At 34.9% G+C, this 242,462-nt stretch overlaps 27 protein-coding genes across 36 annotated transcripts; 14 read left to right on the top strand and 13 right to left on the bottom strand.

The window, feature by feature from the left end:
* The first annotated feature begins 13,316 nt into the window (after positions 1 to 13,316).
* On the top strand, positions 13,317 to 14,995 carry LOC127805861 (tetraspanin-2-like). The gene is made up of 2 exons (XM_052342673.1): positions 13,317 to 13,936; positions 14,336 to 14,995. The coding sequence occupies exons 1-2, from the start codon at positions 13,433 to 13,435 to the stop codon at positions 14,627 to 14,629; spliced, it is 798 nt and encodes a 265-aa protein (XP_052198633.1). The 5' UTR covers positions 13,317 to 13,432; the 3' UTR covers positions 14,630 to 14,995.
* A 15,959-nt stretch (positions 14,996 to 30,954) lies between these two features.
* On the top strand, positions 30,955 to 38,182 carry LOC127806027 (suppressor protein SRP40). Of its 2 annotated transcripts, XR_008024320.1 has the most exons (8): positions 30,955 to 31,306; positions 34,677 to 34,741; positions 35,433 to 35,470; positions 35,575 to 36,644; positions 37,006 to 37,095; positions 37,209 to 37,270; positions 37,490 to 37,707; positions 37,993 to 38,182. XR_008024320.1 is itself a non-coding variant. In XM_052342975.1 (7 exons), exons 1-7 carry the CDS (start codon positions 31,034 to 31,036, stop codon positions 37,593 to 37,595), a joined length of 1,704 nt encoding a protein of 567 aa, XP_052198935.1. In that variant the 5' UTR covers positions 30,955 to 31,033; the 3' UTR covers positions 37,596 to 37,842. The 2 variants fall into 2 exon arrangements, 1 of the variants encoding a protein (XP_052198935.1); XM_052342975.1 differs by lacking the exon at positions 37,993 to 38,182 and having other exon boundaries at positions 37,490 to 37,842.
* Positions 38,183 to 39,158: 976 nt separating this feature from the next.
* On the top strand, positions 39,159 to 40,787 carry LOC127806026 (F-box protein CPR1-like). The gene has a single exon (XM_052342974.1). The coding sequence runs from the start codon at positions 39,335 to 39,337 to the stop codon at positions 40,550 to 40,552; it is 1,218 nt and encodes a 405-aa protein (XP_052198934.1). The 5' UTR covers positions 39,159 to 39,334; the 3' UTR covers positions 40,553 to 40,787.
* A 7,154-nt stretch (positions 40,788 to 47,941) lies between these two features.
* LOC127806024 (isoamylase 1, chloroplastic) lies at positions 47,942 to 64,434 on the bottom strand. The gene is made up of 18 exons (XM_052342973.1): positions 63,836 to 64,434; positions 61,956 to 62,138; positions 61,355 to 61,447; positions 57,496 to 57,648; positions 56,538 to 56,629; positions 55,197 to 55,338; positions 55,014 to 55,121; positions 54,264 to 54,349; positions 53,977 to 54,048; positions 53,756 to 53,882; positions 51,678 to 51,764; positions 50,955 to 51,047; positions 50,596 to 50,754; positions 49,985 to 50,068; positions 49,063 to 49,143; positions 48,899 to 48,981; positions 48,682 to 48,799; positions 47,942 to 48,452 (listed from the first exon to the last, which is right to left on the bottom strand). The coding sequence occupies exons 1-18, from the start codon at positions 64,214 to 64,216 to the stop codon at positions 48,198 to 48,200; spliced, it is 2,397 nt and encodes a 798-aa protein (XP_052198933.1). The 5' UTR covers positions 64,217 to 64,434; the 3' UTR covers positions 47,942 to 48,197.
* A 543-nt stretch (positions 64,435 to 64,977) lies between these two features.
* Positions 64,978 to 69,204, bottom strand: LOC127805765 (uncharacterized). The gene is given in 8 exon segments (XM_052342531.1): positions 64,978 to 65,398; positions 65,485 to 65,514; positions 65,516 to 65,605; positions 65,695 to 65,772; positions 67,229 to 67,360; positions 67,548 to 67,616; positions 67,724 to 67,834; positions 68,951 to 69,204. Coding segments are annotated over 8 exon segments (912 nt in total). The 5' UTR covers positions 69,158 to 69,204; the 3' UTR covers positions 64,978 to 65,203.
* A 1,967-nt stretch (positions 69,205 to 71,171) lies between these two features.
* Positions 71,172 to 71,693, bottom strand: LOC127805724 (protein SMALL AUXIN UP-REGULATED RNA 12-like). Its single transcript, XM_052342475.1, has one exon. It carries the CDS (start codon positions 71,691 to 71,693, stop codon positions 71,172 to 71,174), a length of 522 nt encoding a protein of 173 aa, XP_052198435.1.
* Positions 71,694 to 77,231: 5,538 nt separating this feature from the next.
* Positions 77,232 to 79,001, bottom strand: LOC127805723 (1-aminocyclopropane-1-carboxylate synthase 7-like). Its single transcript, XM_052342474.1, has 4 exons — positions 78,831 to 79,001; positions 78,577 to 78,705; positions 78,329 to 78,489; positions 77,232 to 78,108 (listed from the first exon to the last, which is right to left on the bottom strand). The coding sequence occupies exons 1-4, from the start codon at positions 78,999 to 79,001 to the stop codon at positions 77,232 to 77,234; spliced, it is 1,338 nt and encodes a 445-aa protein (XP_052198434.1).
* An 8,981-nt stretch (positions 79,002 to 87,982) lies between these two features.
* On the top strand, positions 87,983 to 91,499 carry LOC127805952 (probable phospholipase A2 homolog 1). 2 transcript variants are annotated; one of them, XR_008024245.1, is made up of 5 exons: positions 87,983 to 88,152; positions 88,330 to 88,369; positions 88,493 to 88,612; positions 90,953 to 91,267; positions 91,353 to 91,497. XR_008024245.1 is itself a non-coding variant. In XM_052342806.1 (4 exons), the coding sequence occupies exons 1-4, from the start codon at positions 88,036 to 88,038 to the stop codon at positions 91,129 to 91,131; spliced, it is 456 nt and encodes a 151-aa protein (XP_052198766.1). In that variant the 5' UTR covers positions 87,983 to 88,035; the 3' UTR covers positions 91,132 to 91,499. The 2 variants fall into 2 exon arrangements, 1 of the variants encoding a protein (XP_052198766.1); XM_052342806.1 differs by having other exon boundaries at positions 90,953 to 91,499.
* Positions 91,500 to 93,843: 2,344 nt separating this feature from the next.
* Positions 93,844 to 101,100, top strand: LOC127806361 (uncharacterized). Of its 3 annotated transcripts, none has more exons than XM_052343594.1 (8): positions 93,844 to 94,023; positions 94,124 to 94,256; positions 95,401 to 95,504; positions 96,919 to 97,090; positions 97,220 to 97,360; positions 97,501 to 97,528; positions 97,592 to 97,732; positions 97,846 to 101,100. In XM_052343594.1, exons 1-8 carry the CDS (start codon positions 93,992 to 93,994, stop codon positions 100,764 to 100,766), a joined length of 3,672 nt encoding a protein of 1,223 aa, XP_052199554.1. In that variant the 5' UTR covers positions 93,844 to 93,991; the 3' UTR covers positions 100,767 to 101,100. The 3 variants fall into 3 exon arrangements, with proteins under 3 accessions (XP_052199554.1, XP_052199555.1, XP_052199553.1); XM_052343595.1 differs by having other exon boundaries at positions 97,501 to 97,591; positions 97,673 to 97,732; XM_052343593.1 differs by having other exon boundaries at positions 97,501 to 97,732.
* A 1,274-nt stretch (positions 101,101 to 102,374) lies between these two features.
* LOC127805608 (probable caffeoyl-CoA O-methyltransferase At4g26220) lies at positions 102,375 to 105,006 on the top strand. Its single transcript, XM_052342358.1, is given in 6 exon segments — positions 102,375 to 103,706; positions 103,890 to 103,969; positions 104,116 to 104,260; positions 104,381 to 104,512; positions 104,615 to 104,627; positions 104,630 to 105,006. Coding segments are annotated over 6 exon segments (714 nt in total). The 5' UTR covers positions 102,375 to 103,637; the 3' UTR covers positions 104,905 to 105,006.
* A 1,036-nt stretch (positions 105,007 to 106,042) lies between these two features.
* Positions 106,043 to 109,104, top strand: LOC127806664 (F-box/LRR-repeat protein At4g29420). Its single transcript, XM_052344084.1, has 2 exons — positions 106,043 to 106,605; positions 107,570 to 109,104. Exons 1-2 carry the CDS (start codon positions 106,152 to 106,154, stop codon positions 108,460 to 108,462), a joined length of 1,347 nt encoding a protein of 448 aa, XP_052200044.1. The 5' UTR covers positions 106,043 to 106,151; the 3' UTR covers positions 108,463 to 109,104.
* Positions 109,105 to 110,877: 1,773 nt separating this feature from the next.
* Positions 110,878 to 115,605, bottom strand: LOC127806665 (uncharacterized). Its single transcript, XM_052344085.1, has 7 exons — positions 115,170 to 115,605; positions 114,253 to 114,338; positions 113,430 to 113,508; positions 113,295 to 113,354; positions 112,951 to 113,072; positions 112,756 to 112,827; positions 110,878 to 111,199 (listed from the first exon to the last, which is right to left on the bottom strand). The coding sequence occupies exons 1-7, from the start codon at positions 115,527 to 115,529 to the stop codon at positions 111,097 to 111,099; spliced, it is 882 nt and encodes a 293-aa protein (XP_052200045.1). The 5' UTR covers positions 115,530 to 115,605; the 3' UTR covers positions 110,878 to 111,096.
* A 1,886-nt stretch (positions 115,606 to 117,491) lies between these two features.
* LOC127806376 (zinc protease PQQL-like) lies at positions 117,492 to 141,003 on the top strand. 2 transcript variants are annotated; one of them, XM_052343614.1, is made up of 21 exons: positions 117,492 to 117,777; positions 119,351 to 119,597; positions 119,675 to 119,800; positions 120,680 to 120,817; positions 120,926 to 121,060; positions 121,197 to 121,454; positions 121,524 to 121,661; positions 121,751 to 121,820; positions 132,204 to 132,417; positions 133,233 to 133,338; positions 133,796 to 134,029; positions 135,898 to 136,062; positions 136,154 to 136,303; positions 136,382 to 136,473; positions 136,946 to 137,027; positions 137,152 to 137,235; positions 137,317 to 137,433; positions 137,500 to 137,610; positions 138,659 to 138,739; positions 139,685 to 139,879; positions 140,261 to 141,003. In XM_052343614.1, the coding sequence occupies exons 1-21, from the start codon at positions 117,569 to 117,571 to the stop codon at positions 140,336 to 140,338; spliced, it is 3,030 nt and encodes a 1,009-aa protein (XP_052199574.1). In that variant the 5' UTR covers positions 117,492 to 117,568; the 3' UTR covers positions 140,339 to 141,003. The 2 variants fall into 2 exon arrangements, with proteins under 2 accessions (XP_052199574.1, XP_052199575.1); XM_052343615.1 differs by lacking the exons at positions 138,659 to 138,739; positions 139,685 to 139,879; positions 140,261 to 141,003 and having other exon boundaries at positions 137,152 to 137,225.
* Positions 141,004 to 141,739: 736 nt separating this feature from the next.
* On the top strand, positions 141,740 to 144,147 carry LOC127805811 (60S ribosomal protein L31-like). The gene is made up of 3 exons (XM_052342596.1): positions 141,740 to 141,875; positions 142,118 to 142,235; positions 143,641 to 144,147. The coding sequence occupies exons 2-3, from the start codon at positions 142,153 to 142,155 to the stop codon at positions 143,918 to 143,920; spliced, it is 363 nt and encodes a 120-aa protein (XP_052198556.1). The 5' UTR covers positions 141,740 to 141,875; positions 142,118 to 142,152; the 3' UTR covers positions 143,921 to 144,147.
* Positions 144,148 to 145,496: 1,349 nt separating this feature from the next.
* Positions 145,497 to 150,435, bottom strand: LOC127806813 (asparagine--tRNA ligase, cytoplasmic 1-like). Its single transcript, XM_052344340.1, has 6 exons — positions 149,838 to 150,435; positions 147,271 to 147,861; positions 146,644 to 146,897; positions 146,435 to 146,564; positions 146,149 to 146,207; positions 145,497 to 145,948 (listed from the first exon to the last, which is right to left on the bottom strand). The coding sequence occupies exons 1-6, from the start codon at positions 150,318 to 150,320 to the stop codon at positions 145,765 to 145,767; spliced, it is 1,701 nt and encodes a 566-aa protein (XP_052200300.1). The 5' UTR covers positions 150,321 to 150,435; the 3' UTR covers positions 145,497 to 145,764.
* Positions 150,436 to 151,315: 880 nt separating this feature from the next.
* Positions 151,316 to 152,417, top strand: LOC127806274 (40S ribosomal protein S30-like). The gene is made up of 3 exons (XM_052343464.1): positions 151,316 to 151,447; positions 151,557 to 151,694; positions 152,188 to 152,417. Exons 1-3 carry the CDS (start codon positions 151,444 to 151,446, stop codon positions 152,232 to 152,234), a joined length of 189 nt encoding a protein of 62 aa, XP_052199424.1. The 5' UTR covers positions 151,316 to 151,443; the 3' UTR covers positions 152,235 to 152,417.
* A 1,542-nt stretch (positions 152,418 to 153,959) lies between these two features.
* Positions 153,960 to 160,662, bottom strand: LOC127806271 (IAA-amino acid hydrolase ILR1-like 4). The gene is made up of 5 exons (XM_052343462.1): positions 160,120 to 160,662; positions 158,922 to 159,047; positions 157,718 to 158,032; positions 154,950 to 155,078; positions 153,960 to 154,768 (listed from the first exon to the last, which is right to left on the bottom strand). Exons 1-5 carry the CDS (start codon positions 160,456 to 160,458, stop codon positions 154,367 to 154,369), a joined length of 1,311 nt encoding a protein of 436 aa, XP_052199422.1. The 5' UTR covers positions 160,459 to 160,662; the 3' UTR covers positions 153,960 to 154,366.
* Positions 160,663 to 163,371: 2,709 nt separating this feature from the next.
* Positions 163,372 to 166,863, top strand: LOC127806272 (vacuolar protein sorting-associated protein 32 homolog 2). The gene is made up of 7 exons (XM_052343463.1): positions 163,372 to 163,510; positions 163,620 to 163,746; positions 163,914 to 164,013; positions 165,050 to 165,135; positions 165,225 to 165,316; positions 166,187 to 166,301; positions 166,452 to 166,863. Exons 2-7 carry the CDS (start codon positions 163,675 to 163,677, stop codon positions 166,632 to 166,634), a joined length of 648 nt encoding a protein of 215 aa, XP_052199423.1. The 5' UTR covers positions 163,372 to 163,510; positions 163,620 to 163,674; the 3' UTR covers positions 166,635 to 166,863.
* A 9,168-nt stretch (positions 166,864 to 176,031) lies between these two features.
* Positions 176,032 to 177,412, bottom strand: LOC127806598 (transcription factor RAX2-like). The gene is made up of 3 exons (XM_052343982.1): positions 177,123 to 177,412; positions 176,831 to 176,960; positions 176,032 to 176,693 (listed from the first exon to the last, which is right to left on the bottom strand). The coding sequence occupies exons 1-3, from the start codon at positions 177,256 to 177,258 to the stop codon at positions 176,213 to 176,215; spliced, it is 747 nt and encodes a 248-aa protein (XP_052199942.1). The 5' UTR covers positions 177,259 to 177,412; the 3' UTR covers positions 176,032 to 176,212.
* Positions 177,413 to 181,418: 4,006 nt separating this feature from the next.
* Positions 181,419 to 183,161, bottom strand: LOC127805821 (zinc finger CCCH domain-containing protein 49-like). The gene is made up of 2 exons (XM_052342606.1): positions 182,636 to 183,161; positions 181,419 to 182,444 (listed from the first exon to the last, which is right to left on the bottom strand). The coding sequence occupies exons 1-2, from the start codon at positions 183,079 to 183,081 to the stop codon at positions 181,790 to 181,792; spliced, it is 1,101 nt and encodes a 366-aa protein (XP_052198566.1). The 5' UTR covers positions 183,082 to 183,161; the 3' UTR covers positions 181,419 to 181,789.
* Positions 183,162 to 191,197: 8,036 nt separating this feature from the next.
* On the top strand, positions 191,198 to 194,124 carry LOC127805880 (inositol oxygenase 1-like). 2 transcript variants are annotated; one of them, XM_052342707.1, is made up of 11 exons: positions 191,198 to 191,359; positions 191,467 to 191,602; positions 191,928 to 192,009; positions 192,113 to 192,317; positions 192,820 to 192,879; positions 193,000 to 193,052; positions 193,146 to 193,268; positions 193,374 to 193,443; positions 193,552 to 193,630; positions 193,730 to 193,811; positions 193,889 to 194,124. In XM_052342707.1, the coding sequence occupies exons 1-11, from the start codon at positions 191,326 to 191,328 to the stop codon at positions 193,913 to 193,915; spliced, it is 951 nt and encodes a 316-aa protein (XP_052198667.1). In that variant the 5' UTR covers positions 191,198 to 191,325; the 3' UTR covers positions 193,916 to 194,124. The 2 variants fall into 2 exon arrangements, with proteins under 2 accessions (XP_052198667.1, XP_052198666.1); XM_052342706.1 differs by having other exon boundaries at positions 192,101 to 192,317.
* A 3,772-nt stretch (positions 194,125 to 197,896) lies between these two features.
* LOC127806621 (glutathione hydrolase 3) lies at positions 197,897 to 205,944 on the top strand. Its single transcript, XM_052344018.1, is given in 9 exon segments — positions 197,897 to 198,080; positions 199,652 to 199,977; positions 203,447 to 203,515; positions 203,517 to 203,918; positions 203,920 to 203,967; positions 204,370 to 204,605; positions 204,701 to 204,965; positions 205,210 to 205,347; positions 205,442 to 205,944. Coding segments are annotated over 9 exon segments (1,875 nt in total). The 5' UTR covers positions 197,897 to 197,965; the 3' UTR covers positions 205,718 to 205,944.
* Positions 205,945 to 206,027: 83 nt separating this feature from the next.
* Positions 206,028 to 208,630, bottom strand: LOC127806622 (AP-4 complex subunit sigma). Of its 2 annotated transcripts, XM_052344019.1 has the most exons (4): positions 208,263 to 208,628; positions 207,370 to 207,456; positions 206,457 to 206,525; positions 206,028 to 206,382 (listed from the first exon to the last, which is right to left on the bottom strand). In XM_052344019.1, exons 1-4 carry the CDS (start codon positions 208,401 to 208,403, stop codon positions 206,248 to 206,250), a joined length of 432 nt encoding a protein of 143 aa, XP_052199979.1. In that variant the 5' UTR covers positions 208,404 to 208,628; the 3' UTR covers positions 206,028 to 206,247. The 2 variants fall into 2 exon arrangements, with proteins under 2 accessions (XP_052199979.1, XP_052199980.1); XM_052344020.1 differs by lacking the exon at positions 206,457 to 206,525 and having other exon boundaries at positions 208,263 to 208,630.
* A 698-nt stretch (positions 208,631 to 209,328) lies between these two features.
* Positions 209,329 to 211,881, bottom strand: LOC127806585 (nudix hydrolase 8-like). The gene is made up of 8 exons (XM_052343966.1): positions 211,729 to 211,881; positions 211,416 to 211,657; positions 211,130 to 211,333; positions 210,941 to 211,015; positions 210,751 to 210,801; positions 210,612 to 210,646; positions 210,368 to 210,476; positions 209,329 to 209,642 (listed from the first exon to the last, which is right to left on the bottom strand). Exons 1-8 carry the CDS (start codon positions 211,832 to 211,834, stop codon positions 209,433 to 209,435), a joined length of 1,032 nt encoding a protein of 343 aa, XP_052199926.1. The 5' UTR covers positions 211,835 to 211,881; the 3' UTR covers positions 209,329 to 209,432.
* An 8,559-nt stretch (positions 211,882 to 220,440) lies between these two features.
* Positions 220,441 to 227,346, top strand: LOC127805839 (NAC domain-containing protein 75-like). Of its 3 annotated transcripts, XM_052342638.1 has the most exons (8): positions 220,441 to 220,456; positions 220,605 to 220,666; positions 221,721 to 221,948; positions 222,250 to 222,430; positions 222,838 to 223,427; positions 223,745 to 223,999; positions 225,667 to 225,804; positions 226,987 to 227,346. In XM_052342638.1, exons 3-8 carry the CDS (start codon positions 221,817 to 221,819, stop codon positions 227,074 to 227,076), a joined length of 1,386 nt encoding a protein of 461 aa, XP_052198598.1. In that variant the 5' UTR covers positions 220,441 to 220,456; positions 220,605 to 220,666; positions 221,721 to 221,816; the 3' UTR covers positions 227,077 to 227,346. The 3 variants fall into 3 exon arrangements, with proteins under 3 accessions (XP_052198598.1, XP_052198597.1, XP_052198599.1); XM_052342637.1 differs by lacking the exons at positions 220,441 to 220,456; positions 220,605 to 220,666 and adding an exon at positions 221,311 to 221,485; XM_052342639.1 differs by lacking the exons at positions 220,441 to 220,456; positions 220,605 to 220,666; positions 226,987 to 227,346 and adding an exon at positions 221,311 to 221,485 and having other exon boundaries at positions 225,639 to 225,798.
* Positions 227,347 to 232,200: 4,854 nt separating this feature from the next.
* On the bottom strand, positions 232,201 to 234,590 carry LOC127805852 (acid phosphatase 1-like). Its single transcript, XM_052342659.1, has 3 exons — positions 234,126 to 234,590; positions 232,671 to 232,880; positions 232,201 to 232,569 (listed from the first exon to the last, which is right to left on the bottom strand). The coding sequence occupies exons 1-3, from the start codon at positions 234,527 to 234,529 to the stop codon at positions 232,392 to 232,394; spliced, it is 792 nt and encodes a 263-aa protein (XP_052198619.1). The 5' UTR covers positions 234,530 to 234,590; the 3' UTR covers positions 232,201 to 232,391.
* A 438-nt stretch (positions 234,591 to 235,028) lies between these two features.
* Positions 235,029 to 237,460, bottom strand: LOC127805851 (uncharacterized). The gene is made up of 2 exons (XM_052342658.1): positions 236,723 to 237,460; positions 235,029 to 236,057 (listed from the first exon to the last, which is right to left on the bottom strand). Exons 1-2 carry the CDS (start codon positions 237,319 to 237,321, stop codon positions 235,394 to 235,396), a joined length of 1,263 nt encoding a protein of 420 aa, XP_052198618.1. The 5' UTR covers positions 237,322 to 237,460; the 3' UTR covers positions 235,029 to 235,393.
* Between the last annotated feature and the right edge of the window lie 5,002 nt (positions 237,461 to 242,462).

Below are 242,462 nucleotides of genomic sequence, written 5' to 3'. Positions count from 1 at the left end.
GAGTTAAACAAGGAAGACATGTTACTTTTCTATTACTTGATAATAAAGACTCGTACCAAGTCATGATTTGATATTCTTAAAAAATAATTTAATAATTTTTATCTTTTAAATATTTTGATATTAAAAAATAAAATAAAATTATATTATAGGAGAATAACTATGACCCTTATAATTGAATTTAAATTTTATCAATAATTACTAAACTATAATCTTAATGGGCAAAATGACATTTTTGCCCATGCTTAAAAATTTTAATTTTTTAAACTCACAAATTTCCAAGCGTGGACAAAAATGTCATTTTGCCCACATTGATGAAACTTTAATATTCAATAATAAGATAAACGAGTCCTTCCTGAAACGACGTCGTCTGGGAGAAACGCGAATGTCTGCAGAGGGTAAAAACTCGAAGCACTCGGAAGGTGGAAGCCCCATGCTTTAGCCGCCGGAGCCCTTCGCCGATTGCCTCTTTTCAGATGCCGATCTTCTTCGCCGCTGGCTATGCCGCTTTGTTTTCTTCGGCAGGTATGTCTCCGTTCTTGTGTCGGGTTGTCAATTGAACGATCTGCTACTGCCCCATTGGTTATAGATTAGTTGAACGCTACTGATAGCTGAAACTACGGAATTCGTTCGTAGGATCCTATACATATACTTGTGTTTATATGTGAAGATCAATTATATCCATTGAATGCTTGCTTCAGAGAGCAATTGGATTGTGATTACGTCGAATGTTCACTTCTTCGAACCCTAGAATCACTTTTATTTCGATATATCCATTGAATGCTTGCTTCAGAGAGCAATTGGATTGTGACTATTCTGAATGTTCACTTCTTCGAACCCTAGAATCACTTTGTTATTTCGATTGGGACCTCTCTGAATATTCACCTCCTCAAAACCCTACTAGCGCAATTCGTTTAGTAGTACTGAGACTCAAAGGAAAATGATTTATATGCCATTGATTTCGACAAATATCATTGATACTCGAGACAGTGTTTTTAAAATCTAAATTTGATATTTCACAGGACCAAAATCCCTTCTTAGAAATCAATACACCTTATGCTTAGTTCTACAAAAGAAGAGACTGTTTCTCTCTTTACATAGAAGGCAAAAGTGAGGAACAAATTTGTACCCATTTTACTTCCACTAGGAGATATGATATAAGTTACAAGGGGCCTTCTAGAAGATAAGGCCATATAGAGATGGTGAGCTTGAATTCATGTAATATTGACCCTGTATAGTGGGATATGTTCTTATTGTGTTCTACTTTTGTTCTAACCACTTAATTCGTAGCATCTTACCCCTTGTCTTTTTTCTCTTCTGGACCTGCTGATCCCCCAATCCTCATTATCCACTCATGATAGAATCATTTCTGGGTAAAGTTAACGGTTTTCAACATGTAATTGACCATTTGACCAAGCTTTCGGTTTTGGGTTCAATTTTCAATTTTTATTTTTATTTTGTTGTGCTTAGTTTTCATTTTCATTTTAAAGAAATGAAAACTTATATCTTTGACAGTTATGTGTTATTTTCAGTTTTGTGTATTTTTTTTTCCCCCAACAATACCATGTGAAGCTTAATACCAACTTTTTAAGAATTGATAAAATGAAATACGCCAATAAAAGCAGTCGGTTTTGACAGGTTTATACATATCTCTCATTTTTCTTCTGACTGGACCAGCTTGGTGGTTGGTTTGCGGCCTAATCAGTTGATTCAGTTTGATTTAAATAACTATGATTAGGGGTACTCACAAGTTGGTTCAGGTTTGTATAAAAAATTGGACCTGATAGGGTTTGAAATTTTAGACCCAGAAACTGACCCAATCGTAAAGAAAAATTGCGCCAAATCAACCCAATTAAATTTGGGTCTGATTAAGTTGGGTCCCAGTTCCAATATCTACTTAATTATATTAAAATTTTATAATTCAAAACTTGTGGCACACTTGAACATTAAGATATATAAAACCTGTTTAACATAAATTTTGAAAAAAAAAAAACCTCAAGTACAAGCAAAATAAATTAATACAAAAAGCATATTAATAAACAATTGGGTTTTGATATTGTTTATATAAGCTAGTTAGGATTGGGTTTGTAGACATGATGCTTTAACTCATACTTGACTTGACCAAACTAGATTGCAGAAAAACATCAAATCAACCGCATCACATTGGTTAGGATCAGTTTCCAAGTCTACCCAAAACCATCAACACCCCTAGTTAGTGTTTATTAGACCGTTACACAAAGTGATACAAACCCAATTCATACCTAATAAATCCTTAAGCTTACAGCATACTAGGGGATAGCACCTAAACACCCATCCTAAAATCATAAGCTTGTATAATAGTAGTTTAGGACAGAATAATAAGAACAAGAATATCAACATCAATTAATAATTGTACCTAATTAATTAGTTTCCTTAATTTAGCCCTAAATTTGGTAAAACAAACCAAATTCATCAGAATTAATGCAGGTGAAAGAAAAAAGATGAATGCACCTTGAAATATGGACCAAAGTCAATTATGATTGGGTTTGGAATTTTGGACCCAAAATGGATTCTATCATAAAGCAAAATCCAATCAACCCAACTGCATTAATTCCCATAGACCCTCAAAAATATCAAAATTTGAGTTGAACTTGGTGGAATTTAAATTTCAAAATTTATATCAAAATTTGACAATAAAAACCTGTAGTATCACAAAATATTAAGATTTATAAAAATTGTTTTAACATAAATTCAAAATAGCAACACCAAGACAAAGAAAACGACTTTGATCAAATAGAAGTGTGAAAACAAAAAGGCAGGTTTAGATAAATAGTTTTTATATTAGTTAGGTTCCATAGACCCGATGGTATAGCCCGGACTTGATTCTCATGTCAATCAGATTAAAACAAAAATAAAACCAGAACGTCCAACCAAACTAAATAAAACAAAATTCGAACCAAGTTAACACAATCATCTCATGCCATAGGATAGACCTGACTAGAATACACTTGCAACACAGGAGTGTATGCACATGGGGCAAGTGCTGGAGTTAGACCTAGCTCTTCAGAGCCACCACAAGAAACAGTTGTTGTGAAACACATGCGAGCAAGGTGTCGTTGTCATGGTCATTCTCTCATAAATCATCTCCAAGCATCTTGAACATCGATCTTCGGTTCTACACCCTTCATTTGCATCCTCTTTAATTTCTTAAAAACCTTTTCACCATTCATTGTCTACACAAGCTTCACTTTCTTCTTAGGTCCAATCCCTCCCCCCCCTCCCTCTTCTTGTATTAGAAATTAAGAAAGAAAATTCCGAAACAATTCATAAAGTAATAACACTCCCCACTAGTCCTTTCTAGAATTTACAGTTGTAATCTATTTTTGACCTTATTTATTCATTACGGATAGAGCATAAAAGAGATTCACATGACTTCCATAAAAATATATGAGAGAGAGAGAGAGTGTGTGTATTTCTTTAATTGAAGAAAGAATCAAGGAGGCATGACGTTGAAGCCCCAACTGAGATGGAATGAGGTTTGTTCAGTGAGTATCGAAGCCCTTGTTTTGGTAAGGGGAGGCAAGAAGCGGGAGGCAAAGTTTCAAAATTTTTGGGAGAAAGAATTGTGTACAGATAGTGTGTGTGCGCACAGGCAAGAGGGTTGAATTTGTAGAGATGGAGAGAGTTGCATAGAAGAGTTGTAGGAATAGAGTTCCATACTTTTTTAACACTGTTAGTAATGGAAGGGGGTTCTTCATAAAAAGAGTAAATCATAGAGACCTGAAATATTAAGAATAAACTACAGAAGATGTATGTAAAAATAGCCTAAATCACCAGGGGTCTAGGTTAAATGTACCCATTAAATTATCTTACTGACCTCAAAATCTGAAGAATTTTGCTCCCTTGGTGAGCGCTAGTCTTCTACTTTCTTCTACCATTGAAGTGAAATGCCCCTTCAATATAAGCTTCCCAAACAGCAGCTTCCTATTTTGTCTTTGGTTTCCACTCAAAATATATAATCTCCAAGTTAGCTTACCAATCTAAGTATTGTTTTTGATTCATCTTCCATTGAAAGTCAGCAACATCAACCTTGATTATACTAACATTCAGATCAAGGGCAAGTAATGAGTTCTCTTCCAATCCACCTCTTATTGCATGATTAACAAGTCCAATATCATGAAACGGGTTTTCCATCTCCTAAAATTCACCCTTAGGACCACCTTTCAACATGTCTAAAAGGTCATTGTTAGCTTCTGGATTCTCCATACTGGTTTCCACATGTTCTTGCTATTGCAAATCATGCACAGATTGTGACAAATATTCAATCACATGCTACGTCTCAACCAATTCTGTTTTTGCTAGGCTTGATTCCCTCTTCATGTCCTTCAGTGCGTCCAACCATATATCAGAAACTCCAACATAACTTTAGAATGAATCACTTCATTTTGATACAATTTTGATTTAGTGTGAGTTGAAGAAACTATTATAAAAGTTTTTTTTTTTTTAAAAAGGCATATTAGTAAAACAAAATGAAAAATGAAAAAAAAAAAAAAAACCAAGAACATGTTGGAAGTACATGTTTTTATTATGTTTTTACTATCTATTATTATTTGATAATATTATCAAGTAGTATTGATATTTTTATTCTTTATTCATTATTTAAAAATAATTGTATTTACAATTTTTTTCCTCAAAACAAACTCTAAAAGAATTCCATTCGGGACATAGTAATAATGATAAACATCACTAAGATCAAGAACAGCAACATCATCAGGATCAGGAGCAATAGTAACAACAATGAACAATTGTAATCCTATTTAGTTTCCTTATTTTGGCCTCAAATTTCGAAAAATGAACCAAAATTCATTAGAATTAATGCAGTACAGATGAACATGCTCAAAAGAAAGTCGAGTACACCATGAGATAGGGCTGCTCCTGGGTAGGGTTGGTATGAATTTTGTATAAATTTGGACTCTATCAGTCATGATCTTGTTTGAAATTTTGAACCTATACCCTCTCCAATTATAAAGCAAAATCAAACTATCCATCCAATTGAATTTGTGTTGGATCAGGTTAGGTCCCAATATCAAAATCTAAAGATTATATCAAAATTTTATTATAATCTGAAGATTGTACTACGTCAAAATATTAGGATTTATAAAATTTATTTTAACATGGATTCTTAAAAATAAAAAAATAAAAACAATCACCTGGACATAGTAAAGGCATCTGACCAAATATTAAGTTAGAAAAGAAGGGTAATTTAAGAAAAATATGCTTTATATTAGTTGGGTTGATAGATTCAATGGTGTACTAGGTTGTATGGAAATGAATACGATACGAAATGAAAACGAAAAAATAACATTTTTAAAAAAAAAGTAAGAAACGAAGACACAGTGAAATGTGTAAATAAAAAAATATATATAAGGGCTTTTTTGTGAATATAATTTTTAATATAAATTTTTTTAAAAAATAGTTATTCAATCTAAAAATAACATAAATTCCATAATATATTCAAATAAATACAAACATAAATTCTATCATTCATGAATCATAACTTACTAATTAAAAAACAAACAATAAATTAAAAAAAAAAATTATGTCTCTAATCTAGTTCAGCCTCTTGAACGGAAACGTATTTCTAAATCAAAAATGCATTTATGATATTTTCGTAATATTACGAAATAGTCTTAAAACGTTTCTAAAATTGCAGAAATTGTCGAAAAACGATTTTTTGGTGTTTCTCGACATTTAGGTATAGAAAAAGTTTTGAAAACGTGGAAACAACACCCCCAAAGCGTTTTCGTGCATCATAGATGATGCATCCCAAACCCGATCTAATATCACTCGATAGCACTAGAATTGAATCAACAACAATATGCCAAAGCCTTTATCCACTAAGTGGAGTCAGTTAGAACTAGAATTATTGAACTAAGTTGAGAACTAGAATTGAACCAAGTTGAAAAAAAAACAAAAAAGAACAAAACTGACCCAATCACAGTAGTCTCATTCAATTTTCAGATGTACTGACTAGCATATGGTTGCAGCACATGAACCTCTGCACGTGGGACAAGTGGAGGACCTAGCGCTTCGGAGCCATGCGAAAAGGCAGCCCCTGTGAAAGACATGCGAGCAAGGAGGCTTTGCTGCGAACGCGCTCTCAGATATCTCCTCCAAGCATATCGAGCATCGATCTTCTGGTGCTACTCCATTGATTTGCTGTATCGTCACTGCAGGCTCAACTTCCTGCAGGAGCGCTACAGGTATTGGTTGCGGGCCAAGAAGTTTCTTCTCCTTCAAAAGCGCGGTTAATGTCCTGCAAATCTCTGGCATCTCAGCAGCAGTCACCCTCCGCTGCGCTTCCCTGGTAGGGATCACGGTTAATACTATTTTATATCCAATCGCGCCAGTACTACTCTGATCAGGGGGCTTTTCGGTATCACCTTCATCCTCCTCGTTCTCAGCCTGTTCGTGCAATGGGAAGGCTACTTCCGATGAGGCACTGCTTTCTCCGGCCAAGTTCCTGCTCTCCTCCACGTAGGCATCTACTGATATAATGATCCTGGGGGGGTTTTCTCTGGGTGGCTGCGGCTGCGGCTGCGACTGCAGATCAAACTTGAAGAAACTCAGAATGTATTGGCAGACATAATCTCTCAGTCTTGCTCTTGTGCTCGCGTTGAGGGGGTCTACCCCTTTCATGACCTCGCAAACCAAACGAAGTGTAGATATTGGAGTTGACAATCCTACGGCCGGGAAGACCTGTAGACTATCGTGCTCTTCTTTTACTAAATAACCTTGCACGATGGCGCCGTCTTTCATCATCAGCTTTGGCCCAGCTGTAGTGATGATTCTGAACAAGAATATTACTTGTGATTCATCTAAGCTCTGAAGGCATTCGTTCCCCTTGAACACCCGAATGTTCACCGCAACAAGCCTCTGTTCATTATCACCCATGATCTGATCTGATCTGTTCTCTCAAAATAACACTTCAGTTGAATGGCAGCTGCATCAGAGATATGTGTATATATATATATAGGTAAAGGCAGAAGAGAAAGAGAAACCTTCTTCGAAAGGGTTTCGGGGAATAATCTTATTTGGTTTGGTTTTTGGAAATCCCGGTTCGATCGGTTTAGATTTGGATTCAAAGCCATATATGTTGTGTTTTAGGAAGGACTTTTTGTTCAATATAAGCTTGTTCTAGAACACTGTTTCCAAAAAAGGATAGAATCAAGAGGAAACCTTCTAAAGAAGGATTTCTGTGAATCCTATATTTAGCTTGATTTGTTTTACAATTAATTTTGTGTTCAACCTCTCGTTTCCCCCTTGTACGGAATTGTTATTAATAAAAGAAATATTGTGTTATAATGGTTTAATAATAATAATAATATTATAACGGATAATGTTAATCATTCTCCTAATGGGGTGTAGCACCAATAAATATATTTTCTTTAAATAAGATACATTTATTATATATTTTGTTTAATGTTCAAGTAATTATATTAATTGATTAAATAGTTTAAAATATAATGTAATAAATACATCAATTCATTATTTAAAATCAATTCGTAAAATTATTTAAATATTAAAAATAAAATATAATAAAAACATTTTTATTTAAAAATAAAGTGTATTTATTAATACTTAAACTATTATTCTTAAAATAATAAGTTCCAAATTAATACATCTTATTTATTAATACATCTCTCCTTTTAAGAAAGGATTTTAGTAGAGACATTTATGGATTAATATGCCTATAAACCTGATTAAGAGTTGTTTATATTCATTTGGATATCATTTGTTAAAATGAGTGAAATAAGATTATATGAAAATAATATTTGAATATTTTTCAAACCAATATATGGAATACTTAAGATAAGATTGAAAAATATTTTAAAATTTTTATTAAATTATTTGATAAATTTTTTGAAATGTACTTAATGACATGTGTTATTTTTTTTATTTATAAGATCCAAAATATGCTTATGTGAAAAGAGATAGATAAACATATCCAGCCCCTAGGCATAGGATGCTTAACCAGCCGCTTAGGGTCTATGTCCATTTTAAGCCACCGGGGAGCTTGTACCTATTTTAATTTTTAGATTTTAAATTAATTAACAAAATAAAATTAATTAAAATAATAATTTTTAAAATTAAAGAGATTAGAGGGGCCATGCCTATTTCAAACCATTATAAATTTTTAATTAATCTCAATCTCCCACATTTCTTTTATCAATAATTAATTTCATAAATATCACTATAATTTTTAATTAATCTCAATCTTCCACATTTCTCTATTAATAATTAATCTCATTCCCATGCGTCTGGCAGTAGCACCCATCCCCTCACAACTATTCCATGTATTTTTAATTAATCTCAATCTCCCCCTTATATGATTGTATCACAACTATTTTCATGCACCTAGTAGTGGTCACGACTCCATTGTCTTCCTCAATTCCACTCCTTCTCAATTTTTTATCCATTCATTGTCACTACATTTGCCATCAATCTTTTTAGGCGTAGGTTATCAATCCAACCGATTTCATAATTATGCATTTTCTTCAGTGATTCCATTTTCGTCCTCATCATCCCGTTGTGTGATTTATCAGATATATCTTTTGATTTTTTTTATTAGCTCTTAAATTATCAATTAATTTTGTGTATATATTTCAATATTTATGATCCTTCTGTTATTAGTGAATCTACATTAATGGATTGTCAATTATGTCTATTGAAAAACATATATTGGAACAAATTAATTATAATAGTTTAATTGTTGATTTTTCATCTAAAAATGCTAAAAAGGTAAATTTAAAATGAAATATTATGAATTTTATATAATAACAAAATTATTCGTATTAATTTTATTTTTAAATATAGTCGTAGAGGGTCCCATAAAAAATTTAGCTTAGGGCCCCTAAAATCTCAGAACCAACCTTGACATATCTAAAAAATACCAAATAAAAAGTTACATAACTTTGTTTTAAGAGTCTTCAGATAAGTTTAACAAATATATTAGAAAGGATAAAAATCTATAATATTTTTCATATCTTATCTTTTTCGATCTATATTTTAATTAATAAATACTATCTTTAAAAAAAAAACTATGTTAAACAAAAGTATATCAACTCATTTACGTTTGTAAACAAACTCATTGAGGCTTAGTTTGGCTAGGCCTTTTTCAACAGTGTTTAAGCTGGGTAGTGTTTAAGTTGTGTAATAGTGTTTAAGTTAGATAGCGTTTAAGTTAATAATATGTTTGACAAAATATACTTTTAAGCTATTAGTTAATAGTTATGTATTTAGTTTGAAATAGCTGATTAGCTATCAGAATATGATAAAAAGATAAAAATAGACATATTGTTAAATGATGTAAAATTTTTTCATTAAATATTAATAAATTATACATAATTATTAAAAATATATTAATACAATATATATATTTTTTTCTCCTTTCAATATATTATCATTAAATTAATATATATACACAACAATCGTTGTCATAGCCATAATATATATACAATATATATATACTAGCGTATACCCGTGTCTAAAGACACGGTATAAATAATTTATACGCATTATGTTATAATAATTTTGTTTGTATTAAACACTCTACAAAATTTAAATAAATATATATATATATAAGATTTATAATATTCACTAATATTGCAAATCAAAATATAAGAGCAAGTAAAAAAAATTGTAAACACTAAACAAAAAACAGAAATTAAAATTATTATATACTTATTAACGTTTTACTAAATTTATATAATAAAATACATTAATAAGTGTTCTACTATTTGAATAAATTAAATATCAAACAATACATATCAGTCGTCGTCATGACCACGACCATCAACTAGGGGGAACCCCAATTCAAGGTCGAAGAACCTTGGGTTCCCTACCGCTCACAGTCGGGAACTCTTGTGTTCCCGAATATTAGATTCCTCGACCATGCATAATATAAGAGTAGAAGCTTTTGGAACTCACCACCACCCGGCAGCCAAGCCAAACCTTCAGGCTACAACTTTTGAGATATCAATTTTAAATAATGTGCTCATTATTAATCATTTGAGTGGGCCTTAATATGTATATAGTAAATTTGAAGGCTTCAAACTTGTGTAGTTATATTGCTTTGGCTTTCAAGATCAAAAAGGAAACTCCTTTCAAAACACAAACATAATTAATTTAACCTTTATTACGAAATTAAAAAGTAATTAATTATTTTTTACGTAAACAGAGGATCTTGACATAACATTTCAAATAATTGATGGACAATTTTTACTTATAATTCAGAATGGGATCTATTTGAAGGTCCATTTTACTTAATTTCTTGCATCTTAATTTTCTTAATCTACTATGCATAAACAATTTAAAATATATATTATTCATTAGGTTTCTTTTACTTGAACCCCATTGATAACGATGAATTTAAATCTTCTACGAGATAAGTTTACATATTATTCATTAGGTTTCTTTTTACATATTATTTTTTATATAGGTTTCTTCACTTCCAGACTTCATTCATGTGAAGAAAGAGCAGAAAATTCCAAGGGGAGTCGTTTTCTTATGATTTTGAGAAGTACTCTTCACTTCAGTCCTCCTCTAATCCTATTACCTTTCTCTTTATTCTTAGTTTTCTTTCTTAATCTATTAGACATTAGCATGTATTGTATAGTTAAAAAGAGAGAATTGTAGGAGTTTTTTTTTAAGTGCATCACCCTTGTTTTAACTCTCTCTTTTAATAAATTATATTTCTTCTTATTTTACACCATATATTATGTCTCCCTTTTAACACTTTCTTCTTTTCTTTTTTGTTTTTAAATATAGATATTCACTCAAAATCAGCTGATGAATGCGCATCCCATCACTTATCTATATATGTAATGTACCCATAAAGGCAGAGATTGTAATTTGCATCAAAGAAGTTTGCTTTTGGCTTCCAGCTTTTTTTGATTACTCCAATAGAAGCATTAGCGAACCCTAGATCTTGATTAAAATTGGGTTTGCAACTTTCAATTTCGCAATAAACTACATAATAGACAATTTCGACAAAGAACCCACAAATAATCAAGCAGAGAATCGACAGAAAACTCGCATAAAAGCAAAATCAAGAGTAAAATCAAGCAACCTCACTTCAAATCTCAGTCAAAGAGATGCAAATATCACAATGTTATATATTCTTGGTTGTATTCTAGAAAACTAGTGAAGCTTTGATTTGTAGGAGAAACCAATCTTCACAACAACTTCAACAAATGAGAATTTTTTAGATGATTTGTAAGAGACGGCAGTGAATGATATGCCGGTTGGATTCACTGACAACCGAAATGAGAATTTTTTAGATGATGGTGATGGCGATGAAGTCTCAAGTAGCCAACACATTCTTCCACCTGATAGTTGCGAAGAAATGGAAAAGACCCAAAACCCTACAAAAATCGGAAGGCATATCAGCCAACAAAAAAGCTAAAAAATCGACACCAAAGGGGTCCAAGCAACGAAAGAGGGGAAAACATCCATCAGATCTACAGAGAGAGGGGGTTAAGGAGAACACTTGTGCCTATGTGTGTATGTATATATCTATATATATAACAGAGAGGAAGAGAGAGAGGCAGTGAGTGGGCCGAGAGGGGGTGTAGTGAATGGCAGAAGGAGAGGCGACGACAGCCGCACAAAGGAGGGAGGGGCAACGAGGATGTGTCGGCCGCCTCACACACACCCATATACATATAGATATATACACACACATGTACATAATATATAGACAGATACACATAGAGTTAGTATATAAACACACACACATCTATGAGAGAGAGAGAGAGGGGCGTGGGTGGGTGCGTCTGTGAGAGACAAAAAGAGAAAGGGAGAGAGAGAGAGAGGCAGGGAGTAAGTGAGTGGGTGGGAGGGAGAGAGAGAAAGACAGAGGGAGCTGTGTGTTGTGGGGGGGAAAAATTTTAATCTCAGCCATCAAATGCATCACAAATCATCCCAGCCATTAAAATGTCTCTTCTTTGAGATATTTTCAAAAACTCTTGTGTTTTATTATATAGATATATACACATAGCGATCGGGGCAGACAACGATTGGGCAACCGCCAAAGAGGAGGCGCGGGTGCTAATTGGGGGTGCTGCCGATGGCGATTTAGGCTAGAAGTAGGGTCGATGGGGATGGGTTTGAGGCCGCAGCTACCAGAGACGATGGAGCTGGAGAAGACAAGCGATGGCGACGACAGAGAAGCTGGAGGCGACAATAGAGGCGATGGCTGGGGTGACAGTGAGGTGGATGGCGACGAACGACGGACGATAGTGGTGACTGAAAATTGGTTGCAGATGGTTGAAGAAGAAGGATATTGTTTGAAAATTGGTGTTTTGGTTGAGGATAAACAGATAATTTCATCAATCAACGGAGCTTTTTTCTTAGGAGTGGTTTGCAAAATTAAGCTGAGGGAAAGGAGCTTCTCAAAACACTATTGAAATAGCGTTTGAGCTATATAGCTTTATCAAATAATTAATTAGAAAAGCTTGAAAACTTTTAAGCTACACTAATAGTTTATAAGTGATCAAACTACTTACTACTTAGCCAAAAAGACCCTGAGTAGTTATTCTAAAACTTTGGTCTTAATTCTTGTAGAACTCCTTTAAAGTATATAACAAATGCCTCTTGCCAAATTTATATTTTTTATCTATATTTTTATTTTTTTATGATTATTTAAATTTTTTATTATTTCGATTACATCTTTAAACTTATATTTTTGAGTCAATTTAATTCATATATTTTGATATTTTTTTCATGTGACAAGTTAAATTTTTCGTTGTTTTGATTATACCCTTATATTTGTATTTTTCAATCAATTTAAGCTCTATATTTTAATGTGTTAAAAAAAAATTAAATTCACTAATCTCACTTTATCTTTTTTTTATACATCAAAATATATAAATTAAATTAACTCAAGAATACAAGAATATGTATATATAATTAAAATAACGAAAAGTTCAAGTTGTCACAAGAAAAAAAAAAAGGGTCAAAATATAGAAGTAAAATTAATTTAAAATATAGATTAATGAGTGTAATTAAAATAATAAAAATTTTAAATAATTATATAAAAAAATGTAAAAGTATAAAACAAAAAATGGGTTTGGCCAATGACAGTACCTACCAAAAGTTAGTATTCGTTATGTTATTTTAATGTTAAAAATTTGGTTTTTTTTAGTGCTACCAAATGGATTCCTTTTACAATAAAAAAAAAGATGCTTTTTTAAATTTTAAAATCAAAAAATGGGTTGCAAGTGAGGCTTTTATAATACATATAGATATATATAATTTATATCACATACATGGAGAGAGAGAGAGAGTTGAGAAAAGCCAAACAAAGCCTACATCCTCTCCTCCCTAGTCACCACCTTTAACTCCATAGCTGAGTTGCTCTCTGTCTCTCTCTCGCTCGCTCGCTCTCGTGTTAATGGCGGTGAGCAACAACGTGACGTCGGCGGTGAACCTGATAGCGCTTCTGTGCTCGATCCCCATCATCTCCTCCGGCATCTGGCTGGCTTCCAAGCCCGACAACGAGTGCATCCGGTGGCTCCGGTGGCCGGTCCTCTTCTTCGGCATCGCCGTCGTGCTAGTCTCCCTCGCTGGATTCGTCGGTGCCCACTGGAACCGCCACGGCCTCCTCTCCCTCTACCTCTTCTTCATGGCCGCCCTCATCCTCCTCTCCCTCATCCTAATCGTCCTCGCCTTCGTCGTCACCCGCCCCGACGGCTACGTCCCCGCCTCCCCGCCGGTCCGCCCCTTCCCGGAGTACCGCCTCGCCGGCTTCTCCCCCTGGCTACTTGACCACGTCACCAACTCCGACAACTGGCCCAAGATCAGCGCCTGCCTCGCCCGCTCCGACTCCTGCCCCCGGCTCAACCGCCGGTATCTCTCCGCCGACCAGTTCTTTACTGCTCGCATCTCTCCCCTTCAGGCTAGTATTCATATATCCTCTCTCTCTCTCTCTCTCTGTTTCTGTTATGTTTTATTTATTTATTTATGGAAAAGTGGATGGACCCGCCATGCACAAAAGGCCGTGTCTAATTTTGATTATCCGATTGCTGGGCCAAACCCTTGTTTAGGGTCAAATCTTTTTTCATCATTGCATAATATTAGAGTTAATCAGAACAATCCATTTAGGGCCACCCCATTGGCTGCACCCTGATCTCGTTACAGGGTTAGGGTCCCATGACACAACAATTGCAACCCCTTAATTGTGTTTGCCATCTTAAAAGCAAACATTCCCTCCCAACATATATACATAAACTAAATGATATACAATCACGAAACGTGAGTACGTAATTGAACGATTCTATTTCTGTGAATATTGCAGTCTGGATGCTGCAAGCCACCGGCTGCCTGCGGCTTCCAATACGTGAACCCGACGATGTGGGTCAACCCGGCGAACACGCTGGCCGAGCCGGACTGCGCCATGTGGAGCAACGACCAGAGCCAGCTGTGCTACAGTTGTGACTCCTGCAAAGCTGGACTGTTGGGCAATCTGAGGAGGGAATGGAGGAAGGCTAACATAATACTGATAGTCACAGTTGTGGCCCTCTGCTGCATGTACCTCGTCGCTTGTAATGCTTTCAAGAACGCACAGATAGGAAGGGGGGCCCACAAGTGAGGAAATATTGTTGGTGGAGTGGGAAGGAATCTCCTTTAATTTAGTTACTGATTTAATTTCCATGGCTTTGTTTGTGCTCGATGCTTGAGGGGAGATATGGTACGTAGGGGTTGATTTTGTTTTGCCAAACAGACCCCACTTCTCAAACGTGATGCTTTTGACTTATTGGACTGCTTTTGTTCCATTTATGGTGGGAACTATATCTATCTTTCTTTTTTTAAATTATGCTTTATTCTATTCCCTTTGCATCTTTTTGTCTTTTTGTTTTCAAGGTTTTGAACCCTGAAAATTTATGTGTAAACTCATTAGAGATGTCATAACAATTATTAGCAACTTATCAATAAGAGGCTTTTTGGCTTAGCAGTTTGATCGTTTTTAAGCTGTTTATACAACGTATAGCATTTTATTATGATGTGTTTGGCAATAATAATCAGTTGAAAAGCTATGTAGTTTAAAAGCTATTGCAATAGCATTTTACAAAAGCTGGCACCCCCAACTTTGACAAAAAATGCTATACAGTTGACCGACGAAAATATTGTTCTACCCTCAAGTTCATCTTCTTCTCCTCATTTGCTCTCCTTCTGTCATCTTCCCTTTGCTTCTGGCCATTACTGTAGCTGTCGCTGGGCTGCTGTCGTCGCCCCTCACTTCAATCTACCGTCGCCGTCATCCAGCTGGGCTGCCACCGTCGCCCCTTCCCCAGATCCGCCATCAGTCGCTGTTCTTGCTATTCTTCAGCCGCTGTTCTTCTCACGCATGTGTGACATATATATATATATATTATATGTTATATATCTGTTGTTTTTCGGCTGCAGCATATATATATATATTATATGTTATATATATGTTATATGTATATATATAACACAAAATAATATATATTATTATTATATATAATATATAGTAATATTGTATTAATATATTTTTAATAATTATATATAATTTATTAACATTTAATAATAAAATTTTATATCATTTAACATCATGTCTATTTTAGTCTTTTTGTCAAGTTTTAATAACTTATCAATTCTTTCAAACCAAACACATAAATATTAACTAACAGCTTAAAAATATATTTTTCCAAACACATTATCAACTTAAACACTACACAACTTTTATACTAACAACTACCTCACTTAAAAGTCTACCAAAAAACGATAAGCCAAACAGCCTCTAAGTAGCTCTTAGTCGTAGAGGTGTTCCATCGAATTGTGGTCTAAAATGGAGGGATATATAATTAAAATGATATTTGTATCATCATTATTTAAAGTATTATATATTCTCCACTACCATATGCATGCAGGGAGATAAGTAAGAATTTCAAGGAGTAAGTGGCTTTCCCAGCAGTATTGGATTCTGTTAAGTAATTGGGTGTGCTTGCCCATTCTTTATGATTCATCTCAAAAAAGCCACCACAATTGAGCACCAAGCTGAGTTGGAGTTCTAAAGTTCTTAAACAGAGGCAGGCAGGCACCGCACTGCACTACCATCATGTTGGGCATTTTTCAACTACTCCTATGTACAGTGGAGAATATATAGGTTTCATTTATTTATTTATATTTTAAAATAATCATAAAAACATTTACATTTCGAGTTATAAAAACAAATTTTATTTAATTATTATTAATACCTATTCTTATACTTCTGTTAAGTATATGTAAATAATTAAAATTAAAATTAAAATTGCCATTTTTCGAGATCAACCAGCCACCAATTGGACAAAGGAACCAGTCTTCCAAACCTTCTTCTACCATGAGGCCGGGGCCCCGGACTGGACCCTTTAGTGCCCCACCCGGTCTTGTTGGGTAAGGAATATTTTTATTTTTTTTTTGTGGTCACTTAATTTTTTTTTTTATTTTGATTACACATTTATATTCTTATTTTTAATTAATTTAACCTTAAACTTAAATATTTTTCCTATAAAACAATCCAAATTTTTAATTTGTTTCAATTTACTTGTATTATAGAATCAGTTTAAGTTCTATACTTTAACATATAAAAAAGAGATTAAATAATTAATTTATCCCACTTTATCTCTTTATTTTTACACATCAAAATATAAGAAATTAAATTAAATTTAAAATACATATACATAGGTATAATTAAAATAATAAAAAAAATAAATTATCATATAAAAAAATTAAATTGACTCAAAAATATAAATCTAAAGGTATAATTAAAATAACAAACAATTTAAATGATCATAAAAAAAATCAAATAATATGAACAAAAATATAAGTTTTGCCTTTCATCCCATAAGCATGATAATATATATAGCAGGACAACTAGATTAAATTTTTTCTCCCAAGTCCTAACAAGGACTGCCCAATCTAGCTTATCTCGACGGAAAATGCTACAAGAACATAAAGTTAGATAACTTGGTGGACAACTCTCTCATAAAATTACAAATTTGTCCTTTACTTTTCTCTCCCAAATTTGTTATATTGCTTGCTCTGCTTCTTCCGTATACTCTCACAATCTTCTCTCTCTCTTTTCATTTTTCTTCCCCTCTCTATTTTTTCTCCATGTGTGACTGAAGCAGTCGGAGGTGGCGGTGAAGCAGCTGGTGATCGGAGGCGGCAGCGAAGCAGCTGTGACCCGCAGGTGAAGCAGAAGCGTTGATGGCAGCGGCAGTGAACGGGGATGGCAGTTGCGGCGATGATGACAGCGGCGGCGAACTGTTATTATTATACAGTTCGCACCCATATATACATATTTCCGCACATATGTACAAACACTATTTGTGTATCTAGGTTCCTGTCTTCGTGATTCATGCTCATTGTGTTTCGAAATTCGAACAGAAGCATCGAATGATGGTTTGGGTTTTGGGCAATGCTTAGGTAGTCTTGACATATATGTTCATTTCCTCTCCACAACAGATTTTTCTCTCAAAATAATTATTTGATTTTGGCTTTTCTCCGAAACTTGGCTTTGCTGGGGCATCCAGTTCTTGTGTTCTATACTTATATTTTATTATTTTTCGTTTCTAGTTGGGTGCATTTTTGGTTGAGTTGTTGAAACACATGTGAGAAGGCTATGGGTTTTTTCTACATTGCAAAGGAATGGCAATAATTGTGGCCTGCAATAAATTTTTGTTTATAATTTTTAAAAACTTAAACTAACACATAAATATATAATACTGAAAATATAATTGTTAAAATCAGCTACCTTTGCCTTTCAGCCCTCGTTTACTTTCATCAGCATTTAATCGTCTATACAATTAATTAAAAAAAAAGAGTATTTTAATAGTAATTAACCATACATACATCCATGGTGTTAAGTCCACAGAGATTCAATCTGATAGGAAATATAGATCTTCTTGGGTAGCCGGGCTTCATTGCAATGGAACATACAATGCCAATGCTAGATTTATAGAAACGGAGATAATCACCAAATTAAGGAGCAGAAGGTCATCACTATTTAGCAGAAATCAATATTGGGCTGGCAAACACCCACTCATTTGTATACATACTTTCAGCTAAGTACAATAATACATTTCACTAATTAATTAATGAATCAAAATTCAAACTAAACAGCTGAATTCTGCAATTTAAAATTGTCCCTTACAACTAAATATTTACAAAATTAGACCGTCAATCAATTTCTTCTTTGTTGTTCTTTTTAATATATGTATATATATTATATATATACATACATCTAAGTCATGAGATGAACAGCAGCTAAAACTTCCCCGCTCATCTCCTTCAAATGAAACAAATTAAAGCAGGCCAGTTGCAGCCAGCACGCTGAAACCAACGAGAGCCACCATTCCTAGGGCCAAACACGGCTTTGTGTCTATCAGCTTGGCCTGAAGAAACCCCATTGCCTCACACACAAACTCGTCGTATCCCGCATCGCAGTTCTTCTCCTACTCGGTGGTTGGAACGGCGACCAGAAACTTTGATGCCGGCCGTTCAACGACAGCGAACGCCAACGGCCACTACAACGGCGGTGACGGCCGCAAACAACGATGGAGGAAGAGAGAGAGAGAGAAAAAGAAAAGAGAGAGTAGAGTATGAGGAAGAAGAAGAGGAAGCGGGTTAGCAAATTTGGGGGGGGGGGAAAAGGACAAATTTGTGAAAATGAAGATAGAGAGAGAGAGAGAGAGAGAGAGAGGAGTGTGAGAGTATAAGGAAGAAGCTGAGGAAGCAGTGTAACTTTATGTTCCTATAACAAATTTGGGAGGGAAAAGTAAAGGACAAATTTGCAATTTTATGAGAGAGTTGTCCACCAAGTTGTCTACTGTTAGACTTTTTCTTTCCCGCAAGTGTACGGAATCGTAACAAGTAATATAATGATGAATCAAGTATCGTTTCCACGAGGATTGATTTTTTGTCCCTACTTTAACCACTATTAACTTTAATAAGCCACACACAACTCAAAGAATACTCAATGGAAGTTTTATATAAATTAAAACTAACTCACCAAAGGAAAACACAAAATAATTCTTTAGGTTTTAAATATGGAAATCTAATGCGCTAGGGTTTATGAATTCACCGTAGTTCTATATTTGGTTTAATCTCTCAGTGATTGAGTTTTATAATTCTTGCTTTGATCTGAAAATCGATGATTCTAAGTCAATCAAAAGTCTCTCTCGATGGTCAATTGAATCTATGCTCACATATGAGATTAATTATCTCTAATTAATCTGCAAATATAAAAACATGCATTTATCCACAATGATCATCAAAATAAGATTTCACAAGGCATAACGGTATCTCTACCTATTATCGAACCTTATGTCATTTATTATCGAGTGCTAATCTATATTGAATCTCTCGAAAGCAATATAAATCACAAACACGTTCTAATGGCGGCCAAGCATCAAAACGGAATTAGTGCATAACAAACGATCAACTCAAAAGTCAAGAATAAAATAAAACTCAAATACTTTTAATTAAACCATCATTGAACTAGGTTTCATCAATCACCCTAGCCACAAAGTACTTAGCCTAACATAGTTTCAACCAACGAAAAAGTAATAAAAACGGAGTTCATGATGTTGCAAAGAATAAAGAACAGAAAAATAAAACCAAAACTGAAGATCTTCAAGAAAATCTTCTCTTTTTGCCTCAACTTGCCGTCTTCTCCTCCTTTCAAAACTAACTCCTTAATCTCCCAAAAATAAGCCTTTATATAGCCCTCTTTAGGTTATCAAAGTCCTTCACCTTGAAGGAGTCTATTTTCCTTTTATTTGGATTAAAACGGGCTTAAAACAGCCTTGTCACGAAGCTTTGAACCCTACCGCGGTATGCTTGTTGCTGCAGACCTGTGAGCTCCAGAAAATAATTCCTAAAGCGGTCCTATAGCGATATGCATACCGCTGTAAGACCGTGAGCTCCAGAAACTAAGTCTTATAGCGATGCTACAGCGGTATGCATACCGCTATAAGCCCGCTAGCCTTCTTTTTTGGCCTCTTGCTTTATCATCTTCAACTTCTTGTTTTCGATACTCTTTTGCTTCTTTTTAATTTGAAACCCGACCATGCCTCCAAACTTCATTTCACTCCTATCATGCACCAAAAATCACTCTTTTTGCTCTATGTCCGCTTTAACACATGCTCGACATCTACATAACCATATATAGAACCAAATCAAGTAGAAATCATGCTCATTAAATGTATAAATGCTAAGTTTATAGACCAAAATAAGTATATAAAAGACACTTATCATCTACCTTTACGTTCGTATAGCATTTTTCTAGGTGGACATAGACCATAAACATCATCACATCAAATCTACAACCCAATCTTGCTTAGTAGTGTGATCATCAACAACGATAACATATTAAAACCAAGATTTAGCCAAAGACACAGTAGATGTGAGAACATATTTCATTTTCCCAGAAGTAAAATATTTCAATATAAACTTGTTGAGAGTAATTTCCGTTAACAGTGTATTAGATAATTTAGATGAGCTTTCACATGTAAATAGTGTGAATTTTATTTATCTACAATTTTACACAAATTTGTTCCTAAACATGCGTCGTTCACTTCCATCCACGAATCCTATTTCGCAAGATCACGAATATAATTTGCCATCAAACGATGCAGACGACGGAGAAACTAGAACAGAGATGCCAATAGAAAATGAAAAGTTCAAAAGTGACGAACCGCCAGTTTTTGAAGAAATTAACAATCATCTAACAGTTCTGCAGTTGCTGGAACACTCGAGCGAAAAATCGACTTTGTGAACGGATCTGGACAAGGCAAGAAACTCATCTGGCTATTTTGTGCTCCATCCTCGTTGTTCTCGATCTCTCCGGTGCTTTTCGGTGAGAACAGCTTCAAGAATCACCTCCTTAGCCTTCGCCGCCGCCGGATCTCCAGTTTGCGAAGAAACTAACAGACATCAGATGAACGGATCTGGAGAACGTCATCTGGCTGTTGTGCTCCGCCCTCTTTGTACTCTCTGCCTCTCGGGTGCTCTTGGTGAGGACAGCTTACGAATCACCTCCTTCGCGGCCGCCGCCGCCACCGGCCGGATTTCGAAGAAACTAACAGATTACATGCATCTACCAGCTTTCCAGGCGCTAAATCACTCGAGCGAAGAATCGACTTTGTGTACGGATCTGGAGAAGGCAAGAATGTCATCTGGTTGTTGCGCTCTGTTCTCGGTCTCTCCGGTGCTTTTGGCAACGATAGCTTCTCGAATCACCTCCTTAGCCTTTGCCGCCTCCGCCATCGGATCATCGCCTGCTTTCATATGGCTCCCACCGCCTCCGTTCTTCTTCTCCACCGCTTCCCTTTCAGCTCTCTCTGCCGCCTCTTTTCTCCCTTTCGTTGCTTCCATTCACCTTTCCTCCCAGGCTCCCACCTCCCACGCTGTACTCCTCTCTCTCTCTCTCTCTATATATATATATATGTAGTTCATAAAGTTTGTTGGTGCAAAGAAATTTATTATTTTATACGATTTTTTTGTCTTAAAATAAATACTTTTACGTGAACGCATGTCTCCTATGGTACACGTGGAGATACCTTGTGAGCTGTATGATTTTAAAAGTTACACGTGGCTATTTGTACGAGAGTGCTGTTATTTGAACATCATTTTTGTACATTTTAAATTACATAAAGAGATATTATGATCAAAATACCTCTCACATCCATATGCCGCGCCTCTATGCATTTTATGAAAGACTTTTTTATCATTGGTACACTTTTGTGTAGCCCAAGATATATACAAAGGTATACTAATAATATTTTTCCTTGTACAAACTAAATTATCAAATAAATAATAAAAAAAATTAAATGGCTATTTTACGAAAATAAAATACTAGTATTCATCCATGCTATACACTAGAGGTGTAATCACAATAAATTTAAAATTTAGATTTTAATTAGTATTAAAAAATTTATATATTAGCCTTGAAAATGGAATATCTTAAATTTTAATTAGTATTAAAAAAATTCATGTATTAGTCTTGCATTAAATTAAATATAGTGATTGATTAATTATAAAAGTAAAATCATTTATTATATTATGTATTTATTTATAAATTATAAATATAAATATAAATTAAAACTCCAAAATGTGAGGAATCATTAATTTTTTAATGTTAATTAAAAATTCACTTGAAATTTTTAATTTTTGATCTTTAAATTTAATTTCTATAGTGATAATAAAACTTTAAAAATATGAATTTTAACTTATTTTTCTTTAAGTATGTATTAATTTTCTTCCATAATCTTGCAAATGTGATATGTTAAATTTTAATTAATATTAAAAAACCCATACATTAATATTTATTTTTTAATAATCGAGGAATTAATAAAAAATAATATTATAAATATTTTTTATTAATAATATTTATTTTTAATTCATTGAGAAATTATATATCTATACATGACTTAATTAATAATTTAAATTGCTTATTTAAATTTTTTTATTAATAATATGTATTTAATTGATAGTGAAAAGTTTCGAGATACTTTATAGAAAATCTCCCATTACTTTGGAAAAATAAGTAATAAATGAAAATTATTTTTATTTTATACAAATGAATAATTTTTTATGATTTAATTAATAATTTAAGTTGTCTATTCATATTCTTTAGAAATAATATTTATTTTTGATTGAATGAAGGATTAATTGAGGAATTAATAAAAAGTAATATTATAAATATTTTTAATTAATAACATTTATAAAAAATAATACTTATTTTTAATTAATTGAGGAATTAATTGATGAGAAGATTAATTGAGTTTAAAATTAAGTTATAAATAAATATTATAAATAGTATTGGAAACTCATGCTTAATATTTTACTCTAATTATTAATTATTACTATCTTTAATTTAATGCCAGTTTTGGAGATAAAAAATATTTTGGCAGACTATTGGAGAAAAAAAATGATTGGCAAATAATTTAATAACTAAATATTTATATACACATAATAATACATTGAAAAATTTATACTTAGAAGTTAACTAACTAAATATTTAAACGGGTGAGTAAATAATATACACATTATAAATAGATTTTAATAATTTTTCAGCAAGAATCAATATAAAAATAATCTTCTCGCTATATAATATACACATTATAAATGGATTTTAATTATTATTAATACAAGTTTTGGGGGAAAAAATTCTTTTGTAGCTATCCTAATTTAATATATACATAATAATACATTGAAAAATTCATGATTAGCATTGAAAAATTGATGCATTGGAAAATTTATTATTAATTTTACATTAATTATTAATTATTACTATTTTTAGTAATTAACACAAGTTTTGAGGGAAATTTTTTTTTTTTGTAGACTATCATACTTTTATATATATAAAGATTCAAAGACTAAATGGATTTCTTCCCAACTTCCTTTCCTGATCAACTCATATCGGACTTCATCCATGGTCGTGAGAAATAAGTTGAAATTTTGAGCGAGAATGATCAATAAGGAGTATTTTTGTCATTACATAGTTTATATAAGTAAATTTTTCTTATAAAAATACATTTAGAGATAGGTATACTCAATTGAAGGGCCTGGGAATTAAAATTAGTAAAATATTCGAATTGAAAATCAGATGGAATTAAGGATGGATGAGATGGGTTAAATGATGTGTCATCCACCAAGGTCTATCAACAAAGGTCTAAGCTCATTGGGTCGCAAATGAGTTTAAATTTGTTTTCAAAAATAAAAGAGTAAATTTTAAATTTAATTTTAAATTTTAATTTATAAATAAATTGAGATTAATCTTAGTAAAGTTTGACTCATTAAAATTTATAAAAATATTTAATTAGAGAGTCTTAAATATACTCGATTATAAATTTATAAATAATTCGTGAATAGATTAGTTTATAAATATATCATTTAACATAAAATTATCAAACTATAAATTATGGTGAATAATATTATATTTATTGTAATTCAAAATTATTATTAATTGATTATCATGTTGATGTTTTATTTGTTAATTATCAAGTTTGATTTAAGATTATTATTTGTTGATTATTTATATATTAGATTTTTAAAAATATTTTTAGCAAATCCAAGCCTGAGCCCAAGCTCGAGCTTGACAAACGCTCAAACTCTCTAGAAACTTGTCAAGCCTGAGTTTAATGAAGTTTGGCTCAACGTTCGACTTGATTCAATTACAATCCTAAAACCCATGAGAGTAAATATTTAAACAAGTTAAAAAAGATTGTTATAAAGAGATTCAAAAAAATTTAAGGTATCTCGAAAACTCTTGTAGAATAGTCTTGGAAGAAAAGAAAATGAGGTTTGGGAGAATTGGAAGTCTCCTAAATACTCTCTCACAGGCGTTCCTAAGAGAGACTCATAAATAGATAACTTCAATTGTCAAAAATTCCTCTAAGGGTTTATAGAGAATAACACTTATTTGTTAACTTAAAATACAAGATAATAGGATTTATCTGCTAAAAATCTTAATTATAATTGATCTTAAAATACCAAACATACTTATTATCAACTCCCAATCTTCACTATAAACCAAATGGTCCTAATTCTTTAAAGATAATTTACTTATACCCAATAAAGAATTTTGCTATTTCTTTTAAAAATTAAAATCTAATTTAAGTATCAAAATGTTTGCATGAAAAATATCTCACACCCTCTAATCATTTTTTCTTTCTTATAGAGTTTTGATGGCTTGAAGATAATTTTTTCATAAATAAATTTATGATTGTATTCACAGATAACATATAGTAACATGTGTATATTAATATATGAACAAACTTAGTTTTTATTTTTTATTTTTTATTTTTATGTGAATCAAAATTTGAGAGAAATAAGTTGATGGGAAAGCAAGAGAATAAAATGACTAACCAAGGGGTCTGAGGGTGAAATGAGTGTTTCACCCTTTGGCCTCTTACTTAGTTTATATTTTTGTATAATAAATTATTATTTATATTATAATTATCTTTATAATTTATAAATTGAATTAGATAAATGAATGATTGACTTTGTGTAATACCTCAGGAGTTCAGAGGAGAATAGTATATATCGAGGATAAGTAAGGAATGAAACAATACCAGTTAGATATTTTTTGGGCTGAATGTTAGTAAAGAACTCCCAAGTTAAGTGTGCTTGATCTGGGGTAATTTAAGGATGGGTGACCCCCCTGGGAAGTTAGCGTAGACCCATTAGGGTAAGTTATCCCGAATGGTATCAGAGCCGACCATTAGCAAAGGCAGTCTGATGAGGGTGGGAAGTGGCGTCGGGGCTTGAGAGCTTATACAAGGAACGACTTCTAGCAGGCTTCTAAGATGACAGCCCCCAATGGGAGAAGATCTGAGACTAGTTGTAAGGTCGCATGACGATGACGTCATGTGCTCAAGGAGGGAGAATGTAATACCCCAGAAGCTTAGAGGATAATAGTATATATCGAGGATATGTAAGGAAGAAAACAACACCAGCTTGATACCTTTTGAACTGAATGTTGGCAAAGAACTCCCAAGTTAAGCGTGTTTGACCTGGGGTAATCCAATGATAGGTGACCTCTTGGAAAGTTTGCGTAGGCCCATCAAGATAAGTTGTTCCAGACCTTCCTATCACTCGATGCGGGATGTTACACTTTGTGATAATGATAAATTAAGTGATATTATGTAACATCACGTATTTTTGTAAATCTCATAATTTTGAAGATAAATAATAATTATTGATTTTGGTATTTGGGATCATTATGGAATATTTGACAAAATGGGCAATTAATTATTTTATTTGAGAATATTTTAGAAATTTAAGAGAATATCTCTTTTTTATTTTTGATGTAATTGACTTTGAAAATTGAAGGAATATGAATGATGACCCTTGAAAATTGAAGAAATAAGCATGGTGATATTCCTCCAAGCTTTGCAAAGAATAAATTTGATGAAGTGTAATAAATTGAGTGCAAAATTGAGTATAAATAGAGAAGAGGGAATGAGAGTGGTGAGCGTCTCGAGGTGAGACTAATGTCAAATCGAAAATAAATTTTGGAATAATTTGTGTATAAGACCGAATGGATGTTGGTATCGAATGGTTGTAGGGGACATTCGGGAAGCTGAAGGGACCTAGGGGTGGTTTAGTTTTGCCAATAAGGCAATCCTGAAGTATTTTCGAGTAGAATAAAGATCTCGTGTAGGCGCACGGACGAAATCGACCTTTATCGAGTAAACCTTGAATTATTAATCTTGGAATTTTGATATTTTAATCTAAATAAAATTGATATTGATGATGTAATTGTAATGTGAAAGGTTGAAGTGAGAGTATGAATATAATTTATAAATTTATATGTAATTTTTATTATATAATAAATTATATGTGCGTGTGTGCAGTGACAGTGAAGTATATGGTATATGGGTGTGTAAGTAGGCTTTATAATATGTATATGTGTGCATGGCCAAATCTGTGGGTGAATTCAGTGCGTTCACTTGAGGAGTATTATATAATATGCTATATTGCAAATACTCTTGGAACTTGAGGAGAATATGAATAATGTTGTACTCAAGAGTGGACTACCAAATGATGCCCTAAGAAATTGAAGGAATAAAATGATGATGTTTTGCAGAGACATAATTAGCCTTGTGTCTTGTGAAAATAAAATAGTGGATATAAGACCATGAATTTGGATGTGGAAACAATGGGTAGCTGAGACTATAAATAAGTGAATATGAGAGTTAAATGGAAGGCATGAAGTAAGGGAAGCAGGAGAGGTGGCTGAGAGCTTAGAAATGAATTTTCGGCATTGAGATATATTAATTTCAACACTAATTTATAGTTAAACTAGTTAATTTGATGTAACATCCCTGATTTTGAAAATAATTAGTTTATAGATTTTTAAGATGATTTATTGAGTTATGTGCGATTTTGAGGAAATTAATAAATTGTTGAATCGACGGCAAGAAATGCCTTGGGACTTGGATGCTCAGGAAAAAGGGCATGAGATTGGTAAGCATCTCGAGATAAGGCTAATGATACTGGAAACAGTCACACTGGAAATAAATAATTTTGTGTATAAGCCCGAATGAATGTTGGTATCGAATGGTCGTAGGGGGGGTCTCCGGGAAGCTGAGGGGACCCTAGGGGTGGTTCGATTTTGTCAGTGAGGCAACCCTGAAGTATTTTTGGGTGGAATAAAGATCCCGTGTAGGCGCACGGACGAAATCGACTTTTATCAAGTGAACCTTGAATTATTAATCTTGGAATTTTGATATTTTAATCTAAATAAAATTGATATTGATGATGTAATTGTAATGTGAAAGGTTGAAGTGAGTATGAATATAATTTATAAATTTATATGTAACTTTTATTATATAATAAATTAGATGTGCACATGTGCAGTGAGATATATGATATATGGGTGTGCAAGTAAACTGTATAATATGTATATGTATGCATGGCCAAATCTGTGGGAGAATCCAGCGGGTTCACTTGAGGAGTATTATATAATGTAATATATATTGCAAATGCCCTAGGAACTTAAGAAGAATATCAATGATATTGTCCAAATAGTGGACTACCCAATTATGTCATGAAATAATGTAAATTAAGAAAGTGCTCAGTGAAGAATGGTATTTATCTGGAGGGCAATTGAAGGCATGAGAAGTGAACGTCAATTTGAGGAGAAGTAGAGCAGTAAGGTATGCTCAATTTTAAACCTATTCTATTATTAGTCAATTGATGAATTGATTAGTAAGGTGGTGTATTTGATTAAGTTAAAGTCTATTCTAATTAGTTAATTTAATTATTAGTTAGTTAGTTAAATTAATTAGTAAGGAATAATGTTTAAGTTAGTTAATTAGTTAATAACTTTGTGGATTCAATAGTTAATAAATTTAATTATGGGTTGACCTTGCTTTGAAAATATTTTTGTTAAGGGAATTAAGTGCGTCAATGGTACAAATTACCAGGCGGCACGTATCTCGAGATAAGGGTTTAATATGCGCTGCGTGTAAATTTTTTTTGTCATGACTTGCATAAGATATTGAGGAAGTGACTAGGCATGGGGCAGTGGATTGTTGACCGTGAGGGTCCTAGGACGGGGTCATAGCTGAAACCACTAGGGGCCACCTAGAGCCTGAGATATGTGCGGTGGACAGGCTTGCATGCATGTTACACTTCATATTTATCTATGATGTCATACTGAATAATTTACTGCATTGTATATTACCTTTATTGAGTCTTAGGACTTACCCTTCCCACTAACCACACAGATAGTTCGGGGTTCGGTAAAGGAAAAGCGGTGTATATCGAAGACCAGCTGAATGATGGGAATGGCAACCCATGACGGGAATGCGACCTAGTAACTTGTGTCTGTCATGTAATTATTTTGTGGATGTGTTAAACGCTACTTGTATTTTCTAGTTGGACTTATTACTTTTAATGAGTACTTCGCGTGAGCAAATTACACTATACCATAATTGCAATTTATTTACTCATAAGGCACATGTCAGATTCGACACTCGAGTGTCCTTCCACTGTAAATGAGTTCTAGACCTCGAGTTCTCAATGGCCGGAGGCGGCGAAGCCTGGACTCCATCCAAGGCGCCCGTGTTATTTTTATCCCCCTGTTGTTAGGGCATAGCCGGCCTCCGGAGTGGGACCTACTGACGTAACCTTAGGTTATGGTGATACCCGGTAGTGGGGACAGGGCGTCACACTTGATAAGCTAGTTAGTTAGTAAATTAACCTAGTAAAATAATTTAGTGGTATTTATGGGAGGATTGCAGTAGAATGGTTATCATAGATTTATTTAATTGATTTTGTTATGCATATAGGGATTTTGAGTGCGTCAATGGTACAAACTATTAGGCGGCACGTATCTCGAGATAAGGGTTTAATATACTCTGTGTGTAAATTTCTTTTGTCGTGATTTGCATAAGATGTTAAGGGAGTGCCTAGGCATGAGGATATGGATTTCTAATCATGGGAGTCTCGAGATAAGGTTTTGAAGGAAACCATTAGAAGCCACCTAAAGCCTGAGACAGGTCCGGTGGACGAGCTTACATGCATGTTGCACTTCATATATTATCTATGATGTCATGCTAGATAATTTACTGCATTGCATATTATCTTTACTGAGTCTTAAGACTCACCCCTTCATTCCCTCTAACCACACAGATAGCTCGGGGCCCAGTAAAGGAAATGCGGTGTGTGCCGAATATCAGCTGAATGATGAGAATGGAAACCCATGATGAGAATGCGGTCTAGTAACTTGTGTCTGTCATGTAATTGTTTTGTAGTTGTGTTGAACGCTGTTGAATTTGATACTTTTAATGAGTACTTTGTGTGAGTAAATTATATTATACCCTAATTGTAGTTTATTAATCTGCTTTTAAGGCTCGGGTTAGATTCGAGATTCGAGTGTCCTTTCACTGCAAATGAGTTTTAGACTTCGAGTTCTCGATGACTGGAGGCGGTGAAGCCTGGACCCCACTCAGGGCTTCCACCTTATTTTCATTTTTTCATGTTGTTAAGGCATAGCCAACCTCTGGAATGAGACCTATTGATATAACTTTGGGTTATGATGACACTCGATAGTGGAGATGAGGCGTCACATATTATCATTACTCAAAGCATTGTTAATTATTTTATAAACGAGGGTAATATCACATTGCTATTGGAAAGAAAGAATAGTGCCTTAACATGAAATTTATCTCATGACTTGATCAACTTGTAATAAATAATAATATATGCCCCCCGGGCACAGCCAAGTTGGCAAAGGCTGAGGTGGGGATAAATCATGCCAGGTTGATGGCTACCAGCGTGGGTTCGAACCCTGGGAGCAACAAAGCTGCCTTCTAAGGTTGAGCCTTGGCAAGCATCAATGCGTGCAACACTTCAGACCCTGGTTGGTTCGGGCATATTCTGTGATTTACCTTCGCAGTGTTGTCTTAGGGGCGGGATAGCTGCGGACGCTCGTGATGGTGCGAAAAAAAAAATATATAATAAATAATGTACTTATTTTTTTTAAAAAAATTATACTTTTATATAAACGCATTATAGAATTGATAAAGAATCATTATTATGTCGCGTGGACTACTAGATCTTAACCAATGGGCTTATTTTGATCACAAATAATAAAAATATAAGTCTATAATGATATTTAGATTTAATCATTTAGGCTGAGTTACTTGAATCTAGTACGCTTAGGTTAGATCCAAACTTAGATCAAGAGTATCCAATGTCCATTTAGTTTGTTACAGATTTAAGTGTCAGTGATATATAATTTTAATATAAGTTGTATAGAAATAAAAACGATATGAAATAAAAATAGAAAAAGATATTTAAAAAAAATAGAAAATAAAAACGCACAAAAGTGTATAAATAAAAAAATATAGAGATCTTTTTTTTTGTAAATATAATTGTTAATATAAAAATTTATAAATAATAATTATTTAATTTAAAAATAGATATAAATTTCATAATATATTCAAACAAATTTTTAAAAAAATTAAAAATTTTGATTTAGAGATAAAAAAAAATTTCCGTCACTAAACTTTGGTGGACGAGAATTTTTTTTTGATATTTCCTTAATATTACAAAAAGATTCGGAAACATTTTTGAAATTGTAGAAATATCTCAAAAATATTTTTTAATATTTTATATTATTTCAAAAATATTAAAATGATATCCCAAGACGTTTTTGTGCATCATAAATTTTAATAAATGTCAGAAAACTCTTTCCTCAATTATACTAATTAATTTAAATAAAATTATAAATTTAAATTTCTCGTATTGCTTAATATAAATATTTATAATTATTTTCACGCGACAAACCAAAAAACCTCGTGTAAAATTAATTCAACTTAACGGGGCAATAGCGGTAACTGAAACGACACACTCGAGCCAACACGTATATATATATATACAACTCCCCGCATAACAAACCCTAGTTTCTGAATCCCGCCTTCAAAGCCTCTGACCTTAGGTTTGAGGCCGAGGTGGACGCGAAGTTCACTCTATGCTTGAAGCTGAAGGGAATCGCAGCGTGAGAGCTCAAGCAAACCCTAGCCTAGCCCTACTTGCTTTGAAGCCTCGCCAAATACTGCTGGCCCGTGCGGAGCAAAGCTCGAAGTCGACGACGATGAAGAAGCAAGCCGGAGGCAGCGTCGGCAAAGCCGGCTCATTGAATTCGGAGCAGAAGGCCATTCTTCTACACTCCGTCCTTGGATACCTTCAGCTCAATGGCTTCTCCAGAACTCTCAAACGTTTACTCTCAGAAGCACAAATCGAGGTCTCTCTCTCTCTGTAGATATATATATATATATACATATATACGCGCGCGCGCGGGCGCGCACCCAGATACATATATCAAGAGATTTCATCTGAACTTATTGCTTATGCATACATAATTTACCGAATGATCCAGTTCATTTGCATAGAATAAAAATGTTGCTTATTCGGATGCGAACAGTCAGTGTAGGTTTAGATTTACATTGCATATGTTCTGTTAGCTTCTGCGTTAGCTTGGAGATTATTTAATTGTGCATTAGCTTTTGATCAGAAGAACAGTGTGGTTCACGAACCAATATCAGAAATTCAGTTTCACTAAAATGGAAATTGCTTCCAATTCAAGGTAGTAAGAAGCGTTAGGCGCCTTGAATGGTGCCATGACATACATTTACTAAAATAAGCCTTAGTTACCCATTTAAAATTGAAATAAGTTTGAAAAATTAATATTTGAAGGATATAGACATAAGACATATTTTGAACATTTACTAAATAGGTATGCAAATGGGTTAATGGGCCACCCATTTCCATCCCTACCGATATGCTTATTATCAAACCTAAGTGTTTCTCACCAAATTTCTTCTTGGGTCTTGCTCTACCTCTTTTGCTACCTAATTGTTATATTCCATCAACTCTCCTTATAGGACCCTTTATTGGTCTTTTTCTTATATGTTCAAACCATCTTCATTGTCTCTCCCACATCTTATCTTCAATAGGAGCCACTCCGACCTTATTGTATATAAACTCATTTCTGATTTTATCTTTTCTGCATGGCCACACATCCATATTTGCATCCTTATATTGGTTATGCTAAACTAATTGTGTAATATACTAACATCAAACAATACAATTATAAGCCCAAAGAGAGCAACACACTAGAATTTGAGAGAGGAGAAACATAGAGATTGGATTTCAGTTGTGTCACTAAGCCACAAATACTAGATCATGGGGAGATGTGAGAGAGGGCATTAGAGTAGCAACCTAGAATGTCAACCACATGTCGCCATGCAATATGGGTTCATTAGTGAGTGGCTTCACTCATTGGAATCCCTTGGCTTGTGAGAGTTTTGACCAACCTCTGTTAACTCTTCCTTGACTGGCCTTCTTGTGGTCTACGTCATGATAACCTTTAGAGAAGAAGTTGAGAAAGCACTTATGGTGATTGCGTGAACAATACGGTATCAACGAATCAACAGTGATCTCCATTCTTTCCCATTTTGTTTCAATTTTCCTCTTTATTTTTTGCTTGTAAGTGCCTCTTTTGGTTTTTAGGGCCCATTATCCTATGCCCTTTTCTTAATACACGGGTCAATGCTTTCGATACATGTTGCATCGTGAGGCATTTCCTAGGCATCGCCTGATTGAAGCCGCTTCGTCCAGAGGTAGACGAGGGGCTTCCATGGAGCCTTGAGGAGCCCAAACACCTAGTCGAGCAAGGTGCTCGCCTTTAACTACACTGTTCCAATTAAATTTGGGATAATGGTGCGTGCTTTAATCTCACATATAAACTTGAATGCCTTCCTTAACAAACTGAAGTTTTAAGTATCAAGGACTTTGCCCGACTTTTCTTATGCTGTAGTGCTGACGTGCTGAAATGGAAAAACTGGCAACCCTCCCTATCTTAGCATGGTTCTCTTCATCACCATGGCAATGGAGCTACCAGAGTACATTATTGAGGGACCCCCTTACCAAAACTGGAAAAGAGGTGCTGCATGAAACTCTTGTTCATGCGGGCTTATTTGGGTTGCATTTGGCAAAAAACAATTATGGTTTTGACTTGGATTAAAAAGACACTGGCGCATGGATAAATAAATGGCTTGAAGTTGAAGTGGAGAGATGTTAGAATTTTATTTTTCAATAGTTTGTTTCTTGTGATTATGAGTAACAATATGATATGCATAATTGTCTTGATAAAAGGACTGAAACAATGCATGCATGAACTGCATATTTGTGCTGTTAATCAATTGAGGGTTCATTGGAAGTTTGACTGTAGCAATCCATTATGGATGGGTTAGTGGATGCTTTACCCGTGTTTAGTTTGGTGCATTGTCACATCCTTTCACTGCCCTTAACACAATGATAGGACACTCTCTCCCTTGCCCTGGACATTCTTCTTACTCTCCATACCCATTCTAGCATATCCTAAGCATTCTTTAATCCCTCGCTACATTGGAATTTCCCTAACTCCCAAATTTTGAAAAAAGGTTCTGACAATTAAGGTACTGTTGATGGAAACGGACAGACATCCATCACATCCAGGAGGCTAGAGAGCAGTCGTTCTTGGTCAGTTATCAACTCATGTCTTGCTTGTTGTAGACCCTCATCCCTGAAGATTTGAATCAAGATCCGGTCTTCTACTGTGTCCTGTTTCGTTTACTTTTCCTGCCCAAGCAAACCACCCAAAGCACCTACCTTCAACACCCCCATGACACCACCCTATTGTGGATTTGACATGTCTTCAATCTACAAATTTCCAACACATTGGTGGGTTAATAAATTCGGTAAATCTGCACCCCTTTTTGTCCAGATGGGGAGATCGAACATTACATTATCTTAGCCAATCTTTACCCTTGCTTGAGTTTCCTATTCTCTGCAATGGATATGGAGCCTAGCCCAATGGAGGTGATCCCTCTTTTTCATAACCTGTTAAAACTTCCATAATGTTTTGTAATAAGCAACTTCTTTATTCTGGAGTTGCGTGGCATTCCAACACCCTGTTTAAACTGATTTGTCCATCATGATAGATGAAAATTTACTCCTGATCCTTGATTCTAGCTACTTCTTATTTTAAGTAGAGGTAAAAGGTAACAGGGGCCATATGAATATTTCATATCAAGATCTGCTGGAACTCTGCATTTCAAGTTGGCCCTGGTCTTTCACCTTTTGGAAATTCATCTTCCCTACCTAGAAGGATGTCTACTAAGCAGGAAAGGAATAATGTGACATGCATCAAGCTATCCACGTATCTGTCAATAAATCAGAACACTCCTTTGTAGAAGTTTTTAAAACCTTCAAGCGTTTACATGTTGAAAATTTCATCACATATGGTTCTTAAATGAATGTCTTCCATTTTGGACATGCAAATTTGAGCTTGAGTTCTGGAAAAGAGAGGCCTAACATACTTTCAATCTCATAGAAGCTCTCTTTCTAGTTGCATATTGAATCTCTTATACTTTCTTGAGAGAAAATTCCAAAGTGCTTTCATAAAATAGATACGTATATGAGAAGGTTTTGTAATATTGAGACATTAAGGAATACTGGAAGGTTGGATGATTTGCATATTTATGGTTTATAGTTTTATTAACTTGCATGTACTATTTCTTTGCAGTTAACCTTTCTCTGTCATGTAAAATGATCTTGATATGTTGCTGCAGAATGACAGCTGGAGGACGTGCTCGGTAAATTTGGAAGATATATGCATCAACTATTTGGAGACAGGGTAGGTTGGGAAGCATTTTATTGTTAATTCAGATTAATGGTGAACATAATGTGTCATAAGAACTCCATTATTCATGTAATCTCCTTATATATTGATTGATAGGGTTGTGTTATACTCGGGCTATAGTTATGCATTACTAGTCAGCCTCTTATGACTTTTCTTCTCATTTCTGAATGAGACAAGGGATGTAAAGTTACCAATTGGCTTGATATCCATGTTCTAGGAATTTTGAACAAGATATGCATTCTGCAGTCCTGGGGAAGATTGGTAGCTTGGGTTGTTTATGCGTGCAGTATAGTATAAATGGATCAAGAAATCTTACTGCTTTATGGATTACTTTGGTTACTGTTGTTTTGAGGTCAATGTTCATCACTTCTTCTGCTCATTGTATCATTTAAGATTTGGGAAAAAAATCGTCAGGGGTGCATGTTACTATCACAAGAAAATTGGAGCATTTTTGTATCTTTATTCATTGAGAGATGTAATTTAATGAATGTGTTGGAGGATCCTCCAACATTACAGTTGCAATCAATCTAGGGTCATATGGATGGATATCTTTTGGGTTGAAACTGTGAGATGGATTTATCTGATGCTTAGCTTGCAGCTTTTCCTTTTTATTACTTTAATTTCTATTTGAAACTTTAAACCTCAGTTTCTATTCTCATTCTATTTGAACTTCTGTCTCATGCAGTACTCAAGCTGACACAAATTCTGATGCCAAACAGCAAGGTAGATTATGCTAATTAAAAATTATTCAATATTCAGAGTCTACTCTCTTTTAAAGTGCTTTGAATATGCAGCCTAGATCTCATACTGGCTCCATGAAATTGCAGGCTTACTGACTGACAGTATTACCATGAAAGATGGAGACAGCCACTGTTCTGTGGTTGAGCAAACTGTTGGAAAGAAAAAGAAAAAGAAAAGTTCTGAGAGTGAGAGCAATACGTGTGTAACTGCCAATAAATTTGCTGAATCTGCTAAGAACTCCAGGGAGAGACTGGTCAATGATTTGCCTATAGATTCAAAAGTAGATCTGAAAGAGAGAGAGAGATCCAAAAAGCATCAATCTGAGCAAGTCAATGCACAAACACTGAAGGAGCCCATAACTGATGCACTCTGTGAACTTCAGGCTGATGAATCTGCTAAAAAACAGAAGGACAAGAAGAAAAAGAAAAGCAATTCAGTTTCTGAACAACTTGATGGCAATGTGGAACAAGTCCAGTTAGATTCGCAGCTGGCAGGGAATGAAGAGAGATGCCAAAATTTAAAACCTTCATTAGGTGATGATAAAATTGCTTTCAAGGCAGAAGTTATAAATAAAAAGAAGAAAAAGAAGTCGAGCACTAACGCTCTAGGTTGTGATGCTGAGCATAGTGGCTTGGAGAATGTGGATGATGTATTATTGGATGAGAAAAAAGTTGAATCTAAACATAGAAAGAGAAGGAAAGAGGATTCAGTTTCTGAAGCACTTTGTCGTGAGGTTGCTCAAATGTCTCAAAAGGAAGATTCAGTAGAAGTTGTAGCAAAGAGGGAACTTCAGAGTTCAGAGGATGCAATTGACAAGGACAGAAATAAGTCAAAGAAAAGAAAACGATTGGCTAAGGCTGAAAATGAGGGGCAGGCTGTTGAGAAAGTGGGAAGTGAGGACTCAAAACGCAGAAAAACTGAAGGCTTGGAACCAACCAAGAATAGTGAACAACTTTCAGAAGCAAATGCAGTTATAGGAGATAACGAGCAGGGTGGGCAAGAAAGTAAGGGGGAAGATGGTCTTGTTGGTCAAAATGATTTCCAAAATACATCTATGAATCAAATTAAGGTGAATGGAAATGGGAGCGTTGAAGAGGATGGAGGTAAACCTGGTGCTCAGAAAAACAGAAGAAAGGAGCATACTAGTTCAGCTGAGGTATGCTCGGGCCATTTTCTATTTTAATTTATATTTGGGAAAGTATTATTGTATCACTTGATGTTGTTTTTGTTGAATTGTTAGCCACCATCTCATCTAAAAGCTTATGCTTGTTAGATAGAATTGAAGGAATGGACATGTAGATCATCTTGTTCCCTTTCTATCTTCCCTGTTTTTTCAAGCTTGCATTCAGTTTGATGATGCAGTCTTTTTGAGTATCATCAGTGATACAGCTCCCCGCCCTTTATATGGTGCTTTAATATTTCAGGAGTAGAATATGATACCGATAATAATAAATCCGACTACTTCCTACAGTGTCAATATTTTTATGAAGGTCTTGACTGATGCTGTTTCTTCACAGCCAAAGACAATAAATGCATTTCAAAGGATAAAAACTGATCAGGTGCAATTTGCTGATGAGAGGCTCCAAGATAATTCTTACTGGGCAAAGGTGATTTGTCTTCCCTCGGTATTTATCCCTTTTTAATTCTTTAAAATGTCACTATAGATGCCGCTTTATTTACTTTAGCTCTTTGTCTTTTTGTGTGTTCTTGAAATCTGTAGGATGGTGCAGATGTTGGATATGGTGCTAAAGCACAGGAAATTCTGGGTCAGGTCAGAGGAAGGTAATTTCAGATAATCTCTCACATGCAAATGTTTATTTTGCTTCTTTGTTATAATTTGGTCTCATTTATGAGTGGTAAATTTGCAAGGGTTCTTCCATTGTCATGAATAGATGCAAGTAAAGAAGTTAGACTAGAATCATATGTCACTGATAATTAATCTCATTTCAATAATAGTTATTTTAGATTACGGCATCCTGACTAATCTGTCCGTCACTCCAGGGATTTTCGTCATGAAAAGACAAAGAAGAAGCGGGGTTCTTACAGAGGGGGGCAGATTGATCTGCAATCCCATTCAGTGAAGTTCAACTACGACGATGACGATTGAGAGGCTTCTTCCCATTTTGGCTGCGTGCGGGACTGATCATTTTTTGTGGTTCATTAATGCGGCTAAATTCTGGCATTGATGTCCCATGACTTCAATTTCGAGAATTTGCAATGTAACGAGACACTTCCATCTTCCTTTCATTATTCATAATTTCATATAGCTAGAAACTTTTAATTTTTGGCCAATCCCTGATCGTTTGGGAGATGCATGAATTAAACCTTCAAGTTTTTCAATTCCATTCCATTCCATTCCTGCATGATTACTGCAATGGTTGAAAGATTTTCTGCTCTAGCCTGCCCCCTGCAATGGCTGCTGCTGGTGCCCCCCTAAGTAGTTTCTCTGAGTTATCCTCAGGATGGTCCTTATGCTAAGGTACTGACTTTGGTTTATTTGGTAGGTCAAATCCTTCCAAAATCCTCATGTTTTTCTGAATGGGTTAGATGGACCTTTTAACGAGAGGATGTGCCAAGAAACTATAACAGGTTTCTTTCATCTCGGGATTGAACGTTTTTTAGGTGATTTTTTGGATGCGCGGTTTGTAGGTTATTATGTATGTTCGGGTAGTAGTTTATGTTTATTATTTAGCATACTCTCAGAAAAAAAAAAAACATTTTCTGCATATAAAAATCCTTGGAAGATTAATTATCTTATGTATGTAATGTATCCCATAACTTTTTGGAAGTTTTGTTTAAAGAATTTTAGCTTATTGTATAGGTAATGGTTATCCCAGTCGATTTTGGCTAAATTTATATTTATATTTTATATTTTAAGATTTTTTTTTATGTATGTTTATTTAAATTTTTTGTTGTTTTGATTTTGTTATTTTCTATGTGAAAATTTTAATACTAAGGTATAAAATTATAATTGAAATAATAAAAAAATTAAATTATAATATGAATTAATCTATTTTGTTCGACAAATATGTCTAGAGACTTATTAAAAGGTGTCAAAAAGACTTAAATATTTTTGTTAAAATTGTAAATTTGTAACATTTTCCATTGTCTTGCCTGTTGTTTTTTTTTTTTTCTCTTTACCTTTCTCATGACTGTTGATGCAATCGCTGTTACCTTCTTCAACTGTTGTAGCAAGATGATGGCAATGAGGAGACAATGGTGAAACAGCAAGGCTGAGACATTAACGAGTGATGATTGCATCGACGATCACGAAAAGGGAAGAGAGGAGAGAGCAACAAGTAAGGCAATAGTAAATTTTATAAATTTGTAATTTAGGCGATACATTTAGGTCTTTTTGACATCATTTGATAACTCTTTCAATATATTAGTCAGGCAAAATAACACTGCTCTTATATAAAAAATACAGAGATAAAACTATACATTTGATCAGTATTTTTAGTTTTAACTTCATGTGCAACTATCATTACTAATTTTCTTTTAACAAAATGGGAATACATGGGGAAAACAAGGTATTTGATAAAAATTAAGGGACTTAAATGCAGTATTTCGCAAATATAGGGACTGAGTGAGACAAGGGATAAAATTAGAATTTTACCTTGCAAGGACACTTATCCTGCACACCCCCACTCTCGGGACACGCGTTCCACACACCGCACTCTCGGGACACGCGTAATGCTGCACTCTTGCTTATAACAAAAATCAATGTCCTCTGCACACACAGACACAGAGTCACAGACACACACAAAATTAGGGAAACCCCATGAAGATGCAGAAGAAGAGATCGGTTAAATTGTTCCGTGAGCTTTGAAGGCAACGACCAAGCAAATGGATTGCTCTCCATCCAGAAAGGCTGCTTCTTCCTCTTCGCATGCGGTGACCCCAACCGGTGGCGGTGGCGGTGGCGGCGGCGGCGGCGTCTCCGAGAATCCGACTCCGAATCCCAATCCCAATCTCCCCTCAGATATCATCTCCAACATCCTCCTAAGGCTTCCCGTGAAGTCTCTTGGTAAGTTCAAGGCTGTATCCAAACAATGGCTCGCCGCTATCACCGATCCCCATTTCATTCGCACACGCCGAGAGCGTTCGCTTCAAAACCCCAATTTACTGTTGCTACGCACATCCTACGAGGATCGCGATGTTGAACCTGGAAAACCCTTCCACCACACCAAGAAAACTATGGTTGACATTTGTGCTCAGAGTTTCGATGGGAAGCACAATGCTGAGTTCAAAATTGAAGTGGACGATATTATCGAGTTACTGCCTTCTAAATGGGATTTGATATGTTTCATCGGTGAGACTGGGTTCTACGCCTGCAACCCAAGTACGCAACAGTTGGTGAAATTGCCGGAGGCCAGTTGTTGTACTTCCGGGGATATTAATGCTGGTATGGGATACATTTCTTCTAGAAATGAGTTTGTTTTGATACATCTGTTCGACAGATGTTTGGATTTCAGCGTTGAGTATGATATTGGGTGTGAAATTATGAGGTTCACTGATGGTTGCGTCACTAATGCTTCTTGGAAGGTGGTGGAAGCTAGTTGCCCTTATGTGGTCAGAGGGTGGGGGGTGTTGGTTGAGAATGTGTTTTATTGGATGATTTGGGACCCATATGATCATCCTGGGCTAGATGCAATTGTGTCCTTCGATTTGGAGTCTGAAGAGTTTGGGACAGTTGAGCCGCCAAAAGGGTGTCTTGACCCTAATGGAGACTGGTCACTGGTGGAGCTGACAGGGTTATTATGTTTAATTGACTGTACATCCAAGCCTTCCACTATGGACATATGGGTGTTGAAGGATTATGAGAATCATGTGTGGGTTAAAAAGCATAGCATCGATCTGAGTAGGTTTGAGGATGAGTTGTGTAAATTCATCATTCCTCTGGATCAGCAAGATGAAGAAATTCTGATAGACTCCAAGCAAGACAGTATCGAGTATTACAATTTGGAGAACAAAAGCTTCAACAGAATGCACAAGCTGAGTGATGGAGAGTGGACATGGATACGGCTTTATACTGAGAGCTTTTTCTCATTGCAAGCTCCATAGGTATAATGTTCTTTTGGTTTACATTTCTTGTTTTCTGTTTATTTGTTTGTTTAAGGCAGTAGATAGTGCCAAAGTTCGTGGCTGAACAGTTATGGGGGGCAATTGGCTTGGGTGTATTTTGTTCGGTCTTTTGCTTTTGGTTGAACAAAGTCTGAGGCAACTTTATTTTGAATTAAGTAGGCTGGTTGTACCTTTTTAGTTCTTCTATGAATTGTTCAGTACCTATTATGCTAAAGTGTTATAACATCCATAAGGTGCTTCCCAATATCAGTCTACTTTATCTGATGTCTGATAATTGCATCACGTACCTGTGCTTTGAGGGATGGTTCATGTGTTCACAAGGGTCTAACACTGATACTTGCTGTAGTTTTCATTATTTTTCTTGCGCAGTTGCTTCAATGCATACAAATTGAGAGATAACTTGCCAATGGGATATTATGTTGCTATTCTAAATTATTTCCTAGGATTTTTGGTCAGCATTTATAAGATTGTGTTATATTCTCATTGTTATAAATATATAGAGTTTATAAAATACCCCTCATTTTAATTGGGTATATAAATGCACTGTTTAAGATGGTAGATTTGGTGCAAATCAGTGTGTTAAATTTCTCTGATGACTATCAAAAAGAAAAAGATAAGAGGGGTAAAATAAGGAATCAACTACTTTGTTGGAGTTAAAAATAAATCATGGGTGTTCAATTTGAAAAATGAAATTTTAGGGGCCATTTGACAGAGCTTTCAGTTTCTTGTGTTCAAATTTCATTTTCATTTAGGAAAATGATAACTTAGAATATTGTTTGATAACCATGGCTTGTCTTTAATTTTATCTTTGATTTTTTTTTTTTTGTATTTTTCTTTTTCCTCCACTCCTCTCCCAACTGCTGGCAATTGGATCAACCAAGACCACCATGCCCAAGGCCCTGTAGTTACTGACGTCTTGCCAACTCACCAGAGGGGCTGTTGGCCACTCTTCCGGTTACTCGGAAACGAAAACAACCAGCCATTTTTTGCTTTTATTTCCAAAATATTTTATTCTTCAATTTCATCTTTTAATTCTATATCTTCTGCATTTACTGAACAAGTTAGTGTGCAGCCTAAATAATGCTCGATTCCATGCCTCTTTTTCTAGTGGCTTGACTAAAGTCCGAGGAGAACATCAGCAACTAGAGTATTGGTTCCTTAAGTGAACCGAATTATTATCTACCTAGCCTTAGACGCAATGTTTGGGTTGATTGGCATCATTCGGCATGAGGACTGTGTAGGTTTGCCTCAGTACCAACCACCACTCGAGTGTGTGTTTGCTACCCTCGACCAACTTCACTACGCGATGGAGGATTTCATTATTATTGAACGAGTTCTTGCGCTTTAAGGAGTGGCTCTAGTGGGTAACTTTTATCTCCATTGTAGTTCAACCTAGCTGGGATCCATTTTAATTCTCTAGGCAAGGCTTTACAGTTGCTTTTGAGTTTGTCCCTTATATCCTTAATGCACCAAATGTGAGGAGAGTTATTACTTTTGTCCTCTCCAGTTTGGACCATTGCATTCATCAACTGTTATGGGCCTCTCACCGCCCTTTCTGCAGTTAGATAGTTTTATCTTTCATCGAATCTCGACCTAATTTCAGAGATTGCAGAATTCCTGCCTGAAAACATATGCCAGAGCCCTAGGAGTGCCTTTATGTTAATTCTTTTGATCACTTTATTCCTGCTTTGAGTTGTGGTGGTAAGTGGGCTAGGTGAGTTTTTCTACCAATTCTTTCTGGTCATTTCACATCTTGCACTGGATCTTTGATCCAACAACATGGTCCATTACACCTAGACTCATGCCCTATTTGACAGTTCTAAGGCAGTTCCAAGTTTACAAACAACAATTTTTGGCTAAAATTATGTATTTGGACTCTGAGGAGACAGCAACAGCATCAATCTCTTTGCCTCTAATCAATATGCTGGCTCTTCTGTACATTTCATTTACCTGCTTATATGTTTTAAGGGCTGAGGACGAATATGAAGGGCCCATTCTCTTTGGATAATGTGTACTCATCAAATCCCCATATCGATAAATTTTATTAAAAAAATAATTTAAAAATGTTTTTTTTAGTTTGAACAAAACAAAAATATATATATTTTTTTGTTACTTTTCAATTGAAGAATACTGATTTGCAGTTAATACTAAATAAAGTACACTGATTAACCAGAACTAATTACTTTCTCAAGGTTTGCTTAGATTATTGAGAATAATAATGATATGGGTCCATTCACCAACCCATGATATTTCAAGTTTGAGCCTTTCCATTAGCCCAAAAAAAAAAAAAAAAAAGCTTATGAAGGTGATTAAGGTAACACTAAAATCCTGCTCGAGCCAAGAAAAGAAAGTAATGATTTTGCATATGGCTATTGGCCACATGTTCTTATTGAAATTGTGATTTGGGCTTGTGTCTATTCCATTTTGCCTCTACTTAGGCTCAAATCACATCTATAAAGAGAATTGCCTTGATTGATTGTCCTTTCTTTAGCTTGCTTGGCAACGAACAAAAAAAGAAATATAACACAAAAGCAACAATACAACCAAACCAACACAATCTTAAGCTCTAATCCCAATCCTATTAGGCGGTGTTAACTTATTTCTAACTAAAAAACAACAATATGCTGCACAACACTGAAGCATGCAATTATATTATATTTGACAAATTAGATAAATTGACAAAGATATCATCCCCTAAATATATATTAGGATAATGCTACTAAATAAACAACTTGGGTGACAACTAAATTTCTCGTGAATGTTCGTCCAAAATCATGTCTTTCTTCTCATATTCTTTTTCTCCTCCCCCTTCATTCTCTCTCTCTCTCTTTGTTCTTATTGACGTATCCATTGAAGCCGCCATCGACACCTCCATCTCTCTCTCTCTTCCCCTTCCCTTATTCTCTCTGTGTTCTTATTCCTGCCATCATTGCCACCGATGCAGCCGCCTCTATCGCGGTTGAAGCCATTGTCATCAATGCTTCTGGTCGTCGTTCGCCTCTGTTGCAACCTCCATTGCTTCATCTCCGTCATTCCAACTGTTGTCGATGCCTCCATCTCCTTCTTTCTTTCTCTCTTTGGGTCTTCTATTCTTGGTCGTCGCTTCTCTCCTGTCGCCGTTCACCATCCGTATAAGAACCCATATTTTCATGAGGTTACCACGTAATTTAAGTAAGTTTAGAATATCAAAAAATTGGCTTGATAACAATTATAAGTATCGAATCGTCTGCAAGGAGTGCCCCAGAGCTGAGATATCTAAGGAAAATCATACGACTTTTACGAGTATTTCGAGACATGATTTATGGTATCGGAAGAAATTGGATCATGAATGATTTTCGATACAGCTAAAATGCAACTGCGATTCAGGTTGAAAAATCGAAATGTTATAGGGGACTTCCGGGAAGTCAATAGAAGGTTGAGGGGGTTTCGATTTTTCACAAGGAACAATCATTCAGTGGTTTCAGGAAGAAACGAAAAGGTTTGAGACCAAAACGAAGATTCAGGACTAAGTAAAGTTTTCTGAAATTACTGGAGGGAGGTCGAAATGACATTTTTTTAGAATGTTCGAGGGTCAAATGGATGTTTTGGTACTTGAGGGTCTTAAGTGCAACTATGAAAAGTTGAGGGGCTTCGTGAAAATGGGTCAAAGTGAGAAAATCAAAATTTGAGGGGCCAAAGTGCAATTTCAAGAAACTTCCAAAACAACCATGGCCCAGCCCATTCCATCGCCCAAATTGGCCATTGGGAACCCACGAGGGTTGGTCGGAGATGCCTTTGGGTTAAGTCATGGCCGAATTTCGCGAAAAAATCGATCGGATAATTAGCCGACTACAAGTTGCATTTTTGGTCGGCTATGGTTTCTTCCAGGACGATCTAGGGAAGGTATAGACTCCTAAGGCATGGTATTAAGCGGCCAAAGGGGTTTCAAGCATCGGATTTGCCTATAAATAGACGTTTATGGTGGCTGAAAATTGGAGAAAATGGAGCTTCAAATTGAGGCTGTTTTCGAACAAATTGAGAGTTGAAATTAAGGGGTTTTTGTTGCCCATGGCCTGAGGATGATTTTTGTGCATTTTCATGCATTTTGATGAAGGTTAGAGGGCTCTTCGAGGCTTCACCGGAGTTGGGAGGTGGACGGCCAAGCCGAAGCTTTGGCCGGTTCATTGAGGGGTCTTCGGTGCTTCTTTCAGCCCGAAAATGGTATCTTGACGATTGACTGGAAGAGAGGAAGAAGCTGATAGAGTCAACCAATTTTTTCGGTGTGCCGTGGCCGGGGAAGATGACCGGCACGTGGGCTACACGCGCGGCCACTCGCCCAAGTGCGTGGGGGCACATGGGAGGTTGGAAAAAATTGAAAAAAAAAAAATCTCAAAAATTCTAGAAAAATATTTTATGGGAGTTTGTGCAAAAAGATTTGGTATTTGCCTTCCTGATGTCTCGATTTTCGTACAAAACAACCTCGTTTAGTGTGAAAACGTAGCATCCGGATAAGTTTAATAATTTTCTCTTGAAGTTCATAGGTTATTATGAATTGTTGTGGAAAGAGATTTGAGAAAATAGCTTAAGAAGTATTTATTTGAATTTTTAGAAGGAAAAATGGAAGAAAATTAAGGAAAATATGAAGAAATTAGACTATTGATATTTTTCGTGATAAATATGTTTTATAGGATTGTTGTACTCGAGGATTAGTGATTTGTGCAACTTTTGAGGTTTGGCATGAAAATCGAGGTCATGCACGCAAATCGAGGTGATGCGCATTTTTCGAGGTATCCCGAACTTCGAGCTAAAAGTAAATTATGCTTCTCAACTGGATTTAGTTTTATGAAAATGCTTGATTTGTAAGTGGTTCTACCCAAAACCTGATTTTAAGTAAATGATTTTATCATGTTATTATGTCTTGATGTGAATATATTTATGTAAATTGTATTTACATGTATTGATGATAAAATATGCATATGTACATGATGATATTATTGATCATGCATTCACATAAGGGTTTGAGAGTACGGGCTAGGACCGCTGCTCTGCCAAGAGTGCACCCATACATCTCGGCCGGGTAAGGAGGTTGTAAAAATGAGGAGTGGTAATAAGGTACGGTCAACTCAAACTAAGAAAATGAATAAAATATTTTGTATAATTGCATCCATGCATGAGATATGTTTATTGTTCCCTTACTTAGATGATTCATCATCTAACTTGGGTTTTGTCCCTGAAATTTTCAAATGTTCTAAATGGAAATTGTAGCAGAAATGAGGATTAATGAGGCATGAAATGACACTTAGCAAAGTGCACGATGAATTGAATGATGAATTAAATATATGTTATGTAGTCCATGTATTTAAGTTCTGCTATTTCGAATTCTAAACGTTTTGAGAAATGATGATGTATAATCTTATTTATGGTTAATGAGGATGTAAGTATTGATTTATGATTAATGTTAAGATGTTAGGTTTAATTCTAGCTTGAGAAAGTGGGGTGTTACAATCCATCTCCACTAACACCTCCATCTCTTTCTCTCTAGGTCTTCCATTCTTGCTCACTGCTTCTCTCCTATCACTGTTCATCGTCCTCCTCAACCGTTCCAATCACCGCCAATGCTTCCATCTCTTTCCCTCTCTCTCCACCGATGACTCCGCCATTCATCTCCATTGTTCGCCACAGTTTACTAAAAATATATATTCTATCTAAATATAAATATACACAAATTAAGTATATATATTACACAAAAAATTTACATATGTATGAATATACACAAATTAATTATATATATTACACAAAAAAATTACATATGTATGAATATACACAAAGTAAGTATATATGTTACACAAAAAAATTATATATGTATAAATAAAAAAATATGTTTTTTAAATATAACTATAAACTAAAAACATATTATACAAAATTATCTAGACCAAATTAAACCTATTTATTACTTTTAAAAAATTTAGGTTGTAACATATTGTAACTTTTAAGAATATAGTTTGGCTTTCTATTTTTAAAAATATATTTTGTAGTTTTGTTCCATTTTTTAAATTATAAAATAAAAATTAAACTATAAACTAAAATATTATAATATTTATTTTTAATAAAAAGACATTCATATATCTATCACAATACAATTATATTTCTTCTCTTTATCATTCATACAAAATATAAAATTTTATGTATTTTGTAATTATATTATGTATATTTTTATGTTATTATTTATTTATATTGCTTGAATTGAAAGATCAAAAACTATATGTAAAGTTGTGCAAAATCTTAATATTATATTTTACTAAAATAAAAAATTGTACGTAAAATTAAACAAAATCATAATATCATATTTTAGATTTATGCGAGTAATATAAATAGATAAGGAAATAAATAATAACATAAAAACATATTTTAACCCAAAGTATATTATTTATTTATATAGCTATTTAGTCCACATTTTTATTTAGAAAATATGTATATTTAACTTAAAGTTATATAAAAAATACATTTTCAATAAATATATAATATATTTATATATGTGTTAGTTTAATTGAAGATCCAGAGAAAGAGAGAGAAGGAGATGGAGGCATCAATGATGGCTGGAACGGTGGAGGCAGACGACAAGCGACGATAGGAGAGAAGTGGCGAACAAGAACAGAAGATCCAAAAAGAAAGAGGAGTTAGCGGCCGTTGGAACGATGGAGGTAGACGATGATGGAGACTGCAATAGAGGCGAATGTCAACCAAAAGCATTGATGGCGACAGCTTCAACAGTGGCAAAGGCAGTTGCGTCGATGGCAACGCCGACGAGAACAAGAAGAGAGTGAGAGAGAGACGAGGGAAGGAGAAAGAGAGAGAAGAAGATGGAGGCGTCGGTGGCAACTTCAATGGTTGCGGATGACGAGAACGAGCAAAGAGAAAGAGAGGTGAAAGGGGGGAAAGAGAGGGAGAGTAGGAGAAAGAAACACAAGGAAGTAGGTAGCAAGTTTGAGGTATTTAATTTGAGAGTAGAATTGTACTTGAAACTGAGGGTAAATTTATAATTTTGGGAGGGTAAATTTATAATTTTGGCGTGCGTTGTGAACAAAGTAATCATCCAAGTTGTTCCTCTAGCATTATCCTATATATTATATAAAGAAAAACAAAAGTGTATCTACTATAGTCACATCACCTGTTACAACTTTTGAACTCTGCCAGAGGTTGGGTTTAGCTGTAAGGCATGATCAAATTGCCATCATACTATATCAAATTGCCATCATACTATGTCAGATCTTGAGAGATTTGGCAATTGATCAACAATTGATCTCTACCAATAGGTTGGAGATCAGATTACAGTATCATAGGGTTCGAAAGAAATATCCAGAGAGAGAGAGAGAGAATTGAAGGGAGGAATTCAGAAATGAAATTTGATTGATGCTTCCAGATGCCTCCATTAGATGGATTGGTGTCTTTTTATACCATCCCCCAATTACACGAATTTTCCCGCCCAAAAACGTAACAGCCTCAGTACAACATGTTATTGCTTCCCCTAGGTATAACATATCACAACACTAAATAACTTTATTCATCTAGACCACTGCCATGGTAATTACATGACATACTATTACTAGGAAACTTAATTGTGGGGCATAGGGGCTTGAACTAAGCATCATAATTTGGAGAGTAATAGAATGATGGAAGAATAACTGAGCATGGGGTACATATTGTTATCAAGAAAATGTGCATACTGTTTAATTGCTGTATCTCTTTCAGGCAGGTCTTTGGACAGGAAGTCGAACGGTGCAAGCTTGCCAGTGTCCACCAGCGGCTCCCATGTGTAACCCGGCCGTTCCGGCAAAGTCACGGTGACTGGCAAATGACTTGTGTTGAAGGCAATGTACAGTTCTCCCTTCACAGAGTCAATCTGCAAATAGGATTCATTTGAAGATAAATGAAGCAAACACATAAACCCACAATTACAGTTTTACTGATCAGGGCAACTCTAAGCATAGTCAAATGGAAACATGATTCTAAAACTAGTTTTCTTAGGAAGTGGTTTTTATGACAGTAGAAATTTGCCAGCAATGCCAAGAATGCACTAAAATATTGATGGTTACAGGTATGCAATACAAATTTGCAGTAAGGTTGCTTACCAGTGTGAATGCCACAAACTTGCTTGTTTCAGACCAATCTGGCATCCCAGGAGAATGGCCATGCCACTGCAACCTCTCTGCGGTGGGGAAGTCATTTAAGCCAAGTGATTCACATTCGCTGTAAATGTTCATATCAAATGAGGGATCTTGCAAAGGTTCATCAGAAAGCAATAGCACGAGGAGGAGCAGCAGGCAGCTATTGGGAAAGAGAGTTTACTGGCGGAATTTGGTTATGAGGCAGCAAAATCTAAAGAAGTCTGATGAGGCCTCTTCTTTCTTATCCCACTGGAAGTAGTTAATCTGCAGCAAAGCTGTAGTTAGTAGACAGAAAACATGAAGGATTCACATGGCGGAATCACAGAAGAATGAGGAGCAGATTACATAGTTATCATGGCAATAGGTATTATTGTTCCCTCCTTTTGTGTGACCATATTCATCACCCATATAGATCATAGGGACACCCTGGTGAAAGTGAGAGAGAATGATGTCAGAAAAGAGAAGATACAATGTAACAAAAGAATAAATCCTTGAATAGCCAGAGCAACAAGTATAAATATAAATTGTCCATCTCCCAACCTTACTAACACATACACAGACACATCAGAAGATTAACAAAATATAATGTTTTAGTAAGATAAATAGTAAAAATGACAACACAGTGATGCATGAGTGATGAAGAAAAAGTGAATGGAGGAATTAGCGGAAACTCATTTAACCACCAAAAAAACAAATCATTCCTGTTAAATAATAGCTGATCTGTTTGCAAAAAGTATGCAGGAGCCACTAAGGAGGGGAACTGCAAATAATTTGACTTAAAGTATGCAGGAGCCATCATGGGGTGGTGGGAATAACTCCACACTGAACAGCCCCATCAACGTCCTGTAAAGAAGTTCAATGTGAAATATTGTTCCTTTTGTTGCGGCAGTAGTAGGCAAATATGTCATATAATTGAGGGTAGACAGCACAACAGACTCATTCAACAGAACAAAGCTAAGCATCCCTATACTACTTGACCTTGTATATTCAAATGTGACTTTTTGAGAGTAACTCCTTGTCTGTTTATTTACTGGTATGGATCAGAGTTCCAATTGCAAGAACTATAATATAGAACTTAATTCACTTTTGTTTTTAGCAAATAGCATAGCAGAATTATTAACCAACAATAATTGTCATTGCATACAGAAGCAACATAAGTGAAAATATATCAAAAGTTGCCAGTAAGCTATTCTGTTATGAAGGACAAATTTAGAGAGAGAGAAAAAAAAAAAGGAGAAAACAAAAACAAAAAGGACTTAAATCTTACCTGGGAAACCATAAGGCAGAGGAAAAAATTCTGCATTTGTCGCTTTCTAAGTTTCTCCACAGAGATGCTGACAAACTCGCCCTCCTAGGTAATCATTAGATTAATCAGAAAGACATTTAGCAGGAAACTCCAAAATCCTATTTGACAACATATAGTAGACACTTAAAAAGCTACAAAGTACTAAAATATGCAGAATGTCTTGTTTTAAATTCATATCCTCATACACTTAGTGACTTGCTATTGACTGCTCAGAATTCCTTGTACGCGGCGAATCCCCTATTTATTGCAAGCTTGTAACCCTAATTTCTTCCAAATAATGTGTGTACTAAGCTATCCAAAAATTTTCATCACTTGCATCCCCGCCTCACATTTGGAACTTTCCGAACAGGCTGTACGCACATAGAACAATTTATAATAACAAATAGCAATCATAATTGCACACATTATCTCCTAAATCAGAGCTCTAGTATTGTAGAATCAGCAATTTTTCCAAAAGCTTGAGCTATAAAAAGTGAACCAAACAATGTACAGCATGTAAGGTCAAAAGCAAAATGTCAACACATTGAAATCATTCAAAGTTAAGTTTAGATAACAGCATCATTAAGATTTACCTGTCCACAATTCCAGCTATTGTTATGGTTCTCCCCATCATTGTTGTCTTCACCATTTGCCAAGTTATGTTTGTTATTATACATAACTAAATCGGCCAGAGTAAAACCATCATGTGCGCATATAAAATTGATACTGTTCCATGGTTTCCTTCCACCTTCCTATCTTATTAGAGGAAAATGCAGTTCCGTTAAGAACAAATTAAGATACTATAACAGAAAATGGCTTGACATTAAGAGTGAGAAGAGTGCAGAGAAAAGCTGAACTATAACCAGAAATAGAAAGTAAGCCTGTAGCATAGCAGTGTTAGTAATGTCCAATGAATATGTGGAGCAGATGGCAACATAGAAGGAATAATAACCTGGTACAAATTGGGGCTCCCACAAAGGCATTCAGCAAAAGCTCCAGCAAATCCATCTGTGCCCTTGATGAACTGCCGTACTATGTCACGATACTGAAAAAATAAAGCCATACAGTTGGTTTAGCCATAAGGACTCAGCTGACATCCTTCTCCTGGAGAGAGAGAGAGAGAGAGGAAATTTCCATACAACTATAGCTTTAGTCTAAAAAGCATGTATATGGACATGTAACATACATGAGACAACAAGAATATGCTTCAAAATCTAACAAACAACATGGCAAGGACTTGTCAAATAATATATTAATATTTTGTGCACCCATAAAAAAACTCACATTGAACGTAAAAGCAAACAAGTATGATAAAAAAAAATTTAATATGTGTTGTCAAAAACTCTATTCATAAAATTTTTTAATATGAGATTCATAAAATTAAGGAGTCCCTAAATATAAATTATGTTATTTTTATTTTATAATTGGTTGACAAGGAGTAAAGAATTAATAAATAATATGGCCAGTTTGGATGAGTGTCTAACACACATTTCAAAGGGTCCTAGTTCGGTTTCTAATATGGGCATTTGACATTTACACACCCTCATCAATCTATGCTTCTCGGCCTCTTTGATTTCTTTCTATTGTGGTATAATGTCACTATGTTCCCATATATCTTGCAATCAAGGGCAGACCAAAAGATGATGAACAGACATAGTATTGTATTTGTACTAACCTTGCCATTCCATTCAGACCAGATGCCCCAGTGGGGAAACATGCCAACTTGGTAAAGACCTCCACAATCCCATGCTTCTGCTATAAGCTGCATGAACAAGGTATTGAAAATTTAGTCTGTGAGTATAAATATAAGACGGTAGATCTGCTATAACTAATGACGGCAGAAGCCACTAAAAAATATAATTGGGGTAAGAAGACAGTTCCAAAAGCAAGTAAAAGAAATAAATTCCTCAATATCAACATGAACCCAGAAAATATGAATATGACCAATTTTTCCTCTCTATCCCCCTCTACTTTGACAGTGCAGTGACTAAAATAACATCCCCAAGTTTCATAAGAATAGCTGGTCAAAGGTACTTAATTCAAGCACCATCTGAAGAGAAAGAGATCTCGTATATTGTGGAGGCATGAAGATGATTGTGTGCCTAGGTATTGCCATCAATCATAACCAGAATGAGTATACTCGAAGCCTATCAAAATCTAATAACAATCTAGTTGTTGTGTCAAATAACTCTAGAATTTGCATAGTCAATGCAAAATTTGTGTTAGTAACTGTTGAGAGTAAAACGGATAATATAAAAGATAAAGTTAATCATCTATTTAATAACTTAAGCTTTTAGATCAAATGGTATTTAACAATTCAACAGTAACAATCCATCAATAAGTCAAATTTGGATTGAGTATCATTATTGATACAACAATACATGATTGACCTAGAATTGCTAAAAGTTGCAAAGGACAATAATGAAACATCATACATGGGGTTGGAACCTTATCAACTATTTTACGGAATATAACCATATCAATTATTTTCATTCACGCCATTTTATGAAACTTTTCTATATGAAGATAATGTTGGAACTTTATCTCATCATTCTCTCGCTAGTGGGTTGCATCAAGGGGGGCATCAGCTTAAAAGTTTGATAAATTTGCTTTTTTGCATGGATTTGTATTAGCAATGCTACTTTTAGACGTCAATTTACATTATGAATGTCATGCCATTGATCCTACCTTGGTTATGATAAAATGTAGTTGATGATCATCATCATCATACAAAGGATAGTTCTTTTGAAATACTCCAAATACATTTTCCATGCCATTTCAGTCTTTTCTATAGAAAAGAGCAGAGAGCATTCTATAAAAAGATCATAAGAATGCCATTAAGATTCTCCAGGCCATTTGGGCAGGAAAAAGTAAGTCCAATAGTTTTCTTGATATTGCTCACTAAATATTCTTCAATCAACCAAATACAATCTTAAAGAATCCACACCTACACCATATTCAGATGGGTCAAAGTTTCAGTATAAATTAAACAGTTCAACTTGAAACCACGCCCTTTTTTTTTTTTTTTTTGACAAAAACCCTCAATCTTGAAATGACTGATACTTACAAAGATAACACAATAGGACTTCTGCACTTGTTTAAGAAAAGGATTGTCAGTTTGACCTGCTTAAACAATGATCCAGTCATAAACCCATACAAGACCAACTTGGATCTACTTATTCGTTCCATTATACTCCTATTTAGGAGGGCACTTAAATGGGAAAATAAGTTTGATACTATCAGGAAACAATGGCACATCTAATCTGGAAATTGAAATCAGAAACCATCATCCGACATTATTATTTCCATCAATCATTATGATACAACCTTTTCTTGTTTTTTTTATAAGTTAGTCATATGATGACATGACCTGTAAAATCTCTATTACTACTTGCTCACTCTGTGTTCAGTTCAAGTGGTGTTTATGGGTCATGTTAGGAATTGCCACCCTTGGACATTTGGCAGCCAGTAGAATGACAGGATTTGTAGCCAAAGAAAAATGAATGTGTAGGCACTCTTGTTCTTTGTAAAGAATATTCATTAATATTACATGTGCGTGCATTTCATATTTGCTCCTTAGTTGATATTCTAGGGTACAGACCGAGATTCCTATACTATTTTTTTTTGTCCATCCATTTAGCAGAATTTTTATTTCTCTTCTATTATATTTGGAAAAGAAACTACAAAAACTTAAATCTACTTTCCCTCTGCTTGAGATATGGAAAAGGCATGTTACTAAAGGCAAATAATTACCTTAACTCCACGAAGTAATGGATCATTGCTAATCATATCAATTACTGGTGGACTGCTGAGAGGAGTACCAGTTGTCAGCATGTCACCATCTATTGGATTTCCATATACATTAGTGGCATCCCATAGACTGAGGGAAAAAAAAAAACACAAAGAGAGAATTAGATATTAGAATTCACTATAAACTAAAGGACAAAACTCAGAGCAATAACATAGCATAAAACCTGCATCCTCTTGTCAAGATAGAAGCAAGATCAAAGCGAAAGCCGTCTACATGCATCTCTGTGACCCAGTATCTGTTGCAGCAGAAAGTAATCCAAAACATTTCAACCCGATGCAGCAATGAAATGGATATTGGATAACTTAAAATTAATAAAAGGAATCAGGAGTACTTTTCTATGATTCCACACTTGCTGACTGTCTCAATCAATTACTTCTCACTTGTCAAATATGGACAAGAGACGAAGAGATAAGAACTATTAGGTATGACTGGTATCTACAGCAAATCTACCTTAAGCAGTCCACTATAAATTTACGTACAACTGGATGGTTGCAATTGAATGTGTTTCCACAACCTGAATAATTATAGTATTCTCCCTGAAAAAAGAAAAAGAGTTACTTCTTAATACATATGACTTTGAGGAATAATAGAAAGAAAAATGTTCTTATTTCTAAAATCATAAGTTCTCATATACCAGATAATATTGTTTAAAAGATGGACATTAACTGAATACAAAATAATGATATTGATCACTGAATAAGGTTGGTAACATCAAAAGATTGGAGAACTAATTCACACGCAGGAATGCGTGATAGTGGGCTATGGTTTTGCTTCATATCCACTCAGGATAGACAAAGTTTATGTACAATTAAGTCTGTTTTCCATGGTAGAAGTTACATGTTAATCAGATCTTTTTCAGAAGAATAAAATATTACAGTTCAACATCAAATTCGCCTTCTCACTGGGACAGACAACTAAACCAGGTCCAAACGAGCGAAATGCTAAAATATAATAAATCAGTTACAGTTGTCATGGCAGAATTTTAACTAGTCGAAACTTGGAGCCATTCCATAGTAATTCCAGCTAGAACAGGAAAAATGGTGGGATTAAAGAATGCCCATCAAGCTTCAATACCTATTATAGTTGATTGAACTACAGTATTCAAGTCAGTCTCATGATAAGATTGTATGGGATATCATTTTCTTTTCACAACTTTAAGAAATCCAGTTATATCTTGACAAAGAATGGATCTAGTCATACCTTAGGTGCAAGCATATAAAAGACACTGTTATCAACACCTCTAAATGATAACACGGGGCCTTTCTCGTTCCCTTCTGCAGTGTGATTGAGAACAACATCCATGATAACCTGTAAGGTAGGATTAGATAGAAGACTCGGCAAATATTAAGCAGACATTTGATAGCACATTGAATCAAGCCTCACCTCAAATCCTCGTTTATGAGCTTCTTTAACAAGAAGCTTGAATTCGTTTACTGCACCTTGGCCACAACCGAGATTACCAGCAGAAGAATATCTTATCATTGGTGAAAAATAATTCACGGTTGAATATCCCCAAAAATTCATCCTGGACAACGAATTATGTCAAAAAAATAACTGTGCTTATTCAGTGCCAATATGCTCTCCTTTAGTCTTACATACATCCTTTGAACAAGTCAATATTCTTTGGATGCTTTTTGATTATTAATTATCCAGGAGGAAACACAGGTCTTAGGGACTACTATCCATTATCATCGATAATCCAATCCAAGAGACTAAACTTTTTAAGCAGTTTTGTGTGCAGTTACCCCTAAAATAAAGGTTAGAATTCTAAGAGATTCCAAACTATTAAGAATGTACTTGAAACAGTGATCTAAAATAAATTCATGAAACAATGCTTCTAATTAATTAAAGCTCACAGAAAGTTCAAAATAACATTTTAATAACTTATTATAAAGAAATGCACTGGGGCAGGCAAATATGAAGATTCAACTTCCAGAGCTCAAAATTTGCAAGAACAGCCTGAAACAGAACATAAACAACAACAAAAACCATATGAAGCCTTAATCCCACCATGTGGGGTCAGCTAAAAACTTGTTTCACTCCGTCCACTCTCCTCACAGAAGCCTCTACTGGTCTTTTCTCACATGACCAAACATCTTATCTTCAATAAGAGCCACTAACAGAACCTAATATCATTTTTTTCTTGAAGCTGTCCTGACATATCTAATAACATCTATTGGCATCTTACAACTCCTAATAACAATATATGTCCTGATTGCAAGAACATAAGAGGACATGGAGGAAAAAGAAAGGAAGAAAGAGAAAGGTAGAAAAGGGAGATCAAGGCCCTTACTTTCATTTCATATAAGATGTGTGACCAATCAAAATGAAGATGAGAATGCAAGGGTAAAAAAAAAAAAAGTAATATATTTCTGAAGAAACAAATATAGCCATGTCAATTTCAAACAACTCTCCCAGTTCCTGTGACCACAGTGACATATAAAGAAAGGAAGGGAACCATAGGATTGGATCCAGAAACTGAAGTTCAAGAAAAGCCAGGCTCCTACAGATGGACTCCCCCTCCCACAACCGTTTTCTCCATCCTCTGCGTAGAGGGTCTAGGGATACATCAATTGCTTGTGGAAATCTCAACTTAGTTGTAGACAAAATAGCATCACAAGCCCTTTGTATGCGGTTACTCCACTAGTTTATAAAGTCTGTAGCAACATTACAAAGAGGGAACCTGAAAAGTAAAAAAAGCCAAAAATGGGAAAAACAAAGTACCTATAGTCACCCAAGATGGTGTTATAGCTGTAGTACTCCAACTCATTAAATTCATGACATGGCATTAATTCTATACAATTAACCCCAAGTTCCTGCATAAAAAGAATACAACTTAGGAGCAATATGGCAAACTGATTTTCCAATAGTTCATTAAGGATAGAACAATAGCAGAAAAGGAAAGGCAAAAAGAAAAAAAAAGCCTAGAGGACCTCAATATACTGTTATGCATGTATATGATTTGAAGAGCTGTGCAACAAGGGGAGGCGAGAGAGAGAGAGAAAGGCGGCAGCAGGCGGTGAGGTTAGGGTAATGGTTAGCCCTGATACCATATGTTTTGAGAAAGAGACAAAAAAAGTTGAATATTTTATTCCTGTGTATTAGGTACATATACACTCTACTAGGTACAACTTAGGAAGCACTATGTACAAGTCTAAGCATGTACAATACTATAAAGCTAACAACAATGATTGTTTAACTAGTTATTGATCATTCTCAGATCTAGCAACTCTTTTTCCCAGAAACACAGTTACCATATATCATCGCTCAAAGCTGCCCTGCCACTATGCCTTACAAAATGGAAAATTAACCACTTCCACAGGACTTTAGACTCGTGGTAACTCCAATTTCTGCAAACCCAGTGAAAACATAATGTTTTGCACCTCCAAATTTTGTAGTAACGCTCAAGGGTCTATGAGTTTATTTCAAAATGACAGATCCCACGCTTATAGATCAAACTTCTTATGCAAAATTCATATAACAGGATAAAAGCAGAAAAACAGAGAGGAGTTTGAGGATTAATATCACAGGGTCAGTACAAAAAGCCAAGATGTAGGTCCAACATGAGATTGCTTAGATTGTATAATAATGCTTTCTAATATATTTCTTGTATTATACATCTCTAAATAGTAAATTCCTTAAAAGCCCCATTTGTAATTTTTAGAATTTCACTAGTATTCACCTTCAAGTGGTCAAGTTTCTCAACTACACCAAGGAATGTACCAGGAAATTTTGTCTTGCTTGAATCATGCCTCGTAAATCCCCGAACATGCATTTCATAGATCACAAGATCTCTTTGTGGAAATTTCAGGGGTAAATCTCCTTCCCAATCAAACTGAAAAGGAAAAATATAAAAAAAGAATAAAGTGAAACTAAAAATAAATCCATAAATAACATATTAATATTGGAGTCTGAAAATGACAGGACTACCAAAAAATATGTCTGGAAGCACACAACCGATATACAGTTGATAATTTATTACTAAAGGGGAAAGGAAAAGACAATGGGAAAGGTGAGAACGTAAAGGAAAGGGCCACTATATACAGTGACGTCATCGTAGATTAAGTTTGCAAAAAATTCACAGGAAGTGTCCGTTTAGAGTAGATAAAATTATCTATCATCTTAATATTTCGAGAAATGCAATATGCCCCAAAAGTTATCGAGACAATGTCCTTCACTTGTTTATAGGTTACTAATTTTACAGACTTTCTTTTCATTTTTTTGGTTGATAAATGTATAGAACAAGACAAAAAGCCTGCTTCAAGAAGTATCAAACAAAACCAAAAATGGACTAGGGGAAAAATTACGAATCTCCCCTAGAAAAGGAAATGAAATGGTTCCATTAATATAAAGCAGATTCTCAACATGCTCAAAAGCTCTCAAATTCCTTTTCACCCCAAACATGCCACAGGATGCAGAGAAGAATCAACATTTGCCACTCAACAAGAACTGTACATCAAGAATAAAATAAAAGGTCCAAATATCATGAGCTACTATACAATGTAAAAGAAAAAGGTCCATGGACTTTCTGTCCCTTTTAGAAAGAAAGCACAAATTCATCACAAGAACTTCCAAGATAAAGAGTCCACATAAAAAAGGCCACACTAGGAGGAGCTGTAAATGACCCTAGGGACTTTCAAGGAAATCCACTTTATCTTTGTGACAAAGGCTCCATCACTCCACAAATGCCACAGCCATTGGTCCTTATCCTACCCCGTTCTCAGATAACAATCCAAGATGTCAAAAGCAGAGACATGTATTACAAAAGAGAGAAGAGAAATACTCACTGACTGAAGCAGTTTATCTCTAGCCACACTATAACAAATTAAGAAATCAATTGCACAATAGCCTATAGCCCCATCAACTATCAAGCCAAAGAAAGCCCTAACCCCATCACCAATCTTAATAAAGCATAATCAATTGCACCTTATCCTAACGAAGTTAGGACCAGTTGGCATGCATAATTAATATCAACTGACTTCTAAAAGTCACACTAACAATAAAAGTCCTAGCAAAAGGATAATGTGGCAAAATTTTACGTTGGATGCCCTTCCTAATGCAACCCTCTAGTGAGAGAATGATGGGAGAAATTCCAACACCATCTTCATAGGGAAAAGTTTCGTGAGAGACTGTTGATGAAGATAAGTGATAAAGTCATGTTCCATCACATAGTTGGTATTATGAAACCACTTATACAACATGAAAACACGACCTAACAACAACATACCAAGCCTTAATCCCACTGTAGGGAAATCTAAACAGAGGTAAATAAAAATTTAAAAATATTCCAGAAATCATGGTGCCCTTACAAAGCCCTGCACAGGAGGACAATCCTATTAACCTTTTCCCAAGCATGTTTCCCCTCTCAACCTCAAACCTCCACTGCCATTTCCCCAAAAGAGGTCTCCTAATGGTTCTCAAATTCCTTATACCCCAACTACTGCCTTCAGTGAAAGGCACAACTTGTCCCAACTAACCAGTTGATATTTAAATTCATACATATGACCTACCCACAAAAATCTCTCCAATTTTTCCAAATGAAAAGCTCAAGAAGTAGGAACCAAAAGACCGAAGGCATAACGTAATTGGCAATACTAGAAAACGAGCTTTTGGGAAGAGTAACTCTCCCACCTACAGACAAATAATGTCACTACAAAGAAACAAGCTTAGATTCACATTTTTCAATCACCCCATCTCAGACAGCTTTAGCTTTAGAAGAAGACTCAACGAGAGACCAAGATATGAGGAAAGTAGGGACGCAACTGTAGCCCCTAAAGTTTCAGCAAAAAGATATGTACTAGGACCTCACCTACCGAGATAGTTTCACTGCTAAACAAATTAAATCCATAACCAAAAACAGCCTAAAAAAATAAAGTCAGAATAGAGAGTTTTAAGTTGATAACTGATATGGTTCTTGGGGATACAAAGTTTTTGATGAATTAGAGGGTTTAGCCTCTTTCTTTAGAAAGAAAAACCAAGTATAATTGATAAGAAAAAAAGAAGTGGATTAGTTAATGATATCAGAATAAGTGTGCTGGAGGTAGAAATCTAGGGAAACCTTTTTGAAAGGTGTCATATAAAAATGTTTCCTTAAAATGGCTAATGACCATACAAGAAACAATCACATGGGCAATTTAAGGATTAGAGTCTAGGTTACTTTTGAAGAGGATGATAACATGGCTAGGGTTGTGTTGTTCAAGCAGTTATAAGGAGGAGCTTTGAAGACCAACCCTTCCTAGGTATCATTTTAGATCCTTGTCCTTGAGCAAAACGAGTGGATGGAAGAGTGCTTTCCCATGTAGGAGATCTAGGAGGCTCTTACAAGTTTGACTGGTGACAAGACTCTTGGTCTTGATGGTTTTCTGCTAGCTTGCATTTAATACTGTTGGAGTGTGATTGGTAGTGATTTTTATAAGCAATTCATAAGTTTTTCATCATTCTATCCCAGTTGGAAGAGCTTAATGCAACTCTCATTGCCTTTACCCCCAAGAAGGGAAGGGCCTAGCGTTCTAGGGATTTTTGGCCTATTGTAGGAGCATTTACATAATCCTAACTAAAGATTTGTCTAAAAGGTTAAAGTTATCTATCAATGATGAGATCGCAACAAATATGCTAAGGCATATCAGTTTGTGAAATTCTTATTGAATTCAGAAGATATTTCATTGGAAGGAAGAGATAGATAGAATTATAGGCCATAAAAGTGCTAAGTTTCAATTACATAGCCCTAAAGATGAGATGGTTAACATGAGGAATTCTTCTAGTATTTTCTGTGACCAATGCATCTCGATTAGATTGAAAAACAAATTTTATATAAAACCAGTCATGCAAGAGGGTATCCAAACCTCCAACCTTGACCAAATGAACAAAACCCATGAGAATATAACATATTTACAGGCCAAGGATTTCTAATAAATATATCAGGCCTACATAGTGGAATAAAGGCTTGTATGTTGTATATCAGAGTTCATGACAAATAGGAGAAGGCATAGCATCATGGAATTGAAGTACATTAGCAAGAAACCAGTTTGAGCATTCTTTCATTTAAAATTTGACCAAGAACTTATTGTTCAGAGGCAGTAATATCAGAAGTTTGTTCTACAGATGGAAGAGAGATATTGAAGGAAAAACTTCCACTATCTTTTGTTAAGCCATCTTCAAGTAGTCTGGAAAGCTGAGACACAATGAAATCAAAGAATAAACAACCTCCAAAACACAAGTACATTTATAATCTAAGAAGAACAGGAGATTCTTAATTCTCCAAACAATAACAGAATCACTCAAGCATTTAAGATGAAAAATGGATTGAGAATACATCCCAAACCTGAAGAAACATTTTAAAAGTGTAGGCAGAAGCTTTCTGCAACAGAGTCCAGACAAAAAGGTTTAACAAAAACAAACAGAGATTTCCTGACACAGCAAAATTTCAACAATATAAGAGATTTCTGCCACCATGCAAGCTTGAGATTTTTTAGGACAATATATGCATTTAGGAAACAAATTCAACATATTGCATTAAAGCACCTATACCAATTACCAAATACCTTGTCATTGGCTGATGGAACCATGCCTGCCATCTGAGGCCAACATTCACCGTCAGGTCCCAAAACACCAAACTCCTCTCGGCTTATGACTGCCTGGATTAATGATAAGAAAAGTGCTCATCAAAATGACAGAAAAAGGTCATTACCTTTGTCCTTGAAAAGAAAAAGCAGGTTAATTAAAGTCGAGATTAGTTATACATCAAGAAGTGGATGACCATCTTCTTCTATAATATGAAAAGGAGGTCACCAACTATTGCACAAGTTTAAGCTTTTGGGAAACAGTCCAACAGTGCACATCAAACTAAACCAACATGCCACTTACATTCAACTGTTGTCTTGCATGTGGACTGGAATGGAATGGAAAATCTAACCTAATTGAGCACATTAATACAACGAACAAGAATAACAGGAACCAACAAAGGTAACAAAACTCAACCCAAGGTCTTCTAGAACCAACACTCTGATACAATGTCAGATTACCAATTGTTCCAAAATTTTAATTTGTTAGGAATTGCTTCAACAATCTGATTTAGATATCCAATAACAGCCACACATACACATATACATACACAGAAAGCAAACACATCATCAGGCCACTAACTTTAGCATAAGGATCCAACAACATCTGAGAAGAATCATGGTAGTGTCCTTCTTCAGGAGAAAATTTTCCATCAAACTTGTAGCAGTACAGCATTTCTTCAAAGTCTCCCTTCAAAAATGCATGCCAAACATCACCAGTTTTATTACTCACTGGGTCCAGAGAGATCTGCTCAGTCATTCTTTTCTGCATGAAATAGATAATGGTGAATAATTATCCGCATGAAACAAGTTAAAAATTTTGGAGGGGCAACGTAAGTTTGCAAAAGATCGAGATTATCAAACCAAATAGAAACCAAGAAATCACTAATTCATTGCAAGCTCAATAACTTATATGCCTCTTGAGGAATGATTGTGACTTTACAGGAAAAACTAAGAACAATTTCAAGAACATATCAAAATCATAAAAATGAGCCTGCAGTTTACTGTGCCATAATTTTTTTTTTAAAAAATAAGGCACTAACAGAGACTTCCAAAATCCTGAACAGAGATAACCTAGGCACTGAATTTCATGAGCTAACTCAAATTTTCACATTTTATCAGGAACATTTTCATATAAATCATCTCAAAATCCCCTGCAAGTAGGACAACTAAGCTGTATCCAAAAGTTCACTTGACAGAGATGGATACTCTTCGAATATATATATATAGACCCTCAATTTATCTTTCAAGAAATAAAGCAAGTTCTCATACACATCTTCAATCCTCGAAGAGTTGCTCAAATCAAGCTTGTCCTCTGTTTATTTCAGGTATGTGATGGATTTTTTGGGGGGTTTGCTTTCAAGTTGTTTGCCTCTCAGTTCCATCGATAGAAATAGTTGCCACAGGTTGTTAGGGCACCAAGCCTTGTTTCCATTATAGACCATGTTTCTGGGCCCCCTCCTCTGAGAAACCTAGATCTCTACATACCTGAACCTTCGTGTCTGGGCAGTCTAAACCCATAAGCTTTCTTACAAGCTTCCGAGGTGAATATGCCTTGTGTAACTAAGTAATAGCTACTACATCAGCACCCAGATTCAGAGGTCTAGAATTTTATAATCATAAGATGTGACTTAAGCCTGTGTATTCAAACAACAATTCCTTATAATCCACTCTTGTGTAGGGTAGTATTGCATGAACATGCAACACCAAGTATATTTATCAGACTGATTCTTGCATACACTGAATTCACCCTTCCATTTTCTCCAAACCAGGAACAGATAGAGTTGCTTCTGATTACATCCATTCATTTACAAATGGCCACAATATTCAATTCACCATTAAGCATAGCTTCGAGAGTTTGTGTTGAGCTCCATTATGTAAACCCCAAGTATCTGGAAACATTATCTGATTATCCCATTCCTTACCTTCATTACATGTCTGATTACATAGTACAATTGCCTACAATTGCCTTTGTGGTTCCATAAAGTCCATGCCTATGAATTCACAAACAATTGTCACTATTCAATCCTGAACAAATCATAAATAATTAATTAGACCTCCAAACCTCTGGGTGTAGTCCTACCTATTGTATTTTTAAGTTTTTTGACCTGATGGACAAACTTGTTTCACCAGGGGAGCAAAAGGATATGCACAAATTTGACAGCCTAGTCAGATATATGTATGGTTAGAACACGGTGAAAGAGAGGGAGGGAGAAAAGAGATAATTAAACAGGTACCAGTTTAGGATATGCACAAAATTTAGCACATGATAAAAACAGTTAAAAAAAACTTATTGAGCCAATAATTCTATTCTCTCCCTCTGTCACACTGTCTCTCTGTTGATCGCAGATTCCAAGTTCAAACATTGTGATTATGTTTAACGGTAGATGATGCTACAAACAACCACAATTCCGGGTCCAAGTTCAATATAGCCCGACTGGGTGAAGATAAATAGACAAGTACCTCCTGCAAATCCGAGAGACGCATCAAGCAAAGCGTAGCAGACACTGCACTGCTAGAATAAATGGCGAAATTGACTCCACCGTCTTGAGCCGTGGCTCCGAACGGCACCGGAGAACCATCGAACACCTGAAACCGCCCCAGCTTCGGCTTCTCCTCCACCATCACCGCCGTCTCCACCTCCGCAGCGCCTCCTCCATCGCCAGCATTACCAACGACGATCAACCTCCTCCTGGCGAAATCCGTTTTCGAGCAGCTCTCGCTCAAACCCAGATTCAAACCGCCTCTCTTTGAGCTGTTCGCGTGCCGGTTCAAACTCTTGTGAGGACTGAACTTGTTGGGCGGGTACACGAGGCACGATGAAGCGCACCGAACCAAATCCATCTACTGAACCAACTCAGGGATCGGATATGGCGTTCGATACATGCAAACACACAGAAGGGTGGAGAAATGGGGCTAGATTGAGAGAGGAATGTGAACTACAGCCTGTGGTTTTAGGATTCAGGGGAGAGAAAAATGTGCAATTGAAGAGGCGAAAGGAACCAAACTGTTGGGTTGTTGTCTAGTCTCTTCTCGTTCGCGCTTGCTGATTGAGTCATTGATTGGGATTGCTCTTAACTAGCTATTATTATTATTATTATTATTATTATTATTGGGCTTAATAGATAACACGTACTTGGAATAAATATGATGTTTAATTCATAATATATAAAATATTAAAATTTTATATTTTAATTATTAAAAAACAAAATTGTTATATAATAGTTGGGATATAAAATTTTTAATAACATCAAGATTTCATGTATTTGGACGTGAATAAAAAAATAAAATTATTTTTAATATCAAAATTTTATGTTTTAATTTTTTATTTTTAAGTTAGCTTAATTTTTTAATGCGAATAAAATGCGACCTATACTTTGTCTATTTCATTTTATTTTTTTCTTTTCAAATGAAAAAATAAGAATTAAATTGATCTTAAAAATGTAAATTTAAGGATATAATCAATATTACGAAAAGTATAAGTGATCACACAAAAAAAATATGAAAATAACAAAAATTATAGATTTGGCAAAGAGAATTTGGTTCTGAAAGTATTGTGATAAAGGAAAATTGAGATGCATTCTTCCAAGTGAAAACAGCATCAATAATTGTGAGCGTTCCAAAACTTCATTTCTTCCATAAATCACTACATTGTGTTTCCCTGAGGTGAGTGAACAAACCATCAATAGTTTTCACAAGACAGGCTGCAGTTTCTCAGTTTGGCTATCCGAGTTGAGTGTTTACTTCACGCGTAATGCCTGGTAGCGAACAGGTTATGGTATGAACCCATATCGCCTCTCTATCTACTCCTTCACATAGTGTCAGCTCTAACTAAAGCTCTGGTTTGCTTGTCTTTGAGCTCTTCTTCTTACTCAAACTCGATTTCCTTCCTCGCCACCACCTCTGTATGCGATAGGAGACCTTGTTCGCGTGTTTTTTAAGTGCCTGCCCGGTGTGTACAATTGTTCTTGAGATTCTCTCTTTCCAATCACTCTTTGTATTCTCTTTCTCTCTCAGAACTCTTCCCTGCAAGGAAATTTTGAAAATCAGTAATGTGTTGCCTGCTCATTTTCAGATGTTGATCTATTGTTCAAATGAGGTCTGCTCTCTACCACTTCTGAGGGGAATCCTGCTTCGTCGTCAGTCATCTTCATCAGCATCACCACCACCACCGAGAGAGTTCATCAATTCTTCCCTTGAATACATTTTCATGCCGGGGGCTCCTGGCACACCCTTTGTTAGATGCAACCGAAATATTGTCAGGAATATGGCATAAAAGAAAACAAGGCAAACAAAAATCGGTCAGCCACAACGCCTGTTACCTCCATGGATTTCAATAATTTATCCATTTCAGCCTCTTTCGATGATTTTGCAACAAATGGTTCTCCGGGAATTCTATCCTGGGAAAATGAATATAAACATAGCAACAATAATTAGGCTTACAAGTTTGGAAAGTAATATTTAATCCCTTGAGCAAAGCCAACCACCTGATTAACAGAAAATATCATATATTTACAGCATGCAATAAACAATTCTGAAATAAACACCTTGACTCATTAAGTTTTATTAGCGTCATATATCATATAAATTAACCACTTGACGAGAAAATGTCTGATGGTAGAATATCGTGGTAAAAGAATTGGTTCCACAAATTGACTTAAAAGTAACAAAATCCTGCACCATGAAAGATTGCTCTACATTAAAAACTTGAGAAAAGTAGACTTAACATGCACATTTTAAGAGTAACAACCTAAATATATGTTCATAAGGAAAGACTAACATGCACATTGAGCAAACTGTTAGGGATATAACAAGTATATCATCCATGCAATATCAATTTCCATCTAAATATATTTCGCTCTTAGCAAAATGACTTCAGAAAATACAAGTTTTTATCCTTAGGTCACCCTCGTAGATCATAGATGCCTGTTTCCTCTCCTGTCTCAATCCCAATTTATGTATTTCTAATAATGTCACATGCTGATAATGAACCTATCATTGCAACAAGCATGATAGATTAATTTCACCATTGCAATCAATTTTGAAGGTTGTCAAGAGTATGTCTTCTACCATAATAAGGTTTGATAAAAAGGGCATTTCCAGTACACAAGGGTCCCCATTTTGCAAGAACTGGGGAGGGTTGCTTTTATAAATAACACTATCCTCACTTCACAAAATAACCACCACAACTTGTACCTCTGACCTTCTAGTTGCAAAGGAGCAACCTTATTGTTGCTACCAACGTTCACCCTCACTATTATAAGGTTTCATACCTCATTGATTTTATTTTATTCTTTTTTTTTCAATCTCTAGCCCCTGTTAGTTTTCTCGCATTGTTCTTCATCATTACCAGGCTTTGACACCCTTCAGTTGTTTCTTATTACATCTATTCCCTGCACTTCACATAATTCAGTATTTTTTATTTTTTTTATTTTTATGTTGATACAGTTCTTTGGATGTTTCAATATTGTGAATTACTTTTATTAGTATTTTCACTATCACCATTGATAGAACCACCCATATTACATTACCGCCCAATTAATTATGTTCCACTAACTACGGCCCTAATGGCCACACTCAAGGATAACTTCATAGAGAAATCCAAAGGAAATAGTCCAATTAATCAAGACAGGAGCAAAGGGTTCATAAATATAAGGAAGTCTAGTGAGGGTTTCACACAATTTTATACTAGGTGAGGAAGAATATGACAGACTGTGTAACATGACAAAAACAGCAGTAGCAAAATGCCAAGTGATTCACAAATAAGAAATGAAAAAAAAAAGATAGAAAAACTTGGTGTATAAGGAAGCTAAATCCAACAAATAAAAAATTGACCGAGTATAATAATATAGTCACCTTAGGAACTGGCGGTGGCTTGGTACGGCATGCACTACTAAGGTCATTACAAAGGAAGCGTGTCAAATGATCAACCTGAGGCTTGTTTTTGTATAAATATTCTGCAACATCGGTATCAGAGTACCCCATGATCTGCATCAATTCAGAATCGAGAATTCACTTACTGATGTAGCATATCAGTGGGGTGAAGATCATTAAGGACACATAGCAAATTACTAAGGCCAAAGTACTTGATTTTTAGCTCCCGAAACAACAAAGTATTCTCTCACATGGAAAAAGTTGACAAAACAATGGAGGAGCAAATTGTTCTGAATCTCACCTCTTGACAGGTGCGCTCAATTGTTTTACATTCTGAATTGCATTGCCCTTCAGTGTCTTGTTCAATAAGCTAGCAAGGGCAAAAAAATTCAAGTCAGAAACTATGTTAAGCACTACACAACTGGAGGTATAACAGAAAACAGACAATCAAATCATCAACTTTCAAAAGAAACTGACCTCCAATTTATCTCCTTGTTCTACTATATCAATTTTCAGAATCCAGTCTGCTTCCTGCTTGTTTAAGTTACAAACATTCTCTGATATTTCAATGATTTGATACTCTGAAATCTGATCAGATTTGAGAAAAAACAAGAGCAGATAGCATAATCAGATACCCATGAAACAGTCTCTAAGTGTAATTTGTAAGGCGAATATCAACTGTGATAATTATGACTCAAAATCCTTATTTATTTGTGATTGGGTTTCCTAATCTGACCGTGACTATAACTTCAAATTTGACTGTAATTATAATGTTGTCAAATTCGATTTTATATGAGATTTATCTCATTTGGAGGAATATCCTCGTGCATCATCTTCTAATCAAGATATAATTTTTTTGTGTTCATTCATAGATGATTTTAGGTCTATAAATAAATGCGCAAATCACGTGAAATCAAGACACAGTGTGTGTGTGTCAATATCACTTTTACACTACCAATATTTAGTTAGTGATATTTTATTTTTTCTATTTGTGATTTTTCCCGATTTGAGTTTTTCATGTTAAATTCTGTGTTCGTGTGTAGTTGATTGGTTTAATTGTGGTTTGTTGTCGATCCAATTTCGTAACACCGACAATAGTTGTGATAAAACCGCTTGACAAAACATAAAAAATATATAGGCAGATATATACACACAAAAACACAATCAAATACAGAAATGAACCACGAGAAAGGGAGGGAAAGGACAAAAAACCACTAGTTATAAATAACGAAATCCTATATTGCAACCAAAATGGGAAAAGAAATTTATAGTCCAGTGAGTAGTCAATCAAAAAACAACTGCATATCGAGCTTTTTTCCACTATGTGAGATTAGTTATATGAATTTTAGCTCTCCAGGTTTATGCATCTTCCTATGCCTCTTTTAGTAAATACTTGTTCCACTCCATTCAATCTTCTCACAGGAGCCTATATGACAATGACAAGAACTAGTAATCAAATCCAGCGGAGTGATAGGGAGAATCTCCATCAACCTAGCTCTTTAGCTAAATTAACAGACTGAATGAAGATAGGAACAGGCAAAGCTAACACCTCTTAAGGTAGATTGAATACAGCTCAATTTACGAAAAAAGATCATCACATCCATTTACAGAATTGAAGGCGAGAGAAAAACAAAAACCCTATCAGAGAAGGCGAAGAAACATCAATTGGCGGAGACTGAAAAGGGAACGAGCTGGTAAAACTACCTTCTTGGGAGAGATCTGAGCTTGCTTTTGGAGGACTTGATGATGCAACTGATGCGCGAGCTTTTCACAGACCTGACACTTGATGTATGGAATGTCCTCTTTCCTGGCAACGCCTACTGGTTTCTTGGAACAGTGAGACAGCCCTAGCCATGAAAATAGAAGCAGCGCTGACAATGCCAACACAGGAATTTCATGAATTCTCGCCATCTCTCTCTCTCCCTCTCTCTGTAAGATCGATCTCTCGATGCATAAATGGTAGCGGCGACGGGCTGTAGTAGAGAGTCTAGAGACAGAGCTCAAACGGCGTCGTTTGACATGGTTTCTCTTGTTTAATTGGGTGCACGTGTTCGCTTGTTTCTGATTGGCTGGTTTCTAATCCACGTAGGCTGGTCCCACCTTAATGGCCAATAGAAAGCAACCAAAGAGGTGTCGTGCGAATCCAACTCTTTCAATTGGAAAAAATTAAAAATAAAAAAAAGAAGCTCTCCACCTAATAATTGGGTTTATTTGTTATTGAAAAATAATATAAAGGTACCATTTTATAACTATAAATGATTTTTGTGAGCAATTTTAAAATATATAATTATCAACGAGAATTTATTTTATATAAAATTTTAATTTATTGCAACCCTTATTATCATCAACTCTACATAATAAAGTGTTACACAAAAATTGTATATTTAAAACAGTGATGAACTTTTGGTGTATTTAATATAATATAGAAAAATCATTCATAACTTATGTATTAACTAAAGTCATTTTTTCTCTTAAAGTGATAGATTTTCGTAATTATATGATATTATTTTATATTCCTTTTCATGTTTCATAGGCATTATTGTTGTGAAATATTATTATTTTTGGACTTGGATGGATTTTTAATGATTTTCTTTTTCCAAAATTTTTGGGATTTGATTGACACCAAATTTGGTAATGTTAATTGTTATAATTTAGAATAACAATACTAATAGTGACAAATTCACAATTCATTTTAATTACGATCATTATAATTAAATAATGAATTGTATTAGGGAACACAGACGATCTATCACACGCATTCAAGAATTTAAAATATTGTGAGCTCATTGATTTGAATTTATTTTCATGCGATATTACACAATCACTTACGTCTTACTGTCTACCAAATGGGTCAAATTCTAAAATTCGACTCTCAACGAATTTGTCTGCTCACTTAAGATTATGGAACAAATGAATCGTGAATTTTAGAAAATGTGAGATGGACTCGGACCGAAGGTTGTATGTAATTAAGAGATCCATTAAATTTCTCACATTATATGAAAATAAAAATATAACATATGCAAGTCTATCGAACCCTATTCTGCTTGCTAAGCTAACAGCTTCATGTATTGTGAATGTCCCTTTTTTATTGCTGAAGAATGCCTCGGACCCCAGACACTTGATAACGCCCTTGTTTAGTGATTTGATTAGTATATTGATTGGTGAATTAATTATACTTGATATTACGTGAAAGTTGGTTAATGGAGGGGCAACCTCAAAGGTGAGAGATATCAGAAGTTAGTTGACTCCATATAAACAGCCACAATCCACCACATCAAAACCCACACCACCTTCTAGTTCTTGAGATCATTCTCTCTTTGACAATGACACAAGGTTGAATATATGTAACATGAAACTATAGTTAACATAAAATTCTTCCAATCAATCAACATAAATTCGAAATACGTGTGGCAGCACACAAGATTTAATGTAATGAGATAAAATTTCGATACGATATTGTCGTTTAGGTAGAATACATTAATCTCAGATTGGATGTGAACTTATGAAGGTTGGGATAACGAGAAAAGTTGAATTGATTGCTCCGATCCGAAACACGGCGAGTGAAAGTCGTTTCTGCAATTTGAAGATCATAAGATCAAGAATAATTTTGGAGATGGTAACTAATTGGGGATTCAGTAGTTCCAAAAGCAACAAATATAGTCGCTGCATAAGCAAACAAAAGAATGCAAAAGGGAAAACTGAAATGGTGGTGGTGTTTGATTTCATTAATCTGGAAAATTTGATCACAGATTCAGAGTTATCTGCATTGTTGGAAATTGGAATCATTCTGGAGCTAGAATCACAGAAAAGCTAAAAAAAAAAGGCATCTCATTGAAATCCTCAAGACAGCATTTATTAGGGGTGGGATTCAAGGATGATAAGAGGAGAATATAAACAAAAGGAAAAAATGAAACGGCATGGATTACTACGACATTGTATAACGGCAGGAACCTGATCCTAAAACCCTAGCTACTGGTGTGAAGCCGCGATGGCCAGAAACGCCGGCGGAGGCTTTACTATAAGAATGAGAAGCCATCGGATCAGAAAACAACCTGATAAAGTCATCGAGGCCTAATCCGCCATACTTCTCTTCGTCTCTCTCGAGAAAATCCAGCACAGTCTCAAAGAAACCGACCTCGCAGGGCAAGACGAGGCCGCCGTTGTTCTGGTAGCCGAACTCTTCCTCCGCCAGGCGGAGGAGAGAGACGAAGACCGGCAGGTTGAGGAAGCGAGTCGGTATGACAAACCGGCGCCGTTCTGGACCCCCAGCGTATACCGCGAGGCAGCCTGGAGGCGTCCTGCCGGAATCGGAGTCGAAACCGTCGTCCCCGTCGGAACAGGGGTCCGGCAGGCAACGCTTCAGGCTCACGTATTTCCACCGCTGAACGACCTGTTTCAGCCTCACTATTTGCCTGATCATGTTCACCTTCTTCATCGCCAACGCCATGGGAGCACTGCAACCAGAGAGAGAAGATTGAGAGAGTAAACCACGCCGGCGGCTTTATATCAGGAGTTATGGGAGGAAGTAACGGTGCGGAACACTGAACTTGATTTCAGGAATGTTTGCATGTGAAATGACAATTTTACCCTTGATTTCAATTCAAACTTCAAACCATGATCTTGGGTTGAGATGGGATTTAGAAGAATATATTTATCTAATCCTATAGATTTGGAGATAATTTTAATCACGTCCTAATCCTATTAGATTTAATTAATCTTTCCAATTCTCTCTTTGTATCAAAATATGAATGGATTATATGTGTAATTATCCTTAACAAATATTAATTATTCTATTAATATTCGTATTATAAAGTTACCAAATTAAATCTAACGATGAAATATATATATAATAAGAATAATATTATGAATTATGACTGATGACGATATTATCAATTATGTGACGCTTTTTCATTGGAGGAGTCTAAGGAGATCATATGTTATTATTTCCTCCACCTATCATCTCTTTCAACGAGAATACGAAACATCATTCATCAATCATGAATTCTCACATTACTCATATAATAAATTATTTTTAATGATTTTGACAACACAAATAAGAAAATAAAACATGAAATATATTTATATATATATAAATAAATATTAATAAATGAGGTTTCAAAATCAATTCTAAATATATTAATAAATATATTTTTCTTTTTCTTTGAGCTAAGTGAATCTTTTTTAAACTCAAATTCGGCTCGACAAATTACCTTTCAAATTTGAGCTCGAGCTTAGCTCACGTGAATTGTGCTCGAGGTCAGGTCAGACTTGACAAAATTTGTTAGCTCGAACTCGAGCTCGAGTTTGGATTTGTTAGAAATATTTTTAAAAACTTGATATGTAAATAATTAACAAATAATAACCTTGAATCAAACTTAATAATTAACAAATATAACTTCAACATGATAATTAACTAATAATAATTTTAAATTATAATAAACATAATATTATTTATCATAATTTAAAATTTAATAAATTTATGTTAAATAATATATTTATAAATTTATAAATAAATATATTAATGTATTTTCAAACAACCATGTTCAGAAACTATTCGCAAATTTATAATTAAGTATGTTCATGAATTTTTAATCAAACATACTCATGAATTTTAACAAACTGAGTTTTACTAAATTCAAGTTCGATTCGTTTATAAATTGAATTTCAGAATTAAGTTCAAGTTCACCTTATTTATTTTAACGAACAAATTCAAATAAACTTTTTTCAAGTCAAACACCGAACCACTCATGATCAATAAAACAGTTATTATTATCTTAATTTTTTTTTATGTTTTAACAAAATTAACTTTCTTAATGTATATAATTATTCCCTTAGTGGTGGAGCATATATAGGAATGTTTGCTTGTGAAATGGCAATTTCACCCTTTGATTTCAATTCGCATGATCTCATGTTGAGATGGGATTTTGAAGAATATATTTATCCAATCCTATAGATCTTGAGATAATTGGTAATTAATCACATCCTAATTCTATTAGATTTAATTATTTTTTTATTTCTCTTTTCGTGTCAAAATATGAATAGATTATACGTATAATTATCCTTAACAAATCTTAATTATTTTATCCATATCCGTACTATAAAGTTACCAAATTAAATCTAATTACAAAATATATATATAACAAGAATAATATTATGAGCCGTGATTGATAACGGTATTATCAGTTATATGATATCTCTTAGAGAAAGTTAAGGAGATCGTATGTCATTATTTCATTTGCCTAATATCTCTTTTAACGAGAATGCGACACATAATTGATGTTACTCATATAATAAATTATTTTCAATGATTTTAACAGAACAAATAAGAAAAAAAAACATGAAATATATATATATAATAAATATTAATAAATAAGGTTTCACAATAAATTCTAAATGGGTGGAATGAAAATGATTTTTTTTTTTCTTTAAGCCGAGTCAACATTTTTTGAACTCAAGTTCAACTCGACGAACTACCTTCCGGGCTTGAGCTCAACTCAATCTTGACAGAATTTGCTAACTCAAACTTGGGCTCAAGTTGGATTCGTTAGAAATATTTTTAATAATTTTAAATTATAATAAACATAATATTATTCACCATAATTTTAAATTTGATAATTTTATATTAAATAATATATTTATAAAATTATAAATAAATATATTAATATATTTTTAAACGAATATGTTCACAAGTTATTCACAAATTTTTAATTAAACATATTCAGAAATCTCTAATCAAACATATTTACAAATTTTAACGAACTAAGTTTTACTAAATTCAAACTCGACTTGTTTACAAATCGAGTTTCAAAATTAGACTCAGGTTCACTTCATTTATTTTAATAAACAAACTCAAATAAACTTTTATAGAGTCAAACATTGAACCAGCAAAACTATTACTATTCCCTTAGTGGCAGAGCATATATAGGAATATTATGATAGTCAAAGAATAATATTTGAATTTTAAATTACTTTTAAGTATTAATTATTAACTACTTCTATTTTGATAATAACTAATTGATTTCATCATATGTCTAAAGGGCATGACAGAAGAGCCCTTAAAATCAGAGGTAATGCTAATTATTGTACTTAAAAAATAATAGTTAAATAATAATAATGCATCTTATTTAAATCGAAAATAGTCTTTCCTTCTGCGTGTCACATTCACTCGACTTAAAGAAAATAATATAATTTATTATATTAAAATAATTTTTTATAAATATTTTTTAGTAAAAGATAAAAAAAAATAATAAGAGGTGAAATCCACTTCAATAATTTCAAATTCCTTAAATCTTAATTTGGTGCCTGAGCATCTGGTTCGAGTCTAAGTGGTGGCATTCAATATTGACGTGACACTATTTAAAATTATAATAATACCTCTGTGCACTAGTGACCTCTCCGTTATATGGGTTATCCGAGAAATTAACACGTGGCAAATCAACAATCTGATACGAAATTCAAAAAATTTGGGCTAGATCACGAGACTCGTTCCATCTTGATCAGGGTCCTCATCAGGTATAAAAAATTCTCTAACTCTTACATTTATTATGACTTGTATTTACTCTACTAATTTGAACATCGAAATCCACCTCGGGGGACCCTAGCCCCGTCACTCCGTTATCTTGCAGGCTCTATCACCGAGATCCGATATCACTAAGTCCGAGATTTTATTCCCGAGATCCATTCGCAGATGTGGCACGTGGTGATCGGTCCCAAAAACTATTATCAAATATTATTTTTTTTTAATTCTCTATTTTTTTTTAAAAAAATACCACTTTTAACAAAGTGCTAGAGTTCTTTTTCTATTATTTTGTATATCTATAACATAATAAGAAAATGTTAACCCGACACTTATTATGTGTTTATATCATTAATAAACATAATAATATACTTAATTATTAAATATTATTTTTATTAATATAATTTTCGTAATATATAATATAGAAAATGTATTACAGCACAACACCACCAAACAGGCATTTAAGCTATGCTTATAGGAATAATTTGAGACATTGCTGTTAAGTTATCCAATCTTATATGATTGGGGATCAGATTCAAATCTTAAAAAGCTTTGAATTTCTTTGGAACTAAAAGAATATTATTAAAATAATGCCATAATGATAATTTTGATTTTGATTTTGGGTTGCCATCTTGAGAATTTTATCTACAAGAGAAAGACATTGTTTTGGAAGAAACACATCCTTTTGAAATTTGACCTTGAGAACTATACTTGCAAAGGAATGGGACGAGGCTTAATCGTCCAATTTAACTTGTGACGCTTAAGTTAACAAAGAAATAATAAATATGGTTATGTAAAGACAAGAGTTAAAATTTAACACAAATCAAATATTGTATCTAGAAGAAAGTCGCTATCTCTTATAGGAATGACTAGAAACATGATACTAATTGAAGCGAGATTAGAGATCCCCGAACTCGTTTCCTATGGGTTTTAAGAGGATTTTCAGGACTTGGTGAAGATGGGATCAAGTCTTCTAACTCTGCTCCAGATTCTTCTTATATATTTGGGTAGCTTAAACTTATTTTATGAATTTGATTAGTAGAGACGACACATATCATCCTCTAAGGACTTGAAATTAGTAATAGGCGGATCTAGTAAAAATGGGGTGAATTGAAAAAAATTAAGTTAGGTTAGATTGAAATTGGGTTGGGCAATTACTAACAAATCAAAATTTAAATTTTATTGTGGGCAGGCCAGAGTTGCTCAGACATAAATTCGGCCTTAGAAATTAGGGTAAGCGCCAAATTTAGATTTGACTTCCTTGGAGGGGCATTTAAGTAATTTTGGAGTGCCACGTCATCTTATAAAATGTAATTTGTTGTAAGGCGAGAGAGCACATGAACTTGGGCAGCCCAGGTGTCTTCGGCCTATGGCAGAGGAGACAGTGTTTGGTAGAACAAACAGTCGGCCGGCAATTTCACGCAATAAAAGTAAGGCATCCAACCACGCAAACAAACAAAGACGACCGGAACGAGAAGGAATTAAAAAATACGTTATTTTATCAAAATTCCTTGAATAAAAATTACCACAAATAACTAAACAATAATTTGGCCACATTAAAAATGTCAACTAGTTGATGGGTTATTTACAAAACCACCTAATAACATAAGAACCTGTCACATTATCTTCATTTATATTTTTAAATTATGTGACATCATTCATGAATTATACTTCCGGAAACAATATTATTGTTGTTGGATTACAACAATTAAAATTTATTTTTAGAAAAGCTCAATAAGAAGTCGAAAAGATAAGTCTTGTCCGAAAGAAATCTGTGGGAGAAGTAGGGACTCAATCTATTGTCCAGGATATATAGCCTAGGGTGCCTGAAAAGAAAGGTAGTCTAGGAGAACTACAATCTGGTGCCTGAAAAGAAAGGTAGTCTAGGAGAACTACAATCTTCTGGGTGAGAATAGTTTGGAAGAAGTTGTTTTATGCAAAGTTTTCCTTGTTCGGGAGAGTTGATATATACCCTAGATAAATGTTTACAAGGCAAAACGTAGTTAGAAGGCATGCAACAATTTATCACCAAGGCCTTTTTGAGCTTAACTCTGAAACAATCGTGTGCAGTAGATGAATTGTTCGTCTTACGGCTTGTGATCGATATGTTGTCTGAAAAAACTTGAGAATGGCCCAAATAAGAGTAGTTTACGAGAAAGTTGTCCAAGTGAGTCTTTATTGATCGGGAGAGTTGATATGTCATATGTGCCCCTTCACAATTGCTCTGGACTTTTCTTGGACTTCCATTTTGCGTGGCCTACTAACTTATTATTGAGCTTTTCGAAAAACTAATTATAATTGCTGGATATATATATCTAAAATATTATTTGGATGCTTAAAGTTTGACATTTGTTGTGACATTGTGAGGTGATGTGTTATATTGTGTGTAAATTTAGATGTGCAAAATATTAATGCAAAGTATCAAACTAATATATATATATATTTGTATACTATTAAATAAGCGAACACCTAAAAAGAGATAACATTGTGAAGGCTTATTTTCGTATTTTCCATGAGATTATGGATTCTCTTGAGAGCCACTTCCAGCGTCTTCTCGCTCATGTTGGCAAAGCAAACCCTAAACCAGCCTGGTTCGGAGCAATGGCAGGACGAGCCCGGAGAAATGTTCAGCTTCGCCTCATTCAAGATCGATTTCCAGAGCTTCAATTCACTCTCTCTCGTAGCATTCTCCAGCAAGGGCTTCAAATTCATCCAGCAAAACAAGCCGGCGTTCCCCTTCAAGCACTCGATTCCGCCATTTCTAAGCCCCAATATGATCTTCTCGTACCTCTTCCTCAGCCTCTCCCGGTTCGTTCTCACGTAATTTTTCGTGAACTCGTCGTCGGACAGCATGGCGGCCAGGAGCTGCTGCGTCTGCGACGAGATCAGAGTGAAGCTCGACATTCTCCTCGCCGTATTCACGACTGCGTCGTTGTACGAATAGATCGTGCCGACTCTGAATCCCGGCAGGCCGAGATCTTTGGAGAGGCTGTAAACAATGTGGACGCGCTCGGCGTCTTTAAAATCTCGGGATTGGAGGACCTCGGCGACGCTGACGAATTCGCCGGAGGAGAAGACGGAGCCGGAGTAGATCTCGTCGGAGACGAGGTGGATGTTCTTCCGGCCGACGAAGTTGAGAATCTCGTCGAGGACCGGTCGATCAATGGTGATGCCTAATGGATTCGATGGATTTGTGATGAGAACAGCGCTCACTTTGACGCTCATGGCTTCTGCGCTTCTGTATGCAGCTTCCAGAGCTTCGGCAGTGACTTGGAAATTGTTGGAACTGTCGCAGTGAATCGGTACGATTTTGACGCCTGTTCTCCACCTCAAATCTCTATCAAATCTGTACCATAACGATAAGAATATTCTTAGATATAACTGTTCAAAATTCACTCACATTCAAGAGATTTAATTCCCATAGATATACAATAGGTCCCTTAGATCAGTCGTTAATTAACCATACTAATATTGTGCGATATATATAATATAACTAGATTTATCCTATGATTACAGGATTGTAGGTAGGTGCAAGTGCTATAAACCGAGAAATGGTGGGTTCCTACCCAGGATAGTAAGGAGTCGGAACAAGCAAAGCATCGCCGGGATTGGCCAAAATGAACGTTAGGAGCTCGTTAGCGGCAGTGGCGCCAGCTGTTAACACAATCCTATCAGGGTCGAAGCTTGCTCTTCCCTCTCTTACCTCTCCCATGAAGCTGGCCATTGCCTGAAATATGCAATTCTAGTTAGAATTCATCGCCTCTGGCAGTGTTTAGAACTGATTACCTAACAAATTAATGGTACTTGATCGAACCTTTCTGAAAGACAGCAATCCGTGGTAATCCTGGAACAAGGCATTCTCTCTGAACCCAGAAACTTTCTTGCCCCAGCTAGCCACTTCCGAATGCTGCTCCAGGTATTCTTCCAGCAAATCAAATGAAACCTGCAAAGAAATTACAAGAAAATTAATTAGGCAACTCACAATTAGTTTGAACGGATTCAAACTGAAGAATAATTACTTCTTGATCAGCTTATTATTATGGATCAAATAGATAAAACTTAGCTTACTTGGTTTTCTGCTAAACCCATCTGGATAACTCCAGATGGGTTGCTTAGTTCATCGTAAGGGTTTTCATCGTAAGCTTTCCATCCTGCAAAATATGGGGAGTCTTCTCCATGAGTTTCAGAGACTGCAACTCTTGACAATCTAACGGATGGTTGCTCAATCTCCACAGCCATATCTCTAGCTAGCTTTCTCGGGAAAAGAGAGAGACTGAATTTTCTTGGAGAAGAAGGCTGAGAGAGATTGATGATGAAGACTTTCCCAAGCAACGGCTTATATATAATTAAGCCAGAGCTTAAGTGGAGATCCATGGATGACGAAAGCCTGAGAAAAAATAAAATGAACCAATGATTGATTCTGTGAGATATACGATCAAAGCACAGATTTGTAATATATAGTTTAGTTTGATCAGTGATGCCAACTGTTTGGTTCTGTGTCTATAGTTTTCCACATCTCAATCTCCACAAGATCCACATCAAAATATGGTGGTTGATGGGGTCGGTCTGAATTTCGCCTAGTTTAATTTCTAATGCAGAATCTTCCTATGTGTAATCTGGGTTCCAGGAAATGATTTCACACCTAGTTGGTCTAAGCAAATATTTGGGATGACGATGTGTGTGTGATACCTGTTATGTATTTGGATAGTTACACTTTCATGCCAATACGACTTTATGAGTGTGGGTGTTGGATTTAGGAGGCTTTTGGGGAACTGGAAAGAAGATGGACCATAACCACAGTCTATAATGCATGAGTATTAGTGAGCTAAATCATTATTCCAAATGAAAAATTGATATAAAACATATTTTCTCAAATGTTTTGGGGGTAAATTTATATTTTTATTCTCATATTTTTATTTTTTTTGATTGTGCGACTACTCAAACTTTTTATTATTTCAATTATACTCTTAAACTTGCAATTTTTTAGTCAATTTAACTCCATATATTTTGATTTTTTTCATATGATAATTTAAATTTTTTATTGTTTCGATTGTATTTCTATACTTACATTTATTTAGTCAATTTAATTCTTATATTTTGATAAAGTATACATCATATTATAATGTTCACCTTGAAGTACATGAGTTAAATTGACTTAAAAATACTTATACAAATATATAATGAAGATAATAAAAAATTTTAATTATCACATAAAAAATATTAAATTATAAAAATTAAATTACTCAAAAACATATTAAAATAATAAAAAAATTAATAATCACATCAAAAATATAAAAATACCGGGATTAAATCGTGGGCATGCTTTGGTGAAAGAGGTATGGCATGGAGCGTAACACATAAAAATTTTAAGTGAAGGCTCACATTTTATTTTGTTTGTTTTGATCCACAAAGAGGACAAAAATAGGGCCAAATATATAGGAGACCCCACAAGTCGGCCGACTTATAGTCCTTCGTTTGCATGTGGCTGCCTCTTTTTGATGGGACATTTTCCTTTTTGATAAGCCATGTCACTTTCATAGTTTATTTCCTCATATTTTAATATATTATTTAGCTTAAATTTACAGTTTTTAGTCTTTTAATTTGGGAGTAACAAAAATTTAATTTATTCAAATAATCGGATCGAATTAAACCAATTTATTGGCTCGATTTAATTTCTTTCTTACATCAGTTTGATTAATTTTTTTTAAGTTTAATTTTTAATTTTTTAATTATAAGAATCGAATTAATTAAATTTTAAAATAATATTATTTTAATATTTATACAATAATATTATTTTTTTAATTTTATATATTTTTTATCTGTTACTTCAATTTTTTTCAATTTTTTTTATATTTCTTCAATTTAATCGATTTAATTCAATTTATACTATTTTGATTAGTTTAATTTTTTAAATTAATCAATCTATTTTATTTTATTTTATTTCTCAATTAGATTTAATTAATTAATAAATTTATAATTAATTAGTGAATTTATTGAACCGACAATTTGCACACCCCTACCATTAATGTATTAATTATTTTAAAAAAATAAATTTTATAATATCTTTACTTAAAAATTTACGTCAAATTTAGATTCGTCACGTCTTATAAGATTTATAAATTTTAATTAAAATACATTAATGATATCGCTTGTAAAATTTGATTAAGATGTTGAACTATTTTGATTTAAATTTATAAATGGAATGATTTAAATTGGGTTTTTAATTTTTTTAGAAAATATCCAAAATAATACATTTTAAATTTTTTTAAAAAAACTATCATATATTAATTAAAAGCATGTTTTCATGCATAAAAACACATGAAACAAACGACATAGCTTAGCTTTTACTTAGTGGGCCCCACATTCCCAACCTATGACAAATCAAATCAATAGTGAAGTAAAGAAACAAATTGAAAGTGCCATTTTTAGAATTTAGAATTTAAAGTGTATAATTTATGGTTAGTTGATATTTTTATAATATTTATATATTAATGTGTTATATTTTATATTATATTAATATATAAATATCGTTAAAAATATCATAGATAAGTGTGTAAATAGTATTTTCGAAGCTAAACTATAGGACAAAAGTTGGAGGAATAAGGGAGACGATGAAAAAGAAAAAACATTACAATGAGTTTTTTAGTATAAAATGTTTTGCATAAAAATAATTTTTGATTTTATTTTTTGGTGTTTGCTTGTATATATAAATATATGTCTGAATTATAAATATATATGTATGTGTATGTATATGTACATATATATTTACATGCTCCCATATAAGTATATATGTGTATATATGTACGTATGCATGTATATTTTTCTTTGCTTATATATATGCCTATATAAGTGTGTATATGGATGTATATACATATGTGTGCTTTATGTGTGTGTATATATACGTATGTGTACTTGTATGCATGAATATATGTATATATCTGTGTGTGCACATATATGTAACGTATTTTGAGGATAGAAAAATTAATTTAATCTGTAATATTATTATTTATTAAATAAATAAAAATGACAGTCACTATAATATGTCCCCACAAACAAGAGAACATTTTGCGGGGCCCACCCCCACTGGACAGCCCCTTCCCCAATTTAGAATTTGTAACTGTATTCTAACCCATTTATCTAACCGTCACTTTCTAATTCTGTCTAATCTTGCTTTTCTCTTTTTAACAATCGTTGATGACTTGCATCTCTAATCATTAATAATTAATTGCCTATTTTTTCTTAAGGTGAAAATTTCAAACAATGAATGGATCACAATTAGTCTTTAACCAGAACTTATCTCATTATTTCTGTAATTTATGGTTCATCTACTCCACGTTTTTATGTGAATGAATAAATTTGTCGAGAGTTGAAGTCCAAAAGTCCGATCATTCGTATAAATACAATTAATCACTTATTCTCTTACAAAAGTAAAATCGTATCCACGATATTTCGATATTTCAAACTTCTGAATATATGTGGTGAACCATTTATACTACTCTGAGAAAGTAATCTAATCACCTATTAATTATACTTAACTTTATTTACTTAAAATCTTATTGAGTTGGATTTGAATCGAGCTTGGTTGTAACTCCATCAAAAGAAAAGTATAAATTTGTCGATTTTGAATCTTTTCGAGATTGAATTTGGATTATTTATTTTATGATTTAGTAAATATTAGACTCTATGTTTAAAGTATTGAATTTTTAAAAATATCTTCAATGACTTAATTAATGAAAAAAATAAAACACATGCATATGCAAACAAAATAATAAAAAAAAGTTAGAGCATAAATGAGATTGTTTATGTAAAATATACAAAAAAAAATTAGTGTATTTTAGTATAATATTTAAATTTATAATGACAAATAATTTGATCATACAAAAACACACATTATAACAAAATGAGCTTAGAATCAAACCACAAACGATCTTGTTTATAAATTCAGACAAACCAAACACCTTAAATTTTAAAAGTCCAGTTTAATCGAAATAACCAAATTGAACTGACCAAATTGTCAATTCAATTATGTTTTAACTAAGGGTCAAATCGGTTCGATTATCAAATTTGACAATTCCAGTTATTTCGATTCGATTTGATTTTTGTATTGAAAAATTAAAATAACGGAACTGATTAAAATTTTCTATTTTTTGATTTTTTGGGTTTTTTACGGTTTGTTCAATTTTTTGTTTTAGATTTTTTCTATTTGTTCCATTTTTTCTTTTTTTATATTTTTTTTATTTGTTCGATTTTTTCAATTTTAGATTTATTCAATTAATTCAATTCAATTTTTTACACAACTTCGATCAATTTAGTTTAAACATTTCAATCGATTCAATAATCGAACCGACCAAATGTTCACTCTTGCTTAACTTTGTTCGATCAAAAATTTAAATGTAACCTCACAAAAAAACCATATTATATATCATTTAAAATTTGCAATTTTACCTACCTTTCAAAAATCAATTAAAAACTAAACTACCAGAAATAAAATAAAAAATCAAATGGAATAAAAAGTAATTACTCAAAATTAATCATTTAATTTAAAAAAATCAAATTTTGGGACCCACTCAATATTCCAAACCATCTCTTTTATCCAATATATAATAAAAATATCTTATTCTTATTTTTGTGATGATTAGAAACTGAATTGCCGGCGTGGCATCTTGGTGTTGGATTTGCTATCTTCAAGGAATATTCCTGCCTGCCAAGAGGGGTACACTGCTAATGCCACTCTCCCCCACGCTGTTCCCAAATCTTGCTATCTGACATCATCACAAGATAGTAATTAGTGAGAGCTTAAGTACTCATGTCAACCTAATCTTAATCAAGTCAAACTTTCTTAACCTTAATCAATTATTGAGAATTCTTATATAGTAGTAGTATTGCGTTATTAAATTATTTTTATAATAATTAATTCTTAAGAAAATAGTTATTTGAATTATTTGAGATTGTTAGTTTTATTGTATGACGCAACATGTTAATAATTAAGAGTGAGTATTCGGTATAGAAATGTTAAAATAAGATAGACCAAACTTGTGTAAAAATATCAAACCGAACAAGCCAAACAAAACGAAAATAAAAAAAAAAATCTAATTGATCGAAAAAACTGAACAAACTAAAAAAAAATGCCAAAATTTTGTAAAAATACAAAATTTTTGTTGGTCCGGTTATTTTAGTTTTTTTTTTTCAATACAAAAGCCTAACTAAACTAAAATAACAAAAATTATCAAATTTAATAATTGAAATGAATCGATATTTAGTTAAAACCAAATTGAATCGGTAATTTTGGTCGATTTGGTTCAATTTTGCTCACCCCTAAAATATAAAATTGAAAATATTAAAATAGATGTGTAACTATATAAGAAAATATAAAATTAGATATGAGATTGTTTATAATAAAATTACTGTGACTTTTATTGAAGATAATATATATGAAACTTAATTAAGACGATTTAGTTATGTAAAAGAAGATTGAGAGGCTTTCGTGAAAGGAATAGTCGATGTCCAATAATTATATAGCAAAAGATGTATAATCGAAAATTAGATCGATAAATCATCAACAACCTCAAATAAGAAAACGGAAAAAGAAGCAACACTAAGGACTTGTTTGGTGGAAGTCTTTTGTTTTCAATTTTTTTGTTTATTTCTTTTCATTTTTAGCTATTAGTTAGTATTAAGGAATGTCTCAATTTTTATATTTGAGTTCGTTATCAAAATTTAACTTGGTCTAGATAATTTTAAAGAAAATCCAAATATGAATTTTTTCATAGAAGTATAGTGGCGACAAAGAACTTAGGTCATTAGGCCCAAGTTCCAAGCACGAGAAATTTTGAATAGATATATAATATCTCTATTAAATAATATTTTTCATGATAGAGATATGATAATTGGGTGTATCGGGGTTTATAAGTTTGTGAGGTCTAAACAATTATATCACATCAATTTTTTCCGTAATAAAAATTGTTTCCTTCTCCCTATAAATAAGGATCACACAAAATAATCGAATCGCATAAATTTCGTGTTTGCTAATCATTTTTTAAAAGGCAAAATCTAATCAAACTCAAACCAACGGGAGAATCCAACACTAAAAAAAAAAGGGGGGTGGACAGGCAGGGCTGCCAGCTATCCATGAAAAAATTGTCTGTTTGTATGTCATGATCGAACCAACAAATAAACCATAGAAAAATGCACATCAATGAGTAGTGGTGATGCATCATCACTGCTTTCTTTCACGTTTTGTTCTTTGGGTTGATGATGATGATAGGCAAATCTAATGGAGTTGAATCCCTGCACAGACATGGATCCTCATGATCTTCCACCCCACGTCAGTAAATCCTATACTTCTTTTCTTCCATTTTTTTTTAATTTATTTTAAATGGAGTTTCATCCTCTATGCTTCTTAAGTTGAAATGCCAAACAAACAACAGAATCTCAACAACCCCATCTCTCTCTGTGTCTATATATATATATATATATATACTAGAAGGTGACTAAGCACTGAAATGGTGTTGTTTGGGCATTTTTGAGTTTTTTTTATCCCAAAATGCTAAGAAATATTAATAAAATATTTTCAAGTCGTCTCCATAATTTTAAAAATATTTAGAAGTTATTTCACACCACGTTATAAATAAAAATAACTTGTATTTATATTTGCTTGAATAGATAATGAAATTTATGTTTTTTATTAAATTTATATTTTATTTATTTATACATTTTTTCACACGTCTATTTTTTATTTTTTTAAATATCATTTTTCTATTTTTGTTTCATATTATATGCGTTTCCTGTTTTTGTTTCTGTACAATTTAAATTAATGTTATATATGTATAAAAAATTAAAAAATTTAAATGAAATTTAGTGGAATATAGTTTAAAAATTAGTTTAAATGCCCTTACATTAATAGGGTATTTATAGATTTTCATCCACTCGATCGATCCATTACAAGGGTAATTTTATATTTTATCCACTTAGATAATGGGTCAATTTATCATGTTGCACTAAATAGTTAATTCTATTTAAATAATATAATTTAAAAATAGATTTAAATGCCCTTATTATATTCAGTAATAAGGCATTTGTAATTTTTCATCCATTCAATGGACTTATTATAGGGATAGTTTTAGATTTTATCCATGCAAGCAATGGGTTAGTTTATCTTTGTCGCACTAAATAGTAAATCTTATTTAAATAATATAATTTAAAAATTAGTTTAAATGCCCTTACATTGGTCAAGAAGGTACTCATAAATTTGTATCCACTCGATCAACCTATTAGAAAGATAGTTCTATATCTAATTTATTCCAGCAATAGGATAGTTTACCCTATTGCACTAAGGTAACGTTTGTTAAAATGAGCGAGATAGAAGAGTATTAAAATAAGTTCGGAATGATTTTCGGATCAAAATATAAAATAGTCAAGATAAAGTTGGGAAGCATTTAAAATTTTTTATCAAATTATTTGTTAAATTTTTTAAAATACACTAAATGACACAAATGTCATTTTTTTTCTTATTTATAAAAATCAATATATGTTTATCTTGAGGGAGAGAGATATAAGCATATTTTAAAAGATCAAGATAAGAAGTCATTAATGATTTTTTAAAGAATAATTAGAAAAATTTAACAAATATACTGAAAATGATAAAAATCTGGGATGCATCCCATATCTTGACTTTTGTATCTCATATCTTGATTAATAAACACCCCCTAAATAGGAAGTCTTAATTTTTCTTATTTTTGTGAGATCTTACTATTGTTTTTATAAGTTAAGTTGAATCGGTTTTCTGACCCTAGTAATCTTATTATCTTAATCTCGATTGATATTAGTTTATTCACAAAATTAGAATGAAAGTTCAAACTTTTCAACTTACCCAAATAAGTTCGAATCGATTCTTAAATCTACTGGTATCCACTAGGGATGGCAATTGCAACCGAAACTGTGAGGAACCGAACCGGTCAACGCGGTTAAAAACCATTTGACCGGGTAATGGTTTGGTTCGGGGAAAAATCAAACACTGTTTCAATGGGTATGGTTTGGTTATGGTTTTCACTAAAATCAAACCAAAACCCGAACTGAAATCGAACCGAATGGTGGGTAACCGAACCGAATATATATATAATATATATTATATACAACCCCGCCCACTTGAGCCCAACCCACCCCAGCCCAATTGCCTTGCTTGCAAACCCTTCTCCCTTTCTCTTCTCCTTCCTCTCTCAACCTCGCTCTCACTCTCTCTCACCATCGCTGCTTCTCGCTCGTCCGCCCGTCATCGCCCTTATTCTCTGCATGTCTCTTGCTCTCGCTCGCCCTCGCTGGATGTCTCTTACTCTCGCCAGGGCTCGGCCCCTGCTCTCACTTGCCCTCAATCTCTCTCACTCTTTCTACCTCATTTCTCTTGCTCCTCCGCCCGAGCTAACCAATCGCCCTCATTCTCTGTATCTCTCTTGCTCTCACTCGTCCTCGCTAGATTTCTCTTGCTCTCGCTAGGGCTCGGCCCCTCTTGCTATCGCTCGCCCTCGATCTCTCTCACCCTCGCTGCTTCTTACTCTCTGCCTCATCTCTCTTCATATTAATTTATTTTTTATATTTATAATTTTATTAGATGGAGTTGGCTTATTCATTTCAGATGGATATGCATCAATTTACGAAGAATATATTAATGTTGTTGATGAAGATATTAACTTTCGTAACTAATTTTTTTTAGCTTAAATTACAATTTAATTATGCACATATTAATTTATTGATCTTAACAATTGTAGGTTTGGAAATATGATTTTATATCCAATAAGTTTTGTAACTTTATGCAAGAATAAGGTAACTTTATTAGAATTTATCTTTGTTTGTTGTGAAAATATCAAAATTTTTTATGAATGCTATTTGTCTTTGTTTGTTGATATGGATTAAACTAAAAAAATCATGGTTAAACCGAAACCGAACCAAAACCGAATGGTCTGGTTATGGTTTTAAATTTTTAAAACCAAATGGGTAATGGTTTGGTTTTGGTTTTAGTAATTTAAGTTTGGTTTGATTATGATTTTGGCAAAAACCAAAATCAAACCGAATCATTGCCAACCTTAGTATCCACTGGCATATCTAATTTTCATTTCGAATAATTTATGAAATTTAAATGTATTTTATTATACTTTACGGGGTTAAATAAGATAGAAACATAGATGAAGGGTTTTCTGTAATTATCCCAAAATTAATTTGATCGAGGCAACTTCAATCGACAGGGAGACTCCTCTCTCTCTGAGCCGCAGACACAGCGACGATGGCGTCCGGCACGTGCTTCTCTGGCGGGGCACGTGTATCCGTCGCGGCAGCGACATTTGCAAGCGTCGTCTTCTTCTTCCTCGTTGATATCGCTCAATCCGCAAATGATTCCCAGGTGGTTCCCCATTCCTCGTTTCCTTTCTCACCTTTTATCTTCTTTCATGAACGACGATGATCCTTCACTTCACAATGTCAGATCTCAATTGCCTCTTTATTAACGTTCTTCTTCTTCTTCTTGTTTACTCGTTCTGTTAATTCAACCGATGCCGATGTTTGTTTCTGCGAATGACAGGCCAGATGCAGCAGAACATGCGTTGCTGAGAACTGCAATTGTAAGCAGATTTCTCATCCAAAATTGAACGTAAATTCTTCTCTTCTTATACATGCATATGTCTTTATGGTATTAGGTGTTGATTAATTTGATTGGATCTTTGCTTTGGGTGAAATTGAATTAGCTCTTGGGATAAGGTATGGAAAATACTGCGGAGTTGGTTGGACGGGTTGCCCCGGCGAGAAGCCCTGCGATGATCTCGACGCTTGTTGCAAGATTCACGATGAGTGCGTTGAGAAAAAAGGTACCTGTTTCAGTTCAAAAAACTCCATGAAATTAGCCTTTAATAGAGTTGTTTTAGAAATTTGTTTGGGGCGAACTTTTTTTCTTAAGTAAATAAGTTTAAAACTGGAAATAGTTTGGTGATTGCTTTCTGAAAGTTAGGGCACAACTTGAGTGATTGTTGCTGTTGGTTTGATGAATTACTAAAGTGCCTTCAGCTGTTTCTTCAACATGATTAGAGATGGTAATAGCTTGGGTACTAGTCGGGACCCTATCCCATCCCCGCATCCCCGATCCATAAACCTAATTCTCTGCCCCATCCACATTGGTAATTGTTGCTTAATTTTCCATCCTCAATACCCGATCAACTCATATAAAGAAATAACAATTTTTCATGGAGCAAGAAGAATTTCAGTAGGAGAAAATGGTCTTTTGACTCCTCACTAATCACATTTTATAAAACGAAAAAGTAGTAGGAGGAGAATATGTTGCTGATAGGTTAAGATTTTACAAAAAAATTGAAGAATTTATGGAAAAAAGAGCATCTCCTGTTGAAGAGGGTTCTGCCACTCAATGAAGGGAGACACAGCATGGGATAAGCTAACGTTGTGGCTCAAAAAATACTGGTGGAGTATAAATCATATAGTTCTTCAACAATAACATGGTATCAAGTCTTTTTCTCTCAATCCCACTGTGTGTGGTCAATTTTATCAAATTTTAACTTGTCAATCATCTTTATTGTTGACAATATCTTCTATAGGATTCTTATAACTCCTATCATACCTAAGAATTCCTCACCAAGATTTTTGGTGACCTTTTTTGCTAATTTTTTTTTTTTTTTTTTACTCCATCCACTCTCCATACAAGAGCCTTTATCAATTTTCTTCTCATATGACCAACTTATTTTAATCGCATCTCGTGCATCTTATCCTCAATGGGAGCCACTTTGACATTACAATCTTATTTTTAATTCTATCCTTCTTCTATAGTGCACATCCATTGTAATATCTTCATTTCCACTATGTTTACATTTTGCACATATTGGTCCTTTACTACCCAATATTATATGCCATACAAAAAAGCTGGTCTTTTAGCATTTTATAAAATTTTTTTTTGCTTTTAACAGCATTTTACTATTGTATGAAATGTTGCACCTTTTTTTTTTTTTTTTTTTTTTCATTTTAACCATTTTCCCCTTAAATTCTATGGGAAGGAGGTTGAATAGCAAGAAGAGCATCCTCTTGAAAAAGGATCTGAGTAGGTGACACAATATGGGATCCAAGGGTGTTGGAGTTAAAAAACACCGGCGGAGCACAAATCATATTGTGCTTCAAAAACTATTCCAAAATTTATGTTTCTTTTTCGGCTAGGTAGAAGTTCCAGAATTTATGTTTTTAAAAGTTGATATCATTATATATACTCTTTGAAACCCAAACCCAACTCGAACCAACCCTAATTTAATTGGGTTGGATTGCTTTAGATTGACTTTGTGACTGGGTAGGTTCTAGGTCTAGTTTCAAGGACCTGATCATGGTTGGGTCGGGACCAACCCTAGTCTGCAGTGAGTTTGATCCTTCCAAAGATATGGGCAAAAAGGAAGGCCAACCAAGTTCTCTGGTAGTGATAGAAGGAAGGTTGAAGGTTTTAGAGCGACTAGGGTGATTGGCACAGATGGTGAGGGCTCTCTCTGAACTGTGAACAGAAGCCAGGACTTGGGCGCAGAAGGTAGGATAAGGGTTTCTAGGAGTACCCTATCAATCTGTCACCCACCAGGGAAATCTTTTTCCCCCAAATTTCGTATACATACCCACTGGGGTAGGTACTAATTGTAATCACTAAATGTAATACACTCTTACTTGCATATTTGCCACTTGTGTTCAACCTATCAGCTGGTGTAATAAATGATTTATGCTAGATAAATTTTCTGTTTATTTGCTTATTATTTTTTCTGTTCCCCGTTGGTTTTGAAGTGGAAATATACATCTTGTTTTACAGTTTTAGAAAACATGTGAGTGGAACTATTAATTGAGTTCAGATAAACTTTCTGCTAAAAGCAGTGAATAAATGGAAGTGAAGCAGCACTTTGTGCTAAAAACAAGTGGGTTTCATATCTGAATTTTTCAGTACATTTACTTTCAACGATCTTAAGTACTCAATAGTTCAAGCAAAACAAGAATTTATCATTAGTAGTTAGTCAGCTAAAAGAAATAATGAATTGATGTGCCATGTGTGTAAACCTAATGTCTCGTTTCAATTTTAAAGAGTTGTGACACCATGAATGCAAATCACTTCTTGTCTTCTCAGTTTACAAATGCTTGTCGTGGCCAAATGATTCTTAAGTAGTGTAATGTTGGCCTTGCAGGTTTGGTAAGTGTGAAGTGCCATGAGAAGTTCAAGACCTGCATAAAGAAAGTGCAGAAATCTGGGAAGGTTGGATTTTCTAGATATTGTCCATATGAAACGGCTGTGCCTACAATGGTACAGGGCATGGATATGGCGATCATGCTGAGTCAGTTGGGTAGCTCAAAGCTAGAACTCTGATAGAGAAAAAGGAAATGCCTCTTATTGAGTGGAATCAGTTAGCATCTAGTAACCATTATTTCTTCAATTTAACAGCGACCCCAAGAACTGAAGCTATGAACAGTCCATGACTTTGTGTGGATTCACCCTGATTAAGGTAATTGTTTCATGCTAACCATTTATTTTGGAGGGCTCTCTTTGTTTCCCCTTTATCGACTTTAGAGGCTCTATTGTACTTGCAGTCTTGTCTTGCTGCAGGCAGAACTGCTGAAACTCTTCCTCCTTGGAATTACTTCAGTATGTATTCTTTCTTGTATTAGATATGAACAATTTGATATGATTTTCAGCAATAAAGATCCTTGTTATGAAAATGCTAATTACACTAGGGAACAAAAATAGAGAGGTGAACCCTCCTTTATGTGGATCCATCTCACATTAGTAATTCAACCCCAACCACCTGTAGGTAGTTTTAGGCAAGTTTCCTTTAAAGTAGATACTTGAATGCCAGGTATGGCCAGTGATAATCTATCTTTCAGAGCATATGGCGAATCTTTCATCATCTGACACGTTTATTTACTTACTAAAATATCACCATCTTTATCAAGATCCCAGCATCACAATTTTATTTTTGTCTAAATTGCGTGGGGGTAGGTGCAAGGCGAATGATTTTAAAGTAAACTCATTAGATAGAGAAGATGGCCCCGATTTTGTGATTCATTGTTGAACTTATTCCAATTTTAAGAGCTCGAATGGAATCAACATTGAGTTAAAGTTTGTGCAACTAATCTTTTGAAACAATGTTAAATTTTGTTGTTACTATATTTTAAAGTAGTATTTGTTAAAATGAGTAAGATAAAGTTATATTAAGATAAAGTTTAAATGTTTTCTAAAGTTATAAAATAATTAAGATAATGTTGGAAAGCATTTTAAGATTTTTATAAAACTGTTTATTAATATTTTTGAAATGTACTAGAAGACACATGCGTCATTTTTTCTTATCTATAAAGACTAAAATAAATTTATTCGAATGAGAAATAAATAAATTTATCTGAAAAAATCTAGATAAAAAGTCATGTGACTTTTTTTTTTTAAGAATCTCTAAATAAATTTAACAAATATAATAAAAAATATACATAAACAATTATAGATACACATGAAAATAATTTTATATATTTTTTAAATATTATTATAAATTATTAGTTCTGATCTATTAAATTAAAATTACACTTACAATTACAGTTATTTTAATAATTATAACTATAATCATAATTAATAATTTATTTATTTTTAATTATTATAATATAATTTATACTCATTTTATATATTTTTTAATTGTGCCTGTCATATAAGGGTTCAATTAAATTAATCAAATTACTTAAAGGGGTCTGATGTGATTTAATTTGGGAGGGTGCAAAATGAGAGATTTAATTGAAAAGGGGTTTTAAGTCTATTATTGTCTGAATTACGTCAGTATCAGATAATATAAACAATTAGATGTAACCGAATTAATCAAACTATTTAAATTGAATAGACTATTTTTTTTTAAAAGTCAAACCAACCTGATTAATTAAATACTCAAATCGTACAGATTGAAAAATAAAAATATCGAATCGTTTATGTTACATGACAGTAACGTAGCCCAAACAATAAAAGACTTAAAATCTCTCTCCAATTAGACCCTATTTCGCCCCCTCCCCTCCTCTCAATAAAATAAGTCATTTTGAGTATTTTAATTATACTCTTATTTAATAGAGGTGAATAAAAAAATATAAAATAAGTATAAATTTTATTATGATTAAAAAATAAATAAATTATTTAATTATTATTAAAATGATTGTAATTGTGAGTGTAATTTTAATTGAAAGATCAAACTAACAATTTATTTAAATAATAATTTATAATAATATTTAAAAAATATAAAATTATTTTCATTTGTGTATGTATATGGGGAGAATGGGGGTGGGGGTGCGTCGGGCAACCTTTTGTTGACGCGGGCAAGATATCAGTGCTTGCTGGGACAGAGAATGGCATTGATATCCTTCCACTTTCTATGATAGCGGAAGCTAACGCTAAGTGCCAACCTCCATCTTTTAACTTAGTGTGACACAGACACCCAACTTCCCTCCTTAACACCGTGTTTGGTGGTAATCAATATTAATATTAATTGTTTAGAAACAGTGAAATTAATATAAATCTTATCTCTAGAAGACTGTGACTAATATATTGATATTTTATATATTTATATTAATATAATATAAAATATTTATATAGAGTCTTTAAATATTCAAATAACATTATCAATGTGGACAAAGTTAATCATTGATTTAGGACAATGATTAAATACCTATAAATATATCTTATTTTTAAATAAAATATATTTATTATATTTTATTATATTTTAAAGTAAAATATATCTATTACATCTTATTTTTAACGTTAAAATAATTTTATAAATTAATAAAATACGATACAATTAATAAAATTATTTAAGATATAATAAGAAAATTATAAAAATATATATATATTTATTATTTTGATGATCAATCTTGAATTAGACCGATTGATTAGATTTTTTTTTTTTATTTGAATCGAAATTTGAGCACCCCATTAATTATAGACTAAGTAATAATACTATTTTCTACGCGGCTTCTCCCCAAATCCAAAGAAAAGTAATTTTAAAAATATTTCTCTTTTTTTATTATTATTTAAATTTGCACGAAAGGGAGAGGAAAGTCTTCGCGTCTTTGGTAAACGAATCGAATAGCTCTTCAATTCCTTCCTCTCGCAGTCCCTCTGGAACTCATCAACCGTTCAAACCTTCAAATCGTTCGATTTCTCTTCATTGGTTTTCTTCGTTCCTCTGCAAATCAAATCCACCGCTATGCTTCATCGGAGCTTCAAGCCCGCCAAGTGGTATGTATGTCTATGTTTTGTGGATATATATATATATATATGTATGTTTGTGCCGGTACACGTATCGTATGCGCATCTGAATTGGATGGTATTGATGCAGCAAAACGTCGTTGAAGCTTGCGTCTTCGCGGATAAAGCTGTTGAAGAACAAGAAGGGAGTGCAATTGAAGCAGCTCAGGAGAGAATTGGCTCAATTGCTCGAGTCTGGGCAGGACCGGACTGCCCGGATTAGGGTATGTTGCCGATCCGTTAATACCGTTCAATTTTGAGGATGTATTTCTTAGTTTTAGTGCCTTTGAATCAAATTACTTACATATGGTTAGGGAGTTCTGACTGGGGCCCTAGAAAAAGTCTGTGTTGGGTTGGTTGTATGGATGGGACCTTATGGGATGGGAGATGTGTTCTTTTAGGTCCCTGCAAAAGTAATTTTATGACTATTGCGAAGAACCTGATTGTAGTTAGTTAGTGATGGGGTCAGCACAACTAGGCACTAGTGTTTGTGTCAAATCCAATCATATTGATGTTTTCTTTGGTTGCTACTTGCTATGTAAGGTGTTTATGCCCCAAAGTCATTGTTGGGGATGTATGAGGAAGATGATTGAACCGGTGGAAGAGGACTGAATAATAAGGGCTGATCTTATATTGAAATTCCCCATTTCACCAAACTTGAGATATTGATATAACACCACAAAAAAAGAAAAAAGAAATAAAGAAAGGAAAATTTTGCTTTCGTGAAAATAACAAGAAAATTTTTTACTTAATAAACTCAAAATTTCCTATAAGAATTCATCATTGATTCCTGAATCTTAAAGCAAATAGGTATCGGAGGCATTTGTCCTACCAAAGAACAGTAATATCAAAGCAATTTACATGTCGGAACCCTCGTTGCAAAACATGGCCATTTGGGTTCTATTATGGTGAAGTTAGAGATAGAAAGGAAATCCCAATAATTTTCCTATTTCTATCTTTAAATCAGGGGAAAACATTAAATATAATGAACTAAAATTTAGGAAGAGGAGATGTCCTTTTACATGATTAATTAAAAGTAGAGTATATTATATAAAATGTCTGATTGTTAATTTAATTACTCTAAACATTCATTAAGTCCTAATAGTATAACATATGCAAGTCTGACCATATTATACCACATTAGAGTTGTGTGTTACAGTACAGTGTATGCAATTCTGTCATATCATACCACATTATAGCGTGTTGGATACTATATTTCTTGTTTCATTTGTTTGTACTATTCAAAAGCTCCAGTTGGCATAGCTTCTTTTTGTTGCTTGAGAATCTTACGGTGAGAACATATATGCTGGCTTGATAGAGGTTTATGTATCCATGTGTTCGTTTTTATGTTTTCATTTTGTGTCTCAGGTTGAACATGCAGTTAGGGAGGAGAAGACAATAGCAGCATATGACCTCCTTGAGATATACTGTGAACTTATTGTTGCCCGCTTGCCAATCATTGAGTCACAGAAGTATGTAATTTCTGTCATGGCTGGCCTGGAAATTTTTAAATTTGAATGTTTGAAATATTCGGTGATTTTGAAAAAAAAAAAAAAAAAAAAAAAGCTTGATATACACCTTCTATCATAATGGGTGGCCTTCAAATTTTTAAATTCAAACATCTCAAGTATTTTGTAATTCTGAAAATAATATTTGCAGGTATTAATGATGTTTTCTTCATAGTATATTCATGTTCTGAAGCCAATACGTCAACACCTTCATAAGGGACAATGTTATGAATTAAACATAAATCATTTTATGGATGTGATGAAACTTAAAAAAGCATTTAAAAAAAAATATTATGCTATTCCTAGCTGACTTGGAATAAGTGAGTAAAATTGTTGATGGCGTCCAAAATAAAGTCAGGAGAATTGATTGATTCTGTTGGACGAGAATGAGGTTCCAAGTGGAAGGAGAAGTCTAAGTTAAAGAAGAGTGTGGAAGCTTTGCAACACTCAGTGAAGAGATTAAATCAGATTATCTTAAGTTGTTTAAATTATGTTTCAGTTGTAGATAATTGTTCTAAATTTGTAGTTTGTATATGTTTTATCTCCTAAACTTTAAGAGATAGTTGTTCCTAGATTTTAGTAGTAGATTACTCAAATCCTTTCCTACTTTATAGGAAAGAGATTAAGTTGTAACCTATATATATTTTCAAAGCCCTCTCAATATCAATCTAAGCAAGCATTCTCGATTTCCTAAGGCTTGTTTCAGATTCTTTAGGTATTTTAGTCTTGTTTGATCTAGAAGAGAACTTTTATGACTTACTAGAGGGGGAAGTATTGAATGGAGAAAGGAAAAGGAAAGTTGGCTCAAACATTTCTTTGCCTTCTATGGTTGGGGAGATGGTGAGATAAAATTGACTTTTGGTACCCACACTTCTTTTCTGGATATATATATATATGGGCATACTGGCCGTGAAAATGGTTTGAAGTTGCTCTCACCTTATGAACTGCTGCAGTTGGCTGATTATGCTAGTGTAGTATATGCAAATAATATTTCTCTGTTCATCAATCATCTTCTTTATCATCGTTGGATGAACTGCATCATATGCAAAAGGGGAAATTTTCATATTCTCTTTTGTTTACATCTTCCTGGGAAGAAGTATTTGTACTCTTTTTAGTTGAGTGATAAGAGGTGCGGACTCGATATTACAAGTTCTATTTCTTTTGTATCATCTGTTATTGTGATGAATTTAGTAAAGTGGTTTCATTTTTTATCTAGGATGATTTGGCTACCCTTGCTCTGTTATTTTTACCATATGATACATCAGGCTTTTAAATTCTTTTAAGAGGATACTTGTCATGGTTTTATAACAAAGCATAACCTTTTGATTAACATACCAGAGAGAACATGCAATAAAGTGAATGTCTAATGTTTTTCCAGACACTGCCCCATTGATTTGAAGGAAGCAATTGCAAGTGTAATATTCGCATCTCCAAGATGTGCAGACATACCAGAGCTCCAGGATATTTGTAAGCAGTTTACAGCAAAATATGGAAAAGAATTCATTTCTGCAGCTATAGAGCTGCGGCCAGATTGTGGTGTGGGTCGTATGGTAAGGCTTACAGCATGGTTTTATCTCCTCCATTACTCAAATTGGTCCATTGAGATTGTTGACCAGGTAGTTTTGGTAAAAGTTCAGCTACTCAGTGTTTGTACTTGATTTTGTGCTATCCTGTTTCAGCTAGTGGAGAAGTTATCTGCCAAAGCACCTGATGGACAGACAAAAATCAAGATCTTAAGTGCAATTGCTGAAGAACATAACGTCAAATGGGATCCTGAATCATTTGAAGAGAATGAATTAAAGATTCATGGCGACTTGTTGGTAGGATAAAGAGTCAAACATCAAACAAATCATTACTTGCACTGCATTTGAGTAAATGCAGTAAAACCATGTTAATAGCTGCATAACTTACTAAATGTTCAATTTCATTAACATGTTTGTGTTGTTAATTAATTGATCAGAATGGGCCAAATACTTTTGAGATGGCTGGTAAGATGCGTACAGAACATCCAATTGTCCAAACTCCACCTTCTCATGTCCAGCCTTTTCCAGGTCATGACCAAAAACACAACGCACATGCAAATTTTGAGCATAATGCAGGGCCATCAAGTTCCTCGAATTTTTCTTCCACAGATATTGGCAGTGGTCAACCAACTATACCTGCTAATTTTCATCCTCGAATGAATCCTTCAGGTTGTTGAATTATAGCAATCAAATCAAATAGTAGAGATTATATTTGATAATATTTGTACTCAATTATTTGGCATGCATTATTTATTATATATACGGGTTGTTATTTCTTGCAGTAACTGGATCTGAGACGACAGAAGTGAGGCATTCACATTCTGGAGATGAGAATGTTTTCTCATTTGGTAGGGAGAATTGGAATATGGAATTTAAGGATGCAACTGCTGCTGCGCAGGCAGCTGCTGAGTCTGCAGAACGAGCAAGTATGGCTGCTAGAGCTGCTGCCAAACTTTCAAGCCGTACAGAAATCAGCAGGCAAAATTCTACTGAATCTCAGAAGTCAGGTCATTACAATTTAAGAGATGAAGGGCCTAGAAAAAATACTGCCTCAAAGTTGCCGTCTAAAAAGTATGCCAAAGATTCAGGATCTAACTTCCAAGATAGAAATCCCCATATTCCGAATGCCGAAGTAGATAAAAATGAGCAAGATAACTCAGTGGTTGCTGGTCGAAGGTTTGACGGGGATGTTCATGGTAGTACAAATAGATCCAGCCAGTCAGCTTCTTTGAGGTCCAGCACTACAGTTTATGATAACGAATTTGTGAATGATCTCCAGAGTGCAGAAATATATCCACCAAACAACTCTTCTGAAGAGGAGCTGGTGAAAACAAAGATGAATTCTTTCCATTCTGAAATGAGTATGAACCAGTTTAGTGGGTCTAACGTTGAATTTGTGACTGCCCAACAAAGTGGCTTGCAATACGACAACTTTGATTCATTTGGAGAACAAAGGATCAATAAGAATGCCAGCAGTGTTTTCTCCCATACTGATGCTTCATCGTCTAACCGTCAGAAGTTTGGGACTGATGCAGCTGAGGACTTATTTGTCGGCATTGCCCAAGGAAACATTCATAGAAGTACAACAACAGAAAGCTATGGGTCTGATGTTGAATTTGTGACTGCCCAACAAAGTGGCTTGCAATACGACAACTTTGATTCATTTGGAGAACAAAGGATCAATAAGAATGCCAGCAGTGTTTCCTCCCATATTGATGTTTCATCTTCTAATCGTCAGAAGCTTGGGACTGATGCAGCTGAGGACTTATTTGTCGGCATTGCCCCAGGAAATATTCATAGAAGTACAGCAACAGAAAGCTCTTCTAATAATGCTGAAGCAGTCTTTGATGATTATAGTTCAGATGATGATGTGATTGTGTTTGATGAACCACCTAAGCACGAATGGCAGGAGTCCAAGTTGTATTCCCCATCAGCAGGCAGAGAATCACATGCCCATCTTTCAGTAAATTCAGACACTTCAAGCTCGAGGCAGAATTTCATTGGACTTGAAAAACCTCTATCGGGGTCACATGTTTCTGAAGAATGGCACTCACCGCCTGTGTTTGATGAAAGCTCGACAAAATCTGTCCACCCTTCACAACCAGATGATTTGTTGCCTCCATCTTATGATGATTATGAAAACCCTAGTTCAGAAAGTGAAAATGAGTCGAACAAGTCTAGAGTTGATGGCAGCTCAGTTACTAGTATTCATTCTCATGAAGAGAATGTTTTCTTCAGAAATTCATATAAGGATCAGAGCAAGAGTCGCAATCCAACTGGATCCTTCCTAGAAAGGCGTGATTCAGGATTTAACAGAAACCAAGAATTGCACAATTCTAGTGACGATAATGAGTTGGTTGAGGGAAGGGCTAAGAAGAACCAAGGAACAGAATTTAGTGTTTTTGATAAGGCTCCCTCCCACCAATCATCATCGAGGCATTCAAGATCCCAAATGTCTTCGAATGGCATAACCAGTCAACCTCTGTACGATTCAGGATATAACAGAGACCAAGAGTTGCACAATTCTCTTGACGATGAGGAGTTGATTGAGGCAAGGGCTAAGAACAACGGAGGAACAGAGTTTAGTGTCTTTGATAAGGTGCCCTCCCGTCAGTCTTCATCCAGGCATGCAAGATCGCAAATCGCTTCAAATGACGTAACCAGCCAACTATTGCACGATTATCAGCCGCCTCCACAGTCATCTAGGCTTTCATTGGCTAGTGAAATTGATGCTTCGGGCAACGGCCATTTCCCGGAGTCATCTGATATCTTGAAAGCTGATGAGTCCTTTGATCAATCAAGTCTGGAAAGTGGGCAGGGTTTGAACTTTGGAATGTTATCAGGTGGCCTCCGAAATAAGGGTTATAGACTTCCACCGTATACTAAAACTCCATCTGCCGCTGCTTCATCAAAAAAAGCCGCTGAGAATGCTGCGAGTGCCCCCCCTGAGGACTTCTCTGCTCCTCAGACAGTCAAGAGTGCTCTTAATTCTGGAATCAGCACAAAAGAGGAAAGCAAGCCAAGATTGAGAACCCCAGTTTCAGATGATTTGGATACCGATGATTCTGAAGAAGAAATCCTAAAGCAGAAACCACGAAGCAGGCGAGAACAGTACGGCGCGAAAGAAAGAAACGAAATGAATACCAAATCTAGTATAAGAGCACCTCCCCCATCTACATTTTTGGACTCTCGTGACAATGATTCAGAGGATGATTTCCCCAAACAAACTTTCACAAGCACAGGCCGTGCAAAGGGCGGGTTTTCTCGGAGGACAAAAGCTACTCCTAGTTCCGGAACAAGTTCTTATTCAAAGGCTTCATCAGCAGGTATCGAAAAGGTACCCTCAAATAGTTTTACTCGATCAGAAACTGCCCCAAAACCCCAGTCCCAAACAGAGAGCTCACGCCTTCACCGGGGAAGCTCAACCGATTCAGGTGCAGCAAAGCAAGCAACTTCTAAGCCAATGCCAGAACCCATCATGGCCACTCACAAGGAAAACCGAAACTCGCCAGCAACAGAACAGCCATCCACTGCTGCTCTCAAGACATCAGACAGCACTGGAGGCCCAAAGCAATCGACTTCAACCGGGCATGCTCCATCCAGGGAGAGCTCTCTTAACAAAGCCAGTCATGTTCACCCAAAGCTCCCTGATTATGACACCATAGCTGCCCAGCTTCAGTCTCTTCGATTGAATCGTCAATGAATACTGGGAGTGACCCTCTTCACAGAGTGAGTTCTTCTAAACTGGATCCAGGATGATGAAATAGAGATTTGCAGCATGCATATATAATCAGCTTTCGGTTCAGCTTTGTTTTGTTTAGCTTGTACATTCAGATTACATTTTATTCAATATTCACCGTAATAGAATAATTGGTGTCACCTACGGGAGAGATTATGTCTAAGGTGGTTTGTATTTATTTGGTCCTTTCTTTTATTTATAAATTAAATTATATCCAGTCATTTTTTTTTTTTTTGTAAAATAAAACGATTACACTGCATGAAGATTGGTATTCTATTCTTGTCCCAGTCTTCTCTCTCTTTCTTATTGAGTATTCTATTAACTGTTTGTCGAAATACATGGTACAAATTTATATTTTTATAATTACACTTCTGAACCTGTATGTTGAAGTTAATTTAATTCTTGTATTTTAATATTTTTTATAATAATTTAAAGTTTTTAATATTTTAATTACACTCTTGTATTTATATTTTTTTAGTTAATTTAACCTTTTGTCATTTGATATATAAACAAAAGGGAAAGTAAGATGAGTTAATTTAATTTTTTTAATATATCAAAATATATGAGTTAAATTAAATTGAAAATACAAGAATATAATTGAAATTATAAAATTTTTAAGTAATTATACAAAAAAAATATAAAAATATAGAGAGAAAAATATGAATTTGGCCTGAAACAAATAATTAACATTTTTTTGTACTATTTTTAATTTCCTTCATCTATTACAAAAAAATAAAAATAATAAAAATAGAAATATATCAAAACATCTAAAGTTTTTGGGCATTCCTTAAAAAACTACACAACCAACATCACATGGCATAATTTATTTTATAAATATAAAATAATAAATTATTAATTTTAAAAATTATTTATCAATAATAGAATTGGTGAGATAAGGAAGACTTATCCAATACCTTATCTCATATCTTGATAGTGTAAGGATTTTCATCCCTATTTATCACTCTAATGAAGCATTGAGGAGGAGTTAGAACATCTTAAATTCATTTTCCATAATATTTGATAAGAATAAATAAAGCGTCTCAAACTTCAAATTTACATATTTATTTACAAATATATAATATATTTATATAATTATAATATACATATAAATTTGTAATTGAGCTAATATGTTTTAAGTCTCATCCATTAAGAATTTATCAAACTTAAGTTTAATTTGTCAAAAACTTATTTATTATGTTAAACGAGAGGTTGAGCTTGAATTAGCTCGTTTAACATGGTAAACAAAATTTTGGCGAGCTCATTGGAATTTTTTTTAATTAAAATTATTAAAATTTATTTTTATATAACAAAAATATAATAATAAATTATTTAAGATATCGTTTATTAAAATAAATAAAATAAAATTATATTAAAATAAAGTTAGAATATTTTTCGAACTAAAATATAGAATCATCAAGATAAAATTAGGAAGTATTTTAAGATTTTTATTAAATTATTTATTAAAAATTTTGAAATACAAGACATATATGTTATTTTTTTATTTATAATATTAAGAAAAATTAAATAAATTTAGGAAAACTCCACTCCTTTACAAACCTGAACCGGGCCGAGTCACGTCCGGCGAATTCGGGAGATCGCTGAATTACAGAAAGAACGAGACAGAATGCCTGTAGCCCCGGGAGAGTTCTTGAAATCGCATAGAAATTCACGATGAACATCTTCTTCAAGGGTTTCTCCTCTGAAGTTCGAAGAATTCGGAGTTCGCAATTCCCCCCCCCCCCCCCCCCCCCCCCCCCCCCCTAACTGGGTACTCTCTCAGTTTCTCTGTTGCTTTTATTTCTTTGAATGTTTGCTGAAATGTGAGTTCAACTGAAACTGATTTGGTTGTGGATTGATTTGTTGAGGTTATGCTTTATATAAATTCGAATCCAATAGAAAATGTCTCGGGAAAGAAAATGATTGGTTTACCTTCTGTCTTTGTTAACAAGATCATGTTTGATGGTTCTTTTAGGGTAGGGCTAATCGATCTGAGCTGAAAATGACAGCTCGAATGGGAAGTTACCAAATCTACTTTATTGTTTCTTTGTTAGCAACTTATTGGTTTATCTTCCTGATATTCTGTTGATCTGAGCCTTCTGTGTTACAGGACATTGTGGGTGAGTCGTATTAGAGGGCAAAGTTGGTATCTGTAATAAGGTTGCTCATTTGTGATTAGAAGGTCACAGTTTCAAGTTTTGAAAACAGCTTCTTTGGGAAAAAGAGCAAGGGAAAAGTTGTGTACAGATATGATGTTTTCCCAGCTCGTAAAATAAAGAGTCTCGTGAACTGTGATCCCACAAATAACTTCTAGTGTGTACTGGCATAGGGGAACAGCCTTATGTTTGTTTGTTGGGATATGCTCTGTAAATTTTTGGATTTAGAAAGGAGCTCAGCCCCTACATAGTTTCACAAGCCTTTGTCATTGTAGAGACTTCTGAATCCATTCTTTAGTCTGGAATGGAGCAAAGTGGCCCCACCCCCCTTTCTAGGAAGCAAAAAGTTTGACCTTAGAAAGGGAGTAAACACTGGTTATTCCAGCAAGGCTAATTATGGAATTGAATCTGTTGAAATCAAGGGGAATGATGTCAATTTTCCTCTGCTAATCAGACAAAACTAATCATGCTGATTGGCTTTGAGGAAATGTCAATTGTATGCAGTCTCACCCTTACTTGGCGAAGAGGTCGTTTCCTGACTTGAATCCTCTTGGCTTCTTGCCTTTATTTCCTGTTACCATTTTCTCATTTAGGCTTCTATGCTGGACCTAAATTCTAGCTTCAACATGTTTAATGGCTTACCTTCTCTTACAAATGTTTTCTTGGAGGTTGTACAAAATCCATGGAACACACAGCAAAAAAAGTAGGAACTCCTTCCAAGGGATTACTGCAGAGCGACGAGTTATATGAGGTCTCACCCATCCTCTCCTTCTGTTTTTGGGCTTTTAAAACTTTAAACTCGTAGTCTCACTATTGATATGAGCCATAGATAGACATGACTGGTGAATTAGAATTCATGTAACTGATCTCGCACGTTGGGATTAAGGATTGATATCTTCTTCTTGTTGTAAACTCGGTCTCACTAATGTGGCAGTATATTCTGGAGACCAGCATCTATCCTCGTGAACCAGAGCCTCTTAAGAAGCTTAGGAATGTCACTGCAAGTGACCCAAGGTGGGTTCTTTTCTAGTCTCAATGCCTCTCCAATCCATTCAATGAAGATATTTGTTTCAAATTTCATTGTTTTTCACATATGAAAACAAGATTTAGCACACAGCAAATGGAAAGGCCTCAGCAAGAAGTAAATTTGTATTTTCCAGGTCGGGGATGAGTACTGCTCCTGATTCAGGCCAGTTGATGGCCATGCTGTTGAAGCTAGTGAATGCAAGGAAAACAGTTGAAGTAGGAGTTTTCACTGGATACTCCCTCCTCCTCACTGCTCTTTCTATTCCCAGCAATGGCAAGGTCTGGTTATTATCCCGTGACTACATAAACCTTAGCTCGCCAATCATTTTTATCTATCCCGCCTTATCTTTTGTAAGATTCTTATAACTCATATGACTAATCTCATCACTGTTACTACAGATCATTGCCATAGATTTGGACCGCGAGGCCTATGAGAAAGGGTTGCCAATTATCAGAGAAGCTGGCGTTGAACACAAAATCAACTTCATCGAGTCACTGGCTCTACCTGTCCTTGATGAACTCTTGGAACACGTAACAATCGACCACCTTAGTTCTTATACCATTACATTCTTGTGGATTCATCTGTAAACTTAACAGATATTGCTGTCTTTTTGGTTGTGGAATCTATTGCAGCATGAAAATGAAGGAGCTTCGACTTCGCTTACATCGATGCTGACAAGGTTAATTACTGGAATTACCATGAGAGGCTGATGAAGCTGGTGAAAGTTGGAGGGGTGGTTGTGTATGATAACACACTCTGGGGAGGAAGCGTGGCCATGGCGGAGGAGAGTGTTGCAGAGAGAATGAGAAGCGGCAGGCATTTCACCATTGAGCTCAACAAAGCTCTGGCAGCTGATCCTCGCATTCAAATCTCTCATGCATCTGTTGGTGATGGAATGACTATCTGTAGGAGAGTCCTGTAACTGTAAGCCTGTGTTGTGAGCCCTTTTCTCCCTTGCTAATAAAAATTGCTACTACATTTTTACTTACTCTTTTTGCCTTGTTAATGAATTAATTACACAAAATGCTAGTTTATGGTTACTTTTTCGTGAGTAGAGATGTCAAATGGGTCGCGTTGTTTAACAAAATTGTCTTGCATTGACCGTCCTTTGGCTTGCCATAGTTGAGGTTGGTCAACAAGATAATTAGGAGTTATGATAGTTGTTCTTTAATTTTTCTCGTAATAATTGTTAAACTTTATTTTTTTTTTATAATTTAGCCACTCTTTTGATATTTAAATAAATACTATTAACAAAATTTGGCATAATATATATTAATATAATTTATAAATCAATTAATGTTAAAATTAACATAAATCCCGTAATTAAATGATTTTATGTTTATATTAATATATACTATATTAGTTTTTATTAATAGAATTCGATAAAAAAAAAAACAAAAAAAATGACCCAGTTATAACAAAAATCAAGATTCGGTGGTTATAGTGACAAAAGATAAATTAGAATAATTAATTTGTTATGAAGTATAAAATTAAAGAACTTGTAGAGTAATTTATTCAATTACTTTTTAGATAATTTTGTATTGATGAATTTGAATCATAAAAATAATTTAAAATTTAGGGTTTACAAAATAATTTATTTACAAAGTGAGAGTAAAGTAGTCGTCTATGATGCAAAGAAACGACTTGGGAGTGCCATTTTAATGAAACATTAAAAAAATATTTTTAGGTTATTTTTACAATTTTAATAATGCTTTGAGACTATTTTATAATTTAAAAAATTATCAAAAACATATTTCATATATGACAAATTAGATACGAATTTTTTTTTATATTATATAACAAAAATATAGGAAATTTTTTATATTATATATTAATATAAAAGTTATATTTATAAAAAATTCTTATAGTTTTTTATTTAATTTCTATTTTTTACTTTTTTAAAAAATATTATTTTTTTATTTTAATTTCATATTATATCCATTTTTCGTTTGGGCAATCCAGTAACCTCCCAAGGTGGACGCTTTCTGAATAAATTAAATAACGCGGGATAAAGTGCAATTTGAGGAGACTTACAGACGAGTCCTATAAATGTTACATCCAAACAATGCCTAAGAAGGCGTCTGCAGATTCTGCACCACGAATCTTCAATTGAGACGTCAACCGACCTTCGTTCAAGAACACGAAGACGCTCTGATTACTCGTTCCGCCATGGATGACCTCCCTTCACCTCTGATCCTCGAAATCCTGAGTCGACTCCACGACTCGGCCGACCTCGCTCGCTGCCGGCTCGTCTCACGAGAGTTCAACGCCCTATCCTCCGATGTCCGAACGATCAACTTCCACTGCTCCTTGGAGCGCTACACCATGTCCCGGTCGCCGGCTACGAGGTCCGATGTCACGCCGTTCAAGACTATCTTCAAGCGCCTGGTTTCGAGTTTGAGGCGCGTCGAATCAATTTCGATCGGCGTCGAGAAGCCTCTGCGCGAGATGTCTTACGACGACGTGGAGGACGAGTCGGACGATCTGTATCTGACGGACAAGTGTTTTATTTCCGATTGGCTGCCCAGTGTGGCCGGAGAGTTGAAATCGATTTCAATTTCGGATTTCTGGATCCAGTCTTGTTGGAGACAGTCGGTGGTTCTGTCTTTGATTTCTTGTGACTGTAAGTTGTTTCTCCTCTCTCTCTCTCTCTCTCTTTAATTTGTGGGGATTTGTTTTGAAATTGAAAATGCAGACATAAAAAGAGCAGAAGGTTAGAAATATTGGATAAGTTGTTTGCCTTGTGACGATAATTGCTAGTTTAACTTAAAATTTAGTTAATAGTATCGATTTCTATTTATGCATTTCGCATAAGAAAACAGTTCCTAAGCTATCTTAACTTTGTGGATTCATGGAATGATGCATTGAGACATGCGGGTTCTTAAAAGGTCTTTATTCCTTCTACAATAAAGAAAATTTTATCTTTATTTTGATTGAGTTTGGCTTATCGGTCCAACTTTGCCACTTTGTTGGAATTTTGGTCTGATTACTCCTGCGACTTGTTCTGGACATTTGATTTTGCATAAGTTGAGGAAAGAAAAGTGAGAGTAGAAGTTCCAAGAATACTGTCAGCTATACAAATTGATTCCTGTATATGAACTTCTGCAGATTATGTGATTTTATCGTAACAAATTGGTTTCCTGTATACAAATTGGGACATGTTGAATTGGCAAGATTTTTGGATAAAATTTTATGCGACAGTCTTCTGTTTAACATTTTCCTCGCATGAAGTAATATGAATTCATAGTTTAGAGTTGGACAATGATATCAAAACTAAAACTTCTCACGTTTCCATCATTTCCTTTTCCTCATTGATACCCCTGGTTACCTGAAAATAATTTTTTGTTTTTCTTTCCCCTCCCCAAGATCATAACCAATAAAGATTGGATTTTGCAGCATGGAATGGTTACATTGGAAATTTAGAAATGAGATTGGAATTATGGCCATGATAATCCAAATTTGAACTAAAGGCAGTCTTGAATTCCAAATTGAAGAAATAGATCTTTGTTCCTGATACAGTATTAGACCACTCATATCTTGACTATATGAATCTAAGCAAATCTTTTATTGTCCTTGTGAATATGCAGGCCTTAGCCTCCGTGAACTAGAGCTGAAGAATTGTTGGCTGTCAGTGGATGGCTTGAACCCAATGCCCATGCTCACAAGCTTGACGCTTGAGTATGTAAGACTGGATGATGAAAATCTGGGAAGGGTGAATGACTGCTTCCCCTCACTGCAAGTGCTTAACTTAATTGGGGTAGGGGGGCTTGGTAGACCCAAAATCCATCTCCTGCATCTAAGGACATGCCAATGGACAGTATCCAATGCTCCACTTTCTTTGACAATACTTGCTCCCAACCTCATCAATCTCAAACTCGCATGTGTCAAGCCGAGATCACTCGTTATTGATGCTCCATTATTAACTGATTTCAATCTTTCCATTGAGACAGCGAGTAAATTCCAAGTTAAGGAGCCGTGCAATTTGAAAGCCCTTCAGCTTGAATCCAAATACCTTTGCAGCCTGTTTAACCTGTTTACATTTGGCAGAACGATTAAGAATCTAATAGTTGACTCGTCAAAGTGCGATGAATCAGGTGAAGTAGCAGAGTTAAACCTTGCAAAACTCTTTAACGTTTTCTCCAGCACAACATCTCTTACTTTGGGGCCTGGGGCTTGGTCAAAAGCAGAGACTTGGTTTCTCAAACAAGGTTCAGAAGTTATTGGAGGAACAAAGGAGTTGAAAGAACTAATTGCTCGTTTCTATGTAGATGATATTAATATTACATTGTTATTCATTTTCTATCTACTGGAGAAATGCACCAGCCTGAGAGATATGACATTGCTCATTCACCATGAAGTCGAGACCTCTATAGCCAGCAGTATCATGTCTAGGTCTATGGCTCATTGTGCACGAGTGAGATGGAGATGGGGATTGTGGATGAAAGGAAAGAAAGATGCCTGGATTTCTGATGGCATCTAGCAGGATAATCTGTATATGGTAGTGGCGAGGTGCAATTTCCTAGGTGAATGACTTGATCTTGTGTACGATTTGCTTGTGGTGGGTGCATGCTAATAAAGATTTCAGTATCCCATTTGGTTCTAGCAAATGATCAGAAGTCACGGTCAGGCCACCTCTTGTAGCCAGAGAATTTGGTGTCCTGTCGAATTGGCAAAATTGTGGGGGAATTTGAGCATCAATAAATTAATCCAAGCCCCCTTGGGAAGGAGGAAAATGTATTGGGTGAGCTTTGTATTTGATCCAGTTGATTGCTACAGGCTTCCTAGTGAATAAATCAGAAAATGGGGACCAGGCCTTAAAAAACGGCTGCCATTATCTTTGGCACCACTTGCTGGCTTCTTGCATCAACAAATGAAATGATTGCACTCCTGCTTTTCTGGGCTTGACTGGTTTAAATAATTCGGCAGGTGCTACATTTTGATTTTCTTTCTTCTTCGAACTCTTCTTACCCTCAAAAGAAATTCTGTTGTAGAATAAAGAATATGGGAATAGAAAATGTGTGCAGTTATATGCACCATGCATGTGCGTAAACATCATTGATTTGAAATTGTCACACCCCTAGGATATAATAATAATTATAAATTAGATGTATTTTTGTTGTTGTACTTTGTTACTATAGCAATTTATAGACTATATCAGTTAGAGAATAATAATTGGTGAATGATAATCTAAATTCAAGTCTTCTCTCTCTACAATTCTCTCCCGGCTTTCTCCCTCTTGGTTCTCTCTCTCTTTGTTCTGTCTGAATTTTTCCTTCATTCTTCCTAGTTCTCCCTCCCATGATTCTCTCTTTAAGATTTTTACTAATTTTCACTCAAAACCCTAGGTTAGACCTAGGTTCCTGACAGAAATGTACAGCATAAGCAGATGATTTTGTCGAAAATTGCCTGACATTTTCTTCCGGCTTTTTTAAAATACAGGAAAGCATGAGAGATGTGGAAGTGCAGTTTTTTTTTGTTTTCTTTAATTTTTTAGTCTAGGTTATGGAATTGGAAATGCAGTTGTACAACATGTTTTGACTTACGGACTAAATTTAGAAAATGTAGTGTGGAGGCTAATTTCATTATCTTATTGTCAATGGAATAAGCATCAGCTCATAATGGGGGCTGAACAACAAGTTTGGCTGTTTATTTGTGAAGAATGTTTTTTTGTCTTTTATTTATGTTTTTGTGTTTTTTTTTTATAAAAAATTAGAGAAAAAATAAAAAATACATTTATTTTTGTCAAATATGAAACTAATTTTAATTTTCAAAAACGAGAAAATATGTTTAAAATAAGGAAATTTTTTACTTGAAAACATTAATTGAAAATAACTGGACTTAATCAACAGCGAAAGAAATGTGACAATGATAGATTTGCAACTCATGGCGACAGACTGCAACGACGAATGTGAAACTCACGGTAACGAGCGACAGACCTGCAATTCAGACAATGGACGACAACAAAGCTAAAAAGGAAAGATTAGCAACTCACAAAGTAAAGGATCTACAATGATTGACGATAACAAGCCTACAAAGTTGAAGAGGAATGGTTGTTGGAGGAAACTAAAGGGTCTATAACGATCAACAATGGTCAGGGACTTATTGATGATTGTCATCTCGTGACGAGGGATCTACAATAATGGTGGCAAAGGATTTACAAATTTGAAGAAGAGAGGTCAATGGAGGAAGAGGAGCTAACAACGATGGTTGGCAATGCATAACAAAGATGACGAATAACGATCGATGACTTTGGGCTCTATGACAATGGATGTGAAGAAGATGACTACAAGGAAAAGAAGAAGAATGTAAGAAGATGATTTCAGGACAGCGGATTTTCAATTTTGTGTTGGAGGCAGCTCCATCAGGACAATCTTTTTGAAAAAACTTTGATAAATTTTAACAAAGGAAACATAGAAAACATATATTTTTCGATTTTCAATACATGTTCGAAAAACATCAAACTTGTTTTCTATTTTCTAATTTAAAAAAAAATATTTGAACACAATTCTTAATTTTCTATTCCTATGAATTTTTTTTTTCTAAAAAACTAGAGTAATTTTCTATTAAGTGAACAACCTGTATAATTTTGCAGGGTGCTTGTCATTCACATTGATTCTAACTCATTAATCATCTTTATTTATGATAATATCACTTGTAAGTTCATTGTGTTCCATGTAATGATCTGCAGATCTTTTGTGATTAACTATTTCAATCCTTCTCCTCTCACAAGGAGGGAGACAAATGTGTTGTGTAGAAACCCTTGTGAGGGCTCAAGCTCTTTCAAATATTCTCGAACTCTTTCTGTAGAATCATAACTTTAAGTTCAATTAGGGGCAAAATTATCATAATTTCATCTTGCATTAATATGCCATATTTATAGGCCTGCAAAACCTCGTATAAAACACCTAAAACTAATTCGACCTACAATAGTAGTAAAAAGTCTTAATAAAAGTACACTGCATCAAGAATCCTAATTGCTAGTTCCTATTACACGTGCTATTTGGAAAATTGACAGAAGGACAGTTTCCTTAGCTCTATACCCATCTTTGATTGTTTAGGATTTTACAGATGAAGCAGAAAGAAGCAGCATTATGTTGACTCCAAGTAGAGTTCCCTAAATTTTGTGGACAGTGTAACCTGCATCTTCTGATGTGAAATCCTCCCTCCAGTTCTCAAATTCAGATCCACCAAACACAATTTGCTTGATTCCAACATAGCTGTCAAACGAAAAGCAAGTGAGGATAAGCCCAGCACATGAATCGAGGATAAGGATGCAGAAACATTGCAAGGTCTAACAAGGTCGGTCAACAGATCAGCAGAGAGCAGAAGAATCATGCAATTAAGGCCCTTGTCTGTTGAGCCAATTTGCTTAACTAATCTCTAAATAAATGTTTTGGTGATAAACAAAACTTAAGTTTATTACGCACTTAAATATGACTTCTTTCAATGTGTTTTAATGCCTAAAAGTTGAAGTTTAGAAGTCTAGGGTTGAGGTTTAAATCAGTTGAACAAAATAAAATGGGTTTAATCATAGTTAAGGTTTTATTGGTAGGTTTTATTGGTCACTAGAAATGACAGTCAAGGTTTAGAATGACTGAGCCAAGGTTTTGTTGAACGCTAAAAATGACAGCTGACTCTCAATTCGACTGAAGCAAGGTCTGGTTGCATTCTATAAACAACAATCGACCCTAAAGTCGAGGTTTCGCTTGACTAAGCTAAACCACCTCAACATTTTGGAAATGACAATCGAGGTTCTCCAGCAGATGTTTGGTTCAGCTAAGTTGAAGGCTAGATTGACTAAGTTGGCCAAATTCAAATTTTGAATCTACAACCGACCCTACAGTCGTCGTACAGTCAACTGTAAGTTCAACTGTACGACTATATAACTATTTTTCTATGTGATTTTTGTGCTACAAGTGTCACTTTTGAGCATTAAACGTGAATTTAGCCTTTAGGGGACTTCAAAATCAGTCTACAGAGTATATAAACAACTCCAAAAAGATAAAGAATCAACTATACATTGCACATTAAAGGCTCTAAACTGAGAAAGCTCTCAAAGCTCAAATTTCATCTTGTGAGAGAAAAGCAACCAAGGCACTAAAGGTTCTTCAAAGCTTCATCATTTCAAGGCCTTGTGAACATTCCACTATAAAGTATATAATTTTAAAGTTGTTGCTTTGATTTTTTATTGTTCCCATTGTCACATTTGGTCCAAAGCATGGATTTAGGGCTTGTATACAATTGTATGAACACTATTGTTTGTGGTGTTAGCTTCTTAGAGCTTCATCAAATCTAGGGGATTGTAAACAAGTTTCTGAAGTGAACTTGGTGGAAACTTATAGTAGTTTTGATATACTGGAATGCAAAACGGGTGGTTTGTCTTGTTGAAGTGGATATAGGCATGGTAGACACCGAACCACCAGAAATTTCTTGTGTTCTTTGTGTGTTTTTAAATATCTTGCAATACCACCAATCACATATTCACCTTCAAGTATAAATACAATTGAATAAAATCTTTAAAAGGAAAAAATATGTTAAAATTACAGACTCAATTCCCCCCCCCCCCCCCCCCCCCCAAGTCTAATCACAAGTAGGGACGTGCTTGTAATGGAAAATGAACATTGTAGTAATCATGCTTCAGAAAAACTTAAAAAGCCCGTCTCGAGATATTTTGGCCAGGGTTTGTACAAGAAAACACTTCAATTTAAAGTTATCCCTGTGTTAATAGAACTTAAAGGAAAAATTCTTAGCACAGAGAGAGAAGGGGACTTACTCAGAGCTTATCTGTGTAAATGCATTTATTAAAGCATCCAAGAGTAATGGCTCACTGGTTCCAATATCCACCCTGTAAAATTCGAAATCAGTCAAATGCATAAGCAGAAAAGATCACTTCCTCCTATACTTCGGTCATGAACTCATGATTAAAGAGGCTTAAGTTATCAACTGAAATTTCGAACTAGAAGCAAACCATATTCGTGCTAAGTTGTCCTGAATCTCCAGATCTCCAATGTTATAGAATGTAGTTGGAGTAACATTTGCTCCTTGAACAGCATCATAACTTGGTCTTTTATCCAAAGGGGATTGTGATAACTGCAATCATCAGAAACAAGCATATGAGCAACAACAAGGCAATACTAGATTCTCATATGCCTAGACTCGGGCTATATTTAGCAAACTATTTGTCCTCCAAGCATTAAACTTCCCATCCACTTGTTAAGGTTCGCATGTGTGTGTAGATAATGGCTTGAAAAATAACAGAGAAAGAGAAAAAAGAAAGAAGTAAAGAGAGTCTAGACAAGGAAAACAATCTACTTGCATATTCATGGAATTGCATCCACCAAGACGTCCGACAATGTACCATGAGCGAATTGTCTGCGCATAAGCCAGATCAACAGTTACCAAGAAGCATTTGAAATAAATAGTAGTTAGAATGAATAAGTTACTTACATCACAGATTAAGGTAACATCTTTCTCCAGTGGAATGTTGTAGAATTCAAACCATATATATGAGTTTGAGAAAGCAAATCTGATAATGTCAAGCAAGGAGAATAAGTTAAGAAAAAAGGATACATAATGGACCAATAAACCATAATGCCATCCACTGAATCCAAAAGGGATTGTAATAACAGCAGTTTGGTTCTTTATATTAGATTCATTTATTTGAACAAGGAAGTCTAGCATGGTAAACATCATGATAACTTTTTAAATCACTTTATCACCTTCACAAGCAAGTTTCCAAATTTCTGCTGTCAAGGCCCAATCCCAGATTGGTGATTTACTGGGAAACTCTTGGATATATTACTTGATCTCATGAACCCATGAGTCACCTTTGGCTTCAGCTAACACTTTTGAGTGAGGACTTGTAGTATTATAAGTGATATTAGAGATAATTTGGGACCACTACTGCATGGGTGTAAACTATGAAAGTGTTTTCAGATTTACTTGGGTCAAATTAATATATGGGATTTCTGACTTGGTGAGGACAGCAAGAGCTCAAGGAGGGGAGTTTGCCACAACTTAATCCCACATTGGTGGTTTATTGGGGAGGTCTTGGGGACTCATGGTGTCACATTTCTAGATTTCAAAGTTCATGGGATAGATGAATTTCTCCACCATATACAATAGTGCTCATACTTCTCATCTACAAACTTAAGATGATTGTATTCCTCACTTTGCACTGCATTATCTCATGTTAAGATGGAAAGAATAATGCATTAACTTATATGTACTGGCAAGGAGGGTTACTACAATAATGACATCAAAAACTTACTTGTTGAACTTTACTTTCATTGGGGTTGCCGAACCCATTTTTGTGTGTAAGATATTGTTCCTTTTCCTCCTCAATCTCTCCTCCATCTGCAAAACTCCACCAATAACAAACAACAAAACCAAATAATGTTTGTCACACCATATCTAACATTCTTCCTCATTAACATACAAAATCAAATGCATAGACACTTCAAACTGGCCAGAAACTTCAGCAGGACATTGAACCAGCTTCTTGTTAATTGCCAATTGACTTGACTCCAAGCACAATACTTTTGTGGGTGTAGGTGTGCACAACTTATGAAAAGGCAACACTTGCATTTTTCTCGTCTAATTTTTTTTAGCTACAAAAAGGGTGAGGTTGGATATCCAAGGGAGAACATGTGTGCTGATAGATCCTACCCAACTTTCTACCCCACCACGAGGTTAAGCTTGTTGAGGTTGGCAACCAGGTCCAACAATCCCCGTTAGGCCAAATACATATTCTAATTTTTGCACGTTTTCATTTAAATATCTGAACTTTTTGTTATTTCAATCAAACCCTTAAATTATATAATTTTGAGTTAATTGCACACCTCGACAAATTTCTTGAATATAATGAATTAAGGATAATTTATAGGTGTAATTAAAACAACAAAAAAGTTCAAGTCTCTAAATAAAAAATACATGCAATTAAATGGACTAAAATATGTATTTTGCCATCCCTTAAACCTGAATAAATACAAAGCGAATACCACCGCAAGAACTAATGAGAGAGCAACTGAAATTCACGAAACTCGAACACGACACGCGGGCTCACCGGTGCTATCTATCCCACTGGCTACCATTCCGGTGGTAAGCAATAGCTGAAAATTGCAATTGCAAGAGACTACGATACTGGACATAAAAAACAAACCCTAGAAAGGCTAGAATTCAGCTTACTTTGGACCTCGCTTTATCAGGATCATCAAGAAAGTTCCCAAGGATTTCGGCAAATTCAGGGTCCCTATCATAATCCCTCTCTTCTTCTCTTCCCCTGAACTGAAACCCACCCTCGCCGCCCTCAACATCATCGAATCCATCATCCTCTTCCTCAATCTGGGTTCGCAAATTCGGGGTTTTGGTGCCCCGGCGTGGACTCGCTCTGGCAGTGACAGTACAGAGACTACTAGCTTTATTTAATTGGATAGGGTTTTGGATTGGAAGGGAATAAGCTGTTAGAACTCGCTTCCAGCGACTGGGTTGGCCGGAACTGGACCGCCGAAGTTGAAGAAGAGGCGCGCCAGAGTGTAGGACAAACATACTTTGTCCGAAGGGCGCACGTCAGCGCACAGCCACGACGCTGGGAACGGGTAAATGGCCTCCAAGAGACCACTGGGTTTTGAAGCGGAGAATTAGGGCCCGTTTGGCAAGGTTTTTAAGTTGAATAGCTTTAAAGTGATAATATATTTAGATAAATGTGTTTTTAAAATATTAGTTAATAGTTATATGTTTGATTTCAAATAGCGAAAAATTATTAAGATATAATAAAAATTAAAAATAAATATGTTATTAAATAATATAACAAATACTTATTTTTAATAAAATTAATTATAAAAATTACTATTATATATATTAATATTATTATTATATGTATACATGCATTGACATACCGACGAAAGAGATGGATGGGTAGTAACGAAAGAGATAGGGGTGGCGATGGCGATGATTAATGGTCAATGAGAGTGATGGACAACGACGAAAGAGAGAGGGGCGATGGTGGATGGTGGGAGCAACAAGGGCAAGTGAAAGGTAGAGGGTTGAAGAATAAAAAGAACAATAACTGAAAATTACTGAGAATATTGAGAATAAAATGGTCATTTACTGGGTCAAAATAACTTATTTGGGAGCGATGTTTTGCAAAAGCTGAAAGGGAAAGCTTTTGCAAAACATTGATGTACAACTTAAACTATATTTGTCAAACCAAACACTTATAATAAATAAGTTAGGTAGCTTAAAAGTTATAACACCAACTTATAAGTGAATAAGCTACCTAGCCAAACAGGGCCTTAATACATTGAGTTTTGCTACTTTGCTCGAGAGGTACTTAAATGATAAAAATATCTCTCACTCAATTACAAAATTACTTTTTTTTCCCTTGACCGCCTCATTTCTCATCTCTCTTCCATTCCCATAGTTGCCTCCAACAGAGATAGAAGATACAACGACGATCAACATGAGGCAAGACGAAGAGAGGAAAACAATTGCTAGAGGTAGCCATGGGAATGGGAGAGAAAAGATAAAGGAATTGACCAAGGGAATATGGAGTAAATTTACAATTGGGTGAGAGGTATTTTTGTTATTTGAGCCCTTCTCAATAAGCCTCTTAGGCAAAGTAAAAAAACACTTAATACATTAAGGTAGCATTTGTTAAAATAAATAAGATATGATTATATTGAGATAATGTTTGCTTTTCGCATCAGTATATGAAATAGTGAAGATAAGACTGAAAAATATTTTAAGATTTTTATCAAATTATTTGTTAAAATTTTTGGAATGCACTGATGACACATGCGTTACTTTTTTTTATTTATAAGGACTAAGATAAATTTATCTAAAGGGGAAGAGATAAATTTATTTGAAAAATTTAAATAATAAGCTACGTGACTACTTTTCAAGAATTACTAGATAAACTTAACAAATACAATGAAAATTACTTTCATTTAGAATGCTTTTTATATCTCACTTTTTTCACTCTATATCTCAGTTAACAAACACTACATAAATACCAAATTTTTATTATTTTATTAAAAAAATTTAAAACATTTTATAGCTCTAGCTAAAAAAATAAATACAATACTTATCATTGAAAATAACTATGATGCACAGAAAGGTATCGTGGCGCCATTCAACGTTTTCAAAACATTTCTATTTCTAAAACGTCGAAAAGGTAAAAAATTGAGTAATTTCAAAAATATTTTGTGATCGTTTATAATATTAAAAAAAATAAAAAACACATTTACATTCAAAAAAAAGTTAAAAGATTAATTTTTTATATTTATAACTCAAAATTTGTATTTTTTAAAAATTTATTTGAATACATTATAAAATTTATATTTATTAAAATTTTATTTACGAACAGTTTTATATATTTTTATTTATACATTTCTCTTATGTTTTTATTTTTTATTTTCTTAAAAAATATCGACTGTTTTCATTTCGTTTTCCAAATTCACGTGGAAAATAGTCCCCTGTTACTATTACTACTATGTTCCTGTTGAAAAGTCAATAATAGTGTGTGTGAACGCGGCTGCTAGAGGGAGAAGAACTGTAGCGAGAGGGTGTGGATTTATAGAGCGACCATGGATTTGTTGCCGGCGGAGTCGTCGGAGATGAGGAAGAAGCATGGTTTCCGGTCGCTGAAGGCAGTAAATGTGAACATGGAGGATGTTCTGGCTGAAAAGCCCTTCGGAGCCGACTACGGCCGGCTCCCCAATGGACTCTTTTACTATGTCCGATCTAATTCCAAGCCCAAGATGAGGGCTGCTCTTGCTCTTGCCGTCAAGGCTGGGTAACTCCTTTCTATTCTTCCATGCCCTAGCTCTTTTTGTTCCCTCAGTTGGACTGATTCCTGCATGTTTAGCTTTCTTGTATCAATCGTCAATAATTGTGCTTGCCTGCGTGTGCGTAGGTTATGTTAGTTCAATGTCGAGTTTGGGCACTGCAGTGGTGATTTTGGATTTACCTTGTTTAATCTGTAGCAATTGTGCAATTGATTGCAACTTTAGTGGCATGTAATAATGTGGAAGAAAGCCAACTTCAAGTCATTGATAGTAACGTCAAGTGAACTAATGAGTGACAAGGGGGAACAAGAAGGGAAGACACCCAACTCAAGAGTTGAACCGTAACACAAATTTGGCAAATCAGATTCCCAGAGGAAATAGCTATACACATGTGAAGGGATTGTGTCCACAAGTGGGGAAGCAACAATTTATTTGTAGAATTAGAAAGTTGAATGCTACCTTCTAATGAGCAAGTTCAAAAACCATGTACAGAAAAAAATTATGGATACTCACAATATCTGCTTCTTTATTATTATGGTATTGTTATTAAGCTAGGTTTGCACAAGATAAATAAATTTTAGTAGAAAATGTTGCATGTATTTAGTAAGATTCCATTGAAGACAGACATTCTCTATAGTGGACCACTTCCTCATTAATCCAATCCTTTTTGAGAAGCATTTCTGCTTCATTCTTAGTTAGATGTTTTGTTAAATTGCATTATATCCTTCCAGTGTCTCAATGTTTATAATGATTTTGCACGAGAATATACTTTCTGTTTGTTTGTTGGTTTTCTTCTTAGTGATATATCAATTGCTTGCTAAGAAAGTGCTACTCAGCTAGCCAGGAATCATCTTGTGGGCTTTGAAGCACTACCAACATCCTTTAGTGCATAAATTCACAACAGTTGCATAATTTTTGTTTCTCCTTTTCATGGACATCCAGAAGTTTGGAAAATTTTCATTATAAAATCATGTAGGGAGCTGAACTATCAGTATCAGTATGTGTGAGTGTAATTTAATTATATCCTCTCAACTGGGTGTCCATGATTTGGCTTGATCTATTACACTAATCCTCGATATCGAAAGATCTCTCTCACTGGCTCCTGCATATAGATTGACTTAGAAACAATATCTCTCTCAAGTACTGAATGTCCTTGTACTATCACTTCTAGTCACTCTCCTACATTAACTGCCAATAGATGAATGCTAATACCCTCTTGTTTTTTTTATCTTTGTTCCTTAACCTTGATATGCAGGTTATACTTATTATATTTTTCTTTCTACTCCTCACAAAATTTCCACTTCTTAAAATTACTGATTAATCTGTTACCAACAATGTGCGCTCGTGCGTGTGTGTGTGTTTATATATACATATATATATATAGAGAGAGAGAGAGTTCTTTCGTCAACTTCATTTCCATCTTTGTCGCCAATATGTTCATCTATACAAATTCCATTGAAGAGTAAATAGGATGGGTCTCTTCCTCCTTTTCTTGTGGGGCTAAATGCAGATGGCCATACCTTCATAAATAGTTTCTACTTGAACTTCTATTCACTTTTGAGCCATTGAATTTTGTGGCAGCTCAGTCTTGGAAGAGGAGGATGAACGAGGGGTTGCTCATATAGTTGAGCATCTTGCCTTTAGTGCCACAAAGAAATATACAAATCATGATATTGTTAAATTTCTTGAAAGTATTGGAGCAGAATTCGGCGCTTGTCAGAATGCAGTCACATCTGCAGATGAAACTGTTTATGAGTTGTTTGTTCCTGTTGACAAGCCAGAATTGTTATCTCAGGCCATTTCAATCTTGGCAGAATTTAGCTCAGAGGTAACAACCAATCCCTTGCAGGACAGCTTTCAAAGTTCATGTTTTATTTTTTATTTTTTACCACCTATTGCGTTTAGGTGCGAGTCTCAATGGATGATCTGGAGAAAGAAAGAGGAGCTGTACTGGAAGAGTATAGAGGGAGCCGTAATGCAACTGGAAGGATGCAGGATGCACATTGGGTTCTAATGATGGAAGGTTCAAAGGTAATATTTTAAATCTTTTAATTTAATCTATCAATCTGTAGTCTTATGCACTGGGAAAGTTCTTCACGTCGTCATCATGATGACTACTTGCAACTTCATTTGAGCTTGGTCAAATATTCATTCTTGAATTGTCTTTTACAAATGTTCTCGGCTCACTAGTTATATTGTTGTGCTTAAAATTTTTGGTTTATTCTCTCTGGTGTTAAGGTGCAGTCATAACATTTTCTGTGCTTTGTTTTTAATGGCTAATTCATCTTTCCTGCTATGCTAGAACTCATGAACGGATTGGCATTCATGCTTTATTTTGTCATCTTTATTATTTAGTACTTTCTCAAACACATTTTTTTGGATTTTTGTATTGCCATGTAGTCAGGAAATTATAGTTCCATTATTACTAGGCATTATATAGTTGGATTATAGTGCCCTGCATTGAAACTATAGTTTTGCTTCCTCAAAGATCATCAGGCTAGTTAAAACTGAATATTGATTTGTCTGATATCTTGATAATTTTATCCATTGGTTGTTTATTTATTTATTTATTTTAATATGGTAACTGTTGAATTGTTAACCACCATCTTATCTAAAAGTTTAAGTTGGTGGATAAAGGAGTAACTTGTCTTTTATGTTATTATTTTTATTCTCAACCCGCCCCCTCACGTGTGACCATGCTTCATTGCATAATTGGTCCAAACACATGCAACAAACGAAGAAATTAAGACCTTTGCCTACTCTGATACCATGTTAAATTATTAACTACCATCTCAACTAAAAACTTAAGCTAATAGATAGAGGGTTAACTTATCTTTTATATTATTATTTCACTCTCAATAGTAACATTTAAAGTTTTATGCCCTTGTAAATTGCATTTGTTGATTGCAGTATGCCGAGCGTTTACCAATTGGGTTAGAAAAGGTAATCCGGACAGTTTCTGCTGATACTGTGAAGCAATTTTACCGAAAGTGGTATAATTTACACATTATGGCTGTGATAGCTGTTGGAGATTTTTCTGATACACAGGTTTGGACTTTGTTAACACGTTGATGTTTCTTACATGGAAACAACTTTAATTGTGGGCCAATTTTTTCTTGACAATATCTCTTTTTCTCTGTATTTATGTGAGAGCAGAGTGTGGTTGAGTTAATTAGGACTCATTTTGGAGATAAAAGTTCAGAATCTGAGCCTCCAGCTATACCTCATTTTCATGTTCCATCGCATGAAGAACCCCGATTTTCATGCTTCGTGGAGTCTGAAGCTGCTGGGGTTAGTAGTAACTGCCTCTTTCATTTTTTTTTTTATTTAGATTAGTTGACTTCCAGTATGCACAACATGCAAGTCATTAAGTTAGCACGGGAAGATTTGCTTGGTAACTTGGTTACCCTTAATTTCTGTAGAGCAGTCTGCAGTGATGATCAGTTGTAAGATGCCTGTTGATGAGCTAACAACTGTGAAGGACTACAGGAACTTACTAGCGGAGTCCATGTTCTTTCACGCTTTAAATCAGAGGTTTTTTAAGATATCTCGCAGAAAGGATCCTCCATACTTTTCATGCTCTGCTGCCACTGATGTCCTAGTTCGGCCAGTGAAAGCTTATATAATGACTTCATCTTGTAAAGAGAAAGGGACTGTCGAGGCCTTGGAATCAATGCTTACAGAGGTTCTGTTTTTAACCTTGATTCAGGAACCTTCTTGCTTTGCCTTTGTTGTACTTATGCTTGCATTTCAGGTTGCAAGGGTTCGGCTGCATGGATTTTCTGAACGTGAAATTTCAGTTGTTCGGGCATTACTTATGTCAGAAATTGAATCTGCTTATTTGGAGCGTGATCAAATGCAATCAACCAGCCTGAGGGATGAATATTTGCAAGTATGTAGAGGTTATTGGTTTATCTTTCATCTTTTAATCAGAGATCTTATCAAGTCCTGCAGAACTTTACAATTTCCTTTTTCCCCCAGCATTTTCTCCGCAATGAGCCTGTTGTTGGAGTTGAATATGAAGCACAACTTCAGAAAACTATCCTACCGTGTGAGTATTTACTGATATATTATTCTTTAATTTTTCGGGTTCTGGTTACCATATCAAACTAAGAGACATGGACGCTCTAGAGAGGTGTAGTCTAGGGTCAAACAGTTCCTGCTGAAGTCCAATTATGTCTTATTATTTTGTTAACCTTTCTAGAATCAGACATTTCTCAACATTTGAGGGATGTCTGTGTCCACTGTAAGATGATATATGTTTCACTTAACAACTTAGGTCCTCCTAACCCGTTTAAACAAATAATTAAGAAATCATTATAAAAGAGAAACAACTTGGATATATATATATTGTCATGAACCTAGGGTTCATAACGGGGCTGGATTGGCAATCGGAAGAATCTAATTGAGTAGAACTAAGAACAGAAAGTTTAGGGGGATATTTGGACAGAAATGGGGGAAGGATGTAGAGAGAAATGAGAGAGAGAAGTAGAGAGAAAATGAGAGAGAATCAGATATTCAATTCAATAATTTTCAGCATACCCTCTCCTCTTACAATGGGCCTTTTTATAGGCCTTAGCTAACTCCTTAACTAATTTCTAACAGCACCCATGTGCTCTTAACAAACATCCAAATATCTCATAACAAACTAATATAACTAATTACATTATTGCCCTTCTAATTACCCTTAGGACATGACAATTTCCCCTTTTTGAAATGTTTCTTGTCCCAAGAAACTTATTACCACCTAGCCATTGCTTCTTTATCCAATGCCCGTCTTCTCTATTTGATTTTTCTTTCTTTCTTTTCTTGTCCTTCTAGGACTTTTCTTCTTCCTCGTTCTTAAGTATCCAAGATCAATCCCCGTCGTAATTCGGCCTAGAACTTCAATAGGAACAATTTGATAGAGTTCAAGCTCAATACCAGCAACAATTGTTCCTACACCTCCATGGTGCACCACAGTTGCACATTGAAAGATATCATCAGCATCCTTGAAATGCAGCAATGGAAGATTGCAGATTTGCCTTGGACACTCATACCAAGGCTACTTGTGAGCATTAGCCTTAGGAGCTGGTGCAACTTCAATTTCAGCCAACAAATCATCCTTCCATATGTTAGACAGCAACTTGGATTTTCTAGTAGGAGCAAAAACCAACACAGCAGCGATAGTTTTGTTTTCTTCAGCAATCCCTTTGATTCCTTCCGCTATATCCCTTAGTTTTCCTCCAGCTAGTGCTGTCTTCACCTTCTCGTTGCCTATTTTAACCCAAGTCAAATCCATATTTTGTTCCGAATGTGATTGTTCCTCAAATTTCGATAAGTCTAAAATCTGAGGAAAGGCTTCAGCACCATCATCCACACCGATGGCTGGTCCTTTAGTCTGATTTGTTTGATCCAATGCTGTCCTATTTTCCACAAACTTCTGATCTGGAGCAATACCAAATCCTTCCGCCCATGCACTAGCCACCCGGGGTAATGAGCTGGCTTTGGCTTCCTCTATCACTTCATCAATTGCTTCCCTATTATTTCCTTGCAGCCTTTCAGTAGATGCATCTTGGGGTATTATTTTTTCTTCTAACTTCTCAATCACTGCAACTGAATCCCCTTCCTGCCATCTTGACTTCTCCTTTAGTTGGTCCATTTTGAGAAATTCCTCCTTGTTAAAACTTCCATGATAATCATCGAAGTATTCCGCTGGAAAATTGTAATGATACTCCTTAGATAGTATCATTGCAAACTCTTGCAACTTTTCGCGAAACATTCGAACGAATTCCTTGCACTCTTCATCAAACCCACTGCTGGTTCCTTTGTCCCTTCGGCTAGTCTCATTCTCAAACTTCTTTTCCCAAATTTGATGTTTCTAGTCAACTGAAAATGTAGCATTCTTTGGCTGCCATTGAAGCTCCATTCCAGCTGAAAATGAAGCATTCTTTTACTGCAATCTAGGGTTCATTTGCTCCATGTATGCACTACTCCCCTTGGCTGCCTTTGTTTCCCTTTGCTCACAGCCTCAAGCACCAACAACCAACGAGCTGGATAAGCTGGAGGAGTCCACTTCCCACATGAAGCCCACCGAATCCGCTGCGCCACTCTGATCTGCAACCGAGTTGCCAATTCAAGCTGACTAACGCAACGGATAAACAGCCTCCAGAAAATCAATTGACTCCAAATAGCTGCTATGCCTTCGCCTAACTAAATTAATCAACTCTGCTGCTCTGAATCACTAAAAATCTCAGTCGAATTCAACCTGTTGCTCCCGATTTTCGTACAATAATTACTGAAATTATTGGCCGAGGGTCACTCACCTGTTGCGCCTTCCAATTCCGAACTGAGGGGGTTCGCTGGCTTGGAGATTAGCACCTTCCAACACCTAACCACCTTCCAGATCTCCAGAGCTGCTGGAACACCACCCAGCCAAGTCGCCTCCAAATCACCAACGAAAATCACTTGCTCGTTGCTTCAGTGGCTGGTTATGGGCTCGATTCTCCCTAGGTTAATTATTCTATAATGGTCGGAATCCCCTTCCGAACAAGGTGGGCAGCTCGCCTCACCCGAACGGTCAGAATTGCTTCTCGACCCAAAAATTTGCAGCACCACCGTGCCTTTCGATCCAGCGGCCACACCCACAGAATTCCGAACAGAGTTCCTGTTAAAGCATTTGTTCTAGATTAGAGTTTGTAATAGTAGGGATATTTTCATGTAATGTTTCTGCTATATTTCTAGAAGGTTTTTTATTAATTTTCTAGGGCTGACCAAGTTGGTTGTAACTGCCAATTTTGGGCAGTCGGTCAGGGGCCTTTTCTCCTATTAGTTTCTTATATATAGAGGCGGAGGAGAAGGCTTTTGTGTGGCTTTTCTTTCTCGGGTTTATTGATCTATCTTGGGGTAAGATTGAGCAGTGAGGAAGAGTGAATATCTTTCTTGTATCAACTCTATATAGCTTTCAGGTATTTTGGGCTAGGTGAGAGTTGAGTTTGAGTGCTTTGTAATCTTGTATTATCGTTCAAGATAGTGGATTAGTGGGGGCGAAAGCCAAGCTGGATGTAGGTCTTCTTTAAGATCGAACCAGGGTAAATTCTTGTGTTCTTGATTGGTTCTTGTTTTGTTTTCTGATTGCTGGTTGTTTGCGAGTCAGGGAGAGACTTCATTTGAGTGTTTTTTGAGTGATCCTTAAAGGGTGAGATCTTGGTTAACAATTTGGTATCAGAGCTAGTCACCTTTGGATTGGATCAATGCCTCAAGAATCTCAAGTCGCAGGAGGCAATCTTAGGTAAATCAAGAAATGGCGCCAATTGCCTCTCAGTCAGATATTGACAAGTTCGATGGGAGCAATGATTTTGGCCTATGGAAAATCAAGATGGAGGCACTACTTTGCAGTCTCGGATTGGAGGATGCACTGGAACAAGAAGAAGCAGAAAAGGGAGAATCAACCGGGAAAGAACTTCAAACCCTAACTGCTGAACAAAGTGAGGCGCGGGTGCAGATCAAGAAGAAGGCCTATAGCCTTCTCATTCTGAGCCTTGGAGATAAAGTGCTTAGGGAGGTATCTAGACTGAAGTCTATGGCAGAAGTTTGGAAGAAATTGGAGGATCTATACCTCAAGAAGACCCTCTCCAGCCGGTTATTTCTCAAAGCTAGGTTTTTCAATTTTAAAATGCATGAAAACTAGAAACTCCAGGATCATTTAGATGACTTTAACAAGTTATGTTTAGACCTAGAAAACATAGATGTTAAGTATGAAGGAGAAGACAAAGCCTTAGTTCTCCTATATTCTTTACCCAAGTCCTTTTGGAATTTTGTAGATATTCTTCAGCATGGTAGGGATAAACTATCTTTAGAGGATGTTATAGGGGCTTTAAATTCTAAAGATTTAAGGATAAGGATGGATAGTAAATCATCTCCAGCAGATGCATTAACTGCAAGATCTAGAAATCCTAAGAAAGACTCTAAGAACAAAGGTAAATCTAGATCTAAATCTAGAAATGGGAAAGGGCCGATTAAGTGTTATTATTGTCAACAAGAGGGTCACATTAAAAGGCATTGTTCTAAAAGGAAGAAGGACTACGCCGAAAAGGAAAAATCTGATGGTGGGGTAAATGTTTGTGATACCGGTTATGATAGTGCTGATGCACTAATTGTTAGTGACAACTATGACAGCCAAGATTGGGTCTTGGACTCAGGCTGCTCTTTCCACATGACTCCTAAAAAGCAATGGATCCAAAATTTCAAAGAAATTAATGGAGGAAAGGTTCTGTTAGGAAATGATTTTGAATGTAAGGTCAAAGGGATAGGAGATGTAAAATTAAAGATGCATGATGGGACTCACAAAACCCTCACTGCAGTAAGGTATGTTCCGGATCTTAAGAGAAACTTGGTTTCTCTTGGGGACATAGTTATTAAAGGCGCGCCTAGGCGCAAGGCGCCTTAAGGCGCCAGTTTGGCGCCTCGCCTGGGCTGAGGCGAGGCGGTTTCTGCAAGGCGCGCGCCTTGCAAGGTGAGGCGCGCCTAGGCGCGCCTCATGAAAACCGCGCCTGCATCCTGCCTGCATCATTTCTTTCTCTCCTCTCCAGCATCCCCTCTTCTCAGTTTCAGCATGTATACATCACTACTTATTTACATTTCTTTAGTTTAAGTAAATGTCCACATTTTTTTTTATTTATATTTTACCTTCCATTTACTTTAATACATAAATGTAAATAAGAAAGTACCCCCCATTTGGATTCAATAAAAATATCTAAAAAATCAAAATCCATAACAATAAGAAAATAGAATTTTGATTTTAGTACAAATTCAGGATTTAGCGATTTTACCACCCCCAAAATACATACCTACTATTTCTTGAAAAATTCATTAAAAATCATTTTAACAACAATGAATATTAACTATCAAAATACCGGGAGTTAGTTTTTCAAAATGAAAACATTTTCTTATATGTCTCCTTATAATGCCCTAATCTTCCAGACTTAGAAAAAATGCGCTAATCTTCCAAACCTAGAAAAATAACATTTTTCAAAATGAAAGCATTTTCTTGATTGTGGACTTGTAGTGTTTATTGATTGTGGAGAATACTAAAGCTATTCCAAAATGTCCTCCATCAATAAAACAAGAGATTGGAGAGTACATGCAAAAGAAGAAAAATAACAAGGAATCAAGGATGAGCAAAATATGGCACCGTAAGATGATGATTTTCAATTTGGTGAAGGGTATGATGATGATGATGATTAAAACTTCTTTATTGATTGTGGACTTGTAGTGTTTATATGTTTGTTTAGAACTTTGCACGATGGTTGGTACTTGTTTGAGTTTGAGACTTTAAGTTTGAACTTTGATGATGTTTCTAGTTTAGAAATTGTATGATGAATGAATTAACTTTGATGTTGTTAGTTTAGAATTTGAAGATAATGAAACATTAATGATATGCATGTGTTATTATTGATAATTTGATAGTTTTTTATGATTTTACAAGATTTTTAGTTTTTTTTCTAAAAGGTGCGCCTCGCTTCGCAAAGGGGCGCCTCGCCTTGTGCGCCTCGCGCCTCAGGCTCCAGGACCCTTTGCGCCTCGCGCCTTTCAGAACTATGCTTGGGGAATTGGATAGATGTGGATATAAATTCAGAGGTGAGGGTGGAGAAATTAAAATTCATAAAGGCTCCCTAGTATGCATGAAGGCTGTTTTAAGAAATGGAATTTATTTTCTTCAAGCAACCACTTTAAGTGGCGAAGCAGCCAGTGTAAGTTGTAATTCCCATGACAAGGCAAAGTTGTGGCATCTAAGGATGTCACACATTAGTGAGCAAGGGCTCAAGGAACTTGCCAAACAAGGGATATTAGAGATAGGTCAGTCCCTAGACCTAGGCAAATGTGAATCCTGCATTTATGGGAAGGCAACTAAGATTAAATTTAGCAAAACAGCAATCCACTCATCAAAGGCACCCCTAGATTACATTCATTCAGATCTATGAGGCCTAGCTCAAACCATGACTCATGGGGGCTCCTGATACTTATCCATTATAGACGACTTTTCAAGAATGCTTTGGGTATATGTTCTAAAGTCTAAGGATAATACCTTTGAATCCTTTAAGACATGGAGGAAAATGGCAGAAAATCAAGTGGGCAGAAAAATAAAAGTTATTAGGACTGATAATGGACTAGAGTTTTGCAATAGGGATTTTGACCAAATGTGCAAAGAGGGAGGCATAGTTAGACACTTGACAGCCCCCGAAAACCCTAAGCAAAACGGGTTGGCTGAGAGGATGAACCGCACCTTGATAGATAGAGTAAGATGTATGCTCTTTCATGCAAGTTTGCTAAAAGCATTTTGGGGTGAGGCTGTGTCTACAACAGCCCATATCATTAATAGATCACCCTCTGCAGCCATTAACTTCCAAACACCATATAAAAGGTGGACAGGTCACAAACCTAGCTTATCTCACCAAAAAGTGTTCGGATGTTTAGCATACGCACATATAAAACAAGGGAAGCTAGAGCCTAGAGCCAAGAAATGCCTATTTATAGGCTATCCCTCAGGAGTTAAGGGTTATAAGCTCTGGAATCTAGAATTAGATGGTCCTAGGACTATAGTCTCAAGGGATGTGACATTTGATGAGTCTTCTACCATTAAGTTTAGCAACCTTAAAACTCAGCATAGTCTAGAAAAGGGTAAAGGAGCTGTCCAAGTTGAAATCCCAGGTGTAAGCCCAAAAGATACCCCAGAACCATCTGAATCTGCATATGAGTCTCAGGAAAATAACCTTGATAATGATCAGGCTATTGATCAAGCCCCAGAACCTTCACATCATGATGAAGATGAGGAAGACAATGATGCAGATTTCAGTTTAGGTGATAAACCAAATTTGGACAGATATAGTGTTGCTAGGGATAGGCAACCTAGGGTCCGAAAACCTCCCAAAAGATTTGGTTATTCTGATCTGGTAGCTTATGCATTTACCAGTGCAACCGAAATAGGAGGGGAAGAACCTCTCACTTATGAAGAGGCAATGGCTTCTAAGGATGCTGGAAAATGGCAAGAAGCCATGAAGTCTGAAATAGAGTCTTTGAATAAAAATCAGACTTGGGAATTGGTTGAAAAACCAAAGGGGCAGCGCATAGTAGGCTGCAAGTGGTTGTTTAAAATAAAGGAAGGGGTAGGAATTAACCCTAAGCCTAGGTATAAGGCTAGGCTGGTTGCTAGGGGGTTTACTCAAGTTCAAGGCATTGATTTTAATGAAGTTTTCTCTCCTGTGAGGCATACATCTATAAGGGTCCTTTTAGCCATAACAGCCCACTTAAATCTAAATTTAGAGCAGATGGATGTTACCACTGCTTTCCTCCATGGGGACTTAGAAGAGAAGATTCTAATGGATCAACCAAAGGGTTTTGAAGCTAAAGGAGAGGTGGAGAAGGTATGTTTGCTTAAGAAATCCTTATATGGACTTAAGCAGTCCCCAAGGCAATGGTACCGTAAGTTTGATATGGTTATGATTGGCCAAGGGTATTTGAGAAGTTCCTATGATAGTTGTGTGCATTATAAGCATATTTCCCCTAACATTTCAGTGTATTTGCTTTTATATGTGGATGACATGCTCATTGCAAGTCAATCCCATCAAGAAATCCAGCTTCTAAAGAAAAGATTGAAAGCTGAATTTGAAATGAAAGAGTTAGGTGAAGCTAAGAAAATTCTAGGAATAGAAATTTTTAGAGACACTCAACATAGGAAGATATACCTATCTCAAAAGTCCTATTTAGCTAAGGTGCTATCCAAGTTTAAAATGTCAAATGCAAAGGCAGTTGGTGTGCCTTTTGCGCCCCATTTTAAATTGTCTTCAGACCAGTCCCCTAAAAGTGAAGGAGATAGGAAGAAAATGAGTCATATCCCATACTCTAGTGCGATAGGAAGCCTAATGTATAGTATGGTATGTACTCGGCCAGATTTAGCTCATCCTATGAGTGTTGTGAGCCGGTTTATGGCAAATCCAGGGAAAATTCACTGGAATGCAGTGAAATGGATGCTTAAATATCTAGCTGGAACCCTAAATCATGTCCTAACATATGGTGGTGCTAAGATAGGAGTTCAACCTAGTATCCTAGGCTATTCAGATGCAGATTATGCTGCTGATATAGACAAAAGGAGGTCCACAACTGGTTGGATATTTAGATTATGGAACTCTACAATTAGTTGGAAATCAAGTCTCCAACATGTTGTAGCTTTGTCTACAACCGAGGCAGAATATATAGCCCTCTCAGAAGCTTTTAAAGAGGCTATATGGCTTAAGGGTTTAGTTAGTGAACTCCTAAGTTTAGATGTTAAAGCAACCTTGTTATGTGATAGTCAAAGTGCCATACATTTATCTAAAAATTAGGCTCACCATGAAAGGACAAAGCACATAGATGTTAGATTTCATTTTATAAGAGAATTGATTGAAAATAAATCTGTTTTCTTATCCAAAGTGGCAGGTGAAAATAATGCAGCAGATATGTTTACAAAGCCAGTTCCAACAGCCAAGCTTCATCATTGTTTGAAGATTATTCAGCTGGGTCTTGCAGGAAACTGAAGATTGCTGGATTCTGGAGAAGTCTAATCAAGTCAAATGGGTGGAGAATCTGTTAAAGCATTTGTTCTAGATTAGAGTTTGTAATAGTAGGGATATTTTCATGTAATGTTTCTGCTGTATTTCTAGAAGGTTTTTTTATTAATTTTCTAGGGCTGACCAAGTTGGTTGTAACTGCCAGTTTTGGGCAGTCGGTCAGGGGCCTTTTCTCCTATTAGTTTCTTATATATAGAGGCGGAGGAGAAGGCTTTTGTGTGGCTTTTCTTTCTCGGGTTTATTGATCTATCTTGGGGTAAGATTGAGCAGTGAGGAAGAGTGAATATCTTTCTTGTATCAACTCTATATAGCTTTCAGGTATTTTGGGCTAGGTGAGAGTTGAGTTTGAGTGCTTTGTAATCTTGTATTATCGTTCAAGATAGTGGATTAGTGGGGGCGAAAGCCAAGCTAGATGTAGGTCTTCTTTAAGACCGAACCAGGGTAAACTCTTGTGTTCTTGATTGGTTCTTGTTTTGTTTTCTGATTGCTGGTTGTTTGCGAGTCAGGGAGAGACTTCATTTGAGTGTTTTTTGAGTGATCCTTAAAGGGTGAGATCTCGGTTAACAATTCTCGATCAAAACTGCCACAGCCACGCCTATACGAAGCTTACCGGTCTGGGTCGTAATGGTATGGGCCGTCCGCTTCACCTCCGATGGGCTTACGCTCGCCTTGGACGGTTGCAACACTCCCAAGTCCAAATTGCAATCTCCTGGCCGTTCGCGTCACCCTCTAATCATCCACTCCAGTCGTTCGACCAACCCGCGTCACTGCTGTCGCTCCCTAAGCTTGCTTGGATGGCCGAGGTCGGCTCCGTTACCGTCCTTCAAAGTCGCCACTGAAGTCGGCAACACGCTTGAGTTTCACAATCAAGCGTCACTGTCGGCTTCGCCTCCAAAAATCGACAACACTTCCAGTCCCGAATCGCCTGGACTTGAGTCTACTTCGGCGTTTGGAAGAGTCAGTCGCAGCGGATTCTATGGCTGTAAATCTTCTAATTCAATTTGACTATAATTTCCAATCAACATGAAGAATCGACTCCTCACTCACTACAATCTTAACGACTGGCTGAGCACCACCAATAAATGGTAGCTCGTTGAACCAGCCTGGGTCGCTAAAGATCGCAGCCTAAATCGTCGGAAATCAATCACAAAGGAGCCATCGGACATTAACAGCCAAGGAACGATGCTCTGATACCATTTGTCATGAACCTAGGGTTCATAACGGGGCTGGATTGGCAATCGGAAGAATCCGATTGAGTAGAACTAAGAACATAAAGTTTAGAGGGATATTTGGACAGAAATGGGGGAAGGATGTAGAGAGAAATGAGGGAGAGAAGTAGAGAGAAAATGAGAGAGAATCAGATATTCAATTCAATAATTTTCAGCATACCCTCTCCTCTTACAATGGGCCTTTTTATAGGCCTTAGCTAGCTCCTTAACTAATTTCTAACAACACCCATGTGCTCCTATCAAACACCCAAATATCTCCTAACAAACTAATATAACTAATTACATTATTGCCCTTCTAATTACCCTTAGGACATGACATATATATATATATATATATATGTTGGTCATTCCCTTTTTTAGACTTCTTAATTTCAAAAATTTATAGTTCAAAGCTTTCAATTTATTCATAAATAGAGTTTGAAAATATTTATTAAACTTTCTATTCAAACATTTTTCTTAAATGTAGAATGTGAATTGTTTTCATGTGTGTAGATAATATGTTTGATTTCTGGAAATTCCATGCGTTTTTAGTCATGTTATGCCCATGTTCTGTTATCCATGTTCAGTTAAGGAAGATATGAAAGTAGAATAATTTCTTTTGTGACATTAACATATGTGTAGATATATCGGCATCTGAGGTGTCCAAGTATGCGGAGAACTTCCGAACATCATTTAGCTGCATTATAAAGACCATTGAACCTCAGGCAACTGCAACAGTGGATCATCTTGGAACTGTTGTGTCAAAGATCAATTCTCTTGAGGGAGAGCGAAGCATACCTCCTTGGGATGATGAACATATCCCAGAAGAAATTGTCTATGTCAAACCAAATCCAGGGTAAACTTCTATCACCTTTAAACTGTCTTGTCTCTTGCCAAGTCTGTGAATGAGTATCAGAGACCCAGAACAAATAAAAATTCACCACAATCTCATTTCTTTAGTTATATATTCTTAGTCAATTGTTTTCTTAGATGCATTATTGTTAAAAAAAGTGGTGAACTTTTAGCACCCTTGCCCTTTGGGCATGATCTTTGTAATCAATTGAGTTTTGATCTTTGACCCGATTCTAATCAATCTACAAAATTCAGAGCAATTTTTGGTCTGACCAGTAAAATGATGAGTTACCCTGGGGACAATTTCAACCCAATTTTGTTTGTTGTTAATTCCAATGCTTTTAAAAAACTTTCATCTGGCTATACAACATTAGTACCTATTGATAATCATATGGTTGTCAGTGTATAGTTGCTCCTAAGTTGAATTCTTATCAGCATATGAATATGTTATCAACTGCAGGAGATATTTTGTTCCACCTGCATAATTAGAAAAGCTAGTGTAGAATTGTAAGATCACTCAAGTGTCAAGGATTATGTTATGACATGAAAAATTGTGTGATTGTTCCAGATTTTCTTTTCGTCAAAATTTTATTTCTATAATAATACTTCTGCACCTGGTTCCCTTACCTTTCTTTCTCCTTATTTTGAATCCAGGATTACATTTTGTTTCTTTCTTGACAATTTCCATGACATTGCTATTTGGCATGGCCATCGTTTACTTCAAGCAATCTTTCATGCAACTTTGATCATTTGATGTTAACCTTTTCTAATATTTATCAAACAAGTTGATATTAGCCTTGCTCATATTTTTTATTTCAGGCATATTGTGCAGCAGATTGAATATTCAAATATAGGAGCTACTGAACTAATTCTATCAAATGGCATGCGTGTTTGTTACAAGTGCACAAACTTCCTTGATGACCAGGTATAATTTTGTAATCAATGCAGTAAAAGTCCTGCATTTTAAAATTCATCTCAAGATCTTACTTTTTTAAATCCACCTGCAAAGCATATATGGTTTAATGACTTTACATTTCTGACATAGAATAAAGGACCAGAGTTCTATTAGAAGTTCACTAAAGATGGAAGGACTCAAAGTGTGAATTGCTAGTTTCAATTTAAATAAGAATTTCACAGGAAAGTTTAATGACATTTTGCTTGTGTACACTTGCTGGCTGGTCATTGTCTTGAGAAACTATTAATCTATGGAGCTCATATGCTGCTTGTTTATGGCATAAATAAATCTTAATTGGCTAGTATGTTGATGTTGTTAACCTCGTTATACCAAGTTATTCCTGTTAATTTATCAATTTTTGACTTAGTGAATTTTCTCTATTCGTCATGCATTTCTAGTAATTACCGTTAACATCTATCTTGAATAGGTTCTCTTCACAGGGTTCTCATATGGGGGCTTATCTGAACTTCCAGAAAGTGAGTACTTCTCATGCTCCATGGGTTCAACCATTGCTGGAGAAATTGGTGTTTTTGGTCACAGACCGTCAGTTCTAATGGATGTGCTTGCTGGTAAGAGAGCTGAAGTTGGCACCAAACTTGGAGCATATATGAGAACCTTTTCTGGTGACTGCTCACCTTCAGACCTTGAAACTGCCTTGCAGGTTCGCATTTTTTACGGTCTTCCTCCAGTACTCTTTTTCCTTTTCCTCAAACTCTTTTATGTATATATGTTTTGGGTTGCACATACATATTTTTGCAGTATCATGTTATTGAATATCCTGTCCATGCAATCTGTAAGTGCCAGACTAGCATAAATTATAACTACTTGTTCATATTCATACCCCCTGTATTGTCCAATTCTATTTATGTTTTGAGGGTTGGAACTGGTCTGGGAGAGAGCAGTTTGAGGGGTCCCAAGTTCCAATGATCTCTCTGCGGAATGATTTAGGGTGTGAATTATCATTGTACTTAGGTGCACAATGATTCCCCCCAGGACATAGCATGGGAGAGGTAATAAGTAGAGAAGCTTCCTCGGCTTTTACAGAGAGGCTGATTCTTGTGATCCAAACCCATCCCATAATGCAGCATGGATGAGGACATGCAATTGGGCAGGTTATGACTTGTACTTTGTGGATGTGTTGTTATTGATAAAAGAAATCATCCTGGAATATAATATTACACAACAAATGTGGTTAGTGACTTAACATGTAAGACTGCTGGCGGTTGTTAATAGGACATCATTTTGAGGTTTACCCCCTTTTTGAAATGCCAAAGACTGCTTTCATTCTGCTTCTCTTTCTGACCATTTCACTGGAAGACTTTCTTGTTGACACCCCTTGTAGCAAATAGGATTGTATCAAACAGTTTTTCCAGTTTGAGAGAAAAATGATCAGTAACTAATGTTACTCTGCTTGAAAATCTTGGCATGCTAAAAATGTGGTGTCCTGACCCCATTCCCCAAATGTGGTGTTTCGATCTAGTTCATCACAAGATTTGGCCATAGATTTCTGATATCTGTGAGAATTGAGCTGGACTAGTGCTTCTATGGTATATTTTAGAATGAGCTAAATCTTTGATTTTTAGGTTTTAGATTAAAACGATGGAAGAAATAACCGAAACATTATAGATGCATGGGTAAAGGTAAATTGTTTGAGGCATTATTTTTTGTTAAAAATATCTCAACAATTCGTGGTTTGATTATACTTGCAAAAGAAATTCTAAGGAAAAATGCCTTCAGGTTCCTTTATGATTAAACCAGAAAGCCTTTTATTACTGTAAAAGTTTCTAGAGCTCCTGACTGTTTCTCTTACTGGTCACATGGAATGAATGTGAGTATAGATATTTAAGGCTGCTAGATGTCTCATTTTTAAGAGCTTCAAATGGTTAATGGAGCTTTCTTTGAACTATAATACCTATGAAATGATCAGAGAATGTAGTAGATATTTTTTAGCTGCTACCTTGTCCCGTCTGCTAGGGAATTCTTTTCCCGCTCTATCTATATAAGCACCTTATGTTTCAAACTTGTACTGTATATTGTATATTTTTGGCTAACAAGGTGTCCAAGCCTCATATGGCACCCAGCTGAACCCTTGGAACACAGTATGTCACACCCGAACAGGTAACTAGTAACTACAGCCTACAGGGGGAAATCCCTGCAGGTGGTCCTAGGGAGAATTTGCAACCATCACATCAGCACTGTGAGCTGGGATTCTGACTGTCTTTTCAATCTGATTTGATTATAATTATATTATGTCAGCTGGATGGTTAAGGACCTAAACCTCAGCAAGCCATATGTTTTATGTGGGAGTAGAATTGCAATCAGTGTATATCAGTGCTGCAAGGACAAAATTGACTTGGAATCAGAGATGCACAGTAATATGCTTAAGTTTCTTCTTGATGCTTTATGTCTTGCATGTATTTCTATTTCCTGTGTTTTGTTTTTATGTTAGTTGAATCACTTGCTGGAGATCATGATTGAGTCACGTATGACTTGTTTTAACCTTCTTTTTTCTAATTTTCTGTCTAGCAGCTAGTTTATCAGCTATTTATCACTGATGTACAACCAAGGGAAGAGGACATCAAGATAGTGATGCAAATGGCAGCAGAAGCTGTGCATGCTCAAGAAAGAGATCCTTACACTGCATTTTTGAACCGTGTGAGGGAGCTTAATTATGGGAAGTCCTATTTTTTTAGGGTATGCTACCTTATTGTTTAGACATCTGTCTTTTTTTTTTTTTTATGAGCTTATCCTGCTTATGAGTTGACGGAAATTACTTACTTTGCAGCCAATTAGAATTGGTGACCTTAAAAAAGTCAATCCATTTAAAGCTTGTGAATACTTCAATAATTGTTTCAAGGATCCCTCAACCTTTACAGTAGTTATTGTTGGGAATATTGATCCTGATATCGCATGTCCTTTCATTTTGCAGTATCTGGTAAGTCACATACCCTTATTGAGTTGGCTAAACAAAGTATCAGTTCTTACCATTAACTGGTTATAATTTATTATGTAGGGTGGAATTCCTAGACCTCCTGAATCCATTTTCCATTTTAACCGAGATCACCTCAAAGGCTTGCCTTTTACTTTTCCTTCAACCATAGTTAGGTAGGTGTGGATTTGATTTAGTTCATTTATATTAGGGAGATAAACTAGTGTTTGAAAATTGTATGTTTGTTGGAACAACTGATGACAAATGTTCTGGTAGTTGGGCCCATTGATTTTACTGATTCTCACTTGGTTGAAGCTTTAAGCTTTTACCATTACTTGAGGAAGTAACTAATTGTCTTCTGCATCTACTTTTCACTGACCAACTGATGCGCTTTGGGCTCTTTCCACTTGCACATGGACAATATTTCTTTTTTTATACAAACACATATCACAACATAATTTTCTTTTACACTTTGGTGCTTATTGATATGAGTTACAAGAGCCTTACAGAAGATAAGTCCATAGATGTAAATAATTGTTGAGCTATAATTCACTTAGCCGACCCCACATAGTGGGATTAAGGCTGTATATGTTGTTGTCGTCGTCGTTTTACTGCAGTGCCCATCTTATGGTCTACACGTGCTTGTAGGGAAGTTGTTCGGAGCCCTATGGTGGAGGCTCAATGTTCTGTCCAGCTATGCTTTCCTGTTGAGCTAAAGAATGAGAACATGGTACTTGGTCTTTTATGTTCTCTCCATTGAGAGCTTAATAGTTGTGGTAAATGAACAGTAGGTATTTTATGTCTTTCTTTTCTTTTTGTGGTAATCTCGTACTTTTTTTTATCATCTCTCACAGATGGAAGATATTCATTTTGTTGGATTTTTGTGCAAACTTCTGGAGACAAAAATAATTCAGATTCTCCGTTTCAAGTATGGCCAGGTGTGCATGCATGCACTGTTTGTCTTCTATTATTTGCTTTGTTATTTGGTCTCATGCTTTGTCGCGATTGTTACACAACAGATATATTCTGCTGGAGTTTCTGTATTCCTTGGTGGCAACAAGCCTTCAAGGATTGGTGATGTTCGTGGAGACATTAGCATAAATTTCTCTTGTGATCCAGATATTTCCACAAAACTGGTATGTTCACGGTGGAATTTTCACCAATTGAACTGTTACCAACTTAATATGCCATGTGCCTTGCAGGTTGATCTAGCTTTGGATGAAATATTACGGCTCCAGGAGGAAGGACCATCAGAAGAAGATGTTTCAGCTATCCTTGAAATTGAGCAGAGGGCCCATGAAAATGGATTGCAGGTGAATTAGTTGTTCCATCCATCCCAAATGAACATCTACTTTCTATATTTGATTGTCCCAAACTGAATGTTTACAGTGAAAGAATTCAAAACAGGCTAACTTTTAGTTTCCTATATTAATTCCTATGATAAATTAAATTAATATGCCACAAACACATATTAATCTTTATTCCTCAAAGTTGTGACCGATCGATTCATTTTCTTTTTCCAGAATCAGAAGATGGTAAATCAAATATGTCATGTTTCAAACCCCACATATTTATATTGTTATACTGATTTTTTTTTACAATATTTCTTTGGAAAGTATAACAAAGGGCTAACAATTTGGTTGTGGTTGTAACTTGTAACTGAACCTTGTTGTGCCTATAGGTATTTTATGATGTCCCATAAAAATCAATAAACCCCCTAAATTGATGCAGTGCAATAAAGAAAATAGGACTGGCATGTAATTCATATCTCTCCCCCCCAAACTATCTTGAGTTGCCTGCCCCACTTAAAACGCCCTCAAACTTCTACCTATAGATTTTTTTTCTTTTTATCAGTTCAAGTTCCTTTCCTCCAAATATTATTTACTTGAGGATTCTGAGGCATTTAGCTCTTGCTCCATCTTCTCACTTTAGGCAACTTTGATAGATTTGATGAGGAACCGTCTGATTTAGTTTTTACGGTAACTGTTATGGTACAAACAGCAGTAATTGTGGAAAAAACTGCTCATAAACAATGGGTGATCAGGAGCCATGAAAAGTTTAATTTGCGCTCAAAAAAAAAAAATGGTAAAGAAAAAAGAAAATAAAATGGGAACTAACTTTGGGGGGGGGGGGGGGGGGGGGTTAAAAGTAGAAGCAAGTAGAGGTGAGCCAGCGGGAGTGAAGGAAAGCACTGCACATTTTTGTGCAATTGTTGCCAGACAAAATGAAGTAGCTCATGTATGTCTGTTTTCATTCACATGGCAGTGCATTCTTACCTTGCCCATGGTGCAGTTGGGATAACAGCAAAAAGTCTCAGTCTTTACCCATTTATTCCTAATGCTGATCCATATACTATTTCAGGAGAATTACTATTGGCTAGATAGGGTTTTACGCAGCTACCAGTCGAGGATCTATTCTGGTGATGTTGGCATGTCTTTTGAGGTTAGTCACTGTGGTTCTGCTTTGCTGCCTCATATTGCATTCTGCTTCCAATTACTTACCCTTGTTACTTGGATGTTAAGTTTCATTGCTACTGGGCTGTCAATCCTGTCCCTAGTGTTGCTTGGATGACATATGTATGGGTCTGAAAACTTGACGAGGAAAAGGAATACATTATAATCAAGTAATTTTCGGAGCAAGATGTACTTAAAAAGCCTATTGCTTATGAATGAGATATTCATTGACTACAGCCTGCTTGGAAGGAAATAGATTCTCTCCTTTCCTTGCGAGCAGGGTCAAGAAAGAAGAAAAGTCATAAGCGGAGATGACTAAGTGAATTCTTTTGTAAGATTAATATTATCAGATGATCAGGGATGAATTCTGAGGAATTAGGTTGTGATGGAGTCGTCATATTCATGGGATAAGGAACACAAGACCTGTACCTTCCCCAGAGACCTACTTACTACTAAATAACAGTGTGTAATGGTGTTTGTTAATATCTTTGTAGTTCAACATAGCATGAGTATGGGGTTTGGATGCCTGATGATCAATTCAAATTCCACGTGTCTTTTTTTTTTTTTCTTCAAAATTATCTGTGTTCTTTCTGATTTACGGAACACATACTGTGACTCCTACATGGCACATGTGACCCCTTAAGCCTCTCTCACTCCATACAACTTTAAGAGCTCATCTCTTTACCAATTGCAGGAGGTGAATTAGCATTGGTGACGGTGTCAAAGAAGAAATTGTGTTTATAGATAATGTACATCAAGTCTCAGATTTGTTTGTTATGTTTCTTTAGCTGCTTGTGCTACAATCAAAACTGTGCTGATGGAGTAGTGAGTCCATCGTTGTTTTTCCCATCATTGTTTTTCTACATGTGCAGATGTAGAAAATCTCATTCATCTTTAGCAAATCTTTACCATTAACAAAATCCGTGTATTGCAGGTCCTAGAGGAGGGCCGCTTAAAAGTTAGAAAGTCTCTGACACCATCAGCCACCCTGTTGGCTTTACAAAGGATACTACCTTTCCCTTGCAAAAAACAGTACGCCATAGTGATTTTGATGCCCCAGGCATCCCCTTTTAAATTCTTGACATCATTGGCTGGCTTTTTGCCAAACCATTATACTAGAGATGCAAAGGTCAGTCTTAAATCCTTATTCTGGCAATGTGGTTACTTGGCACTTGTTTCAAATTTCAATATTGGTTCTTCTTGTATAGTGAGGAAATTCCCTGCATACTTCTGAGTGCTTTTATAATTCCCACTATTCCTTCATTCAATTCTGTCCTTTTCTTTTTATGATTACTTCATTTCAATTATTTGATCTGCAACCTGGTTCTTATTTGCATGAATGATGTTGAATAATATTCCAGAGCTTCTCACATTGATTCTTCCACCCTTCATGCATTCATTCCTTTCTTCCTTAATCATCCATCCCCTTTTTTTTTCTCTCTTCCCTGCGAAACATCTGTGGAAAGTCTTAAAATGTCTTTTAACACTTCTGTTTCTCCGGTAATGGCAGATCTTAGCAGGCATCGCAGGTATTACAGTTTTGGTTCTCAGTTTGTGGCGATACTCACGCAGTGCGCTGAGATCTTAGAAACGGGGAGCTTATTTGGAAGACCGGAGATTTTTCAGATGACAGTGGTAAATCATTTCTTACACTGCAAGATTGGATTAGGATATCAATTGAAATTAGCTAATTCTCAACTACTGATATCCATCCGCGGGTCAGTTTAAATAGGAAAAGCACTTGAATTTGATGTGTGCTTGCTTGAAGTGAAGGGCTGAAAGTTGGAGAGTGGAAGCCTCTTTTGTAGGGCTGTCTTTTTTGATTCAATGCTAATGCAGCAGCAGCTACGCCAACGTAGAACAATTGAGTTTGCATGGAATATGGACTCTCTTGTGAAGGCTACCTTCTGGTTGAATTCTCTCATGTCATCACATTTGATTACAAGTGTATAATATTGTACTTGGAATGTAATATGAGTCTGCAGTTTACCCTTTCATGGTGTCATTTGGTATGTCTGCTTAGCATTTGGGAACTCTTGATTAAAGTATGTATTGAGAGTGTTGATTATGAGTGTTGAGGGTTGTATTACTCGCATCGAATAAATCGAATTTGTGTAAAAAATTGAACCGAACTAGTTGAATAGATTTTTACACCGAACAAATCAAAAAAATAAAAAAAAAATTTGAAAAAACCAAACTAACCCAAAAAAACTAAAAAAATTGAAATGATAAAGTGCAAAAATGATATTTTTGGCGTCTTGATTAGTTTTGTTATTTTGGTATTTTGAATATGAAAATTAAATTAAATCAAAATAATTAAAATTATCAAATTTAAAAATCAAAACAAATTGAGCTACACCTTCCATTAGTGGATTTAGTTCGATTATTTCAATTTAATTGAAATATTATTCATTTTTATTCTCTACAAATGTATGCCATCACATTCAAATTTTCTTTAATTTGAAAAATGGTATTAACAACGTGTGTTATATTTATTTATATGTTTATCTCAAGATTTTATCTAATTTTTTTTTATCAAGAAATATTATGTTTCATGTTAATTAAGGTGTGATTCGTGTCTTATTAAATTTTTTGCTAATTGATAAAAAGATTTGAGCTTATAAACCTACTTGAAGTTCAAAGATTTTAATTAAAAATTTTATTGAGAATCTCAAAAATTGTTATTTATTTAAAATAATTTGAAACTCACTAAATTCTTTTTTTACTGTTTATATTTAATTATTAATTAAGTAGTTTACAATTTTATTATAAATAAATATCATACTAAAATAGTTTTAAATATGTATAATTATTTTATTAATTTTATATTATTTTATTAAAATGAAAATACTATTTTATAAAATAATAAATAAAATAATTATTAATTATCACTCATACCCATAAATAATCTTAAAGTGGGAATGGACAAAAATGTAAAATGGGGGTTCTCGTTACAATGTATATGCAAAAGGAGTAAAGTGTCATACAATGTGAGATGGAGGGGATTAGTGTAATTTCGCGAATATGATAATCTCTTACGGACACTTCGAATTAGGGTTAGGGTTTTTATACTCCACTGCAATCGTCGGCTCCGGCTGTTCTGGTTGCAAACCCTAAACCAAGAGGTTTGTTCTCTCTTTGCCTTACCTGCGATGAAACGAAGCTTGCCTTCGACTTATGTTTGTATATTTGTGTGGATGCGTGTTAGTGCGTATGTAATCTCTGTTAGCTATGCGGTTTTCGCAGAGAATGCGAGACCTTTATTGATAAAACTTGTGTCGAACCGAGTTTTGTAGAATTGGAAATTGATTCTGTAAACAAAGAAGGAATATCTGAATACTGTGTTCGCTTGTCTGGTTGAGTACAGGCGGAGTGCTTTGAAAGAAATCGAAGAGAGGGAAAATGGTGGAGAAGACGAAAGGAAGAAAGGAGGAGGTGGTGTCGAGGGAGTACACCATCAACCTCCACAAGCGCTTGCATGGATGGTACGATTAATTTACCCACCAATCTCTCTCTCTCTCTCTCTCTCTCTAAGCTAGTTTGTTGGTTCTGTATTTAATTCTTTCTGATTAACTAGCCTGTGACTTCTACCATGGCCATTCTCTCGTTCTTCTATAATATTGATAATGTCTTTAGATGCATACATCACGAGAATTATTTGGACTTTTTGATTCTATCAGTAACCGACAATTTTTAATCTAATATGGAGTCTTATAGTTTCTATTTTTATATTCCTCGGCAGATCTCTGGCCGACTTCTAGAGATTCGTGGTCTTTCTTATTCTTTGTAGGATTGCTTCCTTTTGTACAATTTTGTAAAACCACTGCAGTTCAGATCCGTGTTGTTCTAGTGTAATCCTTAATATTCCTAGGTTGTAGAGTGCAATCTTCATGCAATACGTTTGGGTTGGTTGCTTCCCTTTGGTGTTTTATCATGCAGTTAATTGAATGAAGTAATATATCTGAAATTCAAGTATCTCTCAGCTCTCGTATTTTGATCAGGAAAAAAGTCCTTATGTAGCCTGTGAATGATCTGCCCCGGGTCTTTGCATGGAGTTATTACCTGAACCCCCTCAAATTAATTTCAAGTGCCCTAAACTAAAAGGTGCTAGGCCTTGCCCCTTCATCTTATAAAAATATCTATTTACCCTGCTTTCTGCATTTGCTGAAGAAAATGGATGGGTTTTAGTCATGCATGATTGTGAGACCAATGTGTCAAGGTACGGCAATGGGTTTGGCTGTTGGCAGTTGATGTAGAATATTTCATGCCTGTGGTTTGATTGGCAGATTTAGCAGTGCTGGTTTTGGCTTGAATGAAGAATGGGGTAATTATGGTTTGGCTGGTGGATATGGCGGTGATGTATTTGGGCTGAAAATGGAAAATATTGTTGTGTTAATGAGTTTGGCTGAGATGGAGAAAATTGGGCTGTGAATTGGCGATGGGTGGGCAATTGTAATGTTCTCTGGTTTGGAGCTTGTGTGATACTTTGAAGGAGGCCTAGATAATTAATTCAAATGACTATGCATGTATTTGATGATTATGAGTTCAATTAGGTAAATTTGGCAATTCTGATAATGGTATTAATATAGTGATACTCTTATGATGGATGGAGGGGGCAGAATGTTGCGCTTTTTAGTTTTGAATATTTGAGTGATATTGGTTGATAGTTTTGGATGGTCCAACTAATAAACTAATAATTTTGTTATGTGGATCCTACTGTTTCACCTTTTAGCTGTGTTACTGTGTGCATCAAACTGATCTCTTGTTTTAGCACAGATGGCCTCATACCTGTACATGCCTGTACATTAGAAAGTTTTCATCATACTTAAATGCTTAAAATTTAATATTGTCATAGCATGAGATATGATGCAAGCTTCTTTGTTCAAACAGTACATTCAAAAAGAAGGCTCCTAAAGCCATAAAGGAGATCAGGAGATTTGCTCAGAAAGCCATGGGAACCAATGATGTCAGGGTGGATGTGAAGCTTAACAAATACATCTGGAGCAGGGGGATACGTAGTGTTCCAAGGCGGGTCAGAGTTCGCATTGCGCGCAAGAGGAATGATGATGAGGATGCCAAGGAAGAGCTCTACTCTCTTGTCACTGTTGCTGAAATTCCACCAGAAGGGTTGAAGGGCTTGGGTACCAAGGTCATCGAGGAAGATGATTGAATTACCACTGTATTATGTTTTATTTGCAGCCAGCCTGACTGTTACATGGGAGTATCAACTCTTATGTTACTGGTTTTTGGTTTTTGGGAGGTGGTTCATTATTTTTTAGAGCAGACATTGATGATTTTGTTTTGGTTGTAGCAATACAATTTTTATGCCGTGACTTAAAATTTGCTGAAATTTCTTATGTGAGCTTTTTGAGCAGGCTTTCTTCCTGCCCTCATTAAGAGTGTTGATGATTAAAGTTCATATTTTCCCCTTGTTCCATGACCATTCAGGGATGGGTGGTGAGATGAAAAGGCTATGTTCAGCGGTTATGGATAAAATGCACAAGTTGATTGCATGTACTTTTTGATTAGAGGGTAAAATTACCATTTTACCTTGCATCATGGAAACTTGTGGGCTTGTTGGGGAAACATTTGATTGTTTTCTCACGCGGGCTTCTGATTCATTTCTAACATCATGAAGAGTGTGAGCCAAATTCTTAACTATCAACATCACATTCCTTTCATAATTTGTTGGTTGCTTTCCAATTTACTGGCTGAGAGTTTTACCATATTGCAGTTACTTCATGCTTATTGTAATGATAATGTACAGGTGAAGAAGTGTGAGATGCATAAAACTACGTCCCCAAATTCAAGGCTCCCTATTTTCTAGGCTTTAGAGTTGTATTTATGCAGAATTTTTTGATATTACTGTTATTCATGATACATGTATTTTTAGTACTTAATTGGCCAAATACATATTTTTGTTCATATGCTTTCTCATTTTTTGTATGTGGCCACTCAAACTTTTTTATTGTTGGAATTACACCTTTAGATTATACATTTTCGAGTCAATTGCACACCTTAGTTATAGCATGCAACACGTACATCTTGAAATGTCCAAATTATCCCCTCATGTAATTACAACTTTCGCCACGTTTTCTTCTTTATGTGGCCAATGACAAGGTATGTACAAGTTGATGGTTATGACGGAAGGTGCAAGTGCTATCGTTAGTTGGAGAAGGCAGAAGGCAAAGAGGCGAAGGCATTGGCAATAGCAGAAGCCGAAGAAGCAAAAGCGTCGACCACGATAGAAGGCAAAGAGGTGAAGATGTCAACGATGGCAAAAGGTCATTGATGGCCTCTACACCTTTCGCCATTGTTTGACACCTTCGCCTTTTTGTCTTCTGCCTTTCCCAACCGATGACAGCCTCTATATTTTTTGTTTTTACCGTTGGTCTACATCTGCCTTTTCATTGGCTACTAAAGGAAAAAATAGTGGTGGAGATGATGGTTGCATGAGAGATAATTTGAATATTTCAATACACATCATACGCTCTAATTAAAGTGTGCAATTGATTCAAAATATATAATTTTAAAATATAATTAAAATAATAAAAAATTTAAATAATCATGCCAAAAAAAAATTATAAGTATATAGGATAAAATACATATTTGGCCATATTTAATTTCAGCCACACTATAGTCCCACATCAGTGAAGGAAAGATAAGTTGATCAGGGAATGCATTTAAATTAAATACTCCATTTGGGGTAGAAGCAATTTTGGAAAATCAAACAAATGGCCACTGAATAAACACAATAAACCAATAACCAAAGCTATTCCGCGCCCAAGACAGGCCATAAACTGAAGGATATAGCTAAATCTTGGGCCGAATGAAGTCCACAGAACTGTCATTACAAACTATAAAATGGCATACAATGCTTTTCTATATTCAATAGCTTTTGGGACAAAATAGCGTAACGGTTATGCCTTAAATGGCTTTTTCAGAACAAATTAGTTAACTCAGCAATGTGGCATGAAAGAAAAGAAGCTATTGATATTATACTTCTATTATAAATCACAGATCTGCTCTTCCTGGGTATCTAGGGAAGGGAATCACATCTCTGATGTTGTCAATCCCAGTGGCGAAGAGAATCATCCGTTCAAATCCTAAGCCAAACCCACTATGCTTCACAGTGCCATAGCGCCGAAGGTCAAGGTACCACTCATATGGTTCAAGAGGCAGCTCCATCTCCAGTATCCTGCAATATATGAAAAAGTCATTCATCAGCATTCCTTTATCAATCAACCAGTTCGAGTTGTAACTCAAAGGTCGAGTTCAGTCACAATTGCAGACTAAGCACAGGTCGAAAGAAGTGTCAGTATACCAAATGAACCAGCTTAACATGATATTCGTTGCAAGATGCAACGCTTTGTATGATAAAGAAAATAAAAATCCTACCTTTCTTTGATGACATCATAACACTCTTCCCTCTGGCTTCCTCCAATCAGCTCTCCCACCTGAGAAAGGCATACATAACAGACTTTACTAGGCAAACAGAATTGCTAATCATCTTCGAGTTACATCCTTCAAAAGGTTTTCATTGGCTGCCATGAGCTACAAGAATCATTTTACAACTGCTGCATAGCTAAAAACAGGAATCTTGAAAATGCACTATGTTGAATGAATGCATGTTGCAATATGTACATATGCATCTGGGATGCTGAAGAGAGAATAACCACCATACCTTCGGTACAAGCACATCCATTGCAGCTACAGTCTTGTTGTCAGCATTGACCTTCATATAGAATGCTTTAATCCCTTTTGGATAATTATACACAATGACAGGAGATTTGAATTTCACTTCAGTCAAGTACCTGCAAAATGCACAAACCATGAGGAAGGTATATGCATGAGTATCAAAGGAATACATTTAACATGCACAATTCATGTTACCGTTCATGTTCAGATGCCAAATCAATCCCCCACTCCACCTTGTTCTCAAACTGTCTCTCTTTGGATGCTTCCTCAAGAATTGCAACTGCTTCTGTGTAAGAAAGGCGGACAAAGTTGGATGAAGCAACCATGCTTAGACGATCAATGGCACTCTTATCAAAGTTTTTGACCATAAATTCCATATCATCACGGCAATTATCAAGTAACCACTGACATAAGAATTTCACATATGCCTCCGCACAGTTCATGTCATCCTACAAAAATATAAGAACTTAGCATTTTTTCAGAAAGCATGAATACATGATTCATCAAAATCATACAAACTAGAATCATAATAATAATAAAAAAAACAAAAAGCTGAGATTTATTTTAATCATGCCATTTGACTGTTTCCATAGATGTCTATTCAAGCGGTCTATCATACTTCATATTGCAATTCAACGAAGACAATATGGTCTACTTCTTTCAAGCAGATCCCTCCTCCAAACATGGATATAGGTAAACAATCAATGAAATCAAAATAAACTAAAGCTTGTTGGTTGTGATTGATATAATTCAGATATTTGTCTGAAAACATTTGACATTTTAATGGATATACTAGCAGTAATAGATATAAATTCATATTACCTCAAGATCAGCAAATGCTATTTCAGGCTCCACCATCCAGAACTCTGCCAGATGCCTTGAAGTATGCGAGTGTTCAGCTCGAAAAGTTGGACCAAACGTATAGACACTACTAAGGGCACATGCAAAAGTTTCAACTTGAAGCTGTCCAGAAACAGTCAAAAATGCTTGCCGGGCAAAGAAATCTTGGGAGTAATCAATCTTCCCATCCTTTTTAGGTATACCAGGTTTAAGCTTAAATCTCTCTTCCAGTTTTGAGAGATTCTCTTTAGCTTTTGTTAGTTCAACAACAGCAGCACTAATTGCCTCCTTGCTTGATTTGGCTGATTTTAGTTGAGCAACAGCTTCTCCTTTCTCCTTGACAAGTAGTCTGGCAGCTTCCACCTCAGATTCGGAGGGAGGAGGATTCTTAATCAACTCCTTCTCCAACTTTTCTGCATCATTAATTAAGGTTGTAACTTGGAACATTTCACCAGCACCTTCACAGTCACTAGTGGTGATTATTGGAGTGTGGATGTAAAGAAACCCGTGTTTCTGGAAGAATGTATGGGTTGCATAGGCCAGAGCATTACGGATGCGAGCAACTGCAGAAATCTGATTCACAAACAAACAGTAACCTTATTGATAAAAGTCAGAAAAGCCAAACCAAGTAAGCAGCATGCCACTAATGAATTTATTTCAAGGCAACAACTATACAATATTTGGTTCTTCTGTATGCATGGACAATCAACTTGTGAGTGTGCCCAATATCCTTTAGAAGTTGTAGTCTGAGCATCAACCCTTTCTCGACTACACTAGAAAAAGATTTTAATTTAGATGGATGTAGTTCTATTATAGCTTAACACTTCAATTTCAAAGTGATCTAAGCAAAAAGTTACTAAGTTTTTTTTTTTTTTTTTTTTTTGGGGGGGGGGGGGGGGGGGGGGGCTAGTCCATAGGTAACCCAAGTTATAATAAATGATTAGTTAGTGATCCACAACTAATAGTCTGAATTCTTCTTTGAAAACATCATTGAAACAAGAAATTGGGAATAACAGGAAAGCAAACCATTTAATCTGAACACACATCTTGCTATAAAACAACCATTAGGGCAATGCATGACGGTTGTTCTAGTTGGTCATTATGATTATAATCATCAAGAAATACAATTTTTTAACATAATTTATTATTATGTTCTAACTTCTTTGATTTCTTTAACTTCAAATATAAACAAATAAATCTGTAAGTTATTATATTACTTTGTCGGGTTGTCCGTAAATAAGTTAGTTTATTATTCCATATTTATTAACATATTAAAATATTTTTTCATTAAAAAGAGAATACACCTAAATATAAGCCATCAGAGGATGAGGTAGATGTTTCCTGCTACCCAATTGCAAGCAAAGAAAATTGAGATCGCAGCTTGACTTGAAAACCAAGAGCTTGATTGAACCAATTAAAAAAAAAAGAGGTTGTCCTAAGCTAAGAAGCATGACACAAACACGGGGACATGACATTTCTCAAAAAATGGGGCACGACACAGTTGAGATATGTTAATTAAGGAAATAATTTTTTATATTGTCAAGGGCATAATAAAGTATCAAAACTATATTCCAAATTCATAAATATGCATTTAAAATTCACAAGCCAAAATTCCAAATGAATAGCTCTAATCTAATTAGCAATCAACTCACAATTCAGTCAATGTTTAAAGGCTAGAGTATGAAAATTAAAGAGTCATGGAATCATAATGTGGAAAAACAAAAGAATCATGCAATTTCCAAGTCGGAAAACTGAAGAGTCAAACAAAAACCCATTATTTTTTAGTCTTCTGGGACACATGTATTCCATCCCATATCCTTTTTAAAAAAAATTTAAGAAAGTGTCAGACGGACACACCACACAGGCATGTCCAACATGTATTGGAGGCATGTTGGAGCGTCTGAGATGCCGATGACACCGGTATGCAAGCCCCGAAGGAAATATCAATGCTTATAGCTCACCAATTAAAAAAGAGGCCCTGAATGAGATATTGGAGAAAATGTACAGGTGCTCAATATAATTAACCATTCTCCACAACAAACACTTTTTTTCCTTTTTATTCTTCCATGTAATTGTGACAATGCAAATCCTCGTCAAACTGCATATGACGTGATCAGTTGGCCTTTCTCCTACACAGCCGAATCTACCAAATTCAACATAGTGATGGTACTGATCCTCGATGGGTCAAAATTGTTTCTTATACACAATAGGTGTTGGAAAAGACAAATACCGAAGAATTTGTGTATTTTTAAGACTCTACAACACATTTTTTTCGAAGTTATACATGCCTTTCCCAACACCTATGATGTGTAAGTGACAATTTCCCCTATATGAGTATTGCCGCCTTGACATAGTGTCTATAACAATAAATTGCGATTCGACATAACTAATAATTGCATTTCCTCTCTAAAAGTTAATAATTTGCGGAGTCGCCAATCAATTTTACCATTTTCCAGACATAAAAGACAAGACCATAAATATAAGTCAACAAAATCTTCTAAAGAAACATAGATTTTTAGGAGAGTGAGTGTATTGTATCTGTATAATACCGTGTTAGTTCTGGGCCGGAGATGGACAAAGTCTCTCAGAAACTCAAGAGTTAGCCGGGTCTTAGGCAATGGGTATTTGGCCGGATCCACAGACCCAACATCGAGAACTTTCTGAACCCTAAGCTCGATCTTCTGCTTCGTCCCCTCCGGAGGTGCCTTCAGCAGGCCCTCCACGTGGACGCACGTGCCGGTGGGCACGAGCTGGCCGAGCGGCGCCACGGCGGCGTCGACGATGACCTGGAGGTTGGCGGCGCACGACCCGTCGTTAAGCTCCAAAAACGCGAACGAGCCCTTCCCCTGCTCTCGCCCAGTCTTCACCCAGCCGCCAACCCTCACCGTCCGCCCGGCCAGCGCCGCGCCGCCGTCGGGGCGACCAATGATGCTTCGGATCAGGACCCGCTGAGAGAATTGGGCCTCTTCCACGGCGTCGTTTAGGGCCACGGCCAACATCTGATCCACCGGCGGCGCGGAATCGGCTGACATTGTGACAGGATTTTGGTAAACCCTAATGGGGAAAATGGTAGGATTTGGGGGCTAAATAGAATCGGGTGGTGGGTTTGGAATATGGATCTGTGGATTCTCCGAAAAAACAGATTGGAAATGGAAGCTTAGTTTGACCCAAATTTCAATTTCTCCCTTTGACCAGGGTTCAATTGCTCCACTAGTCAACTATGACCCTTCAATTGGTATTTTTTTTTTATAATACTATTCATTTCAATTAGAAATAGAGATTAATCTTTAATTTAGGTGATATTTTTTTATTGGATAATGAAAATGTACAAATGTCAATATTTATTATACATATTTTAATTGTCTAATGAAAAAGTACCATCTAAACTGAATCTTTAATTTAGATGAATAATATTATTATATTTTTTTTACTTAATCATGTCAAATATTACTATTTTTTCTTTTATCGAAGAAAAAGAGATAAATATGATGACTAATATACTAATTTTTTAAATATAATTATAAAGATATTAGGTTATATCTAATTTGAACCATAATTATTATTGAGATAACGAGTTTGTCATTTAAATTCTATCACAATACATAAGTTAAACTATGAATTTATTACTTATTTAGGTGTTACAAGTCTAAATTATATAACAAGTAATATGAGTATAGGTTTAAAACTCTAAATTTATTAGAGATAAATGAACTGTGTAATTGTCGAGTTACAATTAAAGGGATTAACGATTCTTTTTCAAAATCGAGAACTTACCCGTGTTATCTTCGATTTAGGTGATTTGAAATATGTTTACACAAATCAAATCACTAATGTGTAGTTTGATTATCTTCAAAACCATAATCAGATGATTATATGTTTAAAACTATCCAAACTTTAGCTTACCAGTTTGGGCGATTTGGGTTTGGCCCAACAACTAATTAATCTTTGGGCTGGACCAGTATTCCATGGAGCGAAGCCCAATATTAAGGGCCAGGCCCAACCGGTAAACCAGTAGAAACCCCATTCCCGATACGCGGTGTGTATATATACATGAGCCTTTTGACACCCAAACCCTAGAATCTTGAGATCTCAGAGAACAGTGAAGTTGAAGAAGCTGCAGAAGCGTGAGAGTTATCGGAGAACAGAGGATCCGCCATGGGTGAGCTTAAACCTTTATAATCAATCCAGATATCTCAGCCAGAGTGATGGATTAGTATTTATGTATTTATTCGTCTTTGAGTTATGAGAATTGGGGGTTTGAAACGCAGGTAAGGTTCACGGATCGCTGGCTCGTGCGGGGAAGGTGAGAGGACAAACACCAAAGGTTGCAAAGCAGGACAAGAAGAAGAAGCCACGCGGCCGTGCTCACAAGCGTATGCAGTATAATCGCCGTTTCGTCACCGCCGGTAATTTTTGTTTCTTCTTCTTCTTCTTCTTCTTCATGTCTCTCCTTATCTCGTCCATCTTTCCGTAAAACTTGGAAAGGAAAATTAAGGAGATCGACGCAGCTAAGTAATAGTGGAAGTAATTTGCAGTTTGGTATTATTTGAAATGAAGGAGCTTGAAAGAGTATATACGAATCATTTCGTTTAAAAAGTTGAGCACCGAGCTGATGCTGGTACCATTTTTGATCTATAGATGGATGAACTTCTCTGTATACTCTTACCATACAACACATGTATAAAAGGTATCCATAAGGGTATTATAGAATGATGAGATAAGTATTGTCTTCTTAGTTGGTGAATTTGGTAGACAAAATCAATTTATAGCATTGTTTGATGGAGAACTTTGTAACATAAGAAATGTCAAATGCTCAAAATTCAAGACTGGATTTTAGTTTATCATTGGTTCGGTTTTGACATTTTTACTGATGAATTGAACACAATTGGTTACTTGCAGTTATTGGCTTTGGAAAGAAGAGGGGACCAAACTCATCCGAGAAGTAACTCCAGCTGATGGGTAGTTTATAGCATAGATGTTTTTTTTTTTCTTTTTAATGAACTTGTTACGAATATGTGATGCTAATCTTAATTTCTGGAGTTCGATACTGCTTGCTGCATTTGTATTTTGCTCAACTATGTCCAATTCATAATTACTTTGTGAGTCAAAAGTTGAAGTTTTGCTATTAACTTTCGGGTGCATTTATGTTTTTGATGAGCTCTATTCTTGGTTGTGATATGTGATTCAGTTGATAAGTTAGAACATTATAATTTGGGATCTTGGGCCACTTTGATATCGACTATTTAGGATAGTTGCAAATTGTGTATAAACCCAAATTATGTATTTTTTTTCCAATGAAGGGTTGATTTCTCCAGTTGTAATCATACCTGGAAAATCCTCAAATGGAGATGATATTACATTGTGGTTCATATGCAAGGAACATTGTTATTGCAGTATTTGAATGGGTCCCAGGACTTGTGGATTTGTTCTTTGTAGCTGCGCTCATGTTGTACTACCATATTTGTGAAAGGGTGCACTTTTAGAACATAAGTAATATAACACTGCAATTTTTTGTTTTTCTGTTTTTTTTGTTTCTTGTGGTATCTATCCAATTTAGCTGCAAGGGCCTCTGCCATGTATGATCCTAATCTACTTGAGTGGTTGTAAGAATTAGCCAAAGCTTGAGAGGTGAATAGGGTCCCCAAAGAAGAAGAGATGTAAAAAGCAAATCCGAGTCTATTCCTAATCCTAAGTGATCTCTCACACCCGGTAAATCATTAACCCTTCCCCCTCTTACTAAGACTATAGAATGTTCTTGTGAATTATAGCCCCAATACCAGGTATATAAGCAGTATACTTTCATATCAGGTTGTTAGTGGAAACAACCATGGATGGTATGTCAGGCTCCTACTGAAAACAATTGTGAACTTGTCCGATCTTGTGATGAATCTACAGTTGCTTTGTGGTGGGTTTGGAAGGCCAGGGGTGCAACTCTTCTTGACCTTCTGTTGATGAAATAAGATGCAGCTGCAGTCATCATGAGGCCTTAAGTTTGTGGGTTGGTTTAATTTGATTGCTGCTACCGTTTGGTTGGTCCTAATTGTTTTGGGACTACAAATAGGTACCATGGAAATTTGCCTTCTTTCCAAGGTTGTAAAATTTGCTGGCCGCTCCGTTTCCATGGGTGGTTAATTGGATTATTTGCCCCAATAGATATTTTTTACTCCAATGAAAGGATTGAATGAAGCTAGGGCAGGCTCTTACTAGGAAAGCAGAACAATGACTTATGAGGTAATGGAATCGTTCTTTAATGTCACTTTTCAAGATCAATTTTTTTTTTAATTTTAATTGATTCTAAATTCAGTCATTTATTTATATATTTGTATATATAAAAAAGAATACTTATAAAACTTTTTTATTTGTTACTTCGCTATCCATAAGATATTATTCATATTTTGCTCGTACGTATGGCATCATTCATTTATTTGTCACACATACATGGAAAATAATATTATAAATAATTTAAGCTTAAAATATTTACATTGAACATTTATTTTTATAAACAAAATGTTTTGCCCCTAATATAAGATTACATGACATGGAATAAAACCGAAGTCTCCTTGTAATAGGATGCAAAAAATGAACGAAGTCTCCTTATATTAAGTAAAAGTTACATAAGAAGTTTCGTACTAGGTAAGAGTTGTATAATATAACAAAAGATGATGAATAATAGAGAATAGTGATACATGCTTAAAAAAAAGTAATGTACATCTCATATGTAATGTGCAAAACACCCTTTTCGTTATATAAGATACCATGGTATTTCCATCAATGACAGCAAGGGGCACAAAATGCAGTACAGTGGGCAATGCATATATACCAAGTTCTAATGTTCAGAAAGTAAAAACTAAGAGGACTTGCAGCCTGTAGAGACCAGTTAGATTAGAACTTACAGTTTGCAAGGGATTAAAGGCTGAAGCATGTCCAGGGAACAGCTTGCCTGTCCAAATCTCTGCTTTCTAACAACATATACAACTTAATAGCACACATCGAGATTGAGCTTAAACATGGAAGCAAACATGTGCAGGAAGAAGCACTGATAGTGCTTAAACATTACAGTAACTAGGTTTGAATCACCTTACAATTCATCGCGAGAACTGCCCTTTGTGGAAGTAGGCTTAGGTTGATAGTCGATGAGGTACCTCGTAGCCAATGACGCGTGGAGCGCAGCGCCATATGGAAGGACGTCTTCGTTTACTTTGAAGTACGGGGAATGCCCTGGTTCTAGCCGGCCCTGAGTCTCGTTCTGCATCCCCAGATAGAAGAAGCATCCTGGAACCGCCTCTGCAAAGAATGAGAAGTCTTCTGATCCCATTAGTGGTTGCATTTCTATAATGTTGCTTGTGCCCACCATATCTCTAGCAATATTTGTGTAGTAATGGTGCAACTCATTGTTATTTACAGTTACTGGGTATAAAGGGTAATCATCAATTGTAATGGTCACATTGCATCTGTGTACGGCTGCTTGTCGCGTGATGACCTGTGAATCAGAGCATTTGTAGGTTATTCGATGCTATATGGTGAAGAGAAACAAAACAAAACCGAGAGATCAGAACTCAATGGCTGTTGACAACCAAAACATATGCATAAACAGAAAAAGAAATCTAAGAAAAATCATGACAGCAATCCGGATCACTACTCACTGGCATCTAACAACTTACTTCCTCAATCCGTTGTTTGAGTTGCATCAGACCGTCTTTTGAAAATGCCCTGAAGGTTCCACCAATTGTAACCGAATCAGGGATCACATTGAACGCACCACCACCTTGGAATTTTCCCACTGTTACTACCTGTGATATGAGAAAGATTTTAAGAACAAATAAAATGGAAAAGGCCAAGGTGAAAGCTAAAAAGCACGGATACGAACATAAGACATAGACATACCAACACGAGAAGTAAAAGAAGAGATTAAGACACCAACTACAGCAAGAACAAGTCAAATATGTGTATATATATAACTCATACTCACCTTGCATATTAGGAAATAAGGTTGACTAAAAGTCTTAATATGTAGAAGAATAAATTGTTAGGCATGACTTCTTGAGAAGACTTCATCTGGCCAACTAGCACATTTATATGCTACATATATTAGCTTGTGTGTAAATGTCTATAACCAATAAATTATTGAGATTCTCTATATTAGTTACTCTTGTCTAGATGTGACTCCAAACAAGTGTAGGTTGAGTCTTAGAGCTCCTTTTAATTTTACCCAAAAACAGTCTTAAGAAAGATACTTTTAATCCCCTTAATTCTTTAAATTATTCAATGATAGTGCCAAGATGACTACGTAACTCTTGTTTTAGAGCAGTACTTAATGCACAAAAGATGTCCTTATGACTGTTCAATCCTTTTTTTTTTTCCCTTTTCTTTCTCATTATTCCCTTGTGATTATTAGATCCTTTGTGTTTCTTTCATCTTATTCTTTATATTTCTTTTCTCTTCACTTCATCTTGCAAGATGCCAACCTCACCTAGCAGGATTAGGCTCAGTGTGTTTGTTGTTTTCATCTTGCGAGATAGAGGAATTATATCATAATGGTAATGATTCATCAATCTGCTAGCTCTTTTCACGAAGCATGAGTGGGAGAATTTAATTGAAAAACATACATTTATCTCACATGATATGGAAATGCTAAGAAATATATTTTTACGGAAGGGGCTACAATTGGAGATACCATTGTTTCTAGTTCAATTGAATGTTTTTAATCAATTACTCTAGATAACATTGGGAAAGCAAAGATAAAGGCATAATTCTAATCCATAAATCATCATTTGTGACCTCTAGCTATATCCTAATTCTAATCAACAGATTTGGGAGAACCATTTCAATTGAAGCAAGATTAGGATCAAGGATTCTCTTTATGATAAGCAGATCTCGAGTTCACTGTTAAGGGTAGTTCCTATTAGGATAATATACATAATATCTTATATTTAACAACAACATCATAACAAGTCTTTACCTACTATGTGTGGTTGGCTACATGAACTCAAAGCTCACTAATCATTTCTATCTATAGCCAAGCTCACAAAACTCATATTATTTATACCCAAGTGTCTCCACCAAGTTTTTCCTAGCTTTCCTCTCTCTTTTGCTAGAGATTTGAATATGTCGTAGTTACTTATGTGGGTGCGCATTTCTCTAACAATTCCATGATTCCTTTAATCAGAAGACCAAAAAATCATGGAATATTGACCTTTGTTGGGTTTATGTTTCCTAATGAGCCCCAAAGCTGTGACGATTTTTCGGGTGGATTTTATCTTCATAAGTTTCAGCCCGGGATTGAAGAACCCAAGTTCGTCACCACTTTTAGACAGTCCATTTTAGAAGTCAAGCCAAAAGCCCTAATCCCACTTTGGAGGAGAAATGGGCCTCAACCCATTTGCTCAAGTGGGAGAAGCCCACTATTCTAAGCCCTAAAGCCCACATATATAAAGGCCATTGTGTGGCCTCTCTCTTGGTGTTTCCCTCTCGTGGCCGAACCCTAGCTTCTCTCTCGTGTTTCCTTCCTTGGCTGATTGCTCCCTCTCTCCTTTCCATGTTCAACCGATTGTGATTCTTGCCTTCTGTGGGTTGATCCACCCTTCCATTTGTGCGACCGCCTTTCCTTGTGTGCGAAAGGTGATCCTTCGATGCTGATTGCAACCTCTATATATTCAAGACTTAGGTCTCTTTTGCTGGTAAGTTTTCTCTTTTGACTTTGTGCTTTTGACCCTCTGTCTTTGTGACCGATCTACCTTTTGTGGTAACCTGCTTTGTGTGGCTTTGATCGTTTGGGGGGAGAGAGGGCTTTGTTTGTGTTCGGCCGAGAGGTGTTGGGGTTTTCTGGGCTTACAGTTTGGGGGGGCTTCTTTGTGGCTTTGTGGTCCCTATTTGTTGGCGTTACCAAAGTGGTGAACGAATCTTCCAGATCTAAGCCTTGAATGTTTTAATAGGGAGTTTTACATTATGTTCTTGCATTCTTTATTTTCAGTTTATATATGGTTTGATTTTGATTGCACTAACCCTTTTCTGTTTTGTAGTTTTTCCGCAACAACCTTGACCCAGAGAAATCAAGACAAACACAAGAAACTACAAATATTCTTTGATGTCAAGAGAGTAACTGATCACATCAACTACATATAGATATAGGTTTCTATTACCCCCTCCAGTCAGCGAAAAGAAGAAGATAAAGAAATAGATACAGGTGATTCAGAACCTGTAATTTTATGAACTTCAGAAATATAGATCCAATAATATATAAAAGGAGTTGTGATTACTTTTAGTGAGGAAGTTTGTTGGATAGTGGCACTGCCCATATTGATTTTATTACAAGTGCTTCTACACAAAGGCAGACCACCTTGTTTTCTTTTACCTTTTACATTTTACATTCTTTTAGGGGCTGGGGGAGGGTGAGGCTTTTCAGAGAGAGAGAGAGATAGAGAGAGAGAACCTGTGAATCCAAGGGATCAGCTTCCCGTGAAACAAGATGCTGCATGCTAACAACTACACTGGAAGCTGCTAAAATTGGATCAATTGCATGCTGAGGAATGGCAGCATGTCCCCCCTTCCCACTTATTACAGCCTCAAAGAAACCACTCCCAGCCATGAGAGGACCAGACCTGCTGGCCACTGTACCAATAGGAAATCTAGGAGAGACGTGCAATCCGAAGATGGCCTCGACATTCTCCAATATCCCAGCTTCTACCATTTTCTTTGCTCCACCACCACCTTCTTCAGCTGGCTGGAAAACCAGAAGCACTGTTCCCTACCACAGCCAAAGAACAGAAGTTGTAAAGAATAATGTAAGATCTCTTCTATTTTACCACAACTCTGTTAAAATTAGAACTACATACATACAATTGCTACATCCAAATTTTGCTTTCATGTCTACTATTCCATCAGAAACAAATTATAGAAGCAGCCAAACAAATATGCATCACAATGTTTAGGATCCCTTTCACGGTAACATTAAGCCTTCTTAATACAGCATATGAAAAGGGCTATCTTGGCATTCATGGGTAGACAGTAACCGTGACAAACTACAGAAAATTCAAAGTTCACAAGTTAATAGTGTTAACAGTGCTAATGCTGTTAACTGTGACCATTAAGACAATCTTACAACATTAGAATCTAACCACAAAAACTGATGAAATCAATGAACTCATTTTAACTTCAAATGGTATATCTGTGCCCAAGCAATGTGTCACGTTCACATAGTGACACTGCTACTTGAACAAAGTGACATACATAAGCAGGGGATGCAGTGCACAGAGAGGTCCACAGGTTTTACAAAACATTTGAGATGCTTAAGCGGTGGTTTCATTTGCATGTAAGTTGGAACCTTACTAAAAGAAGTCCACAGTTTTTATGAAACATTTGAGATGTTTACATGGTGTTTTCATTTGCAGTTAAAGACAGTCCTTCGAGGGGTTCACTTGCTCGATGTTGTCTATAGCAACAACTGCAGCGCTCATTTTATTTTATTACATCTGTTTCCAGAGAACGAACATAAGTCATAGACGAGCAAGGGGAACAACGATAAAATTCTTGAAAACATGGAGTGCTTGACAAGTATGCTGTAATAGGTAAGAGGGGATATAAATTTTATAATTAACTTACTGAAAAATGCTTAAGAAAAAAAACAAAAATTGCACCTTCAAATCATGACGATGCTCTTGAAGCAATTTTGCTGCGCCAAGAAGCATCGCGACATGGGCATCATGGCCACAACCATGCATCTTTCCTGGGATTTTACTCTTGTGCTCCCACTCTACCTTCTCCTGCAACCATTGATACCCTTTTCATTGTCAACAAACTATTCAAACCAAATTTTCATAATCGTTAGTATCAATTGCTAGGTCCTCATACTGAAGATTTCAATATTTTCAACAATTAATCTGCATGCCTACATCAGCACAAGTGAATTCCCTCCCCATTCACCAGATTAAATTAATAAATTGGTATCAATTGCTAGGTTCTTGATGCCCTCTCTTGACCATGCAGCTTGCCAGCAAGGAAAAGGAGTAAGACACGCCAGCAAGCAAATCTGAGTCAGTGGACAAAGCCTTGTCAGCGAGCCCTCTCCTGCAAGGCACCAATGGCAAGGCTGTCTAGCAAGGAAAATGGCATCAAAATATATCTTACAGATACATGCTTAACCGAAGATTTTTGCCCCAAAAAAAAAAGAAAAAAAAAAAGTAATTGACCCAATCGATCTAGGATCCAGGGCATCCAGAAGAAAGGGATTTTCACCCGAAAATAACAAGTGCCAGGATTGATTGGAGATAGAAAATATCCAATCTAGACAATGATACGAATTAATTATCTCCTCTCTTCCTACCCAATTTTTTCACCACTACTCTTCAATCGATCTTTGGAAGGTTTTTGTGAACAAGTGCTAACTTGAGCATTAGAGAGCCCATCCCGGAGAAGCCCAGGGCAGTTCTTCGGTTGTTTTGTAAGCAAACTTAGTAACCAAGTTCAACAATTAAGAGAACCAAGCCAACCAGTTTGACGATCATCCACTTACAGAGCAGCTTCCATGTCTGTCCCAGTCAGTTCTAGAGTTAATGAAGATTTCAAAGTGTTCAACCATGGTTCTACGTTGATATCAGCACCAAATGAATCTATGAATTCCCTCCCCAGTCTCCCGATTCGCACAATAATTAGTACCAATTTCTAGGTTCTAGGATTCAAGGTATCAAAAGTTTCAACCTTCAATCTATGTGCTAATTAATGTCAGCACTACAGGAATTCTCTCCCCCATTCTCCAAAACATTAACCACAATAGAAACTTAAAGAAATCAATACATAAATACACACACGCATACACAAAGTTGTATGTAGAATAACCTGCATGGCCAGAGCATCCATATCTGCTCTTATGGCGACGAATGGAGGCTCTCCGGTTCCGATAAAGCCGACGACGCCGGTGACGGCAACTGGGTGGCTATAAGGGACGCCCATTTTGTCAAGCTCGGTTCTGATAAGCTTACTGGTCTCAAATTCCTCGAAACCAAGTTCAGGGTTCTCGTGTATTTTCCTTCTAATCGCCGCCATCCAGTCCAGAAGCTCTGGACTTCTAGCCAGATCGAGGAAATTTGCAGGGGTTTCAGAGCTCGACAGAGCGGATTTCGATAAGAAAAGCAAGTGCAGAGTGGAAATCAGAGAGACCCAGTTGAACAAACCCATGATTCTTGGAGAGATGAGATTGGGATTCGGGTTTGAACTTGGGATTCAGTTGGAGGTCGATGCCAAGCGAAGAAATACTAAAATTCTTCAGTGTGGCATCAGATGATGGTGATGTTTTCGGGTTAATGCTACGTACAGGGACGACAGTCTGCGCTGCTATGTTTGATTTTTGGTTTCTTGTTTTGAATTGGCTTCTATTAAGAAATCTTTTATCCAATTCTCTTTAAATCATGAATAGTGATGAAGGGATCTTCAGTTACTGTAAGAACTCAGATTTAGGCTTGATGGGTTGCATCTATTTAAAAACTTAGTTTAAGCCCTGCTCGGAGTAAAAGGAGTCCTTAGCCCACTCCCATAATTGACTTCCTCAATTTATTTATATCTAAAAATATAAAATATAAAAATTATTTTAAATTTTTATTTTTAAAAATATATTTATTAAATTTATTGATGATTTAAAAAAAATCATGTAATTTTTTATTTAACATTTTTTAAATATACTTATTTATTTTCTTTCGAAAAGTATATTTTGAATCTTATAAATAAGAAAAAATAATACATATATCTTTCAGTGCATTTTAAAAAATTTAACAAATAGTTTAATAAAAATATTAGAATGATTCTCACCATTATCTTGACCATTTCACATTTTGGGTTGAAAACTATTATAACTTTATTTTGATACAACCTTATCTTATTCATTTTAATAAACGCTACCTTAAAAAATAAAATTATACCGTTCACATAATATTATTTTGTTCTATACCAACCCTTTAATATGTCTGTATTAAAACGTGGTCTCTTAGAAACGAAATACATCATTTTATTACACATTTATTACATCATTCTTGAATTTGGTGACTAAGTTGAACGTCGAATAATCCATCAAGGGATTAGGCCACTCCCTGTAGATAAAATAGTGGTGGTATAATGATAAATATGTTGCAATAACTCAAAGATTTTAAGACACGAAAACTCACTTTCCTTAAAATTTTGCTTGTCTCAAAACACAACGCACAAAGGATTCAAACAAACCTCCAAGATACAATGGAATTAAGAACAAAGTTTGTTAATGAATGTGCAATTTTTGAAAACAAACCCGAACACACGGAACTAATAACAAACACAAGAAACTTTGTATTCTAATTTTGCAATAAAAGAATACAAATAATAGGTTTTTGTATACACAAATATTATGAAGTTTTATATAAGAATGTAGGAGAAGAATAAAGAGAGAGAAATCATATGAATTCTCAAAATTATTTTATCCAACACACCAATCTATTTATAGATAATGTTACAACCCTTTACCAAAAGTACAACCATTCACGTATATTACAATCATTCACAAAAGAATATATCTAATTCTTATGTGTTACAACCCTTTATCAAATGTGCACCCTTTTGTCAAAGATTATAACCACTTAAATTAAATTCAAAACAAGTGAGGCACAATCATTTACTAAAAGTTATAACCATTCATGTGTGTAAATAGAATTTGAAAGGTTACGACCTCTAGTTTCTTGACTTAGATCTGTTTTCATACAAGTAAAAGATTACAACCATTCTTTTGAAAATCTCTCCACCACTCCCTTCGTTTGCCAAAAAATAAAAAACAATTTAGACAAGCTCTAGAACTGTAAGACTATTTTGAAATTGAGAAAAATTAAAAAATGACACAATTATAACATGGATAATCCTTGGCTTATACCAACCTTTCAACTTGGCTATATTAAGGCATGGTCTCCTATAAGTCAAGTACACCATTTATTACACATTTATTATATCATTATTATGTTATTCTTGAACTTATTGACTAACTTGAATATTAGAAGATCCATGAAGAGATTAGGCCCACCCTTCTTTTATAAAAAAAGAAAAAAATAGTTTAGACAAGCTCAAGCTCCTAAAATGTTAGGACTATTTTGAAACTAAGAAAAAGAAAAAAACACGATTATAATACGGATCAAGTGGTGATTGATTTCAAAACTCTTAGCAAATAGGACAATTAAATCAACTACCAACATAAAATTAGAAAATATACCCATTCATAGCAAATCTCAAACTAAACATGTGAATTATCACTGTACTTAAATGGTTTTAGGTTGGAATAAGACTTGAGTCCAACAACTTAAATTTAATTGAAACGTCTAACAAAATTAGACCTAAAAAGTTAGGTCTATCTAAAATATATTCAACACTAATCCAAAATCATTTAAATAAAGAATACAAAAAGAAGGCCGAGCCCATGCCCATATGGTATAGTTAGCTCACTATCTTCACTTAAGCAATTAAATTCAACTTTTTATGTGGCATAATTCTGACCTTTATCAGTCCTTCAGCAACTTATATAAATACGTGATTGCATTATTATACTAAATGGTTGTTGAAATCAAAAAAATTGAAAAATAATTTTTACTCAACTAACCATTGTGAGTCGATTTTAGTTCAAAAATATTACTCAATTAAAAATATTTATTAATCGAATAAAATTGATATTATTTGATTAAAAAAATTTATTCTTTGAATAAAAATAAGTTTTGTTCAAGTAAAAATAATGTTTATTTGAATAAAAAGAATATTATTCGAGTAAGAATAACTTTTACTTGTTAACTTTTACGAGCAGATTTTAATTCAAAAATATTACTTAATTAAAAAAAATTATTCCTTGAATAAAAATGACATTTCAATTGATTTAATTTTTTTAATAAAAAATTATACTAAATCAAAATAAACAAAAAAACTCAAATTTAAAAATCAAACTAAATGGATTTACAAATGAAATAGAACTAAACCATCAATATCAACGATTTAATTCGATTAATTTAAATCAAAATTTTGTTTAACCTTCATTAAACTTAATCAATAAAAATATTATTATTTCTAACTTTTATTTTAACTAATAAAAGAAGAGGTTAGTTGGGTGGTGGCAGTGGTGCGCGTGGAATCCATTCCACAACGTACAGCAAAGGCAAAGCCAGAGGTTCCGTCTCCTCCTCCATCATCAACACGCCTAAGCAAAGGCTCCGGCTCCCGATGCTTTCTCCCATCTGTTGGATCCGAAACCCTAAATTCGTCTTCTTTCCCTTTCTTTTGATTTCTTTTCTGCTCTATTGTCGATTGATCGCTCACTTTGGGGCCCTAACGCGTCAATTTCACAGGTAAATCTGTAATCAACTCTGTTTGTTGAAGCAACCGATTGTTCCAGTCCAGAACATGTTTACTCGGATTTTCGGCAAACCGAAGCAGGAGACCAATGCTGTCGCCACCTTAGACAAGTTAAATGAGGTACAGTGACATCTTTTGTCGAAGCTTTTGTGACCTAACAGGAGTGAAATTGTTTTAACTGGTTCGGTTTTGTTTTGTTGCATGAGCGTGTGATTGGATTTACTTTGTGTGTGGTCTTTGTATGTGCCCTCTTGGGTCAATTGAGTCTTCTGTTTGATGTTATGCAGACGCTTGAAATGCTTGAGAAAAAGGAGAACGTACTCCAGAAGAAAGCTGCTGCAGAAGTTGAAAAGGCCAAGGAATTCACCAGAGCAAAGAATAAGAAGGGTAAGCTTCCAATTGTGTTCATCTTCTTCTTAAAATGACGATTTTCATAGGTACGTTGTTATATCGATCACGAGAAGTGAGATAGTTGGGTATGAGGTTACATATAATGGCCTTACATAAGATGTGACCACGTACAGAAATAAATCTAGAACTAGAATTCATGTAACCTACTTCATCTAGTGGGATAAAGGCTTGGAATGTTGTTGTTGTTGATAAGGTAGATACTTGAGGAAAATATTGCAATTTGCAACGTACATATGGTATATTGGCTGCCAATATCTCAGTAACTCAGTTCCATCTTTATTGTCAATACTATTATTGTTGCTTGTGTAATTTGGACCTTATAAAAACAACTCAAGTTCGCATGTTGGCTTCATTGCATTATTTTGGCTTCTTATGTAACAAACTGCTACTGGTCTTCTATTGTGGAATGTATTTTTGTGGTAACTGCAGTGTACCATGAGGAGTAAAATGAAGAATGATCAGGTAACCAATGCACTTGGGAGAAAACAATTATTGTACTTTTTGAATAATTATTTCTGCCCTACTGCGTGATGAAAAACACATTTAACATCAACGTACTTGAAGCCCAGTAGATAACCTACTTATACATTAAACTGCAGTGTGAAATTAATAGCCATTACCTGGGATATTTTTTGTGCAAAGTATAGGGGACAAAAGTTAATCTTCTTTCATCTCTCCAAAATTCTGATCCAACATTCTTCCAGCTTTCTGTTTAGTTTTGATGTTTTCATTGTCATCCCCCAAATATTTTTCTGGACAAAGCCTGAAATTTGGAGTCAAACGTGATAGTCTTAACTTTGCACTTCTTTTTATAGCCTTTTGTTCATTCCTTTCTTTTGGCTTAATTATTGATTTGGCAGGGTACTCAACATATGATCACCTCTGTTCTTAATTTGATTGCTTCCTTCTTTGTATTCTTGGTTCTCTTGATACATCTACAAGTCGGATATTTTTAACAATGCACATCTAGTGATATTGGGTTTAAATACAATTTCCTATTGCTATTGTGTAGCGGCTATACAATGTTTGAAGAGGAAGAGACTGTATGAGCAACAAATTGAGCAGCTTGGAAATTTCCAGTTAAGAATCCATGATCAGGTTAGCTTTATATCCCTATATATTCCACTTCCACATGCTGTCCAGGGACTTGATCTGCCAATTCATATATCATGGATGGCATGTTGCAGATGATAATGTTAGAAGGTGCAAAAGCTACAACAGAGACTGTGGACGCATTGAGAACTGGAGCAGCAGCTATGAAAGCCATGCAGAAAGCAACGTGAGTATCTCCTTATAGAAAAGATCTGAACTTCATTTTCTTGTTGGCTGTATTTATGTCTGAAAGATCTGAACTTCACTTTTTGGGTTGAGATGACAATTGGACCTAATTCTTGGGTGCCCACTGCTCCCTCTCTGAACGGGTTTTGTTCATGAAGTTGCCAATGTGGTCAGGGTGGGTTTTAGACGACCACATTACCCCACCACCTAGGCTTGGGCAAACCCTGCCCAAGCCACCTTGAATTCATATGAAAATTAAGCATCATATATTGGACTGGTGTTGAATATTTGGAAAGGATTAGGAGGTTTTCATTTGGTTGTTACAGGACTCTTCGCATGCACAGTCAAGAATGCAACATTTCGTTCTTCAATAATGAAATAATCAGACCTGATTCCACATGGCATAAAATAAACTTGTCGGGTTAGCTTACATGAGATTACTTATTAGACTGCTGAAGAAGTTTGAATTAGTGAGGGACAACTTGAATGTTAACACTTAGATGGAACCTTGGCCTACATTTCCTTTGCACACAATTCATGACTCTCGTTCCATTTCAGGTTATACTTAACGAAAAATTTTAAGAAACCATCCCTGGCATATACTAAAAAAAGAAAAACCATTGCCATCCTATTTTGATTTTGCTAGTATTTCATCTGTTTACCAATGAGGCAACAGAGTCCTGAACGAAATAATAAATGTGTTTTTTTGGTAAAAGGCTAGCAAATTAGCAATATTCAGGTCGCCCGCTCTTGTACTCTACTGTATTCTGCCCGACTATTTTACTGCCTGTAGCATATCATTTATAGCAATTGAAAATAATACAACTAATTCTAGGAGACGAAACATTTGAACCGACATTTTATCACACAGGAACATTGATGATGTGGACAAGACGATGGATGAAATAAACGAGCAGACGGAGAACATGAAACTGATACAGGAAGCCTTGGCTACCCCAATTGGTGCAGCAGCCGATTTCGATGAGGTTTTCCTTCCACCCCCCCCACCCAGCAATCTCTTTAATCCTTCTGAAGCTATGTTGAGATGCATCGACAATAACCAATATTCTGGTTCTGGGTCGATGACCAAAATTAGTTACTACAATCAATTAAATAAATTACATTTCTCATTGTAGGATGAGTTGGAAGCAGAGCTTGAAGAATTGGAAGGTGCTGAATTGGAGGAACAGCTTCTCCAGCCTGCAACAACAGCACCAGTTCAAGTACCCGCCGGCAGGCAACCTGCTCGGCCGGTGCCCCAAAAGCGGACCGCCGAGGAAGATGAACTCGCGGCATTGCAGGCAGAAATGGCACTTTGAGCACATTCTTTCCTACTCTTTCCCCCTATAATCTGATCAAACATGGTGCCAGTGCGGCATCTGGTGTTGATAACTTGATGTAGCAATGCAGTCAGTTGATTGATCAAGTAGCCGTAACAACAGTGTTTGGAAATTGGGAATCTCTCCACCTTGAGAGTTGACTGTAAACTCGGATTATATCGTGTATAATATGAGGCCATTTCCATGAAATTTGCTTCGGTCGGGACAACTTTTTGGGTGGAATTGGAGTAGGCATTGTATGAATATCACACGCCCCAAATAGGCACACACAAATTCATGTACGGATTTGTAGCTGGGTAGGTTTCAACTCTACTAGTGAGGTTCTATAGCAACTAGTCCTCTAAATTTTAGGTAGGAATGCTTAATTGGTCCAGGCCGAATCGAAATTGAAATTGGTAAAATTTTTGAATCGAAGGCCAAACTGTATCAGGGCGGACTGAACGAATTTAGTCTGATCTGTATATACATACAATAATATAATAATATACAACAACAACAACAACAACATATTCAGCCTTTATCCCACTATGTGGGGTCGGCTACATGAATTCTAGACTTCCATGTATTTCTGTCTTTTGTCATATCCTCATTTAGATCCATATATTTCATATCAAATTTTAATGTCTCTCCCAAAGTCTTTTTGGGTCTATCTCTACCTCTTTTTGTGACTAATTGTTCCATTTCATCAACTCTTCTCACAGGAGCGTCTCTTAGTCTCCTTCTCACATGACCAAACCATCTTAGTCTAGTCTCTCTCATCTTCTCCTCGATTGGCACTACTCCTACCTTATTACAAATAACTTCATTTCTAATTTTATCCTTTCTTGTATGTCCGCACATTCATCTTAACATCCTCATCTCCGCTACACTCGTCTTTTGCTTATGCTGATATTTGACTGCCTAACATTCTGAGCCATACAGCAAGACTGGTCTTATAGCTGTCTTATAAAATTTTCTTTTTAATTTTAATGGGATTTTACCATCACATAACACCCCGATACATTTCTCCATTTTAGCCAACCTGCCTTAATTCTATGTGCGACATCTCGTGGATTTCTCCATCGTTTTGAATCACTGATCTCAAATATCGAAAATGGTCTTTTCTTTGTAAGATTTGGTTTTCTAATTTTATTATAACATCATCCACTTTTACATTTTTACTAAATTTGCATTCCATATATTCTGTTTTCTTTCTACTTAATTTAAATCCCTTAGATTCTAAATTGTTTCTCAACAACTCAAGCTTAGTGTTCACTCCTTCTTTTGTTTCATCCACCAACACTATGTCGTCTGCAAATAACATACACCATGGCACATATGTCTGAATATCTTTAGTGAGTTCATCCATTACTAGGGCAAATAAGTATGGGCTTAGTGCAGAACCTTGATGCAGTCCTATTGTAGTTGTAAATGGTTCAGTATCCCCTTCGCATGTTCTGACCCTTGTCTCTACACCATGATACATGTCCTTAAAGGCTTGTATATAGGCTATTTTGACTAATTTATTCTCTAAAACCCTCCATAATACTTCTCTAGGGACCCTATCATAGGCCTTTTCTAGATCTATAAACACCATATGTAAGTCTTTTTGATGATCTCGATACATTTCCATTAGACGCCTCAGTAAATATATAGCTTCCATTGTTGATCTATCAGGCATGAAACCAAACTGATTTTCTGACACCTTTGTTTCCTTTCTGAGCCTCTGTTCTATTATTCTCTCCCAGAGTTTCATGGTATGACTCATTAACTTAATTCCTCTATAATTTTCACAGTTTTGAACATCTCATTTGTTCTTGTATATAGGAACCAAAGTACTCTTCCTCCACTCATCTAGCATCTTTTTTGATTTAAGGATGACGTTAAATAGTTGCATTAGCTAGGAGATGCCCTCTTCTCCCATGCATTTCCATGCTTCTATTGATATATTATCTGGTCCCACTGCCTTATGATTTTTTATCTTTTTTAATGCTTGCCTTATTTCATTTAAACTTATGCGTCGATAGAATGTATAGCTCACATTCCATTCGGAGTTACTAAGATGTCCCAACCTAACTCTTGTGTCACCACCATCATTGAATAATTTTGTGAAATACTCATTCTATCTCTCCTTAATCGCTCCCTCATTTACTAAAACATTTTGATTGTCATCTTTTATGCATTTCACTTGATTTAAATCCCGTGTTTTTCTTTCTCTTGCTTTAGCTAATTTATATATTGTTAGAACGAGTAGGTGCTATGGCACACACCAAGATGGGGGGTGAATTGGTTATTTTAAAAATTTAATTTATAGAACTTAAAATAAAAACTTTTTGATACAGATTGAGGTTTTAGAGTTTTAAAACGTAAACCATAAAAATGACAAATGAACAAAGATAAATATGAGAACCGAGTGAGGAATAAAGAAATGCTTGGAAAGATAAATATATCAAAGAACACAAACATAAGAAAACACAAGGATTTATAGTGGTTTGGCTTAACCAAGCCTAATCCACTACCTTAGCTCCTCACTAAGAATTTTTCAAACCATCCACTAAAACCCCTTACTTAAACCAAGTAGGTCTTCTAGTCCAAGACTAGGAATTACAACATTTTGCTTATACAAGCAAGCCCTCTAGCACCTAGCTAGGAATTATAGCCACTTGCTTTAACGAGCAAGTCTTCTAGCACAAAGCTAGGAAAATAAGAGTGATACAAATGTAAACAAGATGCTAAGAGTTGGCACTCTTAGTTACAAGTTCTCTCACAATAAAAACAATGCTTGAATGAATTAATACAAGTTAAAATCAAAGCCTTGAAGAGAGAAAAAATTGAAGCACAATCACTGTAAATACAAACGAGAATAACAGTAAGCTCAAATTAATTCATTCCCGTCCATTAGCCTTCTCTTGATCTCCTTGATATGTATATATAAGCTTCCCACAAGATTGAAGAGAAATGAAGCCGTTTGTGACCGTTGGAGAATGAGAAACTAGCCTTTGGAGATTGAAAAACTAGCCGTTGTAATTTTCTGTGAAACACATAGTCGACAGATCAAATAGGTTAGTCGACTATTTTATCAAATAAAACTAGCCATAGTCGACAAACAGAAAAGCATAGTCGACTATCTTATAACACAAAAATCTCATAGTCAACAGATCCTTTTACATAGTCGACAGATCAAAAATTACAAAGAAAATTTTAAAATTCATGAACAAACATAATCGACAGATGAAATAGCATAGTCAACTATCCTTTCACAATAGTCGACAGACGCAAAAATAGTCGACAAATGCAAGATATAGTCGACAGACTGAACAAGCATAGTCGACAGCACTAAACAACATAGTCGACTATCTTCTTGGAAAATCTGGAAACTTGACAGATAACATGAGAAGCACACTTGATTAATACAAAACATCACCACATATTTACATTTCTTTAGTTTATATTTTGTTTAATTTATATTTTACCTTCCATTTACTTTAATACATAAATGTAAATAAAAAAGTACCCCCCATTTGGATTCAATAAAAATATCAAAAAAATCAAAATTCATAAGAATAAAAAAGTAGAATTTGGATTTTAGTATGAACTTAGGATTTTGCGATTTTACCACCTCCAAGATATACACTTTTCATTTCTTGAAAAATTTGTTAAAAATCATTTTATCACTAATGAATGTTAGTTATTGAATTACCGGGAGTTAGTTTTCTAAAAAGAAAACATTTTCATATATGTCTCCTTATAAGGTGTTAGTTTTCCAGCTTTAGAAAAATATTGAAACGATATCAAAATAAGTTTCAAGACATGATGCATGAACTAAAGGATTTTTCATACGATTAAGTTTCAAGCCAAAACCTTTCATGCATGTTTCAAAATATGAAAAACTTATATTGAAAACCTTTCATTTGAATTTCTAGTTGGTCTTTTGCCTTAGAACAATTTTAGCTCTATGTTGACCAACGACTTCAAAGTTAATTCGAAAAACATTTTAGGAGATTTTATCATAATACATGTTTATTCACATCTCCATGTATAAGAATATAAATCATTTGGTTTTCATTTTAACAAAGTATTTGAAATTGATTTTTGTTGAAAACCATAAACTTGACTCATGACTTGGGGATAAAACACGATATTGTTTTTCATCATCAAAACTAAACACAAGGGTAGAACATCATATATATCATTTTCTCCATCTTTTGTATCAAGTCGTTTATATAGATTCTCATATGCTTTTGACCTTACTTCACTAACAGCTCTTTTTGTTGCATTTTTTGCTTCTTTATAATTTTTTTGATTTTCTTCATTGTTGCATTGATATACCGCCTTATAACAAGTTTTCTTATTTTTAATTTTCAATTGTACCTCTTCATTCCACCACCAAGACTCTTTAAGGTTAGGGGCTCTACCATTTGTCTCTTCAAGAACTACATTTGCCGTGTTTCTCATAGCATTAGCCATTTCTTTCCACATTTGGTTTGTCTGTCTTTCTCCATTCCATTCCCTTCTACCCCTTAATTTTTCTTTGAAGATTAGTTGTTTCTCCCCTTTTAAATTCCACCACCTGATTCTTGGATTTTGTTTTATGTGATTTTTTCTCTTCCAATTTCTTACTTGGACATCAAGTACTAGAAGTCTATGTTGAGTAATCAAACACTCTCCCGGTATCACCTTATAATTCCTACAACATAACCGATCCTCTTGTCTCATGAGGAAGTAATCTATTTGGGTGTTTGATGTGATATTTTTATATGTGATTAAGTGTTCATCCCTTTTTTTGAACCTAGTATTGGTTATAATGAGCCCATATATCATAGCAAAATCTAGGATAGATTTACCCTCATTATTAATTTTCCCGAATCCATACCCTCCATGTACCTCTCTATATTCGTTTCCGTCTCTACCCACGTGCCCATTTAAATCACCTCCTATAATCACTTTCTCTCCTCTTGGTATCATTTGTATGAGTCCCTCTAGGTCCTTCCAGAATTTTGCTTTTATCTCATCACATAACCCCGCTTGTGGTGCATATGTACTAAAGATATTCATAGTCATTCTTCCTAGACTAATCTTCACCATAATAATCCTATCCCTTATTCTCTTTACATCCACTACCTCATCTATTAAGCTTTTATCCATAATAATCCCCACTCCATTTTTCGCTCGATTAGTTCCTGTGTACCATATTTTATATCCAGCTTCTAATAAAGTTTTTGCTTTTTTCCCTACCCATCTCGTCTCTTGAAGGCACATAATATTAATTTTTCTCCTAATCATCACATCCACCACTTCCATAGCTTTGCCTGTTAATGTTCCTATGTTCCATGACTCAATCCTTAATCTATGATTTTGTTTTTGGCCTTGACTTTGGATTTGATTTTGTTTTTTATTTTGGTTTTGGTTTTGATTTTGGTTTTGATTTTGATTTTGGACTAGCTTCTTTACCCACATCCGTCCAAGCAAATGTGGGAACCTTTGCTCGTTTATCACTACATCCGGGCGCCGATGCAGCGACCCTAGCTCACTTGTCACTACACGGGGGCAGTGTAGCGCGTCGCTATGAAGGGTTACGCCCACGCCCAAACGATTTTTCATAATTTGTCTAGAGTTCATGTTTTGGATCCGACTAAGTTTTACGTTGGCTGTCGGCTACCTAACACAACCCTCCTCCTTTATCCTGACTTGGGACCGATAGTGGATAACATCCCCGGACGGAGTTACAATAATATAATAATATATATTGTTTTATTTTAACAATACATAATACAGGATAACTGATCCAACAATATAACAATGCTCCTTCTGTGAACAAAAGTATATTAACAAAACTGGCGAAGTGTCTAAAGAAAACGTCTGGGCATTTTCCGACCAACCACAGAAGAAACCAAAACCAATTAATAGGGAAAGAAAAACACACAAAAAAAAAAAAAACAAAAACAAAACTAACACAAAGCGAATCTAACTAGGGCAATCACAAATAAAAAGATGAAAATGAGTCCATCGCTCCTCCAATTTGAGTAGTTAAATTAGTAATATGTTGGTGTCGATTCGACGAGTTACGAGTTTGATCCTTATTCTATTTAAGGATTAAATGCTTAACTTACAATTTAATTCTCCTAATATAATTGAGAACACGAATACTGAAAATCGCAAAAAACGATAACAAAATGAGCCCACCAAATTGGACTATGAGGCATTAGACAGCTATACTAGGGCTCTTGTTGGCCCGCTGAAGAACATTCTCCTTCTTTCTCTTTTTAGGATTTTGACTTCACAAAAGCATACAGAACCGAAGGTATCAATCATGTTAGAAAGTTAGTTCTCATCCATCCATCACGTGACCTCTCTTTCTCTTGTGTTCAATGTCCATCTCAGCCCCCATGCACACCCTCTCATGTATTTATATATATATATATATATATTATCTCTTTCCTCTCGAAACAATCAGACTGAATCTTGCAAGCAAACCCATAAAAGGATCACTAAAAGACCTCATTATAGACCCAACAAGAGTTGATTAAAATAATCGCCTCCTAATTAATTATTGGTTGAAGAAATTAATGGTCAAAATAAGGTACTTAATGCTGAAGTCTGGGACTAGGCGTTGAAATGAACTTAAAATATATATCCAAATCAAGCTGTGGGTCTTAATTTAACGAATCATGTATAATAATAAAACTATATTAGATATATGTCTTAATTGTAATTAAGATTGTTTACTTGTAGCCGCCCCCATTGGATTAACTTGTAATCTAAAAGTTCAAGATAACATTTTAGGTTAAAAATATGTAATTTTCTCCTAATCGGGAGAGTCCTGCGTAACGTAAAAATTGAACAATTTTGACATTAAAAGATCTCTTCGAGAATCATACGAAAGGAATAAATATTATTCATAAAGAATTCTAATTTTAAAATGGTCTCGAAATATCAGGATAAATGTTATTTATAAAAATTATCATTTCAATATATTTTTGAATGTCAAGATAGACATTATTAGTACCTTCTCTATAAATAAATAAACTCTTATTTTGAAAAAAAATTGTATTTGATACTGATTTTAATATAATATTCAAGTGTTTATCATCTTTAATGTTTAATTTAAGTATCAAAGTATTTATCGAGGACTTTCTCGTGCCTTCTAATTATTATCTTTCTTACAAACTTTAGACGACTTTATGATAAAGTTTTCACTTTATAAATTCATTATTGTTGGACGACAACACTTAATTATGACTTGGGACCACTAATTAAGCAAAACCCTTACAAGTTTATTGTTGGAAGTCTATTTTAAGACAAGATGGCGTGACAAAAGGTTAAACTTTCAATTGGAAGATTTCAAGGATGGCTGTCGATTATTGTCTTGTTGGTCTTAGTGCATGTCTTTTGACTAACTAAAATTTGTTTAATTATTACTTAGTCCATTAGCCAACTTTCTAAGAAATTTAATTAATAGATAATGTTAATTATTGTCTTAAAAGTGCTAATAAATGTGTTTTATTTTGTATTTATTATAACTTATTTTCAACATTTAAATAATTTTAATAATTAATTAAATGATTCAAAATACGATATATTTATAATTAAATAATATAATTATTTAAATGTTAAAAAGAAGGTGTAATAAATGTACTTTAACCAAAAATAATGTGCATTTATTAATATTTAACTATTATTCTAAGAATAATAATTAACATTATCCATATATAATCAACACTATGATTCCTAATGCCTATGAATGATATGGTTCACGAGCAAATTTAAGAAAAATGACAGAAAATAGAGAGATGAATGGTCAAGGTAACTTGATAAAGAAATGAATCCTCGTCATAGTAATGATGTAGAAAGTCCGATGCTACTAATTGAGGAATAGGATGACAAAAGAAGAGGAAGAGAGCAACATAGTAATGATGTAGAAAGTCCGATGCTACTAATTGAGGAATAGGATGACAAAAGAAGAGGAAGAGAGCAACGAAGAAATGTGAGTTGAACCCCACTTTTAAGTAATTTTGAAATTTATATTAACATTCATCATTTCAATTTTTGTTAACTAAAAATCAAAAGAAAGACTTAATTTTAGTAAAAATTAAAATTTAAACGCTACGACAATAGAAATAAAAATATGACAACTAATTTACCCATATTCAAATTTAATAACATACATAATTATAAATTTGTAATTAATATATCTATATTATCATATAAGCAAATAGTCTCTTCCATCAAGATTTAAACTCTTTAACCTTTAAATAGTAATTAATTTATCAAACAACTTTACCACTATATCAAAGATCTTTTTGTCTATAATTTTGTTTAAAAAAATTAAAAAACAAATCGAACTGTCACATGTGACCCAATAAAAATTTAAATTTTATTTTTACACATAATTCGGACCACCACTCTCACATACATATATATATATATATATATATATATGAAAGCAAGTTCCATTGCATACCTCTTAAATTTGAGAGAGAGAGAGAGGGAGGGGGGGAAGAGGGGATGAATATAGTCATCAATAGTTATTATCAGAGAAAGCCAACTTTTCCTAAGATTTTGTCAATTGGGAAATTATGAGCCACTGAGTGACTGCTCACTCAGTGGCACAAGGCTGCCCCAAAACATCCCCACAGCTCATAACTCAGTCAATTAATTGACTATTATACAATTAATCTCTGTTTGTTTTTTTTAACCACCCTTTACAATTAATTGACTATTATACAAGATATTTGATGTGGAAACATTCAAAAAATTACCAACTCTTTGAAGAACTGGTAACCTCACCTTGCCACGTGTCTATGTTAGCAAGAATTAACAGAGAGATAACATGTTACTCTTCCTCTTTAACTTAATTTTGAATGATAATTATTAATAGGTAACTCTAAATTCATCATGTCTCCAAATATATGAATTATAGGCCAAATAGAGATCTGACCCATCTCTTCTCTAATGTTTAAGGATTAACAGTATTTTTACTTGACTATCTCATACTCGAGAAATTAAAAATAGTCATCTCAATTTTATATCTATCTAGTACGAGAAATTTTCTCTTAATTCAGACTTATCAAGTTTAGAAATATCAAAAATGATAATTCCAAGTATATCGGTCCCTTAACTTATATAAAGGCATGAAAATCTTACGGGCGAAATAAAGAACTCTAAATATTCTATACTCTTACTCCTTATTTACTGTACACTAATAAGAAGTTAGATATGTTACAAGTTATATGGGTACGTAGAACTCACCCCATCCATTCTTACAAGTATAAACATTGAAACAAAACTACTGTGGTGATGAATCCATCTGGCTATCATCAATATCCACCATCGTATCTAATTTTAACAGTCTCTTTTATTACCTTAAAACACCAAAACACATGATTAATAAAAGATGTGATCAGCCAAACACACGATCTGTCTATTTTATATATATTGTACACATGCTGATGATGTCTTATTTCTCTCTGAGGTTGTCCACTAATTAATTTGGAGATATATATCGCTTACAGGCCAGGTAAAAAATACAAGGAAATTAACAGAGTTAACTAACTAATTAAGCATGGAGAAGTTCTTAATTAATTGATAAGTGGCAAGTAATCTTCGTAAGAATCAAACCCATAAAGCAAATCATAGGGGAATCCAGATCCTGATAAACCCATCAAGAACCCATCATCTAGTTCTGAAGGAGATGGGGCTGCACTTGCTCCAGTTCTTGGAGCTTCCAGGAGCGCCCATGGCCATGGGAGAGCTGATGAGGCTTGAACTTGGTGGTCTGGCGGAGCCAACTCTTTGGGAGCTTGATTAATAATATTGTTCTGCCGATCATAGTTCATGCTCATATAAACATTGGATGATGATGATGAAGGAAAAGTTGAATTCTCGTAACAGTGGTAACTTCGATCAGATTCATGAGTCGCAAACGTTGTTGCTGATGACGACGACGGCGAGGCTTTGAAGCTCTCATTCTTCTTCTTCTTCTTCTTCAACTTGGTGTTCCAATGGTTCTTTACATCGTTGTCTGTTCTTCCTGGCAGATGGGAAGCTATCACAGACCACCTGAGATTAATTAATTGATGAATCCACAAATAGAGAGGGATCAGTTTAATGTACATATAATTGCATGCATGGAATAATTAATTATATGTACATTAGCCAATTAATGTATAATTAGTATGATTAATTAATGAACTTGCTTGCTTCCAATGGCGTGGTATAGGCTGAGAATGATGTCGTCTTCTTCTTCAGTAAACCCTCCACGCTTGATGCCTGGCCTTAGATAGTTAAGCCATCTCAGACGGCAACTTTTCCCGCATCGCTTCAGTCCTATTACACGACAAGATTACAGATAAACATACAATGCGTGATTGACGACGCGAGAGAGACTCAGAGAGAGAGTAGAGAGAGAGAGAGAGTGAGAGACCTGCTTTACAGATAAACATACAATGCGTGATTGACAACGAGAGAGAGAGAGAGAGAGAGAGAGACCTGCTTTGTGAGGCAAAGAAATCCAATTGCCACCAGTGCCAAACCTCTGGATATAGTTCTTGAGAGCAGCGTCTTCTTCGGGAGACCATGAGCCTCTCTTGACTCTGGTTTTGTCGCAGCAAGGAGCTCTTCCCATGGCTGGCGGCGCAAGGTTGAGGAAACCCACAAACCAGAAGAAACCCTAAAAATTAAAGGTAGAAGAAGAAGAAGAGGAAGAAGCTTGCCTTTTGCTTGCAACCTAATTCTGTCTTGTCTCAAAGCCAGATTATAAAGAGTAGGAATTGAATCAAAACCAGTGGCCATGGCTGTGGGTTCTTAAAGCCTGATGGGAGAGTACAAGAAAGAGACAGAGCTTGACTTCTCGTGACCCCTTATAATTAAGTTTAATATTGTCTTCTTTCGTGACCAACTTTTCAAATCATGACCTTGGTGCATGCATATATATATATATATATATATAGTTTTATATTAAATATTTTAAAATAAGATACATTTATTATTTATTACTAAAATAATAAATTTTAAAAATAAAATACATTAAATTAATACACTTTAAAATATATTTTATAAGCACTCGTAAACAAAACTCACACACACATAAATTTTATTTAAATTTATTTATATATAAAAATTAATTAATTACTTTAGAAAAATTTAATAACCAAAGTTGACGAATGTGGCAGTAGCAATTTTAAAATAGTGAAATACGTGCAACTCCTTGGTGGTTTGGTTTGAAACGCAAAGATCGCCCATTCAACATGCAAAAATATTCTTTAATTTGGATTCTTCTGGTAAATTTTTAATTTTATTATTATATTCTTTTAATTTTATTAATTAAGTTTAAATTCATTAATTTTATGTATGGATATAAAGATAGTATGTGTCATATAATAATAATATTTATAGATTCATATGTACACACAAATAAATAAATATATATATATAACCTGTAAAATAAAAATTATGCCTAAGTGAGACAATTTTAAAAAAATTGAATAAAATTGCGTATTGGGGATTAACACTATATATATATATATCTATAATTTTTATTAAAAAAAGTAAAATCATCCATAAAAAAACTATTAACAACTTTTCGCTAACCAACTTCTAACTATAGGCGTTTATGAGTTTTAGGTAGACTTGAGAACTGAACTGAATAAACATAATTGGTTAGATTCTGTTCTCGGTTAACTCTTGATCGATCTAAAAAACTAAGTTAATTGAAATCAGTTATGTTCTAGATTTAGCCCTTTGAGACCAAGAACTCAATTTGAATTAGTTTACATATGTAAATAAATAAAAAAATATATAATACATATGTTTATTATTTTTAGAATTTAAGCGTGACATGCATCATTTTATGTTTTATTATTAGATGCAAATAACAAATTGTTAGTCAAATTCATATTTTTATCTCTTTACTTTCATCCTTTTTTTGTGTGTGTGTGTGGTTATGAACTTTTTGTTGAAATTGATTATCAATATTTTTTTTAAATTAATAGATTATTATATACAATTAGAATTGAGAACCGAACCAAACCAACTCTATTTTTATAGCGATCAATCCAATTCTAGGCCTGGTTTTATGGACTCAATCAAGATTGGTTCGATCATATCTAAATTAATATAAAACCTAAACCAACTCGACTCATAAACACCTCTACCTCTAACATATATTTATAATATTAAATTATATAATTCTTCAATTAAAAAATTTCATTGGGAACAAAAAGTATCCCTAAAATACCCCAAATTGACCAAGAAGAATGCAATGTACTGCATAATTTGCTCCATAATCAACACCAACCCTGGCTGCTGTCCTAGTCTACGTAGGCTGTCCAGTTACCATAGAAAAAAAAATTGACCTTTTTTTCACTATTTTTAATAAAAATTATAATAAGATAGTGTCACGTATCTTCTTTCCTAACTCAAATTCAACAAATAAGTCAACACTTAAATTTCAACCTCCAATGATTTGAAATGAATTTGGAAGATTCACGATTATTGTTGTCATTACTGAGTTACAATAATAATTTTATTTAATAGAAATATCATTATCAAATTATTTGAATTTGTAAAAATAAATAATCAAATGGTGTGAAAAAATCTCCACGCTTTGCGTCCGATACTTAAATTAGACACTAAAGATAATAAAAATTATATTAAAATTAATATCAAAAATATATATTTTTTTATAAATAATTTTTTATTTATTTATAAAAAAAATATAGAGTAATTTTAAGTAATTCGAGATTAAAATTTTTATAAATAACGCTTATCTAAACTTTTTCTAATATTGTTAAAATTATGATTATTTTATAGATAACTGCTTATTTTTTTCATAGAATATTTGAAGGAATTTTTAAATATCGAAATTATCTAGTTTGCTCATTTATATGGAACCCCTCGCATATAAAACATTTATGCCTTTTAACCCAAAAATTTATTTTATTTTATTTTTATATTTTAATGAACTTTCACTTATGACACAATAATGGTAAGCCTATGACACAACAACTGTAATCCAACCCAAAGAATCATTCATTAACTTGTAATTACTGAACCTAAAAATCTCAAAAATAACACCCAATATCTCCCCTAACCTTCCCTATATAAGAGACAATACCCTTGAAGTAAATCTATCTAATTCAGCCCCATCTCTTAGTCATGATGTAATATTAATATTTCTATAAATTGTAATTTGTTTTAGCTTATTTCCATTAATTACAATATGAATTAATTAATTAATTAATATTATATATGAATTATAAACCCCATATAAATCCACTCTTCTCGGATAAAGCAAGGCACTCCTGCTAGACTTGATATTGCTTAATCTAAATAGATTAGGAATTATAAGTGGGTACTGGCCCGCGGGCCGGTTTGACCCGTCTGCACATTATTGGACTTGAATTTGTATCGGCCCAAGCTTTGGACAAAAGTTGAAGCCTGACCCGGGGAATTAAGTATGCTTGCATGACTTCATCGCTTAAATTAAGTACAGTACATATTTTAGTTATTTATACTTAAAAACACATTTTTTTTCTGTTTTAGACACAAATTTTGTCTGATATTTTAATTATATCTCAAAATTATATATTTTGAAATTAATTATACACCTATTTATAATTAATTTAAAACATATAATACACGTATACTAAAATATTCAAATTACTCTTGCGAGCGTGCAAATCGATTATTCATGCCATAACATCTTCCTTCAAGGCAACAACAAGACAAATAGAGGCCAACTTTGCCTTCTACCTTAACCATCAACAACTTGCATTTGTTACATTTGCCACATTTGCCTCTGAGTGCAATTTTGTGCACCCATTTAATGAGAGATAACTTTACTCTCTCGTTAATTTTACCTCGAAGAAAGGGGAGGAGAAACTCACCATCCCTTTCTCTCATCTCTTCCTTTTCTTCTTTTTCTCCGACAGGTCGTAATCGTCAGCTAGGAAAGAGAGAAACCCACCCATTTTCTCTCTTTTCCCTCCTTTTTCTTCTCCAACAAATTGCTCGTCGCCGCCTCACCTCACTTTGTCATCGCCACCTTTCTCTTCTTTCCTCTGGCTGCCACGCTGCCATGTGCACATTGAGCGCCGCTACACGCAACCTTTCTTTCTTCTTTCTTCTCTTTCCTCTTCTTCATCAGCAACCCTCTCACTACAACCTCGCCTACTACCTTTGAGAGGGAGGATACAACAATGAGGCAACTTGAGGTGGTAAAGATGCAATGACAGTGACAAAGTAATGAGATGGCAAGGATGCAGTGACAACGATGAGATGAAAACAAGAGCAAAGGAAAGGGAAGGAGGGAGGGAGAGTGAGAGAGAGAAACATGATGGGTCAAGGGGATGGAAGAGATCCAAAATGACTTCCACCCCCCCCCCACCCCCCCCCCCCCCCCAAACTAATGCATAAAGAGGTGCACAAAATCACTCTTTGCCTTGGCCTTGGCCTTACCATATCACCAGCAACTGAAAAAGAAACTATAGCAGAGATGATTGATTTGCGCATGCATGAAAGGTACTTTAAGTATTTTTGCTTACCATGTATTACACGTGCTGTCGAGATATATAATTAATTTTAAATTATATAATTTAAAAATATAATTAATACAACAAAAAAATTTAAATGTCCAACCCAAAAACACAAAGCAAACACGTATTAAACCCTTAAATTAAGGGAGTTCCAAAATCTAAACTCATCGCATTTAAATAATAATTTATTTATAAAATAAGACTTTAACATTTACTAAATTAATTATAATAATAAAAAAGGACAAGCAGGGAACATAAGCCACCCTTGATTAGGTTAACATTGAATACTTTGCATTACATTAAGGAAGCATAATCCAATATTACAAAGATAGTTACAAGAGTGAGATCGATCAGCCTAATTCAGATATTCACAGAGATTAACTATAATTATAATTAATCAGTATCATCAGAGACACAAACAAACAAGCAAACGAAACCATCCATCAGCAGCAGCCAATCGCCCAAAATCCAATCTTCTATCAGCAGACCCGACCCGCCACCATTACCAAGCCTTTAATGTTTTAGTTAATCCTCTCGCTAATTCCCTCACACACACTTATAATATGTTTAATGTATATATATATATGTATGTATGTATGTATTTATGTATCCATACTGTTTTCATTTCAACAGCTCTGAGACCCACCCGACATCCGGATAGGCAGGACCCGGCGGAGCCTCAGCCCGATCCAGTGGGTTTTCCCGGCTCAGTTTCTCGAACATCTTGGCTCTGAGCTCTCTCCCAGACTCCACCCTTTCCATTACAGGTTCTTCTTCCTCGCAGCCGCTGTTATCGCAGAAGAGATCGAACGGCGCCATTCCCCGGCGGGCCGGAGCCCTGGTTGGGGTTGACGGCAAGCTGCAGAAAGACGGTCGGGATATGGGTGGTCTGGGCGAACCAAAGCCCGAGGAGGCAACCTGAACGCCGGCCCAAGAGGCGGGCATGGACTTCACCTTGTTCAGCTGCAACTGACGGAGAGAGGCCACCAGTTCGTTGACAGAGCTGGAACCCAGCGAGCGGCTTAGCGAGTTCGTCATCGGAGACATCGGCGGTGACTCGGATGGCGGCGAAACAGACTCTGGCGACGACATGAAAGCCAAAGCTCTAGCACACGACCCCTCCAGAGCCAGCCTGAGCGGCGAACCGTCATATGACTCCGCCACCGAGCACGGCGGAGTGCGCGGGCTCAAAACCCTGAGCTGCTCCGGCGTGTGGGCGAAGAAACACACCCGGCGGCTGCAGCTCACGCCGTCCTTGCATGGCTGTGTCCGGTACCTGTAGCAAAACAATAAACTATAACCCTAATTCCGTGTTTTACGTGTATAAGCAAGAGGGCCACCAGATAAACTGAACTAAATCAAAGATCAAAACTATCAAAGATCATAGATAAATGATGCTCAAAAATGAAGGACAACTAGTCTAGCTCCATAAATTCTGATTAATCTAGATTATCATCAGCAATATACCGAGCAGGGTGGAGCCAGCACTCGAACACGCCGTGAGCGTACTCGCAATTGTCGCCTTTCTTGCAGTTCCCCTTCCGGAACTCGGGGCACGCCGTGCCCGAGTAATGGTACTTCCGGGGGTCCCGCCGGCGGGCCTTCTCGCCGGGGTGAGCGTACGGACAGTCGGTCCAGTCGTGCGAGCGGCCGCGTGTACACTTGCGGACCTTGAAATCGAACATCCGGAAGTGATCCGATGAGTAGTAGGCGTCCGACGGCAGATCTGACTCCGAATCGGCGTCGTTCGACGGCAGATAGCGGTGCAAAGCCATTAAAACGTCGAGCGGAGGGTAGTCCTCGGCATTACCGGGAATGGCAGTGATTCTAGCCGTCGGATCATCGTCATCCGTCCACAGAGGAAGCTCAACGGCCGGATTTGACTGGTGGCTCCGCCACTCTCCGATCATCATCTCTAGACGGTACGGCAACGAACCGAGTCGTTCTGGTTCGGTATATAAAGTTCGAAACTGCTGGAGAAGTGGACACCAACCATGGTTAAGTTTCTTTCTTTCCAGTTAGGTTAAAACTTTCCGCCCTGGTTAAATTAATGGGGAGCCCCTTTGTGTTAACCGCCTGTAACGCGTTGAATTGGGAAAGACGCTCGGGTGGGCACGTGTCAAACAGAAATTGGTCCATGATCCACGTGGGCGGAGGTGATTGGTTTTTTAAGGAAGAGTTAAGTGACAGCCTGTGGGCGAAACAAGCGTTATTTTTAGCTGCTCCGCTAGATTTCATCACTGTGGGGCATTTCATGAGCCAGAAAGAACATTTCGGTAGGATCTGGACATAGATTTTGAGATAAAATGACAGTTTTAGCCTTATTCCTCTTTGCTTCCTAACCCCACCAAAATGGAGTGGATTAGATAGTGCGGAAAATAATTATTACTCCTTTTATTCAATTACCATTTTGCCCTTGTTTCATTATTAATTATTAAATTTAAATATCTAAATAATATTTTTTATTATTATCGGAGAAAGATGATCAAACAAAGGATTTTGGTCGGATGAATAGCCTCACAAAACTCGATCGATATAAATTAAGATTCGTTATCTTTTATTTTGTTGAATATAAGACTTCATAAAAGGGATAAATTGACCATTCATTCTTAATTTGAATTCAAACCAAGATTCATTATTTTTTGATAAATTATTCTTTGTTTTGTCAACATCGATAAATCGACGAATTGACTAATCTTTTATTTGAGTTTAAACTAATATTTATTGTTTTTTATTTTGTAGATAATATGCATCGGTAAAAATATAGATTGACCGTTCACTCTTATTTGAATTTAAATATTCACATAAAATTTTATAGTTAGTTAAATAAATTATATATTTCTTAAAGTTCAATTCTTGAGTCAAATATTTTTTAAATTTTAAAATTACTCAAATTAACTTTTAATTTTTTTAAAAATTGTCACAACATCTTTCTATTACTAATAATATTAAGTAAATTATTCGTACAACTCTTGAATTTTAAGTCTTTGTTTAGAAACTTTGAACTTTTATTTTTTTGAACGAGTCCTTGAACTTTTCTTAATTTAAAAAAATTTAAAAACTAATCAAATTAATTTTAAAGTTTAAAAGATGTTTAGATTAAATAACCAAAATTCAGAGAATTTATGATTAATTTATTCTTTATGCAGCAATTAAATCTTAACTCTTAGAATTGGAATAAATTTGCCAGCGAATCACAAAATCTCGATAAACTTCTCTATTTGATAAACTAGAAATTTGCTTTAAAACCATCCACCATGCACCTACCCAAGTATAATCCTTCAACGAGACTCACACAAAGATAGATTAAAAACTTCTAAAAAATGTTTACTTGTAGCCCAACAAATAAAGTAAATAGCCCATTTTAGAGAATGACGACTTACCTTTTAAGTAATTTTGGCAATAGACATTTTCCAAATTGGTACTTATCGAGTGGGGTGACTTCAATAATAAAATAGTGTAATACACTCGCATGTTAAAATATTTACAAAAATGAAATGAATAACCATGGAAATGGTTAAATTTGCAAAATTATACACATTGGACAATTTTGTAAATGAATTATATAAAAAAGAAATGAAAACCATGAAAAATTGTGAAAAAATAAATTAATTAAATGAGTTAATTATATGAATTTGTTGTTTAAATGTATAAGCATTATTCTTGTTACGAATTTGGATAAAAAAAATAAACTACAATCAAACCATCAACCATATAAATCAATACATAATTTAAAGTGAAAATTTTAAATAAAAAAAAAACTTCAGGTAGAAAGAAAAAAATACCACTATAACAAGATTGGTATAATAATAGTGATATAATTGTAACTAATTTTAGAATATTGAACATCTATTTATAGATCTAAAATTATTTGTAGATATACATATAAAGTCATATTTTGATTAAAAAATATTTTATAAACAAATATTTTTTTTAAATAAAATAAATTTTAACCAAAATGGAATTTAAAATTTGGGATCAACAATTGTTCAAAAGGTTCATTTATTCGAGACCCAACTAACTTTATAGGCATAGCTCTCACTTGTTAATGTCAGATTTTTGGTTGAATTGAAAGCTTAATGTCACCTAATATATTTAATACACAATATTTATAGCTTTATCCTGTCATATTTATGGAATAAAAATATTATTTAAATATTTAATTGCGACACTCATATGTTATCAATGCAAATGGTCAATACAAAATAATTTTCTAAGTTCAAAATTTTCACAAATCTCATAATCAATGCAGACCTAAAACACAAAAAAGTCTTTCTGAGTCCCACCAATTTTATAGTCAGATCTTTTTGGGTGATGTAGAAGGCCTATCACATTCATTTGAAAACTTAAACCACTGTGAAATGGTAGATTTGAATCTATTTTCGTGTAAGATTACCTAATTATTGATGTCTATCTAAGGGGTGAAACCCCTCTATTTTGGCTCGAGATGAATCTGTTGGTTCACCTAAAAGTTTGGAGCAAGTAAATTGTGAATTTTAACAAAAATGAGATAGATCTATGTTACAGGTATTTCTCGTTTCACTCTGGATGGGCTAGACTCGATTCAGTGAGCCAGCCCAATGCTCAAGATCTAGCAAACACTGAATTGAGCTCATTATAGCAAGCTCGCACAATGCTGAAGCCCAGGCTCAAACGTTGGGATCAAGCGAGCTCCCGGTAATGCCTCTAACTCATCAACGTATTCAAGCAAACTCCCAGTTACGTTTTGAGCGAGCTCCTAGTGACCTCGGTAACTTGACGGCTCAACCAATCAGCTCGCATTACTGAAGGAACATGTGCCGTTGTATATCAGTAGGCTAAAGGCCACCTTGACTGGACCATTTAGGCCCATTTCCTCGGCCTATTTCGCCGGCCTACGCCAATCCCATCCCAGCCCCTTTGCTATAACATCATTACAGTCGTATCTGGGTTTCCGCACGTTCACCTCAGATCCCATCATTATTAATGGCGGATCCAATCCACATTAATGAGGGGTCTCGTTGATACTTTGCTGCTGTATGGCCGTTCCCGCCAACGCCAGTTATCCCATCTCATCATCTGTATACGTACAGGAGAGATAGTGAGGTGTGTCCAAGAATATATATCAACCAATTCTTCTGAGAGTCGGGGTACGCTCTTTTTTATTCAAAAACAAATATCTTGCACATTTTTTACTTGCTCGCCCCTTGACTTGGGCATTTGAGTACTTTGCAGGGAAGGGCCGACAGATCGAGGTGTTGAACCAAGCATTATTTTCTCCCCCTCTCGAATCCATTATACTAGAACGGGCCAACGAATCATCATTGACCAATTTCAAATGTCGATAATCTAAATAAAAAAATATTTATAATTTGTGTTTGAAAAACTTAACGTGTTTTTCATGCATAAAATATATTTAAAAAAAATTTAAAAACAAAAGATTAAATATGTTTATTAAAAGATGTTTCCTAATCTTTGGGAATCTGGGGAGTTTTTAGATTTTTTTTTGTTTTAATTTTTCTATTTTAATTGTGCTTTAGGGTTTTATTTGATAATGTGGCCAAAACTTTTATCTTTTCCTTGTTAGCCTCAAAATAATATAATTTTTTAACACTTGGTGTGATATATATTTTATTATAATATGTAAAACTTGAAGGTGTTTAATCATAAATAATCTTTTTTCGAATCGTTTCATTTTTTTTAAAATTCATAATTTGACTAACTCAAGTTACGTGGACAAATTTAAAGTGAATCAAAATTCAAAATTAATTTCAAAAATAAATATAAGTAATTACATAATACTATACGAAAATAACATCAAACTTATAATTTCGTGGCTAATAAATTAAGACTTGGTGTGAGAATATAAAAAAAAATGTAATAAAAATAGAAAAAATAAAAAAGGAAAGTAGAAACCAAAAGCGGGGGCTGAGAATCCCAAGGCGAGGAAGGAGGGAAGGGAATGGCGCCACGACTCTATTCCCAGGTTCTATGAGCAGTCAGAGAATTGACTGATGGCTCTCATGCATCACCACCAATTGGATACAACCAGACACGTGTAGGGTCCCGATCACGAGAGGGAGACCACGTGGAAGGACGTCGTACGACGTCCGTGTTCGAGATTTCTCGTGGGGCGAGCGCAGATTTGGTTTTGTCGGGAAGCTAAGGGGGTGTGTACGAGGCCATCCGTACGTCCCGCCCACGACAATTACTGTGGGGTGGCGCCACATGGGACATTCCTCGTGATCTTATCACGTGACCCTGCCCCTCACCTACCTAGATTCCTCTTTTGACCGTTCACCGTTGCCACTTTGGTCGCAAAATCTATATTTTTGTTAATGTATTTTTATTTATTATTATTTTAATTATATATTGAACTTAATTTTTAAATAAATTTAATTAATATATGTTAATATTTTTTTTATAACAATTCAAATTTTTTATAATTTCAATTATACACTTAAACTTATATTTTATAATCAATTTAATCCCTAGATCAAATTAGAATCAATTTAACCTAAAAAATACATATGTATTTAAAATAATAAAAAATTTAAATTATTATATATAAAAAAATAAAAATATAAGTTAAATTAACTTTAAAATCCAGGTTTATAAATGTTATTGAAATAATAAAAAATATGAGTTATTACAATAAAAAAATTTTAAAATATAAGAATTAAATTGTCTTGAAAATACAGATTCAAGAGTGTAGTCGAGGTAATGAAAAATTTAAATAATTACATGAAAAAATATAAAAGTATAAAAGAAAAAATATAGATTTGCCCCACTTTAGTTGTGGTTAGAAAATGTTATTTAGATAAAATTATTTAAAATATTATATTTACAAATAATTTATATAAATTAATATGACAAAATTTATAATATTTATGTTTACAATTAATAATAGTTTAAAATAAAAACTTATGAAAATAAAGATAATTGATTAAATTATGAAGAATAGGTGTATTCATTAACTCTACTTTACATCGAACTAGATTGAGACTGAGATTGTTAAGGATCTTAGACCAAATATTGAATTGGTAAAGGTTAAAGACTAGATCAGTCACAAATAATTTTTTCTTATTTTTTAATACATATTTTTTAAGAATATGCTTAGATATATTGATATATATATCAGCTAAATAATTTTTTTAATAAAAATATAAATAATAATAAACATAATACAACACTTTAATAATATATTATATGTATATGGCATTATTATTAATAATTAATAAGTAATATTATTTATTTTCAATCAATTTGTGATCTTGAATCAAAGTGAACTAAAAATTAATTAAAACTAATAAGCGAATCGAATGCTAAACTAAGATCTAACTAATCTTAAATTAAATCGATTCAAATAGAAATTTGAATACTACTAAGAGAAAGTGAGACCAAATCTATATTTTTATTTTTGTACTTTCACATTGTTTTAGTGTAATCACCTAAATTTTTGGTTGTTTCAATTATATTTCTGCACATGTATTTTTGAGTCAATTTAATTTTTATATTTTGATTTATAAAAAATAAAAGGTAAATTGAGATAATTAGAAATGTAAAAAAAAAAAAGAGTAAAATATAAAAGTTAAATTGACTAAAAAAATGTAGGTATAGAAATGTAAAAAAAAAAAAAAAAGTTTAGATTGATACATGTAAAAAAATGATAAATATAAAAATTAAATTTATTTAAAAATATAAATATAAAATATAATTAAAATAATAAAAAAATTAATTGAGCCAGGTATAAAAAAAAGAGAGGCATTTGAACGTGAATGATGCAATCCTGAGCTCGAGGGAGCTGCAGTTGGTGAAGTAGCTATCACTTTAATGTGGCAGTGCGGGCGGGCGGGCGGGCATCAACAAGGGGGTGTCAACGTTGGTGGGATTTGGGAAATCTACTCCCCATCTTGAATTGGAAGTGAAGCCCACTCACTCATGCAACTAATCAATCAAACCCTAGAGAGCCCTATCCATTATCTCCTTCCATTTCTGGATGTTTGTTTGGCCATAAAAGAAAAATAATAAAAAAAAAAACAAAAATACAATCTCTTCTCGTGTGTGCCTTTAACAATTTCAACACCAATCCATTCATTCATTTTCCTCTCGATTGCTTTTGCACAATCTTTCCGATGCTTGCCCATTTTAGGTTTGTTAAAAGAGAGATGAGAAAGGGGGATTTGTATAAATTAATATAATTAGTTATTAAGTGATTTGCATCAAATTCGATAATATTTTTACTTTAAGAGTATGCCCACCTAAAATTGTCGTGATCCAAGGGAAGAGAAAAAAAGGAACAGTATAGTTATGATTTAATGGAGCATGATTGGTGGTTTGGGCTGCAAGCCCGCCGCTTGGCCCGGCCCATTTCCTGGGCCCAAATCTTAGTGAAAAATAATTGAGATTTACAATATTCAAATTCTGTCTTTTTTATTGCATATTACCATCACAATTTTTTTTGTTTTTTATTGTGTATACATTTTTTTAATATAATAATTATAATTATTTTCTCAAACATTATTACACAAAGATTCTTTTTTTTTTTTTTCTATAATGCGAAAAACTTAAGAGATCTCTTTTATCACAATTAGTATTTAGTTTTAACTTATTTAATTATTTTTAAAACTTATGATCCATTTGCTCTTCATCCCTAAGTGAACGGACATCTTCATCTTGAACTAAAATATAATAATTTGGTCCATCAAATAGACACATGAAAAAAAAAATCAAACATATGATGCCGCACTATCTTAACCTCAATAAAAATATTTTATTAATATTTATTAATAAAATATTTATTAATTAATAGTAAAGTTATCGTATTTGAAATGTTTTATTAATTAATAAAAATAGCTAAAACAACGACTCGGACACCAATAAGACGGCCGAAAATCGGCGATTCGTCGGTGCGCAATAAATAACGACACGCCCGTTTCCGTGCTGTGTGTCTGTATCCTGCTGGCGTCGCTGACGTGGTTCCACCGCACACCCTCCACTCCGATGATCGCAGCCGCTTCATTGGACCATTCCATCCGAAGGCCGCATCTCAGCCGTCCATTTTATCTCCGAGTTGAGATAAAATAAAATTCAAGTGAAAGGTCAACCGACGGCAGTGACTCGGTGCCACGTCATTGGGTCCCCAGTCGGCGTATATAAAAGGTTCAATCTGAAGCGGTTCCACGTAAAGCTGACTCATCACCCCCTATTCTCCACCACTCTCCACGTCGCGCGTGGGGTTTAGAGACACAATTAATTTATATTAGAATTAATATAAAATATAAAATCCAAACCAATTCTGATAATGATTACAAGCGAGCAGAGTTGCTTCTAGACGACTCGAACTTTAATTCGGTTAGAATTCATTTATTTAATTTAATAAATAAGTTTGAATTTAATTTTTAAACTCGTTTAATAGATCAACCAACTTTAAAACTGAAATTTGAATCGCTTTGATTCGTGAATAAAATAAGTCCACATTCGTTAGGGTCGAATAATTGAAATAAATTGACTTAAACTATTTGTTAATATCTGAAGATAAAATGTATTTGTTATCTATAATTTTGTGTCTTGTAGATAATAAAAGAATTCATTTATTCATATTATTCAAGATTTTAAAAAATATATCTAAATATATTAATTTTATGTTGTCAACTTTTGAAAAGACTTGCATGAAACTCACTTAAAAGCTTATTTAAGACTAAATTTATATTTTTGTTCATATATTTTTATGTTTTTTATTTGATCATTGGAATTTTTTTTATTTTAATTACATTTATATATTTAAATTAAATTAATTCGAAAAAACAGATATATAGATATAATCGAAACAACAAAAAATTTAAATTATCATATAAAACTATTAATAAATAAATCTAAATTTTGAAACTGGACTCAGCCCGTTTAGAGCACAAGACTAAAGGTTGCAAGTGAGAAGCACGCGCGGAGACAAGCGTGCTTTGAAAAAGAGATAACCCCGATCCCGTTTCTGTTGCGATAAAATACTTATCCAATACGGCCTGAACGCAATATATTTTCAGTTCAGGACTCCAAAACATTCCTAATATCCAGGAAGGACTTGGATTTCGCCACTATAAGTACCCCCCACCGTCTCTCTCAACCCCTTCAACTTCATTCCTCTCTGTTTCGTCTTCTTAGATAAACTCTGGGCCGGAAAGATGACCATTCTCGTCGAGCAGCCTGCAGATCTTGGTAACCCTTTTCTCTGATCATGTTTTCCTTTTATACCCATATTTTCTCTCCAGATTTTCTTGGAAAATTATTGTTTTTTTCATGGGGAGCTTTGGGTTGGTTTACAGGTGCGGAGACAGTGGAGAAGAAGGCGGGTTCTGATGACAACGAGTTGGTTCTAGATGGAGGGTTTCCGATCCCAAGATCTGTTCAGAATGCCGGATTTGAGGCGCCTGAGATTAACTCTTTCGGCCACTCATTCAGGTCAGATTGATTAATATTTGGGTGTTGAATCTCTTCATATTTTTATATATTCGTCATATTCTCGATCCCAATCTCACACCTAAAATGGGCTTGACTTTAAACCCTAAACCCTAAAACGGGTGAGATGAGGCGAGAGACTCAATGCAAACGTAATTCCATGCCATCACGTTAACGTGTTATGTAAACAAATCGCGATGTCACGTAATACCACAGTTGCGTTGAATATTTGCTAATTGATTTTTCATATATAGAGTAGTATGTTTATATAACATATATATATATGTATAATGTGCTGTAATTGACATGGAAAAGCTTTGTGTTGCAGAGACTATGACGCTGAAAGTGAAAGGCAAAAGACTGTGGAGGAATTCTACCGGGTGAATCACATCAACCAAACATATGATTTTGTGAGTGAAAATTAGTAAAATTACAGTCTTTTAATGAATGAAACAGTACCTTGAATTGAGCTTTAATGGAGTTTAAGATTAATTAAGTTAGTGTTCTGCGCAGGTGAGGAGAATGCGAGAAGAGTATGGGAAATTGGACAAGGTGGAGATGAGCATATGGGAATGCTGTGAGCTTCTCAACGACGTCGTTGACGACAGCGATCCCGACTTAGACGAGCCTCAGATTGAGCACTTGTTGCAGACGGCAGAAGCCATTCGTAAGGACTACCCCGACCAAGATTGGCTGCACTTGACCGGTCTCATTCACGGTATCACCTTCACTAATTGGCTCTCATGAATACGTGCATATATATGATAGAAATTGTGGGGGTAGTAGGGGCGGCCAAAACTTCAATTAAATCAAAATATTCGAATGAACTTGTCTATTTGCAAATTTAAATTTTTTGATTATTACTCTACATACTTAAAAAAAAAAAAATTAAAATAATTGAATCAACAACTGAAATATCAAAAATGATATTATTTTTGACCAAAATTAGATTGTTTGATTCAGTCATTTCGATATAATATAAATTTTGTTAACCTCTAATTATTTCTATTTACTTTTACTTTATTATTTTGGTTTTTATGATTTGAGCAACTATTGGGTCGGTTTGAGTTTAATTTTTTAAAAAAAGTTTGATCTATCTAGTTGGAGCAAATCACCAAATTGATTAAATACTCACCCCTAATTGTGGGTTCTCATTATAATTAAAAAAAATTAATGGCTTAATATTGATACTGATGAGTATGTCTATGTGCCCGGTTTAGATCTTGGAAAAGTTCTTCTTCATCCAGGCTTTGGGGGGCTTCCACAATGGGCTGTTGTTGGTGAGTACTGGATTGCATCAAATATGATCTTAATTAAGCTCTTAATTATCCAAATAGAAGCAATTAAATCTGTAGATTAGTCATCAATTAATTAGTGCTGAAATTGGACTCTAATTGCAGGTGACACTTTCCCTGTTGGATGTGCTTTTGACGAATCAATTGTTCATCACAAGGTTGTTAATTAATAAATTACTTAAGAAGTTTGATTCATTAATTACTTGTTTAACAATCTCTAACAAAAACACCCGTAATTTGATTTATTTTAGTATTTCAAGGAGAATTCGGATTCAAGAAATCCCACTTACAATACCAAGAATGGGATTTACGAGGAGGGGTGTGGACTAAACAACATTTCCATGTCATGGGGGCACGACGATTACATGTACTTGGTAAGTGACTTTTATCAATAACTTTTAAAAAGATTGATCGAAAATTTTGGAAAGATTAATCAAATTGACGACTCGTTTTACATATATATCTATATATATATATAGGTGGCTAAGCAAAATGGAACCACTCTCCCTCCGGCTGGATTGTTCATCATCAGATTCCATTCTTTTTATGGTAATTAAGATCATTAATTTAATTAATCTTTTCCCCCTTTGGTAATTCTGAAAAAAAAAAGAGATAATATATAATTTGGTTCTTCATCAATCATGCATGTTATTGCAGCTTTGCATAGGTCTGGAGCATATAAACACCTGATGAATGAGGAAGATCATGAAAGTTTGAAGTGGCTTAAGATCTTCAAGTGAGCTTCTTTCTTTCTTTTTTCTTTCTTGAATTTGATTTTTAATGCATGCCAATGCCCAGACAAATTTTAATGTTTTTTGATCGATATCATGTGCAGCAAATACGATCTCTATAGTAAGAGCAAGGTTCGGATCGATGTCGAAAAAGTGAAACCCTACTATCTTTCTCTCATAGAAAAGGTTAGTGACAATTCATATATATATATAACATGAATTTTAGCTCGTCATTCTGTAACAATTACGATATCCTGTTGTAGTATTTTCCGGCCAAGCTCCGATGGTGAAATCAAGATGTTTGGGGTTGAAGAAATGCTACTTTTTCTCTTGCACTTGTAGAGAAATATGTTAAGAGAATTAAGCTCCGATTAATCTTATGATTTGTTGTTGGGAAATTATGTGTACTAAATTCAAAAAACAAATATTTCTATCAATGGATATGTATTTAATTTCATTGAATTTAAGCAGCCCCATCAACTCTGTGAATGTTCTTTTAGATGAGATCATAATTTATGAGAGATAAAACTCGATTTATTTTTATTTATCGGTGAAAAATAAAATAATTTATCAAGGGAACATATAAGAGTAAATAAAGAAAAAAATTTAAATAAAAACACATCGACTATTACTTCAAAAAAAATAGTATTTGATTACTTATTTTTGCTCTTATAAACTTAGAAATTCTTATAAATTTTGAAATTTATTGGGGGTACAAGATAAAAATGCCTTTTAAAATTATTAAGTTGTATGGAAGCAAAAAATGGAAATGATACAAAATAAAAATGGGAAAATGATATTTTTTTAAAAAAATGAAAAATAAAAATGTGAAAATAAAAAAATATAGGTGTCTATTAGTAAATATAATTTTTAATGTACCAAATTATATAAAAATAGTTATTTAATTAAATGGAAACATAAATTTCATCATAAATTTAAAGAAAAAAAATAATCAAACACAATAAAACATGTACATTCACATAATCATAACTATATATATACATATATTTATAGTCACAATTATATAAATATATTCACAATCTATTAAAAAAAAAAAAGTGTTAGCAACAAGAATATATATATATAGATACATATAAAAAAAAAGTTAATTATTAATCGAAAAACTCACAGTTGTAGTCACCAATCGAAGAGCTTGGACTGATAGAATTAAAATGAGACTGTAAAGATAGAAGGACGATGATGACAAATAAAATAACAAAATCGAGACAGAATCTAAAAGATTGAAGGACAATAATTGCAAATAGAATAACAAAACTACGACAAAAGAAAAAAGATATAAGGGTGATATCAATGATAGTAGAGGAAAATTAAGGGCATTGAACTTTTTGCAAAACAAAGAAGAAATAATAAGTTAGAGTTAAAAGTTTTTAGTTTCTATCTCTAACATGGTTGCGAGATCGAAGCAATATGATCACTGGGATAAGAAATGGTCTCAAAATATTTTCAAAATTAAATGACTCAAAAATATTAGATGTTTTGAGATAAGAAATATTTGGAAACCACATAAATAGTATTATTTTAATGTTTAGTACTATTAAAGGTAGTTGAATTTTGTGAGAGAAGAAAAGGCATTTGAAATAACTCTTACTATTGTAAGGTAAAAAATTGTTTAAATACATATTTTTAATAATATTTAGATTATTTTTATAACAAAAACCATTAAAATTTAGAAATGATTTAATTTAAAATTCTATCATATTAAACTTAAAATGTAAAAACATTAAATGAAAGAATGTAAAATTTAATTATTTGAAATTGCACATTTCAAATGATATTATTTAAAATGATTTCTTTAAATAAGTAAATTTTAAAGACAAAAGTTGAAATGGTCACGTGACTTTTTTTGTAAAGACAAATGTTAGTCACGTGACCATTTTAAACATTTTTTAAAAATGGGTCATTTTTGTTGAATCTAAAAATTGTTTAGTATAATTTATCTTTAAAAAATATTTAAAATGGTGACCCATTTTGAGAAATAAAAATAAAATATCATTGTTGTGTTCAAGAAAATAGATCTATGTCCAAACATAGGCCCAAACTCAATTTCTTTTTTTTCAAAAATCGAAATAAAAATTCACAAAAACAAGTCACAAGTGTAAGAAATGGGTTAATTATATCAATAATCACTCAACTTTGTATTCTGTTACTATTTGATCACTGAATTTAAAATATTACCTGTTAGTCACTAATTTCTTAAAATTATTACTTCTTAGTTATTGAACTTTAAAATATTACCTACTAGTTATTAATATTTTAAAATTATTTCTTACCCATTACTTGTTAGTCACTAAACTTTAAATTCACAAGTGATAGATGAGCAATAATTTTGAAATATTAGTGACTAGTAAGTAATATTTTAAAGTTCAGTAAGTAAGTAGTAACAGTTTTGAAATATTAGTGACTAATAGATAACATTTTAAAATTCAGTGACCAGACACTAATAAAATGTAAAATTGAATGATTATTAATGTAATTAATCTGATAAGAAATCATCGGATAACTAAGACTAAAGGACATTAGATTGAGGGATTGGAAAATTCACAAGAGACACAAAGGTGATTCATTGAATTAGAAAAAAAGGATTAATAAATAATCAAATATTGACGAATTTCTCACGTAAAGAAGAGGAATAGAGGAGAAACAAAAAAGTAAAGATATTTTTGTTATATTAAAATTTTTAATATATGTAAAATAATATATAGTGAAAAGTGTAATTAGAGTTATAAAATTAAAAAAAAATATTATTTTTCAAATATTAATTATATTTCTCTTTTGATCAAAATTTAAAAATATTTTAAATATCTTTTCAACCTTATCTTTTTCTACGTCACCTCACCGTCTTGTAAAATGCTAAATCATAATTGCCCCCTGAGAGTCGTGTCCGTTCCGTGCGGGTAACTTCCAAAGCACAATATTCCACAAGCAGGGAGGGGGGGGTGAATATAGAATTTTGAATAGAATACTCAGCAAAGCAAGTGATTGGCGTGCGACGACAATTCACCCACCAATGCAGCCAATCCCATTGCCCGAAGGAAAAGCAAGCACCTGCCACTGCCAGCCAGCCAGCCGGGATGGCTTCAGATTGGGCCCCACCTACTTACTTTTCTTTCTCCCAAATCAAATTCCCCACAGCTTCTTCCTTTCAACGTTCCAAATTACATTTTTTATATTATATTAATATAAATGTATAATATATTAATTAACTAGTGTTATTAAAAGTGCTAGAATCAAATATTTAAATAATATTTTTAGATAATTAATGTAAATACAATTTTTTTAAAAAAAATTAATTAAAAAAATCAATAAATATCTACTGCCTAAAGGTAAGACATATCTCGAATTTTATAATTAAAAAAATATAAAAAAAATCTAAATTACTAATATATATATATATACATGCATGTGTAATCCATCTAATGTTAATAATAAATATGCACATTTAGTATTCATTTCTCTAAGTATTGTTTAAGTTTTTGACTCGAGTATTAATAATTGTGCTGTTAACGTCTGGTCAGATCTAGGTTAAGACATAAGTCATTAAAGACATACCAAGAAAAGATGAGAGATATTGGAGGAAAGAGATCACAAACATCGACGGAACAAGGTGGCGAACGTCGACAAAAATTGCAAGACTAGGAAATGCGATCGCCAATGAGAGAAAAGAAACCAAGAGCAAGAGACCATAAACACACAATTGCCGATCAGATGGTGGTAACACGACTTTATGCTTGCACAAGACGACTAGAGAAAGAGAGAGCTACGATAAATTATGTTGTTGTCGCTCATCGTCAATCATATTTTTTGTTATTCATTAAAAGAAACACTTAAAGTGTAAAGCATATTCAATATTCGAATCACCATTTAATGTGAAAATTGCTATTACTCTTCTTGAAATAATATAATTTCGAGTTTTTTTTAAACTTGATTCGATTCTAATTTTATTTTTTAATCTAATTAGTTTCGAATGGAGTTTGAATTAGACCGAGAATTTCAGACAGAATATTTGACATTGACTTTTACGTACAAGAGGAAATTATGTTAGTCAAATTTGAAATCAATTCAGATTTCCAGACAAAATAATGGTTCATTTTGAGTCCAAATTTACGAAAAAGCCCCAAATGAATGGATGATCGCTTATATATTACATAGTGAAATGATAAAATGCTTTGATACATTAATGTGTAAACATTTGAAAAATATTATAACTTAGTATTTAAATAGTAATATATATATATATAAATGTATATATAGACAAATAAAAAGGCCAATCCATCATCAACTACCTTACCCAACTCATCTCTCTCCCTGTGTGTGGGAGGATGATGGGGAAACAAGGCATTGAAGCTCCGCTTTTGGCGCAGGACAGGCAGGCCATTAGGAAGCGGTGGCTCAGAGCTCTGTTGCTTCTTCTTCAATTCATCGCCATAGCTTGCTGTGAGCTCTCTCTCTCTCTCTCTCTCTCTGTGGTTTGACTTGATTTTATTCTCTCCTCTTGTGTATCAGTTGATTGGGTAGAGACCTGTTTGGATTCCGGACGATTTCAGTCTGTTTTCCCTTACTGAAAATCCCAGTTTGGATTTTCTCTTCCGTCTTCTATATTGGGTTTGATCATATGGTAAAAAATGTTAGGTCTAACAGAAGTTGAACTAATTAAAAGGTGAGTTGGGAGAAGATGAACTCAACGGAGAATGTAATTTGAAGAGGCAGATACGGGACAGGTGAATGCCTCTGTTCAATTTTCCAAATCCAAGTTAATTCAGTAGTGGATTGGTTTTGCTTCCATTTTGGTCCCAGAATCCAAATTTTTCTTTCTAATTCGTTCATTTCCTTAATCTATTACCTGGACCAATTTCACTGTTTGAAGTTGTGTGAGAATTCAGAGAGAACTGCTTTCTAGCCCTTCAAACTCAATTCATTCAGCAAGCAAAAAGATTGTTGGGGTTTCCTGAACTTCAACTATGTTTTATCTCCTCTCTCTATATAGTGATTTTGTTCCAGATTGGATACAGTTTAGCTCACCTACATGAAGGTTACTTCATTTACTGCATTTTGACCACGTATCATCACATATGCTGCCTTTGTCTTCGTGGAAATAATTTTCTGTTGAAGATTGCTAAAATGTGCGCCCTTCTTGAAACCCAAATATATGGAATGTAAGTTTAGGGAAAATATGTGTGGATATGACATGGTGAGACTTGGAAATCATGTAAGATCAATTTAGATATCTCGAATCAAATATTCAAAATGGTTGAAAAATTAATGAGAATATTCCCATAGAATATGATGGGTTAATAGAAAAGTGTTTGCGTTGTATGGCACAAATGTTGGGTAGTAAAACACCAACATGTGCAAAATATGTGCATAACAATAATGAGGATGCTAAAATGGATGTGTGGCCACACAAGAGAAAATAGAATTAAAAATAAAGTTATTTGTGATGAGGTTAGAATGGCTCCTATTAAAGGTTAGAGGCACAAAACATGATCAAGCTGTTTTGGTCATATAAGGAGAAAACACATAAAGGTTTATGTGAGGAGACTGAATGGAACGTAAATTTTTTTAACAAAAGAGGTAAAGAAGACCAAGAAAAACTTAATGGAAAATTCTGTATGATATGAGTTATGAGGGTTTACTAGAAGATGACCATAAATAGAGATGGGTTGCTGAAGTAGAATTTATATAATTGACTCCACCTAGTAGAATTAAGGTTTGATATTGTTATAACCTTTTATATATCTGCATGTTTATGTATATCTTAAGACAATTCATATTTATCTCTTTTACACACAATTTTCTTCCATATTCTCTTCAATCCTTTGTGTTACCAAATCCAACCAATATGTTGTTATTGTTGTTGTTTCTTTCACACGCACACAGAAAGTCTTCTCATTTGGGTGTTACTGTTTCTCATCTTGTGCTGACTATCCTAACTGAAACTTTGTTTTGCCTTTCATTGTTTGTCCTCATTGGACCAATTTAATCTTACACTTATGTCCGTGTTCTAGTTGTTAGCATTTCACTAGTTGGCAGCAAGGGTTTCTGGGAATTGAGAGCGAACAAGTATGATAAGATTGGAGAGGCTGACATTATCGAGTCAGATGAGGCGGTTGTTGCAGCTGATGATGGTCGTTGCTCCGAAATTGGCGCATCTATGCTTAGACAGGGTGGGCATGCTGTTGATGCTGCAGTCGCAACCTCCTTGTGCCTTGGTGTGGTCAATCCAATGGCTAGTGGAATAGGAGGTGGAGCTTTCATGCTTGTTCGATCTTCATCAACAACACAAACTGAAGCATATGATATGAGGGAAACTGCTCCCTTAGCTTCCTCGCAGGTCTGAAACTCTTCTCAATTAAATAGCTAAATGACGTCTCACCAGAATCAAGTCACACAATCCAGTATGTCCCTGAGTTCCATCTGTCACAACGTTCAAAATAAAATAAAACAAACAACATATCTACCCTTTATCCCACTATGTAGGGGTCGGCTACATGAATTCTAGACTTCCATATATTTCTGTCTTTTGTCATATCTTCATTGAGGTCCATACACTTCATATCAAACTTTAATGTTCTCTCCTAAAGTCTTCTTGGGTCTGTCTCTACCTCTTTTTTTGACCAATTGTTCCATTTCATCAACTCTCCTCATATGAGTGTCTCTTGGTCTCCTTCTCATATGACCAAACCATCTTAGTCTAGTCTCTCTCATCTTCTCCTCTATTGGCATTACTCTTACTTTATTACGAATAACTTCATTTCTAATTTTATCTTTTCTTGTATGGCTGCACATCCATCTTAACATCCTCATCTTCGCTACGCTCGTCTTTTGCTTATAATGGTATTTGATTGCCCAACATTCTGAGCCGTACAACAAGACTGGTCTTATAGCTGTCCTATAGAATTTTCCTTTCAATTTTAATGGGATTTTACTATCACATAACACCCCCAATGCATTTCTTCATTTTAGCCAACCTGCTTTAATTCTATATGTGACATCCTCGTGAATTTCTTCATCTTTTTGAATCACTGATCCCAAATATCGAAAGTAGTCTTTTCTTTACAAGATTTGGTCTTCCAATTTTATTATAACATCCTCCACTTTTGTATTTTTACTAAATTTACATTATATATATTCTGTTTTCTTTTTGCTTAATTTAAATCCCTTAGATTCTAAATTGTTTCTCCATAACTCAATCTTAGTGTTCACTCCTTCTTTTGTTTCATCCACCAACACTATGTCGTCTGCAAATAGCATATACCATGGCACCTTTGTCTGAATATCTTTAGTGAGTTCATCCATAACTAAAGCAAATAAGTATGGACTTAGTGCAGAACCTTGATGCAATCCTATTGTAATTTTAAACGGTTCAGTATCCCCTGCGCATGTTCTGACCCTTGTCTCTGCACCGTGATATATATTCTTAAGGGCTTGTATATAGGCTATTCGGACTCCTTTCTTCTCTAAAACTCTCCATAATACTTCTCTAGGGACCTTATCATAGGCATTTTCTAGATCTATAAACACCATATGTAGGTCCTTTTGATGATCCCGATACCTTTCCATTAGGCGCCTTAGTAGGTATATAGCTTCCATTGTTGACCTACCAGGCATGAAACCAAACTGATTTTCCGAGACCTCTGTTTCTTTTCTGAGCCTATGCTCTATTACTCTCTCCCAGAGTTTCATGATATAGCTCATTAACTTAATTTCTCTGTAATTTTCATAGTTTTGAATATCTCCTTTGTTCTTATATATAGGGACCAAAGTACTATTCCTCCACTCATTTGGCATCTTTTTTGATTTAAAGATCGTGTTAAATAATTTCGTTAGCCAGGAGATACCCTCTTCTCCCATGCATTTCCATGCTTCTATTGGTATATTATCCGGTCCTACCGCCTTATGATTTTTCATCTTTTTTAATGCTTGCCTTATTTTAGTTGAACTTATGCGTCGATAAAATGTATAGTTCACGTTCGCTTCGGAGTTATTAAGATGTCCCAACCTAACTCTTGTGTTGCCATCATCATTGAATAATTTTGTAAAATACTCCTTCCATCTCTCCTTAATCGCTCCCCCATTCACTAATACATTTTGATTTTCATCTTTTATGCATTTCACTTGATTTAAATCTCTTGTTTTTCTTTCTCTTGCTTTAGCTAGTTTATATATATTCCTTTCTCCATCTTTTGTATCAAGTCGTTTATATAGATTCTCATATGCTTTTGACCTTGCTTCACTAACAGTTCTTTTTGCTGTCTTTTTTGATTATTTATAATTTTTTTGATTTTCTTCATTGTTGCACTGATACACAGCCTTATAGAAATTTTTCTTAATTTTAATTTTCAATTGTATCTCTTCATTCCACCACCAAGACTCTTTATGATTAGGGGCTCTACCATTTGTCTCTCCAAGTACTACCTTTGTTGTGCTTCTCAGGGCATTAGCCATTTCTTTCCACATTTGGTTTGTTTGTCCTTCTCCATTCCATTTTCTTCTATCCCTTAATTTTTTTTTGAAGATTAGTTGTTTCTCCCCTTTTAAATCCAACCACCCGATTTTTGGATTTTGTTTTATGTGATTTTTTCTCTTCCAATTTCTTACTTAGACGTCAAGTACTAAAAGTCTATGTTGAGTAGTCAAACACTCTTCCGGTATCACCTTATAATCCCTACAACACACCCGATCCTCTTGTCTCATGAGGAAGTAATCTATTTGGGTACTTGATGTGCCATTTTTATATATGATTAAGTGTTTGTTCCGTTTTTTGAACCTAGTATTGGTTATGATGAGTTCACATGCTATTGCAAAATCTAGAATAGACTTACCCTCATTATTAATTTTCCCGAATCCATACCCTCCATGTACCTCTCTATAGTCGTTTCTGTCTCTACCCACGTGACCATTTAAGTCACCTCCTATAATCACTTTCTCTCCTCTTGGTATCATTTGTACGAGTCTCCCTAGGTCCTCCCAAAATTTTGCTTTTATCTCCCCATCTAATCCCGCTTGTGGTGCATATGTACTAAAAATATTCATAGTCATTCTTTCTAGAATAACCTTCATCATAATAATCCTATCCCCTATTCTCTTTACATCCACTACCTCATCTACTAAGCTTTTATCCATAATAATCCCCACTCCATTTTTCGCTCGATCATTTCCTATGTACCATATTTTATATCCAGTTTCTAACAAAGTTTTTGTTTTTTTTCCTACCCATCTCGTCTCTTGAAGGCACATAATATTAATCTTTTTCCTAATCATCACATCTATCACTTCCATAGCTTTGCCTGTTAATGTTCTTATGTTCCACGACCCAATCTTTAATCTATGATTTTGTTTTTGGCTTTGACTTTGAATTTGATTTTGTTTTTGATTTTGATTTTGGACTAACTTCTTTACCCACATCCGTCCAAGTAAATGCGGGAACTCTTGCTCATTTGTCACTACATCCGGGCGTTGATGCAGCAGTCCTAGCTCACTTGACACTATACGCGGGCAGTGTAGCGCGTCGCTATGAAGGGTTACGCCCACGCCCTAAACGATTTTTCATAAATTGTCTAGAGTTCAGGTTTTGGATCCGACTAAGTTTTACGTTGGCTGTCAGGCTACCTAACATAACCCTCCTCCTTTATCTGGGCTTGGAACCGACAGTAGATAACATTCTAGGCGGAGTTGTTCAAAATAAAATAAATAGAAAAAAAAAAAAAGATCCAGGACATTGAATGGTTACATAACAGAATTCTGAGTTGTGTTCAAATGGCCATCTATGTTGCTTAATTATGACATCAATCTGGTTACAGGACATGTATGCAAACAATTCTGCGGCAAAGTATTCAGGTCCATTGTCGATAGCTGTTCCCGGTGAGTTGGGCTGGCCTTCATGAAGCTTGGTCGAAATATGGAAGACTGCCATGGAGGATCTTGTTCCAACCAGCCATTAGACTTGCTAAGGATGGATTTGTTGTTGCTCCATATCTTGCATTAGCCATTGCCAGCAATGCAAAAACGATTCTTACTGACCCTGGCTTAAAACAAGTGTTTGCACCAAATGGGAACTTGTTACAAGCTGGTGAGAGATGCTACAATGTGGAACTTGCGAGGAGCTTGGAGGCAGTAGCCGAGCATGGACCGCAAGCTTTCTACAATGGAACAGTCGGTGAAAAGTTAATTAAAGATGTGAGAAAGGCTGGTGGGATTATGACAATGGAGGACTTGAGGAACTACCAAGTAGACATAACAGATGCAATCGCTGTGAATACAATGGGGTACACCTATCTTAGGAATGCCACCGCCATCAAGTGGAACGCTTGGGCTTTCTCTGGTGGGTTCTTTTCCCTGTCTTCAGTATTAAACACTATTTTAAGACATGAAAATACTGTGCATAAGACTGTCGACAGCAGCAACTTAAAAGGAGAAATTGTCAAAAGCTGAGTAAATCTGGTTGAGTGTTTTACAGAAAGCTGAACTCTAAGAGTTAGGTTGACTAGTTAGATAAGTAAGATCAAAACCTAGGCACTAAGAGTCAAGTGATTCCCTTGCGACTTCTCCTAGAAGAATGTCGTGGGATTTGTGTTAGGCCGGTAAATCCTAGGCGCAACAGGGCTTGGTTATCAGAGCAATATGTTAATTTTGCCATGATATATGCTGCATTGAACTATAGTATCCCAATACAATCTTACTGTAACATGCATGGAATTTATGTGTGAGCATCTGTGAAACACAGGTCCTAAACATATTTGACAGCTACAGAAGTCCTGATGCGGCAGCAGGATCTCTAGGCCTACACCGCCTGATTGAAGCATTGAAGCACATGTTTGCTGTCCGGATGAACCTAGGCGATCCCAACTTCGTAAATATTAGTAATACTATATCTGACATGCTTTCTCCCTCTTTTGCTAAGAAACTTCAGCAAAAAATATTCGACAACACCACATTTCCTCCTGAATACTACATGTACAGGTTAAATCATCATTCTTTTTCCTTTCAATTTGAAGAACTTCAGTACTAGTTGCTGCTATAATCATTACTGAAAACTTTTGGTTCTCGATTTCCAGTTGGAGCCAGCTTAGAGATCACGGCACCAGCCATTTATGCATTGTAGATGCAGATCGCAATGCTGTATCAGTGACTACAACAATAAATTATGGTTTTGGTGCCGGGCTGCTCTCACCCTCTACTGGCATCATTCTGAATAATGAGATGGGCGACTTCTCAACACCAACAGAAACATCGCCTGACATCCTACCACCTGCCCCGACTAACTTTATCAGCCCGAACAAGAGACCCTTATCCTCCATGACCCCAATCATCGTTCTCAAGGTACAAGAACACTGCACTTTCTTTCCCTTAGCAAAATCTTTACCTTTCCTTGTTCTCAATTAGTAAATGTAGACCTGTAGAACAACATTCCAATCCATTATTCTACTACGTGGAGTCAACTACATAAATTCTACCTCGTCCTTGTACCTATATGAGGTTTTCCCTCGAAGTTCTCTCTTGTTGCCATGTATATCTTGGTTACTGCACTCTTTCAGAGCTTATTCTTCCCTTCCAATGCTTGCAGGACAATCAGTTGGTTGGGGTTATAGGCGGCAGTGGCGGCATGTCCATAATTCCGGCAGTGGTCCAGGTTTTCATTAACCACTTCATCTTGGGGATGGAACCTTTGGCTGCTGTTCAGAATCCAAGAGTCTACCACAAGGTTCCTGCCTTCTTCTGTTCATCACAACCCTCTATTTCCTAAATCTTTAACCAGTAACTTATTGATGTGACCTTGAATTCGTAATCTTCTGCAGTTGATTCCAAATGAAGTCCTGTACGAAAACTGGACTGTCATCAATGGCGACCACATCGAGCTCGCTGAGAAGAAGAAGGAGTTCTTAAGAGAAAGAGGCCATCATCTCCGGGCAAGATCTGGTGGAGCTATCTGCCAGCTTGTGGTTCAAACTTTTGACAAGGCCATGAACTTGATGGGGAGAAAACACGGACGAGCTTCTGCCACAGAAGTCTTTCATGGAACACTTACTGCTGTCAGTGATCCCAGGAAAGATGGGAGGCCTGCAGCTGTCTGATTGATCCTTTCTTGCTCTGTTCAAATTGGTGGATTCATAGAATTATTATTTGGAATTGGGTGGATCTCTTTAAGTTAGTTCTGTTGTAATGTATTATTGTTTATTTGGACAAGATTTAGACATTCTTCCCCCCCCCCCCCCCCCCCCCGGCGCCCATTTTGTAACTATTGGAGACCACTTATACTACCACTTGATGGAAACATGATCTGCATCACAAATCAGCTCTACACTTTCTTAGCATCTGATTATGGCTGAACTCAATTACATCTCAAGCTCAGAATTTTCATCGGATCCATGGCATCATAACAGAGACAAACAAGCAAATTTAATAATTTCTCAAAAAACATAAATCATGTAACAAAATTAATCAAACATTCGATCCAATCCGTTTGGTTGAACACACTATATATATCTGCACTGCCTGTTGAGAGTAGTCGATAAGAACAATACAAAAAACAGCTCCTTTTAGATGGGAAAGAAAAGGTGCTAAAACAAATGGATTCCGCATGCTCAGAGCATTGAAGGTTTGGTTATGAAGATTTGTCCATCAGCTGGATCGGCGACAGAATGTTGGACTTGCTTGTCTCGACGATACATCCATTCATGACCATTTCTTCCAGCATGAAATGTGCTTTCTCTAGATGGAACATGATGTCCAGCTCACACTGCAATTTTTTACAAGGGATTAAGATCGACCAAAGGGTCACAGAAGTTACTTTAAGTTCATCTTAAGACTCACCACATTGCCAAAATGGCGATCCATGGTTTCAACTAAGAGGTGTATGAATTCCAGAATAGCAAGCTCATTCTGCAATATACAAGATAGTGCAAAGAGAGCACAACTTATTGGATAGAAATAAATTCTATATGCTAGCTCGAGAATGAGAATAACAAACATATCAATAATAAACAGAGCATAATTCCGGGGCATGCCAACCCTCCATTTGAAACTAGAATTTCTCAACAAAAAGGATAATGAAAAGCAAATGAAATTGCTTATCCATGTGCATTTTTATTTATTTATTTATTTATTTTTACCTTTTCCCATTCATGCAAGTGCATTTTCACATGCATATAACACATTTATTTTTCTTTTCCTCACCTTGCCTCCGACAAATCAACCTAGTTCCAAACATAATGTAAACAGATTTAGAAGAGCTCATTTAAGATCCTAGTCTCCCACAGCTAGAACTAGACCCCTCCGCAGTTGACACATTCTAAGGATTGTCTCATGAGTATTATGATAACTCTTAGAACTCTATGCCACTAAATACCCATTCTAAGCTTCTAAAATTGTTGCTTGATGCTATGGATTCTTTCTCATGGAGATAAAAGTTGACATATAAACCACAGAAAAAACTTCAAATGATATCTAAATGCAACAAGTATCGGATTTTCCTGTCAATTTTTTAAGTAAGACTGGCAGAGAGGATTAGTTCATCATTATTGTTGGCGTGTGAGGTACAAGCACTTTCACATAGGCATGACAAGTTAGCAATGTTTGCATGCAAGGAGATCTAGAAACATATAGCACAGAAAACATAAATCCTTAACGAACCAAGGGCTTGTAAAAATGACATATTTGTCATGCTTACTCTTCCACACAAAAAGTGCAACCTCTCTAGGATGGAAGAGAGCGAAAAAATACTTACTTCTTCATTGTCGACGCCAACCAAGAAAAATAGCGATGCATAGCGCCTGTATACGATTTTGTATGTCCGATGCTCGACAAAGGAACACTGTTTTTATTTATCAAAATGTATCAGTCATGGAATCTGTATTATCAGCTTAAGTACAACAGAGCATGGCAGAAGCAACAAATCAATTCAAAAAACCAAAGTTAAAGAAATTCAATTGTCCTAATGATCAAGCTAATGAACAATGATTTTGGCCCAAAACAAATTTCTAAGAATTAATATTAATAAGTCAACTAACACAAAGGACCACACAGCACAGTGGGGGAGGCAGAGAAATGAACAGAAATAACTTTTCTTAGATTTTATTTTCATTAGGTTAGGATTTTGCAGCTACCTAACTAAGACAATAAATGTTCAAACTTTTCAATTAAAAAAATCAGAAACAAGTGCTTCTAATGCAACATAAGCATATCAATAAATATTAATAGCACAGAGAACAAAGGCCTCAATTAGGCCACATCAATTTAGTTCATACAATTCATTTCGGTCCTAGGGTTTCGAACACAGAAGGTTGAAGCTGGCAAATTCAGAAACTCTTACACGAACAAGCTTGTCAAGGCAGGCTCAAATCTGCTCATGGATCACATCCATGTAGCCTTAGGGTCTCAAAGTAAAACCAAAATAAATGAATAAAAAATAAAAACCCCAATTGCTCGAAAACCACAACCAAGAAAAGATTAAACCCAGACCGTCAGCAAGTAAATTACTTCAAAATCCGAGAACTTAGCGTTCGAAACTATCTCAATTTGCAAGCAGTTTAACGAACTACAATCGATCCCCGGGGGGGGGGGGGGGGGTGGGGGGGGGGGAGAGAGAGAGATGGCAATTGTGAATTAGGGTTAAAGTACCTGTTGTTCGGTGCGGGCGAGACATTTACGAACGATTTCGCCCTCAAGAGCTCGTCTTTCCTCGATAGTAAGGTACTCGTAGTACTGGGCGAGGCGGGTTTGGCCTTGCTTGTTCACCATCAATATGAATCTGATCCCCATCTTCTTCCCCTTCCCAAATCCAAGATCCAGAAGATCCCACGACCAGGTGTTCTCAAAGTAGTGAAGAAGAATCAATGTGAATCAGGCACCGGCGTCTGGGACGAGAGTCAGAGGCCGGAGGACAAGCCGACGGCAGGCGGCTTCTGGCCGGGGAAGGAGAGGAGAAGGAGACACAGGCAAGAGAGGGAGAGCAACAGGCGGAGGAGAAGAGGAGGCAGGAGGAAGAAAATAACCGAAGGGTATACTTATATGCAGAGATTTTTAAAGTCGGAAATTAGAGACGGAAAATCACAGATTAGAGACGGAATTTTGAAATTTCTTATCTTTAATTTCGTTTGTAATAATAAAAAAAAACATCGAAAATGACTGAATTTGGAGACAGAAAAACTTTTACTCTGATTAATACAAAATAAAAAAAAACATAAAAACTGACTGAATTTGAAGACAGAAAAACTTTTACTCTGATTATTAGATCAGAGATGAATATTTTAAAAAAATATTTGATATCAAGCAAAATTAAGAGACGAACAAATTTATGTCTTTGATTCTGTCAGTAAAAAAATATTATCAGGGACGGAATTTTTAAGAATAATTAATGATTAATTAACTATTTAAAAAAATATTTTTTACAACTATGCACTCAAAAGTTTAGATATAAATGAAGTTGATTGATAGTTTTAACACTAAATTATCATTTATAGATGTCACACTCATTCATACATAAAAGCCTAGTTTAGTTTTTAAATTTTTTTGTGACTTATCACTTTAGTCTTTAAATTCTTTATTATCAACTTAAATGCACCCATGTATTCTACAAACTAATTATCCATTTTAATCCTGTGTCTAATGTTCGTTAAATTTGTTGATTAACGACTCATTAGTCATAGAATTAAAGAAACCCAATTTATAAACTAAAAGGGTGTGTTTAAAGTTTAATGCCGCATTTGAGCTAATAAAAAAAAGTTTAAGAAAAGTGACAAATTAATACAAGTAATTTCATCCTTACTCCATAATACAAGGCAAATATTCTCAATTACTGGGCAAGAAACAAGGTAAATTCTTGTCACTATAGTACAAGCAGGATGCCAAGTTTCCATCAAATAAAGAGATTAATTGATGGGCAGTGAAGCCACAGTAGTAATGCTCTTCATATGTTGCCTTGCAGACTTCAATTATCCTTCTTGACATTTGATCTTCTCTGTAGAATGGCTGCTCCAACACTTCATCAACAGGCATCCACTGCAACAACAGAGCAAAAAACAAGTCACTAACAATCCATCATATTCATGATACCTGAGATTTAGCTCACTCGGCACGAGTAAGTCTTAATCACGCTCGGCCTTCATCTATTATCCATGCTACCTTGGAGTTTAGTGTTTTATTTGAATTTAACCAGACTTGAATAAGGGGTCCTCTATGAGATCTGATCAGTGCAAGCTTGTGATCATGGATTACTTTCTATAATTTAATGATTTATCATAATCTCATTAAGGTTGGGATAAACCCCTTTTCCTAAATTATAAGAATGCAATTTTAGGAGATAAAGTAGTTTTCCTCAAAATTGTTTAGAATAACTGTTTCTAATTAGTATTGTCTAACAATAAGATCTAATTCTGAACGAATGATAATATCTAAACTACTATAAATAGAGAAAGATCTCTCATTTGAGGTAAATATTCTCAGTTGTGATATTAAGCTTTCTTATTTCCTCTCTATTACTTCATGTCTGACTTAATATCATATCAAAGTGGCTTTCTCAATTAGTCTCCGAATAGTCTCACATTTCTCCTTTGCAATTTGTCAAACTTCAACGATCCAAAGCCGAAGTTTCCTTCCATCTGGTACGCTCTGCATTTTTTAAGTCCTTTTGTTGGGTTTTCAATTGGCTTAGCTTCTATACAAGTATACATGATCGAGGGACATTTGCTTGTCATGAAGATGAGTATATGATCAAGTTCAGGTACCTTGGCAGCTTGAATCTCCTTCTCGTCGATTGTGATATCGAAGGACAATGGCTTAAGCAAGCACACGAACATAAGATCTGACTTCTCAAAGGCCACCAGATGGGCATGCCTGCAAGCATGCAGCTAGGAATGAGTGACTTTGATTCAGTATGCTCTCCTCTGGGAACTAAAACAAATCCATGGGCAGAATATGATTGCCAAAAGAATTCTCAACATATAGGGGTACTTCAATTAGATCTCTTACCTGAAAGCAACCATTTCCAGGAAAGTTGTATCAACCTGGAAAATGAGAAGGAAAATATTGAGGGAAACTTGTAGATCATCATCATCATCATCATAATCATCATCAAAAAGTAATGATTTGTGGTGAAAATAATACTCACACCAGTCTCTTCTTTCACTTCTCTTACAGCTCCGGAGAATATGTCTTCAGACTGAGATGAACCAGAAGAAACACTTAAGTAACTCTTCCAAGCACGGTGGATCATGCATATATGGAACCATTCATCCCGAAAGAAATAACCAAAACGAATCGAATGGGGCCCAACATTAATCGAAACAACGAAAAAATACCTTGTTAATATAACCCGTAGGCAGCTTCCAAACCCCCGAGCAACTGCAAGAGCATTGTTCTTTCACTACAAGGATCTAAATGCCACAACAATCGCAATCAGAAGCATGTTATGTCATTAGCTTCTACTCGAAACTTGAACTAGAGCGTATTACCAACCATTACTAGCCAAAATAAATTGGACTACGTACCTCTCCTCTGTCGTTGATCACAAAACCGGCAATGCCAATTTGATGGGAAGGGCTCGCAGGGAGCGTGCAGGGTTCGCTGGGGATCCAATACGTTAGCACAACATATCCTGGCTCAGCATGATGGTAGCTGAAACCCTCCTGAATTGCTATGGGAACAAGTTCAGCCTGCTCTTGCAGTATCTTGAGCCACACCCCCCTTTTCTCCTGCATACAGTTCACTTCGAATAAGTGCATATTAGCAAGGAACTTACGTGAAGTGGTGGTGTTTGTAGAATGCGAATTCAACCTTCAACTTCCATGTCCCCAGAGAGGCTCGCAGTGCAGATGCAAACGCATTTGCGCTCAAGGGTAAGCTTTCTGGATCGATGACAACCCCTTGGTAGGCATCCTCCCGCGCGCGAAGATGCTCAGCTGTCATGCCGGGGGAGGCTAGGTCTGGAGATACAACGTGACGTCCTTTCTTCAGCACACGGCTTCCCCTAATGCTACACAAACTCGACGAAAGTGGCTTCCATGAATAATTCAAACCTACACAATACACAACTCAGATCATTTTGGTTCCTGCTTGACCGATGAAGTGCAATCATCTCAAGACTTACTCCTTGGAAATCCATGGAGAGGATGATTCTTGGTAATTGATGTCATTGCTGGTGGCTCTAGAGACCATTTGCAGTGTTTGAAAGCTGAACAGTTCAAGGCCTCCATGCTGCTGCTAATACTGCGCTTCTTCTTGGGACAATTGTTACTAAAGCAAGCAATTCCATTACCAAATATATACAAAGGAATGGCATCTTGTAGGGTTCAAGTAGTAGGAGGAATAAGAAGATTACACACTTCTTTGGGTCCTTGGATATCCAATCACAGAATGACCAAATTCCAGAATCAATCGTTCAATTAATGAAGCAGCCACAACTGCAAATTAACTCCAACTGGCCTGCTCATCCATATTCCTAGCATATATTCAAGGAATAAGAAGAGTACAATTGATGTTGCACTCTCCCCTAGTGCAAGAGGTACTGAACGGTGGCTTCTGCATTCATGGACATCGGATGTTCTACGTGCCATACTATGCTCTTCAACCTTGCTCTTTGTTGGGAATATTCTAACTTGATTTAGGAAATTGGCCACTAACACTCCAATTCGTGATCTTGAGATTAGGGTATCATCCAATTGATGTTTTTATTCCTTCTTGGTTGGACCATTCCAACTATCAATAATTGTTCTATTTTTTTCTTTACATTCACGTCTCACTACATTGTCACTATTCGAGTTTCAGTTTCATGAATATTTTTATTATATTTTGAGTTTTTTATTAAATAATTATACGTTTAAAAAATATCTTTTAATTCTGTCCACAAAAATATATATTTTACATTTAAATGATGATTCTGTTTTAGAGTTTTCAATTATATTATTGTAAAAATTAAAGAGATAAATAACATTGTCGATACTTAAATTTTATGTTTCATAAAATATTAGTTTTATACTTTAATTTATTTTAATAAATAACCATTAAATTTTTAATCTTGTTACAATTTTAAGGTTTAAGGTTTTAAGATTTAAAAATTTAGAATTTAAGATTTATGATGTGATAGATATATAAAATAAAACGATTGTTAGAGGTCGTTAATAACTGTCATTGTAAACCTAGTAATGAAAAACCCATCGTGAGTTCTTTTTTCTTCTTCGAAATCATTAGATTTTATAGTAAAATTAAAAATTTAATAATTCTTATAAAATAAATTAAAATACAACGAGATAATTAAAAAAAAAAAAAAAAAACTCATATCGATCAGCAATCGCCATGTATACACAGAGCTGCGTATTCGAGGCTCAGGTTTCTAAGGTCAGTGATTGCATAAACCCTAGCTCAAAATCCAAGTATATGCATCATTGATACATATATGTGTACAGCAAAATTTTTGATTGGTTGATATATATGCCCATTGACTCCCTGTTTCTATCTTTAATTGGTGTTTGGCTGCTGAGAAAATGGCGGAAACGAGAAGAATTGAGTTTTTTGTTGGTTTCAGTTCGTGTCTGGATTATAATTTATTCATGGCTTTTGTGTCGACAATTATGGATTCGGTTATAATCGAATCGAATCGTCCAAAGATTATGAACCGAACCAAATGTAATAATTGAACCGAACCAACCGACCAACCCCAATAAACTGAACTAACCGAAACCGATTTAACCGAAACCTAAATTGTGCTAACCAAATCGAAACTGAAAACCGAACTGGAGACAGACTAACCAAGAGACCGGCTTTGCTGTTGCTGCCAGCCACCTAGCCGGCCAGCGATTCCGATGATCGGAACCGATCATCGGATTCCCCCAACCACGGTGACTCACATATCCAAAAACTAAAAGCATCTAATTGTGAGATTTTAGTAGATCTAGGTTTCAAAATTTCAATGTAAAAGAGAAATAGAGTGCAAACTTACCGAAAAACTATTGACGTAGTCTTCGTCTTCTTCTTTGGCATCGGCGACAAATGGTGGAGGGAGAGAGAACAGATGAAGAGATGACGTTGAAGAGTTTTCGGCCAGTGCCTAATCTACGAAGCATCGAAGAGCCTTCATCTTCGCCTTTGCCTTCGTATTCGCCATCTCCAGATCTGTGAACTCGAATTCGAATCGAAGAGAAGATGAAATGGCGAGACGCGAGAGAGAGAAGAACGAAGAACAAAGAAGATGAAATGTCACGCCCGTGTGACTCGTGAGAGGGGGGGCAGTTCGGTTCGCGCAAAAGGTTGTGGCTGGTTTGGTTCAACAGAGGCTATTTGCTACAAGTTCGGTTTGGTTCGATTTTTTGAGTATTTTTATCAAAATAATCAAACCGAACCGAATAACTGATTTTTAAAAAAAAATTTCGGTTCGGTTTAGTTAATTCAGTTTAACCAAACTTTTGCTCACCCCTATCAACAATCAAATTGAATGTTTTGAGAATTGTGCAAATTGAAAATGTAGCGATGGAGTTAAACAGAAGGGTTTACTGTATTGAGGTTGGAATATACGCCATTCTGTTCTTCCAATTTCTTCTGCTTTTATTTAACATTGTGAATTAGGGTTCGAAGTCCAATTTGGCAATTCCCTTCACGGATTTCTGGCTTTGGAATTATATGTTTGCTAAAATGACATGCAGGCTGCCACTGTAAGCATTCACAAATTCATGCCATTTTCTGCATTCAGCTGCCTGTTTGAGTTTGTTAAACATTGTGAGGCAAAAAATGTTGCTGCATTTTAGTGTCCTTTTTGGAAGGTTAGCTCTAATTTGCATTACACATTTAGGAATTATAGGGGTGTGAAGAGGAGGGATCGAACATAGAGAAACAAGACTAGAAAAGGAGAGGGGAGAATAAACCTACAAAGTATGTAATCTGTTGGTTTATTGCAACACCACCAACATATCATGCCTTAATCCCATTAAATGAGATTAACTATGTAGATTCTGAGAGCTAGCCTTGATAGCAATTGTAAAGTTGTCTCTTTGCAGCTGAAAGGTAATGGGTTTCAGTTATAGAAACCTCATTGCAAAACAAGGCAAGATAAGGGAAATGTTGTCTATAAATATGACTCTCTTTTGATCTTTTTAAAGTGAAGAGTCTTGTGCATTAAAGACACTCTTTATCTATGATATCGAGGTAATATTTCAAAAGATAATTTTTAGAAAGTGAAACATCTGAAATTGTTTCTCAATTTTGTGAATTGAGTGACAAATGACAAATTCACTATCCTGTTAATTGGCAGATACGGATTCTATTGTCTTCAGGATAAACAGTTCAATTAAGGGCTGAATATTATTTTGTTCTCACAACCTTCAGAAATCATTGTCAGAGTTCATTTCTAGGAGCATTAGAATCCATGGCAGTTTCTTTTTTTTGCCCGTTCAGCAGACTGTTTGATGTTCTTCCTTAGATAAGGCCCAAATGGGTGGTGATATATTGTTGAAGACAATAGGGGAAAACTCAACCCTGTGCTATCTATCCTCAACTTGCTCATGCAATTTAAGGGGTTGTTTAGTTGTGAAAAACTTGTCTTGTTTTTCGAAAAAATTTCTTACAAAAACTTGGAAAATTAGAAACCATATTTAAATGAAAAAAAGTTTTCACATAGAGAACAAAAACCTATTTTTATATTCCGAAATTTATACTGTTGGAAAACATCCCAAAGCTGTTTTTAACTGCATAAATAGTAAAAAACATGACTTTTAAAATGTCTAATATTATAATATTAGAAATATCAACAGTATCAATATTACAAAATAGTAAAAATTTAAATAAATAGCATCACTAATAAATAATATTATAATCTCAGCAACATTGACCCTAGATGCCTTTTGTACTTTGTATTTTTGGTGGCAGTTTTTTCTGTTTTCTTGTTTTTTGCCCCTGGCATGATAGATCATTGTTTGACAGTTTAATTGTCAATTTTATATGGAGAGAGTGTAACCAAAGATTCACGTACTCTTCCTATTTGATTAAACTTATGAGAAGTGAATACAATGGCACAACAAACACTACAATATACGAATTACAAAAATAATTTAAATAAGAATAAAATAATTAATGTGCGAGATAAACAATTTTTAACATGAAAAATCCCTTCCAATGTGAAAGGGTAAAAATCACATAACTCAATAGTCCACTTCAAAAATCCACTATGAATAATAAAAAACATAAGTGATTGTTCAGCAACAACAATTACACAACCTCAAATTACCTAGCTATCATGGACAACTTCAAAGCTTAATACAAGGGAGAGACTATCACCAAGATTACGCTGCTATTACAGAGTACAAAATTAGAGTTGTAGAGCTTTAATAAATGATTTGACTGTCCAGATTGAAGTTCCAAATGTTCTTTGTCTATTGACCAAAAATCAGCCCAAAAGGACCATGGATGACCTTTCAATCTATAGATGATCAAAGACTGTCTGCATCTCTTCAACCCAGAAATTTCAGACAGCAAAACCTTTGTTTGGAGACCAATAATCGGAGCTGTAAATCTCAAAATGTTAATCTGATTGTTCAGAACGAAGAACAAGATGTCTTCTACAAACTGACCAAAAATCAGTAAGATCGGACCACGAATACTGTCTTAATCGATCAATTGATCAAATCTATACACTCCACAAACATTTCTCCAACTCTCCTCTCTTGTTTTTGTTAAAATTTTCCTCACACTCCTTTTATATTGAAAATTTAGAAACTCTTAAGGGCCTTGGACTTCTTGTTCATGGGCCAAATAAGTTTTGGCCTTCTCCACTTAGGAAGGGACCCAAAAATCCAACAGTCATTTAATTAAAAGAACTATAGATTCCTGCCCTGCTTGCTGTTTTACATTTAACTTAATTCTTTCATTTCATTTTCCTTTTAAGTTTTTGATATTATGTATATATTATGTATATATATATATACATATATGATTTAACTTGCTCCAATTGTTGGGAGAACAGCCTGAAACTTGTTACCCTGTTATACGGGATAGGACACTAATCTAGGGGGGAATTGAAGCAAGCACCCCTTAGCCGAACATATCATACTAATTCATAGATTTTGACCCCAAATAGTGGGATAAAGGCTTGATGTTGTATATGTCCACATCTTCTCTTGCTTGGTATTCAGATAGTTCCAGATTTCCTTTTCTTATTGAACATGGCAGGGGCTTAGTAGCGAGTTTGTATCGGCTGGGCAATTGAGATTAACATGGGACCTCGATGGGTATGTGCTTGAATATGACTAACATAACTACACTTTATATTAGCTAAGCAATCAAGACAGATCCTAGCTAAGAATAAGCTACAGAATTGGTATCATTTCTCAGAATTGATTATATATCTTTTGCGTCAATGAAGGATGAATGTCTTTCTTGCTTTCACGTTAAAGCAGGGTCAGGATTGCATTTTCTATATATCCATAGCACGAAAAAAAATATATATATATATATACATACAGCCCTTGCCTTGTACGCCATCAGGTCTTTTCCTTGTTGGGATGCAGAGTTCATTTCTTCTTAGCTTGTGTTTGGACCAAAGTGCGTATGAACTTTTAGCATTACAGATTGGATAATCTGTGAATTAGTGGCAATAATGTATTGTTTAGGATTGAGAGATTTGGCCGAGTTATAATTGTAGAGTGAAACATTATGGGACGTATGTGTTACTTTTACTGCTTACAGGAAGTAAAACTTGTGGTTCAAAACATTAATAGTAGTGTTGGCCGGCGTAAGTGGCCAAAATTTGGTTGGGGATCATAAAGAAATGTTGTAAGAGGGAGAAGATTTGATTTGATTTGATTGCCAATGGATCAAAGGTCAAACATCAAGAAGAAGAAGAAGGGGATGGAATTAGATGGACCTACTAATATGAATTTCACTTGATTGGCATCAATGGTCATACCCAACTCAGCATATGCAAAAACCATTTAAAACCCTAACTTCCAAGCTACCAAGGGCTCTCTCTCTCTCTCTCTCTCTCTCTCTCTCCCCTTCATTCCTTCCTTAAAAGTCCACTTTATTAAGACCTTAACCTAATTATTGCTCTTCAAAATCAATAGGAGATTTCCCACTTTCAATAGGGAGTAACTCACTTGGTTTAGACTTAGTGCAAGTTCAGATTTCTCATAAATGTTGAATCGAAGGTCAGACTAATTAGACTTAGGACTGGACCAATTCAATCTCTTTTCTTCCCCTATTTTCAATATAAAAATTAAATTTTACAAAATATGTATATACATATATATTATATTTATATATAACATCCAAACAAGAATTAATATAATACAACATTTTAAATTTAACTTTTAATTTCACAACATATATTATTAATATATCTTTTTTTGGGTAATGTAAGGCTAATAGACTTTGTTCAACTAGTCTTCTCATTGAGTGATGCACAACAATCCATACATATGAATCGAGAAAGACTCCACTCAAAAGATGGTGGTCGTAGTCACAAGAGATAGCCTCAAGTAGTATTTTTAAATTAAGATCAAATCATTTTTAGATTGAATTAAAATTTAAACACTTCTAATGTTTAGAATCAAATAGGAGTCTTAATCCCATCAGATCAATATTCTTTATACCATGAATATATAAAAATATATAATACTATCCAAACTTTTTTGTATTATTATGAATCCCTTTGCTGGTGTTGTCCTCTTAATATATGGCCATTACAATGACACTTTTAAAAAATGTAACACACTTTTGAACCATTTATTCCAAAGTAATAATAATGTATATACACACAGACACATTATTTTCAATGAGTTTGATAGAGGGGGAGAGTTCACCTAGAAAATCAACTGTCCCTGAAAATACAGGACCATGGAAACAATGTCAAGATATGTGGGATCCACTTATGGATATTATTACTGGTCAAGATCACACAACTAATGTCATTTGATGGTCTCATAGCCGTCCGATTAGTTTGATGCTCTCTCATCCCTTTGTGGCTTTGCCACAAAAAGAGAAATCTATATAAGCCAAATGTTCCAAGTTCCAATATTTTTAATAATTTTTACAAGATTTTAGTAAAAAATTATTTTACTTATTGATATATATATAAGCACTAATATATATATATATATTTGTAGAGTAAATTTCGACATACATGAAAAGCGTAACAATTTGGGCACTATCTTGAAAAAAGATTCGAAAAAATAGAATTGTCTATGAAAATACAGATTACTTGTACATGGATAGAAAGACCGTTATATATGTATGTCGATATTTATATAAAATTTTATTTTAAAAATTTTATGTGAATATTCTTGTCCTTTTGTTTGGGTTTATGATTCATTTGGCATTTTTTTTCTTTAGGTGAAAAAAAGGAAATCTCATTAATTAATTTAAAATTTAGGGATGGCAATGGGTACTTTATTCTGTAGATTATTCGTCAATTCTTTTTTAATGAGAAAGGTTTGGATATAAAAAAAATACCTACACAGAAGATATGAGTGAGGTGTTTAAAATATTTAGATAGGAACAAGCGACTAGATCATGGTTTCTCATTTATATTCTACATTTATATAGTTATATATGTATTATTTTATTTAATTACCTTACCCTCGATGTATTGAAATGAAATGTTAAATCAAAAAGTACTCTAAAAATATAAGGATGGAAACGAAAATAAAAATAAAAATACAAATACAAAGATAAGTAGGGTGTCATTTACTCATAATCTCCATTATCATCCCTAATATAAATAAATAATACTATTGACTACTTAAAAAAGATGTTACTTGTATATATGTTTGTCTATATAGAATTTCAAGTTAGGCATTTAATTATTTATCATAAGTGAAATCGATTACTAGTCAAGACTTTTTTGTAATTTATATGATCGAAACACTATTATATATTATACAAATATCAAAATAAATTACTTGTGAGACTTAAACTTAAATTTTTTTATTATTATTGTGATATATATATAAATATTATATTATTTATGTTAAATAATATAACATTTATTTGAGGAAAGGCGTTAGCCCTACCTCCCCTACAAACACTCTCCCACATTGGGTATGTATATAAATATATATATATATTAATATATTAATTAAAACTATTAAAACAGCTCATAATCAGTTTGTATGAATTTTGAGGAAAAACATGAAAGAAACAGCAGCAATGATGGTTGTCAAATTAAGGGCAAATCTTGAAACAGTGTTCTTCAGCCTTCATCATCATTTATTCATATCGACTATTCAAAAAGTAATATTAAATATATGTAAGTGAGATCTTGATTGTGGGCCCTCTTGGCAATTCTTTATTGGGCATTGCATCTGATTGTGTATGAGTGCAGGTATATAAGATATTCCCTACAAAATACACACAACAACAGTACAAATCCCAAAACTAAAGCCCATGGGTTTAGGAATTTTCATGAATTAATTTAATTATGAGTAATGATATATAAAGATTGTTTAATGATTAAGATGTATAAATATATTTTATGTTTAATATTTTAAATACTTTTATTTTTTAGTGGGGGCTTTTGAAATATAAAAAAAATATTTTAAATTTAAAAGAAAATACAATAAGTATACTTTATTTAAAAATAAAATGCATAGCATGCATTATCCTTTAATTATTCGGTGTGCTTCTTAGTGAAGTCTTTTTCATTTTAATTTAATTTAATTTAATTTTATATGATAAGACATATCATTTAGTTTCATGGGCAGTGGTGGCCCATCAAGAATACTGCTCATTGGCCTTGCTCATCAAGCAATCTCTCTCTCTCCCCCTATATATATATATATATATATATATTACTGGGAATACAATTATGATCAACACTCATGTCCAAAACCCATGTGAGTTCATCTCATTCTTTTTCTTCTTCTTTTTTTCGTTTTTTAATTAAATAAAAAACCATCTCTTTTATATATATATATACACGTATGTATGTATCTCTCTCTGTCTCTCTGTCTCACTCAAGCATGCTCATGTATATCCACACAGGAACAAGCGATGGGTATGGTTCAAAGGAAGCTATAAATGGTGTTTGTGAAGGTCAACAATCAGTTAAGAATTTCCTGATTTCGTAATTTTTACTCAAAGCTAATTTAGCGTGGCCACGTAGGCATGCAACTTTACTGGTGTTAATAGACTGCTAATTACAATTAATGACGAAATTAAACATAAACAGTTAGTTAATATTTTCATATACTCTCTGTGTGTGTGCGTGAATGGATTTATGATTACTTTGGATGTCTGTTTGTTGGCTTTCGCTTTACCAGTCAACAGACTCCAAACAAAGGTGTGGGAAGCCTTGATTGAGCCTTTAAGATTGAAATAGACAAATCATAGATAATTTAATTTGTATATATATATATATATATTAGTGGGATTTTAAATTATAAACCATTTAATTTGATGAACTTTTTGTTGATGTATATATGTTATATGGAGATGCATCATTGTTGTATAAAAATCTTATTAATTTGTGTATAATTTTGCAAAAAAAATAAAAAAGTGTGACAATTTAATCTTGTATAAAATAATGTGAATCTCATGTAATTTATTATTATTATTATTATTATTATTATTATTATTGTTATTATTATTGTTATTATTATATTTTTACATAAAAGTTGTGTGCTATAGCTTGTACCATCTTCCTTGTGGAAAATGAAAAGCGTCTAGGTTTTGCTTCTCTCTCTCTCTCTCTCTCTCTCTCTCTCTCTCTCTCCCCCTGAGAATTGCCTGCATATGGGGTTGCTTAAATTGGCAAAGAGTTAAAGGTGGTACATATATAGAGGATGAGGGCACCTTTTCCTTTATCTCACTGGCTTCAGTTAAAGTGCAGGGAATTCTGGTTTTTTCAAAGATTAAAGCAGCAGGTTTTATAGCTCAATCCCACACCCCTCTCCCTCTCTCTCTCTCTCTCTCCTGTCTTTGTTCTTGAATTCATCCATTTATGGGTAATCTACGGCTGTTACATATTCTGGGGTCACTTTGGTTGCAAAAATAGGGTTTTCTTTGTTGATGTATGCGTTAATTCTCTCCAAGTCATGGTAAAGAAAAAAACTGCGAATATTTCACTCGATTTCAGTCGTTTTGTATCTGTCTCTACAGATCACCAGATTAGTAATCTCAAACCTGGGGGATGAGAAGAGGGCTTGATAAAAGACGCAATCTTTTGTGCAATACTTTGGTTAATCATCAGTAGCCATGAATAAGGGTAGCAGCCAGTTGGGTTCCATCAGCAGCTCTGATCTCATTGATGCGAAGCTTGAGGAGCATCAGCTGTGTGGATCCAAGCACTGCCCGGGCTGCGGCCACAGGCTAGAAGCAGCAAAGCCGGTACGGATTATCTCATAATATTCTTGGCTTCAACCTTAAGATTTTCATCATAAAAAGATCAGGCAGAATCAAACAAGATAATGAATTATTCTTCCTTGCTAGATAGCTGTTTACTACCTTTTGTTTTGACAGAAAATTAATTAATTTAAACCCCAAGATGTAGTTCCTTTATTGTGTTCTTTCCTTTGTGTTTTTATTTGGGAATTCAATCCGACTCTCTCTCTCTCTCTCAAAAGCGGCCGGGGAGTTTGCTTTCTGCACCGGAAACACCCCTTTATTTCATCTCCAACTTAATTTGCAGAACTGGGTAGGTTTACCGGCCGGAGTGAAATTTGATCCCACAGACCAAGAATTGATAGATCATCTGGAAGCAAAGATGGAGGCTGCAGAAGACTCAAAGTCTCACCCTCTCATAGATGAATTCATCCCTACCATTGAAGGAGAAGATGGGATTTGTTACACTCATCCTGAAAAGCTTCCAGGTTTAATTAAAAATCATATATATATATATATATATACATAGCTTATATCAGTTAATTAATTAACTTGCAAGGTTGTAAATCTTTCACGCTGCTCAATGTGTTAGGTTTTACTATCTTTGATCTTCAACAATTTCATGGTTTTCTTGGTTGGTTTTATCTTCTTCTTCTTCTTCTTCTTCTTCTTCTTCTTCTTCTCTCTCTCTCTCTCTCTCTCTGAGTTTGTTGCACCTAATAAGACCTAACTTCCATTACATACATAATTGGAAGCAACCCAAAATTGTAAATCCAATAATATTTTATTCCTGCAAATATGTAGGCATATAGATTAATATATAGTGAGAATTTTATGCCACGGTTCTTGGAGTGTGTACTAATAAACTCAAGCCTTTTCCTCCTGTCTTGCTCAGGAGTTACGAGAGATGGCTTGAGCAGGCACTTCTTCCACAGGCCGTCCAAGGCCTACACCACGGGGACGAGGAAGAGGAGGAAGATCCAGACGGAATGCGACCTGCAGGGCGGCGAAACCCGGTGGCACAAGACTGGGAAGACAAGGCCGGTGATGGTGAACGGCAAGCAGAGAGGGTGCAAGAAAATCCTAGTGCTCTACACCAACTTCGGCAAGAACAGGAAGCCGGAGAAGACCAACTGGGTGATGCACCAGTACCACCTCGGCCTGCACGAAGAAGAGAAGGAAGGCGAGCTCGTCGTGTCCAAGATCTTCTACCAGACCCAGCCCCGACAGTGCAATTGGTCCGACCGGAGCACCGCCGCAGCCGATGGAAGCTCCGAACCCGTTGTTCATGATAATATTAGGAGAGACAACAGCGGTGGCAGTGGAAGTTGTTCTTCCAGGGAAGTGGTGATCACTCAGAGTCCGAGCGATGAACTGTCTGCGGCGGCCGCCGCCGCCTCAATATCAAGTTTCTGTGGCATCGACATTCAGCAATTGAAAGCTGACCATTTTAGCTTTGCCCCTTTCAGGAAAAGTTTTGATGAGGTAAATACGCATCCTTTCTAGACGGATTGATATATATATATATATATATACACACACACAGAATTACATCATTCATTTGGCTCCGTTTTCCTTTCTTGTTCTTAATTTTTCCTGGGAAAATTCTAAATTGGGAGTTTCTTTCTCCAAGCTTGTGGCTTGCAAGTAATATCTTGCATTTGAAATCCAGCAAAAAGAGAATAAATTAAAGGAAAAACTAAAGAATATGGAATCAGAGAGAGAGAGAGAGAGAGAGAGAGAAAGAAAGGCAATAAATTAAGAGGGATTGGTGAAGATGGTTGTGTTCTCTTCTTTTGTAGGTTGGAGTAGTGGGTGAGGATCCAACGACTGTAATGGCTGTGGCGGCCCCAGGCAACTGCGAACAGCACCACCACCACCACCACCATCACCACCATTATGAGCAGCTTGCTACGGCGGGGTTCCACATCAGCAGGCCCTCTCAGCCTATCTCCTCCGTCATCGCTCCGCCGCCCCTCCACCACACCTCCATTGTTCTCGACCAGGATGAGTCCTTCCATGTCTCCAGAATAATGCTCCAAAATGACAATTTCCAGGTAACCAAATTACAACCCGGTTCCTTCTCCTTGATGTTCTCGAGTCTGGACTCTTAAAAAGACGTACAAAACCTTGGATTTTCTCACTGACCAAACAAGAAAGATTATGAGCCCTCATCTCCAAGCTAATGATGCGCAATTTTGGTGCACAATAATGTAGAATTTTTACACCAAAAACAAAACCCCTAATCATGAAGTTCAAATTAAGTTTGATAATTTTTGTGAATTTGTAATTTTATGTTTTTTAATTTTGATAATTAAATTCAAATTAGCTAAATTAAATGTAATTTTATCTAACATATAAAATTAATTTTAATTTAAAGAGAACATATTCATGTTGACTTGGCATGTTAGGCGTTACACAATAATAATAATAATATTTTTGTACAACTCACGTATGTATATACAAGAAAAAATATAATTTTTTCTTTTTTATTTATTTATGTATATATGTCCTATAAATATTATTATCATATATATGACACTTGACATGTCAAGTCAGTATTAACAAACTCATTTTAAATTAATTTTATATATTAGATAAAATTGCATCTAATTGAACTAATTTGAACTTAATTGTCAAAATTGAAATGATTGAATAAAATTGTAAATTCAAAAAAAAGATTGAATTATTTTCATGATTAGCTCAAAAAAAAATTAAAATTGTGTTTTGTTAAGAACATTAATTTGTTTTTTGAGAAAGTAAGCATCTAAAAATATAAACTGTTGATGGGTATTACATTTTTGTAAGAACTGTTTATCAAACTTGTTTGTACGTAGGTATAACATTTGCTTAAACTTTATATAAAATCATATGCCTCATCAATGATCATAGATTAAGAAATGAAACAATATTATACAAATGCCACTGATACATTTTTTAAATTTCTCTTCTTTTTTTTTGGCACACAAAATATTTTCTAAGAATATTCTTGTTAAATTTTGAGTTACCAATAAATAATTATATATAATAGAGCCACATTATTCTGCATAATTTTATTTTATAAAAATTATTGTGTATTACATGATCTAACATATTCTAACTTGAGAAAAAAAATTATAAAAAAATATTAAAAGAACTCATAATAATACAAATTTTAACTCGAAATCATTTTATATACTACATTTTTATATCTATATGAAAGACGAGCATGGAAAGCAAATTGTGATTTGGGTTATTTACACAGAATTTTTTTTATTTAAAAATGCGCTTTGTGTTTTTGTGATTTATTTTCTTTTAGCTCAAACATCCCCTTCATTAATTTAAAAATATCTCTAATTAAATTAGGTGTCCAATAAAACAATAACTTGTAATACCACTATCGAACCAAATTAAGTGATGGGTTGCTACTATAAGTAATCAACGACAATATAATAAGGGAGAAAACTTAAAATTTAATTTTGGATAACGGTATGAATGTTGAATTAGTCGATCAAATAAAATGTCTGAAATATCTTTATTTTTTAACTTTAAAATCATAATAACTCATCAAAAGTATTATTATTATTTAATTATATATAAGTTGACGTATTATAATTAATATAAGTTGGAAGATTGAAAAAAGTAATTATATGAGTAGTGGTTATGTTGTGCAGACAATACATGATGATATGGATGATGATTTTGTCTTGGTTTTAGGTCTAAACAAGTGTTTTTTTGGACACAGCAACAGCAGCAGCAACATGATGATGATAAGCTGCTGCTGCTGCAGGGAGGAAGGCCTGCATCTGCAGCTGCATCTGGATTGGAGGAACTCATCATGGGCTGCACTTCTTCTACTGATCATCATGATCATATCAAAGAGGTAATTTGTCTATCAGCTTTTTTATCATAATTTTTCCACCAATTTCGATCTTAATTTTTGTTAATCTTTTAACATGAGAGATGAATTAGGTTATTAGTTTTTAAATTTTGTATTCCGTAATAAATTTGTCATTATATTTTAATTTTTATCACTATATAAATATTAAAATTTAATTTTTGCTTTAATTTAGTCTCTCTTTTGATTTTTCATCAAATTTTATTAGTGAAAATTAATATGGTATGTATGCTTATATAAATCTCAACGTCACTCGATTATTGGGTTTTTTTAATTTTAGTGTTAAGTGTATTTTTAGATTTATATTAATGTGTATCACGTCAGTTTTATTAATACAATTCAATGAAAAATAATCAAAGAGTGATTGCATTACAATAAAAATTAAAGTTTAGTAGTTGTAGTAACAAAAATTAAATGTAATGACCATTTTGTTACAAAATGTAAAATTTAGTGACAAATAATTTAATTATTCCAAATACCCTCTTCTTCTTTTTTTTTTTTTTAAAAAAATCTTATTTGGACACTCATTTGTGACACTTTTGTAACATTCGTTGTATTTTGTATCGCATCAATATAAATGTATAATACAATAATGCATGAATGTCACCAAAAGTGTCATAACTGTGTACCTAAATGAACATTTTTGAAATAATTATATATATAGTTTGTGACCATTAAGAATTTTTAACAAAGAATTTTCTTTTTTTTTTGAAATAATTATATATAGTTTATTATATTATTTTATTATAGGTTGACTATTTTGAGTTTGATCTAAAAAAAATAAGCTTAATTCAGACTAAAAGTAATTTCATTCGTTTCATTATATCATTAAGCAGAATATATACTCAAAAGATAATGAACAATGAATTACCAAAATTCCATGAAAATAAACTATGACACTCATGACCCAAATTAATTCTCTTTTTCACATTGGGTGATGTGAAATATATCGAAATTGAGTCGAAACAGTCGAATGTGATATTTTTAATAACATTCATACATGTGTTTCAATTGTGATATTTTTAATAACATTAATGTATTAATGTGTTTCACCAATTATTGTAGGCCAGAAAGGACAAAATTGGAAGATTCTTTTCATCTGCTTCTTAATTAGTATCTTTTTAGACAAAACCCTAACCCTAACCCTAACTTGCACTGCTGTTGCAGGAATCAGCCATCAGAAGCCAACAAGAGGCAGAATGGTTGAAGTACTCCACCTTCTGGCCTGATCCAGACCACCAGGACCATCATGCGTAGAGCTTATATAGTAGCAAAGAGAGGAACCCAGAAAACAACAACCCCATTATGAAAATAAAATAAGCGAGAGTGAGAAAGAGAGAGGGAAGGGGGGGACATGATTATATCACATCATATCAGTACGTACTTGAAGCTTTCGTCGAGTTCTTTTCATAAGCAATAGGCCAAGAAGCAGCCATGGTTGTTCTTTACTGACTGTACAACAACCCATCTATTGGACTTGGAGAGAAGACAGGAGAAAGAGAAAAAAAAAAAAAAAGCAAAGAAAAAGGAGAGAGAGAAGGGCGGGCGGCTGTGCTGCTGCTCTGAGCTGACAAATAGAATGGAACCAAGCACCCAAAGCAAAGGCACAAAAATCATCAACGTTATGATTACCAGTATCATCATCATCTTTATAGCTGTTATTCTGTTATTTGCTTAATTTTTCGTCATTTGTATAATAACTTCTTTTATTGGTTTTAATATACAAAAGAAATACCATATATATATATAGGCTTGTGTAAATTGCATACAAAAGAAAGTTTGTTAATTAATTAAAGGTTTTGTAGATACTTAATCATTTAATATGGATATATAAGATTAATGAATGTTCTCTTAATTAAGTATGCAAATTAGGTTCCAACAAAAGAGTCCCTGATATATATAATATATCACAATTAAATTTGTCAAACCGTGTTGTTCTTCCCTTGGAAACCTGCTAAACCCTAGAAGAAGAGAGAGAGAGAGAGGGGGGGGGGGGGGGGGGGTTGCTTTTATGGGTAAGGAACCTGCATGAGAGAGAGAGAGATAAAGATGAATCCAAGCATGGAGATGGAGGACAGGCAGCTTCATGGTAGTTTCTCAAGAGAATAAAGACATGCAGAAGAAGCAAAAAATTATTGAGGGGACAGGAATAAACTTTTCTCCTCTAGTATCTGTTTTAAAAAAGAGTAAGTTAATGTTGCACGTCACTTAATTAGTCCATCAGTCATGTAGCATATCACGTATCTTGTCTGCCAATGCATGTAGCCTAGCTACTAGCTCATTTGTTTCTAGGACAACGGATCCATGCTTGAGATATCCTAATTCTACAATCCGAAGATTATCTAATTATCGAGAATTCCACTTATTCATTGGGAGTTTGACATATATATATATATATATAAAGGGTTAGGCCTCAACAAATGAAGTTTTTCTGACATTTTGATCTATCTTTATCCCTAATATTCATCATATAACTCTTCGTTAGAGATAATTATATCAGGAGAGTAAAGCATAGGAATCTGAACACTTAGTCTACTTTTATCATCCTCTCAGATAGCTTCACTTGTAATTGGAGATTTACTAAAAATTCCATTAATTAATCAGAAAAGAAATAACCCATTATTTGCAAAATACCAACAGAACTGATTACCAATGATCTTGGTTCAAGCCATTTAATATAAAGAAATTCAACAACACCCACCCGCAACCAAACTCTGAGCTGCAGAGAGGCTTTGGGTTTGTGTTATGAGAAAATGAGAAAGAAAAAAGAAAGAAAATCAGAGAGAATCCAAGTGCAAAAGGCAAGCGTCTCTTTCCACCTGCAACATGAGTAAAGAGAAATGAGATTTAATTCTTTGGTTCAACCAAGCTATATATATATATATATGTATATGTAGCTTAAAAGGTGATATTCATCTCCTTCACTTTTATGGAATGTTTTGGGTACTTCTAAAAGGGGCTGGGGGGAAGAGTATTAGCAGAGTTAGAGGTATATATATATGTCAATGCATTTGGTTAACAAATGGGCTTTATTAAAGGTTAAAATATTATAAAAAATTTATTTAAATATTTATTAAAAAATAAGTTTGAAAATTCATTTTTGAAAGATATAAACATAAGACATATTTGAAACATTTACCGAATGGATATGCTACGAGGCTAGTCCAGTGATTAATTAAGGATCCATTTTGACATTATAGCTTCGATCTAGTATATTATTGATATATGCTATGAGGTTTAGTTTGGTTTTGTTTACTGTGTTTTAAACTGTTTTTTAGATTTTTTTGTGGTTACTCTAACATAAACTGTAAATACTTTATAATTTTTCTATTAATATACTTACTTGTAGAGAAAAACAAAAATTAAAGAACGACCTGTTACCATCCCTACATGAAGAGTTAAAGGTATGCGTAAGGTTGTATGTATATGTCCACGCATGCATGAAAATTTGATCCCAAACAAGTAAGGTTTAAACTTTTTTTAAGACAAATTAGTTATACTTCAATTTTTTGAAAATGTTATTTGGACACTCCAATGTGACACTAATTGTGACAACACTTTACATTAATATCTTGTATTATATATGAATGTTATATAAATGTATAAAATAATAAAGTCAAATTTAAGTGTCTAAATAAGCGTTATAAATGGCCAATTGCACGTACTCACTGAACTTATTGGGGGGGCACATTCTGAGAATAGTGGTAGTGCAAAGAGAATATGTTATATATATATATATATATATATCCCTCTTTTTAGGATTCTTCTCCAAAGCAAAGGGGACTTATCAGCTGCAGCTGCTTCCTTTTATTGATACGCATCTCATTTAGGAGAGAGTAAAAATTCAATTTATTCAAATTATTCGAATCGACTTTAATATTTTTTTTTTGTTTGAATCATTTAATTTTTCTTAAAATTTTGATTCTTGACTTTTTGATTGAAAGAATCGAACTGAACGAACTTTAAAATAATATTATTTTAATATTTATAAAACGACGTCATTTTTTTTAACTTTGTGTGTTTTTTATAATTGGTTATTTTGGTTTTCTTTAATTATTTTATGTTTATTCAATTTAATCAGTTCAATTTGATTTATACGATCTGAATTCGATTTTTTCAGTTAATCGGTTGATCCGATTCGATTTAATCGATTATCGAACCGATTATTTAGACACCCGCATACTCATCTCTTTATTTTGTTTGACTTTTAAGAATGGTGAAGACTAAAGAAATTCTTATGTTTTTATCAATTAAATATTAACTTTAATGATTAATTTTGTGTCAAAAATGAAACTTTCAAAAGAGCCTATTTATTGGGCGCCTTCGTAGAGAGAACAAAAGCTACCGTATAAGTAGAGGGATGGTCTGTATTACGCATATATATATATATAATTAAATAAAATTTTATTAGGTGACGTTTGATCTTTATAGTTTATTTTTTTAGTTTTTTTGGGTGAAATGTAAATAAAATAAGATCTAGTGTACTAGTAAAGTTGTTTAAGAAATTAATTATTATTTACGAATTATGTGATTAAATTTTAGTTTATTTTTTTAATTTTAGAGCAAGATATATAAAATATTTTGTTGGGAGCCCTTCCTAACACGAAATGGTATTTGTTTATATAATAATATAGATATTTATTTTTAATAAAAATATATATAATGATATTGGGCATAAAGCTTCCATGTTTTGGTAATTATTATCATGGTCTTAATTAGGGTGAGCAATATTTTGATTAAACTGAAATAATCAAATCGAATTGATTGAAATTGTCGATTTGGATTGGTTCAAGTTGTAGGTTGGTTCGATTTGGTTTTCAAATTTGATAATTTTGATTATTTTGGTTTGATTTTGTTTTTGTATTGAAAAAAAAAATTAAAATAATCAAACCAATTAAAATGTCAAAAATAACGTTGTTTTTACATTTTATAGTTTTGATTTTTCAATTTTTTTCTAGTTTTTCCATTTTTTTAGTTTAAAAACCTATTCGATCGATTTGGTTTGATTTTTGACACAAGTTTAGTTTATTTAATTTGAACAATTTAGTACCAAATTAACCAAATATTCACCCATATCCTTAATGCTTTTGTAATTGTTAAGTTTAACCATGAAATCAACCCAAAAAGAAAAGAAAAAATTGTACAAGATTATATATATTTTTCATCAAAATTATAAGGGGTAAAATATAATTTTTTACTTGTTTTGATTATTAAGAATTTGTTATATATCAAACCACAATTCAGCTCTGAAAAGTTCTATTTGCATCCACATTTTTTGTTTTCCGTAGCCATCTTCTATAATTATAACAAATTTAAAAAAAAAATACCTTTTAGTGTATACAACCATCCCACACTTTTCGCACACACCATCATTGTTGCAGTTGCCCATCATTACGTCGCTTCTACAGGTGGCCGCAACGAGCACAACTGCCTATCATCACAACTCGCAGTCGTCACTATGCGCAATGATGGGCAGTCACATTCATTGTAGCTGTCGGTAGCTGTCGGTAGGAGCGACACGGCTACTGATGGGAGCTTTGTAATGGTGTGTGTGAAGAGCATAGGATGACTATATATACTAAAAAATATTTTTGAAAAATAATTATTGCAACTATGAAAGGTGACTTTGAAACGCAAAAAAATATGGATGCAAATAGAATTTCTCTACATCTTATTTGTTTTGTATTAATGTTTCTCTCACTGTTTCAATGGAAAATTGAGTTGGGCTGGCTTGTGTGGGGGCCTCAAAGAAAGCCAGCTGCAATCCTATACAAGGCCCACTGTGAAGCCCCACAAAAATAACCAAGCCCAAAAATGAAAGGCAAGCCCAGTACTCAACATACAATAACTAAACTTGGAAAACTCTTAAAAATAGGCATTTACAAGTTTATTTAGACCATCTCTATTTACTTTTTTAACATAACTAACAATTGCATAAAAAATTCTCTTGTTGCGTGGTCTCTTATCATGTATTTATTCAAATTCAAGGGGGAAACGATCAATAACCTTATACTCAAACTCTAGCAAAGATTCTGTTTAATTTTTTAGACGAACTCTACGTGATAAGTTAAGTATTGCTCGATTTCCAAATCTCATCTTGAAACTTATCTTCTTGTGTATTTCTTGACACTAATTTGACAACCCTTTTGTTAACTTATACCTGAATATAGAGAAATAAACCTCATAGGTAGTCACAGTGATCAGTTGGGAGAGATGAGCTAGTCTGATTTTCATGTCACGAAAAGAAATATCGCTGGTGGATAAGACCCAAATTAATCTCTTTGTCACGAAAAGAGATATCGTAGCGAAGCATCCGCAAGGAGACGCCATCCCAAGAGAAACAAAAAAAACATATAACTACTTTTATTAAAAGGGTAACGTTACACAAAACAAAATTTTTTGCTACAGCCGCGAGACAAGGCACCAAAAATTGGGTGTGGACAAGAAAATAGAATTATATATGAGGAGCCAACAAACAACACCCACATTAGCAACAATTAATTACAGCAGCAGCGGATCAGATCGGAGTAATATTTGCCAATTACGCGCTCACCTTAATGTTCTTCTCAGTTTCAGGCAATGTGATACATCGGATTTGGCAGCTTGAACAAACGTTTGGCCGCCGCAAATCCCACCAAATCGCTCCACTGGTCCCCGGAGCTGCCGTGGATTACGTAGCCTTCATCTTCCAGCTCCTTTCTCTTCTCCGATTTGTACACGGTTGCCGGCTTGCCCAGATCCGATCGCCGCCTGTATTTCATTGAAATTATGTGCCTAAGAGTGCGTGTCGGTGTCAACTAAATAAACAAAGTTTTCTTCCAGTTCTGTCTCTGTATTCGTAACGTACGTACCTCAAAATGAGCCTGTCCCAGTTGGTGTAGCCGGCGGAGAGGAGATTTGTCTCGGTGACGTTTCTCTGGCGCTCAGTCCGGCCGGTGAGCAGAAATACGGAGAAGCCCAGAGCCTGAAGCTCATTGTAGAAGGTCAAGCTCGCTGGCAAGGCCGGGGCCTTCGCCGTATCCACCCATTTGTCGAAGGTGCTTTCGTTGAATGTTTCTGAGCTATCTTCACAACAAGAATCTCGTTACTAACTAAAAAACGAACTCTTTTTCACCATGATAAATATATAGCGTCAACTCAACCTAAGGAAAGATGACTATCTATTTGTGGTGTGGAGAGTATAAACGGAGGACAAACAATGAGCAAATGAGATTAAATTTAGTGGTTGTATAATTAGTTTAATGATAAGAGATTATAATATAAATAAGATTTAAATATGCTCTTCAAATCTCTAAATTATGTATCGACATATGAACCCGATTACTATTATCACATCATAGTGTGGTCAAATCCATATTTTTATCTTTTTTCTAGTGGTCACTCAATTTTTTTTTTTTGGTTTTGATAATATTTTTAAATTTGTATTTTCAAATCATTTTAAGTCTTGTATTTTGACTTTTTTTTTATATAATAAACTGAACTTTTTGTTGTTTGAATTATATACATGTAATTATTTAATGTGTAAAAAAAATAAAGTAAAATAAGTCAATACTTTGGCTTTATGTCTACCTTTTTTTTTTTTTAACGTTACCTTTTCCATTTTTGTAAATTTAGAATTTTTTTATTAATAAATTTGTAATCTTGCAAGAATTGCAACAAATGGTGCTTGCAATTTCTTTCAATGGATTGATACTCCCTTGTCGCAATTTCTTTTGATGGATTGATACTCTCTTGCCTCATCATATTCAAAGGATCATAATATATTTGATAAAGAAAATAAGAGAGTACGAGAATGAAAGAAGACAGTTGGTGGCAATATTTTCGACAAATCAACCAAAGTTCTCGCCTAAAGTATTGAGTTATCTTATTTTATTTTTTCTTTTTATAACAAAATATAAGAGTTAAATTAATTTAAAAATTAATACAGGTATAATCGGAATAACGAAAAATTTAAATTATCACATACAAAAAAAATTAAAGTATAGGAATTAAATTGACTAAAAAATAAAGTTACTGAGATATAATTAAAATAATAAAAAATTTAAATAATTATATAAAAAAATGTAAAAATATAAATTTGACCCAGGGTTCTTGAGTTGATTTGGTATGTTTGGTAATTTGGAGGGAAAAGGCATTAGCATGGGATGGTGGGGTGTGCTTCTGATTATCAAAATTAAAAATAATTGATTATCTGAATTAGTAAAAATAATTGATTTATAAACCATTCTATAAAAAAGGATCAAGGAAAAAACCACGGACGAGGAATGATCGAAGATTCAAATAAGGGCTCCAAATGTGGGGCTCACCCGAAGCCGTGGTTCGCGAAGTACGGGATGTTGGAGAGCAACGTCTCGTCAATGTCGAAGACCCAGGCATCCCTGCCGTCGCCGGCGAGCTCCACCGTCTTCGCGAACTCCAGCGAGTCGTCGCGGACGAGCTCCGAGTCCGAGCGGAATTGGTCGCCGGTCATGTACGCCTTGACGTACTCTTGGCACCTCGCAGGGATCCGAGTCCAGACGCCGGCGTCATTTGTCTCCACGGAGAATCTCCAGCTGTTGCAGTACGAGACATGGTCGGTCCGGCCGTCGGAGATCAAAGCAGAGGCGGCGGAGCCTTGGTTTTCCGGCTTGATTCGGATGATCAACCGGGAGAAAGATTCGGAAACGAAGCCGAGGATGAGGATCACGGCGACGTAGCGAACCGCGTCCATTGCCAGAAAACCAAGGAAAGCCACGCAACGTCGCGACGTATACGAGCTTTTTGGTTTTCTGGTTTTGAAGACGAGAGGAAGCCATTCCAATGGAGGCTGCCTTTTAATACAGTGAAATCAGAAATGGTCTATTCCTTCGGACATCACGTACCATTCATATTTTCTATATTTATTCAATTATTCAAATATTCGTTACCATTACGTAAAAATAGAAAAAATAAATAAATAAATTGTTGTTCGCTCCGACGTACAAAAACACCGAAAATACATCATTTTGCAAATTCCAAAATATTTTAAAAAATATTAAAAATATTTTTTAATTTAAATACACATTTTTATTTTACAACCATGCTAAATATAAAAATAATTTTATCTCTCCTATCTCAATTATCACGTTAGAGACAGACTTATTTTTTAAAAATATTATTTTTTATTTTCATTTCGTATATGTGAAACAAACAAAAGAATATATAATATGAATATAAATAATATCAGAAAATTAGATAAATGAGTAAGCAATCAATATATCATCTCTCTGTACAGTTTAATGAAATTATACATTCAATCAATCCCTAACTAGAAAACAAAATCCCAGACAGAACAAAGAATCAGACCCGATCGGAGAATAAATGTTGTCTTGACAGACAATCACAAGAAACGAAACAAGAAGAGAAAAATGGGGAAGACGATCGATTGACAGGCAATTAGATTCCAGGAAAACATCAAGTCACAGACCCAGTATCGGAGAAACGATTCAATCAATTTTGTGATCAGGAAAATTAAGAATCAGAGTTCCATGCTCAAACCAGAAGCTAGCCAGCCAGCCGGTCATGATTATCACTGCAAATGGAGGAAGACGAATGTTCAGAGAAACTCCCGTTCGTCCTGGCAAAACTCCTTCCTGAGCTTCTGAGAGAAAACGCCGCAAGAATCCATGCTCAGATCAATGGCGGCCGACAAGGCGATGAACAGAGCGGCGTCGGCCATGCAAGTCACGTGCTGCATAGCCACCTGAACCACCGGCTTGCTCGCCTGCCTTTCGCCTTCCACCGTCGAAGCCATCACGAATCCGCGAACCGGCGATAGGGGATTCAACACGGAATCAGCTCTCGACCGGCTGTCGATGCAGAATTGGCCGCCCTTTTTGACGCTCATGGTGCCCGCGGCGATGGGGATGCCGCCGGCGAGGCCGGCGTTGGAAACGAGCTCGAACCGGTAGCCCAGGCCGTCGACGGGGCCGCGGTCGCGCCAGGCCTCGAGGCGGCCCCACGGCTTCCAGCTGCTCATGGAGGCGCCGTGGGGGCGGAGGATGAGCCAGGCGCCCGGGTTGGAGCGGGAGACGCGGTCGGAGCCGGGAGAGGGCACGAAGGGAGTGATCATGGAGGCGGCCGCTACCGGCGAGCCGGAGAGGTCGTGGATCGTCACCATCCAGCCCTTTCGCTCCCTGCCCGGCTTTTCCCTTTCCCCGGAAAACGTCCTCGTTATCCATCCTCTAGTGTTCTTTGAACCGAAATCTGATGGAAGAGACCTGGATTTTCCGGGAAAACCATGGAAAATGGTCAAGAACATAACATACGCATTTCCCAAACAAAATAACATGCCATAAACCGCCAACTTATCGAGCACATGGAGGGGGGGCTCCATGGTAGTTGTGAAAGAGATTAATTAATTAATTGTAGGGTTTTGATATGATCTCTTTGACCAAGCTGGGATTAATGAAGATTGGAATCTTCTTCATCACCATTAAGAGCTTAATTTGTGCACTGTTAAACGCTAAATTGAGATTATCATCACCATTAAGAGCTTTGCGCAGGACCCAAAACTGAAATTATTTCTTTTACAGTGATCGACCCGTGACAGTGCATTAACATTACGAAAGAGAACCCAAAGATCTAATAAGAATATATATATCTATTATATATACAGATGTTGACCTTACGTCTAGCTCCATAGCTAGGCAAATGAAAGGATGAAATACGGTGGTCAACTTAGACATGTGAAGCAGGGACCAGCAAAAATGAGTTAACCCCACATGTGCACTTTAGCAGAGACCATGTCCACTGGCTCCACACAGTGCAAACCGCTGGACCAAAAGCGACAGCTTCGATAGCAAGCACCCACGGCGCAATATAGAAATTGGCGCTATAGCTCAGTAAAAATGCACGTATAGCGGTGAAAAGTGTGAAAACTCACCTCGATCTACCGTTCCGGTCGGCATTGAACTTGCAGCTGAAAACCGGCTGCCGGATGCTGCCCTGAATCTGGAAAACCACCGGGCTACACTCCGGCTCGCCCCCAAACTGGAACACGAACCTCGGGTCCGGTTCAGCCCGGACCGTCAAGTGCAGCCGAGCCATCGCCTTGTCCGGTTCGCTCCCCAGCTTCATCCACCCGTTGTGGAACGTGACGGCCCGCAACTCTGCCCCGCCGAAGTTCATGCTGACGTGGGCTCGCCCGAGGAGCTTTCCGCACTTCACCCCACACGTGCGACCCATCCGCCCGGTGTAGACCGACACCCGGAGGATGACCGGCTTGCCGGAGAGCCTGCGGAGGGCGGCCGCGTCGAGGACGAATCCGGCGGAGGATGAGGTGGAGTCCGGCGCAGAAGTGTCGCTCCCGCCGGCGGAGCAGAGCGGCAGGAGCGCCGTCTGAGAAGGGAAACTCTTGATTCGGAGAGTACAGTAGCACGGCGTCGTTGAAGGGCAGACCCCCGAGCCCGCCGGTTTCTTCGCCACCGGAAGCTTCAGAGCAAGCGACTCGATTATCAGCCGAACGAACGGACATGGATCCATTACCGCCGTCGTTGCCTTTCTCTCTTCTCTCTCTCTAAATGAATCGCTTCGGAAACATTTAAGGTTCAGAAAGCTATTTCAATATATCCACAGTCTCTCTCTCTCCCCCTCTCTCTGCACTTTTCTCTCTCTTTCTTCAATCAGAAGAATCATACTCGAATTATCTTTAAAAACAATATAATTCACATAAATTAATATTTATTTTTTTATAAATAAAGGCGTCATTTTCTTTCCATACTGTGTTTGTTAGGTGAGAAAATTCTCTTGTCGCGGGAAAATCGGCGCGAGAAAGTAAGCCACGTCTGTTAACATGCTGTGTGGGCAGGTGACGAGAGTTTGCTTATCGAGAAGTTATTAGGGGTTGTTTGGATGGCGCCAACTGCTGGGCCCGGTTGCGGCGGATGACAGACAGCTAGGTTTGGGCTGTCACCACGTTGTCAGTTTGTAAGACCCGAGCGGGATCGGATTACAGCGCTTGGATTGGATTCATCTCGTTCTTGTTCCTTTCAGTCGCGCTGACTGGAATTTCCAAACAGGGCATTGAGTCGTGGCGTCCTCGCTGGCTTCCATTGGCCAATCCGGTCGCAGCTTTGGACGGCTGTTTGACGTCGGCGCTGGCATAAATTATTGGATCTTTAGCGCTGTATGCTCATGTAAACTGTCTTAGTTATAGTTTTAAATTACCTTAACACACGCCGCACCATTTCAGAATTAAAAATTTTGATATTTAATTTTTAATGTATAAAATATTAAAAATTATTATTTTAATTATTAAAAATTATTATTTTAAATTTTTACCACAACAGAATATTAGTGAGTATATAAAAGTGTCTATTTCATAAATAACAGGCCATCTAGATGACCAATTAACAGTATTTGAATAAATTAATTGATTTATTATATTCATTCAAAACATATGACTTTCAAACCCTAATATACAAAAATATCAAGATTTTTTATTTTAATTATTAAAAATTATTACTTTAAGTATTTATCCTGATACATAAAAAAATGATATAAATAAAAGAGTAAGAAAGCGATTAAACTAAGTTCAACGAAGAGAAATGACGAAGATTAGTTTTATTATATTTTGTGATTGAGAATAGAAAAAAGTGATGTTTTTCGAGTTAGTAATTTAGGATTTGGGATTTTTTAAGTTATGAGTAATTTTATTTTTTTTCTGTCAAAATAAATTCTAATCTGATATGTCTCATTAACGTAATTTTTTTTATGACATGAGACATGCGTATCTGCTCTACATGAAATAAATAATAACTTTATTTACTCTCAATCAAAGTAAAAACTTAAATAAATCATTTTTAATAGTTAAGATATAAAATTTTAATATTTTTTACATTAAAAATCAAATGTTATACTTTCTTTAAAGTGGATTAAATATCGGTCGAAACTTAGGGGAGGAATAAAAAAAATTACATCTAATCACATTCTCCTAAAATATTACTATTGCATATCTTATTTTTGCATCACTATTAATTTCTTCACTTGAAACATCTAATAGTCCCACTTGGGCTTTATTCGATTAGAATTCAATACATTAAATCAATCAAAAAAAAATGTCACATAACTATCACATCACCAAATTTATGAACCCAATAAATAAAATTAGGGACCCATGCCATGTTCCTTAGAGTGATTTTTGGCAAACCTTTTGCTAACAAGATTGGTACCTTGGAGATATTTTATATTGATGAAATCAATCATCCTTTCTCCCCCACCCTTTTCATTTCACTCTTTAGCCCATCAACCTTTAACCACCTTGCCTTTTGTCTTTTTCAACAATGATTGTAGCTTAGTCTCGACTACTAGACCAAGAAAAATTTGATAGAAAGAAAATATTATTTTAATTTGGTTAATTATGAAAATAATTTATTTATTTTTTAAATTTATAATTTTATCTAATTTTTTTAATTTTGATAATTAAATCTAAATTATTTCAATTGAATATAATTTTTTTTTAACATATAAAATGAGAGCCGTGTTACAGTGCCCGAATGGTTGATGCACGAAATGATCGAACAGAATGAAGCCCGCTCGCCTAAGTTCGACGAACTCCATCTAAGATGAAATCCTCCTAACATACTGCTATTAAAATTAAAATAAAATTAAAAATAATTATAATTATAATTATAATATAAAAATTAAATTAAATAATAATATAAAAAACAATTAAAATGAAATCCACCCGCATAGCAGTGGGCAGACTTGAATGAAGTCCGCCCGTAGCTGAGCTGGCGGACTTCATTCATCCAGCAGCGAGCGGACTTCAACATAGTTGAAGTCTGCCCGTTCAGTTTGGGCGCATGATGAAATCCGCCCGAATTTATTTGGATGTGTGTTTTGAGGTGAAACAACAATTTTAAGATGAGGATATTTTTGTCTTTTAATCTTCTTATGCGTCAATCAAATTGGGCCAAGTAGCATTTTTCATAAAATGGATTTATTGTTAGGATGATAGCTGCATTGGTGTATACGCGACCACACCATGCATTCATGTCTCCATCGCATAAGCCTTCTGCATTCGAGAGCCCGGCATGCGCGGCATATATGGCAATTTAGGTTTCTTCAATTTGAATCATTTTTCACATCTTTGGTGATGGGGACCACGTCCCCTCTCTCTCTCAAGGACCATCTCATATTGCTATTCTTTACGGCATTTAACTAAGGATCCATACCCTTAAAATCGTAGTCCAATGGTAATTGATAAGTACCCAAGAGTTCTTATGAGGTTCATCTTCTAAATCTTATATTTATTATTATTATTTTTTTTTTTAGATTTTGCATAATCCAATAGTTGTTGGGGGTCTATAATCCGGATTGGATTGGATCGAATTGGACTAAAGTTGAAATTGACAAGTCAAAAATCGAATTGTATAAGGACAAAATTGAACTAAAACAAACAGACTAAAACTTATTTAATTTTGAACCAAACTAGATTTTTCTATTCAATCCAATTCAATTTTTTGATTCAAAGAACATTTCGATTAAATCAAAATAATCGAATCAAATCGACTATTATTATTGATTCAGTTCGGTTCAAACTATAAGTCAGTTCAGTTTAATTTTCAAGTTTGACAATTTTAGTTATTTCGATTCAGTTCAGTCTTTATATTAAAAAAAAAGTTAGAATAACTGAATTAATCGAAATGTCAAAAATGATATCATTTTTACTTATTTTTTTCTAATATTTTTATTTTTTTTATCAGTTTAATTTTTTTATTTTTTGATTTCTTGAATTGGAACATCTATTCAATTGATTACATTTAATTTTTTAATATAAATTTAATTGATTTAATTTAAAAAATTCAATCAATTTGATAATCAAATCCGCTGTACGGTCACCCCTAATCCTAATAGTAGCTGAAGTGGTATGCTATTTTTTTTTATCCTTATAGGCCATATGTGACATGGGAATGGCTGGCATCATTAGCAAAGACTGCATCAGTGACACTCAACTCTGCTATTGTGTTCTTGTCTCCACAGACCCAAATTGCCTAGACCTATAAATTGTGAACAAGGGACCCCAGTCTGGTTGGTGGGTGGGTGCCTTGGGGACCAAAAAGGGTTCACACACAAGTGCCACAACATATTCAGATTTAGTGTATCTTGGCGATTTGAGCGGTTTTGTCAGCTAGACAAATGTAAAAAATATAGTGACTGGAGTTCAAGAATTAATACGTATTAAAATTAAATGAGTTTTAAATATGTGAATTAGAAAAAAATTTAAGTTTTATTGTTCGTACGGGTGAATGTAATTATTTATGCGAATACTGACATAATACCAGTGAGTGGACATATTCGTTCAATTGTGAGAAATGTATGATAAGAGATGTGAACCTTCTTAAGAGAATGCGATATGAATCGCTAGATCACGTCCAAATCCGAAAAAATGAGATTTAATGATTCTGATTAATTTGATTCAAATAACATAACTTTTTATGATTGGACACTTGAAATTTATAAATATTACCTCCTAATTCTATTTTTTTCATAAAAAATTAATTCAAGTTAATTGATTTATTTATTTCCTTTCTCCCAAAAACTTTCTTGCTACCTTGATTATTTTTCAAATGTGTGAAATTTTAATTTCTTTCCTCCATTCAAGAAAAATACTAGAGGAGTTTTTTAAACTTCAATTAAAGAATAGGTAATCGATTTTATATATTAGTTTGCTAAACTATGAAGTTGAAACCAAAATCGACCGCCCCAAATCACAATTCATTACTCGAATAAAAAAATCACAATTTGATGATTTGGGTCTATCCGATTTAGAAAACACCCTTACTAGGCAAAGTTAGTTACAAGAACATATCATACGCCATTAAGACCTTCATTAACAGAGTAATTGATCTCAATTAGGCCGGCGTAAGATAGATGGAGATTGGGGGGCAGATGCCAGAATGAAAGCAGCATGGAGTGGGCTGTCGGCACAAGCTGGGCGTAGATCCCACGATTTGTGGGCGCATTTCACTAATAATGGGCACTCATTTGCACTCGCACTGATTATAATGCAACCCAAAAGCTTAATGGTAGTTACAAAGCTAATTGAGTTTGATGGTTGTTTATTAGGCCCTCTACCTCACGCCAATCCCTCATCAACTTGGAGCTGTCTATAATCATGAAAAATTGGAATAGAGGCGTTAAATTAGTTCGGATTGGACCAAAACTAAAATTTATAAAAGTTTTAGATTGAAAGTCAGATTGTATAAGGATCGAATCAGACTAAATCAAACTAGTTTAGTCTCATTCAATCAAATTCAATCTCTATGTACCTTTATACAATAATACAATAATACAATAATAATTATTATATATTTTATAATTTAATTCAATCTCTAGTCCAAAATTGAGATTGGACTAGACTGGTCCAAAGACTAATTTTTAAACTTTTTGGACTAAAAACTAGATAGAAGTTATTTGATCTTTGACCAAACCAATGAGACTGGACTAAACTGGATCGAAGACTAATTTTTGTAACTTTTTGGACTGAAAACTAGATCGAGATTATTTGATCTTGGACCAAACTAAGTTTTTTAATGTCATCTGATCCGATTTTTCATTATTATAAACCAAAATTTGAACATCCCTAAATACGAGCCCAAAAACAAGTCTTATTTGATGAA

Source organism: Diospyros lotus, chromosome 7, assembly GCF_014633365.1.
Source record: "Diospyros lotus cultivar Yz01 chromosome 7, ASM1463336v1, whole genome shotgun sequence".
Classification (NCBI taxonomy): domain Eukaryota; kingdom Viridiplantae; phylum Streptophyta; class Magnoliopsida; order Ericales; family Ebenaceae; genus Diospyros; species Diospyros lotus.
Note: the sequence above shows the minus strand (reverse complement) of the source record. Positions and strands in the feature narration are given on the sequence as shown.

What these genes read in the sequence shown, in the direction of transcription:
- LOC127805861 (XM_052342673.1), top strand. Translation starts at nt 13,433, where the DNA reads ATGGCGGTGAGCAACAACGTGACGTCGGCGGTGAACCTGATAGCGCTT. An exon ending in CTCGCATCTCTCCCCTTCAG is followed by an intron (nt 13,937 to 14,335) that starts GCTAGTATTCAT and finishes TGAATATTGCAG; the next exon opens with TCTGGATGCTGCAAGCCACC.
- LOC127806027 (XM_052342975.1), top strand. Translation starts at nt 31,034, where the DNA reads ATGCTTGAAGCTGAAGGGAATCGCAGCGTGAGAGCTCAAGCAAACCCT. An exon ending in TCTCAGAAGCACAAATCGAG is followed by an intron (nt 31,307 to 34,676) that starts GTCTCTCTCTCT and finishes ATGTTGCTGCAG; the next exon opens with AATGACAGCTGGAGGACGTG. An exon ending in ATCAACTATTTGGAGACAGG is followed by an intron (nt 34,742 to 35,432) that starts GTAGGTTGGGAA and finishes TGTCTCATGCAG; the next exon opens with TACTCAAGCTGACACAAATT.
- LOC127806026 (XM_052342974.1), top strand. Translation starts at nt 39,335, where the DNA reads ATGGATTGCTCTCCATCCAGAAAGGCTGCTTCTTCCTCTTCGCATGCG.
- LOC127806024 (XM_052342973.1), bottom strand. Translation starts at nt 64,216, where the DNA reads ATGGATTTGGTTCGGTGCGCTTCATCGTGCCTCGTGTACCCGCCCAAC. An exon ending in TTTATAGTGGACTGCTTAAG is followed by an intron (nt 54,049 to 54,263) that starts GTAGATTTGCTG and finishes CTGCTGCAACAG; the next exon opens with ATACTGGGTCACAGAGATGC. An exon ending in AGTTTGTGGCATTCACACTG is followed by an intron (nt 48,453 to 48,681) that starts GTAAGCAACCTT and finishes TCCTATTTGCAG; the next exon opens with ATTGACTCTGTGAAGGGAGA.
- LOC127805724 (XM_052342475.1), bottom strand. Translation starts at nt 71,693, where the DNA reads ATGGCGTTGGCGATGAAGAAGGTGAACATGATCAGGCAAATAGTGAGG.
- LOC127805723 (XM_052342474.1), bottom strand. Translation starts at nt 79,001, where the DNA reads ATGGCTGTGGAGATTGAGCAACCATCCGTTAGATTGTCAAGAGTTGCA. An exon ending in GATTGCTGTCTTTCAGAAAG is followed by an intron (nt 78,490 to 78,576) that starts GTTCGATCAAGT and finishes TGCATATTTCAG; the next exon opens with GCAATGGCCAGCTTCATGGG. An exon ending in CCGACTCCTTACTATCCTGG is followed by an intron (nt 78,109 to 78,328) that starts GTAGGAACCCAC and finishes GTTATGGTACAG; the next exon opens with ATTTGATAGAGATTTGAGGT.
- LOC127805952 (XM_052342806.1), top strand. Translation starts at nt 88,036, where the DNA reads ATGGCGTCCGGCACGTGCTTCTCTGGCGGGGCACGTGTATCCGTCGCG. An exon ending in AATCCGCAAATGATTCCCAG is followed by an intron (nt 88,153 to 88,329) that starts GTGGTTCCCCAT and finishes TGCGAATGACAG; the next exon opens with GCCAGATGCAGCAGAACATG. An exon ending in TGAGTGCGTTGAGAAAAAAG is followed by an intron (nt 88,613 to 90,952) that starts GTACCTGTTTCA and finishes TTGGCCTTGCAG; the next exon opens with GTTTGGTAAGTGTGAAGTGC.
- LOC127806361 (XM_052343593.1), top strand. Translation starts at nt 93,992, where the DNA reads ATGCTTCATCGGAGCTTCAAGCCCGCCAAGTG. An exon ending in AGCTTCAAGCCCGCCAAGTG is followed by an intron (nt 94,024 to 94,123) that starts GTATGTATGTCT and finishes GTATTGATGCAG; the next exon opens with CAAAACGTCGTTGAAGCTTG. An exon ending in CCAATCATTGAGTCACAGAA is followed by an intron (nt 95,505 to 96,918) that starts GTATGTAATTTC and finishes ATGTTTTTCCAG; the next exon opens with ACACTGCCCCATTGATTTGA.
- LOC127806664 (XM_052344084.1), top strand. Translation starts at nt 106,152, where the DNA reads ATGGATGACCTCCCTTCACCTCTGATCCTCGAAATCCTGAGTCGACTC. An exon ending in GTCTTTGATTTCTTGTGACT is followed by an intron (nt 106,606 to 107,569) that starts GTAAGTTGTTTC and finishes GTGAATATGCAG; the next exon opens with GCCTTAGCCTCCGTGAACTA.
- LOC127806665 (XM_052344085.1), bottom strand. Translation starts at nt 115,529, where the DNA reads ATGTTTGTCCTACACTCTGGCGCGCCTCTTCTTCAACTTCGGCGGTCC. An exon ending in CTGATAAAGCGAGGTCCAAA is followed by an intron (nt 114,339 to 115,169) that starts GTAAGCTGAATT and finishes GGAGTTTTGCAG; the next exon opens with ATGGAGGAGAGATTGAGGAG. An exon ending in GACAACTTAGCACGAATATG is followed by an intron (nt 112,828 to 112,950) that starts GTTTGCTTCTAG and finishes CGAATTTTACAG; the next exon opens with GGTGGATATTGGAACCAGTG.
- LOC127806376 (XM_052343614.1), top strand. Translation starts at nt 117,569, where the DNA reads ATGGATTTGTTGCCGGCGGAGTCGTCGGAGATGAGGAAGAAGCATGGT. An exon ending in TCAGAAAACTATCCTACCGT is followed by an intron (nt 121,821 to 132,203) that starts GTGAGTATTTAC and finishes ACATATGTGTAG; the next exon opens with ATATATCGGCATCTGAGGTG. An exon ending in CCCATGAAAATGGATTGCAG is followed by an intron (nt 137,611 to 138,658) that starts GTGAATTAGTTG and finishes ATACTATTTCAG; the next exon opens with GAGAATTACTATTGGCTAGA.
- LOC127805811 (XM_052342596.1), top strand. Translation starts at nt 142,153, where the DNA reads ATGGTGGAGAAGACGAAAGGAAGAAAGGAGGAGGTGGTGTCGAGGGAG. An exon ending in CACAAGCGCTTGCATGGATG is followed by an intron (nt 142,236 to 143,640) that starts GTACGATTAATT and finishes TTGTTCAAACAG; the next exon opens with TACATTCAAAAAGAAGGCTC.
- LOC127806813 (XM_052344340.1), bottom strand. Translation starts at nt 150,320, where the DNA reads ATGTCAGCCGATTCCGCGCCGCCGGTGGATCAGATGTTGGCCGTGGCC. An exon ending in TAGCATTTGCTGATCTTGAG is followed by an intron (nt 146,898 to 147,270) that starts GTAATATGAATT and finishes ATATTTTTGTAG; the next exon opens with GATGACATGAACTGTGCGGA. An exon ending in TATGATGTCATCAAAGAAAG is followed by an intron (nt 145,949 to 146,148) that starts GTAGGATTTTTA and finishes CATATATTGCAG; the next exon opens with GATACTGGAGATGGAGCTGC.
- LOC127806274 (XM_052343464.1), top strand. An exon ending in TCGCCGTTTCGTCACCGCCG is followed by an intron (nt 151,695 to 152,187) that starts GTAATTTTTGTT and finishes GGTTACTTGCAG; the next exon opens with TTATTGGCTTTGGAAAGAAG.
- LOC127806271 (XM_052343462.1), bottom strand. Translation starts at nt 160,458, where the DNA reads ATGGGTTTGTTCAACTGGGTCTCTCTGATTTCCACTCTGCACTTGCTT. An exon ending in AGCATCGTCATGATTTGAAG is followed by an intron (nt 158,033 to 158,921) that starts GTGCAATTTTTG and finishes TGGCTGTGGTAG; the next exon opens with GGAACAGTGCTTCTGGTTTT. An exon ending in TCAAACAACGGATTGAGGAA is followed by an intron (nt 154,769 to 154,949) that starts GTAAGTTGTTAG and finishes TCTGATTCACAG; the next exon opens with GTCATCACGCGACAAGCAGC.
- LOC127806272 (XM_052343463.1), top strand. Translation starts at nt 163,675, where the DNA reads ATGTTTACTCGGATTTTCGGCAAACCGAAGCAGGAGACCAATGCTGTC. An exon ending in CAGAGCAAAGAATAAGAAGG is followed by an intron (nt 164,014 to 165,049) that starts GTAAGCTTCCAA and finishes GCTATTGTGTAG; the next exon opens with CGGCTATACAATGTTTGAAG. An exon ending in AGTTAAGAATCCATGATCAG is followed by an intron (nt 165,136 to 165,224) that starts GTTAGCTTTATA and finishes GGCATGTTGCAG; the next exon opens with ATGATAATGTTAGAAGGTGC.
- LOC127806598 (XM_052343982.1), bottom strand. Translation starts at nt 177,258, where the DNA reads ATGGGAAGAGCTCCTTGCTGCGACAAAACCAGAGTCAAGAGAGGCTCA. An exon ending in TTCTTTGCCTCACAAAGCAG is followed by an intron (nt 176,961 to 177,122) that starts GTCTCTCTCTCT and finishes GTCGTGTAATAG; the next exon opens with GACTGAAGCGATGCGGGAAA. An exon ending in TACCACGCCATTGGAAGCAA is followed by an intron (nt 176,694 to 176,830) that starts GCAAGTTCATTA and finishes AATTAATCTCAG; the next exon opens with GTGGTCTGTGATAGCTTCCC.
- LOC127805821 (XM_052342606.1), bottom strand. Translation starts at nt 183,081, where the DNA reads ATGATGATCGGAGAGTGGCGGAGCCACCAGTCAAATCCGGCCGTTGAG. An exon ending in TGCTGGCTCCACCCTGCTCG is followed by an intron (nt 182,445 to 182,635) that starts GTATATTGCTGA and finishes GTTTTGCTACAG; the next exon opens with GTACCGGACACAGCCATGCA.
- LOC127805880 (XM_052342706.1), top strand. Translation starts at nt 191,326, where the DNA reads ATGACCATTCTCGTCGAGCAGCCTGCAGATCTTG. An exon ending in CTTGACCGGTCTCATTCACG is followed by an intron (nt 192,318 to 192,819) that starts GTATCACCTTCA and finishes TGCCCGGTTTAG; the next exon opens with ATCTTGGAAAAGTTCTTCTT. An exon ending in ACGACGATTACATGTACTTG is followed by an intron (nt 193,269 to 193,373) that starts GTAAGTGACTTT and finishes ATATATATATAG; the next exon opens with GTGGCTAAGCAAAATGGAAC.
- LOC127806622 (XM_052344019.1), bottom strand. Translation starts at nt 208,403, where the DNA reads ATGGGGATCAGATTCATATTGATGGTGAACAAGCAAGGCCAAACCCGC. An exon ending in TCGCCCGCACCGAACAACAG is followed by an intron (nt 207,457 to 208,262) that starts GTACTTTAACCC and finishes AAATAAAAACAG; the next exon opens with TGTTCCTTTGTCGAGCATCG. An exon ending in TTGGCGTCGACAATGAAGAA is followed by an intron (nt 206,526 to 207,369) that starts GTAAGTATTTTT and finishes TGTATATTGCAG; the next exon opens with AATGAGCTTGCTATTCTGGA.
- LOC127806585 (XM_052343966.1), bottom strand. Translation starts at nt 211,834, where the DNA reads ATGGAGGCCTTGAACTGTTCAGCTTTCAAACACTGCAAATGGTCTCTA. An exon ending in AAGTGAAAGAAGAGACTGGT is followed by an intron (nt 210,647 to 210,750) that starts GTGAGTATTATT and finishes CTCATTTTCCAG; the next exon opens with GTTGATACAACTTTCCTGGA. An exon ending in CTGGAAATGGTTGCTTTCAG is followed by an intron (nt 210,477 to 210,611) that starts GTAAGAGATCTA and finishes GCATGCTTGCAG; the next exon opens with GCATGCCCATCTGGTGGCCT.
- LOC127805839 (XM_052342638.1), top strand. Translation starts at nt 221,817, where the DNA reads ATGAATAAGGGTAGCAGCCAGTTGGGTTCCATCAGCAGCTCTGATCTC. An exon ending in TCCAAAATGACAATTTCCAG is followed by an intron (nt 224,000 to 225,666) that starts GTAACCAAATTA and finishes TTTTGGACACAG; the next exon opens with CAACAGCAGCAGCAACATGA. An exon ending in ATCATGATCATATCAAAGAG is followed by an intron (nt 225,805 to 226,986) that starts GTAATTTGTCTA and finishes CTGCTGTTGCAG; the next exon opens with GAATCAGCCATCAGAAGCCA.
- LOC127805852 (XM_052342659.1), bottom strand. Translation starts at nt 234,529, where the DNA reads ATGGACGCGGTTCGCTACGTCGCCGTGATCCTCATCCTCGGCTTCGTT. An exon ending in TTCGCGAACCACGGCTTCGG is followed by an intron (nt 232,881 to 234,125) that starts GTGAGCCCCACA and finishes TTGTGAAGATAG; the next exon opens with CTCAGAAACATTCAACGAAA. An exon ending in TGGGACAGGCTCATTTTGAG is followed by an intron (nt 232,570 to 232,670) that starts GTACGTACGTTA and finishes AATGAAATACAG; the next exon opens with GCGGCGATCGGATCTGGGCA.
- LOC127805851 (XM_052342658.1), bottom strand. Translation starts at nt 237,321, where the DNA reads ATGGATCCATGTCCGTTCGTTCGGCTGATAATCGAGTCGCTTGCTCTG. An exon ending in GACCGGAACGGTAGATCGAG is followed by an intron (nt 236,058 to 236,722) that starts GTGAGTTTTCAC and finishes CGGAAAATCCAG; the next exon opens with GTCTCTTCCATCAGATTTCG.